Here is a 240,732-nt window from a genome sequence, read left to right as displayed (position 1 = left end):
TAAATTACAAGAATGACCCAGAGTTCATTAATCATTTTGGAATGCCTACTAGGGGCCAGGGGATACAAAGACCTGCCCTCGCCCTCAGAGCCAAAGCTTAAAAATGTTGAATAGACGGACCATACAACGCAGTCTGCCCTAGAAAGACCTGATTAATACCTACTTCCTCTAGTTTTCACTCTTTCAGTCAAAAGTGTCCCAGTTTGAACTCTAATTGTATGATCACTAATGATGATGGTAAAGTGCTGGAAATCTTACCTGTTAAGAGCAAATAATCTCAGAAATGTTTGACCTATCTTGCTCTTGCTCAGAGAAACTAAGCAGTTCTTTAATGGGAAGAAAGAATGTAAAAACAGTAACTTTTTCTTTTTCTTTTTTTTTTTTTTAGCCAAGCCTATGGCATGTGGAAGTTCCTGGGCCACAGATCAAACCTACACCACAGCAACCCAAGCCACTGCAGTGACAACTCCAGATCTTTAATCTGCTGCACCAGAGGGAACTTCCAGAAGGAAGAGTTATTATTGGGAATTGGGGATAATCAACAAAAAAGGAAATAGTTGCTCATGATGTGATGGGATAAGTAGACTGGCAAGAATGATCAGCAGTGCCTTTGTGGTACTTGGTTTCTTGGCTCTGGGGTTCTTTTATTCCTCTCTCCTTAAACTCTCACACCAAGGGACACACACTAATGGGCACATGCTAAATAGGGCCTGGTTTTCAACCTGACCCACATCTACATTACCTGAAAGGGGAGTACAAGCTCCCAAGACAAGTGGAAAGACAAATTAACAGAAAGATATCAAACCAAACAATATTTACTATCTAAGAAGAATAATTTTAACAGAAAAACTAATAATTTAAAATAAACATGCTAAGAATAAAATGATAAGGAAAGAGAGTATATAAAGCAAAACCAAAAAATCATTAAGAAAAAAAGTGTAGCAATATTAAAAGACGGAAGCAAACTTTCCTATCTTATTTTATCAGGGATAAAAACCTATTCCAATAAACTTCTCCTTACTACTTTCCCCTAGAACAAAGGAAATGGAAAGGGAAAACAGGATTGTTGTGGTTGATTTAAATCAATCATGAGACTTACATCCCAGGAATGGGCAAACTGCCACCTGAAAAAAAAAAATAGTAGTTAACTAGCAAGGAGGAAGGATGAATAACTTTTGGGTTGCAATTAAAGATGTTGGGCATTTGCTAATTTCAAAAGAAGGGAGAGAGAAAACCAGAAATTATGGAAGAACAGAAGAGTACTAAATAATCTTAGCAATTCACAGGAAATATAGAAGAACATATTAAACTACACTGTGGGATAAAATCAGCTATCAGCTTTAGGAAACTGCACAGGACAAATGACTTGTTTTCTCAACAAAACAAAAAAATCGCAGGAAAAAAAGAGGTGGAAGGGAAACACATAGATTAAAAGAGATCTAAAATGCATGTCATTCAACTGCTACATGTGGAAGTTAGTTATTTAGATCCTGATTCAAACAAAAAGACAAAACACATTTAAGACATGTCTGAGACAATTGGAAATTTGAAGATTGAGAATGTTTGATGATATTAAGAACTGTCTTGGAGTTCCTGTCGTGGCTCAGCAGTTAACAAACCCAACTAGGATCCATGAGGATGTGGATTCAATCCTTGGCATTGCTCAGTGGGTTAAGGATCCAGCATTGCCGTGAGCTGTGGTGTAGGTTGCATATTTGGCTCAGATCTCACATTGCTGAGGTGAAGGCTCAGCAGCTCCGATTAGACCCTAGCCTGGGAACCTCCATGTGCCACAAGTGCAGCCCTATAAAAGACAGAAAGACGAAAAATAAATAAAAAATAAAAAAGAACTGTCCTGTTACATGAAAACAACTTAAATGTTCATCAACAGATGACTGGATTTAGAAGATGTGGTACATATACATAATGCAGCAGTGACCAGATCCTTAATCCACTGAGCCACCAGGATACTCATTTCATTGATTTCATAACAGTGGGAGAAACCACAGCATAAAACAGAGATATTATCCTGAGAGTCAGTTTTGCATTTACTGACTTAATCAACTGAAAGTGAGAAATATCTTCATAGCCCATAGGTCTTCACTTTAATTGATCCTATTACCAACATGGCCAATGTACCTCAAAAGGAAGAAACCAGAGATATGCAAAAGGAACTGGTCCTTACAACAAAGGGTGGAGATTCAACTGATTTAAATGAAAAGAAATGCTCATATGTAGACTGAAATTACACCACTGCCTTTTCCCCATACAGTGAAATGAGAAATAAAGAAAAATATTCATAGAGATTGACACTTAGGGTCTTTCAATATAAAACTCCAAGACTCCACAATAAAGCCCACTAGTCGATAAGCAATCCAATCAATGTGAGGTGCCTCATCTTTAAATATAAACTTCAGGAAACCAAAGAATGGCAGAATTTAAGAAAAGGCTCCATAAATATAGACTACTTTTTTCAAAAAAAATTAAAAACAGAAAAAGTAACTGAAGAAAGAGAGTTGATGCAGCAAGTAGAAGAAAGCAAAACAAAACAAAAGCACTACAAAATCCCAAGATAAGATAGGTATCTGTGGAAGAAGAGCAGAATATACTATGAGAAAGGAATATCCTGAGGCCACGAAAGCACTCTTGAAAATTTAAAGTACGCTCTTAAATATTTAATAAATAGTTTTGAAGATAAAACTAAAAAAACTGTCTCCTCAAAATAGAAAAAAAAATTCAGAATTATAAAATGAAAAATATTACAAAGTTAAAATTTAACATCCAGTTAATAGGAGTTCCAAAAAATGAGAAAAGAGAAATGAGAAGAAATCACTAAGTAAAAATTATGAGAAAATATCCCAGAACTGAAGGACATGAATTTCTACATTGAAATTATTCATCAAACACCCACCAAAATGACTACACCAAGATATATCATCATAAAATTTTTTTTAAAGTCAGGATATAAAAAGCCTAAAATCGGATTCCCACTGTGGCACAATGGGATAGGCAGCATCTTGGGAGAACTGGGACGAAGGCTCCATCCCTGGCCTAAGTACAGTGGGTTAAGGATCCAGCACTGCTACAGCTGTGGCTTAGGTCACGACTGAGGCTCAGATCTGATCCCTGGCCCCGGAACTCCATATGCCACAGGGTGGCTAAAAAAAAAAAAAAAAAAAAAAAAAAAAGCCTAAAATCTTTAAAAAAGATAAAGTAGATCACATTCAAAAGATTGTAAATAAATGTTAGGTTTCTCAACAACACAAATGACATGGCTAGAAAAAACTGAATACTTCCAAATTCTAAATATCTGCCAATTTTTTTACAACATAAGATTCTACAACCAGTCAAACTTTCAATTGAACATGAGAGTAGAATCAAGACATTCTCAGAAAGGGAATTCTCCAAAATTCACATCTCTTACACTCTTTCCCCTAAAGATAATAAATACTTCACTAAACTATGGAGGTAAACCAAGAAAGAGGGAGACATGGAAACCAGAACAAAGGAGATTATGTCAGAAGAAAAAATGAGAAAACTCCAGTAACTCTAATTAAATAGTAAAAGAAAGTGCCAAAAGCAAAACAAAATCATCCACTAGCTCTATGGGTATTTATCTAGAAGTGGCCCTGGTAGATCATATGATTGTGTATATTTATTTTTAGCATATATGGTCAAATCATCTCTAAAGTGATTACACTGATTTGTATTCTCACTAGCAATATATGAAGATAGTAATGGTTCTACATGTACACAATATACTTGACACTGTGGTTAGATTTGTATTCTACTACCTAATAATGAGGTTAAGCATCTTCCTATATATGGCTAGTTGGATTCTCCTCTGTGTAGTGCCTAAGTTTCTTCCCATTTTTCTATTTAGTAAATGATGCAAGAGAACATAAGATGACAGCCACATTGTCTTTTATGACAGTGTCGGAAGTCACACTCCCTCAATTCCACAAAATCCTGTTAGTTAAAGAGGCCAACTGTATTCAGTACAGGAATGGGCTGCACAAATATGTTAACACTACACTGAGAGACTAGAATGACCGGAGGCCATCTTGGTGGTTGACTACCCCATTCTACCCTCTCTCCCTTTCATATGCAAAACACGCTCACCCTCAAAGAGTCATTCCATTACAGCATGAGTTCATTTTTTTCTTTTGTTCTACCCACTTGTGTAGAGAGTTTCTTGCCCTTTTTGGAGGTTTAAGTTCTTCTGCCAGTGTTCAGTAGATGTTCTGTTCAAATTGTTCTACATATAGATGTGTTTTTTGGATGTGTTCATGGGAGAAGCTGAGCAGGACCTCTTGTCCCTTTGCCATCTTGATCCTTTTACAAAAGCATGAGTTCAAATTTCAAAATTTTATAACCATGTCAGGGCTAGGTATCCATGAGTCTTCTTGCTCCTTGAGTATTGTTTCTCTTAATCTAAAGGCATGTGAACTAAAGAGACAAGTTATCTGCCCCTTTCACACCAAACACAGAATGGTTTGTAAAAGTACAGGGTAACTGCTATAGATGTTCTTGTTCAAAAGGGAAGAAACAGGCAAAATACATGGTTCGCAGCAATTCTGAAGCCTGACTGGACAAAGTTTAGAAGTTCCTTGATAGGAATTCATTCTTACTCTTGCACAAGAATGATTCTCCATATTTCTTGGCTCCACCATCTGGGATCTTTTCCCCTTGAGTTACTGTGAGATAATAGAAAATACATATTGGTGTCTGCTTTCAGTTTCTGGCACAGAGCTCCTGGAACTCTTGTAATTTCCTAAGTGATAAGAACACTAGGAGCATCTCTTGTTCTAATATTTGTCTTTGACCCTGTCCCTGACACAGGGCTCCTAAAGCCCTTGTGAATTCCTAAGCGATAAGAACACTAGAAACATCTTTTTCTACTGAGGTGACTGTGAGTGGGCTTCTAGATTAGGATTGGTAACCAGAAAGACCAAATTATGATTGGAAGTTTGGAGTTTTCAATCCCACCCTTCATCCTCCAGAGAGGGGGGAGGAGCTAGAAATGGGGTTAATAATTGATCAAACCTACATGAGGAATGCTCTATAAAATCCTAATACAGGGTTTGGGGAGCTCCAAGGTTGGCAAACAAATCCACACCAGTATTGTGACACTAACCCAACTCCATGGGGACAGAAGCTGCAGCATTATGGGCCTCTCTCAGACCTCACTCTATGTATCTCTTCATTTGACTGCTTATCTGTATCCCTTATCGTATCCTTTGAGAAACTGGTAAACATAAATGTTTCCCTGAGTTCTGCGAGACAACTCTAGACAATCAATTTAACACAAGGATCGGGTGACTGGAACTTCTAATCCACTGGCTGCCTAGTTCTGAAGCCAGGCCTCAAAAACCAATATTTGTTGTTTGTTGCTACATAGCAAATTACCTCAAACTTAGTGGCATAAGACAATCAACATGCATTAGCTCATACAGTTCATATGTGGGTGAGGAATCTGGAAGTGGTTAGGGTTGGTGGTTCTGACTCAGGGTCTTTCATGAGGTTGAATATACATGTCAGTCAGGAATGTAGTTATCTGAAAGTTTAACTGGGCCTAGAAGGTCTGTTTCTCAGCGAGCTTACATCTGCCAAGTTAGTGAACCTCTATTCCTTGCCAATGGATCTCTCCATAGGGCTCCTTAAATGTCCTTATGAGATGGCAGTTAGCTTCCCCGATAAAGTAATCTGAGAGAACAAGAGAGAAGGTGCAATGTCTTTTATGACATAACCTTGGAAGTTCCACAATCTCTTATTGGTTATATAGATTAGCTCTATAGAATGTGCATGGAAACTGCATTTGGGAGGAGAATACCAGGAGGTAAAAATCACTGAGGCTACTATCATGGAGGCTGGGGATCACTTTTCAGTTTGGGAAAAGTCTTAGCCGTTATCTCGCTAAACATTGGTTCTGTCCCATTCTCTCTCTTCCCTCTCTTGGTATTCCAATTACAAATATATTAGATGATACTTGACATCTTTTCACTTTATTCGCTATGTTTTTTACACTAGTCTATACATTTGCACCCTTTTGCCTCTCTGTAGCTCCTTTTTGATATTTTTTTCCGACTTACCTTACATTTACTAATTCATTTACTAATACTTTTTTTAGATGACTTATGTATTTTTACTATTTTATTTTCCCTTTATTATTTCTTGATTACACAGATTTTAGTCATTTGGTATTTGCCACAGAGATTACTTTATGCATTTTGACATCCTGGAGTCTCTGAAATTAGCATATTTCTCTCTTCACAAACTATGAAAGAACTTGACACATATAATATTATTTGCTCTCCCAATCTGTCCTATTGTTGTCATATATTTGGTTCTATGTATATATTTTATCTCCAAGGAATTAGTGTTATAAAGTCAATACTCACTTCTATATAGCCATATATTTACCCTTCCCAGCACTATTTATTCCTTTATGCATTTTTGTACTTCCATCTGGGATCATTTTTCTTCTCTCTAAACAACTCCTTTTTGTATTTCTTCTAGTGAAAGTCTACTGGAAATACATTCTCTCAGCTCTTTAATTTTTTCTTTCTGTCTGAGAATGTTCTTAGTTTGCTTTATTTTTGAAGGATATTTTTGCTGGTTATAGAATTCTAGCTTTATGAAGTTTTTTCTACAGTTTAAAGATGTTGATCTGGCTTCTGGCTTCCAAAAATTCTATTGAAAAGTCATGTGTTGGTAATATTGATACTCCTCTGAAAGCAAAATTTCATTTTTCTTAGCTTGCTTTTATGATATCTTTTAGGGTGTGTGGAGGAGGGTCTTTGGCTATGGTAATCCTAGGTATGATATTCTTTGTAATTATCCTAGTTAGGATTCTTAGAGCTTCTCAAATCTGTATTTTGATACCTTTTGTCAGTTTTGGAAAAAAAAATCTCAGCCAATATGTCCTCAAATATTGTTAGTATTCTTTCCTCTCTTCCTTTTCTGAGATTTATACATGCGTTAGAACACTTCACCATATGCTATATACATTGATATCTGTGTTACATATTTTTCATTCTTTTCTCTCTGTGCTTTAATCTTGATGCTTTCTATGCATGTTTGCTAAGTAATTTATCCTGTCTTGATTTGTTAAATCTCCTATTAAACCCACCAACTTATTCTTAACTTTAGTTATCATTTTTTTTTCAGTCCTACATCAGTGTCATCCAAGTGTCATTAAATTTCTCCATATTTTCTTCCATTTGCTTGACTATTTTAATCATTGTTATTTTTAATTCTCTGTCTGATAATGACAATATGTGAATTACCAGTAGGGGTATTTCTACCATCTGTTCTAAATCTGAATTTTGGTAATTTGGAACTTTTTATAGCATGCTTCATAATTTTTACTGGATGCCAGACATAGCGTATTAAAAATGTAAAGGTTTTGAATAATGTTATCTCTTTCCTGATCCAGTTACGTTTTCTTCTGGCAGATAAGGAGGATATAATAGATCATCTTAATCCTATCTAGACTTGGTTTAGGCTTTGTTAAAAGTGATTTACATTTTTCTCTTATTCCTAGGTTATGCTTTTCTGTGATCTCTCCTAAAAGTTCACAGAATTTACAGTTCTCTACTTTTGCAAATGTTTAGGTCTATCCTCTGTCTCCCTAGCACCCTAAAACTACTAGATTTCTGTTAAGCTCTTTAGCCTCAAATATGCTTACTTGTACCGGATTTCTTGGAATGTCATCCTGTACATATAAAGTTTTGTAATTGGCAACTATCTTGAAGGGAGATGGCCTGCAAATTTTGATTCTCTCTGCTGTGGAATTTGTCCCTCAAGTTCTAGTTGTTTGTCTCTTCAGCCTAGTGGAACTGATTCTTTCTGTTATGAAGATATTTATCTATGCTAAAAACTGACAAATTCCCTCAGGAAAAATAGCTAAGAGCTTTTCAAAACTGACCAGAGATATTTATAAAGTACCAGGTGGAATTTCCATAAAATGAAAATATATCAATTAAAAATTAAAGCTCAAGAATTGTATTAAACTATGTATTGGAAACTCATGAAGAAATGAGTGGTGAAATGGAAGATAAATCTGAAGATATTTTCTGAATGCAGCCCTGTCAGAGAGATAAGAACAATGAAACAAACCCAAGATATAAGGAAGAGAGAACTTCAGCAAAGGTCTAATCAGAGTTTCAGAAGAAAAGAATGAGAAAAAATGTAGGAAAGGCAATATCTGAAGAAATATCTACTAAAAATGTCTATAATTGATGAAAAGACACAAATCTTCAGATTCAGGAAATCCAACGAAGTAAAATAAAATTAAAAAACAGCTATACCTAGAGATAGTATGACTAAACTGAGGAATACACACACACACACACACACACACAGACACACACACACACACATACACGAAGAAGGAGCAGGAGGAGAGGAAGAAGAGGAGAGGAAGGGGAAGAGGAAGGAGAAGAGGGAGTGGAGGGGAGGAGGAGGAGGAAAAGGTGGAAGAGAAGGAGGATAAAAAAAAAACCCTTAAGTGCTGCTAGAAAAAAAGAGCAACAATTCAGCTGAAATGACAAAGTTATCTAAGTAGAAAATCCCAAATAATTGATTAAAAAAACCTAGAACTGATAAGTGATTATAGCAAGGTTTCAGGATACAACATTAATAATACAAAAGTAAATTTCTTTTTGTATTTTAACAATGAACAATTAAATTTGAAATTAAAAACAAAATACTATTTACTTTAGCACCCAAAATGAAGTACCTAGAAATATACTGAACAACACGTATATAAGATCTATATGAGGAAAACTTAAAAAACCTAATGAAATAAATATAAGATCTAAGTAAATGCAGAGATAGTCCACTTAATGGATAAGAAGATGATATTATTGAGATATTTGGTCTTCTCAGCCAAATAAATAAACATCTTCTCAACCAAACATTTCCAGCCTAATATACAGATTCAATGTAATTGAAATAAAAACCCCAGCCAGTTATTTTGAGAATATCAACAAACTCAAATTTTCCTGGAAAGTCAAAAGACCCAAAATAGTTAAAATACTGAAGAGGAAAAACAAAGCAGAAAGACTGACATGACCTGACTTCAAGACTTACTGCAAAGGTACAGTAATAAAGACAGTGTAATACTGGTTTAAAACAGACAAATGGATAAGTGTAACAGAACACAGAGCCCAGAAGTAAATACACACAGATATACTGAAGTGATTATTGATAAGAGAGCCAAGGCACTTCAACAGAGAAAGGCAGTCTTTCAACAAATGATGCTGGAATACTGGACATTCACATGGAAGGAGGGAAAGAAAGAAAAAGGAAGGAAGGAGGGAAGGAAGGAAAGAAAAGAGAGAGAAGGAAGAGAGGAAGAAAAATCTAGACTTAGATTTGCCCCTTTCATAGCTTATAACTGAAAATGGATCACAGATCTAAATGTAAAGTGCAAAACTATAATAATTACAGAAGATAACACAGGAAGAAATGTAGGTGGCATTGGGTTTAGCAATGACTTTTTAGATTCAACACCAAAGGCATGACCTATGAAAGAAAAAGATTGATAAGTTGGACTTCATTAAAGTTAAACTTTTGCTTTGTGAAATACACTGTCAAGAGAATGAAATGACAAGCCACGGTCTGGGAGAAACTTTTTGCAAAACACCTATCTGATAAAGGACTTTTACTCAAATAAAAGCACTTGGTTTATGGCCCAAGGTGACTCACTACTGTATCTTGATTCCCATTAGCAAGGAAGGGAGAAGAAGGAACTGGCACATCTTTTCCTTTTAAGAGCATGACTTGAGGTTCACATACATTTCTGCTCATGTTTCATTGGCCAGAACTAAGTCACATGACCTAATTGTTAGGAGTATGAATATTTTTGGCAGCCCTGTGCCCACTAAATTTGAGAGTCCTATTACTATAGAAGAAGGCAAGAATGGATATTTGAGAACATTAATCTTTATTTCTTATTGACTCTAAGAATATAAAAAACACACCTAATTGTGATAATGCTTTCACTTAGAATTTTTTTATGTCCTAAAATATAACTTTCTGATATACTTAAACATGAAATTTATATAACTTCTGAGCATATATAAAAAGGAATTTGTCAGCTAAATAAATCATTCAAGGTATTTTAAACTTTTCTTCACATCCAGAGTCTGTTCTCAATCACTTAAACTCAAGGCATAAACATCTGAGTTTTTCTAACCAGTGTCATCTCCTGTACCATAAAGAATGTGATGCATTTCTTTTAAAAGTGAGTCCCTATTACCTCCAGGATATTGCTACAAACAGCTGATACCCATTCTATAGGTGTTGATGCTGGCTATAACTTAAGGAAACTAGTAAATTAGTATTGAACCTGTACAGCTATGGATAGAACTAAAAATTGGGATTCTACAAATGTAGAAGGAGAAAATGGATATCAAGGGACAACTAAAAGTCTCAGCAACATGGTCATTATTTCGTCATATCTGCAAGGTAAATGAAAACCAGAGAATGAACTAATTTGACCAATGACACACAATTACTAAGTCATGGAGCCAGGATTAGTCCAGGTGGGTCCAGATTTACAAAATTACTCTAAAATATAGAATTTAAAAGGCTCTGAGGAAACTAGCATACTCATAAACAGTTCGTAGGAGTATAAATCACTACAACATTTTAGGGATGGGTAATTTAGCAGTACCTATCAAAAATTTAGATGTGCTTCCCTTTAAACCAGCAGTTCTTCAAAGAATTTAGTCTACAGAAATAGCAGCACAAATGTGCAAAGATACACATTTAGGATCTACATGAGTGATTAACTTCTACAGGTTTTAAATTAGAAATTGGTGTTGCTGGAGTTCCTGTCGTGGCTCAGTGGTTAACGAATCCGACTAGGAGCCATGAGGTTGCAGGTTCGATCCCTGGCCTTGCTCAGTGGGTTAGGGATCCGGCGTTGCCGTGAACTGTGGTGAAGGTTGCAGATGCGGCTCAGATCCCGCGTTGCTGTGGCTCTGGTGTAGGCTGGTGGCTACAGCTCCAATATGGCCCCTAGCCTGGGAACCTCCAAATGCCACGGGAATGGCCCAAGAAATGGCAAAAAAAGACCAAAAAAAAAGAAAGAAAAAAAGAAATTGGTGTTGCAAATCATGGCAGTGGGGGACGGAAATGGTGGCAGGCACATGGAAATTTCAGAATCAGTAGAAGCAGTAATGTCATTAGTGCAAGCCACTGTCTATAACCAGAGGTCACAGCAGTGACATCCCCACTAAAGCAGTTCTGCGGTGGGATTTGGGGGATTTGTCTTGGTGAGTCTATCTCCAAGATGGGTTCTCTGGTAATCCCAAAGATTCTATGAGCTGCCAAGTATTTTCCAATAGATTCCTTTTCTCCTTAAACTGTTACATTGATCTCTACTTTATTACTGAGAACATTAACTGATACACTGGCCTCATTTCTTTTCCTCTGAACTCCCAAGTTGTTACTGCCTGAGGATCTTTGCTCTTGCTGTTCCCTCTGCAGTGATCTCACAGGGCTGCTTGCTTTGTATCACTCAGGATTAAGGTCAAATGTCAACTGTGGAAAAAATGGCCCAGATCTTCAATCTCAGAAGTTCTATATTCACACTCTTCACTCTCTTTCAGATCTCCATGTTGCATTGTCTTCACCAAACTTATCACTAGGTGAAATAATTTAGCTCATATTTACCTGTTCTCTTATTTATTTATTCCCCTCCCATGAATAGAAATTCCAGAAATTACCTTATCTAGAAAAGTGCCTGGCATTCAGTACAGGCACAATAATTTTCGCTGAATTAATAAATGAATGAATTTTATATCTTTGCTTTGCAATACTATGAAATCATGAACATCCTTTGACTATCCATCAATAGGAAATTAAATAAATGGGAGGCACAACCATACAATAGAATATTACATACCTATTAAAAAGATGAAATATATGTATCTTAATGTAGAAAACAATTCCACAATAGATTGCTAAGTAAAAGAGTGAAATGTAAATATAAGCAAGTTATAAGGTGATTTGATTTCACATGTGCAATATGTCCAGAAAAAATGTGGGGAGATACTAAGCAAATACGTTAAGAGTAGTTAACTTAGTATAATGAGAATACTAAGGTGGAAAGAGAAATCCTCCACTTCTTGCATAACAGTTTTTTGGTTTGGTTTTGCAACAACTGTGTTTGCATTGAGCCTTTCTTCTAGTTTTAAACAAACAAACTAGTTTGAAAAAGATAAATTTATTTGAAAAATACTAAGGTATGATAGCCTTTGTAATGAAAGGAAGGATTATTATTAAACACACAACTATTGAAAGGACGAGAATATTACTGGGTCTTAGAAACTCCCAGAATCAGAGATATAAATATTCTCAGATCTTTTTCCACCAATCTTTTATTTTGGATTTCTCTTTGCATGTCAATTTCACTCTGTCTCACTGTGATGCTTCTGCTACTGAGTCTAGAGCTGGTGATGGTGGCTAAGCACTAGATAAAAAAAGCTGCCCCTTCAGCTTCAACCAAGACTTCACAGAACTAGCCATAAAGCCTATACACGTCTCTGCTCATCCTAGGTAGAGGAGGAATTAGAGGGGAATGGTTTGCAAAGAAGCACATATGTGGCATTCAGATTGGTGCTCTTGAGTTCTCTTGCCTCAACAGAATATGTTTGTTTGTTTGGTCACATCCACAACATGAAGAACTGAACATGCTACAGCAGTGACCCCAGCCACAGCAGTGACAATGCTGGATCTTTAACCCACTGAGCCACCAGGGAATTCCCCAGAATACATTTAGAACAATGTAAACAATGCAAGATTCCAGTGATGGACATCCACAGTGAAAACTTTCACATTGTCATCAGGGTAACTGTCTCCTAGATCATCTATGTCTCTAAGTTCATGCAGTTTCACCTTTAACATTGCTTGGGAATATATCAGTTCCCAATTTGTAGAACCCCTCTACAAATTGGGAACTGGTATGTAACTCTGAATAGGAACTGCCAACACCTATAGTACTATATTGTTTCTCATAAACCTTGGTTAAATCTTATTCACATTTATTTAGATGGTTGATATCTTTACATAATATTTTTGCCCAAATAAATCAGTTCCATCAAAACCCTTAAGGGAGTACAACCAGTATTGGAAAAACTTTAGAGGTACCTCAGAAAACTAAATATAGAACTACCATATGATCCAGCAATCCCACCCCTGGGCATGTATCTGGACAAAACTACAATTCAAAAAGATACATGCATCCTTATGTTCATTGCAGAACTATTCAAAAAAGCTAAGACATGGAAACAACCTCTATGTCCATTGACAGATGAATGGACTAAGAAGATGTGGTACATATATACAATGGAATACCGTTCAGCCATAAAAAAAGGACAAAATAGTGCCATTTGCAGCAACATGGCTGGAACTAGAGTGTCTCATACTAAGTGAAGGAAGTCAGAAAGAGAAAGACAAATACCATACAATATCACTTATATGTGGAACCTAAAATATGGCAAAAATGACCCTATCTACAAAACAGAGACAGTTCATGATCAGGGAAGCAGACTTGCAGTTTCTAGCAGGGAGGGAGTAGAACGGACAGAGAGTTTGGGGTTGGTGGATGCAAACTGGTACACTGGGAATGGATGGGCAATGGAGTCCTACTTTACAGCACAGGGAACTGTATATGACTGGGTCACTTTTCTGTACAATGGAAATTAAAGAAACATTGTAAATCAATTATACTTTAATTAAAAAACCCCAAAAGGGAGTGTTTTAAAGCTGCTGAGGTATTAGGAATTCCTGTCATGGCGCAGCAGAAACAAATCCGACTAGGAACCATGGAGTTGCTGGTTTGATTCCTGGCCTCGCTCAGAGGGTTGAGGATCAGTGGTTGGCATGAGCAGACTTGGCTTGGATCTGGCACTGCTGTGGCTCTGGCGCAGGCTGGCAGCTGTAGCTCCAACTGAACCCCTAGCCTGGGAACCTCCATATGCCACTAGTGCGGCCCAGAAAAGACAAAAAAAAAAAAAAAAAAAAAAAGCTGCTAAGGTATTAGAGTAGACTGACTGCTGGTTTGTTTGTATTATTTCAGCGCCTTAACGGAATAAAGAAGTATTGCTTTCTCATGTGCCAGTTCAATGTGGGTTAACAGACAAGGGGAGGGGTTCCATTCCAGGCAGACACCCAGGGACCCAGGTTTCTTGTATCTAGGGACTACACCTCCCCCAAGCGGCTCAGAGTCCTCCAAGTTCTCCACATCTGGACTTCAGAAAAAGACAAGTAGGAGGAAATAAAGAGGCCAACACCTACTCTTAATCATTAGAACCTAAAAATGACACACATTACTTCTTCCCACATTTAACTGGTGACTGATGACCCTATCTAGAAACAAAAGGAGTTGGGAAAAATTGGCTGCATGCTCAGGAGGAACAGGAGAAAATAGATATTGGTAGCTGCTATTTATTTCTATAACAGTTGCTATTAAACAGCTTATTGTACTTTTCAGATACTTATTTCTGAATGAAGCCATCTCTTGATAGCATGAAAAAAATACCATGACTGCACAACTGTTTTAGCAGGTTCAATTCTGTATTAATTGGAGCTCCTATAGTTGCAAATATCAGAAATCCAAAGCAAACTAGTAAATAAAAAGGATTTATTTGCTCACATCAGCAAATCTCAGATGGTAGAGGCATAGAGACAACCTTAAGGACAACTGGAATAACAATAGGGTTTTCTCCCTTTGCTGCTGATATCTGTTTTTCTTTGTTTACTGGCTTGCTTATTTAAAACTATATGTCCATGTGTTAGGAGACATTTACTCAAATCCAAACATCTCTCTAATCAGCTCTAGTTCAATAAGCCCAAGAGTCATTCCCAATATTCAGTGTGATCCTTTTAACCTTGACCTTGGGCTCTTCAGATGTTGTGCTTATGTAAGCAGAAATGATAATATGCTACTCTGATACTAATTAGTTCATTCATCTCTCTGTATAGTTATCGTGGTAAAGACAATGATTCTATCAAAACTAAAGAAGATTAAAAGTTCTGGCAGAAGACACTAGAGAAGACCTACAATCTTTGCAGTGTTTGGCATCCTTTCAACAGCTATGAAGCAAAACAGGAATTTTTATTAGAAAGTGAAAAGAGATACTTGAAACATTTAGCATATTATTTACTCTACTTGGATGCTTTAGAAAAGATTTCACACAGTTAAGATATACTCCTCACAACAGACTACTTGCAGTTCCCTCTATTTCTAGAGCAAGAGTTGGCAATTTTTTTCTAAAAGAGCCAGAGAATGAATATTTTAGGTTTGCTATATGGTCATAGGACTATATCGATCTCTCTCACAAGTACCCTCAACTCTGCTATTGTAGCACAAAAGTAGTCACAGACAATATCAAAAGCACAGGCAACAAAAGGAAAAACAGTTAAACTGATCATCATCAAAATTACAAACTTCTTTTTTTTTAAAGAGCCGCAACTGTGGCATATGAAGTTCCCTGGCTAGGGGTTGAATTGGAGCTTCAGTTGCCAGCCTACACCAAAGTCACGGCCTTGTGGGATCCAAACCATGTCTGCAACCTACACCACAGCTCACAGCAACGCCAGATCCTTAACCCACTGAGCGAGGCCAGGGGTCGAACCTGCATCCTCATGGATACTAGTTGGGCTCATTAACTCTGAGCCACAGGGAACTTTCAAGATTACAAACCTTTATGATTAAAAGGGCACCAAAAAGAAACTTTAAAAAACCCAGCAGAATGGAAGAAAATATTTGAAAATTACATTTCTGATAAGAAAATTATAATATATAAAGAATTATTAAAATTCAATTTAAAAATTACATATAACCCAATTGAAAAATGGAGAAAGGATCTGTATGGACATTTCTCCAAAGAAAATATACAAATCACCAATAAGCTCAAGAAAAGATGCTTAACATCTTTCATTGTTAGAGAAATGCAAACCAAAGCCACAATGAGATATAATTTCACAACTACTAGGACGAGTATAATAAAAAAGATAATAAACATAATGAGGCTGTGGAGAAACCAAAACTTTCATATACTGCTGATGGATGGGAATGTAAGATGGTATAGCCACTTTGGAAAATAATCCAGCTGTTCCTCAAATAAACACAGGGTTACCATACCACTCAGCAATTTCACTCTTAGATATTTACCCAAGAGAAATGAAAACATATGTCAGCACAAAAACTTATAGATGAATGTTTATAGATGGTTTATTCACAATAGCCAAAATGTGGATACAACCTAACTTTTCTCAACTGATGAATGGACAAACAATATGTAGTATATTCATACAATGGAATATTATTTGGCCGCACACAAAAAATGAAGTACTAATACATGCTACAATTGCGATGAACCTTGAAAACATTATGCTAAATGGAAGAAGCCAGTCACAAAGGACTACATATTTATGATTCCATTTATATGAAAAGTCTAGAATAGACAAATCTAAAGAGACAGAAAGTAGATGAGTTGTGGTCTAGGTCTTGGGAGAAATGGAAGATGGGAGATTTAGAGAAAATGGGTAAGGGGTGTGGAGTTTCACTTCATGGTAATGCAAATGTTATAAATTGATTGTGGTGCTAGATGCAAGATTCTGTGAATATACTAAAAGCCACTGAATTGTACACTTTAAATGAATGAACTGTCTGGTATATGAATTACATGTTAATAAAGCTCTTTAAAAACATGGCCATAGACAACAGATAAAGTGGGCAGGTCTATATTCCAATAAAATTGTATTTATAAACAACAGGTGCTGACCTGTGGGGCATAGTTTGTTGACCTCTGTTCTAGAGTAACAGAATCCCCAATTTTCTAGCTAGTCACTGGCTTACTTTTTTAAAAAAGCATTACCTTTCCCAGCCTCTCTTGCAGAAACTTGTGTACAACTTTTGGCAATTGTCCTTAAGTGGAAGAAGTGTGTTTTCTTCTAATTCCTCTGTCCCTCCTGTTCACTGGAATGGCCAGAGCTCTAGCAGGCATCTTGGACAATGAGATGACTTTGGAAAATTAAAGCCACACAATGTGGGCAACAAGAGAGCAGAAGCCTGGAATCTTCACCCCATGAATCACCATACTAATCCCAAACTGATTTCATGAAAGAAAAAAAAATGTATGTCATGTTTAAATAACTTTTATTTTAGAGCCTTCTGCTACACTGTGTTCACAGCTGAACTAGTTCCAACTACTAAAACCCTCAAGGACTTAAAAATAAAACAGCTAGGCCTCCTAGAGGGGTTCAAAATGAATGTTATGGATATCCCACATCCATCTATGGACAAAGACAGCCTTTTCTCTCTCTGGCACATCTCATATTGGACTTGATTTTAGTCAAAAGGCCAAGAAGTGACTACAGCATTTCATTCTTAATGTACTGGCCTTTGGACCTAGTGTCTTACAACTACTTCAGTTCAGATATACTCTCTGATTAACCAATCCTATGTAACTTTTTTAAAATGTCAAATTTCATAAATATAAGCAGCATGACACAGAACAGTCCTAATGTTTGCTAAATCCTTGTGTGGCCCAAGTCCTGATCATTGTACATACAGTCTCTTGTGGGTTTCTCCATGGGTGGTAGTGTTAGCATTGGTTTGTGACTTTGTCTGCTCTGCAAGACAGAAGAAAACTGTCCTCTGGGTGGGTCCAGCTTTACCTTGACAAGATTAAAATAATGTCTGAAGAGCTCTAAAAGTGTCACAAATGACCTCCAAATACAATAAAATGTTTACTTTTGTTCAGAAAAAGATAAAGACACACTAAAGCATATCTTCTCCATAAGGATGTGAGGCATAGAACAGACCTGACATTTTTATGTTCTCCACTAAAAAAAGGTATCTCTATGTTTCAAGCCATACTGCTATGAATTACATGTTTGTGTTCCCCTAAAATTTTTAGGTTGAATCTCTAACCCCCAGTATAGTTGTACCTGAAGATGAGGCCTCTCACCATGAGGAAGTCATTAAAGTAAAATAAGGTAATAAGGGTAAGGTCCTGATCCTATAGGATTAGTGTCCTTATCAGAGACATACCTCTCTTTCTACACAGACACACACACATATCAAGGAAAGCCCATGTGAGGACACAGCAGGAAGGCAACTACCTGCAAGCCAGGAAGAGAGTTCTCACCAGAAAGGGATTAGCCAGAACCTTGTTCCTGAACTTCCGGTCTCCAGAACGAGGAGAAAATTTTTTGTGGTTCAAGGCACCTGTGGTTTAAGCTAGTCTGTGGCATTTTGTTACGGAAGCCTCAGAAAACTAATACACACTCCAAAATCATAGTGTGGAGAATCTGCTTTGGTATCATTTTCCAATTGTCCTCTGATAAAATCTACTTTAACACTGACATGGTCATAAACTGGCTTCACATAGTCTGGATCTGCTTGATATTTCAGCTTGACTCTCACTCTCATGGGTGATTTTGTGGGTTCTCAGAGGCTCCCTGCTGGGGTGTCCTTGACTGCAACTCCTGTGACATGTACAACAACAAATCATCCTGAATTGCCTGGGATTGAGGGGTTCCTGGGACTCAAGATTTTGGATACTAAAGCAGAGAGAGTTCCAGACAAACCTGGACAAGCTGGTCACCCTAGACAGCTGATGCATTCTATTACCCCAGTTACTGTTCCAGTTACTTTTCCACTTACAACTCGAGATTTTCTAATAATCTAACCACACAGATTCTCTCTTTTGGAGTCCCATCTCTCTCCCAGGCAATACCCTTGGGAAAGAGTCAAAAAGGCTCCAAGCCAGCTCTCTCCTTCTCACATGTGACTCACATCTGGTGCATGAGAAACACTCAAACATCATTTGCCCCGATGGGAGTGATCCCAATACAGCAACTCTCCTTTACTCCCCTGCCAAAACTTCTCACTGACCCATTTCTCCTTCCCTTAGTATTTTCCAGATATGTATCAGACACTATTGTACTTCTCAAAACCCAGGGGACATACATCACATTCTCTAAGTAGTGCCAATGAAGCCTCACTCACCAGACTTGAAGGGGTGTGGGAAAGCAAAATAAAGGCTCTCTTCAAAACTCCTCCTCATGAACTCATCTCTTTCAAAATCTTCTTGCAAGCCTGAAACTGGTGAAAAGTTTCAGTAATTGAAAAACCAGTTCTTGGGTTCTGGTTGCCAAATACAGGGAGCAAAACTGACCAAAACCCCCAGCTTCTGCCACATTTGCACCAAGATCCAAGTTTCTCATGGGCTACTCCATGACTGAGTGTAGCACAGAGAAGAAGGCAGGCTCTTCCTAGGAGGACTGCTCTGATAGTGATTTTGGATTAAGGATTCCCAACAGCCTTGCTAAATCTTCCTTAGACTGTGTAGATGTCTAGGACACTTCCACCAACCTTCCCTCCCTCTCTCCTTCACTCAGTTTCACACTTGCACCACAGTCTGATGGCTCTCCCAGCCTCCTCTGGTTTCCTCCTCATTCTCACAAGTGTTTCCTCTAATAAAATTCTTGCACATTTAATTCCATCTTCACAGACTAATATAAAGATATTTCCTTCAAAAACATGCATCTCGTCAGCACCTCACCTTGGTGTTTGACAATTGTTGCATTGTAATGCTGCAGGCAAAACTTCTAGCTCAATATTTAGTTAGGCTATTAATCATGGGATGAATGAATGATATGGTAAGAGGAACCACCAGGAAAAACAAAGAGATTTTACTTTACATTTCTTTGTTGTTTACTGACTCCAAGTTTTCTTAAAATATATGTTTAGTTTGTGCGAGTATAAAGGTAAAGTTTGGGCCAGGGTTATTATTGTGGATACTGAGTATGTGAGAGGGGATACTGTATATGTGACTCTACCTTTAGCTGGGCAGTTGGGCTTGTGCCAGGACTTGGATGAATCGTCGCTACATGCCATCTTGGAATTCCAAAGTAACCTCAATGCCAATATCAGCATCTCCCTCTATTCCTCTATCTTTTCTTCTTCCCCTGATCCCTTCTCATTTTTCTCTTATATCTTTTCACCATATTTCTTGTTTAACCACTGCTTGAAAAGTCACTAAAAGGCAATAGTGGGAAGTGGAATATAGGGAGAGAGAGAGAATGAAATCTTTATCTTGCACAGTCTGAAAAAGATAAACTGATTAAAGTTTATCTCAAAGGAGGCAAAATAAAAATAGCTTTCTATACTCGTTCTCCAGAATTCAAATATCTCAAATGCTCCTCCCCTCTTTATTCTTTAGAAGAAAAACTTCTGATTGTAGCATATTTTTATACAAAAGTTCATGGAAAACAGGGAGTTCCCACTGTGGCTCAGCAGTAACGAACCTGACTAGAATCCATGAGGATACAGGTTCAATCCCTGGCCTCACTGAGTTAAGTATCTTGTGTTGCCCTGATTGCGGTGTAGGCCAGTAGCTGCAGCTCTAATTCAACCACTAGCCTGGGGACTTCCATATGCAGCAGATGCGTCCCTAAAAAGAAAAAAAATATGAAAAACATTAATTTTTACTCATTTGCTTCATTTTTCCTGTGAGGATTGTTGACCTAAACTGCATTTTAACAATACCCTACCAAAACCTCAATGCTCTTCCAAGTAAACAGGTTACCCCTATATGACTTGCACCAAAGACAATGACTTGTCAAAACATGACAACATATTTTAATCTTATTATAATAGGCAATTAAAAGGTTTTAACATAGTCAATTCATTTGTCTATATTAAAAAGATATTATAGCAGGTATAGAAAATAGAAGAATATGAATGAAAGGATTCAATGGCCACTCCTCAAATATTATCACTGTTAAATCTGATGTATCTGCAGTGCTTTTTCTTTTTTTTTTTTTTTTCTTTGCCTTTTTTAGGGCCACACCTGTGGCATATGGAAGTTCCCAATCTAGGGGTCTAATCAGAGCTACAGCTGCCAGCCTATTCCACAGCAAGGCCAGATCCAAGCTGCGTCTGTGACACACACCACAGCTCAAGACAATGCCAAATCCTTAACCCACTGAGCAAGACCAGGGATCAAACCTGCATCCTCATGGATACTAGTCGGATTTGTTTTTGCTGAGCCACAACGGGAACTCCTTGTAGTGCTTTTTTCTATGCATAATTTGTTTTTTACAAAAATATTTCCTTAGTGACTATTCACACTCTGTTATTTAATGTAGACATAAGATCAAAGGGTTGATTCTCAGTCATATTTTAAAGAAATGGAAACCAGAAGAAACACTGTTGATTTGGCGGGAAGTCCAAGATAACCATTGTCAGCCCTGTATTAAGGCCAGACTTTATCCGATGATGGTAACCTCCAGCTGTCCTGAATTTACAGGTGCCTGACAGGAGTCAAAATATCTCTGGAGCTGAATAGCCAGGACCAGTTTCCTCAGCTAACCTGCACTATGAGGACAGGGAGAAAGAACCCTGCAAGCTAAGGGTTAAGGGATAAGAGACCAAGAGAAATCCCAGGCCTGCAGTTTAGTTATGGTGACCAGGGCACACGTTCAGCCTTGTGTCCACGGTGAAGTGCACAATGGCTGTGACTTGGCCCCACTTCTAGGGCAACAGGATGCTTCACTGAAGGCGAACAGCCCTTGCAGAAGTGGCTTACCAGGATGACAAGCACCAGGGGTTTGAACTTTTCTAAACGGAAGCACCACGGGGGAGGTTTAAAGCACAGGTTCTGCAGCCAAACTGACAGGGTTAGAGCAGCTCCACCAAATACTAGCTCTGTGAACTTAAATCACTTGCTTTCTCCAAGCCTCTGTTTCCCCCAATATAAAGTAGAAATGATAGTATTTCTTTCTCCTGGGACTGCTGTTGAAGAAGGGATTAAGCGGTATGGCAATACTGGTGTTAAGCACAATGCCAGACACGTAAAATATACGGTAAAGAGTTGGCTGTCTCAAAGTCCCCAAGCCTTTCCCCGCCACTGGCTGCTTCCCTACCGCACCCGCTTCCGGCCGTCTCTTCACTTTAGTCCCTCCCAGCCTAACGCGATCCCTCAGCGCTTGCGCCACTTCCGGGAAAACCTGCGCGCGGCTCCTCGAAATACCCGGATGCAGTTATCATGGCTGCTATCAGTGAGCCTCCGCAGTGGAGATCGAGGCTAGAGTTGCTCAGGCAGCTCTCAGACTTTGGGGCTTCAGGGAGATCTGTCAAAAGACAAAGGATGAGAGAACTGGGCGGCAGGGTGTCCCACGTGGTTTTAGAATCTGCGCCTCCGCGATTCCTGTTAACTTGCCGCCAAGTTTTTCCAGAGGAGACGCTCCTCTTGGCAGGGTGGGGCGTCCCTTACGTGCCGGGTTTTTGTTCCGGTCACTCTGCGCTGCCCAGGAGTCCAGTGGTCAGTGCGATGGCTGGTCCGGGAAGAAAAGGTTGACCGGAGGCTAGAACCGAGAGATGCGGAGCCGCGCTGGGGACTCCGAGGCGTCCAGACTGGGGGAGCCAGACTGAATGTAGTCCCGGCTACCGCCCCCACTCAAGTCCGGTCCCTAGAGGCCGCGATGCTCTTCACCGAGGGGGCGCTCAGAGTAGGCTGTTGGCCTCTTCACTGCCGACCCAACTTCACCCCACAGTAGACTTTGATCCTTGACAAATCTAGGATATGCATATTGCAGTATGTGATTTTTTTTTTTAATCCCAAATGCAAGCAAACTAATGGTTTTAAGTTTCAGAATTAATAGGGAAAGTTCTCATGTTGAGTCGTGTGGTGGTTTTCTTTTAAGACTTAAACTTGGATAAACTGCTACAGCTTGTGAGATTTTACCAAAGCATTCTTTTAAAATAACTGATATGAGGAAATGGGCCAATATATCCAATACTCAGAAAATTGTTGAGCCTTGCTGCTGAGCAGTTGTCATGAAACACGAAAACGCCAGTTATACCTCACGATGATGTTTTAATTGTCAGAAGCTTATGAAAATACACTGATTCTAGTTACAGATATATTAATTTGAGTTAGTTCTCTTTCAGGGTGTCCTATAGGTTTTGCCATCGGGTGGAACAGAACAAATGTGAGTTTATTAACATTTCCTAGTAGTTAAAATTACTTCTTAAGTGCTTAACTGTATATATGTTGGATTAAAAAAATCTCACTTGAGTTCTCTTGTGGCACGGGGAATTGGCTAAGAATGTGGCGTTGTCACTGCAGTGGCTTGGGTCACTACTGTGGCCCCCTGGCTGAAGAACTTCCACCTGCCGCAAGCTCTGGCAAAGACAAAAGCAAGAAAACTCAGATGAAATCATTTTTATTTGACTGAAATATGTAATGATCTGATGATGTGTAATACCCATATGGAATATTACTATTTTTATAGAAACAAACATATGGAAACTAATATTTAAAGCAGGTCGATTCTACATAATGTGTTATAATTTGGATTTTCACATAAGCTCCCAAAATTGGAAGAGCTGACCTAGAAAGTCTTTAAAAAATGTAGATATTTACCCTCTTCTCAGAATATTCCAATTGTTTGAACAGAAAATAAAATGACATTAGAAAGCACCTGGGATTTGCTTTTATAATTATATGTGCAAAGCAGTAGTTGATAATGGCTGAGGAAGTGCTTTATAATGTATAAAGTAATATGTAAATCATGAACGGTTATTACTTGCACTCTTCTAGACGAATCATGTCTCCAAATGTATTAATATATACAGTTGTAATTTTAAAGAAGCCAAAAAGGAATTATATATTTATACAGTTTAAATATTTTCCCTTGTTTATGTGTTATTTGAGTTTGTGTTTATAACTGCCTTTTTACACATTGGAGTACTTAGTAATTTGATACTGATGGATAGAGGGTAGATTCTTACCTGTCATATGGTTTCTTGCAGGTAGGTCTACTGGGTTCTTGGCACAGTACCATATGGACCTGGACAAAGCATTTTTAAGGTGGAAATTTTTATTATGCTAATCATTTCAAACATTTGAGCAGTCTAGTTTTCCGGTATTTTATTCAAATAACTAAATGCAGGGTTCATATAGCGAGCAATATTTGTGGGATAATTTATGATCACTTTAAATTATTTCCTACCAAATGTAAAGTTACATCTCAAATAGTTAACTTTTTTGGAGCACTGTGTTAAGTCCTGTATGTACATTATCTCACTTAATACTTACAGTAATATCATGAATTAGGTTGCTTAAACTTGCTCTTTCACAGACGTATGAACAAGGCAAAGAGGGATTAAGATCCTTGCCCCTGGTCCCAAAATTAGAGCTGTATTCTAGAGCCTTTCCTTCCATTAACTGCAGGCTTAGGTAGAAGAATGAGAATGGACTCAGATCTGGACACAAGTCCTACCTACCCTGTTTTGTGAATTAGGGCAAGTCATTTAACCTCTCTGCATTTCATTTTCCTCTGCTGCCACAGATGAACACTTTGAACTATTACATTTTATTGAATCATGAATCGTCAAAAAATCCTTAAAAGGGCGCCTTCACCATTATCTGCCAGATTTTCTTCCATGCCCCCGACACTCATTCCATAAGTTTCGGTGCACATATGCAGGCAGCGATAATGCTACTGCCGCCTGGTCTGACCACACTGTAAGCTGTGACCAATTTGAGAGATGTCAAAATGTAAAATAATATGTGTCTTGGAATAGATGACAGGCAGTAGGTGATCTCTGAGCTACTTTTCAACAACAACCCTATGACATCTGTGACTTTATAACACTTTACTGCTAATCTATGTATTTTTAATGTAAATGATTCAAGGTAAAGCTTAAACTTCTTGATAATGGAAAAGTAATAACCATGCCTGGTTTTTTCACCTCTGAATCCCCAGTACCTTGCCTGTAGTAAATGTTCAATAAGTGTTTGCTGAATGAATTAAGCAAATCTTCACTTCATATTACAAACACAACTTTTTTAAAAATTGTATTTGACTTGAATATAACATATAATAGTATCAACAGTGCAAAAATATTTTGCTAGCATTTTTTTGAATGCATAAATGCACTGTTAAAAAACAGTGGTGATTCTTTCCAAACATCTTTCCTGCTCACTGTTGTTGATTGTCATCAAATGTGGAGTACATTTTATTCCTTGAAGAGGATGTTGAAAATTGAAATGTGGACATAGAGACTTTTTAACAAGATATCATAGAGGAATCATTTTAATAAAAGTTGGAAAATGTTATTTTGAAATCTCATTACATTTTTATGAGTGTTCTGGAGGTGATTAAGCATAGTATTTTCCAAATGTACAAGTGTGTCTGAGTTATGAATGATGAAAATAACTATAATTGCAAGATATTTTGAAACTATGCAAATGGGCAGAAAAAGTGTTTTAAGTTTTGGGGTAGGCAAGTGTAAAATAATGAAACTAAAGAAATTATCCCAACCATATTTATGGTGTGTCTTATGAGGTCTGTACTTTCAGTTAGAACCAGGAAGAGGACACAGGAATTACTATAGAGTTATAGAGACATTTCTCTGGAGGTGATCAGCTAAGTGTTATGCTGTAGCCAGAAAAGCCAACAAGATGTGAGGTATCGTGAAAGGGATGTGGGAAAATCAGCAAACAGTATCTTACCCTCAAGCAACACAATGGTCTTTCTAAACATGAGATGCAATTATTTTACACTCATGAAGGGTAGATCCAGAATGTTCAAAATCTTTTCAATTCTTAAATATGATTGTAGTTATAATTTTCCTCACAGAATTCTGGAAAGCCTATGTGCTTGTATGCCTAACTTTTATTTTATTTTATTTTTGTCTTTTTTTTTTGCTATTTCTTGGGCCGCTCCCACGGCATATGGAGGTTCCCAGGCTAGGGGTTGAATCGGAGCTGCAGCCACCGGCCTACGCCAGAGCCACAGCAACGCTGGATCCGAGCCGCGTCTGCAACCTACACCACAGCTCACAGCAACGCCGGATCGTTAACCCGCTGAGCAAGGGCAGGGACCGAACCCGCAACCTCATGGTTCCTAGTCGGATTCATTAACCACTGCGCTACGACGGGAACTCCATGTATGCCTAACTTTTAAAGACTAAATACTAGTGCTTCTAAGTAGAGGTTAAGTCATTTACTTAGCTCCCAAAATTTCTGTCACTAAAACTCTACCACATTATAGCATGTTATAACTGAATAAACGTTAACCAGTAACTCTTTGAATTTCTACCATCAGTTTGCTTTTCTCAGGACCTTTTTTTCACAGAAAGTGCAAAGTTTTTATTCCTTTATAAGTTGCTTGCCTATGTAATAATGAAGAGGGAATAGTGTTTACATCTCTTAGTACTTAATTTCTTGCACAGACTGTATCAATGTATACTTTTCCTGAATACCCAGGTCCAAAGACAAATAAGCTCAGGGGCCCACAGGAAGTTATTTTATGAGTCCAAATAAAATAATTCATTTTTTGAGGTGTTTCAAAAAACTTTATGCTTATTGATTAAAGGCTTATTCCTCTAACAGTTTGATGATTTCTCCAAGGAGGAGTGATCTTTATCATTAAATTTGGAGCAAATATGTTTTTTGACTTCACTAACTAATTTCTTAAATAACTAATGATTGCTTTGTACCCATTTCAAAAATTTTTTCTTTAAAATGTCTATTATTTCCACATCTTTTTTCTCCACCTTTCTGATTCCCTATAAGTAAATCACAGTAAGCTTCTCCCCTTACCCTGCCAACTGTGAATTTCATCTAGGCCGAAATCCTAGGAAATGTTCACTTTGTTTTGTGTGGTTTTTTTCATATGTTTAAGAATTTATAGTAAATATAGATAATTTAGAAATGTTGACATTTGGAGAGACTCTCAGTAACTCAAAATAATAAAATCAAAAAGGCATGGGACACTTGAAAGGAGGACTAGAAACAAGAATTTAAAACCCTCTCATATTATTTACCTTCAGCAATTGTGAATTAATAAGCATTGCACTTCATCTCTAGGGCAAGTAAATTCTTTAAAAGTTTTTAGAGATGGAATATTGCTAACTTAAGACATCATTGTTTTTGGTGTATTGAAGGTAAAGGATTTTACAAATTCTCTAACAACTTTATTCCTCAGATCCTACTTTTTTTCCTTTGAGATCTCAGCCATGACTTCTTTCAATATGGAGTATTCATAAATGTTATGCTACAATTTGGTGAAGAAATATTGCATTTCCTTTCTAATCTTTATTAGAAAATCTTCTTTTTTTTTTTCTTTTTATGGCTGCACCTTTGGCATATGGACGTTCCCAGGCTAGGGGTCGAATCAGAGCTGTAGCTGCAGGCCTGTGCCGCAGCCATAGCAAAGCAAAATCTGAGCTGCATCTGCAGCCTTAGCTGCAGTTGATAGCAACACCAGATCCTTAACCCATTGAGCAAGGCCAGGGAGCAAAATCACATTCTCATGGAGATTTTGTGAGGTTCTTAACCTGCTGAGCCGCAGTGGGAGTTCCTAGAAAATCATTCTTTATAGTCAATTGCTTAAATGCTTGATGCCCCATTAATTGGAAGAATATTCTTTTTATTCTCTGCCTTCTAATGTGGTGACTGTGAGAAGTCTCATGTTTAACAAATAATATTTGAAGTGCTTACACAGGGTTAAGAGATAGACATGAAAAGATGACTACACCTTGCCACAGCCCTGGCACTACCTATGTGAGAATGATGTTTAAACACATAAGGATAATCCATACTGTGATGAAAATATGCACAGGGTAGAGAGAGACACCAGTGATTCTTCCCCAAACCTGGAGAGCATATTAAAAGAGGAGAAGGGGCTTCATAGAGCTGTGATACCTTGAAGAGCAAGGCTCATTGAGGAAGGACTCTAAACAACTCGGTGGCTGTGTTTCTCGATGGGGACAGTGTTAACATAGGATAGGACAGTTCGTCACTATAATAGACGCTCCTAAGCATTGCAAGATATTGAGCAGGCTTTTATCTGTGATCTTTTCCCACCAATAGCTTCAGCTGGGGTCAGTATGTGTCATTGGCTTCCTTACTCCCCAGTTGTGATCTTTATACATGCGCATACTATGACTTTCTGACCCTTTGTGTTCATGTCATTTTCATTCATTCAGCAAAGACTTTCTTTTTGTTTTATTTTGTTTTGTTTTGTTTTTTGCTTTTTAGGGCCTCACCTGTGGTATATGGAAGTTCCCAGGCTAGGGGTCAAATCAGAACTGTAGTTGCCAGCCTACACAACTACAGCAATGCTCGATTGGAGCCATGTCTGAGACCTGCACCACAGCTCACAGGAATGCTGGATCCTTAACCCACTGAGTGAGGCCAGGGATTGAACCTGCATCCTCATGGATACTAGTTGGGTTTATTACCACTGAGCCATGATGAGAACTCCTCTAGGGCTTTTTTCTGACAATGTTTTTTGTTTCCTTGTACAAAAATCCTTTCCCATTGTCATCCTTAGGTGCATCAAAAGGCAAACTTTTATTTTCTACATATTTAAAATACTACCAATAACTTCTTACCTTCAATCTCAGATCCACCATACTTTCTGTATATAGTACTCACATCAGTGATATTTCTATAATGATTTTGAACCTGAATTTAAGTCACTCAACCTCAAGAGAGAAGGTAGCCTCTAGTGAGTTGGGATTTTTCTTAGAAACCCCTTTCTGCTTAAAAGACTTCCTAGAGAAAAATCACACATTTTAGAAAACTAGTAGCCTTACTTTTATGTTCATGACTTTGCCTGGTAATTCTTCCCTATTTCCCATTCTCCATAAGATTTCTTTTATTTTTTAATTTAATATTATTTTTTGGCTACACCTGTGACATGTGGATTGAATCCCGGGCTAGAGATTGAACCCATGCCACAGCAGCAACCCAAGCCCCTGCTGTGCCACGGGAGAACTCTCATAGGAGTTATTTTACTTCTGCTCACTTAAGATCTTCCTTCCCCCTTGTGTCTGAAAACCCTTGCACTCCATCATTCTCAATGTACTATTTTACCTCCCATTTTCTCAGAGAAGATAGAAAGCATGAGATGGACTATTTCTCAAAGTAGTGCCACCAAACCTTCAAATTTACTTCATTGATACCCATTCTTTGTTTTTCCTTTCACAATGGAAAAGATGACCCTCTTCTGGTCCATGGCTCTGGATCCCTTCCCAGTTCTGCTCCTTAGAGTCTTTGCCTCTTTGCTTATCTGTGGCTCCTTCCGTTGGCATTTAGGTAGTCTCAAGTCTCTTCTATCAGACAAAAAAATAAAAACTTCTAGAAACTCATCCTTCTCCAGTCCCTTTTCTTGCTTCCCCTTCTCAGACACGGTTCATGAAGAAGTTGCCTCTACGTGTTGTTCCTTACTTTGTACTCCTATTTATTCTTCAATTAACCACAGTATTTTACCTCAACTGAAACCACCAGTTTTAAAGGTCTCCAACCACCACTTTGTTTCTAAATCCACTGGGTACTTTTCAGACATTGTCTGACTTGACCTCTCTTTAATATACGACAGTTTAACCACTCTTCTTCCTTGGCTTCTCTGACACCACTGTTTCCTGGTATTAGATAACTTATTTATCTGGACATTCTTTCTCAGTGTCTTTCAGGGAATCTCATTCATTCATTCTCTCATTCATATATTTATTAAGCATCTATTATATGCCAGGCACTGTGTTAGACACTGGAAACTGAGAATCTGACATAACCTTTCTCCAGAAATATAAACTCATAGACATACACTCAAATTTTAGCATACATTTTCAAGGGTTTCATGTCTGCTAGTGCCTGTTTATCATTCTAGATTGAGACCTTGCCTCAGAGCCTCCAGCATACATTCGTAGGAGCTTTTACAAAAACATGTTTTTAAAAACCTTACTTAAGAAGCTTAAATACAAAAAAAAAAAAAAAAAAGCCCTGTGGAGAGTAAAAATGAAGACAGTTTTTCCCAGAAGAGAGATTTTGCCATTGTGGGAAACTTTTCCTAAGGTGACATGATTAAACCAGTTCTTCCATCCTAACCTCTGTGGACAAGCTCCTGTCTCCCTCTTCCTCAACCCCAACTCCCATATACCTTGACTGGTGTTATAAGAATGGAATTCAGAAAGAGACTTAACCCATCCTTTAAAAAGGATAAACTGAAGTAATAGAACTGGTATCACTACTTTGAGGTTAGGTTGTATAGGATTCTAGCTTTTACTAGGGTTCAGATGATGAATAAGATCTCAGCTTCAGAAAAGGGGGTCAGAGAGTAGGCTGAGTAATTCCTCACTCGATTATGTTAATTGTAGTGACAAGAGAAGGAAATGGTCCTGGTGTTGATATCTTGTGGCCACAAGTAATAGAATATATGCATTCTGGGCACTATCTCTTTATGCCATCCAGACTCTGCCACCACCCTCCAAAGTGGGTGGTGCTGAGAAGATCCAGCTCTATCTTCTCCTTACATGTTTTTAAAAAGAATCTTTTAGCCAAAGATTGCATATTGAGTTTTGTTTTGTTTTGATCGCTGAAAACAGGGGGAAATGGTAAAATTCATGTTTCTTTTGGAGCTATTGTATGAAATAAAATGTTTGCCAATTTTTTTTTTCATCCAACAAATATATATATCAAGCATCCTCTGTTGTGTTCAATGCTGGGCATATAATTAATGATGAGTAAAAATAGATGACACCGGAGTTCCCGTCGTGGCGCAGTGGTTAACGAATCCGACTAGGAACCATGAGGTTGCGGGTTCGGTCCCTGCCCTTGCTCAGTGGGCTAACGATCCGGCGTTGCCGTGAGCTGTGGTGTAGGTTGCAGATGCAGCTCGGATCCCGCGTTGCTGTGGCTCTGGCGTAGGCCGGTGGCTACAGCTCCGATTCAACCCCTGGCCTGGGAACCTCCATATGCCGCGGGAGCGGCCCAAAGAAATAGCAACAACAACAACAAAAAGACAAAAGACAAAAAAAAAAAAAAAAAAAAAAAATAGATGAAACCCCTGCTCATAAAGCTTATGGTTTAGTATAATAGATCACCAGTAACCAGACAATCACAAACATATAAAAATGCAGTTTAACAGGTACTAGGAAGAAATGTATAAGGTTCTATGAGAGTCTGTAAAAATAGAATTTGACTATGTTAGAGAACTCTTCTTAAAATGATGCTCAAGCTGAAACATGAAGAGTGACTAATGTTAACTAGGTGAGGAGGAAAGGAAAGTGTTCCCAGACAAAAGGGCTCAAATGTGTAAAGGATTTGTTATAGGAGAGAACGTGCCAAGAAGAGGTACTAGAAGAAAGATTGGGTGGCTGTAGGGAAGAGTGAGGAGGAGATAAGGCATGAGGTCAGATTTGAGTTTTGAGATCTTGGGTATGATTGAAGAAAGGAGTAGAGTGGGGCACAATGCAGACGAGAACCCCTGTCTTCCAAGCATGAAGTGATGGTAGCTCAGACCAGGCGAGTGTTGATGGAAATTTAAGAGATATTGATTGTACTTGGCAATTGGTTTTGAATGTAGATACTGAATTAGACTGGATGTAAGTTTTGCTAATAGTTTAGAAGAAACTGAATTTAGATTATTCCTTTTGGCAGTGAAATACTTACAGGTTAAAAAATATAGCACAGAGAACTCTACCCAGTGTCCTGTGATAATCTATGTAGGAAGAGAATCTGAAGGAGAATAGATGTGTATATATGTATAGCTGAATAACTTTGTTGTCACAACCTTGTAAGTCAACTATATACTTCAATAAAACTTAAAAAACCCCACATACCTACCTATCTCTGAGTTAGGGCAGTTTATCAATAAAATTTATTGATGAGAGGTCAAATATATGTACACACTTATATATGCTTTTTAAAAGTTATGGAAGACTGTGCCCTGGGACACAGGTCAGTTCCTCCTTGAAGTCTGTTAGATACATTGAACTAAAGCCTCATGTTTGAGAAAATTGAGTCTTGGATCTTTAAGAATAAGCCTCCATGGAGTTCCTGTCGTGGCTCAGTGGAAGAGAATCTGAAGGAATCCGACTAGGAACCATGAGATAGCGAGTTTGATCCCTGGCTTCGCTCAGTGGGTTAAGGATCTGGCTGTGGTGTAGGTCACAGACATGGCTCAGATCCCGAGTGGCTGTGGCTGTGGTGTGACTGGCAGCTATAGCTCTGATTCGACTCCTAGCCTGGGAACCTCCGTATGCCGCCAGCCCTAGAAAAGACAAGGAAAAAAAAAAAAAAAGGAATCATCCTCCAAATTGAAAACTATTTCTGATTTTAAGAGTAAAACTAGGAGTTCCCGTCATGGCGCAGTGGTTAACGAATCCGACTAGGAACCATGAGGTTGCGGGTTCGGTCCCTGCCCTTGCTCAGTGGGTTAACGATCCGGCGTTGCCGTGAGCTGTGGTGTCGGTTGCAGACGTGGCTCGGGTCCCGAGTTGCTGTGGTTCTGGCGTAGGCTGGCAGCTACAGCTCCAATTCGACCCCTAGCCTGGGAACCTCCATATGCTGCAGGAGCGGCCCAAGAAATAGCAAAAAGACCAAAAAAAAAAAAAAAAAAAAGAGTACAACTAATTTTTATAATCAAGCTCGAGATTATTTAGCTTGTTTAGATGGGGTAATGGAACATTCATTTATTATTATTTGTGATTCCTTTACCTCCATCCCTTCTGTAACTGTACTCATCTCTAATCCAAATGCAAATTTAGATGATTCCTAAAAGAAGATACCTATGATAAAATTGCAGGGCAAGGCTCTTTGTCTTCCTCAGCACATTTTCTGTTTGTTATGTTTGAGTGCCACCAGAAAGCTTTGAATAACAGGACATTTACTATTTTTACATCTGACTGAGTCTTTAAAAGTGTGCAATTATTTCATGTTAATTGGTTTAGGACATTCATAAATTGTAGTACCAAGTGAGTTGGTATAATTAGCTGAAATTTTGTTTTTGTTCCAAAATCCAGGCTCAAAGATAGTAAGTAATTTGTCTGAAGTTAGACATCTGATAAATAATGGAATTTGGGTTAGAACCTAAGTTTTGATTCACTTTAAAGCCTGTGCTTTTAACTGCTACAGAACTGTTTCTCCCATAATTCGTAACATTGTACAAATTTATTTGACTTCTTTCAAGTTTTGCATTTGCTCCTTTGAAGTGATCTCTGACACCACTGTTGAGGTTTCTGCTCTGACAGTGTCTGTTGCCATAACCTCTTTTGTTTATCAACTAATTCTTCATTTTTTGACTTGTTTTGAGGACTTGTCTCAGGACCTAAAACTCTCATTCAGTTGTAATCTTGGCTAAATATATTCAACCTGTAGCATTTTAAGTTCCATTCTCGTCTGCAATTGTGTGAGTCTTCTGAAAGGTCTTACATTGGGCCTCTTTCCTATCTCCCACCACAGATCACTAATCAGAGTCCCAACCTTTATCCTGGAATTGCACAATTAGCTCAAAGAACCCAGGTCAGATATGAATTTCTTTATTGTTCTCATTATCCGAAGTACCTTCTTTGAAGATGTTTTCCTTGCCTGTCTCATTGTCTTAGGACTAGAGTCATCATATTCTATTGTAATTTCTCTCAGATATTAATCTTAATTGTATTTGAAACTGTTTTTAATTTTTTTAAATTCTAACACAATTGAGAGGCAAAATAAAGTGGCCTTTCCTCTCCCTGCTCTGGAAAGGTTTGCAAATACAGATAATTTTGTTACCTAAATGCCTGCCTGGCTCCTTTGACACTGCTAATCTCTTGGGTATTGCTCCAAGCTTCCTGTTATTCTGAATGCATTGTCTGTTCCAAATCTAGCCATGCCCAGTATAGACCATTCTGATTCCATCCCCGTATAACTTTTTTTTTTGTCTTTTTGCCTTTTCTAGGGCCGCTCCCTTGGCATATGGAGGTTCCCAGGCTAGAGGTCTAATCGGAGCTTTTTTTGCTGCCGGCCTACGCCAGAACCATGGCAACGCGGGATCTGAGCCACATCTGTGACCTACACCACAGCTCACAGCAACGCCAGATCCTTAACCCACTGAGCAAGGCCAAGGATCGAACCCGCAACCTCATGGTTCCTAGTTGGATTCGTTAACCACTGCGCCACGACGGGAACTCCCATCTCTGTATAACTTTGATGGCCATCATCGTCCAAATTTTATCCATAAGGGAAATTCAGGTGCTGATTTTATTGAAATTTGTCCCTAAGTCTCAGATTGGCTAGAACGTTAGTTCCTCTTTTCCTTTTGAGCAGCTAGTGTGTTTCTTATAAGGAAGGAGGACCACTGTAATTTAGCTGAGACTAAACCAAACAATTACCAGCAACTACATCGTGAACTTCCAACTAATTATGTCCAGTTACCTTAGTGCACCAAGTTTCCCACAGAGACTTAGATCAAATGAACTGACTTCATTTTTTTTTTTTTTGTCCTTTTTTAGGGCCGCATCTGTGGCACATGGAAGTTCCCAGGCTAGGGGTTGAATCAGAGCTGCAGCTGCTGGTCTACGCCACAGCCACAGCAACACAAGATCTGAGCCGTGTCTGAGACCTACACCACAGCTCACAGCAAAGCTGGATCCTTAACCCACTGAACAATGCCAGGGATCGAACCCACATCCTCATAGGTACTAGTTGGGTTCGTTAACCACTGAGCCATGACAGGAACTCTCCAACTGACTTCATTTTTAGTGTTAGGAAATATACTTCTTTTGTGATATCTGCCATTTTATATTCAATAGAAACATTTAAAGGGAGTGTTAGTTATGCCAGATAAAGAATCCAAGCGGGCAACCTGCTGATTGGTGGTGCCTTTAGAGGAACTGAATAAGAGGGTATTAGTAATTTTTATTTAGTTTAAAGAAATCCAGAAGTTGCCCTGGTGGCTCAGTGGTAATGAACCCGACTAGTATCCATGAGGTTGCAGGTTTGATCCTTGGCCTTGCTCAGTGGGTTAGGTATCCAGTGTTGTCGTGAGCTGTGGTGTAGGTTGCAGATGTGCCTTGGATCCTGAGTTGCTGTGGCTGTGGCATAGGCCTGCAGCTGCAGCTCTAATTCAACCCAGCCTAGGGAGTTCCATGTACCACATATGTGGCCCTAAAAAAGAGAAAAAAAGAAATCCAGCGGTTCAAGTATTAAAGGCCTCACTTCTAGGAGCTATGTAACTTTTGATTTAGGACAAAATCTGGGTCTTCCCTGGTGAAATAGACAAGCCCCATGGCAAGGAGCCTATGAGGATGACTTTGTCAGAAAAGTTGTAGGCTCAGAAAAATCTCCATCCGTCAGATGACCTTTTTGTCTTTGTTCTCCCATCTTTTTTGGATGTCTTCTGGCTGCATGGATTCACAGCCATATATAGTAGTAGTGCCTCCCCATTATTGAGTTCCAAAGAAGTGGGCGCCCTTTTTAAAAAATCAGATTTATTAAAGTATAATTTACATATGATAAAATGCCCACATTCAGTAAGTTTAGATAACTATATACATGTGTGTAACCACCACCACAGTCAAGTGTAGGACATTAATTTTACCCTAAAATGTTTCGTTGTGTCCCTTCCCACTCAGTCCACTCTGCACCCAAGTACCTGCCCAGGCAACTACTGAGAGTAACACTCATGAGATGAGGCTGTCTATCAGTGTGAAATAAATTTGTCTTTCTTAGAGTTTTAAACAAACAGAATTATCAGTATGTTCTCTTTGGGGTCTGGCTTCTTTCATTCAGCATCAGATCTTTAAGATTCATCCATATTGTTTATGTATCTGTAGTTTGTTTTTATTGCTGGGTATTATTCTGTTGTATGGATACAGCACAATTTGCCTGTCTTCACCTATCGATGGACATTTGGGTTGTTTCCAGTTTTTGGTTATCCTTTGTTTGGACATATGTTTTTCATTTCTCTTGGGTAAATACCTAGGGGTGGAATGGCTGGGTCACATGGTAAATGGATGCTTGAATTTATAAGATTGTTTCCCAGAGTGGTTGTATCCTTTTACGTTTCCACCAGCAATGTCTGAGAGATCCTTTTGCTTCACATTCTCACCAGTACTTGGTCATTTTAATTATGGCCATTTTAGTGGATGTGTAGTAGCATCTCACTGTGGTTTTAATTTGCATTTCTTTGATACTGAGGATGCTGAAGGATATTCTTATGTACTTCTTGGCCATACTTACATCTTTTTTGTGAACAAATATTTGTGAGCAACTGAGACTTGCTAGGCTTGCTTGATACTTCATCTGCTAGCCCACTTGGACTTCTAGAATGGCCACCAGAATTGCACTGTCCCTTCTCAGCCACACACCCTGCTTGCACTGTACCACTTCCCTTTCTCTAGGTCAGGGATCAGTAAACTTGTTTTTGTAAAGGGCCAGATAATAGAAATTTTGTCACAACCATTCAGCTTGCTCACTGTGGAAGCAGCCATAGACAGTATGTAAATGAAGATATGTGGCTGTGTTCCAATGAAACTTTTCTTATGGGCCCTAATAGTGCCATATAATATTCTTCTTTAGATTTTCTTTTCAACCATTTAAAAAAGTAAAAACTCTTCCTAGCTTGCAGGCCTAAGCTTGCCCATCTCTGCTCTAGATGGTTCACGAGATTTTGCTATACCCTTAGGGTGCAGTGGAGTCACATAGGAATCTGAGTTCCAGCTCCACCGCTTACTGATTAGGTAGCCTTGGGCATCTCCCCCTTCTCTTTTAAAGGAGACTTTCTGGAAGTCTCAAAGAGTGCTGCCACTTATATTTAGTTGGCTGAAACTTAGTTGCTGAGCTATACCTAACTGAAATGGAGGCTAGCAAGTTAGACTAAGTGACCATTTGTGCCCAGTTGAAAATTGGGGTTTGCGGAGTTGCCCTTGTGGCTCAGCAGTAATGAACCTTACTAGTATCCATAAAGATGTGGGTTCAAGCCCTGGACTCGCTCAGTGGGTCAAGGATCCAGTGTTGCCACGAGCTGTGGTGTGGATTGAAGACACGGCTCAGATCCCACAGCTGTGGCTGTGGCTGTGGCTATGGCTATGGCCAGCAGCTGCAGCTCTGATTCTACCCCTAGCCTTGTAACTTCCATATGCCATGGGTGTAGCCCTAAAAAGAAAAAGAAAGAAAAAACTGTTGTTTTGTTGTTGAATGAGAGCATGGGTGTTGGGGTAGGTAATACATTCTGTGTAATATCCCCCCCCCTTTTTTTTTTTTTGCTTTTTAGAGCTATAGCTGCCAGCCACAGCCACAGCAATGCAGAATCTGAGACGTGGCTCATGGCAATGCTGGATCCCCTACCTGCTGGGTGAGACCAGGGATCCAACCTGCATCCTCATGGATTCTAGTCAGATTCATTTCCACTGAACCACAATGGGAACTCTCTACACTTTTTTTTTTTTTTTTTTAGGGCTGAACCTTCAACATATGGAAGTTCCCAGGCTGGGGTCAAATCGGAGCTGCAGCAGCCAGCCTATGCCACAGCAACACGGGATCCCAGCCACATCTACAACCTACTCTGCAGCTTGCAGCAACACTGGATCCTTAACCCACTGAACGAGGCCAGGGATTGAACCCTCATCTTCTTGAATAATAGTCAGGTTCTTAACCCACTGAGCCACAACAGGAACTCCGGAATATACTTTTAATCTACACCCCGTCCAGATATTCTCTGCATCCTAGAATAGGCTCCTGAATTAAACTAGGCACTGAGCTTAGTCACATCTACCTGCTTGAGAAGGTGTCTCATGGATTGTTAAGTTACAGTGAGAGAAACCAGATTTTAAATCCAAGGCATCTTCAGTACTGTCTATCAAAATTGTTAGTATTGACAAAAAGCAACATTTGAAAAATCTTTCTTTCTCTCTTTCTTTCTCTCCCTTTCTTTCTTTCTTTCTTTCTTCATTTTGGCTTTATAGGGGTACCCAAGCTAGGGGTCCAGTCGGAGCTGTGGCCGCTGGCCTACGCCAGAGCCACAGCAATGTGGGATCCAAGCCATCTGAGACCTACACCACAGCTCATGGCAACACCGGATCCTTAACCCACTGATCGAGGCCAGGGATTGAACCCGCAACCTCATGGGTACTAGTTGGATTTGTTTTCACTGCACCACAATGGGAACTCCCCCAAAATCTTTAGACTATTGCCATTTCAGACCTCTTTTGTGATGTTCTGTTTTCCTTAAGCTTCCAAAGTTCTGCATCAGATTCTGAGGTTAATTCCTTTTCTGGTGATAACAATGCTTTGGTGAATACAGTGTCAGCATAGACTTTTCCTACCCTGCTGGTGAATAAAAATTCAAAATAAATAGGTATGATTATTTTAAATACTTTGCTTTAGGTATTCCTCCCCTAAATGCTTGTCTTCACAGCACCTGAGTGTTTTTTTTTTTTTTTTTTTTTTTTTTTTTTTTTTTTAATTAACAGTGGTAACAATTTGAGTAAATGGAGCTTTGGTTACTTGTCTCCAAAGAATTTCGTGATAGGCTGAACCTTATTCAAGGTCTTTGACTTAGTGTCTGTTGTCAGGGTACTCATCCAGATACAAGGGAAACTTTTCCAAAGTCTTAGAAACATGGGTGCTCATTAGCCGTGGTTATCACCCTTCCTGGTCATGATACTAGTCCCGTAACCTAATATCTAGGAGAGGAGGTAGGTACAGGAATAATCGGCAGACGGTACAAGGACACAGCTGCAATCTGCAGAACATGCCACCTAGCCATGCCCTTCTACCCTGAGGTAGCCTTCTGTGACAAAAGATGTCACCTGCTGTCTTGGGAACCTCTAGGAAAGAAAATGGATGTACAGCAAAAGTGCCTTGTTTCTGCATTATATGAGGCATAGTTTTTCAAACTACAGTCTCAAGACTATCAACACTAAAATCCTCGACATTGTCTTTTAAAAATGTAGGTTCTTGATTCCCATTCATAACTGATAATTTTTTTTAAAGGTAAGATACACAGAAGTAAATATAACAAGAAATGTGTAGGATTTGTATGTAGAAAACTTCAAAATTGTACTGAGAACCATCAATGAAGATTTTAATACATAGGTATATCTTACTCTTGGATAGGAAGATGTGCCCCTAGCACTATAACCAAGGTTAAAAGAAAATTTTAACCAGTAAACATATTTGTGACAGGTAATATAGCTAACAAACTTATTCCTGGCTATAGGAAATGCTTTTTTAAACAAGACTACAAGCAAAGAGATACTGGCAAAGGGATCAATGGGCATTTCATCGAAGTGGCCACTAAACTTATTCAAAGATGGTCAGCTACACTCAGAACTTAAGAAATGCCAATACAGGATTTTCCTGGTGCCTAGTAGGTTAAGATCTGCCACTGTCACTGCTGTGGCTCAGGTTATTGCTGTGGTGTGGATTTGATCTTTACGGATCCAGGAATTTCCGTGTGCCACAGGTGTGGCCAAAAAGGAACTGCTAATAAAAACAAAAATGAGATATTTTCATCTGTTATATTTACAAAGATGAAAAAACTCGATAATTATAACCATTGTTGGGAATGGTAAAATATACGTTCATTAGAACATTTTTATTTTTGGCCACACCTGCGACACGTGGAAGTTCCCGGGTCAGGTATTGAACCCATGCCACAGCAGTCACCCGAGCTGCTGCAGTGACAATGCCAGACTCCTTAACCCATTGCACTACAAAGGAATTCTTAGAACATTTTTTGATTCAGAACATTGGGAAATGATTGAAATATATTGTGTTCACATCATTTAGTACCAACAATCCTCCTAAAATCTGTTTGGATATACTGTATTTTAATTTTATAAAAATCATTGCTGATATATTGTGAAATACAAAAAGTAGAATACAAAATTACATATCCATTATGCAGCCAGAATTATGTGTATACAGGAAGGATACCAAAAGGAGATTATTTTTTTGCCATTTTGCTTTTTATATTTTGCGTTCTCTAAATTTTCTATGTTAACCAATCAGAAAAAAAAATTAATAAACAGACACGTCATGTGATCTTGTAAGCATTGTAATGCTAGCATACATTATAATGGTAGCATACTCTACACTCTTTGATATATCTTAGAGATTGTCCACATCAGTTAATATAGAGAAGTACTTTATTCTTTTAAGTGCCATTGTAATAGCAAAATTGTCTTTGATGAATATTTAGGTTGTTTTAGTCTTTTGCTCTTATCGACAATAGTAAAATAAATAATTTGTGCCGAGAGCATTTCACATTTAACTACTGGTAGGATAAATTCTTAGAAGTGGAATTTTACTGGGTTAAAATATTTTTGTATTTGTAGTTTTGATACAAATTGCCAAATTGCCTTTCATGGAATTTGATTTAATCAGACACTTCTGTAAATGATATAGGATAATGCCTACCCCCCAACACTGTCATCAAATTTACAAATTAGGTTAAAACATCTTTTCTTTAGAGATATTTGTATTACTCTTTCTGGAATCTACCTATTCATATCTTTACCTCTTTGTATGTTAAGAAAATTAGCCTTTGCCTAGAGGTTAGTTGCAGATACTTAAACCCATGAGATTATTTGTCTTTCAACTTTGATTATGTTGATTTTTGCCATGCAGAAAAACATTTAAATTTATATAGTTAAAGTTCCCATTGTGGCTCAGCGGAAACGAATCTGACCCCTTGCTCAGTGGATTAAGGATCTGCCGTTGCCGCGAGCTGTGGTGTAGGTTGAAGACGTGCCTCGGATCTGTGGTTACTGTGGCTGTGGTGTAGGGCAGCAGTTGTAGCCCCGATTTGACCCTTAGCCTGGGAACCTCCATATGCCATGGGTGCAGCCCTAAAATAAATAAAATAAATTTGTATAATTAAATGTTATTGCCATGATTACTTATTTTTATTTTTGAGATGGGGATCAGTTTTTTCTTCCAGGAGACTACGCATTGATGCAACTCAGTTTATTGAATAATCCATGTTTTCCTCTACTGACTTGAGGTGCTACCTTTATCACATATTAAATTCCATATATATTTTGGCTTATTTTGAGGATTTCTATTCTGTTTCATTGAATTATCTGTCAAGTCGTCTGCCAGTATCATGGTGTTTTATTTATTGCAGTTTATTATGTATTTTAATATGTCAGAGAGCTCTTTCATTATCCTTTTTAAGAATTCTCCTGGTAATTCTTTTTTGTTTTGTCTTTTTGTCTCTTTAGGGCCATGCCTGCGGCATATGGAGGTTCCCAGGCTAGAGGTCTAATCGGAGCTACAGCTGCTGGCCTACCTCACAGGCACAGCCATGCCAGATCCAAGCTGCATCTTCAACCTACATCACAGCTCAGAACAACGCTGGATCCTTAACCCACTGATCAAGGCCAGGGATCGAACCTGGAACTTCAGGATTCCTACTCAGATTCATTTCCTCTGCGCCACGACAGGAACTTCGAAAACTATTTTAATTATGTATCCAGACTCAATTCGCTTGTTCTCTGTAATAGTTTTTCAGTTGATCATCTTGGCGTTTTTAGGTGTACAATCGTATTTGCAAATAGTGCTGATTTTACCTCCTAATTTTTAAACTCTTTCTTTTGTCTGGCTGTATTGCATGCATGTATGTTATCAGTTTCTTTTTCTTTTATAATTCATTAATTTATGCTTTTATCTTATTTCTTTCCTTCTATTTTTGTTTGGTTTACTTGTTATTTCTCATATTTTTTCAATTGGATGTTAATTTTCCTCTGTGTACTGTTTTAGCTTTTTTCTGGAGTTCCTGGTATGTATTTTCATGACAGTGATTTTCTAGATACTCTGATGCTTCGGCTTGGATTTCTTATTTAATCCAAGAATTCTTTGAGATTGTTTTGGAAGGGGTCTTATTATATATTTTTTGTGCATTGCACTTTCAAGAGAATATGTTTTCTACAATAATTCTTTTTGCAATTGATTTTCTTTGTGGATTGATAATTTCTTTGTGCAAGTTCACATTAGAGCTTAATATTATCAGTGAAAACTTAGATGTAGTTAATTATTAGTACACTATTTACTTGTGCACAAGGAAAACCCAGTAAAGGATTAATTTCATCTAGTGAAGGCAAAAATGGGAATTTTTTTTTGCACTTTGCAGACTATGGATTTTGTTTTTGGGGGGGTGAGCTGCAGATTAACTGGCACACAGCAGAGGCCAGTCAAGGTATTATGATCTTAGGCACCTAGATGAGTCAAAAAAAGAAAGCAGGAGTTCCCGTCGTGGCGCAGTGGTTAACGAATCCGACTAGGAACCATGAGGTTGCGGGTTCTGTCCCTGCCCTTGCTCAGTGGGTTAACGATCCGGCCTTGCCGTGAGCTGTGGTGTAGGTTGCAGACGCGGCTCGGATCCTGCGTTGCTGTGGCTCTGGCGTAGGCCGGTGGCTACAGCTCCGATTCGACCCCTAGCCTGGGAACCTCCATATGCCGCGGGAGCGGCCCAAGAAATAGCAACAACAACAACAAAAGACAACAACAACAAAAAAAAAAAAAAAAAAAAAAAGAAAGCAGTCTCAATTGTCTAAGGCCTCTGTGGAAGACTGTGAGATTTTGCTGTTCGTTTTTTTTTTTTTTTTTGTTTTGTTTTTTTTTTTTTTTTGTCTTTTTAGGGCCTCACCCAAAGCATGTAGAAGTTCCCAGGCTAGGGGTCCAATTGGAGCTGTAGCTGCTGGCCTATGCCACAGCAACACCGATCCAAGGCATGTCTGCGACCTACACAGCTCACAGCAATGCTGGATCCTAACCCGCTGAGCAAGGCCAGGGATCGAACCTGCATCCTCATGGATGCTAGTCAGGTTCGTTAACCACTGAGCCATGAGAGAACTCCTAAAACCTTCTCTTCTTTTGATCCTTGCTAGTGTCCTTTGTTATCCATCCATCTTAGTTATGCCAGGTCTCTACCCTTTCCCCTCTCAGTTTCTTCTTAGATGTCAATTAAATCTACTGTAATATGTTATTAAGATTTTCTGTATCTTATTTTTTAAATTACTGGTCTCTCATGGACTAAGGTGAATTAGTTTCATACTACCTGTGCTTTTATTTTTTCTTGTACATTCTGTAGTTTTTACCTAATATTGTTGCAAGGTTATTTGGTCCACAGATATTCTTTTTCTCTAGTTCATTTATTAATTTCATGTATTTGGTCTTAGTTGTGTCATATTATTTTGTCATACGTACTTATACCTTTTAAAAATATTTTACTATATAGACTGCTTGCTTTGTTTTCTGCATTTCTTTTGAAATTGGGAAGGTTCATATTTTTGTTCCCAGTTATTTACATTTGTAATGCCTTGATTGTACAGTACCCTCAATTCTCTATTAATTTAGCTAGACTTCCAATATCTGTCATTCTTGTCTCTAAGTAATGTTAGATTGATAAGCTAGACTTCATTAAAATTAAAAATTTCTGCTCTGCAAAAGACAATGTCAAGAGACTGAGAAGACAAGTCACAGACTGGGGAAAAATATTTGCAAAATACATCTAATAAAGGACTATTCATTCTCCAGAATATTCCACAACCAACCTGATTAATAAATGGCCTATAAAAGATCAGTGGTTGCCGGCAGGTAGGGGTGGGAGTGGAGAAGGATGAATAGGTAGAGCACAGAGGACTTTTAACTCTGAAAATACATAATGGATAGATGCCGTTATACATTTACAGTAGTATGCCATTACATCTTTATACATTTATAATGGTGGTAGAGAATGCACACCACCGAGAGTGAACCATATGTAGACTATGGTGACTATGTCTCAGTGTAAGTTCATCACTTGTAACAAATGTATCACTCTGGTGGGGTATGTTAATAATGGGGAAGGTTGTACATGTGTAGGGGCAGGGAGAAATCTCTGTACCTTCCTCTCAGTTTTGCTGTGAACCCAAAACTGCTCTAAAAAAAAAAAAAGCTATGAAGAATTTTAATTGGAAAAAAAAGGGGCAGTGGGGTTAGGGGTAGGGTAGCAGGTATCCTTCTCATAGGAAGTAGGAGCCTAGTCTTGATGCTTTCAACTGACTACTTGTCAATTTTTTTGTTTTAATATAAAAGATTTTCAAATGAAGGTTGAGTTCCTCTTATGGCTCAGCAGGTTAAGGATGTGGCGTTGTCACTGCTGAGGCTCAGGTCTGCTGTCACAAAGGTTTGATCTCTGGCCTGGGAACATCCACATGCCATGGCACAGGCAAAAAGAAAAAAATAAAAAAATTAGAAAATAAAATCAAAGTTGAGTGATCCCTTCATATAATTTTAAACTCAGTTCTGGAATGTAACCATTCTGTTTCAGATGTGCCAGTCCTGTCAAGCTAAATGTACGCTACTTGAGGCCAGGGAGGTAAGTCTATCACTATGTGCTTATTAAAAACGCTAGTTATTGATAAATATAAACATATCACATGGAGCTCAGAATCACCTCAATGTAAAGTTTGGAATGCCTCTTTCTTAAATTCAACCTTAAAGAATGACATATATATTAACCAATTCTCCTGAGGGCTGTTGCTAAACTCTGGCATGTGGCAATATATAAAACTAATTTAAAAATACTAATTTTAAGGGGTATTCCTAACCCTTGTATACAAACCTTTAAAATTTTTACTCTTCAAATTTTATCTGCTAAATTTTAAGTAGCAAATGATATTTATACTTAAGTGAACAGACCATTGTCACTCATTGCTGACCCTGTTCCCTCTGACACCCTTGACTATTTTGTGTCCCTACTTTTGAGATTAGACTTCACATTTTCTGCAGCTTGCATTATTGTTTAATAAATTATAAGCTGCAATTGCTAACATACTAACAATTGACTTTAAGCTCAAGAGGCCAAGAAGGCAATGTCGAATATACTTTTGTGAGCTTTGGTGCTCAGTGTGGAAGAAGTAATGAATGGACAAATGTTTCCCACCACTATGGTTATATTCTCCACCCAGATGGCTTTTACTTAGTTGGTGTAAATGATTCAAAGTCTAACTCACATGATGACATGGCTTAATGAAGCTGCAAATGTACATCAAACTTATATTTAAAACAAAACACCAATACCATTTTACTGAAAACTAGTTTTATTTTAAAATTAAGTGCATAGCACTCATCTAACTCCATTGGTGTAGACTTTAGCACCATACTCGCTATTTGCAATTAATGTCTTAACACAGATACATTTTGGTTTGCAGTCTGTACTTGAGTAGTGTTTAATGGACTTTGGTAAAGCCCGTTACACATACCATTAATTTCTTCACAGTACACATTTAATGATGGTCCGGTAATCTCAAAAAACAAAAACAAAAACCTACCTTAAAGACTAATCAATAAATTAAACAAAACAAAACCCACACAACTCCCCCCACCCTTCCCCCAAAGCTAGCAGTTGTGAGTTGTGTTTATATTGAAACCTAATGTTTTAAAAATAGTTCTGGTTCTCCAACCACCCCCATCCCATCCCACTCTGGGTATGCAGCAATAGGAACCAATTATTTATTTTATTCTACCCCCCCAAAAAAAATTAATCCAGTGTTCTTTAGCTTTTTTAAATATAAACTGGGAAAGTGTTATTATAAGCTTTTTAAAAGGCATATTCTTCTATAACAAGAATGACATTTAAACCAGTCAGTAAAAGCATTTGACAAGACATTAAATTACCATAGGCACCAGTTGTTGTTTCAAGTTGGGATCTCTATCCCAATATCTTACATTCATAGTATTATTGAGGTAGTTAAAATACTGAAAATTTGACTCCAGGTTGCTAAGTTCTGAATGTGAATGTGAAAGATATATTCTCTTTTGAACCCACTTTCCCCCAAATAATTCAAGTTCTCTTGAGGTAAGAACTACCAAAATCTAATTAGCAGCCTTCTATAGAGAAAGTGATGATACTTGCAGAAAACATTTTTCATGCTTGAAAACTACTGTGAGTGTTCTTACCTGAGTGGTTTTGCATTTTATCTACCAGGCTAATAAATCCACATCATGCCCTATGTACTCTAATTATAAAAGTAACCTTTCTTTTAAGGAAAGGAGATCCTCTAAGAATTCATGCTGGCAGAAGCCACCCACCCACATCCGTCTACTGGAGCCATCTGGATCCATCCATCACTACACTGAATCCCTTCCCTTCCTAATAAAAGCCATTGGCTTGATAACTGACACTCCTGCTGCATACCCACAACATCTTTATAAGAAGTTTGTCTTCAATGCATATTGTGGCAGTCACATACCTGCCAGGCAGTTTCCCTTCTATTCAAGTGCTATCTTTAAAAAAACACAAACAAAAAGACACACCTTACTAATTTTTTAAATCAGAAAGCTTCCCTCCACCAAAACCTCTCTTCTCCCACAGATAAGAGCACAATGTATACAGTTTCAGTTATTACAATGATTTTTTTTTGTTTTTTACTTTTTCAGTTTATTCCCTCCAAACTCTTTACCCCAAAATTGCCCTTGCTGTAACAACTTATTGCTTTTTTCACTCATTACCAGTACAGTGAAGTATCCCAGGGTAGTTCTGGGGCCAATCTAATGAAGTCACCTTTGCCTGCTTACAATGACTAGTTGGATTCAAAGGTTGCCTCTAAAACCTATCTTCCACGTAACAAAGTGCTGCTCTAGCACAACCTGAGAACTACCCTGGCCACGTTCCACTTCAAAATAAACTTACAGGACTTTATTCTAGTACTGACATTTTATGGTTATGTCTTCCCTTGAAAAAAACTTTAGAGTAATATCAAGTCTGAGTATAAGCCACTGATTGCACTGAGAAATGCAAAATCTATGTATGTATTATGAATGATAGGAACCACCACTTCATTCATTTTAGGCTACAATTATGTTCTCCTTTGAAAACACATTCTAGCAGGAGTATTTTAACCTGTTGTTAAGGTAGTTCAGACTATAACATTCCCAAAGCATGTTGCATTACAGTTGTGTTTCCAAGTAGTACAAATTCCCTGAGTTAAATGTGTTTTAATTCTAAAGATTTGAGGTTGACTGCTTAGGGAAAAAACAACAAATATTTATGACCATGATTTTAAGAGATCTACTCCACCCTTAATTTTAATACATAAATCCAGATACCTATACTAACTGTTATAGTACATTATAGAGAATATCTAAAAAAAAATTTTTTTTTAACTGCACAGACTGGTATAGCACAATTCATGACTTTAAACTTAATCAAAAATTCATTTGTAGATCAAAAATATAACTCAAAACTGCAGAATAAAAAAAGAGGATCTCTTCAAAAATTAATACTGTAACTTTCCTTCATAAAAAGACTGTTTGGCAAGTCCACAGATAAACACTAGTCTCTGACATATAAGCCAGCATTAGGCCCAGAGTCTACCACAGATCAAATCTTGAAACAGCAAATTGGAGTCTGTCCAAATTTTCTGTTGCATTGAATATTTCTGAAATATTTGGACCGTCAGTTGAGGCTTTAAAATTTGTGTCAGATAGGGATTTAACAGGATTTGACATACACACTGTTGAAGTGTTTGCAGTGTTAGCTTAGTCCTCCTAGATATTCATGGTGTGTTGGAAGGGACAGTCTTCCTGGTGCTGGTATCTGAAGAGTTCTGATGCAATTTGGATCCCTTTCCTTTTGAAGAGAAGTTTACAAAAAGTTTGCCCCGGAATTTGAAGTCACAAACAGTCTCGGTCAGGTCTTACCTTCTCATAAAATTACCTTTCAGACGAGATCAGGCGTATTCAGGGTGGTATGGCCATAGACAAAATCACCTTTCAAAGCATGGAGTAATGCAAGGGTAATGTTCATTTATCTGATAACTCCGGTTATAAGAAACATTCAGACAGGGCTTAACTTCTACTGGTATTGCCAGTGACATCCCAACACCAGTCTGCACGTGCCCAAGGCCCTGAACACTAGTTTGAAAGCCAGCAGGACATGTCTGTAGTGTGTAAGATGAGGTGTGTGTGGTAGATACAATCTGCTGACAGCTTGGTTGTTCTGATACAGGATGGCGATACTGCAGTGAGGTCTGATGAGTCTGATGGAGATACTGAGGTTGCTGAAAGTGAACTGCCCGAGAGGGCTGGGAGGCTGTCTGGAATACACTTAGTTGTGCTGGCTGAGGTCCTGCCTGTCCTCTCTGTTTGTTTGCTTCTTTCACATCATTATCATGAGCGCTACACCATGGAGAGAAAGGAAACTGTCAATAATGTTACTTGAGAAACAAGAAAGTCGTGCATCACCCCCAAATCCTTAACAGCTGATTCCTTGGATTGCCTGGGTAGCACTCACTGCAACTATAATCTCAACAACAGAAAAATCTCTCTCTTCCCCTTCTAAGAACGCCTTCCCTTGATACAAACCTTGGGAACTGACTGCTGGTGACTCTGAGGACTATTTTCAGGTTGGGAGCTATTGTTCATAATAAGCACTTAAATATGACTGTGACTTTGGTGACATCCTGGTTGGCCCCACAATTCAAAGATGGGGAAATGGGGAATGGGGCCTAGATTTGCCTGGATGATCTCAGACTTATTATAGGCCCACACAAGAACAGCTCCTTTCTTTATTATGTACCAGATTCATACTAGCAATGACAACCTCTACCTGGGTAACAGCCAAAAGGAAGTCCCCTTTCACTGAATACTGCTCATACAGGGGCCTGCTCATGGTAGCAGGAAGCTGTCAGAGCAAGTATCCTAAAAGTGCTGGGACTTGGAGAAATTGTTCCCAGGGCCCCTTATACATGAAGAATGTTAATAAGAAATTACAAACCCAAAAACAAAGTTGCTTACATCAATAGCCGTTCAATGCACTGCACTAAGAAATCCCAGGAGTAAGCAGTAAGACGATGCAGTCTTGTAGGCCATGTTGGAGAAAGACGAAGTATAATCCTTGAAGAAGCCACACAAGCTGCAGCTACTAAAGAAGGTGCATAATTTAGAAAGGCATAATCTGTGGAGACATCAAAAATGAACCTAAGCAACAGAATACATGAGTCACAAGCCTACAAGGCACTTACTGGCATCCACAACGACTCACCTTGCAAAGATACTTCCAGGAAGTAATCTGCATACTTGGCCATGTAGAGTTTAGTTTTTTCCAAGCAAATCATTGGCCAGCCATCATGGAGATCTGTTTCATGTACTGCTTCGGAGAGATAATACTCAATGAAATGGGCAGCTGTTGGAAGGCAGAGGTTCCACTGAAAGGTTTCTAGTAATAATAGTTCCATATGCAGCAAATTTTGTTTTGTTAATACTAGATTCATATTAGTCATACAGCCCAGGCTGTTGAGCTGCTCCAGCTTAGGCACACTATCTTCTTTTTCTTCAAATTTACCTTATAAGCAAAGGGGAAATAAGAGCAAGAAAGAGAAAAATGTTAAGCAGGTGATCATTATAAGTCTAGTCACTTAACTGGGATCTGTTGTTTTAATGCAAAGATTTAGACCCCAAAACATTCTTTCCTCTACTTTGGGCAGATACAATTGTACCAGAACTCTGTGGTTTTCATATTTTCATGTTTCCTTTCCCAGTGCCTCTGTTCCCCCACCCTTCACCATCCTCTAAAAAAAATGGAACATGTAAACATTTTGATCTATGTCCTATTTTGTAATGAAAATGGTCCTGTGTGCCAATGAAAACTAATTCCCTCATATTTCACCAGCTGTATCTTTTCAGGAAATTTCTTTTGGGGGGGCAAGTGCTAATTGGTAGAATAAAGTTATTTTAGAACAGAAGAAAGTTTAAAGAGTTTAATGTCAGAGTTATCTGAAATCAAAAAATAGCTAAGCTTCAAGTGTTTCAGCGTATTTTCAGCATAATCGCAATTCCAGAGAGATACAGATTAGACGAAAAAAAAAAAAGAGTGAATATCTAACATGAGCGTTCTTATTATACAAAAATCTCTATTACTCCTCTTCTAAATTCAAAGCAAAAACCCATCCAAGTCTGTTATGAAAAAAAGGGGGAGGACTCTAAAATATACCAACAACTTATACAATTCAACAGCAAAAAAGCCAACAACCCAACTGAAAAATGGGCAAAAGACTTGAATAGACATTTCTCCAAAGAAGATATACAGATGGCCAACAAGCACATGAAAAAATGCTCAACATCACTGATTATTAGAGAAATGCAAATCAAAACTATGAAGTACCACCTCACACCAGTCAGAATGGCCATCATTAATAAGTCCACAAATAACAAATGCTGGAAAGGGTGTGGAGAAAAGGGAACCCTCCTGCTCTGTTGGTGGGAGTGTAAATTGGTACAACCACTGTGGAAAACAGTATGTACCTTAGGAAACTAAATATAGAACTACCATATGATCCAGCAATCCCACTCTTGGGCATATATTTGGACAAAGCTTTCCTTGAAAAAGACACATGCACCCACATGTTCACTGCAGCACTGTTCACAATAGCCAAGACATGGAAACAACCTAAATGTCCACTGACAGATGAATGGATTAAGAAGATGTGGTATATCTACACAATGGAACACTACTAAGCCATAAAAAAGAACAAAATAATGCCATTTGCAGCAACATGGATGGAACTAGAGACTCTCATACTAAGTGAAGTCAGTCAGAAAGAGAAAAATACCATATGACATCACTTATATCTGGAATCTAAAATATGGCACAAATGAACCTTTCCACAGAAAAGAAAATCATGGACATGGAGAACAGACTTGTGGTTGCCAAGGGCGGCGGGGGGGCGGGGAGTGGGATAGACTGGGAATTTGGGGTTAACAGATGCAAACTTTTGCCTTTGGAATGGATAAGCAATGAGAGCCTGCTGTATAGTACTAGGAATTATATCTAGTCACTTAGGATGGAGAATGATAACGTGAGAACAAGGAATGTATAGTGTATGTGTGACTGGATCACCCTGCTGTATAGGAGAAAACTGACAGAACACTGTAAACCAGCTATAATGGAAAAAATAAAAATCATTAAAAAAGAAAAAAAGGGGGAGGATATTTTATAACTACTTTTATATTCCCTTAAAGCAGAACAGGAGTAAGACCTGCTGGCTCAAATTCATTGTTTGAAGGCATTAATTTCTTTTCAGGAAATACTCATCCATATGTATAGCTGAGGAATAAAATGCCCTCCCTCTCTAGCCCCCAAATGCTTTTTCTATAGAATATGTACATCTCCATATTTTAATTTCCAAGCAAGCATTTTCCTATATATAAATCATTCATTTTAGGTATTTCTAAAATTTCTGGCTGGAGAAAATTAAAAATCAAGTATCATTATGATTTTCCAAGTGTAGCAATAGAACCAGAGTTGTCTTCAAGTGTCTTTGGGTCTTTGTTCCATATTAGTCCACAGAAGAAGGAAATTGAAGCTTTCTACCTCCAAGCATTTTGTTCTACTTTATATTATGGTATAAAGTAGTCATGTTATGTTGTAATTATTGTAGATTTTATATAATAGCTTTTACATTTATACTTGTTCAAAATTACAGTTGTTAGAATATGTTATATATTACTATGTAAAAATTTGTTATGCTACTTTGATAAGATTTCCAAAGAAACTACATATATTGAAATAGTTAACACTTTATTTTATCCATTTAAAAACCTTTTTTTGTAGAAGAGCTTTAAAGACTCCTAAGTCAGAGGAAACCAAACAAGTTTCCCTGTGAAGTTTCTCTTCCAGGAGGAATGGGTTTACCCTACACACCGAAGTTACAACAACACACAGTAGTGGCCAGAATCACAGCCCAGATGTTTGGTGTATTGAAGCCAGGGAGGCTTGTTCCAATCAGCCTGCCTTAGGAGCTGGGGAAAAAGCACTGCTAACCACCCTGGTCTTTGCTTAGGGAACTAGGGAAGAAGGTTTTGTCTCCTAGGCTAAGAGACCCTAAGCTCATGACTTTAAGAAGAGCCTAGGCCCAGAGGAGTTTAGAATTTCGCTCCTGCTCCAGAAATTTGAACTTCTGTGGATTTAAACCACTCTTAACTAAATATTGTTGCATGTATGCGTCGACCCAAAAAACTCACATAATCCAGATTTGTCTAGAAGGTCCTTCCCAATTGGAATCACATAAAATGAATTTCACAAGGTTTGCAATGGTATTTATTAGCACAGCTGAAAGCATTAAAGTTGTTTTAATGAGTCATCCAGCATCACCACTTCATACAGATATAGGAGAACTCAATGTTCTCAGTATAACAAATGGAATTTTTCAGGAGAATGACCTAGGAATTGTAGTTTGGTCCCTCTGGATGACTCATTAAAGCTTTCAAAGCACTCTGCTATTTGTGTAGCAGCAGCAATACTGACAGTATACTTCAAAGGAATATTTAAAAATTAATGGGTTTATTTATATCATACTTGAGGTTCCTTTGAAGAAATTAATATACCACAATTCACTATTTAATACAAGGATCAAGAATATTTCATATTATCTCCTTGAAACTCTCAACACAGAAAACAAAATTGTATATGACTAATTTCACAGCTCAAGAAACCAAGGTAGCAAAGCGGGCCAATTCATTTAAGGTCAGTTAGGTTGAGCCAAACAAAAAGTGGAAGCCAAAAGGAAGATTTATGTTTAAATTCCCAAATGTGTGCTTCTAGACCTAAGTACTGAACCAGTTAATATGCGGTCAACAAATACCAGAATAGATAGACTTCTATATTATTAAGCATCCATGGGGTTTCTATATTTATAAAGTGCCTGGCTATTACAAGTGTGAAAGCCTTTGCATCTTGGTTTGCAAAGTTAAAAATAACCTGTATACTGCATAAATAACATAATTTGGGATTTTAATTCAGGTTTAAGTTTTTCTGAAACTTTGCATTATATATAGTGACGCAAATATTCAGACACAAGCATATTAAAGAATTCCAAAATGTGTGACAGTGTGAATGAGTACCTGCATTCATATCTAGTTTTTATTGTGTTGAATGCTATGTGCATGACTATTTTAAATCTACTTATCCGTAATACCACATACACATCACAAAGATCAGTTTCTTCAATTGAAAGGAAATACCAGAAGCCATGTGATTATATTGATAAAGGCCCCAAACAGGAAAATAAGGGCACAGGAAATCCACATCTGCTTCCCAGTAAATAAAGAATTAGGGGCGACAGAAACAAAACATCAGGTTGTCTTTCCTTTATAGGAAATACTCAGATCAGCCACAGAAACCAGCACATTTTCAAAGGCAGCAGTGAATGGTATGTGGTTGTAGGGCATGGATCAGATGTCGCTTTGAGCTCTGCCAACCCACATCCTAGTCTTTTATTACTGAATAGGAAAAAAAGTCATCCTTAATATTTACTAAGAACTCTCACAAATTTATAAGAATATCAATTTAATAGAAAAATTGGTAAGGAACCAAAAGAGAGAATTCATAGGAAAAAAAAGGTTCTAATCTCACTAAAAAAGTGAGATGTAAGTAAAACCATCTTTGAAATATAATTTTTCACCCATCAAACAGTAAAAAGCTTTGGTGAGCAAGGAGAAACAAGCACTTGTCACAGACTTTTACTATTAAAAGCCTGTTATCTCACTTTTGGCTTCATCTTGACTCAAAGGTCTTTTCTTAGGTTACACAATACCTTGAGCAAATTATCAAAAACCTCATGTTCTGTTTCTATGCTCTCTATAAATTCAATGCTGATCACAGAAGCCAAAGGAAGCCAGGATATACATGTCATAAAGTGTTGAAATTTGAGAATTTCCCAGGATAAATCAGAGTCTTTTCTGGAATGAGCAAAAACATTTAGGGCTAGGGAGCCAGACTAAAGATTACAAAACACTTATGGAGGAATTAATCATTACGATGCTAACTTTTATATTTCAATTTCACATGTGTTTTTTCGTCTTTTCAGGGCCGCACCTGAGGCATATGGAGGTTCCCAGGCTAGGGGTCTAATCAGAGCTATTTCTGCCACACGGTTAACAGTGTGTTATGCCACAGCCACAGCCACGCCAGATCTGAGCCATGGCTGCGAGCTACACCAGGCAACGCTGGATCCTTAACCCACTGAGCAAAGGAGGCCAGGGATTGAACCCGCAACCTCATGGTTCCTGGTCAGATTCGTTTCTGCTGCACCACGATGGGAACTCCCATATGTTGTTTTAAATGTTGACCCCACCTGATCAACAACAACTTTGAAAGGTGTCTTTTATTTTTACAACTTTGAAAGGTGTCTCTTATTTTATAGAAGTAATCTCAGACCGAAGAAGTGCTGAAATTCACACTGTTGAATTCATCTACATTTATATAGATTTCCTGTAATTCCCACTCTAAAACACTACATACCTCTCCCAAATTTGTAGACTTTTTCTTCCTACCTCTAACACTGTACACACTCAGGCAGCTGAATATGCATCAGTACCTGGAACTTGTAAGCTGTGCTCCATTTTTAGCCAAACTACTAACAGTCTTCCAACCTATTTAATAACTGAAATACAGCTGTCACCCAGCCCTGTCAGCTGTAAGCTGTTCTTCACTTTTATACAACAGGCTGCCTACCCTAAAGCAGGGAGCAGCTGGGAGGGGGATATCCAGAGTTCAATCATTCTGTGAGGAGAGAAGCATTATTAGAAGAAGGTTTATGATAACTAATTGGAGAGCTGACATTGGAATCCCAATGTAGGAAGATAAGAGTGTAAGAATGTAAGAAACACTACAGTGAACTCCACAAATTTAAGACAGACATTAGATACTGAAAACAGGCCACCAAACTAGGTGCCACCTAAGCCCTTCTGTTGTAGTAAAGTGAGACTGCATGGAGGAGAGACCACAGTGGACTACCCCGGGCCAACCTTTTTGATTCCTGACCCTAGTGTAGGGCTGAAAGCTTCAGCTCTTTTGACCACCGCCTAGTTGGGAGGAATGGGATGCTGGAGGATACCTATCTCACACTTTCCCACTCTCCAGTGTAATGAACAATGTATAAGCAATTCTCTCTCAGGGAAAAAGGGGTGGGATCAGTAGAACAAAGGGAGGAGGTATCTGACTCTTTCAGTAATAGGTGATAAAGCAATTCACATTTGAACTGGGCAAATACAAATCCTGAAACCTAGTTCCTAGAAAATGAGCCAAAAGTAGATTAAATCAAATAATCTTCAATAAACTGATCATGACCTTCAACTAACAGTAATAGATAATTTTAAAATAAGAACAACTGAAAACTCGATTTCAACCAACCTAAGATGGTGCACAGATAAAGTATCCTTTCTCCAAACTGTGGAAATTGCAGACACCTGACACCAGTGCATGGGTAGCCAGAGTTATGAGATTATTCAACTAGAGACCTCAGTGAACTCTGGTAGTGACATGTAGTTTATGAGTATCTAGTTTTTAAACCCCCAAGTCATCTAGTAAATTACTAGTAAGTAAATTTTAGTCAAAATGTAAGTCAGTCTATGAACTTATTATATACATCATTCATAATTTCACAGTCCACAGGCATAGACCAGGTGGGACTTGGTAAAAGGACAGTGATGGCCACATCAGGCAAAAAGTGATTTTTCATTAATGATCTCAAAATTTGTAAAATACCCTAACCTGCATGTCTGATTTCCAGTATCTCTCTACTATAGACTGAACTATAATAAACTAACATTCTATAGGAAGCCATTCTATGTGGGTTTTCACATCTGATATGTCAAGCATGGGTTTCTCCAATCCTACACAAACTATTAAACTACAAAGGGCTTCACAGCTAGTGATGAAACATATCCAGAATTGTACACATGATTGCTTATGAGGATGAAACCTTAATTAAAGGTTAAAGGTTAATTATAAATGTACTTATCCAATAGGATTAAATGAGTTGATAGTGTCTAAAGCACTTAGAACACTACCTGGGCACACTTACTGCTGTATCAGTGTTTGCCAAATCAAATAACTGTCAATTGAGAATAATTATAATACGTAACTGGCACATTCTGAAAACTTGCTACTGGAATTAAATAAAAGTAAAATGTGAATTCACTTATACTTATTTGATAGAACATTTATTACGATATTATTGTTAGTGTGTGTAAAATATAATGCTGGGCTGGCTGCAAGGATATGGAAACAGATTCTGTGCGCAGGGAGAACATCCTGTAGCAATACAGACACATAAACCTCCCCAACTGCGACAACAATGGTACTGGGCTTTAGGAATGCCACAGGGTGGTGGGGAGAGGAGCAGGTATCCGGATCTTAGAGGACAATAGATTAAAGGAGGAATATAGATATTCAGGAAAGAGAGTATTCCATAACAATTTGGCTCAAGATACATGAGGACAAAGTTGGAAGACATGACTATAAAGGTGGCTGGGTCCAGATGAAAGGTTCTAACTGTTACATTAAGGAGTTTCCACTTCAACCCACAGGCAGCGGAAAGTTGTCACTGGGTCTGTGTTTATAGTTGGTCTAGTCCAACAAAGGATTTGAAATAACTTACAAAAAAGACTTTAAAAGAGATAAAATAAGGAGTGGAGGTCATCAAATCAAAGGAAAAAGAAGGACAGGAAAGAAAATCTGGGAAGAGATTAACATCATAAATGATACCACAAAGGCCTGCATTTGGTTTTAGGTTTACTTGCAGTCAAAGCTTAAAGCTGTTTTAGAAAGAACCCTGGTGGCAGGGTAGAGGGGGAATGTTCCTTAAGCAGCAGCCACATTGAATTCCAAACTCTCAAGTGGGGGTTAGAGGTGAAGGCAGTCAATATTTCTACATGCTACTTTAAGTGGGACTTAAATTTCTATCATAATGACATGAATAATTAAAAACTACATAATGCATTCAACTTCAATACCATCTTTTCACATTACTAAAAGCAGAAAAATTTCTGTTTCAATGCCTTTACTCACCCTCTTTCTCTTTAGTCAGGGTACAAACAATGAAATGCATTATAGGAAGATGTTAAGAGAAAGAGGCACCAAAAGACCCATTATTAGATTCCACCTTACAGCTTACTATGGAGTTGTGCCTATTGCAAAACCAAACTTTTTCCCATTTGTAGCAGTTGCATGTGAACTTCAGTTCATTAAGCCAACTCATTACATAGTTAGTAGAAGGAATTCTAACAACACAAGAGTATGGCACCTTTTAGGCAGAGTTTCTCAGCCTAAACTCCACTGACAATTTGTGCTAGATAACTCTTTTTTTTTTTTTTTTGGTCCATACCCTCAGCATACTGAAGTTCCTGGGCCAGGGACTGAATCCAAGCTGCCACTGTGACTTATGCCATAGCTGCAGCAATGCTGGATCCTTAACCTGCTGCACTGGGCCAGGGAGCAAACTGGTGCCTCAGCAGCGACGTGAGCCACTGCAGAGACAACACTGGATCCTTAACTCCCTGCACCACAGCAGGAACCCCATGAGCTAGATAATTCTTTGTTGTGCAGGGCTGCCCTGTGCATTGCACTTGTTGAGTTTCCAGGTTGTGACAACAACCAAAACTGTCTCCATACATTGCCAAGTATCCCCCGTGGGGCACAACTGCTCTTGGTTGAGAACCACTGCTTTAAAGCAATGGTTCTCAATTAGAAAGGTACATTAGAATCACCTCTGGAACTTTAAAAAAGTTAAAAAATACCCAGGCCCCATGATGTGTATACTCAATCAGTAGATCTGGAGTGGTCTAGACATCTGTATCACAATCTTCAGAATATAGGGCTCAGGTATACATGTTTTTAAAAGACTCCAGAGCCACTTTTTAATGTCTGGTTAAGAATTACCATGCCAAGAAGCACTTCTTTTTTTTTGGTCTTTTTGCCTTTTCTAGGGCCGCTCCCGTGGCACATGGAGGTTCCCAGGTCAGGGGTCCAATCGGAGCTGTAGCCGCCAGACTACGCCAGAGCCACAGCAACACGGGATCTGAGCCGCGTCTGAGACCTACACCACAGCTCACGGCAACTGCAACACCAGATCCTTAACCCACTAAGCAAGGCCAGGGATCGAACCTGCAACCTCATGGTTCCTAGTCGGATTCGTTAACCACTGAGCCACGACGGGAACTCCAGAAGCACTTTCAACATAAACTTTCTGATACTAGTAAACTGGAATAAAGGGAAATTGGTTATATTTCACTGAGTCCTACATTAACTTATTTTATTATAAACAATGGAATTTTCCAGTCATGTAGATCAGATTCCTACTTACTTGCTAGAAGCAGACAGGAAAGTGCAACTAAATGCAGCTGCTGGATAGAGATGTCATACCGATCCATAAACAGGTCCAGCAAATAGACGGCAAGATGTCGGGCAGAAGGGCATAGTGTGAAACGATTGCTCACAATGGCAATCAGGTCAGCAAAATACCTTCTGAGACTTAGTTGAGGGGACTGGCCTTTGTAGGAAGGCAACTTCAGCTCCTAAATCAAGAGGAATAATATTAAGTCTAACAAAGCCTGCAGAAGAATTATCCCCACAATGCAAAGACAATGCTTTTCCCCAATGTATTAATGTTACAAGTGCCTAAGACACACTTTTTTCTAGAGTGAAATACAAAAATGAAAAAGTTAGTGGAAGGATATAATGAATGGCATTTAAAATTTAAAACTGAACTTTTTCCCTTATTTTTAACCACATCTGACAAAACCAGTTATAGGTGTTTCTTGCATTATGGAATAGATGTATTCTATTAATATTTTAAACATAAGAATCCTATTTTCCCTACTAGGTGCTTTCAGGAAAACGTTATTACCAAAATACCAACCATACCATACGTACACACGCTCTACAAGAAACTCAAAGCTTTTGATTAGAAGGTAACACATAATGGATATGCTCCTTGTATAATGTATACTGTATTATTCTTGAAGGTATATGGAAGGTAGAGACTAGTATTCATCCACTAGTATCTTCTAATCATGTTTCTTTTAGCAGTGTTATAATCTCTCCCTTTGCCGTCATCCTTTCATGTACCTAATATTTTTCCTGTCATCACTATTCAATCTCGAAATTACTGAACTCACTTTTGGGTGTTTTTTGTTTTGGTTTTGGTCTTTTTGTCTTTTTAGGGCCACACCCATGGCATATGGATGTTCCCAGGCTAGGGGCTGAATCAAAGCTGTAGCTACCAACCTACACCACAGCTTGCCACAACACCAGATCCTTAACCCACTGAGAGAGGCCAGGGATCAAACCTGAGTCCTCATGGATGCTAGTCCTCATGGTCCTCAGCTCGATAACTGCTGAGCCACAACAGGAACTCCAACTCACTTTTTTTTTTTTTTTAATTAGAAAATTTCTAGGGCATTCTTATTGTGGCTCAGCGGTAACGAAATTGGCTAGTATCTCTAAGGAGGTGAGTTTGATCCTTGGCCTCGCTCAGTGGGTTAAAGGTCCCAAATTACTGTGAGCTGTGGTATAGGCCAGCGGCCACAGCTCCGATTAAACCCCTATCCTGGGAACTTCCATATGCCACAGGTGCAGCCCTAAAAAAAAAGACACACATACGCAAAAAGAAAATTTCTATCCTATTATTTCTAGAACACAGAGAAAATAGAAGGGTTCTAAATTCGTTTTATGAGCTCAGCATAATACCACACTAAACCCAACAGGTATCACACAATGGAAGGAAGTAACAAGGATATGACCCCAAAAGCACAGGTGGGGAAAAAAAAAAAAAAAGACAGTATCAAAACGGTAAAAAGGCAACCCATAGAATGGGAGAAAATATTTGCAAATCATCTATCTGGAAAAGTATTAATTTTCAGATTATATAAATATAACTCAACAACAAAAAACAAACTAGATTAAAAAATGGGTAAAGGACTTAGATATACAAATGGCCAACAAGCACATATAAAGATGCTCAATATCACTAATCATTAGGGAAATGCAAATCAAAACCTTTATGAGATACCATTTCATACCAATTAGGACTGCTATTGCCAAAAAAAAAAAAACCTTCAAAAACAAACACCTGAAGGGAGTTCTCACTGTGGCACAGCGGAAACAAATCCAACTAGTATCCATGAGGATGCAGGTTCGATTCCTGGCCTTCTCAATGGGTGAAGGATCTGGTATCACCCTGACTTGTGGTGTAGGTCAAAGACATGGCTCAGATCCTGTGTTGCTGTGGCACAGGTCAGCAGCTGCAGCTCCAATTCGAGCCTTAGCCTGCGAACTTCCATATGCCCCAAGTGCAGCCCCAAAAAAGTAAACCAACAAACAAAACCACACACCTGAAAACAGAAACTAACAAGTGTTAACAAGGCTATAGAGAAATTGGAACCCTTATGTACTGGTAGGAATATTAAATTGTGGAGCTACTTGGAACTACAGTATTTCAATTCCCCCAAAAAATTAAGTGTAGAATTACTATATGACCTAGCAGTTCCACTTTTAGGTATATATCCAAAAGAAGTTAACACAGGTACTCAAACAGATATTTGTACACCCATGTTCACAGCAGCATTATCCACAATAAACAAAAAGTGGAAATAACCCATGTCCATTAACAAATGAATGGATAAACAAAATACAGTATATAATACAATAGAATATTATTCACCCTTAAAAACGAATGAAATTCTAATACATGCTAAAACGTGGGTGATGAAATCATCTAGAGATGACTTAAAGTATATGGGAAGACGTGTGTAGGATATATGCAAATGCTACTCCCTTTTATATAAGGGACTTGAGCATACTCAGATTTCGATATCCATAGGGATCCTGGAACAAAATTCCCCATGGATACTGAGGAATGGCTATCTAGTTTTTCACCTACCAGATTATATTTTATTAATTTTTGCTTATGCTATCAAGAGTGGATATAGGAACTCTCATATATTATTGGTCAGGGTGACAATTGATATAAACTTTTGGAGGGCAATTAGGTAATACAAATTATTGAAAATGCAGATTGCAGATACCTTTTAACCTAGCGACACTAAGCCAAGGAATTTATCTTACATATAAGGAGGTCCTTTGCAGCACAATTTGTCATAGCACAATGGTGGAACAAAAAAGCTTAATGTCAAAAATCTGAATGGGTCTCCAGAGAGTTACTTTGAGTGGATAAAGCCAATCCCAAAAGATCACATAATATATAATTGTTTATGTAACATTATTGAAGTGATAAAATTATAAAGAACAGATTAGTATTTGCCAGAGGTCAAGGAAGCATGAGGATGAGAGGAAAGGTGATGTGCCTATAAAAGGGTAACATGAGATTAATTACAAGGGTAATCCTTGTGATTAATGTACAGAAGATGTTCTACATCTTGACTGTAGCAATGTCAATACTATCCTGGTTATGATAATTGTACTATAGTTTTGCAAAATGTTACCACGGAGGGGAACTCGGTAGAGGGTATACAGGATCTCAAACTATCATTTCTTATAATTGCATGCAAACCTACCATTATCTCAAAAGGTGTAATTTACAAAAAAGAAAAAACCCCAAAAAACCTTGATGTCTATCAAGAGGAAACTGAATGATTGACTAAATTTATGAGACATCAGTTCAATGTGGATTTTAAAATAAAGGGCACTAGAACTATATGTGTTGATACGGAAAATTTTGATAAACTGAGTAAGCTTGGGGTGGGAAGAAGGTACAGAACAGTAAATATATATTGTGATCTCTTGTATCAACAAAAAAAATTATTTTGTAGATATACTTATTGGGTATCTTTTCCAGAAAAAAAAAAAAAAAACCAATAATGCTAGTAATCTTAGGGAATTGGGGAATAGTGAGGGTTGGAGAAAGGTCATTTTAAACTTGATACTATCCAGAAATTTTAAAAACCATATTATGTATCACTTAATTTAAGAAATTTATCAATTAAATACAATTTATCAATTAAAAATATATTAACATGAGTTACTTGAGAGATAGGCTAATGGGTCATTTTATGTTGTCTTTGCAATGTTTCTAATTTTTGCATAAATGAGAAAAGCATCAACAAATGTTACTGAAGAAAAAAAAAATTAGCTCTGGCTTGCCCAACTCTTTGGAAAGAAATACTGATTTCTCCAAATAAAGGGAACATGTTGATTTCTTGTGCTGCCCCTACAATTTTTCTTTTCTCCTTTACCATCTCCATGGAACTCTACAACGGTGTGAATGAGTTACCATTCCAAACTTCACCTTTCTTTGCTGTCATCGTGTGACATTTATTGAGCATCTCCCTTGTAGTAGACACTGTGCTAACTGCAGAGGTAAAAGCTGGAAAATAGTTTTAAGCCTCTCTCTAGCAGGTGAACCAAAATATAGAGCTTGTTAGAATATAATATAGTAATAGAGGGAGGGAGATCTAACCAGCTCAGGTGCTGAGATGTTGGGAAAAAAACAGTCAGGGTAGGCTTTCTGTAAGAGGCCTGAAGGAGGGCTCAAAGACTCACTGGGAAACATAGCTGGAAAACACTGATGGGCTGTATTTTTAATTATGTTAACTTTGCTAAATGAAGACAAAACAAAGGAAAGAACTCCAAGGGCCATCACTAGGAGATTTTTGTTATAACGAAGTGTCCAATACATTCTATTCATATTATTTTAAATGATAAAGCACAACGGCTTATCATATGGTTGTCAGATTTAGCTCTCTTGGTCCAGGTACTGCAGTTATACACATGAGAAAATTACCTATGTTTCTCTAAACTTATGAATTTTTTTCTAATGTCTATTCCTGATTGCCTAGAATTAACCACTCATTCCCATCTGCTTCGAGGATCCCACAGGACCAAAGCACAGAAGGACCCAAACATGCCATCTCTATTCCAGTCTCAGGTCCTTATTAGCTCATCACCCCAATGCATCTCCTTTCCAGGATGGGTTAACTGTCCAGACAGGATGGAAATAAAGACATAAAAGGAATACTCACAACTCTGTGATATATTTTCTTGAGGTTTCTCACAAAGTTAGCATTGTTCCCATCTGTCATAAAGGCTCCTGAAAATACTTCCCCAAGCATCCTAAGACACCAGTATATATAGCAAAACAATGAGAGGAAAGAGAAGAAGACACAGGGTATAAGCGGACAGCTGCTTTGTAGGGCTGAGTTTTTGTTTTGTTTTTGTTGTTTTGGTGGGGGGTGGGAGGTAACTGTATTTTACAAAAAATAGTACAGCTGGCATTTGGGGTTGAAGAGGATTTTCATTTGTTGTAATTTTTACTCTTCCCTACTAGATGCAATGCTGGTCACCAATTATTCCTTCACAAACCTTGAGTCTAAACATAGAACACTTTCCATTGTGCCCGAATGGCAACTACCCAAAATTCAGGTGCTCTGAATTATATGAGATTAGACTCCATAAAGGCAGAGATCATGTCTATCTCATTTACTGTTACCACTCTTAACACTTCACATAGCACCTTGCAAATTGTAGGCATGCAACTCTATTGGATAAATAAATAAGCATGTGACTACCCAACTAAATCACCTAATCTATAGCCTGGAATCAATATGTATTCTCAATGAGAAAAGTTTATTTTAACTTTCTGTGATTTCAGTGTACTATAAACAGTGGTCTCTCCAGTTCCACAGGTTCAAGTTTTACTGACTAACAAATCCTTTATAAAGTGTGGACATTGTGTTAAACCACACGAATGTGGCTTACACAATACTTAAAATAAAGACAACCCATGGTAGCATCCTGTATGTGATCCAAGACAACTTCCAGTTGCATTCTTTCAGACCCTGAGCTATCTCATCCTCTGACAGTTTGCATGTAACGTTAGTACAGTTTGTGTCTTATTCCTTGGACCCATTCCCAAAGTCCAATACACAAAAACATTCAACAAATCTGCTGGAAAAAAAAACCACTTCCAACCTCAACTGATACAGGTAATCAAACTGAATTAATTCAGGATGAAAACTAAACAAAATTTAAGAATCAAAAAAAGTGGAAATCACCAAGAAAAATCTTAAGTTTCATGTCATTAAAAAACATACGCATCATTAATATCAAATGTTAATTTCACCACATACCAGAGGCATAAAGAGCTGACACTTAGAATATGAGAATATTTAAAACTGAAAGACCACATCTGAAAAAAAACCCCAAAAAACAAAGAAACAAAAAACCCCACAAAAGTATTTGGACAATTTTCAAAGAGGAAAACCTCTGCAACTCTCTTCTTAACGTTCCAGAGAACCATTCAATGGTTGAGACTTTTCTGTGGTACAAACAACCTAAGAGTCTAAGGGTTGAGGTGTGTTTTGTGTGTCTAAGGGACTGAATTTCAGAATCAATTAGCAGCACTTAGAAATCTCAAGCTTTAGAAAAGGGTAACAACTGTAACAATGTAAGTCAAAATTAGGTTTTCTAATCTACTTAACCTGGTTTTTAAAAAAAGTCAAGACACAAGTTCATTATCACCCCAGGATTTCTCAACTCCAAGTAGCAGACTTTTTATTAAAGGGTCAGCTGTTTTGCTTCTTTCCCATTTTCTATATGTAATGAATGGCTCTTCTATCCATGGTGGAATTTAGTTAAGCTAGAGTTACTTTTGGATCTGGTCTTTCTTCTGGTTATCAAAGATTTAGAGCTGACACATTACACTGAGATGTGACATAGAGTAAAACTTTCTTAGGAGTAACAATAAACAGACTTTGCCTTGTGCCAGAAAACTGTATTTTCTCTCCAATATCTTTTATATACACTAGGTCTACCCTGTGACTTTGATATTAGCTGAAGGAGCAGCTAACTCCTATCTTAAGTTTTTGAACACCCCCAAATCTTGTGATTTAAGAGGCACAGAATAACAAGTTATCACTTTAAAGTGTTTACTATATGCCAAGCACTGTTTTGAGCACATGTACAGTATTACCTCATTCAGCCTCATTTAATCGTCCATAAAGCACGTTCTATTATTAATCATTTTACAGATGAGTAAACTGAAACAGAAAATTAACTTGTCCAAAGTCTCACAGCAAGTTAGTGGAAAGGCTGGGGAATTTATTTTTGTACAAATGTGACATAACAGACAGTTGCATGCAACAGCAACTACAGAATAAAGGAGGGCTGCTCTGCCCAATAAAAACACAACACACACCTCTTAAAATACAGTATCAAATCCTTGTTCCACCTGGAAACAAGACGAGCAGACTGTCCCTTCACACTTTCCCTCTTCTAACGATCACGCCCCACCCCCCCTCCTCATTTAAGTTGCAGGTTCTTCTGATACAACCGAGGGAAGAAGCCAAGAAGTTCATTAACCTTGAGTACATAAGCAAACTCGCCTTTTCTGGTCTGGAAACTAGTGGTTGCAGACCCTGACTGTGGGGCTGAGATTCATACTAACTGGCCTAAGACATCGCATGCAAAGGTCGAGGCATAGGGGTTACCTTGTACCGAAGAGCTTGATGGATATCGGCAGCCAGCTGTCCCCGCCACCACTGCCCCTCCAGCTCCATGGGACCCCGGCGGCGCCTGGCCGGACGCGGCAACTTCAGTCTGTAAGGCACACCCCAGACGCGGTCACGGCCAGCTCCCTTCTCTCGACCCTCCGCGCCCCCTCCCTGTGGGGTGTGACCTCAGGCCACCCTGGGCGCCTGTTCATCTTCACCTGACTCGTTCTGAAAGGAGCACAGATCCAAACCAATGCCCTGACGCCTCACGGAAGGCCGAGCTACCCGGTCACAGAGCTGGCTGGTTCTGAGAACTGCCGGACCGGGTGCCGGGTAAAAGCGGACCCCCTTGAGCCGGAGTTCCCAAGGCGCGGGCCCGGGCGCATGCTCGGGAAAACTGGACGGGAGGCCGGGCTTCGGGCTCCCAGCGTCCGGGGTTCGAATTCTCGGGCGGGCCCAGAGAAGTGGAGACTCGACACCAGTCACAGACCCTCCGAGGTGAAAACCTCCCGCCGAGAAGCCCGGAGACGAACGCCCGCCCGGCTCCGGGTGCCCGCTGCAGCTTCCCGCGGCCCGGCCGGGCCCAGAGCGCATCCAGGCCGCCGCCGCCGCCTCATCCGGAGCTGCGCACGGGATCGCACGGCCCCAGAAAGACGAACAAAAGGCCGGGCCGGGTGGGTCCGCTGCCCCGTCGCCAGCCCAGGTCTGCCAGTTCCCACGGCGGCCTCTCTTACCTGGAACCGCGGCCCTCACAGGCCCAGCCCCGCCGGCGTGCGGGGGACGCCGGCCCCGCTCATGCTGCGGACAGTCAGCCGCAATGCGCCGGCCTCAGCTCCGGCCTAGCGCCGGGGCGCTCGCGCCGCCCATTGTTAAAGGACCGGCAGGCGGCTCCGCGTACAAAGCCAGCTCGGGGGCACATGAGGCCCCGCCGCTGCCAATCTCGTCTCGCGATACAGCCGGGTCATCTGGAGCCGTCCAATCGGCGGCCGGGCCGGGCCCAGGTGCAGCGCCCGGCGGCGGCGTGAGGGCCCCAACCCGCCGGGGCCGCATCCCCCGCCGGCCGTGCGCCGGCCGTGCGCCGCCCGGCGCTTCGCTTTGCCTCAGAGCCCCAACACCACCTACCTTGAAGCCGACCTGAGGTGCGGGCAGAGGTCGGAAGAGAGCGCCGGAGAAATTATAATGCTGATCATCCTTCCGTTGGCCAATCTGGTCATGCCTCTCACCTGCTGAGAACCTTCGATGGCTCCCTGATGCCCAAGAAGGAAAGTTCCAATGCCTCAGTTTGGCATTTAAAATCCTTCTCAGCATGGATTGGATTGGCCTCATCTTAGCCTCATACATCCGAGGGGCTACTCTGTGAGGTTATCAGTCCCGACATAAGGGCTTTACCCGTTTCTTCCTCTCCTAAAGCACTTTCTCTGTGAAATTCTGCTAAGTTCCACCTCAAAACCTATTCCTTCTTCTAGAAACCTAAGTTCCACCTTAAACCTGTTCCTTCTTCTAGAAACCTAATTAATCTCATTTCCTTTGCTTTAAAGATTCCCAAGAGCTTCAAATGAAGGGGGTTAAGATTACCTTTAGTAACCTGTCAAATGTGTAGTAGATGTAATTAACCATCTGTGGTCTTAAATCAGGAAACAACAAACTGGAAACACTCCAACATCAATTAAGGTGGTGTAAGACCTGAAATGTGATTAACAGAAATCTAATCAATTGTATCTTAACCTGTTTAGTGGAATATCATAACAGAAGTAGATGATCATCCTGGGACAGTGATCACTTCTGAGAATGTAGATCAACCGCTTTAAATACCGAAAAATAAATCAGGGACCCCTAACCCTTTTACTTAGAATCTTTGTCCCAAAAGATGCATGATAATGATCTACTATTAAGTGATGAATGTATGTTGCATGAATCTGGGTTTTAGTTATCGCAATGACATCTTTGCATACTTGAAGAACAGCTACAAATATGTATGTGAGCTCTGTGACACAATGCTTATGCTCAGGAGAGCAGGGCTACAGGAACCAATGGCAAGACAAGGAAAACTCCGAAGCAGAAGTTGGCAGAACCCAGTCTAGCCCAGCATCATCTGGGGAGAGGCTGCCTTGTCCTATCTTAGTCCCCTAGAGAGAAGATGGCCACAACAGGCTAAATCTCCATGTCATTTATAATGTCATTTAAATAGTACCTACCTCCTCAGGTTCCAATTCATGTGCACTAAGCAACTTTATGACAATAATTTGGCTTCCCAATAAGTTACATGTCCAGGGCTTGTTTAAAGAACCTTTCACATAAATGAGTTACAGACTGTAATCATCAGTTTAATAAGTAGGCTGTCTCTCACGGTTTCTCCTTTGAAGATGTTATTCACTGGGACATACTTGTTCAGAAATCATTCTATTTTCTGGACTTGCCTCTTATGATGAAAGGGCTGGAATGTTTATTCATTTGAGTGTTTGTGTGTGTGTGTGTGTGTGTGTGTGTGTGCACGTGTGTGCATATGCATGAGAGAGAACAGATGTAAGTTCCCAATGTGTCTTAGACCATAAAGTACCTAAAATGCAAAATTCAGGTCTGTTGTATTTCTTCATCAACTTCATTAGGGTAAGCTGGACACAATTAGGTATTTTCTTAATTCCTAGATAAAGTCTGCTCTCTATGTAGAACATACAGAATTTATATTCTAATGCTGAGAGGAATACAATAAATGAACAGCAACAACAACAAAGCCACATAGTGACAAGTGCTGTGAAGAAAAATAAACAAAAAAGAATAGAAAGTGACAGTGAGTGGACACTGTTTTATGATAAGGTAGGGTATGCAAAGTCCTAAGGGAGGTTAGGAAGCCTGCAGATATCTTGAAGCTGAGTGTTCCAGGTAGAGGGAACTGTAAATGCAAAAGCCCTAAGGAGAAGCCATGTTTGGAATGAACATGGAGGACAGCATATGCCCGGAGTGAAGAGGAGATAGGAAGTCGTGAAGGCAGTGATCAGTAAAAGAATGAGAGGATAGAAGTTAAAAAGGCAGAACTTCTACATCATGAACAGAGTAAGGAAACTGTAGGGACCCCGGTGTGCCTGCAGCATAAGGCACAAGATGGGTTTGGCAACAGATGAGAGTGGGACCAGAGTCTGCAGAGTTTTTGTAACTCACTGAATTTTAGGCGGTGAAAAGCTATGATTTTAAACTGTTTAAACAATCCACTCATTATTCAAATGAATGCATGCAAAAGGTAGAATATTCAAACAGTAGAAGACTATATACGGTGACTAGCAAGTCTCCCTCCCTCCCTTGATCCCAGTTTTACCTAGAGGCAGCATTATTACTATTTGCCTTTGTACCCTTCCAGGGAAATCCAGATATTTATAAGCATTTGTAAATAATCTCCTTGCCCTACTTTGTCACAAATGGCAACACATTACACTCTTGTGTTCCTAGATTTGTCATACAATATATTCTGGTGAACATTCCATAACAGAACATCCCGAATTCCTTTCAATGGCTATATCATATTCTGCTGGATGCAAAGGACTTGAATTGAAGCCAGAAGCCCTGGGCTCTGGTTCTTGGTTCTTGATTTGTTCCTTCTTAGTGGAGTGGCCTTAGGTAGGTCACCTCTTACCTCACATACAAAGTGAACTGAATGATGACTGAGATTGCTTCTGACTGCAACATTTTAGCTTCTTTACTCTTGCTATTCACATTTTACAAAGTACTCTGTAGGGAAAGAGGCCCAACATTCCCCATAAAGCTCTGATTATTATCCAGTTGTAAAAGTTTTTAATTTAAAGCATATCAACGTGGCTCGAGATTAAGATGGTGGAGCATACCTCCCCCATGAGAACATCAAAAATACATCTACATGGGGAGCAATTCTCATTGAAAACAACTGGAGACTGGCAGACTCTTGTACAAACAAGGCTGTAAAGAAAGAGCCACAAAGAGTCAGGTAGGAAGGGAAGAGAAGTGATCAGGTCAGGATCTGAGCCCTTAGGAGGGGACACAGAAGAGGAGGGCTCAGCAATCCTCCCTGGGGAGTAAACAGTTTGAACCACATATTGAGCTCCCTAGCCTCACAGTCCCCTTAGCTGGTTTGAAAACCACTGAGATTAACACTGGTAAGAAACCTGGTGTAAGAAACCTAGATTCTGCTCCTGAAAAGTATGTACATGTTTGTTTACTCCTGCAAAACATGGAGGAAGCATATTGAAACTGCCCCATTACCACCCCATGACCACCCCAGCAGGGACCCTAGCCTGTACCAAGCACCGTTCCAGCACACCTCCACCCCCAGTGCAGCTCCCCACAAGAGTGAAGCCTGCTGTGCCAAAGAAAGTGGGCAGTTGTAGTGCACAGAGTCAGCTTGGACTCCACGCTGCATCTGAACTGGGCAAGTGTGGCCATTATTAGCTCTTGTAGAAGTGGCAGTGGGAGCTGTCTTGAGCTACAACTGGTGTGCTGGGATCACCCCAGTGCATAGCCCAGCCTGCACTGGGTACCCACTCTAGCCCTGCCCCCTTGCTCCAGTGCTCCTCTTCTTTGGAGTGAAGATGCAGTTGTTGGAATGGGGGAGAGTGCACACTTAGAGGGAACAGAACCAGCTCCAAACCAACCCTCAAGGCTTCTGTTCTAGCACCTTGGGAGCACCATTGCCCCAATAGGGCTCTGACAGCCATTGAGAATAGGTGCCCTGACTTACACCCACATGGCTCAGGCTCTATCCCCTCCATCTCCGGCTCCACCTCCCACCAAGTGATAGCTGCCAGCATACTCTGGGGAAGGACATGACCCATGCTCACTTTAGATCCAGCTCTCCCACCAAATCAACACATGCATTGACACATGTAGAGTGCAGAGGAATGCTCCCATACAGGGACAACTTTCAAACTGGAATAGGCAACTATTCCTAAATTCATCAAGACACAGAAAGCTAAGCAAAAATGAGAAGACAGAGGAATTTGTTCCAAATGAGAGAACAAGAAGAAAATCTGAGAAAACAATTAATGAAACAGAGATAAATTACTTACCAGATAAAGAGTTCAAAGCATTAGTAATAAAAATGCTAACTGAACTAGGGAAAAGAATAAAGGAACACAGAATTTTAACAAGAAACTACAAATATAAAAAGAACAAATCAGAACTGAGAAATAAAATAGCTGAAATGAAAAAACACACTAAAAGGAATTAAGAGCAGACTAGGTGATACAGAAGAAAAATAAGTAACCCTGAAGACAAGTGAAAGTAAAATCACCCAATCAGAACAGGAAAAAGAAAACAAATTTTAAAAAGATGTGAGCAGTTTAAGGGGCCTCTAAGGACAATAACAAGTGTACTAACACTTGCATTATAATAGGGCTTGCAGAAGGAGAAGGGAGAGAAAAGGGTAGAAAAATTATTTGATATAATTATGGCTGAAAAATTCCTGAACCCAAAGAGGGAAACATATATGTAGGTCCAGGAAGCACAGGGAGTCCCCACACAAGATGAACCCAGAGACTCACACAAAGACATATAATAATTAAAATGGCAAGAGTTAAAAATAAAAAAAAAATTCTAAAGGCAGAAAGAGAAAAACAAAGAGTCATATACAAGGGAATCCCCATAAGTCTATAAACTGATTTTCTGCAGAAACTCTGCAAACCAGAAGGGTGTGGCATGATATACTTAAAATACTGAAAGGAAAAAACCTACAGCTCACAATAATCTACCCAGCAAGATTATCATTCAGAATTGAAGGGGAGAGAAAGCACTTCTCAGACAACCAAAACTAAGAGTTCATCAATACTAAACCAATCCTAGAAGAAATATAAGGATCTTCTCTAAAGAAAAGAAAAAGCTACAAGAAGTTAATAGGAAAGGAAAAAAATCCCACTCGTAAAGGCAAATGTACACTAAAGGCAAATCAACCACTTAAATAAGCTAGTATAAAGATTAAAAACACAAATTGTAAAATCAGTTATAATCACAATAAATAGATAAGGGATAAATAGGAAAGTATAAAATATGACATTAAAAATACAAAATGGGGGGAGGGCAGTAAAAAAAAGTAGATCTTTATGTCTGAACTTAAATGAATATCATTTTAAAATAAGTAGATATATAGGTCAGCATATATGAACTCCATGATAACTACAAATCTAAAACCTACAACAAATCTACAAAAACTGGAGAGAAAAGAATACAAACATACCACTGGAGAAACTACACAGGAATAAACTAAAAGAAGAAGGACAGAGAAGAACTTAAAAAACCACCAGAAACCAAATCCAAGCAGCAAAATGGCAACAAGTACATATTTATAATCATTTTAAATATATATATATTCTTATTGATTTTGGTTTGCTAATATTTTGTTGAGGATTTTTGCATTTATAATCATCAGAGATATTGGCCTGTAATTTTCTTTGCTTCTGGTATCCTTGATTTTGGTATCAGGATAATGGTGGCCTCATAGAATGAATTTGGGAGTTTCCCTCTTCAATTTTTGGAATAGTTTGGGAAGGGTGTTAGTTCTTCAATGTATGTTCGGTAGAATCCTCCCTATGAAGCGATCTGGTACTGGACTTTTGTTTGCTGGAAGTTGTTTTTTGTTTTGTTTTGTCTTTTTAGGACCATATGAAGGTTCTGTGGCATATGAAGTTTCTCAGGCTAGGGGTAGAATCTGAGGTTCAGCTACTGGCCTACACCGCAGCCACAGCAACTCAGGATCTCAGCCACATCTGCGACTTAGCACCACAGCTCAGGGTAACGACGGATCCTTAACCTGCTTAACAAGGCCAGGGATCAAACCTGTGTCCTCATGGATGCTAGTCAGATTCATTTCCACTGAGACACGATGGGAACTCCTGTTTGCTGTAAGTTTTTTTTTTTTTTATTATTACTAACTTTATTTCAATAGTAGTGTTCAGATTGTCTATTTCGTCCTGATTCAGTCTTGGAAGAGTATTTCTTGAACTTTATCCATTTCTTCCAGGTTACTCCAATTTATTGGCATATAACTATTCATAGTATTCTGGTTTGATTTTTTTATCTCTGTGATACAATTTGTGATTTCTCCTCTTTCATTTTTTATTTATTTCAGTCCAATCTTTTTTTATCCTTGCTAACTGGGGCTAAAGCTGATCAATTTTATCTTTTTTTTTTAAGTTTTTGTTTTCATTAATCTTTTTTTGGTCTCTATTTTATTTATTTCCTCATTATCTTTCTTATTTCCTTCCTTCTGCTGACTTTGGCTTTGTTCGTTCTTCTTTTTCTAATCCTTTAGATGGTAGATTAGGTTGAGATTTTTCTTTTTCTTTTCTTTTTCTTTTGTTTTTTATTTTTAGGGCTGCAACTATGGCATATGGAATTCCCAGGCTAGGGAATGAATTGAAGCTGCAGCTGCTGGCTTATGCCACAGCCATAGCAACGTCAGATCCAAGCTGCATCTGTGACCTACAGCAAGGCGCACAGCAACACCGGGTACTTAACCCACTGAGCAGGACCAGGGATCAAACCCATGTCCTAAAGGATACTAGTTGGGTTCATTATCACTGCGCCACAATGGAAACTATGGTTGAGACTTTTCTTGGTTCTTGAGGTAGGCCTGTATGATCCAACAGTTCTTATCCTGGGTATATATCCAAAGAAAATGAAAACACTAATTTGAGAAGATACATGCACCTCAATGTTCATACCACCATTATTTACGACTGCCAAGATATGGAAGCAACCTAAGTGTCCATCAACAAATGAATGGATAAAGAAAATGCAATGTATCTATACAATGGAACACTACTCAACCATAAAAAAGAATGAAAACTTGTTACAACATGGGTGAACCTGGATGGTATTATGCTTTGTGAAATAAGTCAGACAGAGAAAGACAAATACTTATTACTTACACGTGGAATCTAAAAGTCAAAGCACAAAGGAATATAAGAAAACAGAAACACTCTCACAGATACAGATAAAAACTGGTTACCCATAGGGAGAGGGAAGGGGGAGGAGCAAAACAGAGGTAGAAGATTAAGAGGTACAAACTAATATACATAAAATAAATAACCTACATTGACATATTGTACAGTACAGGGAATATAGTCAATATTTCATAGTAACTTTAAATGGAGTATAACCTATAAGATATTGAATCAATATGTTTTATATTTGAAATTAATATACTGTTGTAAATCAGCTATACTTTAGTAAGAACCAATAAAGCATATCAAGGAAATTTGCATGTACCCATTAAGTAGTCAAATATTGCTAAAAAGCATATAACAAAAAACAACAGTCTCTTGGTTCCACTCCATTCCCATTTCCAAATCCCATTTCAAAGATGTGAACTTTGAGTTCCTTTTAGCTATTTCTCAGTGTCTGCTATCTTTCAAAACATGTGTATATTATGATTTTGATTTGTCATTTTAGGTAGATTTATTTATTTTCCTGGAAAATAAAGATTTAGGTGCTTTACATTACCTTTCACACACACATTTCCTCCTTCTTCCATCTCCCTAATATATAATTTTCACACATTTTGATTATATCCATTTTCAGTTGTTTTCATTCTTAGGAGTACATAAATATAGTGTGCTATAATTATTATTTTCCTTTTTATTTACCTGATTTTTTTTTTTTTTTGCTTAGCTTTCTTCAAGTCTATATCTAGGTTTCCTACATTGTTCAATAGCTCTGTAAAATGCATCCATTCAACATTCAAAAAAGTCAAGCCTCCCAGATAATTTATTCTCCTGGACTCATCTGCCCTGACCCTTCAGCTCCAGTGGTGATGGGTTCTGTCTAGAGCTGATAACTATCTGCCTATCTTGGGTTAGATCCCTTTCTAGGGTTAGGGTTAGGGTTGGGGTTAGGGTTAGGGTTAGGATTCTATGTCCTTCTTATCCTTGGACTATATACTTCTATAGCTTTCTGAGAAAGGGTGCCTGGGAGGCAAATCTTCAAGAACTTTTATATATAAAAATATCTTTTTTTTTTTTGGCTGTGCCTGCAGCTTGTGGAAGTTTCTGGGCCAGGAATCAAACACTCGCCACAGCAGCTACCCAAGTCACTGCAATGACAACACCAGATTTTTTTTTTTTTTTTTTGTCTTTTTGCTATTTCTTTGGGCCGCTCCCGCAGCATATGGAGGTTCCCAGGCTAGGGGTCGAATCGCAGCTGTAGCCACTGGCCTACGCCAGAGCCACAGCAACGCGGGATCCGAGCCGCGTCTGCAACCTACACCACAGCTCACGGCAACGCCAGATCATTAACCCACTGAGCAAGGGCAGGGACCGAACCCGCAACATCATGGTTCCTAGTCGGATTCGCTAACCACTGCGCCATGACGGGAACTCCATAACACCAGATCCTTAATCCACCCTGCCACAAGGGAACTCCCTAACTGAAAATATCTTTAATCTACTCTCGCACATGGATGTTTGGTTAAGTATGAAATTCTAACCTGGAAACCATTTCCTTTCATAATTTTTCAAGTCATGCTGCAATGTCTTCTAACTTCCAGCATTGTTATTGGGAAATCTGAAGCTGTTCTGCTTCTTGTTACGCTACATGAAACCTAAAACCTATTCTATCTGGATTCCTCTATGTCCTCAGTGCTCTGACTTTACAGTGACTTTACAGTTTACTTTGGTGTGGGTAATTTTTCATTCATTGTTCTGGACATTCAGTGGGGTGTTTTATTCTGAGACTTAGAAACTTCAATTCTGGAGATTTCCTGGAGTTTTTTAAAATAGTTTGCTCTCTTCCATTTTCTCATTTCTCACTTTCTGGAACTCAGTCAGATCTTGGCTCCCCTAAGCTGATCTAAATTTCTTATTTTTGCTTGCCTATTATCCCTTTCTTTGTCCTTTTGTTCTTTTTGAAAAGTCCCACAATTTTCAATCCAAATTCTTCTTTTGGATTTTTTTGGTTGGATTTTAAATTTTTTAACAATTTCCCAACAGCTCTTTCATGTTCTAGATTTAAAAAAAAAACAAAAACAAAAACATAGCATCCTGTTTTTGGATTGTAGATACAATATTTTCTCTTATTATTCTAAGGATGTTAATATTTTCTTTTAAATAAATTTTTCTTCTCTCTATATTCACTGTCTCTGTTTCATCATGGCTTCTTTTACTTATTTTAATCTTTGATTCACATATTAGTGAGTTTTTTCAGATATGTGGTGATCTTTGGCTGTCAGTTCAAATTTACAAGTGAAGTTTTTAAAAGGTTATTAGCATGTATGTACATGAATAGAGCTTACTGAATGGCAGGCTTACAGTAAGCATCTAGGGGTTCCCAATAGTCTGTAGATTGGGATCCCCCACCCTAAATTTTTTCTCCTGGATAGGTCATTTCCTTAAAGCAGAACCCTCTAATTTTCTGCCGAGGGCACAGGGAAGTGATATAAAACTGGCCGATAATGTTTGGAGGCTACATGGAGGAGCAGCTTAAAAGGCTGTCTTCACCATATAGTACAGCATACAGACTTTCACATAATCTCTCTGATCTCAGTGGATAACGCCCTTCTCCATAGTTAAACCTCTTTAAAAGATAAAATTCCAGTTTTGTGGTATTGGTAGGTATTGGTTGCCTGGTTACAAAGGATGAGGAAGCAGTATTATGGTTAAGCTATTCCTTTGAAAAGCTGTTAACTAATCCTATTTCCTTTTTTTTTTTTTTGAAAATTTATTTCAATTTATTTTTATTTTGTTTAGGGCCTCACCTATGGTATATGGAAGTTCCCAGGCTAGAGGTCGAATCAGAGCTGCAGCTGACAGCCTACACCACAGCCATGGCTACATGGGATCCAAGCCTCATCTGCAACCTACACCACAGCTCACGGCAATGCCGGATCCTTTACCCCACTGATCAAGGCCAGGGATCGAACCCAAATCCTCATGGATCCTAGTCAGGTTCTTAACCCCCTGAGCCATAATGGGAATTCCCCTACTCCTCCTATTTTCAACTCACATCACATTTCTACCTCTACCATCTTTGAAGTGTCCAGGTCCTGAGTCTTTCTGAGGCTCTTGTTGATTTCCAGCAGTACCAACATCCCTGAATCGGAAGGCACTTTATTTTCAGCTTTCTTTGGTCTGGTGAATTGGTTACCATGCATTTCTCTACTTTCCAGTTTCCAAGCCTTTATTTACTGCTGTGGTCCACTTGAGAGGGAGTAGGGGTACATTCTGTGTTCAGTCTTCCATATTTCACCCAATTGAAGTTAAATTAATCATTTCCAATGAAAATCTGGCATTTCTTCCTAACAAATATATGTTGGTCTACTACTGTATTATTTTCTCACAAACCGAGTGACTCAAAACAACAAAAATTTATTCTCTCGCAGTTCTGGAGGTGAGAAGTTTGAAATCCGGCACTCAGTAAGCTCCTCTGAAGAATCCTTCCTTTCCTTTCCCTGTCATCTCTTGGTGGCTCCAAGCAATCCTTGGCTTGTAGCTGCATCACTCCAACCTCTCTGCCTCCCTTCTCACATGGCCTTCCTGTCTGTCTGTGTCCTCTCCTCTTATTATAAGGACACCACTCATTGGGTTTAGGGCCTACGCTACCAGTATAACCTCATCTTAAATAACTATATCTGCAAAGACCCTGTCTCCAAATAAGATCACATTCTCAGGTTTTGTGTAGACACACATGTTGTGGGGGGCACTATTCGGCTCACTACAACTGCTATTCATGTCCATTCTCAACATCCTGGCCCAAGTCACCATTATCTATTACTTGGACTGGTACAATAATTTCTTGTTTTATTACCACCACTCCTATCCTTCTCCAAAATATTCACCACCTAGTAGTTGGAGTGGTCCTAAGAAGGTAAATCACACCTGTTATGAGCTTGATATGGAAGAATTCCTACATCACATTTCAAAACCACTTGAAAATAATGCAGGATGTTAAAGCTATTTTTTTTAAAGCCAGTATACGTAGACATTTATAATCCGTGATCTACAAGAAAGTATTCAAATTTTATAATGCTGTATAGGAGTTCCCATCATGGCTCAGTGGTTAATGAATCCGACTAGGAACCATGAGGTTGCAGCTTCGATCCCTGGCCTTGCTCAGTGGGTTAAGGATCTGGCGTTGCCATGAGCTGTTGTGTAGGATCTGGCATTGCTGTGGCTCTGGTGTAGGCCGGCAGCTACAGCTCTGATTAGACCCCTAGCCTGGGAACCTCCATGTGCTGTGGGTGAGGCTCTAGAAACGACAAAAAAAAAAAAGGACAAAATAAAATAAAATGCTGTATGATAACGTTCTACTTCTGAGTAAGATGATTGTGATGGTTAATTCTATGTGTCAGCTGACTGGTGCATCAGGTGCTTAGACATTTGGTCAAACATTATTCTGAGTGTAACTGTAAGGGTGTTTTTGGATGAGATAAACATTTGAATCTGCAGACTGATTAAAGCATATTGCTCTCTCCTACTAGAATCTGTTTTTATTTGCAACATTTCTGACACTAAATTGTGGGAGTTTTTCCTCACACTGACCAATTTACTAACTCTCTACCTACTGAGTGTCCTACAATTCAATTCAATTCTGACACAATTTACCTGCAATTAATATCAGATTCCAAAAGTTAAGGGCTCGGTCCCACAAGACTACCTGGACTTGAGACACGAATCTCCTGTACTACTTTCTGATTGACCAGCTCAAAATCAAGGTTTCCCACAACCCTCACCTCAGGTTTGATAATGTGCTCACAGAACTCAGGAAAACTCTTTACTTATCATTACTGGCTTATTATAAAGCCAGGTGGAAAAGGTGCACAGAGCAAGGTACAGGGAAGGGCATGAAGCTACCCTGCCCTCTCAGGCATGCCTTCCACGCTTTCTCACTCTTCTACATCTTGATGTGTTCACCAACCTGGAAACTCTCTGAACTTTATTGTTTGGGGGTTTTATGGCATGGCTGATTGAGTCATTGACCATGTAAGCCCCAACCTCTCCCCTCCCTGACAGAGGTCAGGGAATAGGGCTGAGAGTTTCAACCCTCTAAATACACAGTTGATTCCAGCCCCCATCCTGATGCTATCTAGGGGCCCACCAAAAGTTACTTTATTGGCATAAACTCAGGTATATGCTTGAAAGGGGCTTATGAATATCAAAAGATACTCCTCTCACTCCTATCGCTCAGGAAATTCCATGGGTTTTAGAAGCTCTTATGTCAAGAACTGGGACAAAGATCAAATATATACTTATTGTATCAGAATATCACACCTGCCTTTGTGGGTGGCCCTCATTCAATCAGGTGAAGGCTTGAATACAATAAAAAAGCTGACCCTCCTGTGAATGAGAGGAAACTTCTCCTGCCTGACTGCTTATGAGCTGGGACATAGATCTTTTTCAGCCTTCAGATTCAAACAGAAACACTGGCACTTTGTGGGTCTTGAGTCCAGTGGCTTTCAGACTGGATCTTACACCATCAGCTCTCCGGGTCTCCAGCTTCCCGACTGCAGATCTTGGGATCTCTCAGCCTTTATTATTGCACGAGATAGTTCTTTGTATTAAATATACGTATGGCATAAAGGCAGAAGGGTAAAGAAATATAAATGGTGGTAACAGTTCTACAATCACTTAAAGTGGTAAAAAATAGATTCTTTTTTTTTTTTTTTGTCTTTTGTTGTTGTTGTTATTGTTGTTGTTGTTGTTGTTGCTATTTCTTGGGCCCCTCCCTCAGCATATGGAGGTTCCCAGGCCAGGGGTTGAATCGGAGCTGTAGCCACCGGCCTACGCCAGAGCCACAGCAACGCGGGATCCGAGCCGCGTCTGCAACCTACACCACAGCTCACAGCAACGCCGGATCGTTAACCCACTGAGCAAGGGCAGGGACCGAACCCGCAACCTCACGGTTCCTAGTCGGATTTGTTAACCACTGCGCCACGACGGGAACTCCCAAAAAATAGATTCTGATTAGACTATGAAAGGTTAAGTATATATAGTATAATCCCCAAAGAAACCTTTAAAAGTACATATGAAAAATATAGTAAAAAATATGATAGATATATTAAAATGAAATACTAAGAAGTATTCATATAACCTAACAGTATAGGAAAGAGAAAACAGGGGAACAAAAACAGAGGGAACAAATGGAAGACAAATAATAAAATGGTATACCTAATTGCAAACATAAGTAATTATATTAGGTATAAATAGTATAAATATACCATTTAAAAAAGACATTGTTGGAGGGCATTAAAAAAAGAAAACATAACCCAACTGCATGCTAAGAAACTCTCTTTAAGCATCATTATATAGATACGTTAAAAATAAAAAGATGAAAATATACATTACCTGGTATATACAAATACATTATAAAATACCTGCATATATAAATATACAGGTGAACACTAATCTAAAGAAAGCTGGAGTGGCTATATAAACATCAGACAAAAATAGACTTCAGAGCAAAGGAAACTGCTAAGGATAAAGAGGAACACTGCACAATGATAAAACGGTTAATTCATTAAGAAGACCTAAGTTCTAAATCTGTGTGTATCTAACAGCAGCGTTTCAAAACACATGGAGCAAAACCTGACAGAACTAAAAGAAGAAACAGACAAACCCATAATTATAGGTGAAACTGCAATAGTCCTCTCTAAGTGATAGTATTAATCCTAGGAAAACAGCAACGGTATGAAAAACTAAACAACACTTTGACCAAGTGCATCAAAAGACACTCTCATTGGTAGGAGAATGGTTGAATAAATGGTAATAAATAATATTCAGAACTAGGGCTGTTACATACTATACAACTCCAGGGGTCCTTGCACATATATTATGAGTTGTGCGGCACCAAACTGCTTAAATGCTTGTAGTCGTCCTGCCCATGCTTTAGAATAATATGGATCCTTTAAGAATGCATTAGTTCACTTGGAGTATTTTCACAATTTTTGAAGGAGAAAAACTACATAAAGAAAAGCATAGATAATGTGGTCCCATTTTTATGAAATAAAGAGGAGCATATGCATATATGTTTATGTGAGAATGTTGGTGAGTGGAAGCATACAAGGTTGTTAAGGGGATGGATGGAGTAAACACTGTGGGTGGAGGAGCAGAGAACAGTGGGACAGGGACCCAAGCAAAAAAGGAAAAGAAAAATAAAACTTGCATTTACAAATATGATCATTTTTTATGCACAAATAATGAGTAGCACTAAAAATAATGTTAAAATATTCTCAAATATAAAAAGGAAAAATGCTACTTTTTTCAGGTACTTAAAACCTTCCAATGATTTGCTATTGTACCTTAAATAAAATATGAACTCTCTACCATGACCTATATGATCTGGTCCTGGTCTACCTCTCCAACTTTATGTGCTACTCCCCTTCCCTCCCCCGCGTAAGTCTCTTTCTGGACTAGAGGCCTTGGTAATTAGCCTCTACTGCCTGAAACTCTTTTGCCACAGGTCTTTGCATGACTGGCTCTCTCTCAGTTGTGGAAGCCACAGAGACCTCGCCAAATAGCTATCCTCCTCTACTTGCTCACCAAAAGAGCATTGATTTTATTGGGAGAGCAATACATCCACTTAAAAATACTTGACCACCACCCTCTCTTGTGGCCAGGAGTGAGGTAATTCTGGCCAACAGGATATAAGTAGAAGTTACTGGGCACAGCCTCCTGGGAAGCTTTTTAAAAGAACTAAACCAGCTGCATCTTCCACTTCTTCCTTCCCTTTCTGCATTTTCTTGCCATGAAAATGACTGAGAAGCTACAGCATCTGTGGGTCCCACATCAGCTGTCTTAGTATCACCTGGGAACTTGTTGTAACTGCAAATGATCAGGCCGCACCCCAGATCCCACTGAATCAGTAATTCTGAGGGTAGGACCTGGTAATCTGTGTTTCAACAAACTCGTCAGGTGATTCTTATGCATGCTGAAGTTTGAGAGCCACTGAGAAAGAGCACAGGAGTCTCCTTAGAGACAGTGAAGAAAATGAATGAAGACCAGTACACTTTTGACATCAGGGAGCTACTGCACCAGAGCTGGGCTGCCCTCTCTGGACTTGGCCATTATGTCATTCCTATTTGGTCATGCTACTGTGATGAGGTTTCTGTTACATGCGACTGAATGCCATTCTAATTAATAAATCATCTTTTAAATCTCAGTGCAAACATGATCTCAACAGAGAGGTCTTCGCTCGCTACTCTGCTTATATCCTCCATCCCTACTGAATTCCTTCTCCGTCATACCAACCTTTTTGTTTACTTTATAGCACTCATCACACGCTGAAATTATCTCACTCACTTACTGTTTACTTGCTTAGGAGCTGTTCCCCTTGTAAGAATGTAAACTTCACAGGGGTAGGACCTTTTTCTTTTCACCCCTGTCCTCCAGCACATACTGAAGTGTCTGGTACATAATGGATGCTCTATAATTATTTGTGGACTAATTTAAAGAATTTTAAAATGATATGTTACATTTAATATCATGTATTTTTAAAACAGTCAAATGAGGAATTCCCATTGTGGCTAGGGACCCGACACTGTCACTGTGAGGATTCAGGTTCGAGCCCTGGCCTTGCTCAGTGTGTTAAGGATCTGGCATTGCTGAGCTGAGTGTAGGCCTCAACTGCAGCTCCAATGCAACCCCTCAGCCCTGGAACTTCCATATGCCACAGGTGTGCTTATAAAACAAAATAACCCCCCCCACAAAAAAAAAACAATCAAATATGATAAAAGGGTCATTACAGACAATTACATAATTTTTAGGAAAAACTTTTAGTTGAGGAACACATCAACATAAAAAATGGATATAATATAGACTATAATACACTTGCCTATGAAGACTTTTCTCCTTACTCTTAAAGCGGCCTATCAATTCTAAAACCATAAATGGCTAACAAAATAGCTACATAAACATTCAATGTATCATAGAAATGAACTGCATGAATTCGGCATTTCTTTGCCAAACTTGTCTTTCCACGGCTACCATTTTGTGCTACCCCAATCAATGTTGGAGACTTGTTGGTAACAAAACTTCACAGAGCATTTAAACACATTCAAATAAAAGCAAAAATTCTGATCAGTTTTCTGATACATGCCAGAAGACACACATAATTAGGTTTTAACCTTTGAGCAAAACATTCTCCTTACCCACCTCCCGACTCTCGCTACTCTTCTAGTAATCTTGAGTTTGGTCCAAGACTAACATCACTGCAAATAAATGAGGTCTTCTCTGGCACCAGCTCACTCAGGTGTATTGAGGGAGGAGATGCAGATTGAGGGTTCCCTGAGGATGAATTTGGGGTCTCTGCTCTCTGCTTGCTGGGGTGACTCAAGCCCCGGAGCTCCTGCAATGAGAGCAGTGAAGCCTCTTTTTCTTACTTTTACCTCATATAAAGTGTTCTCATCAATCTTTAGACATCTGTATCTTTTGATTTAAAAAATAAGGTGTTATGTACCGTAAATAAACTGTATAAATACTTTTCTCAATGTAGCACAGAACAATCAAATACAGCAAAGTACAGGGATTCTTAGATCCCTGTCCACTCTTTCTTGAGGACCCAGATGAGTCTCCCTGGGGCCAACATTGTGAAAGAAAAGCAGCAGAAAAGCGCCAGGGGCAGAGTAGAGGGCTGCTCATTAAGAAACAAAGGAACTCTAAGATTCAATAAGACCATTTTCTCCATTTCTCACAGAACCAGGAAAGCATTTAGGTAGTGTTTCCTGTGAGTCTCTTCCAAATACTCGGAGCTGAAAGGACTTCAGATCAGTAGCATCTCAAGAGAAAACTTTTGAGCAGGCTCCAGAAGCTGACCTCAGTCCTCAGCCCAACATGACAGATTTTCCTCTTATTTCTAGCCACTGAAATAATCTTTTATTTCCTAAGAGGCAGTGACCTTAGGTTTCTATCTGAATAATTTCTGCCAGGAATTCCATCAGAACCAGCATCCAATGTACCAGTCTCATTTTGGTAAAAATGACATTATAAGGCAAGGTTTTCACTCTTAACAGGTAAAGAGAATTTCCTGGGGAGCTTGTTTAAAATAACATCAATTCTGGAGCTGCACTCTCAGAGATCCAGGTTCAGTAGGTACTGGGTGGGATGTGGGAATATGCATTTTTAAGTAAGGCTTTCCAGCTGATTTTTGATGGACGTGGTTTGAGTAACACTGGCTTTAGAGAGAGGCCAGAATTGCTTCTTTCCCAGAAGAAGACCTACATAGACAGTGACCCAAGGTGCCAGACTTCCCAAAGAGTCCTCCTTGAAGAGGTCTCCTGTGAGGAGGCCTGAGTCTTGTCCTGAAAGACTCATGGAGTGAGTCTCCATCGTATTTAACTAAGTGAACCAAAAATTGGATTCACGCTGATCTGCACTTGAGGATGAATAGAAAAATCCCAATTACCAGGGAAGTTTTGACTTCTGTTGGGGGCCATGAACAATCTTCTCCTTTTCTCTTCTTCCTTTTCACTGACGTTGAGCTAATGAAGCCAAATAGACCCACACAGACAATATGTTGTTTGGGTATGGATGAATGTACACAGCTAGAGAAAATTCTGTCTGTGGAAATTCAGAGGAATGAATTCCAGTTTGATACACAGTATCAATAACTGACTGTACATCAGTGTATGGCATCTGGATAGGAAATCCTGTGACCTGGACCAAAGACAGAATAACAAGGAAACCCATATTACAATTGTGTAGGTGATCAGGAATTACTGCATGCAAAGAGATTACAGAAGCCTCAAAGAGATAGTAGTCATAGAACAATAATAATAGTTATCATTTCAGAGTTCCTGTCGTGGCTCAGTGGTTAATGAGTATCCATGAGGACCCAAGTTCCACCCCTGTCCTCACTCAGTGGGTTGGGGACCCAGCGTTGCCATGGGCTGTCGTGTAGGTTGCAGACATGGCTCCATTCAGCATTGCTGTGGCTGTGGTATAGGCTGGCAGCTGCAGTTCCGATTCGACCCCGAGCCTGGGAACCTCCATATGCCATGGGTGCAGCCCTAAAAGATTAAAAAAAAAAAAAAGACAGTTATAATTTCATGGGTGTTTACTATGTTCTAGGTACAGCGCTAAATACTTCACAAACATATTTAATCCTCTGACAACCCTAGGAGGTAGTTTTTGTTATAATCCCCACTTTGCAGAGAGAGGAGCAAAGCCAGGTCGGTCTAATGCCAGAGTCTGGACACATTGTACTTGTACTTGCACCCTCACTGAAAAAGCAAACTGCCAACAGGGAAATTTCTTGGTCCTATAAATGAGGGTTTAAAGTGAGCGTTTTGGAAGAGTTTATTTAACATTGATTCAGTTTATATTTATTGATAACTGTATGACAGGATCAAAGGGTAAGGACCATAGTCCCATTAAAATTACCTATTTAAGAATATACAAATGACTATCATAAGCCTCTTTCAAACCTTAGACTGTTTAATTTAGGAGGCTTTTCCTGGTCTTTAAATCTGTTTTCTGTGCTCTTCACATGTGATTGCACAGTATACTGTCCTTCCTTAGCTTACTTAACAAAATGTATTGCAATTACATGTTTTCTGGTTTGTCTTTATTTTTCTTTTCTTTATTTTTACTTTATTTTATTTTTTTGTCTTTTTAGGGCCACAACACAGCATATGGAGGTTCCCAGGCTAGGGGTCGAATCAGGAGCTGTAGCCACCAGCCTAAACCACAGCCACAGCAACACTAGATCCAAGCTGCATCTGCAACCTACACCACAGCTCACAGCAACGCCAGATCCTTTAACCCACTGAGCAAGGCCAGGGATCGAATCCATATCCTCATGGATGCTAGTCAGATTCATTTCCGCTGAGCCATGCCAGGAATTCCTGGTCTGTCTTTCTAGCTAGCCAATAGTCTCTGTAAATGCTCCACTGTACCTGTCTTGTTTACTGTCATAACCCCAGTGTCTAGCACAAGCCTGCCATGTAGAATACAAACAATAATTAACATTTACTAAATACTTGTTAAGTGCTGGGTGCTATGGTATTAGCTCATTTCATCTCACCACAAGCACAAAAAACATAACTATTTTTACCAATGGGGTAGAAAGTATAGAGAAGTTAGGTAACTTGGTCAAAGTTGGTGAGTGGTTCAGCTAAGATTTGAACCCAAGCTTGCAGGATTTAGTCCAGGTTTATGAATGTATGTTATTAAACAGTAGATAATTCTACAAAGGAACGCCAAGTTTTAAACCTTGGCTTATAGTTAGCTATGCTTCGCTTATTTACCTCCTAATTCTATTTTTTTAAAAAAAGCAAAACCAAATAACTTCCTCCCTGTTCATGAATGCATAGTACCCACAGATCCTTCTTTGGCAGCCTAAGAGCCAATTCCCAACAGACTTCTTCCTTGCTTCTCTCAGAGGGTTTCCCTATGAAACTTCTACTCCTTTGGTTAGTAGAGGGAAGAGGATGGGGCTTCCAAAAACCAGTTCATAGGGAAGAGGAGGTGAGAGGATTCCCAGAACCGAGGATATAACAGGGGAAGAAAAGAAGGACTTAAACAATACCCCAAATGCCTGGCCTCCATGTTTGATTATGCCCTTGTTGAGCTTGGGATTTGGGATGCCTTTTAACCATCTAGCATGATGTCAAATGTGGTGGTGAATATATGGGAGGAGTTTAGGAGAGGAGTCCAGGCTGGATGTACACCTTTGAGAATAATCTGCATATAGAAAATAGTAAAGCTTGCCTGGAGTTCTCTTGCCCAGAACCAAGGACAGGGAATCCGTTCTGTTACTATCATCTAGAGATTATTTCTTAGTTTCTTAGTTGCAGGTGGTTTCCATTTGGGCCTCTCTTTCCAAAGTTTGTGGTTTATGCATCATAAAACATAACCACTGATTCCAAGAAAATGTCATGAAACATGGTCATGGTTCTAGCTGCTCTTTACATTAGAAATTTCTCAGTCTGTAAGTGACTGCATTTTAATACCACAGCATGTATCATGTAGAGTCAAGATAAAAGGCATTTCAGGGATATTTAAGATTACTATCATTTGTAATTAACAACATAGATAAAATGAATGTCATTGATGCCTTAAATCATATACAAACCCAATAGAATTGTAATAGTCTTTCAAATTCACTCTCTTCTTCAGACGAAACAAAGCTTCCGGAGCCAAGTTCTAGTTTAGGAAGGATTTTTCGTAAAATAAAAGTACATTGTCTATTCCAACGTGTTGGCTGTTTAGGTCGCCATTCCATTATTTTACATTTCAGAGTTCTTTCAATCCTAAAGTAAGAATGCAAAGATTATTTTGTGATAAATTACAGCTCATTTAATAAATGTGAAAAAAGTTTTGTCACTTTTACTCAAGTATGAGACTGACACTTTTTTGATTTAGGAGAAAACCAGATCTCTTTGGCTCGGGATATCTGGCATCCTTCACATTAATCAAGTTCGGAAGAAAGCAGGCTCTTGCCTGGCCTGAGAAAGCAAGGAGCTTCCCAGGGTAGCCAGAAATTACCTCTCCAAGGCACATCTGTTTTCCAATTATCTGTTTGTAGACAGCTGCCTACTGGTTGTGATTTGCCTACCATCTAATTACTGGTTTGACATTCCTATTCTCCAGGCCCTCCTATGACATAGGACACTGTGCTTCCAAGAAATGCCTTTATAAAATTTCAGACATCTGGTCTGGGATAATGTTAGCAGGAATGGGTTTATTAGATCAGTTAATTCAGCAAGCAGCATTGAGAGAATATGAGGCACTGCACTGATCAGTATGATGACCAGTTTCCTAACTAGCATGAATGCTCTGATCCACTAAGGCAGGAAGTTTTCCCTATATGCCCAAACTCTGAAACGCAGTCTGGTGAAGAACTGTTTCTGGGAGTGGAGAAAATGGAGCACAGGAGTTCCCGTCATGGCGCAGCGGTTAACGAATCCGACTAGGAACCATGAGGTTGCGGGTTCGGTCCCTGCGCTTGCTCAGTGGGTTAACAATCCGGCGTTGCCGTGAGCTGTGGTGTAGGCTGCAGACGCGGCTCGGATCCCACGTTGCTGTGGATCTGGCGTAGGCCGGTGGCTACAGCTCCGATTCAACCCCTAGCCTGGGAACCTCCATATGCCACGGGAGTGGCCCAAAGAAATAGCAAAAAGACAAAAAAAAAAAAAAAAAAAAAAAAAAAAAAAAAAAAAAAGAAAAGAAACAAGAAATTAAAAAAAAAAAAAAAATGGAGCACAGTGCAGGTTGGCTCATGGGGCCCTCCTGCGAAGCCTCTCCCCTGGGTGGAACCACTGTCTCCTGTGCCAGAGAAGAAGCTGCTGGGGGTCTCCTCATGGCTGAGTCTACAGAGAAACTAAGTAGTTTCAAGTTTGCAGGGAGTCTCTGTCCTGGCTATAACATCAGAATCACCTGTAGGACTTTGTTGTTGTTGTTGTTGCTTTTTTTTAGGGCCGCATCCGTGGCACATGGAGGTTCCCAGACTAGGGGTCAAATAGGAGCTACAACTGCCAGCCACAGCCACAGCCACAGCAACACAGGATCCAAGCTGCATCTGTGACCTACACCACAGCTCATGGCAACACCGGATCCTTAACCCACTGAGCAAGGCCAGGGATTGAACCCACAACCTCATGATTCCCAGTCAGATTTGTTTTCCCTATGCTACGATGGGAACGCCTACCTGTAGGGCTTTAATAAAGTGTTTCACTATCTTCCAGACAGTGATTCAAAAGGTCTGGTCTGGGACTCTGGCACCTGTGTTTTTAAAGAGTTCTAGAAGCAATTCTGATGAAAACCTCAAGTTGGGAACCATTTCCCTAGTGCATTCTTCCTTTTTTGTTAAGAACTGGAGAAGGAGGGGCGTAAGAGGTGGGGCTTGTGTGCTAGTGAGAGAAGGGAGTGGCGAAATGATTTTTGTCATATTCTGTTTTGACTCGGTGGTGGCTTACACGCCAGCCTGCTGTATCAGCATGAGTTCAGTGGAGGTGTATCTAGAAGTTCCTGACACATCTGGAGTAGGAGTGAGGTCTGATGCAAAGGTTGTGACCCTCTGGGCTCAACTGAACAACTCCTCAGGGCACCTGTGTGTGTGTGTGTGTGTGTGTGTGTGTGTGTGTGTGTGTGTGTGTGTTTGGGAGGCGGGTGCCTAGGAGGAACAGTACCAATGCTTCCACCACCTAGCTTGGTTGTTTTCACCACACCCCAGGGTGTGGGCCATTTACCTTCATGTCCTTTCAGGAAGTGTTAGCTACTGCATTATTATTACTATAGGCTCAACGATGTTTTCCAGAGGCAGCCTCATTAACTTGGCCTGTCTTTTCAAGCAGTGTCATGGATGGCAGAGGGGCTGATTTTTGATGCATGTACCAAGAGAGAGACAATTCAATGGAGGTGACCATTGTACTCTCCATTTCAGGCTTCTGTTGCTGAATCAAATACATATTTTGAGAGACTGGGCTAGAGGACTGAAGGGTGGCTGAATGAGAGTTTAGGGGGACATGATAACATAATAGATAAATAAAAGATCATACCTGTTCTTCAGATCTTCTACCATGCCTTTATCAGTATCAGAATAAATTATTGCTTCAGGCTGAAATACAGACAATTAAAAGTTAGAAAAGATTCTAGGGAGACTGTCTTTACATGAGTCACCCCATGGAGTGCTAATTATACTGAGAGGAACCTAAACCAGTCTCGTGTGGCAAAAACACTCAATAGCAGAGGCACAAAGACAACACAGCTCACGGTCTTTTTTTTTTTTTTTTTTTTTTTTTGTCTTTTGTCTTTATAGGGCCGCACCCATGGCATATGGAGGTTCCCAGGCTAGGGGTCCAATTGGAGCTGTTGCCACAGCCACAGCAACACCAGATCTGAGCCACATCTGCGACCTACACCACAACTCTTGGCAACGTCAGATCCTTAACCCACTGAGCGAGGCCTGGGATCAAACCCGTAACCTCATGGTTCCTAGTGGGATTTGTTTCTACTGCGCCACGACAGGAGCTCCGAGCTCACAGTCTTTCCTTTGATTTTAATACTACTTCACCAGGACATGGGAGGGGGGATGGATTTACAAGACATTCTTCATGGAGAAGACAGATCTGCTGTCCCCGTTTGTTTATTCAAACAAGCATCTGACATGCTTATTGATTCTACCAGGTAATTTTTGGGAGCTGCACTGGCTCTTCCACTTATAAACTGTGACCTTGGTGAAGTCACTTAACCTCTTTGGGTCTCAGTTACTACATCTTTAAAGGAGGGACAATAATTGTACCTACTTGCCTGGGGTCATGCGAAGATTTCAAAATAAAGTAATGCATGTAAATCCTGGAACATATTGCTCAACAAAGATCAGATATTGTTATTACTACTCTTATAACATGCTTTATTATCTTACATCTTTGATTATTTGTTTCTTTCTGCTGGCAGGAGCAAGTCCTCTGTGTTCGCATGTATGCATGTGCGCACGCACGCACGTGTTTCAATCTCCCCAGTCTCCAAGCCTTTGCGCCAGGCCCCCCAGCAACAGCAGAAAGCAACGCTCTCCCGTGTTGCCCCAGGTCTCCCCCCTCCCACAACAGGATTTTCTGGGAGAAGGAGGGGACTTGTCTAAGCCACTCCCATCCCTCCCCTCCCTGCAGCGTTCACACAGACACAAGAGTGGGTTTAGACAGTTTTTTCTTTTTTCTTTTCTTTTCTTTTTCTTTTTTTTTGTCTTTTTGCCATTTCTTGGGCCGCTCTTCGTGGCATATGGAGGTTCCCAGGGTAAGGGTCTAATCGGAGCTGTAGCCACCAGCCTACGCCAGAGCCACAGCAACTTGGGATCCGAGCCGCGTCTTCGACCTACACCACAGCTCACGGCAACGCCGGATCTTTAACACACTGAGCAAGGGCAGGGATCGAACCCGCAGCCTCATGGTTCCTAGTCGGATTCGTTAACCACTGTGCCACCACGGGAACTCCTAGACAGTTTTTTCTATGCCTATTTCTGAGCTGAGAACTAGAGGAGCTGTAAAGACAGGGAAAGATGTTTCCCCTCACAAGTGGAATGAAGGTTGTACAAAAAGGAGGAAATATCTGCCAGGCCTCTAGGTCTTAGAATATTTCAGGAGGGATGCGAGGAAGCTCCGTCTCTCAGGTGATGATATAAGCCAGTGGTTCCCAAAACGTGGTTCCCAGGCCAGCAACCTCAGATCCACCGAATCAGAAAACTCTGAGGAGAAGGCCCAACAATCGTTTTTCAACAAGCCCTCCAGAGGGTTCCGATGCCTGCCATGGTTGGAGAACCAAGAGAACAGGCTCAGGTAGAGGGACTGTCCCCACAGTAGAACATGGCAGGAGATGAGAGACACTGGAGAAAGGGAAGTATATACTGCAGCACATCCTGCAGGGGCCACCAACTAGCCAAGACACGACACATAAACTGAATTCCCCAATTGCTGCCCCTAACAGGAGTCTGCCTGCCAAAGCCCTCCCCTGCACTGCTATCTGAGCTACTCTTGTGGGCTAGCTAGGCCACCTTCAAGCCTGAAAAAGAGGCCTGGGTTATGCTGACTTGATAAATTTATGGGGTGTTAGTATATTTTTTTTCAGGCAAAAAACCCCACCTCACATCCTTTAAAACATCAAGAGGATTTCCCTGTTAATACCATTTCTGAATACCCACATTCTCATCATACACACTCAAATTTGCATTCTCAATTGTGATTAAGGAAAAAAACAGTGTTCACTATAGACAGAGGTTTATTCTGGCACATGTGAGCCAAGGCAGAAGATCAAGGGCCATTAGGCCATAGGAACAAAATCAATAGAGACACAAGTCAAATGAAACTATGGCTTTTATAATTATATATTCAACTTGGCAAAAGATTTGGTTTCCACCCTCAATCAGAGTGGTTTTTAAAAACACAATTTTGATCCTGGAAGCCCTTGCCTTGGTGATGTGGACTTCTGATTGCCTTGGGGATAAAGGCTCAATTCCTTACCAGGACCCTGTCACCCCTAAGCTCATCTCTGCTCACTCCCTGGCAGCAGCCACGCTGGCCTTTCAGCTCCTTGACTGACATCTTGCCACTGTAAGTCTTCATGCCTGCTTTTTTTTCACTCTGTCCCAACCATCTTCTTCCCTGATTTTCATCTAGACCAGCTCCTGCTCACCCTTCCTCACCCCTGGTCATCACTTTTTCCCCAGGAAGCCTCTGCAACTTCCCTCCCTCTCAGGTCTCCTGCTCTGTGCTCCCCAAAGCACATTTGTTTCTTCCATAGTGGCATTTATCACTCTGTACCGCAGGAGCTTGAGTCTGCAGCTTTGTTTTCCCATCTTCTCTCAAGAGTAGCAAAACAGGGGAGCCCCCTTGCAGTCCCTGGCTTCACAAAGGGAGACTGGCTCTGGTTCTCTGGACTTCATGAAGAATTTTCAGGTCTTGCTTGCCATCCTCTTTGGGCCCCACTCACTGTTAGTGTCTCTGTCCTCCTATTCCATGAGATAACGACCATGGTTTGGATTCCAGATAAGCCTTTTGTTTTTCAATTGTTATACTTTACCATGGCCATGGATATGGAATAGAAAGTCTAAGTCAAAGTAAGAACTTAATTCTTAATTCATCTTAACATAATTTTTATTTCACGATGAACATTTAAAAATGTTTAATTTAAAACGTAAATTCATATTTAGGATGATACCTTTTTCTCAATTCCTCTTTTCTGTAAGTAGAAGAATTAGAGTAGCCCAAACTCAGGCTGGATGGCAGAGAAAACTAGGCTTTATTAGTATTGCTAAACAATTCAATAAGCAATCATCTATGTAAACATCACAAGAGCTCTCCCAATGCCTAAGCTTAGAACCAATGGTAAGATTCACAGACATACACCTGGAAAAATATGACTCACCTGTATGCTTTGTGCTTTTGGCCCTTGGTAATTTTTTGGAAGCAGCTGTTTCCAGAAACTTTCCTTTGAATAGTCAAAATATACAGCCATTGGTGAATTATTTTGCTGAATATTAAACCAGACCTATTAAAACATTAACATAAAATTAGTAAAACTAGTATGGTTCCATGGAAGTACAAAGCCCACAGCTGGTCAAGATGGAGCAAAAGTTTACAGTCCTACTACCCAGTGAAGTGGCAGAAGCCAAGGATGGCTTGGAGGCAGGAGGTAGGAAACACTAGACTGCTCACTGGTTCTCAACCTTAGAGGCACAGCAGAATCACCTCAGGGAGATTTGGGGGTAAAGGGGTTTCCCTGGCCCCACACCCCAGGGGTTCTAACTGAACATATATATTTTCTTCAAAGTTTCCACACTATTCTGCTGTGCAGTCAGAGCAGAGGATCACTGGTTTGAGTCTTGAGGAGGTAACTCAAAATAAGACCCTTCCTTCCATATACTTACATTTTCACCATCAAACAAACAGTCTACACTTTGTAAGGGACAAAATGGGTCAAACTGCTTGTGACATTGCCCAGTTAATGGATTCCAAAGCAAATATTTATCAGTTTCTTGAGTTAATACATAAGCCACATGTCCCTGTATGAGGAAAGAGTTAAAGTCATTTTTGGTGGGTGACTGATTTAACTCATTTTTGTATGTGGAAGTAACAGTATAAATGAATGGTGGAGTTCCTGTTGTGGCTCAGTGCGTTACGAACCCAACTCGTATCCATGAGGATGAAGGTTTGATCCCTGGCCTTGCTTAGTGGGTTGAGGATCCGGCATTGCTATGAGCTGTGGTGCAGGTTGCAGACGCAGCTTGGATCCTGTGTTGCTGTAGCTGTGGTGTAGGCTGGCAGCTGTAGCTCCAATTCGACCTCTAGCCTGGGAACGTCCATACATGCCCACAGGTGTGGCCCTAAAAAGCAAAAAACAAAAAAAAAAACCCCAAAAAAACAGTATAAACACATATCTCTGAATTTTAAAGGCCTTTTTTTTTTTTTAAAAATAACCTTTACAAATTTTTTGAAAAGGAAAAAAGCCAAAGCAACCCACATCCTCAGGCCCAGGTTATCTAGCATGAGGATTCAAATGAGAGGACTTTTGAGCCAATGCTGCCATGTACAGTTCTGGAGGATACACCATTAGAGCAATAAAATATATTGTTCTAACAAATTCAGTATATTATGACAATTTCCCAATAGCTAGTACTAAAATGCTCTGACGCAGGGGCACTGTTGTGTAATTCACACAAAGGTGCTATATGGATTAGCCCTGCTTTGAGTTTGAATATACTTGGAGACCAATGGTGAGCACCATGCAGAGTTAGGGAATGGAAATTTGCCTAAGGCTCTGAAAAGCCAAGTGAAGTTGAAAAGCCATAAACCTAATTTTGAGAACAAGATCTAGAATTAGAGGCCAGAGAGAAATTATACAGGAAACCATTTGAGGAATAAAAGTAGTCATTATGTCATTATTACTTTGCTCTGCACATAACTTTTGAAGTGTAAATCTTTCTTACTTAGCAAAGAGTAAAAATTTCAGGTAATAATGACTATTTAACATTTATTGATTATTTATGTCCCCCAGGTACTGTGTTCAGCATTCACACGAATTTTCTCTTTTAATTAACTCCAAATTCTGTGAGGTAGGGATGATTATCATGTCCATCATCCACATGAAGAATAAGAGGTTAAGAACTTGTCTAGGGTAACAGTAAATGGCATTATTCCTATTTTGGGGAGAAGTTAAGTGAGGTTCAGAGAAAAAACTAGTTAGTACCGTTAGTAAATGTCACTGCTGGATTTCAAAACCCTCTTTGACCATCAAATCCATTATCTTAACACTGTGCTGTGTAGCCTGGTTTCCTTAACTCCAAAGCTCTTGCTCTTTATCACTGGGCTTATCTTTACAGTAGAAGCGTCACCTCAACCATATAGCTGAGGTGAAACTCACAGCTAAGTGCTGCCACCCAGTGTTGCCTCACAGGAATAAATGCAAACGTTTGTTGAAGGGTTGTTTACTGCCATCTAGTGGTGCTTAAAACTAGAGCTGGGGCATTTGGAGAAATCAGTCACAGGTTTTCAGCTAGAAACTTGACATAGAAATAATAAGTTCTCTGCAAAAGGAATATAGATCATGGCAAAAACCATAAAACAAGACTGGAAGTTTTGACACTTCTCAAAATATACATAGCAGAACTAGAAACAGCCCAAAAGAAGACAGCTTTCTGGAGGTTTGAATGCAGGAGCTGTGAAAATTTCCAGTAGGTAAATGTGAATTTCTGGCCCACTCTTGTACAACTAAAAGCTGAGCAGGAGTTCCCATTGTGGCTCAGTGGGTTCAGAATCCAACTAGTATCCACAAAGATGAGGGTTCCATCCCTGGTCCCACTCAGTGGGTTAAGGATCCCGCATTGTTCCTGTGTTGCTGTGGCTCTGGCGTAGGCCGGTGGCTACAGCTCCGATTCAACCCCTAGCCTGGGAACCTCCATATGCCGCGGGAGCGGCCCAAGAAATAGCAACAACAACAACAACAACAACAACAAAAAAAAAAGACAGGATCCCGCATTGCCATGAGCTGTGGTGTGGGGTGCAGAAGCAGCTTGGATCTGGTGTTGCTGTGGCTGTGGCATGGGCCAGCAGCTGTAGCTTCAATTCAACCCCTAGCCTGGGAACTTCCATATGCTGCAGGTGCAGCTCTAAAAAAATAAAATAAAATAATAACAAAAAAAAAAAACAACTAAGCAGTGGAAAATAGGGAGAAAAACTTTTTTCATTTTTTAATTACTCAATAAATGTATTACATTTATAATTGTACAATGATCATCACAGCATTTCCATCCCAAACCCCCAGTGCATCCCCCCACCCCCCAACCTGTCTCCTTTGGAAACCATAAGTTTTTCAAATTCTGTGAGTCAGTATCTGTTGTGCAAAGAAGTTCATTGTGTCCTTTTTTCAGATTCCACATGTAAGTGATAGCATTTGATGCTGGTGTCTCATTGTCTGACTGACTTCACTTAGCATGATAATTTCTAGGTCCATCCATGTTGCTAAAAATGCCATTATTTTGTTCCTTTTAATGGCTGAGTAATATTCCATTGTGTACATGAACTGTTAGAGCTCATCAATGAATTTGGCAAAGTCGCAGGATACAAAATTAATATACAGAGAAGAACTTCTTAAGGATCTTAAAAGACAGCATTAGAAACATATTAGATGATGGTGGTGATGATGGTTAACAACCACAACTACTACTGTAACTGTTAGTACATCACTGCCACCACCATTTATCAAGCCTTTCCCATAAAGGTGCTGTTCTCAGTGCCATATATTTACTATGTAACTTAGTAACTCCATGAAGTATTATTTGTACTGCTTTACACAGAAGAAAAACAAAAGGAAGTCATTCTTTACACTGCAGAAGATTGGATGAACCAACATTATCCTAAGTAAATAATTGCTTGTCCATGAAATTTCCTACTTAGCTTGTGAAAAGATGGATACTTGTCATTGAAGTCATATAACTTGCAGCAGAAAGCTAATTCGTTCTTACGCTATTTAAAAATGAAGTCCAACACTTACTTCCAACACTGAGGTTCCTAAGAGGACCAAAGCTTTCTTTCCAAAATACAGAAGGAAATTACAGAGAAGAATGGCATGCTCCTCCTTGGTTCCAATAGCCAAACTGATGCAGCGCTAAGGCAAAACAAAAGCAACAAGGACATAAAGGGGGGGTGGGGAAAGAAAGTTGAGTAATGCACGCCTCCAACAGATTTAAAGCCCTCTACTCCCCTCAGTTTCACACATACATTTTTTGCCAGGTCACTAAGATGACTGAAAAGCTGAAAGCTCTGGCACCTTTTGCCTGATAAAACACTAGGGCATTAGAAAGAGAAAACATTAACTGGGAACATATGGGTCACTTTATTATGGGACAATGAATGTGGATACTGTATAAAGGACCCAATAATTTATCATCCAAAATAGAATATTTTTTTGAGGTCCTGCTGTGGCAGAGTGGGTTAACAGTTCAACTGCTGCAGCTCCAGTCACTGTAGAGGTGCAGGTTCAATCCCTGGCCCCACAGAGTGGGTTAAAGGATCTAATGTTGCCGCAGCTGTGATGTAGGTCACAATTGTGGCTCAGATTCAATCCCTGATCTGGAAACTTCCATATGCCTCGGGTGTGGCCATGAAAAAAGGGGGGGGGGCATTTTTGTTTGGGACAAATGCCCTGGGAAAACAGGGACATAGTGGCTGGCTGTTATTGTAAGGAACCACATCTGACAGGGAATCACACCATGTTTTTGGAGGAAGGGATCCTTTGGTCAATGGAGCTACTCTCTGTCCTGTACCAAGTAAGTGCTTTCAACCCAAAGAGAGAAAGAGAACTGAGTTGGAGCCCAATCAGGAAGAGTGATTGAAACTTCTTCAAATGAAGGAGCCGAACAGCTGGGCTGGGTGTCATCAAATAGAGGATGCCTAAAAAGCAGCTGTACTGCAGCAGGAGAGAAAAAGCACAGCAGAGGTGGCAGACTGATGGTCTGTGACCTAGTTCTGGTCTATAGGTAAGTTTTGTTTGGCACCAAAATGCTTTTGAAAATTGGAAGATCTCATACAAAACTCTGGATTTCTGGCTTCTCTTGAAAAATCAAAAGCTCTAACAACATATATGGGTCCCCATGTTCATAAGGCAATAATCTGTTTTTGCTGAGTAGCCACTACACCATTTAGACAAGGACATGTGCTTTCTATTTCGTTAGTCCCAGAGAAGGGGCTGCGGTGGCCAGAGGTCTTGGGGAGGGGGTGGTGGTCAGAGATCTCAGGAGTTTCTGAAGTGACTATTTACCAGTTAGTATGGAAGCATTTCAATGTTTTAACAACTGGTGTGGCTGCATCAGCACACACTGGCTGAATGTGATGGTGAGGGATGGAGGTAAGGGAGGACGGTAACGTGCCTCTTCTGAAGGAAAAGTGTAGACGGATGAGTGAAAAGCAGAGAAGGAGGGGTCTTCAATGTTAGGCCAAGGAGGCCAACCACTGGATTTCATAAGAGGAGGGAGAATGGATGAGAGTAGGTAACTAACATACTGTATTCCAGGTGCCTATCCTTTCAAAACCCTGTATGACCCAGATGAGGAAACTAAGGTCCAAAGAAGCTAAGTAAGTCATCTTAGGTCACACAGCTATTCAGTGGTTGAAGCAAGACTTGAGCCAAGGTTTGTTTGACTCCAAGACTGCATGTTGGGTAGGAGACAATCTAATGTCACTTGTGACAATCTAATTAGTCATTCACTTATTGGCGCCCCAAGTCCAAAGAGTTCATGTCAATGGGAAGGCATTACCCAGAAGGAATCCTATGCCCGTGGTAACCTCTTAGCCATGGGTATTGCTTGCATGGGAGGGCCCTCAGGAGTTCTAGTGTTTGCCTGAATGGTTATTTTTAGCTATTTAGAAGCCATATTTCAATGTTCTGCAGGACCATAATACCCCTGAACACATTCTTATTAGTTTGAAGAGTCTCAGAAGAGTCTTGGGTTAATGAGACCTCTTTGAGTTTCATCAGATTTGAATCACTGGATCCTGAAGCAAACCACATGCCTGTGTCTCCCTTGTTCCCACTTAGTAGAAGGCAGGGCAGCTGACCTACTAAGTTAGCCCTGTGCCCCCTAAATCCATTTCAGCTCAAATCTAGCCTCTAAAACATTCTAGATAAGTGCCAGGACTAGCAGTCCAGATGGAAAGCGTCCCTCTCTTAGGTTCCCACCACACTGGTATTTTTCATTAAAAATATTTATTGAATGCTTGCTAAATTTGAAGTATGTACAAGTGATGAATACAAAAATAAATAATAAGGTCTGCCTTTTCATTCAAGGAGATTAAACCTGGGATGTATGTGTACCATGTGTGGGTGTAGGGCTAATACATAAGCGACTAAATGTAATTTAACATGAAATGGAAAAAGTACTCTGATTAAGGCTGACAGATTTAGGGGCAGAAAATAGGACACCCAATTCAATCTGAATCTCAGATAAACAAATATTTTCTTTAGTATAAATATGTCCCTACTATTGCAAAGGGCCTGCGTTTTATTTGGCAGCCAGTCTAAAGACAACTTTAATCCAAGTGCCAAAGAAGAGCACTGACTACAAGCTCTTTGTTCAGATGTGGGAAAACCGGGGAAAGCTTCTCCGAAGTGGTGGTATTTGTCCTCGACTTAAGAGTCTGACCACCTCTATAGTGAATAAGCCATATTTCTCTCTGGAGAATGTCATAATAAGGTACTCCAGGAACTTCTATTGCATCAAAGTATTCATGAGCTACTTAAAATTTTAATAAGATTCTTGGTCTTTAAGAATTATTTCAATGTTGTTACAGAGCTGAAAATGATGTATTAAATCATGAAATGCTTTCAAATTTCACAAGGCAAATTATTACAAAATTTTTTAAAGGTGCATAATATTTTTTAAATGTTTCTTAAAAAGAAAAGTAAGTAAGAAATACTATACATTTTAATTATAAAATGTAACTTGTTACCTCTGATGTCATCCATATTTCAAAATCATCATTTTCATCCAGTGTATCAGACACAATAGGAATCAAAGACACAAAGCGAGCAACGAGATCCTAAAATAATATTAACTAACATTTACTGAGGGCATACTATATACCTATTACTGAGTACAGTGCTTTACATGCATTATCATCACATTTAGTGTATCCTACAAAGTACACACTATTTGTTTTATTTTACAAAAGAAGGAATAAGCTTAGAGTGCTGAGATAACCTGCTCAGGGTCACACACTAACACAATATATGGGTCTCTGGGAATGAGCTCAAGTTAGCCTGACTCCAGAGCATGCATGTTAACCATTACATTTCATTGTAATAAATTTAAAAATTTACATATGATACATTACATGTGTACCCTAAAGTATAACTGTTCAAAGTATAACTGCTAAATATTTTTTAAATGATGTTGAATAATAGCAAAAGTTTCATTTGCTTTTAGGTTCAAAATCAGAATCATTTTTATTAATAAAGTCTAGTTATAAATCGCTGCAGCAAAGAAATGGTGATGCAGCCTACTTTTTCAAACAAAAGTTCTATTGTGAATTGTTTCCCCTATAGGGCTGGAGAGAAGGACTCAGCCTAGAGTAGAAAAGAAGAAAGGAATACAAGTAATAAACAATGAGATAACACAGAAAATTCACCAAAATCTTCAGATTTACAACAGCTATCATTCAAGCACTATATGACCTCCTTGCACTGGTCATGTTTCTTACTTCATGCAATTAATTAAACATGGTTCAAAATCCTTGATAAGCAAAGGAGCTAGGATTTATATTTTTTTTAAAAAAAGAGAAGCACTGTCTTTGACAGAAACCTGAGAACATTATTATCTCCTTGGACTTTGGGTGTCAGGAAATAGGCAAGAAGAAGCCCCCCGTAATGGAAGAGCAGGGTGTAGCAAAAGGTGACTAAATTAGCACTTTTTGTTTCAGCTTAAAGAATTCAGGTAAGAACTTCATAATGGAAAGATAATATGTTTCTGAGGAGAGCCAACTGACCCAATCATGCCTGAATAAACAAAAGGTATAAGTGATTTTTCATAGATGCCCTTTAATCAAAGTTTATTTTTTTCTCAAAGGGGAGTCTAGATTTCTGATTTCATATTTTCCTTTCTCAGTGTAGAAGGAGCTATATATACCCTCTTTTGAGTCCATAATGAATATACATAGATGTCTCTTTTGTCAGCTAGTAAATAATAGACATGCGTAAAGCCACATAGGGATGAGATGGGAAGTGTCAGACTGGCAGTTTACAGAGCAAAATATAACATAGTTTCTTCATTCCCAGGTGCAACAAGGTTAGTCCTTAGTAGGACACTAACTCTTTTTTGGGGGTTTTGTTTTGTTTTGTTTTAGGGCCACACCCTTGGCATATGGAAGTTCCTAGGCTAAGGGTCAAATTAGAGCTACAGCTGCTGGCCTATGCAACAGCCACAGCACAGAGGGATCCGAGCAGCATCTGTGACCTGCACGACAGCTCACAGCAATGCTGGATCCCAGACCCACTAAACGAGGCCGGGGATCAAACCCGCAACCTCATGGATACTAGTCAGATTCATTTCCACTGCGCCACAATGGGAACTCCAAAACACTTTTTATTTTTCCTGGAAGTCAAAGGATTTTTTTCTGTGTCATTTTTCAAAGTGTAGCTTTTTATTTTTCCTGGAAGTCAAAGGAATTTTTCTGTGTCATTTTTCAAAGTGAGAGTTGTGAAGCTGGTGTGATCAAATAAAATGCTGTGGTAGCAGTGACTCTGGCACAAGGGGAGAAGTGAAAGGGATCAGAAAGAAAGGTGTTCTTCCATCTGGCCCTCAGAAGAACACCCCCAACACAGATGACTTCTCTCTCAGGGAACTGTCTTTGAAGGCAAAGCAATTTTAATAAAAAGTTACACTCAAAGTCAATATAAAAAGGTACGCGAGTGAGTTCTTATTGTGGCTCAGCAGCACTAGTACTCATGGATACTCGACTAGTATCCATGAGGATGTGGGTTTGATCTCTGGCCTTGCTCAGTGGGTTAAGGAACCGGCATTGCAGTGAGTTGCAGTGTAGGTTGCAGACATGGCTTGGATCCCGAGTTGCTGTGCCTGACAGGGCCGATTCAACCCCTAGCCTGCAAACTTCCATATGCTGCAGGAGCAGCCCTAAAAAGCCAAAAAAAGTATACAGGTTAAAAAATATATAAATATAAATTTGGAGTGATCAAAATTTACTGTGGTGATGGTTGCACAACTCTATGTACAGACCCAAGACCACTGAATACTATACTTCAGATGGGCAAATTATATGACACGTGAATTATAATCTCAATAAAACTACTAAAATAAATATAACTTACAAGTGTTGCATTAGAATCATGAAGAAATAGATCCAGGAGTTGTTGAGGTGGATTCAATGCCTTGATATACCTTGTTACTAAGATCTGTATCCCTTCATCATTAAAAACAGTAGTTGTGATTCTTCGTTTAGGAAATAATGCCTTACAGTTTTTTTTAAAAATCTGTGCTCTCTCCAAAACATCTGTGTGATCTGAAAACTAGAATCAAGTTTAAAATGTTTCAACTTTGTACCATTTTGTTCCCACAGGAAAATATCAAGAACCAAAGTTCATTTTTGCCAGCTCTGAAATTTACACTTCTTTGATAGTATATATAAAAATAACCCAGTGTAAAACCTACCTTGTCTAGTTCTGGATTACAGATGGTATATGATATTTGAGGTTCAATGGTAGCAAAAATATTTAAGAAGGTACATTCTTTTAAATTCTGTCCATTACAATCTTCTCTAGGAGACACGTAAGTAGTCTTACTCCAAGTATACCCAAGCAAAACTGGAGGAATATTTACTTGAAATGTTCCACTAATCTGAAAGAGTATATCAATAAAACAGATTCTGCATGATGAAAATAAACATCAGTCAAATACAGTATAGCTCAACTCAGTCTTCTCCATTGCAGGAAACAGGCTTGCATGGGTTCATACTGGTCCTACTCATAGGTACCTGCACAGGGATGACAAGATTCTCTCCATGATCATGGACAACCCTGACACCCTGGGCCCCTGTCTAAAATGCAGTGAGTAGAGAGGGCAGCAGTACGAAAGGGATGGAATGAGGAAGCAAGTTATGTACCAGACTGATAAAAGTTCTTAGAAAATCTAATTTAGGCTCAAAGAAAATACTTAAAGACCATGTCACATTTTGCATTTGGTCTGGAAAGTGAATAAAAAATGTACCAGCAGGAAGGACGACCCACAGTCCATAGGAGGAGGGATCATGTGCGTGCGTGCATGCGTGTGTGTGGGGGGGGGGGGAGGAGATAATTTATTACAATAACTAATAATAATGGTAGCTAATAGTTATGGAGCACTTACTGTGTGCAAGACATTCTGCCAAGTGCTTGATATAGCTCATATTATTCAGTGAGGTAGATACTGCCCTTACCTCCATTTTATAAATAAGGAAACTGGGGCTCAGAGAATGTAAGTAATGTGTGCAAGATCACACGACAAATGAGTAGTAGAGCCGGGATTACAACCCAGGTTTGCCCACCTTTGAAGCTCACACTCTTAATCTCTCTACCCTAGAGTCTGGCCTGAGACTAAGAAATATCTGCAGGGGAGTTCCCGTCGTGGCGCAGTGGTTAACGAATCCGACTAGGAACCATGAGGTTGAGGGTTCGATCCCTGGCCATGCTCAGTGGGTTAACGATCCGGCGTTGCCGTGAGCTGTGGTGTAGGTTGCAGACGCGGGTCAGATCCTGCGTTGCTGTGGCTCTGGTGTAGGCCGGTGGCTACAGCTCCGATTGGACCCTTAGCCTGGGAACCTCCATATGCCGCGGGAGTGGCCCAAAGAAATAGCAAAAAGACAAAAAAAAAAAAAAAAAAAAAAAAAGAAATATCTGCAGGGATTACAAATGTAGGAAGCCCTATACCTCCAACAATTTACAATCTCCATTGCTCTTTTTTTTTTTCTTCCTTTTTGTTTTTTTTTAGGTCCACACCTGTGGCATATGAAGGTTCCCAGGCTAGGAGTCCAATCAGAGCTGTAGCTCCTGGCCTACACCACAGCCACAGCAATGCCAGATCCTTAACCCACGAAGCGAGGCCAGGAATTGAACCCAAGTCCTCATGGATACCAGTCGAGTTCGTTAACCACCAAGCCACGACGGGAACTCCAAAGTCTCCATTGCTCTTTATTTGCAACACTTGCATTGGCAACAAGTTCCCTCATGATATCCTGTGATTGCCTATTATGCAGATGTTTCTATTCTCCTTCATATCCATTCTCTTCTCCTTACCAACAATTTAGGTGGCAGCATGACAGCTATTTAGTGACCGAGTCGCATAAGTAAAATGCAAGAAGTCTGCTAGGTTTTCTGGCGAAGTATCTGTTTTCTTGACATAAGCACTGCCCCTTCCTGCTTCACTGCACTTCCTATCTGCAATAGGAACATGAGGCTGGAGGTGCAGATCACATAACAAGGACAGTGGAACAGAAAGACAAAAGTTGCTTGGATCCTTGATGATATTTTTGTGCAACTAAGCAACTACACTGGCATCTAGATTTCCTTTGAGGTGAGATAGATAAACAGATTGTTTACACCAGCCACTGTTAGGTTTTCTATTCATACAAGTGAATGCAGTACTAACTGATACCCACATAATTCCTTCCGAGTTAAATGACAGTGTGCTTGACAAACGCATCTTTTGGAACTTGATCCAGAAGTATCTTCTCTGTAAATATTTCCTTGTCCTTTTATTCTCCTCCTCATTCCTCTCTTACCTACCCCAAGTACTCCTTGGAACACCCTTTCACTTTCCCCTCCAAACCAGGAAGAGCAAGGCATTCCTCACTCTATGTTCTGCTAGTACCTCTCACACACCCTCTCTCTCAAAGCCCACCAGCACTACCATTTGTACTGAAATGTTTCTCTGTACAGTAAACTCATCGAGGTAAGAAATTCATTACTGGATCATTCAAATCTGTATCTCTGCAAGTAAGTAACACGGCTCCAAATGGAGTCTAGACTGGGATTTTTATATTTTGCTGGTCATGTAGGCATATTCTTGCTGAAAAACCCAACTGCAGAACCCTCTGGGGGTATCAAAGACACAGGGGCTAACCATTAGTCTCACCATTGTCAATAAACGATGTTTGAGGAGCGTCATTAATCAGAATATTTGGGAATCTGGTCCTATAAAACTATTCTAAGCAAATATGAATGTTGCTTTAAGACCTAAGGTTAGCTGTCATATTCTTCATCCATGAATGCTCTAACAATACCCAAAATAAATCTTTGGGTGTCTCTTGTTCTAAAGACAGCTAAAATCTTCAAATACTCACTATCCAGGAAACACTTAATACAGGATCATTTTGACTTAACCTATCAACCTTACCAGTAATAAAAATAATTACTGTTGTTTTGACTAACAGTAATTGTTTTTATTAGCCAGAGATAACAATTTAGAATAATTAGCAAAGGATCACTTTCTATTACCTCAGATTGTTGCAGGAGAGCAGAGAAAGGGAAGACAATGGATCCAAGCCAATTCTTTCTTATATATGAATGACCACTGCAGCTCTTGGAACAGTAATCCTATTAAAATAATTTTTCTATTACTCACTCTATATCATGAGATGAATAGTAAATAATATTACACAAACTTGTAGGTAAGGATAAAAAATTGCTTTCTTTTTAAAAATAAATCAAAGAGTAATAGAAAAGATTTTTCTCACTTTTTAACTTATTTAAAAGACAATTAAATATTTAAAGCAATAATAATGACCTGTTGTGGAGTTTACGACACGTGTAAGGAAAATTATAATAACACTAACACAAAGCATAGGAGGAGAAATGGATGTTTTGTAATATTCTGTTCTTACAGTATATGTGAAGTGGCATAATATTATATAAAGATAGCCTGTGATAAATTAAAGAATATATCATAAAACCTAGAGCTGTGATTAAGAAGTAAAAGAAGACTACCTAATTAAGCCAAGAATGGAAATAAATAGAATCAAAAAGTACTCTATTAATAAAAAAACGGGAGAAAAAAGAACAAAGAACAGATAGGATAAGCAGAAAACAAATAGAAAGATGGAACCCAATGAAGTCAATAATTAAATAAAAATGTAAGTAGCCATTCATTAAAATGTGGAGATTGTTACACTGAGTAAAAAAAATAAGACCCAACTATATGTTCTCTAAAGTAAACTCACTTTACATATAAAGACACAGGTTAAAGAAAAAAAATAAGAAAAAGATATATCACTCCCTCTCTTCTTCTATTAGATATAAACACTAATTAAAAGAAAGCTGGAATAACGGTATTTCTAACATATAAAGTAGATTAAGAACAAGAAATATAACCAGGATTAAAGAAGAATATTTCATAATGATAAAAGAATCAATTCATGAAGAAGAAATACAGTCTTAAAAGCATAAGCCCCTAATGAGCAAAAACAGAGCTGACACCAAAAGCAAGTTGATAAATTTGACTTCATCAAAGTTTAAAACTTTGCTCTTCAAAAGGCAATGTTAAAAAAATGAAGGCACGGGAGTTCCCACTGTGGCATGGCATATTAAGATGGAGCATTGTCTCTGTGGCAACACAGGTCTGATTCCCCAGCCCAGTGCAGTGGGTTAAGGATTCGGCAGGTCACAGATGTGGCTTCAATTCACCCCTGGCCTGATAACTGTCATATGTTGTGGGTGCAGTCAAAAAAAAAAAAAAGAAGAAGAAGAAGAAGAGACAAGCTATGTACTGGGAGAAAATATTTCTAAGTCATATATCTGATAAAGGATTTGTATACTGAATATATAAACTATATAAAAATGGTATAATCACTTTGGCAAAACAGTTTAGCAGTTTCTTAAATATCCACTTACCATATGATCCAGCATTTCACTTGTTTGTATTTACCCAAGAAAGATTAAACCACTGGTCTATACAAAGACTTAAACACAAATGCTAATGAATAGATTAAGAAGATGTGGTACATATACACATAGAATAGAATACTACTCAGCCATAAAAAAGAATAAAATAATGCCATTTGCAGCAACATGGATGGAACTAGAGATTCTCTTACTAAGTGAAGGAAGTCAGAAAGAGAAAGACAAATACCATATGATATCATTTATATCTGGAATCTAATACATGGCACAAATGAACCTTTCCACAGAAAAGAAAACCATGGACTTGGAGAACAGAATTGTGGTTGCCAAGGGGGAGGTGGAGGGAGTGGGTGGGACTGGGAATTTGGGGTTAATAGATGCAAACTATTGCCTTTGAAATGGGTAAGCAATGAGATCCTGCTGTATAGCACTGGGAACTATATCTGGTCACTTATGATGGAACATGATAATATGAGAAAAAAGAATGTATATATGTATGTGTGACTGGATCACCTTGCTGTACAGTAGAAAATTGACAGAACACTGTAAACAGCTATGATGGAAAAAATAAAAATCATTTTAAAAATTTAAAAAAAACCCACAAATGCTCATAGAAGCTTTATTTATAATAGCCTCCCCCAAAGAAAACCCAAATGTCCATCAACAGGTGAATATTTAAACATACAACAGAATGTATGTTTATCAGCAGAATACCACTACACAATTAAAAAGTAATGAACTATCTGATAAATATAACAACAGATGAATTTCAATAATTTTTCTGAATGAAGACAGATCAAGTGGGGAAAAGTACATACTGTATGATGCCATTTGTATAAAATTCTAGAAAATGGAAACTGTAGTGACAGCAGATCAATGGTTGCCTGAGGTGGGAGGCAAGAAGGGAAGGATGGAGGTATTCTAACAGCTTATTGTGGTTTTCCACACACCCTATCTTGCTTTCTGCAATTTTTTTTTTCTTTTTAAGGTTGCACCCGTGGCATATGGAGGTTCCCAGGTTGGCGGTCGAATCGGAGCTGGAGCTGTTGACCTACGCCTGAGCCACAGTAATGACAATCCAAGCCGGGTCTGTGACCTACAGCACAGCTCACTGCAACACCAGATCCTTAACCCACTGAGTGAGACCAGGGATTGAACCCTAAACTCATGTTTTCTAGTCAGATTCCTTTCCACTGTGCCACAACAGGAGCTCCCTCTGCTTCCCTTTTTCCCTTTCCACCCTCCACTTTTCCCTTGCTGTCATAATTATGGATCATGTAGGCTTACTGCCAGGAAACAATGGCATCTATTAGGTTGCCAACGCCCATTTCTTGACTAAGAAAATTCCTCTTATGGTTCACTTACAGATAGCACAGGTTACAAATGTAAAAACCTTGCAAAAGAAAATGCAATATATTCTGGCTCCCATTTTTATCTGATATTTCTCTTTTTTTCCCCATGGCATGCAGAGGTTCCTGAGCAACAGACTGAACCCAAGCTACAGGAGGGATAATACCAAATCCTTAACTACTAGGCCACCAGGGAACTCCCTCTCTTCTTCTAAGAAGAATAAATGCAAAGGAGTCCAGGGTCATAACAGACAATGTTGACGTTCTAATGATCATATGCAACAGTTAATAAATATCAAGAAAGCCAAGGTATTCAATTTCTAAGCACTGGAAACTGCTGTTTACCTGAATCTGGGGAAGGACCGAAGTTGAAAAAAGCTGCCCATACCCCTGATGCCTGCTTTCAGTTCATAACCACTGTCTTCGCATATCTGGAGTCCTTATAACTCTGCAAATTGAGAAATTATCCCTTCTGCTTATCAGGGAATACTTTTAAATCTGGAGGCTGACTAGCAACAGCAGAGCCAAGGTGGACTGGGTTGTTCTAATCTAAAGGGTAACAGGGGTACTTGGGTAACTTTTTTAGTAATTAAATTCTTGGACTTCTGACTGATATGATATCCACCACATTAATCTTTCCATCCCAGGTCCCAGGGATGCTTCAGGCTTCCTAGATATACCTTGTCTCGGCCTGTAGATTATATCTGAACTGGAGTTCACTCTTAATTTGGTTCCCTATGCATTCTCTCTGAGAAGCAATGAAAGAAGTTTATTTTAAGGTCACCAATATGAACTATATATGAAACAATCAATAAGGACTCTATTAATATAGGAACTATTTATAGAAAATGATAAGAACAAGACAATATTGTGTTATAATATGCAACACATTGGCCAGTCACTTGGTTGGTTAAATGGTTGAAGGTGGGTTCCTGCTGTGATTGCTTTGGCCCCTAATGATTAGGGCTTCTAAATAAACCTGAGATATTTGTTAAATGTGTTGTATCTCTAACATCCTGCAAATCAAAAGAATCCCTTCAATGCCCAAAGACAGAGCAGACTGAGAGCCCTAAGGGTTGTGCTTCCATCAATGCTGCAGTAGTGGCCACGGAGCAAAGTGGAGTCTGGGTAGGACAAAGAGGGTGGGCTTTGCTCTGAACTCACAATAAAACAGACAAACTAGTCTTATGCTTTCATTCCTTTTTTGTGTTGAAATGTATAAATACATTTCTATGTCACCCCCTTCCAAAGAGCATTTGTATACTTTTTGCTCTTCAAAGACAGAAATAACAAATATTTGAAGTACTAGAAAAAATTCCTTAATATTTGTCCTGGAATATGATTTCTTTGTGTGCAACTCAGCTTGTCCAATAGACTTCCTATCTTGTTATTGGGAATAACACCTTTGTATGTTAATTGTCAACTATTATGGTGGGACCAATGGCTTGATGAAATGAACTGTGGACTAGGGTCCAAAGATACAAAGAAATCTCAAATACGATTCTAAGGGGAGGCTGCCTTTGTAGGGAAGGGTTTCTTTTTACATAAATTAAAATGTATTCCTACATTTCAGTAAACACTGTAAAAGATCTTAATATATATACTTTTATACAGCAAAATGTATGAGTAAATATGTTCAGTAAAGCAAACTTTGAAAATGTTAAAGCTTGGTTACCAGGAAGTTCACTTAAATGCAGTGTTCAACTGCAGATTAGCCCTTCTCCTATATGTGGTTTATGATCTCTATTCATTTTTAACTGACTTTTCATATGTCTGATTTTACTTCAAGTTGCCCCATATCCTTTCAAGAAAATGTTGGAAATAGATATTGCATCTAAAAGTAAATTCACAGAAGTTCCCATCGTGGCACAGTGGAAATGAATCCAACTAGGAACCATGAGGTTGCGGGTTCAATCCCTGGCCTTGATCAGTGGGCTAAGGATCTGGTATTGCCGTGAGCTTGGTGTAGGTCACAGACGTGGCTTGGAGCCTGTGTTGCTGTAGCTGTGATGTAGGTTGGTGGCTAAAGCTCCAATTCAGGCCCTAGCCTGGGAACCTCCATATGTGTGGGTGCAGCCCTAAAAAGGAAAAAAAATATAAATAAATAAATGTTAATTTACAAATAGTTAATAGACTTCATTCAGTGTGAACTTAGAATTATTTCAATATTATTATAATTATTCTACTTTACCTCATGTTTTTCAATAATCATTTCATCGAAAATGTTGATATATATATTATCTTTTATTTTAGATAAGTTTGAGAAGTTATAATCATGTCCTGGTAAGCTGTAAATAAGAAAAACATATTTAAGTGCTCAATTGATTTTATAAGACTGTTATTCATAAAGGACTATAAATTTACCTGCGTTCTTTTCTTTTACAGAGTGTAAGCTAAGAAAAGCCATGTGCTTTCAAGACAACTGCTATCTTTCATTAAAGCCAGTATATATTTTAAATGTATCTTCTCTCTCTCTCTCAAGGTAATTTGTATGAAAAATAAAGACAGAAATGTCAAGTAGAAAGGCTTTCGCTACAGCCATCCACTGTGAACAAATTATCTGGAGTATGGTACATTATGGCTTTCCAACTGCTAGTTTCTGTTACTTCACACATAGAGTTAAACTGCTCTCATGCACTCAGCTAAAAGATATGACTGTTTTAACCATGGAGCTTATTCTCTTTCCCACATTTATTTTCACCAACCAGAAACTGGGACAGTGGAGTGTATTTAATTTTGCAAGCTGTCTGCTGATAGCTTATTTGATTGGATACATTTTTAGAGGTGGCTGAAAGCAGAGCGTAACATATGTATTCTCAGCTCCAGCTCACACATCAAATTTCAATCAAACTCAGACAAGTTGAGTAACTGGCTCAGGATAGCACTACCAGCAAATGATTAGAGTCCTAATCTGAACCCGTTTCTGACTGTCTCTAAAGGCCAGGTCCTTTTCCCTACACCAGCTGTCATTAATACTACTTGTTAAGGTTTGTTGCTTAAGGAAACATCTACTATGTCAAAGGATCTTCAACAATTTCAATAGCTTTCTGAGACGCACTAACAGTGATGACTGAAAAATTTTAGTTGAATTTGAAGAATAATTTTAAGGTGAAGATTCCTTATCTAAGTGATAAGCTAACTTCCCTACACTGCTCCCTTCAAGAATTCCCTTTCATGTTGCAAAGGCCTAAGACAGGACAGGGAGGCAATGTATACACACAATACTATGCTAGCAGGAGCACTAATGACTGTCAAACTGAAGATATTTTTGAGTGTGTCAGCTTGCTAAATCCCTTAAATCACTCAAGTCCTGCATTATCTTTCATTTTGCATTCTACTCTTAACTTTCCTCAAATTTCACCACAATTTCTTCTCCAAAGTAGAGCTCACAAGGATAGTTACTATTTACTATTTATTATTACTATCCTATTTACATATGACTTTATTCACTAAAATATTATGTGCAGAAGGGAATAGAGCTCTTGTATCTATGACACTGAAAAGTGATAGCTGGCGTTCCCATTGTAGCTCATTGGTTAGCAAACCTGACTAGTATCCACGAGGGCAGGGATTTGATCCCTGGCCTCGCTCAGTGAGTTAAGGCTCTGGTGTTGCCGTGAGCTGAGGTATAGGTCGAAGATGCGGCTCGGATCCCGAGTTGCTGTGGCTGCAGTGAAGGCTGGCAGCTACAGCTTGGATTCGACCCCTAGCCTGGGAACCTCCATATGCCATGAGTGCAGCCCTAAAAAAAAAGACAAAATTAAACAGTCAAGAAGCACATGATCTGCCGAAATTGAGGGAGCTGAACAAGCTTGGTAGGAGAAGGGGGTGAGGGCACTAGGACAAGAGAAAGACTTTGATAATGGATGTAGCTGACAGTTCCTTATATTCCTTTGACTCAAGTCAGGGCTAAAGATGTACAGGATGTGACAACTGAAAACTGCTAACTGAGTTTAGAGAACAATTTTAAGTTCTATATTTCAACTTTATCTTGATCAGTGCACTTTATTTTGAATTACAGAAACCTATTTATACAGCTTTAGCATCATATATGAATCGTGAGAAAGAACAAAGCTGGAGATCCAATTTCCTGATTTCAAAATACATATATTACAAAGTTACAGTACAAAGCAGTGTGGTATTGGCATAAAGACAGACATATAGACCAATGGTACAGAATAGAGAGCATGGCTATAAATCCCTGCACCTATACCAGGTCAACTGGTCTTTGACAAGGGTGCCAAGAGTACACAACTCGTTTGTTGAGTCCCTTTAATAAATGGTGTTGCTAAAAATATCTATGTGCAAAAGAATCAGACTGGATCTTTATTTTACACCATACACAAATTCAAAATGGATTTAAGATTTAAGCTGTAAGACTTGAACCTGTAAAGCTCCTAGAAGAGAGCATAAGGGAAAAGCTTCACGACATTGTTTGTAGCAGTAATTTCATGGATATGATACCAAAGCACAAGCAACAAAAGCAAAAATTAAAAAGCGAATCTACATCAAGCTCTAAGGCTTATGCACAGCAAAGAAAATAATTGACAGAGTACAAAGGAAACTATGGAATGGGAGAAAATATTTGCAAATCATATCTATTATAAGGGGGTCAACTGTCAAGTATATAAAGAACTCATATAACTCAATAGTACAAAAAATCTATTAATCTGATTTTAAAATGCGCTAAAATTTTAATAGACATTTTCCAGAAATGACATACAAATAGCCAACAAACACATAAGAAAATGCTAAAAACTGCTAATAAATAAAATGCTCACTAATAATTAGGGAAATGCAATCAAAACTACAGTAAGATATCACTTCACATCTGTCATGATGGCTATTATAAAATAACAAGTGTTGGTGAAGTTGTGGAAAACTGGAACCTCTGCGCACTGTTGGCGGGAATGCAAAATGGTGCAGCTGTTATGGAAAAAAGCAGGCAGGTTCCTCAAAAAATTAAAAATAGAACTATCATATAATCCACCAATCCCATTTCTAGGTATTTATCCAAAAGAACTGAATCAGAATCTCAAAGACATATTATCACTCCTATCTTTATTGCAGCACTATTCAAAACAGTCAGGTTATAGAGGCATCCTAAATGTTTGTTGACAGATGAAGGACCTGAGAAAATGGGGTACACACACAAAATGGAATACTGCTCCCCCTTAAAAAAAAGAAGGAAATTCTGTAATATGTGACAATATAGATGAACACTGAGGACATTATACTAAATGAAATAAACCAGTCACGGAAAGACTGCATGATTCCACCTATATGTGGCATCTAAAATAGTCAAGTGCATAGAATCAAAGAGCAGAATAGTGGTTGCCAGGGACTGGGGGAAGGGAGAAATGGGGAGTTACTAATCAATAGGCATAAAGTTTCAGGGAAGTAAGATGGATGAACTCTAGAGATCTGTTGTAAAACCTTCCACCTACATTCAATGATAATATGTTTCACACTTAAAAATTTGTTAACAGGGTAGATGTCATGTTAAGTGTTTTTTCCACAGTAAAAAAATCAGTAAACTTTGGGTAAGGCAAACTACCCTCTGCAATACTGGCTCACATGACTGTAGGGGAAAGAAAGTCCAAAGTCTGCAGGTAAGCTGGCAGGCTGGAAGCCCAAGGAAGAGCTGCAGTTAAGTCTGAAGAGTTTCCTCTTTCTAGGCTGGGTATGTCTTTTTTCTATTAACCCTTCAATGGATTGGATGAGGCCCACTCCTATTACAGAGGGTGAGAGAGTCAGACAGACACACACACAACCTATTGGTCCTGTTTTTCTGGAGAACCCTGACATGTAATGACACTCTGGAAAAGGTGAAACTATGATGATGGTAAAAGGATCAGTGGTTGCCTGAGGTTCCAGGGGAAGGATTAAAGGATGAATAGGTGAAGCACAGGGCATTTTAAGAGCAGTGAAGCTCTGCTTTATGATACTGGAGTGGTGGATGCATGTCATTATACATTTGTCAAAAAACTTACAGAATACAACATTACAACATAAAGAGTGAATTCTATTTAAATTGTGGACTTTGGTTGATAATGTGTCAACACTGGTCCATTGATTGTAACAAATGTACCACCTGGCACTACCACCTGGCACTGAGGGAGGCTGTGCATGTGTGTGTTGTAGGGAGGGCATATATAAGAACTCTGCAATTTCTGCTCAATTTTACTATGAACTTGAAACTACACTAAAAAATAAAGTCTATGGATTTGCTTAAAATGAAAAAAAAAAAAAAACTCAATCTCATTAGAAATCTGGGAACGTAAATTAAACTACAATGAGAATATTAATTTAGATCCATTGCATTAGAAACATTAATTTAAAAAATACAAATATTATTAAAGATGTGACACAATAGGAACTTTTATATTGCTGTTGCAAGTGTACATTGGTACAATCATTTTAGAAAAAAGTCTGGCATTAGCTAGTAAAGCTGAAGCAATTCACTTCCGTATATAGACCCTAGAGTAGAGGTTCTCAAAGGTCCCCTGACTAGCTGCATCGGTAACACCTGGAAACTTGTTAGAAATGGAAATATGGGAGTTCCTATTGTGGTGCAGCAAAAATGAATCTCACTAGCACCCATTGAGGATCCTGGCCTTGCTCAGTGGGTTATGGATCCAGAGCTGCCGTGAGCTGTGGTGTAGGTCACAGACGCAGGTCAGACCAGGCGTTGCTGTGGCTGTGGCTCCAATGTGACCCCTAGCTTGGGACCTCTCATATGCCACGGGTGCGGCCCTAAAAAGAAAAAAAAAATTAAAATTAAAAAAAAGAAATGGCATTATGTATCAGGCCCTACCCCAGAGTGACTGAATTAGAAACTACGCAGTTGGACCCAGCAATACGTTTTAAGAAGCCATATAGGTGATTCCAGAGCACAAAATAGTTTGAGAACTACTGTCTTAAAAAGAAACTCTTACATGTGTGTTCCAAATGACAAGAATGTTTAGAGCAATACTATTTGCAATAGTAAAACATTAAAATCAGGCAAATGTACATAAAAAAGATAAAGGATGAATAAATTACATCATTTTAATACAGTGGAATACTCTATAGAAGTGAGAAGGAAGGAAGGAGTTACAAGTATGAATATGGATGAATCTCTCAAATAATTAAGAGTAAAGAAGACTGTAAAAGATGATTCAATTTATACAAAGTTAAAAATATACATAAATAAAACACAGTTAAAGATAAATACCTATGATGTAGAACCATAAAGAAAGAGAGGGAATGATAAACACAAATTCATGGTTATTACCCCTCGGTGGCGGGGCAAGAAAGGGGATACAATTAGGTATTGGCACAGTGGGGCCTTCAAAGATATTGGCAATATTCTATTTTTTAAAGCTAGATGGTAGATAACACAGGTATTCATTTTAGGATCTTTTCTCAGAACTTACATTTACATATAAATTATATATATATTAATATCTATGTAAGAAATATTTCATAATTTAAAACTTAAAAATTAAGCCCATTTTCAATATTATTTTCAATAAATGGCTCAATAAAATAATTTTATTATTGCTCTGTTTTAAAAGCTGAGGAAAAGTGGACTCCAACTTACATAAAATCTACTGTAATTTCTTCATTCCAGCATGGATGAGATCCACTTGCAACACTAGTTTGGTATACGGTGTGCTGAAAGGACACTTCCACAAAAGGGCGCACAGCATCCTAAAACACATAATAGACACTGACTAGATGTTGGTAATACTGTATATAGTTGATAAAAGGTAGAAATTAGTTACTGGCTGACAACTGGATGGCTTACTTTTTCAAGTTTTCCAAAAAACCATTATTCACTCACTCATTCATTTAATAAACATTTCTTCATCCTATTCAATATCAGGCACTACTTTGCTAGGATCCAAAGATAAATGGAAATCCTTAGGATTTTTATCTTAAGTCTATCAGGGGAAAATAAACAGGTAAACAAATAAGTGTGAGAAATAAAAGAAATATACTCAAGGTGTAAGAGTTAGCCAGGAGAGGGAACAGTTAACTTTCTGAGGTGAGGACAAGGAGAAATTCACAGAAGAAACGCTGCTTGGACATGAGCTTTGAGACATTAAATCACAGTTCGTGCGGCCAATAACATGGAATGGCCACTCCAGGCAGAGGAAAGGGCGTGTATAGAGGCCTTCTAGAACAAGCAGTAGTATGCTGTGATACTGCTGTGGGTGCAGGGAAATGTGGCTGACTGACAGGTAAGAACCAGATCATTATGAACTTCTGCAGCCATTCTCAGGTGCTTGCACAACCTTATTCTATAGATCCTGAGAGCAGGGGAGCAGGGAATGAAATGTCAGAATTACATTTTATAAAGCGCAGCTTCACCGTGTTATGGAGGGTAAACTAGAAGCCCAAGAGATCAGAGATTTGAGTCCAATTAGAGGCAAGTTGCAACTCAGGGAAAACAAGATCAAAATGCACTTTATAGAAGCGGTAAATACTTATCTCATTTAAGATCTCATCTGAGGCTACTGATTTGATTGTTTCTTTATGTCTGATGCGAGGCATGGACGATACCAAGTAAGTAGGCATTTTCAAGGTTCTTCAGGAGAAACAATATAGAGAGATACAATTTAAGCAATTTTAGTATTAGTTTTGGTAGAAGTAGGTGGGTTTTTGCTTCTGCTTGTAGAGATAAGAGAGAAGATAAGATAAGAGATAAGAGTGCTCTGGATCTTCATATTACAGGTGGTTAGAGAGAAACATTTTGTAGTTGCCACTCTGAAAGGGTAGTTCCTAAATGCTGAACTGTGGATTGGAAACAGTCTACGATAAAGCGTTCACTGATCCTCAGCAAAAGGAGAATAATAAGGCAAGTCATATTTTGAGACTGTGTTCTTCTTATTTTTGGTATTACAATATTCTTTATTTTATAAGCTGACTATTATAGAAAATGGTAGTAATTTTATAATGTATTTATTTCACAAACAGCCTTGAAATATATATTTGTTTTGAAGATATCAATTCCATCATAAATTGCACTGTATAAAAGAGAGGTACCTTTAAGAGATTTTAATTATAAATTAGTAGCTAGTAAGTGAAATATGTTTTTCATATGTAGAGTACACAGGATGTGGTAAACATAAAATAAGCAAGTAGAGCACATGTGTTAAACGTAGACAGAGAGGGATACCCAATATTCCTAAGGTACCTGAGGACTATATATTCATAATATATAAATTATACAAGAGACTAAATACATGAGACATTCGATATTCAGGATACACTAAATATTCATGAGCATTTAACATCCAAGCCTTAATTTGGCCATTCTGATCCCACATATCCTCTGCCCAGAAACACAAATAAAATCCACTGCAGAAGAGATGGGTGAGATCTGATTTTTGCAGAAGTCACCTAATATGTCAAGTCCAAAACAGAGCCTCTCTCTCCAGTATTCTACTTCCAATACTGTGAGGGGACAGTGGCTGAGAACAGTGCAGATGCTAATAGTAGCTTAACAAATTTTCACAATAGGGAATTAGGACAGAAGGCATTTATTTGATATGGCACCCCAAAACACACCTGTGAAAGTCACTCTGGGCATCTTAAACTTCTGAAAACCTTTAATGCATAGCAAGAACAGTACGTTTGGCTATCCAGATGAAGATTTCAACTTTCACTGAGTATGGAGTATTAATAAAGTGCAAAGTTTTACTAGGGGGACAGTATAGAAATTTACATTTAAGACAGATCTTCTGGAGGGTTCCTGCTGTGGCTCAGCGGTAACGAAACTGACTAGAATCCATGAGGATGCAGTTTTGATCCTTGCCCTTGGTAAGTGGGTTAAGCATTTCGGTGAGCTGTGGTGTACATCACAGACACAGTTTGGATCTTGTATTGCTGGGCTGTGGTGTAGGCTGGCAGCTACAGCTCTGATGTGACCCTTAGCCTGGGAATTTCCATATGCTGTGGGTGCAGCCCTAAAAAGACCAAGAGAAAAAAAAAGATCTGCAACTCCAACAACTGACACAATTGCCTTACCTACTAACTACTGTTTTCCTTGTAGGAATATTATAAGCCCTCAGTATTCTGACAAGAATCTTAATATCTCCATCACAGATAGTCTGTGCTGCCACTTTTTTCCTTTCTTTCCTCTTAGGCTTCAACTTCCTTCGTCGTTCAAGAAGCTTACAAACTGCGTGTGTCAACTGGCTAAAGAGTAAAAAGTGATCAGTCACAAAGATACAAGATTAAGATTTGAAAGATATTGATTTTTAAATTAATTATTATAAATAAGCCATTATTCTGAACCACGTTCTCTCTGTTGTGGAGCAGAGACAGAGTTGTCTTAAACCCGAAGAAAGAATCTTTTTCTGAGCACAGAAGAGGTGATATGTTAAGAAAGAATGTGATTGCTCCATGTCCTTTGAGTACATGCCCCAAGAAGCAATAAGGGTGTGGAGAAGTAATTCCATGAAACGTCATGTTATTTCAAAGGACTGTTCGTTTTTCAGGAATCGCTCTCTTGCACAACTTTTCAATATGGTTATGAAACAGGAGTCAGTTACACGTGCTGCTAACTCTGGCAACACAAACCTATGGAATTACAGTTTTATGGTCACACCTGTTTTCCTCCAAAGACTGAAAATAAAACACAACAGATTTCAGCATCCTGAGATAATTAAAACCTTATTGTTAATACTAAGAATCTGCAAGTGGCCCCAGGGAGGTTTCCCAGAAACAGAGCATTCCTAGTTCCCGTTCCTATCTTTAAGTTTCACAGATAGGAGTGTATGAGAATTGAGTTACTTCAGCCAAAGGCTCCCCTAGCTGCTGCCTGTGGATGGCAGAACACCTTGTATAGCTGTATGGCTGAGGATTTGGTTTTGAAAGGGGAAGCTTATAGGCTTAGTTGTGTGGTGCCACCAGCAATGACTTCTCCAGTAGCAGACTCAGGACAGGAAAATTTTATGACAAAACTATGGGACAAAGGTATTTCTTTTATTTTTTTCTTGCCCTAAAAATTATCAAGAAGGAGAGGGTTAAAAACTCAAACATTATACAACTGAAAATAAATAGCATATAGATATGTACAAAATGAAATTTTAGATGACCAAATATGTCACTCGATTTCACTTTATGCTTTTTAACTGCATTTTTGATATTAACTTAATATAAAAATAGAGAACTTAGAGGACTTTGGAGGTATTAGCTTAAAGCTTTACATTTCAGGATTAAATAATAATAATTTTAGTATGTACCTTGCAGACACAATTTCTTCATAATCAGCCACAACATCTGATAAGTTAAATTTGCTAACTTTGACAATTCTTTTCACTATCAACCTTCTCATCTACAAAAAAATTTTAGAATTTAGAAAAATGCATAGTTTATATTTTAAGATTAAGTATATAAAATGCTACTGGTGTTATTATTTTTTAATTTTTGCAAGCAAGCAAGGAATAGGAAGGGGGATTAGATAAGTGAAAGTATGGTTCTGTTTGCTACCATTATCAAGATCATTCCTAATGCTCTCATTAATGCCCCCTCACCTCTTTTTCCACCTAAGTCACAGTATACACAGACAGAAACAGTCTTCACCAAAGGAGATGATTACACAGACAGAAACAGTCTTCACCAAAGGAGATGATTACAGTATGAATGTGTTTCTACAACTGCCACTTGTATGGACACAAATCTTGATACACAAACGCAAAGAAATGTGATCACATTTCTGTATTTCCTTTGAGTCCATCCTATGCTGACTTTAAGCTCTCATTCTGGCAGCTTGGTAAGATATTCAGTGCTTGAACAAAGCCATTCTCCTAAGCCCTTGCTACCTGCAGAATCCACAGACCTTGGTTCCTCGAAGGACTCTGAAATGCTTTTTAGTCTGAGGAGGTCTCTGCCTTCCTCCTCTAACTCTGCTACACAACAGGTTTAGACTTTTAGACATGAAACCAAGAAGAACGTGTCTGGAGGCAATTTTCTGCTTTCTGTCCTGCCGCAGATCATCCTGGAGATGATGCACAGTAGAGCCTAATGATCTGCTTAAATTAGATAGGAAAATGGGGTGGTAGGAGAATGGAAAAATATAGCTCCTAAGAATCGCCCTTCCAGATGGGCAACAAACTGTTTCCTTGAAGGTGAACCACACTCCTCTCCCATCTGACCCCATGACTGAGTTCGAGTGCTCTTGCTCCTTCACTCTCTCTTTTCCTCTTTCTGTCTCTCTCCCTCCTTCTCTCTCCCCATCTCTCTCTCTCTCTCCTTTGCTCCCTTGGCATTACAAAGACCGGGCTCCTTGCTGTTCTTCCCACAGGCCATGCACGTTCCTCCCTCACGGGTTTGACATGTGGTTCTATCATGTTCTTTGCCCCAAAAAAGCCATAGCTAGCTCCCTCAGCTCTTTTAGGTCTTTTGCTGAAGTGTTACCTTCTCAAGGGCTTTCCTTGATCACCTTATTTAAAATTGCACCCCACCCCCCTACACACGCATACACACACACATACTCTCTCTCACTCACTCCTGTCCTCTCTTCCTACTTTACTTTTCACAGCACATGTCACTCTCTAACATACAGTGTGTATTCATTATCTGACTTCCTCTATTAGAATGACATCTTCTAGGAGGCTGGAGATTTTAGTCTATTTTGTTTACTGCTGTAATTTCAATGTCTAGTATCATGCCTGATTCATAGCAAGTGCTCAATAAATATTTGAACCAATTAATGAAAGGGACACATGGAGGAGATGCACTGAATAATCTGCAAATATTTCAGCCAAACTTTGTCCAGCAATTCTTAAGACCGCTGGGACTTTACTGCTGCACTCCTGGCCTCAGCTACCACTGACCCCAGTGACATAGTCAAAAGGTTAATACACAAAACTCAGAGTCCCATGAGTTCCTCCCACAGCAGGATTTAAACACCTATGGCCCTATTGGGCCTCCAGTGTCAAATCAGTATTCTAGTACCTGTAATTAAAGTGATTACCCCTTGGAGTTTCGGTCGCAGTGCAGTGGAAACGAATCCAACTAGGATCCATGAGGTTGCAGGTTCGATCCCTGGCCTTGCTCAGTGGGTTAAGGATCTGGCGTTACTGTGGCTGTGGTGTAAGCCGGCCGCTGTAGCTCTGACTGGACCCCTCACCTGGGAACCTCCATATGCCGCAGGTGCAGCCCTAAAAAGACAAAAAAAAAAAAAAAGATTATCCCTTAAACTTGTACTTTTAAACTATCCTTAGACAGCAAATAAATCCTATAAGAAGCTGAAATGCAATCACCAGATTTTCTTAGGGAAAGCTCCTTCCCAGGATTCCTACATGAAGGTCAATCAAGTGTCCTCAGACCTGTGTTCTCTTACCACATTCCTGGTCCTCTGCTGCCCTCCCTTCTGGGCTTCCTTGTACACAAAAAAAGAAGAGAAGGGATGAGAAGGATATGTGTTCTCCTTTCGTGTAAGTAAGAGCACCTCCTTACTTCGTAAGCCATAAAGCTTATTATTAAATCATACATCAACTTTTTTAAAAAATATGGAGCTAGTAGTGTAGGAGGGGAAAGGGTGAGTGGGGAAAAACACTTGCCAGTCATAAAGAGGAGGTGCTCTTTCAGGCTATGATAGCTACAGAGGTCTGCATTTCTACCAACCCCTCACAGGAACAGAGTACAAACTAGCACAGCACTTGAGGTTTTATCTCATTTGCCCCTTACTTAAGAAGTAAAGCACAGCAGGTATTTTTTCCTGTCTGTTTTTGTTTGTTTTTGTTTTGGTTTGGTTTTTTATGGCCATACCTGTGGCATATAAAAGTTCCTAGGCCAGGGATTGAATCCGAGCCACAGCTGCAATCTATGCTGCAGCAACACCGGATCTTAACTCACTGTGCCATGCCAAGAATTGAACACACACTTCCGCATTTACCTGAGCCCCTGCAGCTGGATAAACCAACAGTGCTTTGGAAGGAACTCCTATTGTCTGTTCTTATAGAATAATAAAGTGGGACTCAGTGAACAGATTACTTATCCAAAGATGCACAGGGTGGTCAGAACAGTCTTCACGCACCTAACTAAGACCCTTCAGTTACACAGGTTGCTTCTCATGTGTCTCCATGAGGGATCTCTACATCTTTCCATGGCTCTCTACTTCTTTTCAAGTCACCCTAAAAGGCTGCTCTGGTACCCTATAGCGAAGGCTATAGATTCTACTCCTGTTGAAGTCTTAGAACCCTCCTCAGCCTGATGGTTTTGCCCTTACTTCATTAATTGCCCAAACATTTCTGAATGGAGGGCATTGTGCTGGCACTGTGGATCTATAGATAGGGTCCCTGCACTCCAGAAACTTGGAGTGGAGCCATGAGGGGTCAGTGGAAAGAAATCAGGAGTGAAATTCAGTGAGGGACTCCACCTCGAACCTGCCTTAGGCTTTGCTAGGGTGTTCGGTAAATATCTGACTTTGTATTGAAGCATTTGTCCTTCTCTAATATTTTCTGTCTTCTATTAGCTCCTCCATCCCTTTGCCTCCCTGAACTGCTGCGGTCTCTGGCATTATCAGTTATTAATCAAACTAGGGATTCAGACAAAATACTGGCATATTTCTCAAAGTGAACTTTTAGAGTCAAAAGGAGATGGAAAGTCTTTAATGTTCATGTTTTAAACAGAAAAACCTGATATATGCTTTAATAATGAGTTTTCTGTCAATTGAAGAAATCACTGCATCAATGTTTATCAACAATGTATATCTATAGATGGTCAGTAACTAACTCTGAAAAGAAAGTTTGAACAGAAGAGAAAAGCCCTCAGTGATCAGAAAGAGGTGATGAGTAAGCTGGTCTGTCCATCTGACTCTGGGAAGAGTACAGTGCTCTGCATCCAGCAGACTAGTTTCCACAAGAATAAGTTCAAATATATTGATAATATTATTTTGCTGTTACCTTTTTCAGAAAATTGGCAGAACTAATCCTTTGTGTGGTAATAGAATTCACATCCGACATGGATATATCCTTCTCTATTTCACTTTCAGATTCCTATAAAAACAGAGAATTAAATTAGTTTCAATTCTTGAATGTAACAGAGCTTAGATATTAACTACAAAACCTATTCTATGAATAGTTTGTATAGCACAAGGAAAGTTAGCAAAGCCCCTGGTTTCAAAAGCAGAAACTGTTCCTTTTTTAAAAAAAATGATGTTATATCCCCAATTACGCTGAGCATCGTGCTTTGCCCATAGTAGTTTATGGAACTGTAGAAGTGAATTCAATCATTAAGAGAAGTAGGGGGAAACAATAACTTTTCTGCTTTTCTACGTCAAAGCCTTCTCTCTGCAGTTTACTAACTGAAATTCCTGAAGGCTCAAAATAGATTAATCATAATTAAAATGGTGAAAAGTTCAGAATTTGTAAGCACGAGCCACCCATTCTTCTTGCTTGGTCTTGCAGTATAATCCATTTTCTGCTAATAAAAAAAAAAAAATTTGAGTAATGCTTTCCAAAGCCAAATATCAATTGGTCTATTTGTGAATATACATATTTCTACTCAAGAATTATCTGCAGATCTTTATATGACTTAGTCATATGTGCTGACTGGTAGTGCCATGACATTGTCATTAAAAGATCATTAATTTGTATTTCCTCTTTTACCTCTGGGCCACACCAAAAGAGATTCTCAGACAATCCACTTGGCTTAGGCACAAGTGTTCCCACTACTACTTGAGTTTTAAATGTAATGAGTCCTGTATAGTTTTGTTTAAGTCTTCTCTGAATTAGGGTATAAAGCTAAAGGATGGCTCAGTGCAACAAGAACAAACAACAACAAGAACAAACATACAAATTTTAAAAAATAACTTTTACTATTCTTAATATTAAGTGGCTAACTGCAATTTCCCTCAATCCAGAACAAAATGAAAACAAATATCAAAGAGTTCATTCTTTTTTTCTTATTAATCAATATTAATTCACCAGAGTTAAACCAATAAACTTATTACGGGAGTTCCTGTCGTGGCAAAGCAGAAACGAATCCGACTAGGAACCATAAGGTTGTGGGTTCAATCCCTGGCCTCGATCAGTGGGTTAAGGATCTCGTGTTGGTGTGGCTGTGGTGTAGGCTGGCAGCCATAGCTTTGAATGGACCCCTAGCCTGGGAACCTCCATATGCCATGGGTGTGGCCCTAAAAAGCAAAAATAAGTTAATTAATTAATTTAATTTAATTAAAAATAAACCTATTATAACCTATTTTAGTATAAGGCATTCACTCTTTCTGACTCATAAGATATATAAACTCTGATATCCTTCATTCAAATCTGGTATCTTTATCTAAGTTCACTGATATTGCCCTACAGTGGTAATTTTACTGCATAGGTATTTTCCTGTTTTTTGGTTTTGTTTTGTTTTGTTTTGTTTTTTCTGGGCATGGGGCTGTTCTGGCCAGGGGTGGAACCCCCACGGCAGCAGTGACAATGCCAAATCCTTAACCTCTAAGGCCACCAGGGAACTCCTACACAGGCATTTTTTTTAAAAAGAGAATATTAGTTTCTTTTTGAACCATCTCTTAGCAAGTTCAAGTGCTGGTAGGATTAGTACAATTGGTTATTTCTACAGGAATAACCTCTTATAATTCTGCTCTCTTGACTAGTGGTGTGCTGCTAATGTTTATCAGCCAACTCTGGGAGGGGTAGGGAAAGCCCCAAGTTGTAGCATTTGCTGATTTATGGTGTAAATACTCCCCCAGCAACACATTTAAAGCAATCAACATGAAATCACTGAAGGCGGCATTGGGAAGAGACCGGCACCACAGGTTTCCACCAGCTGGTGTCAGCACGTCACCACCACACAGGATAAGACTAATTTTTCCTTCTTTTCCCCCCATATTTTTTAAGTTTCTGAAATTGAGATGTGCTTTATATTCAAGAGTGAGTTTAATGTGGTAGTATTTCTCTCCTACTCCCAAAAGTTGCTTTTAAATTAGTGATGCATTTTACAATTAAAAAAACACAGTATTTACATGAATTTAGAATATACTTGAAGGATTCTGCCTGTGAGATAGATTGTCTGGGCAACAACTAAGTTGTAAAGTCAATAAGGACTTTCTGAAATTTGTAAGCTCTGTACCTTTTTAATGCCTAGAGAAAAGGGGAATATTTTTGTCTATACATTATCAGTTAAAAAAGAAAAGGAAATTGAGATAGATTTAAAGCAGTAAAACATGAAGCTTATCATAGAATAAGCTATATTCGAATAGAAACCAAGTACCTGGAAGACTAAATCTGGAATCTCTCTATCATAGAGGGGCATTGGCTGCGGAAGGAAAATATCTAGGTGACCTGCATTTCTAAGTTGCAACAGCTGGAAACGTTTACTCTTTTTCATTTCCTCTTCCGAAACAAAGTTAAATTCATCTTGCAACTGTTCAAGACGAAAATACTTCGGCATATCCTGCCCTTTGTGTTTTATGTACTGTAAAATGGAAACAGTATTGTCTTCACTTAAAATATTAATGTTTTAAAATTCAAGAATTTTCAAAACTGTAAGATGTGCGAATTGCAATATAAATAGGAAATAGAGCAACTGAACCTGTACAGAGACAGAATCTGCAAAAAAGACAGAATCCAGCTTATGTAGCTTCTCAACCTTTTCCTAGTCATGACTTAAATAGAAAATGAAAACATCTGTATTGCCCACTGGGTTAAAAGATGAGACTTTTTTGTGTCTGCTTGCCCTAAGAGTCAAGAGAGGATCAGTACTTCTTTCTTTTTTTTTTTTTTTTTTTTTTTTTTTTTTTTTTGTCTTTTTGCCATTTCTTGGGCCACTTCCATGGCATATGGAGGTTCCCAGGCGAGGGGTCCAATCGGAGCTGTAGCTGCCCGCCTACACCAGAACCACAGCAATGCAGGATCTGAGCCGCGTCTGCGACCTACACCACAGCTCACGGCAACGCCGCATCTTTAACCCACTGAGCAAGGCCAGGGATCGAACCCGCAACCTCATGGTTCCTAGTTGGATTCGTTAACCACTGCACCACGACGGGAACTCCAAGGATCAGTATTTCTATACACATGTAATCAATTCAGCAATCAGTTGGGAAGTTCTGATCTGAGGAAACTTAATTTCAGTAATCTATTTAGGCATTGCTTTATTCAATAAATGCAAATGTGAGTACATGGAATATGCAAGGAAAAGTGCTAGCTGCCATAAGAGAAATTTCCTAGCTGTAGTTCCACACACACACAAAAAGATAAAGTAAATGAATGAATAACTACAGTAAAAGGCAGAATGGTATTAGAGCCGTAACAGCTTATAAAAAGAAAAAAAGTTAACAGCAGGGTGAGGAAAGAAAAGCCCATATCTAACTGAGGTTACCAAGGAAGCATTTGCCAGACTTGCAGGGTGGGTAAGAGAGCTGCTATGGGTGCCCTTCTAAGCAGAGGGAATGACATGAAGAAAGTGTGAAGAAAGCATGTGTGGAGCACACAGAGCACTTCAGTTGGGTACAAGGAAGGGTAGGAGAAATGAAGAGATAATGGAGTCTTTGATGGAAGAAGTGTGTCTATAAATCTCCTTTATCATCCCCAGCATTTAATAATATGGCTGGTACGCAGCAGATGTACAACAGATGCCAGCCTGAAGGTTATTCTGCAGGATGTCCTGAAGGCTGCTAAACAGCAACAGAATACCAATCGTAAGGTCTAAAGTAGTAATTATTTCAGTTGCTGAATTTCTAATTGCCTTTACCATACCATAAGCTTCTTGAAAACTGTATCTGTGTTCAGATTTACCTTTAATGCCTCCTAGTGCCTAGAAAAATATACTGCAAACTGTGGAGCAATATGAGTGTAGAGCTTAAGAAACAGAATACATTTACAGTACAGATATTTGCTATCACTTACCATAATAAATTCCATTAAATCAGAATATTCTGGATTATTTGGGTCAATTCTGACTTCATTTGCCCATCTGAAAAGCTTCTGTGCATTAATAAGCCATGAAATTCCAGGAACACCTCTTGCATCTACATTCCTTAACACACTAACATAAAGAAAAATAGTTTGTGAATTTGTATATAATATGCACATTATAAATCTGTTATATGGGGTAAAATACTTTTTAAATCCAGTATTTAAGGATAAAACTTATCCATCCCTTGCATTTAAGGATAAACCAGAAGATTGAGATGTGATATCTTTCCTGGTTCTACTCACATTCTAACCTATATCATAGCATTCTAGGAAATGGCTACATTCTCCCCCCCCCCCAATTAAAAGAAAAATAAGCTTCTTAAATAAATAAATATTTATTTATAAATATTCATCTTTCCTATCTAAAATCCATACTATAAAAAGAATTTTTAGGCTATATCTTTACAGTTGAAACATCATATAGAGTATGTAATACAATTAACTGGGTAGTATGTGCCAGAAAAATATCTTTGGTTGGTTGTATGAGGCCATCTTCAGAAGTTAGAGAGCTATTAAAAGATGGCCCAGACTCATAGTACATCCTTAGTGACTTCAACTATAAGTCGAAGTGCAGAAGGAATTCAACCCAAAACAGTAAGGATTTCTTTTCAGCCATTAATTATCCAAGTTATTTAATCTCTCTCTTCAGAGATAATTTGTTTCATTATGTGGAATCAGAACAAATTGGATTAGAAGACTTCAAAGATCCTTTTCATAAAGTACCCAAGAAAACTTCTAGTCTATAAACTGGGATTCTTGAAATACAGCTCTTAGATTCAATAATGTCAGCCCAAACATGGAAACACATCTTATACCACTTTCCATCAGTATCTATTCATATTTTTATGATGAATCTTGGGAAGCTATTACTAACAAAGCCAATGCCTAGTATGACAGGATATAAGCAAAATTACAAATAGGTAAAGTCTGCGTATTCTTCTTTTCTTTAATTCCTATGTCTGCTCTCACATTTGAACTGTTTTAAAGTTTTTGTCATAAGAGATCTCTAGGTAGGTTAACACCATCATGTAACCAGTTTTCCTTCTCATGAGAAGATTCTTAGCCCAGGTCCCTTAGAGAACAAAGGCTGGGATAGGGTTTAAATGTCAATGAATAGATTAGGGAAAGAAATGTATCCCACTATAGCCTAAAAAAAAATTAGGTTGTAAAGTATATTTCAAGGTAGTCTTATTTCTGCCTCAAGGAAAGTAATAAAAGTTCAGAACATTTCCCGCCCTTGCTATGACTCCCTCAGCTGCCCCTATAGGTGTTTAGCTGTGGGCTATGGCAAAATTCCTCTGTCATCTGCACACCTTCCTTCACAACCGAATGCTAAGCAAGTAATACCATTCGGTGGCATTCAGTATACTCAGTGTTGTACAACCACCATCACTACCTATTTTCAGAATTTTTTTCACCATTCCAAAGAAAAATTCTGTGCCTGTTAAACAATACTCCCCATCTCTCCTTCCCCTTAGCCCCTGGCTTTGTTTCTATGAATTAAGCAAAAAAAAAAAAAAAAAAAAAAGAAAAGTTTTAAAGATACCAGGAAGAAAAGACACACTACCTACAAAATACCAGGATTAACAAGGATAGCAGACTTTTAAACAGCTATGATAAATCCCAGAAGAGAAAGCAATTGTAGCTTCAAAGTGCTTAGGGAAAATAAATATCAGCCTCAAATTTTATGTCAATCTAAACCATTATTCAAGAATGAGGAAAAAATAAATACATTTTTCAGATATACAAAGACTAAACTAGTTTTCTAGCCATGGAAACTAAACCATAAAACTAAATTTAGTTTCCATGATTAAACTAAAGCCATGATTTAATGATTTCGTTTCCATGAAAGCAATAAAATAAATCCAGAATGAAGGTTGTGAGAGATAAGCAATAAAATAAATCCAGCATGAAAGTTGTAAGAGATAAAAAATGAGGGCAGGAGTTCCTGTTGTGGTTCAGTAGTTTACAAACCCAACTAGTATCTGTGAGGCTGTGGCTTTGATCCCTGGCCTTGCTCAGTGGACTAAGGATCTGGTGTTGCCATGAGCTGTGGTGTAGGTCAAAGATGCTGCTTGGATCTGGCATTGCTGTGGCTGTGGCAGAGGCCAGCAGTTGCAGCTCTGATTCAACCCCTAGCCTGGGAACTTCCATGTGCTGCAGGTGCAACCCTAAAAAGCAAAAATAAAATAAAATAAAAAATTTAAACAAAATTTTAAAGAGGAAAACATAAAAGTCAATTAACCACGTCAGAAAATTTAACTAACTAGTGAGTGTAAGAAAAACTGTTTTACGTTTTTAAAATGTGTTAAATAAATCCTCTAAACAAGAATAACTGAGATTGGAGAGGTGTGCTTAATGTGGTATCAAAGCATTCTAAGATCTTCCTTTGGTTCACTGCTTTATCTTTAGCTCCATCAGCAGCTGCTGAATGAAATGAATGAGTGAATGAGTGAAACAGTGAATAAACAAATGTGTGCTTTCTGATCTCCTTTGGCTCCATGCTCTGACTCTCACGAGGCTTCTGGTGAAGGCACCCATCCCAGTTTCCTAGAACCACTGCTCCTCACCAGTCCTCGGGCTCCCACAGCTGTACAGGAGGAGAGCTTCTATAACTTCCCTCTCTGATCTCAGAGGCCCCAGCTGTAGTTTTACTTCTAGTTAACTTTAGAAAGGGAACTGAACTTTGAAAACCTCTCCTGCAATTCACCCTGTTGAAACCTGTCACCTGTCCTAATCTTGCAGGGAACTGCTTTCAAACTTTTGTAAACTTGAGTTCCCATGTAACTGGAACTGTGAAGTGCAGCATTACAGAAACCGTGGGAGAAGACACTTCAAGAAGCAGGACAAGGAGGAAAGAACATGGCCAGAGGTCCCCGGTAGCCTTCAGGAATAACTGGGTTGGGTTAGGAGGAAATGTGTGAATAAAAAGTGGAGACAATGTATGCAGACCAGCAGACCACCCATAGGAGGACTTGAGCAGAAAAAACAACCAGAGTTATTAGGGTTTAATCAAATGTTTGGATTTTTCTTTGTTTTAAAGCATAGATGGCTTCTTGGATACAAAAGACTTATAGCATAGGGAGATGAAAAGCTTGAAGAAAATATAAGAAAAGGATATAAATATGTCATCAGAATCCTAAAGGAGGCCAAGGAAAGTTCCAAATTACTTGTATAAAAGCCAGCTTTAAAGTAAGGAGAAACAACATCTGACTCCAAGATTTTACTCAAACATAGCACAATATGTAACCCAGCATTATCACTGTTTTAACAGCATTTTACTGTACTTCTAGTAACCTGGTTGTGGGTGTGGTCTAGAAATTAATCAGAATTCTTCTAGGAAGTCCTGGGATATGGATGAAATTTCTATGCCCAGCAATTTCTTCCAGCAAATTGATAGTACAAAAATGATTCTTTCATAAAACCAGAATGACTGGGAAATACAAAAGCAGTAGAAATAAAATCCTTGGGAGTCCTGGCCTTTGTCTACTATTTAAGGGCTATAGGACTGCCTCTCTCATCATCCATGTGGTTCTAATCCTAAGCATTCAAGAGAGAGATTCTCATACATATAAAGATACTTACTGCCTTAGTAGGGTGATTATAAATAAAATATATACATATTGTATATATTTAGAAATACAAATTTTAAAAAAACAACATCCAAGTAAACTAAACTGTTCCTAATGTTTTTAGAGGTTTCCCCTTTGTAGGTTTTGGATGATGCTTTGCTGAGGACTGGCATTTTTCAAGCAAAGAAGTTGATTACCTGCAGTAAGCAGATCTTAACGACTGTGACACAGGTGTCAGAGGAACACCGTTTTCATCTAAGGCCCATGATAGAGAATAGCTTAGTTTTCCTGATGTCAAAAGACAAAGTTCTTCTGTTCCATTTCCCTCAAGAAGAAAGGGCACATCTGTTTATAAAAGTTATTAAAAACATATGAATTTCTGAGCACATTAGAGTTTTTTTCCCCTGGCTTTTATTTATTTGTTTTTAATACTTAATGAATTTTATTACACTTATAGATGTACAACAATCATCACCACCAAATTTTAGAGTATGCCCATCCCAAACCCTCAGTGCATCCCCCTCCCCCAACCTGTCTCATTTGGAAACCATAAGTTTTGCAAAGTCTGTGAGGCAGTATCTGTTAAGTGTGGTTTCCCTGAAACACCAAGTTTTTGCTGACCGCAGGCTCTAATCTTACAACTCGACCCTCACCTCCCATCTAAGCTCCTTCAAGGCAGACTGCTTCAAACACACCACAAAGAGAGAGGAAAATATTCATCTGAACACAAAGAGATGAACATTTCTATTTTCCCTTTCTTTTGACTCAAAGTTTTTAAATCATTCTTTCTAGGAGTGGCTCTCAGCAAGGAAAAAACCACTGGCAGCAGAAAAAGAGATAGTTTTTGTCTCCTTTCCGACATTCTCGAGTTTTCTCCCTCTCCTCATTTTCTTTCTCAATCTCCAGAGAGCTTAATGCTGCTCCTGGAAACATCTGCCAAGTTCTCTGTGCTCCCTAAATTGTCACCCCAAGTCTTTTCTCCGGGGTCTCCACAATCCAACTTTCTGCTTCATCTGGACTCAGTCTAAGCAGACTACATTCCTCCCTCATTTTCTGTCCTTCACCAGTTCCTCTACCTACTTATTTTCTTCTCTCTCCTCTTTGTTCACTCATTCATATTTCCTTCCTTTTTCACGAGAGGGACAGAGCCATTGTAAGACCTCTAGGAAGATGAAGGAGAAGGGAGATGGAAGAGGCGGAGAATAGCAGCATCCTGTCAGACACGCTAACTTAAATTTAACTACATAAGGAGTAAAATCAATTGAAAAACACATAAGCAAAAGCATCCCTTCTTAAGTTCCCTTCATGGCTCAGTGGTTAACAAACCCGACTAGTATCCATGAAGACTCCAGATCCATCCCTGGCCTCGCTTAGTGGGTTAAGGATCCGGCGTTGCCATGAGCTGTGGTGTAGGTCGCAAACATGGCTTGGATCCTGTGTGGCTATAGCTGTGGCGTAGGTGGGCAGCTACAGCTCAGATTCAACCCCTAGCCTGGGAACCTCCATATGCTGAGGGTGCAGCCCTAAAAAGCAAAAAACAAAAACAAAAAAAAAGCATCCTTTCTTTCTTCTCTCCCTTTCTCTCTTTCTCTCTCCCTCTCTTCCTCCCTCGCCTGTTTAGTTCAAGGATGAACCAACATATCCTGGAGCATCTTTAGGCTTTACCAAAGGACAGGCAGAGGCAAAGCAGGCTACCCACCCAGGTCCAGAGCTCACATTCCAGAGAGCACAGTGCTCCTGTCTCAGGTGACCCAGGAAGAAAAAGCACAGGGGTTGACTCCAAATTCTAAATTTCCTAAAGATCTGGCTCAAGACTAAGTTTTAAGAAATTAGGTTAATGTCTAGAAGAAGAATTTAATTCATTTTTACCCTCATACTGTAAATATAGGATTTTTATTCATATAAATTGACCTAGAGTCACTTAGGATATAAAACTCATGAAGAAAATAGGAGGGAAGAAATGCTTTTAAAACACTTACTGCTTCCTACTTCTCCGTATGCAGGGATGACTAGCTCATCAGAACTAAACTCTACATATTCCAAAACAGTTTTGCTTTTCAGCTCTGTGTTGTTAGGTAAAGGTAAATATAGCTTTGCCAGTAAGCTTGTCCTTTTACTTATTTCATAAACCTAAATATAAAAGGAATGATTGATAACCCACAGAAAGTACAAAATAGGAGAAAAACTAAAATAATAAAGACCATCACTAACTTGATGCTTTTTAAAATACTAGAATGTAAAATAGGTATTGCTCATAACATTTGATCCACATGATCTTGAGAAAAATAGATAATCATTATGTGTTTAAAAGTATAATGCCTTTCACCGATTTCAAAGAAAATTAACAGAATGAAAGGATTACAAATATAATTCTGCCAATACAGTACCTGTAACACAACACCCAAATAACTTATTTTGGAGTAGCACGTTTAAGGTTCCTTATCTCATTTAAACCTGACAAAAATTATAGGAAGTAGGCTTTATTCTTTCCACTTATCCATTTATAAATGAAGAAATGGAGTCACTACATGAAACTATATTATTTTTTATTAAAAGTGATAGAAACCCAAGTTGAACCACTTAAGAAAAAGGGAGATTTGTTGGCTCATGGAATCCAAGGACTGGTTAAACAAGCTATGGGGCAGGGAGGGAGGAAAAGCCCCAGAAGAAGGAGTACAGGAGTTGTTGAGGAGAGTGCTCTAGATGTCCACTGGTACTGAACTCAGGTCTTCTGATTCTGTATGCCATGCTTTCTGCTACAAGCCCATCACTGCCATAACTACAAACCTAAGTTTTTTTCAATAGAAAAATCTTATTTTGACTTATACTGTGTTATCATTGCTTAGAGAAACAGTGCTATGTCCTCCAAGAAGAAGGAAATCAGGTTGGTAAATGCCCTTGAAAGAGAAGAAAGAATGTACCAATCAAAGGGATAGCTGATTAACCAAGAAAGCAGAAGATAAGGAAAGACAAAGTGGCAAACAGTTTTCTGCTCATCTGAAAACTGTTCCCATAAGAGTGAAAAGTCAATGCACTAGACCCACTGACAAAGGTGTCCCTAATACAGAAAGGTTTGTAGAGGCTAGCTAACGGACTTAAAGTATGTAGGTCTGAAAAAAAAAAAAATTCTGATTATAAACTGGCTACCTAAAAAGAGACAGTGAACTGATAAGCATACTCATATGTTGAACCGGCATTCTGATTTTACACATCATCCTCGGCCTCGTCAATTTGTGTAAGGTATTGTAGATGCATTCTCCCAGAATTGTCAAATCCAGTTTCTGAGACTGAGGAGCTGGAGGCTAGATCCTGGACAGAGCAAATGTAAAGGTAGAGAATCCCGCCTGGAATCTCCCAGGAAACAGACCTGTGCCCTAATGGCAGCTATCAGCACGACTGTGTGGCTGAGATGCAGTGTCAAGAATGAAAATGAAAAGAATGACATAATGCCATTTGCAGCAACATGGATGGAACTAGAGAATCTCATACTGAGTGAAATGAGCCAGAAAGACAAAGACAAATACCATACGCTATCACTTATAACTGGAATCTAATATCCGGCACAAACGAACATCTCCTCAGAAAAGAAAATCATGGACTTGGAAAATAGACTTGTGGCTGCCTGATGGGAGAGGGAGGGAGTGGGAGGGATCGGGAACTTGGGCTTATCAGACACAACTTAGAATAGATTTACAAGGAGATCCTGCTGAGTAGCTTTGAGAACTATGTCTAGATACTCAAATTGCAACAGAACAAAGGGTGGGGGGGGAATGTATACATGTAAGGATAACTTTTTTTTTTTTTTTTGTCTTTTTTTGTTGTTGTTGTTGTTGTTGTTGCTATTTCTTGGGCCGCTCCCGCGGCATATGGAGGTTCCCAGGCTAGGGGTTGAATTGGAGCTGTAGCCACCAGCCTACGCCAGAGCCACAGCAACGCGGGATCCGAGCCACGTCTGCAACCTACACCACAGCTCACGGCAACGCCGGATCGTTAACCCACTGAACAAGGGCAGGGACCGAACCTGCAACCTCATAGTTCCTAGTCGGATTGGTTAACCACTGCGCCACGACGGGAACTCCTGTAAGGATAACTTGATCCCCTTGCTGTACAGTGGGAAAAAAATAAATTAAAAAAAAAAGAATGAAAATGGGCATTGTACGTGGAGAAACGAGAATCTCAAGAACACTAAGGAGGAAACTGCAAGGACTTATGGGAAAAAACAAGCAGTTCTGTTTGGCTGAAGTGAAGAAAGAGTGAAGGGGAATGTAAAAAAAGTAAACTAGAAGTGTAGGTTAGAATCTGTTACTCTAGGGCATATAGATTTATTTATATTTGCAGCTGCTAATGGGCTGATTTACCCCTAGATAGATTCCTTTCTTCCCCTGCCTCTCAGTTTGTTAGGATCACGTACTAACTGATGGGATGATGAAGGATTCAAAATACACACTTATCCATTTGGGGAGGGGGGCAAATTTTATTTTATTTTTTTATTATAGTATGGTTGATTTACAATGTTGTGCCAATTTCTGCTGTACAGCAAAGTGACTCAGTTATACATACATATCCCAGGAGATCAGATATATAGTTCCTTGCACTATACAGTAAGACCTTGTTGTTTAGAGGGGGGCAGATTTTAAACTTTTAGTGGCTGGATTTTATATCACAAACTATTTTAGGTATAACAGTAGGAAAATACAGTCAGTATTTTTTTGAATGGGAATTTCAAAAGAGGTATATTTCAAGGTGATAGTAACTTGACAGGAAAGAGAAACGAAATGAATACAGCTTTTGATCAGGGATAGTACACTGTAGAAATAACTTTGATTTATATTTGTAATAAAAATCTTCTCCCCACACCTCAAACTTGACCTCACACTCACAAAAACAAATCTTTATTCTCTCCTGACTTTTCTTTCAGGTCTAGATGCAAGTTTAGCCATTAAGACTTCTTGTCTACATTCCTTTACCAACTCTAATTTTTCTCCATCATCCTATTTAATTCTTCCTTTGGAGCAGGATTCTTATGGTGGAGGTCTTTGGGCAGGGATCAGAGGTCTGCTGTCTGTGTGTTCTTTCATAAGATTCTTAAAGGGATCCAAAAATTTTTTAAATATGAACAAATACATCGAGAGACTGAAATCACCCATCAGGGCTGGGGCAACCTAGAGAAATCTTTCAACACTTACAATAGCTATACTACTCATAATTTTAACAATTCTCTTCTACCTCACTAATAAATGAATAATAATGCTGTACATGCAGTATTGGCACAAATTCTAGCAGGAAAGAATAGAAGTATTTAAAACAACTAGAAAGCAAATAATTTTATACTTACAGCATAAAAGATTATTGATGAATTATAAATATTTATACATATCTTTTTTTTTTGTCTTTTGTCTTTTCAGGGCCACACCCATGGCATGTGGAGGTTCCCAGTCTAGGGGTCCAATTGGAGCTGTTGCTGCCAGCCTACGCCAGAGCCACAGCAACACCAGATCCGAGCTGTGTCTGAGACCTACACCACAGCTCACAGCAATGCCAGATCCTTTAACTCACTGAGTGAGGCCAGGGATTGAACCCACAACCTCATGGTTCCTAGTCAGATTTGATTCTGCTGCACCAAGACGGGGACCCCCATATTTATAACTATCTTGTCTTTCCGTATAGATCAGTCACCTCTGAATATAAAAGAACTTATTACATTTAACAGTATTTAACAAGAAATTTAAAATTATGTATGGTATAAAATAAAGTACAAAATTAAATGACAAAGGCATACCTCCAAGCAAAGCGTTTCAGGCCAATATATTAACTGAATACTGAAAATTTGCTGAAACATGACTTTAAAATCAAACTGTAGGGGAGATACTGAAGTGCAAGAAACCTGTTTATCGTTGTATAATATTTTAATAAAATATTTAAGCTTCTGAATTTTGGCTCTCCTCTTTTGTTCATGCCTAAAATTAAACAAACCTTTAACAGACCCTTGAAAAGCAAACTAGATACAAAATATTACTCTTTTCAAAATATACCTCAACATGTTAAAATATGATCTTTTAGAGGACAAATGCTAACATTAAGCCCAATAATATTTGTCTATAAAGCTTCTCCTACTCAAATTTTTAAAAAATAGATATTTATTCAAAAATAGAAAAAGAACTAAGAGTAAGGTACTATAAATCATTCAGCCATTTATTTTACTAAATTATAACTTAAAGAGATTATGGTACTTACCCATTATAAGATGTCTTATGAGAAAACTGAGGGACTTAGGAATGGGTGTGGGGAGCTTGAATCAAGAATACAAAAGTACTGTCTAACTTTTAAAAGAAACGCACACACAGACACAGACAGTGCGTGCGTGCACATGTGTGCACACACACACACACACACACACATTTTCAATAACCTCAAGGAAGTGGCTCTAAGTCAAGGCTTGCTGTGTCCCCTTACAGGTCTCTGTGAATCTCTTTAGGCTTTAGGAAAATTGATCCATTCAATGATATGAAATTCTAAATATAATTTCATTCATCCATTCATTGGCTCACCCAACGAACATTTATTGAGTATCTTCTCAGATGAAAGACAACTGACCTAATGATGTTTAAAGATCTGATCTTGTTTTTCAGAAGGTAGAAGACTGGTTGAGAGACAAGCCCTAGGTTGAAACATAAAATGCCCTTCTGTTCTCCACCCTAATTATCCTATGGGCCTGAATCTCCTTGCTCCCAAATTTGCCCATCTTTTCTGTAACCTTTTCAAAGGATTATGGGACAAAAGATTGCTTACTCTTTCTATCTTCCTTTTGGCATTTTTTGACCTTCCTCCCAATTACCTTTAAAGAAAAGCTTAGTAAAATTTTTCCCTATATTGCCCTCTGAAAGTAGTTGAAATAATGACTTTATGAACTGATGAAGATATATGTTAATTTGGGATATTTATCTTCACAAAATCTTGCATTTTTCTTCACTTGTAAACTCTTTTTAACTTTTCTTTGATCCCTGTACTCCTTTCATCTCTATCCTTGACATCAGTATATTATTCTTTTCTAGAGAATCAATTCTTATTCAACTGGACATTTTAAATAGATAATAATAGCAATGCCACAGGATAGTAATAGCTTTGAAAAGATATAAAGCATCACATTTCCTTTTGTTTTGACCTCCACTAAGTTTTAGCCTAGACTTTCCAACACAAATATCTCCTCCTTTTCTTGCTTCTCTTTACTTCCAACTTCCATTTTATGGCTCCTATTCGCTTATCCTCATTTAGATGGTCCTTTTGCATGTGTGTCTTATACGGATAAACTATTTTGGCCCTTTTTGGAAGTAGGTGTAGAACAAATAAAACATTGCTTCACTACTGCACTTCTCTAGGCAGAAAGAAGGTAATGATTAATTTGCCTTTGAATCTGCTATTTATGCTCATTTAAAAATTTAACTATCTATTCATTCATTTAATGAACATGACTGCTTATTGGGCACCCACTGTCCCCCAACACTGTGCTCAATGATTCAAATTCACAGCACTCAAAGATGAACTGGTATGAAGTGTTCCATGGGACAGAGACGTTGAAAAGTTGTACCTAGCTCAGTGCTCAAATTGCCATATCCTCTTTAAGGCAGATGAGACACAAAGGTCTAGAGATGGGAGAAATGAGGACCGGCTTGATACCTGTTTATGCATGGATGTAGGGTGGAAATCTTTAAGCTCAAGGAAAAAGCCACAGCTGGGAAGAAAGGAAGTTTGCATTGTAAAGTAGAAAATTGCCCAGATGGCCCTTTCTATACAGAACACTTTCTATGGAAACCAGGGGGTCCTTTAACAAGCAAGGGTGACTATATAATCTTATTTGTTTTATAGTGGCTTTATATTCCACCGTCTCTACCTAAACAAAAACTACTACCCTAGCAAAACAAAAACCAATCATCAAACCAAACTGGTTTACATCATACCTCAGTCATGAATTAGACATGTGACCCCATTTATAAGATAAGGATAATACCATAGAGCTAGGGTGGCAATTAAAGGTGCAGATACATTTTTTAAACTTAGCAAAGTGCATGGCATAGGACACTCTCTCAAGAAATGTAATCTTATTAAAAACAATTAGTAGACAATACATAATGAAGAAATCATCCTTTAAAAACACTTACAGTGAACACCTAGATGAGTTTGTTATATCTGCTGTGAAAGAAAGCTGTGGCATCAAGGTAATTGGATTTATTCTTTCAGTATCTGTTTCTGCAAATTCTGAAGCTAAATATGAGAAGCTCTAGAAACAGAAAAACAAATATATAATTTATAATGTAGGTTTATTGCTTAAGACAGTTTCTTAAAATTAAAATTTTCTTATATTTGCCATTTTGTTGGGTAACTGCTAAAAATACCAAGATTTTCTATTCTACCAAACAAACATTTTAACTAATTAAAATGAGTTGAATGTTTTGTTTTGTTTCATTTTTTACTGTCTTTTGTCTTTTTAGGGCCACACCTGTGGCACATGGAGGTTCCCAGGCTAGGGGTCTAATCGGAGATGTAGCCACCGGCCTATACCACAGCCACAGCAACACCAGATCCGAGCCCCATCTTCAACCTACACCACAGCTCACGGCAACGCCGGATCCTTAACCCACTGAGCAAGGCCAGGGATCAAACATGCAACGTCATGCTTCCTAGTCGGATTTGTTTCCATTGAGCCATGATAGGAACTCCTTATTTTGCAATATAAATACCTCCTGTTTCTCTCCATTCTTAAATGCTTTTCCTTCAGTTATCTTCTCAGTCTCAGACATTTTTGACAGTTCCTCTTGTTTTTGTTCATCATATTTATTCATTTTCATCCTAATTAAAAACAAACAGAATTATTTAAAGCAGAACTAATGGAAATATTTGAGAGTTATTAGAGATCTTGCCAACACACACACATACACCACTCTCTCTCTCTCTCTCTTTCTTTTTTTTTTTTTTTTTTTGTCTTTTTAGGGCCTCACCCATGGCATATGGAGATTCCTAGGCTAGGGGTCAAATTCTAGCTGTAGCCACTGGCCTACACCACAGCCATAGCATGCCAGATCCAAGCTGTGTCTGTAACCTACACCACAGCTCACAGCAACGCCAGATCCCTAACCCACCAAGTGAGGCCGGGGATTGAACCTGCGTCCTCATGAATACTAGTCAGATTCACTTCTGCTGAACCACAATGGGAACTCCTATACCACAATCTCTTACAACAAATAATTTTACATCCTAAGGAAATTATCAATATGATAAACACATACATATGCATTTATATATTATATATATATATATAAAACTTCATAAGCATGTTGTCAGTTTTCACAAATTTCTCCCTACTCAGTGCATTTATCATTAGAGTTTTCAGCCCTTTATAAGGATATCAAGAAACCTTTTCTCTGATGAGAATAAGAAACTAAGGGGAATGGAAGATTTGAACTTAAGGATACAAACCATGCTTCCTCATTTTTCTTCCCCTCTCTCTTTTTTTTAATTTTAATTTTAATTTTTTTTGCCATTTTCTAGGGCTGCTCCTGCAGCATATGGAGGTTCCCAGGCCAGGGGTCCAACCGGTGCTGTTGCCGCCAGCTTATGCCACAGCTCACGGAAACGCCAGATCCTTAACCCACTGAGCAAGGCCAGGGATCAAACCCGCAACCTCATGGTTCCTAGTTGGATTCGTTTCCACCGCTCCACAATGGGAACTCCTTCCTCTCATTTTTTAAGCTGAGAGAACATGAGCATGTATAAGGGCAGGGTCACTACAGGGATATTAAACAGTAAATCACAGTTACACTCCTTGGGGTTTATGTATAAACAATAAATAGTTTACAACTTTACTACCACTACTAAAACTACCACAACTACCACCACCACTAACCACTACTACTGCTACTACTACTACTGCTACTGCTACCACCACCACTACTACTACCACCACAACCACCACTACTACTACCACAGCTACTACTGCTACTACTACTACCACTGCTACTACTGCTACCACCACCACCACTACTACTACTACCACTGCTACTACTGCTACCACCACCACCACTAACTACTACTACTACCACTGCTACTACTGCTACTACTACTACTATCACCACTGCTACTACCACCACCACCACCACTACTACCACTGCTACTACTGCTACTACTACTACTACCACCACCACTACTACTAATACTACCACTGCTACTACTGCTACCACCACCACCACTAACTACTACTACTACTACCACTGCTACTACTACTACTGTCACCGCTACTACTACCACCTTCACCACCACTACTACTACCACTGCTACTACTGCTACCACCACTACCACCAACTACTACTACTACCACTGCTACTACTGCTACTACTACTACTATCACCACAGCTACTACTACCACCACCACCACTAACTGCTACTACCACCACCACTGCTACTACTACTAACTAACTCTTACACTGTACTTACTAAGTACAGGCAATGTTCTAAGTATTTTACACATATTAACTCATCCAGTCCTCATGGCAATCCTATGAAGTAGTTATCATTACTATTCCTCTTCATTAATAGTCCAGAAAAACCCCAGTTATCTGGAATCCCTTCAGAAAATAATCGGTCTGGAAATGACTTTTCCTGATAGCTGGGATTTATTCTTTTCAGTACAAAGTTTAGTTTTTTATTTTTAATCTTTTAAAAAAGAGATTCTTTGATTAAATATTATATGCTCTGCAGGGAATACAAAATGGTGCAGCTGCTTTGGAAAACCATATGGCAGCTCCTCAAAATATTAAGCACTGAGTTACCATATGAGCCAGCTATTCCATTCCTAGGTACACACCCAAGAGAAATAAAAACATGTACCTGCACATGTGAGGAATAACTGTTAATAGGAAGACGGTTTCTGTTGGAGGGGTGACTAAAATGTTACAAAATGTTAACTGTGGTGATGGCTGCACAATGCTGTGAATATATTAAAAACCACTGAACTGTACGATTTAAATGGATGAACTATATGGTATGTGAACTATATCTCATTGTCATTTAAAAATGTCATATGCTTTTTGCCTTCTGAAGTAAGATATAGGGACTGTGATGTAGATATTACCTGTATGGGCTTGAGAGCAGACTACTTGTACTGAAAACCCAGACCCATTACTGGCACTATGAAATTTTGCTAAGTTACTTAGGTACTTTAGACCTTACTTTTCTCATCTGAAAATTGGGTTGTTATGAGAATTAAATGCACTAATTTATGTAAAGTTCTCAGTCCAGTGCTTGGAGCACAACATACACTCAGAAAATATTATTATTGTTTTTCTGATTCAGAGTGATCAATATGAACTTCAATTAACTTATTGTTTAGTCCATTGGCACTCAGACTTTGTCACACATTAAAACCTCCTGGGGATATTTTTAAAGCTCTCGATGCTCAGACCAAAGCTCACACCAATTAAATCATACTAGTGGGTTTTACCTCTCTCCCAGGTGATTCCAATGCACAGCATCTCAGGCAATATACAGTAGTTAGACAATATGTGTCTTAGCACCCGGAGTCCCTTTTTGAGGAGATTACTGAGACAGTGATCTTGGGTCCATAGCTTCCTCCTTTCCATTCAGTAGCTGTGGGAAATGGGATTTTCCTGCTTGTATAGCTTACACTTTGGGTATCTTTTTTTCTTTTTTGGCTGCACCAGCTTCCTGGGCCAGGGATCGAATTCGAGCTGCAGCTTCGAAATTATGGCCACAGCTGCAGCAATGCCAGGTCCTTAACCATGGCACCACAGCAGGAACTCTTTTCTTTTCTTTCTTTTTTTTTTTTTTTTAATTATTTTCCCACTGTACAGCAAGGGGGTCAGGTCATCCTTAGATGTATACATTGCAGTTACAGTTTTTTCCCCCACCCTTTCTTCTGTTGCGACATGAGGGAACTCTTTTCTGTATCTTTATTAAAGCCCCTTTGACAGTTATCTGGATCCCCTCCAGGTAAGTAGGAGCCTAACAGAGAACACAGGTGAAGAAAATACACAGGAATTTGAGTTCACTGTGCTATTTACCAGTGCTGTGGTTTGGGTTCGGTAGCCAAAATGTAACAAGGCTACTTACCCAGCCAGTTTCTCTAAGTTTAATGTAGCGTTGCTAACATTTGACAAGGAGAGTTTATTGCCTGAATGACTAGACAGGACTTTATCCTCAACTTCCTGTTATTTCATTCTCTCACGAACACGTCATAAAACCTGCTCTAGTTTCCCAATCAATAACCTCCATGTGCGGAAATCCGATGAACATTTTTAGTCCTGTACTTAACTGATACTTCAGAAGCATTAAACACTGTTAACCACTCCCTCCTATTTAAAATACTCCCCTTTCTTTGACTCTGTGGCAAAACACTCTACCTGGGGTTTCTCTGTTCCTTCTCTGGCTTCTCCTCCTCTGCCAAGGCATCCGAAACAGTTCTTCTACACAGCTCTCAGCCCTCTTCTCATCTCATCCTTTGTCCTCTAAGCAATTCTATTCACACTCCCAGCTTCAATTACTATTACTCTGCTAGAGAATCCACGTTTTTCTTTCTAGCACAAACCATACATCCAGCTGCCCATTCAATTGCTTTATTTAGGGATATCTCAAAAGTTTATCAAATGCAGTATGCCCAAAGTCAAATATATGAAGAAAAGATCACCTCGGCTCAGTGTTTAGGTCCCAGATCTTCTTGTCATAAGTACTGACTTCCCCATAGGCCTGGATACAAGCTTATTCAGTTAGGTTCACAAGGTGAAGGCTTGTGATGAGATCGCTGATGATAAAGTTGGCCAGGAAACAGAGTTCCCAGAAGTGCCTTCAATCAGCTTTTCTAATTGATCAGAATGATACTTGGCTCAAGCCAAATGCCCCATTTTAGGGTAGCTGGGGCTGGCTAGTCTGACTGGGGCCAACTTCATCACTGACATTGTGGGGTTTAGGTTCAGAAGTCCACAAAGCAATCTGGAGAGCCAAGGCCAAGCCAAAGTCCCCTGGGAAAGGTGAATTCATTAAATGAGGAAGAACACAGGCAAAGGGCCTCAGGTGGGACTGGAGTTTCTTAGAATAAGAGTAGGTGGTGAGCAGGTATGTTGGTCCAAGGCTACTGTTCTAAATAAGCTTATGGCATCTGTGGCTCTCCTTTTCTGAAGAGGGGTTCCTAATGCATGGGTGTATTAGACTGGTTTAAACGATGAGAGGCAGGTCAGCAAGTGTATGTGAATTTGGGAGTCTAAGATAAAGGTCCATGCTGGGTTAGGTTTAGAAACTCTCAGAAGCACTTTTGTTAAAAACTATTAAAGCCGGGAAAAAGTCAACAAAGTTAAATATCTTTAATTGCCTGAAATTACAATAATGATTTACAGTTTTGAAAAACAAAAGACCCAGGAAAAAGGATTTAGGAGCAAACTGTTGGTTCACAAACAGCTTAAGTGATTAACAAGAAAGGTTTTTAATTTGTAACTATCTCTTCAACTACATATGTTTCTAGGATCTCTATGTTCCACCTGGGAGTAGGATTGCTAAATCTATGTTTATAAGAAACTGCCAACCTGTTTCCAAAGTGGTTGTACCATTCTGCATTTCCACCAGAGTTCCTGTTGCTTTGCCAACATTTGTTCCTGTCTTTTTTCTTCCCTTTCTCTCCCCTCCCCTCCCCCTCCCTTTCTTCCCTTCTTTTTTTTTTTTTGATTTTAGCCATTCTAATAGGTGTACAGTATATCCCACTGTAGTTTTAAATTACATTTCTCTATTGACATGACATAATGTTGAGCATCATTTCATATATTCATTTGCAATCCACATGCCTTCTTTAGTGAAGTATCTGTTCAAATCTTTTGTTCATTTTTAAATTAAGCTCTTATTAAGTCATAAATATTATTCATATATTCAAGATACAAGTCCTTTCTTACTACATCAAGTAGTTGACTAGTTTCTGGATTTGCTCCCAGTACTATGAATTCCCAGTTATTCGTGGGTTGTTCCAAGGGACACCTATAAGGATAAGGCAGCTACTCACCTTTGAAACTGTAACTTGATCGGGGTGCTTGTAAACCCTTGCCGTTGTCGAAGGGATTTTATCTGTTTCCAAGTCCGTAATATGCTGTGTAGTAGGGAGAAGTCCCTTTCCTTTTCTAAGTCATAGAGCTGTTTTGTATTACTATGATAATAATATTAGATTAAAAATATGTTAGCAGACTAGAACCAGAAGCCATTAAATATAGCCTAGAAGAAAGGATTCTGGACCTTTCACTAAATCTTCTGGACCCCTCACCTTTTTTTTTTTTTTTTTTGACACTTTATCCACATCTCGATATAGAGAATGAAATTCCACTTAGAGGTTCATACCTCTATTACTTACAGATTTTTTACCATTCAAAGTGCCCTGCTAATATTCATGTATTTCCAGATTTTCTGGACATTCTTTAGTGTATTCATTACACTTTTTCATATTAACAATTAAAAGCATTGCTTCAAATTTAGGTATACTTTGCCTGATAGGGTACTGAGCAGATTATTTGGATACTGAAGTAATGTATTATCTAAAGATGCTTATTCTGGTTTCTTGACTTTGCATACACACTACAGTATGGCAAATTACCCTGACTGCTTTTCTTTTTTCTTTTTTTCTTTTTCAGACTGCACCTTTGGCATATGGAAGTTCCCAGGCTAGGGGTCGAATCAGAGCTGCAGCTGCCAGCCTATACCACAGCCACAGCAACACAGGATCTGAGCTGTGTCTGCGACTCATACCACAGCGTATGGCAATGCTGGATCCTTTAACCCACTGAGGGAAGCCAGGAATTGAACCCACATCCTCATGGCTACTAGTCAGGCTCCTTACTGCTGAGCCATAATGGGAACTTCCTGATTGATATTCTAACGTCAAATCATCCTTGCATTTCTGGAATGACCTCGACTTAGCTATATTATTTGATAAAATTCTATTTAGCATATTTATATCCATGTTCATGAATGAAATAGGGTTGCAATATTTTTTGCATTACTAGGCTTCAATTTCAAGGATAAGACAGTTTCATAAACTGAGTTGAGAATGGGATCCCTTTTTTTACTTTTTGGAAGAGTTTATGAAAAATAGAAGTTATCTTTAAACTAAAGGTTCTCAAACTTTATTGTGCTTTAGAATCACATGAAGGGTTTGTCAAACACAGATCTGCAGGCCTTAACACCAGAGTTCCTGATTTAGTAGGTCTGTAGGTAGACATGATAATTTGCATTTCTAACAGGTTTCCAGGTAAATTGAAGCTATCAGTATGGGGACCACACTTTGAGACTCACTGCTTTAAATGTTCTACAGTATTCTAGTTTAGTCCTCTGAGCCTGGAGTTTTCTTTGTAGAAAGGTTTCAAGTTACTGGTTTGATTTCTTTAACAATTACTGAACTACTTAAGTATTTTTCCCCTTCTTTTACCATTTCTTGTATATATTCTGGAGTTGTATTTTTATAGATATTTGTCCTTTCCATGTAAATGTTCACATTCTTTCGCATTAAGTCATTTAAACTATACAGTATCTGCAGTAATGTCCCCTTTCTTGATATTAAATAATGTACATTTGTGCTGTTTCTTTTTCTCTTGATCAGCTGTTAGAATTTATCAATTTTTATCAGACATCTGGATTTGTTGACTCTTATCCTACCTTTCTTACTAATTTCTGTTCTCTTTCTTTCTTTCTGTCCTTTTTCCTAACTTGCTGAGAAAGATACTTAGCTCATTCATTTTCAAACTTTCTTTTTCTCTAACATATGTGTTAAAATAAACAAATTTTCCTCTGAGAACTATTTTAGCTGTATCTCACAAATTTTGATATGTAGTTTCAGTAAATTAAAAAAAATCTTCCAATTATCATTATGACATCTTCTCTGACAAATAAATTATCTAGATATGTACTTCTTAATTTCCAAACATATAGCGATTTCCCAGCAATATTTTGGTATTTCTGTATTGGACTTCGGCATTGAATGATTTAAATGCTTTGAATATATTGAGACTCCGAGATTTATTGAAATAATATAGGATCAACTTTTATAAATGTTCTTCCATGTGTTCTGGAAGAGTGGTATTTTGCAGTTGTTGGCTGCAAAATTTTATATATGTGTCAGTTAAGTCAGAGAAAGATAACATATATGTGGAATCTAATAAAAATGATACAAAAGAACTTATTTATAAAACAGAAACACACTCACAAATTTCAAAGCAAATCTTATGGTTTCATTTGTGAAACCATCGGGGGAAGGGGAGAATTGGGAGGGTGGGAATAACACATACACACGACTGTACAGAATGATGATTAACAAGAACCTACTGTATAGCACAACAAAATCTACTCAATAGTTTGTAATAACCTATATGGGGAAAAATAATAGATACATTTATATTCAAGACTAATTCACTTTGAGGTATATCTGAAACTAATAACAACATTGTAAGTCAACTATACTCCAATAAAATTTAATAAAAACTATAAAACAATTAAGTCAAGTTTATTAATCATGTTGTTCAAATCTTCTGTCCTCAGATCTTTTGGCTTCCTTGTTCCATCAGTTACTGAGAAGAGTATGTTAAAATTGCCCAATATGTTTGTGAATTTTCTATTTCTCTTTGCATTTCTGTCAAATTTTGCTTTCTATATTTTGAAGCCATATTATTATATGCATATACATATATAATATGCATATACATACATACATGTGAATTAAACCATGTATTTTGATGTGGCCTTTTAGCTTTAGTCAAGCTTCATGCCTTAAAGATCTATTTTACCTTATATTAACATAGCTTTGCCAGCTTTTTTTGTTAGTATTATGTGGCATATTTTTTTTCATTATTTTGTTCTCTAACTTTCTGTATCCTTATGGTCTAGATAAGTCTCTTAGCAAATAACATATGATGGATTAATTCAATTATTCTAATCTAGTCTAGATAAAAATGGATCACTTATTTAACTCCACCATTTTCTTTTATGCTTTTCCCTTGTCTCATCTGTTTCTATATTACTTTTTCTCTATTTTTTTTTACCTTATTTTAGATTGGTTGAATATTTTTTATTATCCCATTTTCCTCTTCAGTTGATTTAGAAGCTAGATTTTTTATTCTCTTCCTTTAGAGGTTATAAGCTAAAATTTTTAAGTCCTTGATTTATCAACATCTAATATTAAGCTTTACCTTCACTCTCCTCCTGGTCAATGGAAGTATCTTTAGTTATATTTACCCTTTTCCATCCTTTACTCCATTCTAGGAGTTTTTAATATTTTTTTTTTCTATTAGGAGGACCTTCATTATAGGAAAATTTTTACTTTAAAACATTAGAACAGCTCATTTGAACATCATCCTCAATGTCTTACTGATCTTTGTATTCTTAGCTTTGCCCTAGCATATAAGAATTGATCAATAAAGATTTTTAGAATTAATGGATAAATGATTATTATTATTATATATGAGCACAAACTTTTCTGCTATAATCTTTTTATTTTATTTTTTATATATATAATGATTTGTATTTTTTTCCATTACAGCTGGTTTACAGTGTTCTGTCAATTTTCTACTGTATAGCATGGTGACCCAGTTACACATACATACATACGTTCTTTTTTCTCACATTATCATTCTCCATTATAAGTGACTAGACATAGTTCCCAGTGCTACACAGCAAAGGCAATAGTCTTCATCTATTAACCCCAAGCTCCCAATCCATCTCACTCCCTCCTCCTCCCCCTTGGCAACCACAAGTCTATTCTCCAAGTCCATGATGGCACAAATGAACCTTTCCACAGAAAAGAGTTCCTAATATTTTTAACTCTTTCTGTATTTTTATACCCTATAGACAGCATTCCATCATTACATGATCGTTTCAGAGACTTACCCACATATTTACCACTCTCTCTGCTCCTCAATTCTTCCTTACTTGCTCTGTGTTCCTTATGTAAATGACTGTTCTTTGCCTTAAATTTTAGTTAGTCTTATAATACTAGTTTATTGTTTTATAAATAGTGATGGCTTCTATTCATTTGTTTATTCATTCATCCAACTGAGTGCTCACTGTGTGCCAGTACTTGTAAAAGGCATATGTCAACTTCCTCTAGTAGTACTGTTTGCATTTAACTAGGGTATTCTAGGAAACCAATTATTTAAAACAACTTTCCTCTAGTGATTAAGAGTTTGTAGAAAGTTTCAGGTAATGGGCAGGGAGTCAGAAAAATTCTTTAACTATCAAATCACTTTCATGGTTATCATATCTTTGTGCATAGCTTAACTTTCTACCCAATAAGTACCTCCCAGAGAGCTTTCCTGTTTTTGGAGATTCCTTGAGACATAATCATGTGTTGTCTTGACATTATTTTTCCCATTATTTTATGCCTTCCTAACTTCTCTTCCGAATTACTCTGTTAGCCAATGGTTCCCAATTTTTAGGCCATGTTTTATTTTTATAGGGGTCCTTAACTCTATATGCTCTTTGAGTACTGTCCTTAGATTTAATTAAAAATATATCTTGCACATATGTATATGTGGGCCAATTCTCAAACATACCAAATACTTGAGATAAATATAATCCAAGTGAACTGAAAGGTATTAGTAAACTCAGTAGTTTTTAATCAACATGGTTTTTTTTAAATAAATGAATAGTAAAACTACAATTACTTTCACGTGGCCCTTTTGTGAAATATTTTTACACAAAAATGTATCTTTACAAAAGGTTGGAACCATTTCCATAATTGCTTAAAGAGTAAGGATCTTCAGCAATTCCACTCCTAGTATACACTTGGAAAAAATGAAAAATCTAATTCAGAAAGATACATGCACCCTAATGTTCAGAGCAGCACTATTTACAATAGCCAAGACATGGAAACATGATCAGCTTAAGAAGTATAGTGCTGCTATAGTGGAATATTACTCGGCCATAAAAAAGAATGGAACATTGCCATTTGTGGAAACTTTTGGACCTAGAGAATATTTTGCTTACTGAAGTCAGATAAAGAAAGACAAATACCATAAGACCTTACTTACATGTAGAACTAAAAAATAATATAAATGAATCTATACACAAAACAGAAACATACAGACATAGAAAAGAAACTTAGAACATACATGTATACATGTCATTTTCTTATTTTACATCTTCCATAGCATTGTACAATAGTTTATCTAAAGAAGTTACTTAATAAATGCTTGATGAATACATGAATGGCCTAAAACTTACCTTATCTGCCAATAATAATCCTGTAAAGATTTTCTGGTCAGCTGACTTATTTTCAAATTTTCATTTGCTAATTTGGTAGCATCTGTCAGTGCTTTAAGCTACAACAAATAAAAGAGCTTTTTTGGTACATTTTATCCACTTGTTACTATCCTATTTACCCGTCAGTCTAGGTATGTGCAGCAGAAGTACAAGTATATAACTTTTGGGGTATTACTATCTTGTCTTCCAAAATATATTTCATAAAAGCGCCCTGGAGCAGAACTGAGAAGAACCTCAATATTTGTCTAAGAAATAAATGTTATGCCTTGAAATTTCTAGGTAATCAGTTTATCAATTAATATGAAAAAATGGCAATCAATCGAGATGGCATATTGAGCACAGGTTACAGGAAATCCCATGGTTATAGAAAAGATATCTATCTTTATCCATATCCACTGCCATCATCACAACCATATCTACATACGTATTTATGATTATATCTCCATCTATATATCTCTATAAAAGAATAAATGCATAAGATAGGAAAACAAGTAAAATCAACAAAATATACTGAGCAAAGCACAAAACGAGATAACTATCCACAGAAAAATAAAACCAGAAGAAATTATGCCCTAAAATGTGCAGAAGTCTGTCAGTGAGGGACAGTTTGTTGGAACTCCAAGACTAGAGTCAAATGATATAAACTTTTACTTGAAAACATAAGAGAAGACCTCAACAAACATGAAGACATACTACATTCCTGGATGAGGAAATATAATTTTTAATAAATATAAAATGTCTTTCAAAATTCATATAATAATATAATGCAATTACAATAAAAATGGTAATAGGATTTTTAAATAGAAGTTAACAAGCTAATTCTAAGGTTCATCTGGAATATCAAATCTATAAGAATATGCAAAAGTATCCTAGGGAAAAAAAACAATAAAAAGGCACTTGTTTTTGTATATCATAATTTAATAATTAAATATAGTCATTAAAACAGGGTAGGACTAGACAATATGTCAGTGGAATACAGTTTCCTTAAGCAAACCTATGTAAATATGTGAATCCAGCTTAGTAAAGACAGGATTTTAAATCAGTCAGAAAATTATGATGTTTAGATATCAGGCTAATCTTTGGGGAAAAAGAAATAGAGTTGGAGCCCAACCTCACAAGACACAAGACAAACTGCAAACAGAATTAAAAGCTATAATTAGACACACACACACACACACACACACACAAACACACACACACACTATATTATTAGAAGAATATATAGAAAGACATCTTTATAATTTTGGTCTTCCAGACACTATTGATTGCCCTTGAATGCTCACTTCTCTTGGTTGGCAGAACTCCAATTTTGTTCAATTGCCCAATCTCCATTTATTTCAGAGGTAAACCCTTATTAGTCTAGCCATCTGTAGCAACTTTATTCTTCTCACTAGTGACTGGTCTAGGCATAATCATGTTATATAATTCTAGCCAATGAGACATGAGGGGCAATCTTTTGAGGTGTGGGGGAAGGTTGGTGAAGGCTTTAAGTGAGACTCTAGGCTGCATATTCTGTGTCTGGTCAGCATGCCTTCAACTGGAGTAGCCACTCTGTTCTTTCCCATAAGAGAAGCCAACCAAGTCAATTTGCTGAAGATAAAGATTAGAAAGAGAGAAAAGGAGTTCCCGTCGTGGCGCAGTGGTTAACGAATCCGACTAGGAACCATGAGGTTGCGGGTTCGGTCCCTGCCCTTGCTCAGTGGGTTAACGATCTGGCGTTGCCGTGAGCTGTGGTGTAGGTTGCAGACGCAGCTCGGATCCTGCGTTGCTGTGGCTCTGGCGTAGGCTGGTGGCTACAGCTCCAATTCAACCCCTAGCCTGGGAACCTCCATATGCCGCGGGAACGGCCCAAGAAATAGCAACAACAACAACAACAAAAAGACAAAAGACAAAAAAAAAAAAAAAAAAAAAAAAGAAAGAAAGACAGAAAAAAGCTAGGGTTGTTGATGATATTGTTGAGCCACCAAATTAACCAACTCTATAGCTGCCCTAACTTGGGACTTTTGATACAGTTTGAGAAAGAGTTTTCTGTGAATTGTAACCAAAGGTATACTGATTGATAGAAATCTAGGAAGACTTTCTAAGTGAACAACAAAGCCTAAAATCCCCAAGGCAAAAAAACTGACAAGATTTGACATCATAAAATTTTAAATACTGGAGTTACAGTCATGGTTCAGCTGAAACGAATATGACTAGTATCCATGAGGACGCAGGTTCAATCCCTGGCCTCACTCAGTGGGTAAGGATCCAGCACTGCCATGAGCAATGGTGTAGGTCATAGATGCGGCTCAGATCCGGCATTGCTGTGGCTGTGGCAAAGACCAGCAGCTACAGTTCCAATTAGACCCCTAGCCTGGGAACCTCCATATGCCGTGGGTGCACCCCCCCACCAAAAAAGACCAAAAAATTTTTAAATATTTCCAAGAGATAAAAAAATAAAGTTAAAAAGAAAGTAACAGGATAGGGTTAATATATATATATATATTTTTTAATTCAAAAGACACATATCATTGTATGGACTTATATCTTCTGTGTGTGTGTGTGTGTGTGTGTGTGTGTGTGTGTGTGTGTATGAAAACTCTTGTAATTAGTTAAAGATAAATAAAGCTACAGAAAAATGGGCAAATAATATCAACTTTTGGTAAGGCTCTGGGAAGTGTGCTCTCTCCTGTACTGTCAGTGGAAATTCAAACTGAAAAAACTTTTTGCAAAGGCAATTCATCACTCTTTAATAAAATTTAAACTTCATGCACCTTTACCTTTGACCAAGAAATTTCACTTTTTTTTTTTTTTTGTCTTTTTGTCTTTTGTTGTTGTTGTTGTTGTTGCTATTTCTTGGGCCGCTCCCGCGGCATATGGAGGTTCCCAGGCTAGGGGTTGAATTGGAGCTGTAGCCACCAGCCTACGCCAGAGCCACAGCAACGCGGGATCCGAGCCGCGTCTGCAACCTACACCACAGCTCACGGCAATGCCGGATCCTTAACCCACTGAGCGAGGCTAGGGATCAAACCCGCAACCTCATGGTTCCTAGTCGGATTCGTTAACCACTGCGCCACGACGGGAACTCCAGAAATTTCACTTCTGACTCTACCCTACAGAAGTTTTCAAATGTGTGTTCAAATATACATGTACAAGGATTAATTACATGTACATTGTTTAATTATTTATAATCATAAAAGATGGAAATGACCTAAATGTTATGAATGGGAAGTGATTAAGCATATTAATATACAGGTATATATGGGTCCATGTACAGTGATATGAGAAAGCTTCAAGATGCAGAATTAATTTTTAAAAACCAAGTTACCAAATAATATATATGGAAGATCCAATTTATGTTAAAAACCATCACGGCTTATGTATATACAGAGATACATGGAAAAAAGAACTTTCAGGCTGTAGTTCAAACTATAAGGTTGTAGCTGAGGTGAAGATTAAGTAGGGCTTTCATATGTTAAGACTTCTATACTTAAATCTTTTCCAATACAAATGTAAATCTTCAAATCTTAAATGTAAACTTCAAATCTTAAATCTTTTCCAATACAAATGTATTCCTGTATTGTCTATGTAAAAAAAAAAAAAAAAAAAAAAAAAGAGGGAAAAATAGCAGAATTGAAGAAAAGTAAAAATCACTAAGAAATTACTTTTGTCTCCCAAGAATTAACAAAATAGGGGAGTTCCCGTCGTGGCGCAGTGGTTAACGAATCCGACTAGGAACCATGAGGTTGCGGGTTCGATCCCTGCCCTTGCTCAGTGGGTTAACGATCCGGCGTTGCCGTGAGCTGTGGTGTAGGTTGCAGACGTGGCTCGGATCCCGCGTTGCTGTGGCTCTGGCGTAGGCCGGTGGCTACAGCTCCGATTCAACCCCTGGCCTGGGAACCTCCATATGCCGCGGGAGCGGCCCAAGAAATAGCAACAACAACAAAAAAAGACAAAAGACAAAAGACAAAAAAAAAAATAATAATAATAATATTTTAAAATGTTACAAATGATCCCCAAATGTTGTTTTATACAGAGAGCCATGCTACATGAAAAATGAATGTAGAGGTTTTTTTAATGTACAGTAATAGATAGTACTCTAGTGAAATAAAATTGATATTGCTAGGTCAGACTTCAAAGATTATACATTACTGTTGGAAAATTGTCTATTAAGTAGAAATCTATAAATCAAATCACTTTTCAATCACCTAGATCTTAATTTCAAAGTTGGTTCCTTCATTCGCAAAAGTAAACTAAAAGTTAGAATACTCAATATTTGCCTTAGGAAATATTCTGACATTATTAATGCATGTTCTTCATCCATTAAGTTCTCTCACACAATTGCTACATGAAAATTCAATCAAATGATTTAAGTCCTGTGGGTTCAGCACTTGTATTCTTAAAAAGAGATATATTAAGGTACAATTCATTTCTAGCTTATTGGAATGTCTTGGTAAATCTGTCAGGCCTGAATACTTAACTAAATACCTCGCTAAATATTTATTCTTAAAATGTATTCATTAGTTGAATAAGACCTATCAAAATATCGTTTTAGAGAGAATACTAGTTAACAAAACGCTCATATAGGATTTTCTGTTGTGGCTCAGTGGAAACGAATCCTACTGGGATCCATGAAGATGCGAGTTTTGAGTCCTGGCCTCACTCAGTTGGGTTAAGCCTCTGTAAGCTATGGTGTCGGTCACAGATGTGGCTCGGATCCCTGTGGCGTAGGCTGGCAGCTGCAGCTCTAATTCAACCCCTGGCCTGGGAACTTCCATATGCCACTGGAGCTAAAAAGCAAAACAAAACACAACAAAACACAAAAACTCATATATCAGAAACAGCTACAGAGTTTAAATGAGAGATACAAATTCATAAAAACAATCAGTGGATACTCTGATTTCTCTTCAGACTTCATGTCCCCTTCATGATGCCATTAGATAACTTTGTATTCATCATTCTCAGACTAAGAGTAAATGCCGTGGGAAAATACTTTAGGATAGCCTGCTCTGTACTAGGAAGTCTGTTTCCTCCCTCAACATTAACGTTTCAGCTCTGTAAATATAGTGAAAGTCATTCTCACCTTCTCATACAGCAGCTGAGTTAAATTCTGTTGCTGCCTGTCTTGAAAACACTCATAAAGTTGGAGCAGCCTGGCACATAATACTTGTTCTTGATTGAAGAGAGGGTGATGACTGAATTGCAAACCCACAATGTTGAGATCTAAATGATACATTTCCCCTTGACCTTCCATTTTGTTCCTAACAGAGATTTCTAGGTCAGATTTCACTGCCTTTTAAAGAAAAATATTTACGCAATGTTAATTTGATTTATTTCTTTTGAAATTAGAAGGAACTGCTTATAAAAATAACATGTTAACTGTAATAAAATTAAGAGATACAGAAAAAGCAAAGAACAACTGTTTGCTCCTTCTTCCTTGAAATTGATTATAGCCCTTTATTTCATAAAATGTATTCATATTGCAGTGTTTCAATTATCTTGCCATAAATTACTGTCATCTTACCTTACTGTTGTGTAGAGGTTGAACTTTCAAGTTATAAGCCCCAAAATAATTTCCCATAGGAAAGCTATGACAAATGGTGTTTGGAACCGGTGGGACAATAGTTCACTATGTGATGATCTAATAGTCATCTGTGGCCAGAGGTAAGTGGCAAATCCTCATAAAAACATTGTTCCTAAGTGATCACATTGGTAATCCCCAGGAAAGTTCCCTGGAGGTGACTGGACTCTTTAAGCAAATCCTACCTTATAAGGAGATCATCTTTCTTTATACATGAGACTGCCTCCGTTTATATACCAGATTGCCCCTAAATCAGTTGAAGTTTGTAGGCCTTAGATTATATTCAAATCAATTTAACCATGTTGTAGTACCCTACTTTTAATTTAAGCATATATGTTTGAATATGGATGCAGATGGTTTTTAGTGATGTAATTTGAGAAGGCTAGTGGGTTACTTAGCACATACAGCCTAATTCATGAATGCCTCGCCATGATAGGAGTCATGACAGCATCTACCTATAAAAAAAAAAAAGAGCATAAGCCCTTTCCCTAGATCAGTCTGCAGCAGCAGAGCATACTTTCCAGTCTGTGCCATTTGCTGCCTCCGGCAGCTATTACGCCTGCTGTTACACTGAAAAAAACTGCTGTTGCACCCTTGACCTGGTGTGGCATATCCAGTACTTCTCAAGGACTGTAGGTCACCAGTATGATGCTTACATTTCTCCCTCCCTCCTCTCTCCTGAGTCAGGAATCCTCTCCTCTTTCCTCATTGGGTTGAGAAGAAACAAGAGATTAGTCATAAAGCTTGTTTCTATTTTATCCTTCTCCTATAAGTGTCTATTTTCAGTGTAAAGACCAACTCAGAGGGGGAAACCCACACTTAATTCCACATATAAAATTTAGTAATCAGTAGTAATTGGTCATGAACCAGGTAAAACTACAAAGGAAATAAACAGTTTCAGTTTTAAACAACCAAATGACAAATGAATAATTTTGGAAATTAAAGTGGTTAAGTTAGAGATGCCTGTTTTGTTAAGCAGATTTAGCACAGGATAAACAACTGCGTAACTTGCTTTGAGTTTCTATTGGAATAACACAAGCCTCTGCCCTTGGTCTTGCCCTACTCAGCACTACTGACTGCAGTGCACAGAAACTAGAGGAAGATAGCTGAGATCATGGAAAAACCTAACAATGGTCAAAGGAAGTAAGTTTAGACTGGACAGCAAAAGCTAAAGGTAAAAGTAAACTTCAACTATTTGAAGAGCTGTCACATAAGTGAAGTAGTTCATGAGTTCCTTATGGCCCACGTCAAAAGAGCAGTAGTGATCCAGGAGGGAGATTTTAATTCAACACAGAAAACAAACAATTCAAATGGGATAATACTGAAGTTCTCTTGGGAGATAGTAAGCTCTATGATACTGGTTAAAAGCAGAAGTTGACTGAGGGGATTAAGTGACCTTCTAGAACTAAGTAATTGTGTTAGACCATAAACCAAAGATCTAGGTAACAGTGAATCAGGAACCAGATGAAAGCACAAAAACATCCAAGCTGACGACACATTTAAGGTCTAGGTAAATATATAAGAGGAGTGCTGGAAGAGGGAGTAAAGGGCATAGCCAAATGCGTAGGCAAAACCAGTCAATGAAAAACAAGCAAATAAGACCTGAGGTATGACAGGGCATTAAAGCTGGCAGAGGCAACGGCAAAGAGAAGACTTTGATACTCAGACAGCTATTATCTCTGCTTCAGTTGCCTTTGCATTTCTTTTATTCAGGTGAGAAATCCCAAACATACCTTGCCTCCATGGCTGGCTGAGCAGAGTAAAAAATATGGTGAAGATAGAAGGAAAAGGCAGGCACAAGCATTTGTCTGACACAAATTCCAAAACGTTGCCTGTTAAGGATGCAGCTACAGAATGAATTTTAATACTCAGTTTACATCCTTGGTGAAGTGACATTTACATTTATTCCCAACTCTAATAAGAATCCATAAAGTAGTGAAATTAGCTTGGATGAAGCTAGAACGCACTGGAGGAAAAGTTACTTGATCAGCCCAGTGGTTTCCCACTTGAGATTCTAGATGGTTACAAATGTTAATCTGAATAGTGTTTGATGTTTCTCTAAAAATTATATTTCTGCATTTACTTATCATCTCTTTGTTCATTCATTCCTTCAGACACTCATGCATTCATTCATTCAACAAACTGCCATTGTTTCAAGGACCTCTTTCCCCAAGAACACTGGTCTCAGATAATTATGTTAAAATATCTGTGCTATATATCTTGAGCAAAATTTAAATAAAACACACTGTTACCATCATAAAGTACAAAAGTTATGCCAGGTCATATATCCGGACAAAGCTCTACTTAAAAGAGACACATGCACCCGCATGTTCACTGCAGCACTATTCACAATAGCCAGGACATGGAAACAATCCAAATGTCCATCGACAGAGGATTGGATTTGGAAGATGTGGTATATATACACAATGGAATACTACTCAGCCATAAAAAAGAATGACATAATGCCATTTGCAGCAACATGGATGGAACTAGAGAATCTCATACTGAGTGAAATGAGCCAGAAAGACAAAGACAAATACCATATGATATCACTTATAACTGGAATCTAATATCCAGCACAAATGAACATCTCCTCAGAAAAGAAAATCATGGACTTGGAGAAGAGACTTGTGGCTGCCTGATGGGAGGGGGAGGGAGTGGAAGGGATCGGGAGCTTGGGCTTATCAGACACAACTTAGAATAGATTTACAAGGAGATCCTGCTGAATAGCTTTGAGAACTTTGTCTAGATACTCATGTTGCAACAGAACAAAGGGTGGGGGAAAAAATGTAATTGTAATGTATACATGTAAGGATAACCTGACCCCCTTGCTGTACAGTGGGAATATAAAATTTATTTAAAAAAAAAAGTTATGCCAGGTAACAGCAATGAACAAGATAAACTAAATAACAGAGATTTCCCTTCTTTCCTCTTTTATTCTGTTATTTTTAAATTTTTTAATGGAGATGGATTTTTATAGTAACCAAACTGGGGACAAACAGAAACATATTGCACTGTTGGGCTGGGGGGGCATTTATAAAATCCTGGTAAATGTGTTATATCATGAATTAGGATGGGGTAGAGACATTGCCAGTCTCTCACAGTGTGATAGGCACCATGCAGAAAATAGGATTTCCTAAGATTATGCCAGTCAACCAGTGTCTTCCCTTCTAAATTATACTTGGACCCTAAAAGCGTACATCTACTGAAGTGATAAGTACCATTACAAATAATATAAGCACCCACTGAGTGTCTGCTATATGCTAGGTATTTGGATATGTGTTAGTGATTTAAAAAGAAAAGAAAAGAAAAGAAAACCCTACCCTAGTTACAGTTAAACCAGGGAGAGATTAAGTAAACAGAAGATAGAGATATAGACTGAGCCTTAACAAAACTGCAGCCCAGTCTGAAATCAGTTGTCTCCAACAGGATTAAGATGATCACCCCCACTCAATATGCCTAAAAAACAAAGGACAGAACTTTTCTGGAAGAAGATAGGATCTAGAGTTTCTATAACTTTTAGTATATAATATATGGAATACAATAAAAATACCAACCATAAGAAAAGACAGGACTAAATGTGCAAAATAAAGAAAAAAACAAATAATAAAAACAGACTTGCAGGACCCAGATATTGGACTTAGCAAACATGAACTTTAAAGTAGCTATTACTAACATATTTTAAAAAAATAGAGTAAAAAAAAAAACACATGAAAAGATGAAAACATGGAGCATTCCAAAAGAAAACTGGGGTATATACAGAAGAATCAAATATCAAATGAGTACTTTTTTTTTTTTTTTTTTTGGATGTGCCCACAGCATGCAGAAGTTCCTAGATCAGTGATCAAACCCATGTCACAGCAGTAACCAGAGCCACAGCAGTGACAATGCCAAATCTTTAACCTGCTGAGCAACCAAGGAACTCCCCACATAAATATTTTAAACCTAAAAATATACTGAAAATATCAGAAACTAAGAATTCATTAGATGGATGATTCTGGAAATATGGTGGCAGTACAGTTTTAGATACAGGCATACCTTATTTTATTGCACTTCGCTTTACTATACTTCCCAGATACTGTGTTTTTAACAAAGTGAAGGTTCATGGCAACTCTGTGCTGAGCAGGTCTGTCAGCACCACTTTTCCAACTGTATTTGCTCAATTTCTGCCTTGGTATCACATTTTGGTTATACTTGCAATATTTCAAACTTTCTCATTATTATTATGCACCTGCAGCATATGGAAGTTCCTGGGCCAAAGGTGGAATCAGAGACAACACCAGATCTGAGCTGCATGTGCAACCTATGCCACAGCTTTCGGCAACACCAGATCCCTAATCCACTGAGTGAGGCCAGGGATTAAACCCACATCCTCACAGAAACAATGTTGGGTCCTTACCCTGCTGGGCCACAATAGGAACTCCTCTCATTATTATTTTATTTGTAATGGTGATTTGTGGTCAGTGATCTTTGATGTTACTATTCCAAAAAGATTATGACTACCAGAATGCTTGGATAACGGTTAGCATTGTTTAGCAATAAAGTATTTTTTAATTCAGGTATATACATTTTATTTAGACATAATGCTATTGCATACTTAATATACTACATTGTTGTATAAACATAACTTCTGCATGCACTTTTGGAATTTCTGGAGATCAAAAAAATCATTTGACTTGCTTTATTGGGATATGTGCTTCACTGCAGTGGTCTGGAGCTGAATCCACAATATCTTGTTGTGCCTGTATTCCCAAATCTCTACATAAAACAGGCAGAGCAACTACACAGCAAAGCCAAAAATCCATGGATAAGATTTAAAACGAAACTATATCACAGAGAGTTCCCTGGTGGCTAAGCAGTTAAGGATTTGGTTACGTCACTGCTGTGGCTCAGGTTCGAGTTCATGAGAACTTCTGTGTGCTGCCATGAAACCCAAAATGCAAATAGACGAAGATAAACCACTAACAATAAGATCTGCATAGCACTGGGACTGTGTAGGACAGAGCAGAAAGAAGCAATGGAACATAAGATGGTCCTAACAACAAGAGAACTGGAAAGAGCCAACAGATATTCACCAGAAGTACAACAGGTCAATTTTAAAAACAGCAAAATAGACAAAACCTGGAAAGGGTTTTGTCTATTCTAACTGTGGGTGAGAGCAAGGAATTTTGCTAAGAACAGGTGCAGCTAGGGGAGCCTACTCCTTAGGAAGTTTTAGGACAAGGCTTCACACTAAAAGAGAAACTACTGGAGGTGAAATAAAACTTGAGAAGGTCAGGGACCACAGAGACTACAAGAAGGTACAGAAAAAAAATCTGGGTAGGGGAATACAGCCACTATATATTTTTTAACACTACACACACAAAAAAAACAGAACTCCGTAACATCATAAAAGTTATCTGAACCAAGCCTTTTCCCTAAAATGTCAGGAAAACTAATTTAACATAAAGTGAACAGTCGAAAAGGCTCAGGATTAAATCTAGAGAAAGTTTCCTAATAAAAACGAATAAACAGTAACATAATGTCCCCACAATCAAAGCATGCCAGAAAGACACTAAAAAACATAAAATAGAAACATAGTTTTCAACACAAGCCAAAAGACATAAGGAAAATTTTGTGACATTAAAGAATACACAACAGAATTTGGAAAATTCAGAAGACGACAGAAATAATTTAAAATTTAAAAAATTTAGAAATTAAGCCTAAACTAGAAGGAATACAAACAAACAAACAAACAAACAAAGACCACATAAATACCTTTTTCTTAAGGTTAAAAAGGAGAAATCTTCTTAAATAAGAAATGAAGACAAGGAAATAATTTATCAGATAGATTTAATAGAGAAAATTGCACACAGCAGAAAATTAGCTGAGTGAACTAGAAGACAGGCAATAGAAAATATTCAGACTAAAGCTCAAAGAGGAAAAGGGGTAAAAAACAATGAAAAGCAGAAGACACAAGGAACATGCGTACTTGAAGTTCCAGAACACAGAGGGAAAGAGATTAGGGCAGAAGCAGTATTTGCTAAGATAATGACTAAGAATTTTCCAAAACCAATAGATCACATGGAGTCATACCTTCCGGAAGTCCTAATAGCCCAAAGCAGAATATTTATAAAGGAAAATCATGCCTTAACATGTTACACTGGAAATAACACCCTAACATATTATAGCAGAAAATCAAAGACAAAGAAAAACTGAAAATCAGGATAAGACTTTAAACAGCCTTTTCAATAGAAATAAGGAGATTCAGAAATACATGAAAAGCTATCTTTAAAGTGCTAAAAGCAAAATAACAGCCTAGTTTGGTCTAGAATTCTAGACCTAGCAAAAAATATGCAGGTTTTTTTTTTTTTTTTTTCACTTCAATGGTGTGATGGAACCTCTCCACTGGACTCCTAGACTCCTATAATGGCACTCTTATCTATGGGTGATTGTCAAAATCACTGCTCTTTGGAGAGAAAAACAGTAGAAAATTCTTATTCTGCCATGATAATGATGCCACCCTTCCAGTTTTGCTCTTCTCTATCCAGATTGGTTGTGGAGTTTTTTTGTTTTATTTCGTTTTTGTTGTTGGTGTTTTGGCTATTCAGGACCCTTAGTCGTTCTATATGAATTTGAGGACTGTTTTTCCGTTGCTGTGAAAAGTACCATTAGGATTTTGGTGGGGATTGCACTGAATGTGTAGACTGATTGGTGTAGTATGGACATTTTAACAGTATTAAGTCTTCCAACCCACATACATGGGATATCTTTCAACTGGGCAGTCTTTTATCTTTGAAGAAATATGTCTATAATAAAAACATTCCCACAAATAAATTTCCATGCCAAGATGGATTCATCAGTGAGACCTTCCAAAACACTTTAAGAAGAAGTAATACCAATATTATACAATCCTTCTGGAGAAAAGAAAAAGAGGGAACACTCCCCAAATTTTGTTTAATCCAGTGTAACCTTGAAAATCTGACAAGAACATTACAAGGAAGAAAATTTAAAGACAAATTTACTTCAGGAACATATAGGGCAAAAATCCTAACCAAAATATTAGCAAATTGAATCCAGTAATGTATAAAAAGAAAATGCATCACAAATGGGATTTGTTTCAGAAATAGTTGAAAACCAGTGTAATTCACCACATTAAAAGTAAAGAAGAATGTACCATTACAACATTTAATAGGCTTAGAAAAAGTATTTGATAAATATCGACACTCATTCATGACAAAAAAAAAAAAATCTTTGTACATGTCCTTAATTTTACAAGTAGGATAGTCAATTAAAGCTTAAATGCATTTCATATGGTAAAATGGTAAAAGGAGATTCTTAGCAAAAGGTTTTGGTATGTTTTTAGAAGATCCTGAAAGAAATTTATAAGTGGTATGAAGTATAAAAAATATATTACAACATAAAGAAGATTTTTAAAATTTTTCTAGATTCTATAGGAAAGAAATAGAAACTGTGGAGAAAAAAGACAGCATATATCGTAGAGAAAGAAGATCCTCCTCACATGCTACAGAAAGGTAAGGAGACCTCTAAAAGTATAAATCTTTTCACCTTAGGGAAAAACCTCATTTCTTCTGTAGGCTGAGAAGTATCAGTTTTATAAGGAACTAAGTGTCCTCGCTGTTAAAATGTTGCAGCTACTGGAATATGCAAGAAATACTGAAAGGCAATTGTAAAGAAAAAGTATTATAGAAGGTGTGTTATTACTAGAAGAATGGAAGTAATTCACAGGTTTAAAGAAACAGGGAATAAAGAACAAAGTCCTATAAGTACAGTTGACCCTTGAACAACATGCGTTTGAACTGAGCTTGTCCATTTATACACAAATTTATTCAATAAATATAGCATCTGTATTTTCATTTTACAGATCTTTAAATTAATTAAGTGTGGGAGGGAAAGTTTGTGTTCAACTAGAGATCACAGTGTATGGAATATAAGATTTGAACACTGATTCCATCCAAATTGTCTCAGCTTCCTGCCCTTGGGTGAGTCATTTTGTCAATTTCTTTATTTTGGAGACAGGGAGAGCAGTATGCAATTTTTTTTAAGTTTTATTGAGTTATAGTTGATTTACAATGTTGCGATAATTTCTGCTGTACAACAAAGTGATTCAGGTATAACATACACATATCCTTTTTTTTCAGATTCTTTTCACATATAGTTATCACAGAATATTGGGCAGAATACCCTGTGCTATACAGCAGGTCCCCATTGACCATCCACTCCATATATAGTAGCAGTTTTTAGCTGCACAGAGGTTGGTGCCCTCACTGCCATATTGTTCAAGGGTCAACTGTATTTTTAGGAAATACTATTTCCACTTTGTATCTACCTACAGCCATATTTTCTATATATGGAATGATTAAAGCAAGTGAACAATTAAATATCTGTATATAATTCTTATTTAAATTTTTTTCAAGCCAAATTTTTAATATAACTGTTTCTCTCTAGATATTTATTTTCATCAGGTTAATGGACTTCTAATTTTCATAGTATCTTTTTGAATACATATAAAATTTCTTTCTTTGATTATAAGTATAATATATATTCACTTTTGAAATTTAGAAAATAGAGTATAAAAAAGAAAATAAAAGTGGAGTTCCCGTCATGGCTCAGTGGTTAATGAACCCAACTAGTATCCATGAGGATGCGGGTTTGATCCCTGGCCTCGCTCAGTGAGTTAAGGAACTGGCATTGCTGTGAGCTGTGCTGTAGGCTGCAGATGCAGTTCGGATCTGGCATTGCTGTGGCTGTGGTGTAGGCCAGCAGCTACCGCTCCATTTCGACCCTTAGCCTGGGAACCTCCAAATGCCACGGGTGAGGCCCTAAAAAGACCACAGAGACAAAAAAAGGTAATCCTAAGTCCTACTATCTAGAGATAATTATTAACTATGATATATTTTCCAATCCTTTTATCTATCTATATATAGAGATATGTACTTCTTCATTCATTACCTATTTTTATAAAATTAGAATCATATGAAATTTTGCATTATGTTTTCAGCTGGCATTTTATTTTGAGCATTTCCCCATATCATTAAATTTTCCTTGAAGACATAATTTTAATGGTTACTTAATATTTCATCATAGTTTTGCCTTTACTAGGCTTACTTGTATCTTCAAAGGGTAAATTAACACCACAGAAAATAAGTATAAAGTTATAATTGATATTACGAGAACTCTAACCATAATCACAAATAAACTATTGTTGGTTACCTTCTTGTACATGGTCTTCAATGCTGGATTTAAAGCTTCCTTGTTTATGTTTAGTCTGAAATTCCATGACTGTCTAATAGGTGAAGGTAATGACATTATTTCTCCACTTTCTTCAAACCAACACTTTCCCTATCAAAAATATTTAATAACACAGTAATTAAATATTTCACTGAAAACAAATGCCACACACTATCAGTGAGTGGTTTAGCTTGTTAGCTAGTGGACTTGCCTCTTCTAGTTTAAGCAGGCGATTTTCCATTTTGTTGCAGGTCTTTTTATATATTCTTGGCTTTTTCTGCACATAGATTCCTTCTTCTTCTAAAATGCGTGGCATCACATCTTTTGGCAGTTTAAGCTGGGTGTTCACTTAATAACAAAACCTAGATATTACTTTAAAGTCCAAAGTATTAAACTGGTATTGACCGAACAAGAAGCAAAAGGCAAAGAACTGTCATACAGGCTACCACTAAAGTCTAGCAGAAAGTCTAAACACACACACACACACACACACACACACACACACACACACACACACACACAGAGAGAGAGTAAATGAGCTTCTTTAAACAATTCCCCTAAACTCAGAGAAAGCATGGAAAACAAACACAGAAAACTTTCTATAATTTTAGATGAATACTTTTTAAAAATCTACCCAGCATACAGAGAAACTGCTATCTTATAATATGATTAATTAATGATGATTTTTTTTTTTTTGTAAAATAACTTTACCTGGAGAACTACTTGGAACAAAAATATTTGCCTGTTGTCTTTTAATTTGTTCCTGATCATCTTCATAATCAGCAGCCTTTATTTCAACTAAATCTGGGAAAATGACTTCCTTCATAAAATCTTCATCTTGGCCCTCAACAAAGTTTTGTAAATTATCATCAAGTGAAGAATGTTTGTGGTAACTACCATTTACTGATGTCTGCGGAATACCAAAAAGAAAAATAAGTATATATCCTTGTCCCCAATGATTAATATGCAGATAAATGAAATGTACTGGAACTTAGCTGTGAAGTCTTTCTGATCTATGCCACAAGTTCAGGTTAGAACTGCGTTACAATGAACATTCACTGAACATAAAGGAACTCACTTAAGGCTTAATATTATAAAATATAAATTTTCTGTAGCCCTTCATTGCAAGTCTTGATGAAAGACTACTGAAAAAGAACTACAGTTCAAGTCCTTCCTCTCACACACAAAATTTCCTGAGATACTGGACTATGATGCTAAGAATTCATAGTGTGGGGCAAAGTCTAGAGACATTAAGCCATGTGGTTGTCAGCCCCATTTTTTTCACCATTTAAAAAGCTAGACTACCTAAGAGGACGTGGAGCAGTCATGTTGTCTTCTGGATTATATTTAAGAAACAAAGAAAGAAAAGTAAAGATACAACATGAAAATCTATGGCAGGGTGATTGATTATAGTAAATTTATGAAATATGATATATAAAAGTTACAATCTGAATACAGGCATTGAAACAGATACATTACTAAAAATAAAATGCATACTTTTATGTCATATCAGAAATTTTATTTATTTATTTTTGTCATTTTTAGGGCCGCACCCATGGCACATGGAGGTTCCTGGCTCGGGGTCTAATTGGAGCTGTAGCCACTAGCCTACACCACAGCCACAACAACGCCAGATCCAAGCCGTGTCTGCAACCTACACCACAGCTCACGGCAATGCCAGATCCTCAATCCACTGAACGAGGCCAGGGATTGAACCCGCAACCTCATGGTTCCCAGTCAGATTCGTTTCTGCTTCACCAAGATGGACACTCCCTCAGAAGTTTTATATGAGTCTCTTCACGAAAAAAAAAAAAAAAAATCACCAATTTATTTTGGATGACTTTAGTTGTCTGGCTTAAAAATCTACACACATTGAAAGAAGACAGAGTATGTGAGTCATGCAAATCTTTAACTTTCAAAAACATACATTTAGGGGTAAATAATTAAATAAAAAGAATTAATCATAGGATTCCTTTGAATAGATAACCTTACGTAGCCTTGATCACCTCTGACAAAATTGAGTAACACGGTTAAACATCACCTAGGTTCGCATCAAATCATCATATCATACCGTCCCTATATCCCTGCTGTAAAATCATTTTATATTCAGAAATCTTTGTGGTATCTTTTCCAGAAGTTAAACAAGGTATGACACTGACACTTAGGAGCAAGACTTGGGGGCTCTTCACATAGGAGATCTCTTTGACGATTCCATTCACGAATGAGATACATTATATCCTCACGACTTATTTTGTAACTGGAAGTTTGTGCCTTTTGACCCCTTCACCCATTTTGTCCACTGCCCCCCACACCCTATCTTGCCTCTGGACCTATGAACTTGATTTTTTGTTTCACTTTTTAAAAATTTCACATATAAGTGAGATTATATGGTATTTGTCTTTCTCTGTCTCTGTCTTTCACTTAACATAATGCCCTTAAGGGCCATCTGTGTTGTCACACACGGCAAGATTTTATTCCTTGTTTTGGCTGGGCCTACCACATGCAGAAGTTCCTAGACCAGGGATCGAACCCCTGCCACAGCTGTGACCCAAGCCATAGCAGTGACAATGTTGGTTACTTAACCTGCAGAGCCACCAGGAACTCTGGATCCCAGCCTTTTATTTATGATCATGAAGGTGTCCTTTATGAACCCTACCCTACCAAATCTGCCTATGTTTAGCCTTAGACAAGCTATTACCTCAACCAATATAATCACCTTTCTGGTCTTCACTGTGCAGCTCACAGCAGAGCAGTGTCTGTGCTGTTAGCCGCTGCGTAACAGGGAGCATGAGGTCAGAAGGCATTCATCTAATTTTCCATGTGGGTCTAGATGAATATGAGTATGATGTGGTTAAGAGAGAGAGAGGGAGATCCTCCCCTTTCTCCCAGCAGGAGGAAGCCACAGTCAAACTCAGCTTCCCACAAAACAGTAGCCTTCTCTGTTTTCCTCCCTGTGATGATGAAGTTTCCCATGGGCCCCAAAGTCACCAGGTATAGGGCAGATGGTTTCTCATAACAACTCCTCTAAACAACCCACATCCAAATCTGGACTTCCTCATGTCCAAACAGCCTCCTTACCCCACTGATCTAATTCCTCTCCTGTCTTCCCTAGGAGAAGAAAAAGCAGCCACAATCACCCTGGTGCACTCTACTGGGTGGACCTCTTCTTGTTTTCCCAGAAAAGTCCATTCCTCGACCAACATCATGGGATTCTGGGATATCAGGTGACTTGGTAGAGCAAGTGCATGTTTGATACTCATTTACTCAATATTCACTCAAATATAGAGTGTCAAACACATTCAAGGAAGAAAATAAAGAGAAATACATGAGAGGCAGTGATTTTGAGCATCATAAAAAAAATGATGCAAGACAAGCAGCTGAGAATACTGGGATTGAAGGTGGGGGATGTACTCTTTTAGATAGGGTTGTCAGGCACAGTATTTTTAATTATGTGTCATTTGAACAGAGATCCAGTTTGTGGCAAACTGGGAGGGAGAGAGCATAAGGATAAGAGCAGAGCTTTCTAGACAGTTAAAAGGCACAAAGCCCCTGAGGCAGGAACAGGAAAGAAGCCAGTGTCACTGGAGTTGGGTGGGAGAAGGGAAAAGTAGTGATAAAGGAAGTCATAGAGGTTCCAAGGGGACCAGGTCATGTCGGCCTTGGAAGCCCCTATAAGGACTTTGGCTTTTATTCTGAGTAAGATGGGAAACCATCAGAAGGTGTTAAGAGAAGGGTCTGTCTTAGATTCTAACACCATCACTCTGACCACTGCATGGCACAGCAAAGAGACGGTTGGGATAACAGTAAAACTAGAGGGAGACTACGGTGATGATTCGGATGAAAGGTTACAGTGGCTTAGACTAGGATTGTGTCAGAGGAGGTGGTGAAAAATGGGTCGGATTCTGGAATACTTTGAAGGTAGAACCAACAGGATTTGTGGCAAACTGGATACGAGGCATGTGAGTAAAAGAGGATCCAAGGAAGACACCAAGGTTTGGCTGAGCAATTGGAACAATGGAATTGCTATACTATATAAAAGCCTGTGTGTGCTTATATGGGTAAACGCATGGAGAAAGGTAAGAAAAAGGATAATGGTGGTTCATCTCAGAGCAGTGGCATTTCACATGATTTTTATTTTCTTCCTCATGCTTTGTGCATTAAGTTTTTATAATGTATATATTTTGTTCGCTTTTTAAAAGATAAGGCTCTTTTCTGTGGAACAATAATAGCAAAAAAAAAAAAAAAAAAAAGAATGAAAAAACTGAAGCAGGATACAAAGCAAGGGGAATGGGAGAACTGAGAAGCAAGTAGGAAGGCAAATGGGGATCCAAGAGGGACTCAGGGGGCCCTGAAGGATCTGGAAATGACTGAGAGGTGTCAGAAGTATTAGGTAGCGCACTGGGAACAGGAAGGGGGCTCAAGGAAACTGTGGATATATTTGAAGGCAGAGAGCAATTGGAGAAAGGTCAGAGGAACAGGAGGAGAGGGAAGACCAATGAGACTGACAAGTCAGGAGATGGGGAGAGACAGAGATTGTTACTGGAGGAAAGGGCAGCAGAGAATTACAAGGGTAAGGAGTTTGAGAGGAACTAGGAAGAAATGACAGAAATTAGAAGGGTCTGGGATTGGACTAGGAGGGATGAAGAATGGAGACTCAATGAAGAGTAAGAGAGATTATGGAAAACAATGCGGGACATGTGGAGAGAAGAACGGGAAGAACAAAAGAAAACACAGGCTTTGGAGCCAACAGCCCATACTTCTCAGCTCTATCAATTCTTACCCTGTGTGCTCGTTTCCTCACCTATGAAAGACAGGTGATAATAAAGCCTGTCTCACAGGTTATTATGAGGACTGAATGATGCAATCCATGTTAAACATTCAGTATAGCACTGGGCATCCACTAAGCACTCAGTAAATGTTAGGAATCATTAATTTACGAACAGCATCTCAATTCAGAGAGAAGGCAGCTCAATAATAAAAATTTCATCTCCCATCAAATATTTTTATTCTATGCCTATTTTTCCTGAGAATTTGGATGAGGGAGGAAGGGGAACAAATCCAACCTGCTCTGCAGACTGGTCTAAAGCTGAGTCTTCTTCATCACTCTGAATGAAAAATGAAAGACCTTTATCCAGTGAGACTTCAGTCTGTGGATTAAACAGTGGTAAACTGTAGTCAGTGTTGGAATGAACACTTTCTGCTTTTAAGGGAAAGAAATACTTTTCTATAATATGGTAATAGTAACTGTTATCTTATTTAAGAACAAAGACCAGTAGGAGAGACTATTTATATTTAACTTTGAATCTGATTCATAAATTATTTTCATATTTTGTTTTGTTTTTAAGGTTCTGGTGACTGCAATTAAAAACCAATAAATTGAAAAGACAAAAAAAAAAAAAAATCGGGAGTTCCCGTCGTGGAGCAGTGGTTAACCAATCCGACTAGGAACCATGAGGTTGGGGGTTTGATCCCTGGCCTTGTTCAGTGGGTTAAGGATAGGCATTGCCATGAGCTGTGGTGTAGGTCACAGATGCGGCTCAGATCCAGCGTTGCTGTGGCTGTAGCAGCTACAGCTCTGATTAAACCCCTAGCCTGGGAACCTCCATATGCTGCAGTATGGTCCTAAAAAGACAAACAAAAACAAAAACAAAACAATAAATTACTTCAAACTATATCCAATAGCCAAGATATGGAAACAACCTAAGTGCCCATCAGTAGGTGAATGGACAGAGCAGATTTATACATACACACACAAAAAACACAATGGAGTACTATTTGCCCACAAAAAGAATGAAATTTTGTTGCAGAAATAATGTGTTCTACTGCAGGTCTTGTCCTGTAAGAGACCAATCTGCAATGCTATATTCTTCCCTCCTCTTCCCTCTGGCCAGCAAATGAAGACACTGGAGCTTTGCCACTGCACTCAGAGATGGAAACCAAGTGCTGAAGATGGCAGAGCTCTCCTGGCAACCTGGACGATTTGTCTATTACACCAGAGAGAAATAAAATTTCTAGCTTAGGACATTTTACTTTGAATCTTTTTGTTAAAGCTGCTTAGCCTTTACCCTAAATAATACAATTCCTCCCAAATATGAGTTGTCATTTCAAGTTTCAAGTATGTGTTTACACATTCCATTTTAGAACAAAATCTGTAAGCTGGGGATCACCTATAATATTTTTATAATTTTTTAGGATAAAAATGTCAAGTAGAGATAGGGAGTGACTGAAACTGGTGTGAAAGATCTTTTTGGAGTGACAAAAATGGTCTAAAATTGTATTATCGTGTTGATTGCATAATTCTGTAAGTTTACTAAAATGCATTGAAACATACGCTTAAAACGGGTGAATTTTTGCTATGAAAAGTACTCCTCGATAAAGCTGTTTTAAAAAGTTTTTTAAGAAGCTATTCACCTGAGACCACTGATATATCTTGTCATCAATGAGCAGCCGAGTTGAAGATTTTTCACCTTGATTGACCTGAAACACAATGTAAATAAACAGAATGGAAAATTTAATCTTCAGAGATAGAGATATAATCACACTCATAAGCCTTTTGCCCAAAATGGATAAAAACAAAGACTCTTTAATGTTTTCTTTTAAAAAGTATATACATGTTTTCTCCTGAGATTTGAAATATAAAGTGACCATAACCAAATTACTTAACTTTTCTTGGCTTTAGGTTCGAAACAAAAAGCATGGAAAAGAACTTGAAACTTTTTGGATTTAAGGAGCTATATTAAAATTGAATTGTGGCTCTTTTGACAAAGAAAAGTTTATCATGACACTTTGGATAAACAGTAACTTTGAAAATAGGCAAGAAAAACTAAGCATTACCTTGGCACTTTTTAGCTTTTCTCTTACTTTGCCTCTCAGAGTTTCTATTATGTTTTGATTTTCTTCTATATTTGAATCTATCAAGAAGTCAACATAATACAAAGATTATGACACTTTCTTACAATATAATTAAACAGCAATAGCATTAAAAGTTCTTATTAAATAGCTAAACAGCATGCATTTCTTTGGATCACTATGGACAATTATGAAGACTTGAGTCATCATTGTCCCATGAGCGCCTAGAATGTAGAAAACAGAGCTTAGAACTTCCCCCTTTTCCATCTGGGATAAATGCTCAAGCGTAATAAGGGCTGAATTTTGTAGTCAGGCCAAAAAAAAAAAAAAAAAAAAAAGGCTTTTGAGTTCCCCTCATGGCTCAGTGGTAAGGAATCCAACTAGTATCCATGGGCACATGTGTTCGATCCCCAGCCTTGCTCAGTGGGTTAAGGATCCATCACTGCCATGAGTTACGATGATGTAACTCAGATGCTGGGGTGCAGTGGCTGTGGCAAGGCCGGCAGCTACAGCTCCGATTAGACCGCTAGCCTGGGAACACCCATGTCGTGGGTGTGCCCCTTAAAAAAAAAAAAAAAAAGGCTTAAATAAGCAAACCTTCACCTTTTTCCTTTTAGGGAAAAAAATCCATGAGAACAGTAATATTCTATGTAAACTGCTCTACAGTCTACAAAATATACAACTATCAAAGCCAGGTTACTTCAACTTGATTAAACTGAGGAGGAAGGAATCTGAAAAAAAGGAGAAATAAGTCTCCAAGCACCATTTTAACTACTTAAGTCAGTTTTGTAAAGTCAGTATAATAGTTCCAATCCCCATCTCTGCTAGATCTTAGAGGAAATGAAATAGCCTTGCTGGGCATAAAGAAGGCTCCAGCTGTTGAAGGCACTCCAAGTCCATGTTATTTTCTGCTCATCTACCAGATGATCTACCACATAGGCTGAGAAAGTCAGGGGTTATATAGTCCTAGGTAGAGTAGACAGTGGGGGCCCTAGGGGTCATTTTGCCTTGCATTTTTCTTCTCCCTGCCCTTGAGTAGTTAAAGGTTAAATACAAAATGGCAGAAATAAAGGGTAAACATACAGCTAAATCAGTACAGGTCATGAGAATCTTCATTCTTAGCTACAGTATTCCATGGTATAAAAATTATTAGCTGGTTTGTTTATACTTGATTCCCAGAATTTAAAATGACAGACAGCACAGAGTAGGTGTTTAATAAATACTTGCTGGATGCAAATGAACATCTCCTCAGAAAAGAAAATCATGGACTTGGAGAAGAGACTTGTGGTTGCCTGATGGGAGGGGGAGGGAGTGGGAGGGATCGGGAGCTTGGGCTTATCAGACACAACCTAGAATAGATTTACAAGGAGATCCTGCTGAATAGCATTGAGAACTATGTCTAGATACTCATGTTGCAACAGAACAAAGGGTGGGGGAAAAACTGTAATTGCAATGTATACATCTAAGGATAACCTGACCCCCTTGCTGTACAGTGGGAAAATAAAAAAATAAAAAAATAAATAAATAAATACTTGCTGGATGAATGAAACATGGGTCAACCATTATTTACATATTTTTCTCCCTGAGATCTGGAGCTTTCTGTAGCAGGTTCTGTATCTATGTATTGTTATGGCCTAACACAGTCTCAAGAACTAGTGAATTCGCCACGTTTGCAGAGAGAGAGAGAAAACAAAACTTAGTTTTATTACTTGCATTGACTTTAGCATGTATTTCCTTATGCCCACTTGTAATACGTAGGAAGGTTAGTTTCTGTTTGAATTCATCCCATTAAGAAATTTCCCAAATGAAACCCTGGGATAGGATTAATCATTTATATCTTTGGAAAATAAGGTACAACAGTTATCAGAATTGTGGTATACTTATTGCAAACCTTTTTGAAGATGCTTGTCTATATTTTCTTCTACAGCAATGTTATCTGCATCTTTCGAAATCTGCAAAAAAAAAAAAAGTGGGGGAAGGGTTACCTTGCTCTTTTTGTTTTGGCATTTCATATGTTCATCAGCCCTTCGAAAGTCACCTCATTTTTGGAGTTCCTGTTGTGGCACAGCAGAAACAAATCCAACTAGTTAGTATCCAAGAGGATGCAGGTTTAATCTCTGCCCTCACTCAGTGGGTTAAGGATCCGGTGTTGCGATGAGCTGCACTGAGTGTAGGTCACAGATGAGACTTGGATCTGGTGTTGCTGTGGCTGTGGCATAAGCCAGCAGCTGTAGCTCTGATTCCACCCCTATGCTGGGAATCTCCATATGCCACAGGTGCAGTCCTAAAAAGACAAAAAAATAAAAAATAAAGTAAAATAAAATAAAATGCCAATTCATATCCTTTGCCCGTTTTCTTAAATTTCATCCTTTTATCAAATGGGTATTAGCTCTTTATACATGGCAGACTTTTTTTTTTTTTTTTTTTTCATCGCATATCCAAGCCGCGTCTGCGACCTATACCACAGCTCACGACAACGCCGGATCCTCAACCCACTGAGCAAGGCCAGGGATCTAACCTGCATCCTCATCAATACTAGTCAGATTCTTTTCCCCTGAGCCTTGATGGGAACTCCTATGGCAGACTTCTAAATTAGGAAATTGCTCTCTGTAATATCAAAAAGAAACTTTTAATGATAAAATTCAGTCATTAGTTCTTAGTGTTCATATAGTGCCTTCATATACCTTTTAGAAGGGTCAAATGAGATCAAGCATATGAAAATACTTTGAAAGTCAACACTACATCAAGGTTAGCTATTGCTCAAGTACTCTGTAGCATCTGATAACTTTCTAAAAACTTTCAAAGTCCTTGTTCTTTATCCTTCTGCCTCTCTGGCCACTTGGTCCCTGTATCCCTCATTGGTCACACTTCTCATAGCTTAAATGTGGGCACATTCCAAGGCTTTGGAGAGTGCATAGATGCCCATGGCTTCCCAAATCTTTCTCCAACCTTGACTGCGCTCCTGAATCCCATATTTCTAGTTGTCGACTGGTATTTCTAATTGAATGTCCTACCATTATCAAAAACTCAGTATCGTAATGTGAGAAAAAAGAATGTATACATGTAAGTGTAACTGGGTCACCATGCTGTACATTAGAAAAAAATATATATATAAGTAAATGATAAAAAACTCAATATCTTTTACCACTTTTTATTTTTTTATTTTTTATTTTTTTTGTCTTTTTGCCATTTCTTGGGCCACTCCCGCGGCATATGGAGGTTCCCAGGCTAGGGGTCTAATCAGAGCTGTAGCCGCCAGCCTACGCCAGAGCCACAACAATGCAGGATCCATGCCGCATCTGCAACCTACATCACAGCTCACGGCAACGCCGGATCCTTAACCCACTGAGCGAGGCCAGGGATCAAACCCGCAACCTCATGGTTCCTAGTCGGATTCGTTAACCACTGAGCCATGACAGGAACTCCTCTTTTACCACTTTTTAACCTCAATATTCTAAAATTCAACCATACTAGTTATGTTAAACTCTTTTTTAGACAATATGGATAAGTTTTTTTTCACTTAAGTTTAAAAGAACACAAAAGATGCCTCAAATAACAACTATACATGCTAAACCAAACTAATGTGCAGTTGCAGTGGGAAGGGCAAGCAGACACACATCAGATTTCCAACCACACTAAAAACACATAGATTCATGTCAAAAGCAAAAGCAGGGCATTGACATGATCACAATGACAGCCTAGTCTAGAGAGTTTCTGAAAATTCCCAAATCCACCAGTGGTCTCTTGTACCACACTTAAGAACTACTGAATAAGGTCAATGTGAACTAAAATGTTCTGTTCTTTTTTTTATTATCTTAATGAAATATAGCTTATTTATAATGTGTTATTTTCTGCTGTACAGCAAAGTGATTCATTCATATATATATATTAATAAGTATATATAAGCATATATGATATATATAATTTTTCATATTCTTTTCCATTATGGTTTATCATGGGATACTGCATATAGTTCCTGTGCTATACTATATAAACAACGAGGTGCTATAATAGGACCTCGTTGTTTATTCATCCTATATATAATAGTTTGCATCTGCGAGTCCCAAATTCCCAGATGTTCTGTTCTTACTAAACCTTCAGTATCTGCCTCGACAAAATTAAAAATACCGAATTTTACTCTTGACCAAGGGGACAGCAACCCTTGAAGGTGTGATGGAACATCAACTCCAGTAAGTGATTGATAGAAGTCTCCTTTGGTTCACAATAATTTCATTCAGCATCCTGGATACACTTTTCATAGCTTCCCATTTCTGTGTAGAAGGCAGCAATAAAATACGAATCTTTTTTTTTTTTTTTTTTTTTTTTTTTTGTCTTTTTGCTATTTCTTGGGCTGCTCCCGCGGCATGGGGAGGTTCCCAGGCTAGGGGTCCAATCGGAGCTGTAGCCACCGGCCTACGCCAGAGTCACAGCAACACGGGATCCGAGCCGCGTCTGCAACCTACACCACAGCTCACGGCAAGACCGGATTCGTTAACCACTGTGCCATGACAGGAACTCCTAAAATACGAATCTTAATTGGAGTTACTCTAGGCAACATATAGATAATCAGTCCTAAAAATGTTTCACTTATTGACTTAAAATAAAAGAAAAAGTTTGGGGTTTTTTTTTTGGTTTTTTTTGTTTGTTTGTTTTTACCAAGCAGATAATGGAATGCTGGCTGGCTGAGAGAACAGATAAAAAATTAATGTTTAAATAAGGGAATAAATAAGTAAATATAAAAATGTCTCACCTCTAACACTCTTTATTACATAATTGACAGACCAGGGTATAACTCATCCCTAAATTTTCATTATTTTTAAACATATGAACTGTATGACTTGTATATAGAACCAAAGATACCACATTTTTTTCAAGATTATCCTACATTTATAATTGAACTATTTAGTATAATCAAAATCCATATAATCTCAATAATTCCTTACTTTTCTAAAAATATCTTCTTTTCTCTTTGAAATCTTTTTCATGATGCCTCTTTCATTTCCACTTTCTAAATAAATAAGAAACATTCTTAAGAATGACATACTACTGAAAGAAAACAACTATTTTGATACTTGAAAGTATGCTATTCAAATTTTTTAATTTAACCAAAAACTAAACAAAGAAACATGCTATTGCCTTTAGTATTTAGTAGTTGATCATCTTATTAATAAATAGAAATTCTAGTTAGTGCATAAGATATGTAAAAGAGTAAGAGGTAACACTACTGGCAGGGAGAAAACAAAATTATCATTGTTTGTAGAGGGTAGGTTTTATACACAGAAACTCCAAACACTCAATCAGAAAACTTTAGATTTAATGAGAAAGTTGGTAAGTCACAGAATACCGGAGAATATCTGACAAAGTTAATAGCTTTCCTAATGCTAATAGAAAAAATCATTTTCATAACAGCAATACAAAATTTTTTCAAAATACCTAGGAATAACTTCGGTGAAAATATGTGGCAACCCTTCATAAAAACTATAAAACTTCACAGCAAGAAAAAAATCTGATTAAACATAGAGCTATTCTGTAGAGGCAGGAAGACTGGCTAAGAGGCCATTATAATGGTTCTCATGAGAGATGCTGGAAATCTGAATCCAAAAATGGAAGTAGGAATGTAAGGTGGGGAAAGATTCACTTAAAAGGCAGAATTCACAGGATTTGGTGAGCAATTAGATATGCAGGACAAAGTGAAGGAGGAATCAAAGACCCTCAGGTTTTTGGCTTGAGTAACCGAGAGGTAGTATCATTTTGAATACTGTCAAAATAGGAAGATAGTTGGGAAAGGGATTAATGAGTTCAGTTTTCAGAGGCTGCTTATAGATCTCTACAGGGCATCAGGGTGAGAGGTCCAAAAGATGATTAAAAATACTAAACTGTGGGAGTTCCTATGGTGGCTTAGCGGTAATGAACCCAACTTTTACCCATGAGATCGCAGGTTCAATCCCTGGCCTCGCTCAGTGGGTTAAGGATCCAGCATTGCTGTGAGCTGTGGTGCAGGTGGCAGACACGATTTGGTTCCTGAGTTGCTGTGGCTGTGGCATAGGCCAGCACTGAATTCAGTACAAAATCCAGTTTGAAACATAGTATCTTACAGTTAACTATGATTTTATTTTCTAAAATGAAAAACGAGGAACTGATGGCCTGACAAAAAAGGACTTTCTAATCTGTGACTGTATACATGTCTTTGAAAGATATCAAAACTAAATCATCCATTGTTCTCAGTACTAAGTCTGAAATCATCACACTCACTTCCAGAGGTCAAGATATATTGAGTCCATTTCCCTTGAGACTTCTGATATATAAAAACTAAATAAGTGACAAAACAAATTATAGAAACTGTAGTTTGTTTTGAAAGATTATACCTAACACACAATGCAATGTAATTTTGCTACCCACAAGTTCATCACAGGATTAATAAAAATGTATTCATTCATAGAGTAACAAGGGCCATGAGGTCCAGAAACTGGACACAATTAAGTCCTGTGATGTTATCTTTTATTTAAACCTGAAGATGTACCTCAGTGCCCATATTTAGTCTCTGCTGAAGAGAAACTCAAAACAGAAGCACCTTCTGTGAGGCCAAAAGATCCTTGTGCCTACTTCCCCACCTAAGCCCTACTTGCCACTCTCCAAAATAAACCTTCAACTATACCAGATCAAATTTTTCTTTATATTCTCTGCCACTTCCATCCTTTGATTTTTGCAATTTTCCCCTAATCTAGAGCATTCCACGTTTCAAAGCCTGATTCAAAACCCTCATCTTCCTGGAAGTTTTTTTCTGACTCTGGTCCTTTGCTACTCTCCACTAGCACTAATAACATGTAATTTCTGTTCATTATATTCTACCTTGCAGGCTCACTTTCTGCTTACCGTAAAGTGAGGGCGAGGGCTGGGGCATGATTTCATCTACCATCCGCCAATCCTAGCACAGTGTTAACACACGGTAGTAACTCAGGAAATAATTTGGACCTGGATTCGAAGCAAATCAAGCACTGCCCCCAAATGCTGTGCAATGGCGTGGTCCTCATAAACTCCCAAAGGGGATGGCTTATGGGTGGCCAGGTTCTAGGAACTACAAGTCCCAGGGGCCCCTGCGAGCCTGGCCCTGGTTGCGGGGCACCCAGCTGGCTTCCTTCACAAAGTAAGGCTCCAACCAGACAAAATAGTGGAGATCCTGACAGGCAAGGGTCGAGAGGTTTTAAGGGGCCGTAAGACATTCACCTGGATGGACACTGCACTTTTGCTCTGGGCAACGAACGCACGACGTACGTTCCGCCGCGGACTCTGAGAGGTCACCAACCGCCCGCACCGCTCCTGACCTGCGCCCTCACGCCTGCCGTCCGCCTCGCGCTCGCTCCTTGGAGCTTCAAGTCAAGGTGGTCCAGGAGCATGCGCTGTGCGGGCTCTCAGTCAGCCCTGGTCGCGAGGGAGGGTGGAGCGTGCCTTCGCGAATCTTCTGAGCGCTGTGACTGCGCTATGACTCCGGAGGGCCTGCGCGTGTGGCTCGAATTGAGGCTTCGGAGTCGTGTCACTCTTGCTCTGGTCCCCTCTTAGTGCGCCTCGCGGGAGCCACGGGCTTTGATCACTGACTGTGTGTGTGCCCCACTAGCCGCCCCTTCCCCGGAGGCCGTTCTGTAAAAGACCTGAGAGCAGTATGGCCAGGGGTCGTAAGGGCCCCTCTCCTCTCCCATCATGGTGAAGAACACTATCCCCAACAGGTGGGTATCAGACCATCATGAATTTTTGCAACTTTCCCCATATGTGGAGCATTCCACGGGGCTCTTCTAGTTTAGAAATTTAGGAACAAGTGATAGTGGAGAAAGATAAAAGCCTAGAAATACTTCCCTTAAATAGCAGCGTTATAGAGTGCGCATGTGCAAATAATCAGTAGTCTTTGGTGTTAAGTTCACTTAGCATCTGGAGTTATTATTATGCATTGGTCCGTGTTTATAAAAATACATATACATATTTAATAAGATGTAACTATACCAGAGTGCGGAGAGACCCAAAGAATGCACAGGCTCAGGAGAAGCAGTGTAGGATTTGAGCTTTAATAGTAGACAGTTTTTAGTTTACAGGGGTAATCAACCCTAAATATATTTAAGTTTAAAGAGAAATTTATGTGTTTAAGGGAGAAGAGCAACATAGATATCCAGCAGATGTTTCAGACTAGTGGGTCAAATCTCACCTGCCAAAGTGTTTTGATTCAGTTCTGTTTTTAAGTTGCTGTTATTTAAAGGCCAGGAGACTTCACATAAAAATCTGTAGTCAGTAGTGATTTGCAGCTGTCTTTGCTATGAAGAGAAAGCCTCTCCAGTTGTCCAGTGCTCCAGTTTATCACTACCCGACCCCACCTCTCCTAAGTGTCAGGTGTCTTTTCATTTTATCATTTCCTCTCCTTTACAGCCAGACTTACAGAAAATGTAAGCTTTCCCCATCCTCAGCAACCTATTTAACTCCTCCACCTATAATATTCTGGCTTCTATCGCCTATTATGCCACCAGAGACTGGCTAATTGCTAAGGCTGGTCTTAGACCTCTTAAGTGCACTTTGCTCTGTAGACCACTTTGCTGTCTTGAACTTGCCTTCCTAAGGTTTGCTAACATAAGTTTCTACTCTTCTTCTCCCATCTCTTACACTACTTAAAATTTTCTGTACCAATTCTCCCGGGGGCTTCCTCTAATAGCTTTTTCTGGAATTTTATAGCTCTTTGGCATATAAACATGATCAAGTTAATCTAAACAAAGCAAAGAACAAAACACAAACCAAAACTCTTCCTCTTCTGCCCTAATTGTTGCTCTCTTGAGTTTTCTCCGTGATCCTTTTCTCTTTTCATTTCATATTGTTCTCTTGGGCAGTATCATAGCTTCAACCACCATCTGTAGGATAATTGTTCCCAAATCTATCCTTAGCCCAGATGCTTTAGCTATGGTCCAGATTGTCTATGGCCTCTTTAACCTAGTGTCCAAAACACGCAGAATGTGTGGAATTCAAAACCAACTTTGCCTTACAAAACTTATTCTCTCTGTATTTCCTATTTTCTAATGAAGCTAGTATCTGTGCAGTCATCCAAGTTGAAACTGTTAAGAACAACTCTAAAATTACATTTTTAAAAACATTCCACACACAGTGATTATTTAATTCTGAATCACAAACAGCTGTTTTTAAATTTTTTTATAGGTGATTTACAGTGAGCTGTACAGCAAAGTTATTCTATATGTGTGTGTGTGTGTGTATATATTATATACACACACACACATTCTTTTTCGATATATTATTTTCCATCATGGTCTATCCTGGGAGATTGGATATAGTTCCCTGTGCTATAGTGAAATAGAGTTTTAACTAAAGAACAACCCCCCTTGGCTAAGAAGGCAGCTGCAAGCCTTTCCAGCTATGCTTATCACTATACCACCCTTCTTGTAATAACGTAACAACTGTGTGCCCTATGTCCAAGCCAGCAGCCCTGCTAATCAGGTACCCAACATTGCTTATCAGTTCCGCTTCTGTAACCTTGCTTGCTCGGTTTCTTAGGGAGGAACACTGTCTGCTCGGGGATGAGGGGAGGTCCGGGATGCTTACATGGGAGAATCAAGACCTTGTAGTGTATAAAAGTTACTGAGAACAAAGACCTGGTGCTCAGACTCTGGAGGTGACTCCTCTGAGCCCGCACTGGTGCTGAATAAACCTTGCTTTTCCATATCTCCGAGTGCTGTTTGTCTCCTTCCATTGCCACAGTTTTTGTGGTTTCCGCAACATTTTTGGTGCGTTGGCTGGGAAGCCGACAACCGAGCTGGCCTCTTGTGCAACCGTTGTCAGGGAACCGGGGGAGGCCACGGTTGCCGGCCCCGTGACAGGTGGATAGCATGCAGCGGCCATTTTTCCGGATCCAGACCCTCACTCGGACCGTGCTGGCCTTGGCCCACACCGCTTCCCGAACGGACTCAGAAGGAGAGTGGAAACAGGTTCCTGGACAGGACTCGGACTGGTGAGTCCCCGGGGACATCTACCCAAGTCAGGACCCGCCATACGGTGGAAGGAGAGACTGATCACCTCTCAGTGACCAAAGGGTCACTCAGGTCAGGGTTTGGTCCCTTGGGATCGGGAGGTTTGTCAGTTCTGGGGTGTGTGTGTGTGTGTGTGTGTGTGTGTGTGAGAGAGAGAGAGAGAGAGAGAGAGAGAGAGAGAGAGAGAGAGAGAGAGAGAGAGAGAGAGAGAGACTGGAGAGAATGAGAGCCCGTGCTCCACCGTCTTTGGACTACGGAGCCAGAGTGAGTCCTAACCTGCAGTTCCGTGGCGACCCTCATATGGCTTATGGTGGCCCTCTTCGGGGGGATCCTGACATTGGGGTTTATACAGTCCCACCTATGCTAAGAGGCGCCTGAAATATCTCCTCCGGGGGAGCGGTCAGACAGACGAAGCGATTGTTACCTGAGGCCTTGTCCTCAGTGTTTGTCTTGCGTCACCGGCACAGGGTGGGACTTCACACAATTCGGCTTCCAAGCCCACTGTCTTAGAGTATATGGTTAAGAATTTTAAGAAAGGATTTTCTAGAGATTATGGTGTTAAACTGAGTCTTGGAAAACTGTGTACCCTCTGTACCCTAGAGTGGCCCTCCTTTGGTGTTGGCTGGCCTCCGGAAGGGACCTTAGATGTGTTCACAGTTACAGCAGTATATAATGTTATAACAGGAGACCCTGGACATCCAGACCAATTTCTGTATATTGATCAATGGTTGGAAATTGCCTATTTGAGGCCCCCATGGGTTCAGTTCTGCACCACAGACCAGGGACAGTGTAGGGTGCTAGAAGCCCAGTCCAAGAAGAAAACCTTGTCTCAAAAAAAAGGTGCCACCTATTTATCAAGGGGAACCTGAGGACTCGCCCCCTATGCCACCACCTTATGTGCTGCCGGCCCCACCTCCAGGAGCCGAAGGTCCCCAGGTGCAAGATAGCCCACCGCCTTCTGTTTCTCCTCCTCCTTCTGCTTCTGAAGTTCCCGAGGCGATATCACCCCCGCAGCCAGATTCTCCAGAACCTATGAGCAGGTGTCTCCAGTCAGCTCAGGGAGCAGCCACTCCAGCATTGCAAATGCCCTTACGGGAGACACGGGGACCACAGCAAGTCGCCCCCGAAGGGACCATACAAGAGGGGGGACGTTTTTATTATTACCAGCCCTTTTCCACTGCTGATCTCCTCAACTGGAAACACCATACTCCCTCATATTCTGAAAAGCCTCAGGCGCTGATTGATATCTTAGAATTCATTTTCCAGAAACACTGTCCCACCTGGATAGACTGCTGGCAACTCCTTTTTACTCTGACACTAAAGAGCGCTGGCAAATTGTAACAGAAGCCCAAAAATGGCTTCAGGCCAATGCAGGGAGTCGAGCAGACTTGGCAAACTGGGTGAGGGAAGTCTTCCCAGAAGAAAACCCCCACTGGGACTATGACACTGAAGAAGGGGAACGTAACCCAGAGAGGTACCGACAGGCCTTCCTACAGGGGGCAAAAACTGGGGCTAAAAGGCCCACTAATATAGCTAAGATCAGTGAGATACTACAAGAGCCAAATGAAAGCCCAGCCAAATTCTATGAGAGACTATGTGAGGCTTTCCGAACCTACACCCCTTTTGATCCCGAGTCCCCTGAGAACCAACGGATGATAAATGCTGCCTTTGTGGGACAAGCCCAATCAGATATCCGTAAAAAGCTACAGAAATTAGAAGGATTTGCAGGAGAGAATGCCACTAAACTATTGGAAGTAGCCAACAAGGTTTTTATTAACTGAGACCAGGTGGCCCGCCATGATGCAGAAAAGAGAATGAAACAAAAAGTGACTCTTATGGCAGCTGCCCTGTCAAAACCGGTGCCCCCAGTGGGACCTTCCCATAGGGGACAAGGCACAAGGCCAGGGAAAAGGAGTCCCCTGGAACATGACCAATGCGCTTACTGCAAAGAAAAGGGACATTGGAAAAATGAATGCCCCAACCGTCCTGAGAAAAAGACCAAGGCCTCACCTAGCCAGTACTGATCTGAGCCATTCAGCACCAACCTGATCCGCCTAGCTGAGTCTGATTAGTGGGGACCAAGCTCTCTCCAACTGGGCCCCCAAGAGCCTATGGTCAGAATTCAAGTAGGGGGCCACCCCATAGACTTTATGGTTGACACAGGTGCCGAACTTTCTGTGGTTACACAACCTGTGGCTCCCCTCTCGGGGAAAGAAACCACCATTGTTGGGGCCACAGGTAACCAAACCCACAGACCCTTCTGCGGTCCTCGACGATGTCGGTTAGGAGGCCATGAAATAATACATGAATTTCTTTACCTGCCTGACTGCCCAGTTCCCCTGATGGGAAGAGACCTGCTGGCTAAAATGGGGGCACAAATTTCCTTTTCTACTGACAGATCAGCCCAAATTAAATTGACAGAACCCCCCCCCCTCCTTTAATCATGGCTCTTGCTGTTAAAAGGGAAGAGGAATGGCGCTTGTACTCTTCCCCTTCAGAAATGGGGACCATTCCCCCAGAACTAGAGACTAAATACCCATTGGTTTGGGCTGAAGGAAACCCACCAGGACTGGCAAAATGCCACGCTCCTGTCTTGGTTGATCTAAAACCCAGAGCTCAACCGGTAAAGCTACGGCAATACTCGATTCCCAGAGAAGCTCGACTGGGAATCCAGGTTCACCTGGATAGGCTGCTTCAGCATGGACTGTTAATAAAATGTCAGTCCCCTTGGAACACCCCTTTACTGCCCGTGAAAAAAATGGGAACACGGGACTACCGCCCAGTACAGGACTTGAGAGCCATAAATGAAGCAACAGTCACATAACACCCATCCATCCCTAACCCGTATACCCTGCTAGGGCTGATCCCCTCCACTGCTGAGTGGTTTACTTGCCTGGACTTAAAAGATGCCTTTTTCTGCCTCTGCGTGGCACCTGCCAGTCAGCCCTTGTTTGCTTTTGAATGGGAAAATCCACATACAGGGACAAAGGAACAGCTCACCTGGACTAGACTCCCACAAGGATTCAAAAACTCTCCTACTCTTTTTAGCGGCACCCTAGCCGCTGACCTGGCTGAATTTCCTGGACAAAAACTGGGCTGTGTTTTGCTACAGTATGTTGACGACCTCTTACTGGCTGGCACCACGGAGGCTCAGTGCCTAGAAGGAACAAGAGCTCTCCTTTCCCTACTGATGGAGGCAGGGTATCAGGTATCAAAGAAAAAGGCACAAATCTGCAAAAAACAAGTCAAGTATCTGGGCTTCAACATCATGCAGGGCCGACGAATGCTGGGGACTGAAAGAAAGCAGGCAGTTTGTGCCATTCCTGTCCCTACCACCTGCCAGAAGGTTCGTGAGTTCCTAGGGGCAGCAGGATTCTGCCGGATATGGATCCCCGGGTTTTCAGACTTGGCCAGGCCTCAGTATGAGGCTCTAAAAGGAGAATAAAAAAGGCTCCCCTTGAATGGGGACCAAGCCAGGAGGCAGCATTTCAGACAATCAAAACCAAACTCACTGAGGCTCCAGCCTTGGGACTTCCTGATGTAACCAGAGAATGTAACCTTTTTGTTCATGAGAAAAATGGGATGGCTATGGGAGTCTTAACTCAAAAATTTGGGCCTTGGCAGAGGCCAGTGGCATATCTGTCTAAACAAATTGACTCAGTTGCAGCCGGATGGCTTCCCTGCCTCCTAGCACTGGCAGCTACCACCTTGTTGGTGAGAGAGGCTGACAAGTTGACCCTGGGACAAAACCTCAATGTTAAAGTCCCGCACTCAGTTGTAACCCTAATGGATACAAGGGGCCACCATTGGCTCACACATGCACGAATGACTCAATATCAAGGGTTACTATGTGAAAGTCCACGGGTAAAACTGGAGGTTGTATGAACCCAGCCACTTTTCTGCCAGATGGAGTGGGGCCCCCAGACCATTACTGCCTGGAGGTACTAGATGAGGTGTTTTCCCGCAGGCCTGACTTGACTGATAAACCACTCCAAAATCCTGACCTGGTTTTATATACTGATGGCTGCAGCTTTTTGGAGGATGGAAAAAGGATGATAGGATATGCTGTGGTATCTGACTTAAAAGTGATAGAAGCAGAGGTGCTTCCTCAAGGCTGGTCAGCACCGAGAGCAGAATTATAGGCCCTAATCAGAGCACTGGAACTCAGTTGAGACCAGCGAGTTAATATCTATACCGACTCACAATATGCCTTTGCAACTTTACATGTCCATGGAGCCTTATATAAAGAAAGAGGGCTCCTCACTGCTGAAGGAAAAGGAATTAAAAACCAGGCTGAAATCTTAAAGCTCCTAGAGGCAGTATGGGAACCTAAAGAAGTTGCAGTTATCCACTGTAAAGGCCACCAAAAGGGAGATGACCCAGTGACAAAAGGAAACCGTAGTGCTGATGCAGCTGCCAGACAGGCAGCCCAGGGACATCAGCCAGACAAACCTAAGGTCTTGCTGGCCCCAGAAGTGCCAGCTATCCCCAGATGTTCTCCAGAGGAAGAAAAATGGATAAGGGAGGAAGCAGGAACTAAACTAAAATGGGATGGTGGGTCACACGGGACCACCGAGTTTACGTTCCAGAACAGCTGGCCTACAGACTAGTCCACCACCAACATGAGCTAACCCACATGGGCAAAACTGCCTTAGAGACCCTACTGGGCTGGTACTATCTCATTGCTCATCTTCCTGCACTCTGCTCCTCTGTCTCCCAAAGATGCATAACCTGTTTACAGAATAATGCCCGCGAGGGGCCCCACAGACCAGCTGGGGCACAACACTGTGGATTGCCCCCATTTTAGGATATAAAAGTGGACTTCACTGAGGTCACCCCTAGTGAGGGGTACAAATATTTACTAGTTTTTATCTGTACTTTTTCAGGATGGGCAAAAGCCTTCCCTACCCAAACTGAAAAGGCAAGGGAAGTAACCAAGGCACTCCTGAGAGACATTATTCCCAGATATGGGATGCCTCTGACCATTGGGTCAAATAACGGACTGGCGTTTGTGGCTGAAACAGTACAACAGGTGGCAAAAGCTTTACAGATCCAATGGAAACTACATTCTGCTTATTGCCCTCAAAGTTCAGGGAAAGTAGAATGCATGAACCGAACCCTTAAACAGACACTGGCAAAGTTATGTCAGGAAACTGGCTTGCCCTGGATAGACATGTTGCCGGTGGCCCTCCTAAAAGTGAGATGCTCACCCTGAGCAGGAATAGGATTCTTGCCATTTGAAATCTGATATGAGAGGCCACCTCCACGAATCAGTTTAAAAGGAAACACCAAAGAGTTGGGAGACTTGGAATTACATAAACAATTACAAGGACTGGGGCTCACTATTTCTCAGATACATAAATGGGTCACAGACAGAATACCTGTGTCCTTAGGTATAACAGTACACCCCCACAAGCCGGGGGACCAGGTGTGGAAAAAGGACTGGAAAAAGGAGCCTTTGAGGCCGGTATGGAAGGGCCCCTATACTGTAATTCTAACCACGCCCACTGCTCTTAAAGTAACAGGAATAGATGCTTGAATCCATCATTCTAGAGTTAAACTGTCTGGCCCAGCTGACGACCGTGGAGAGTGGGAGACTGCCCTCGATCCGGAGAGACCTCTTTGCCTGACAATACAGAGAAGGAGATGACGATCTCAAAGCCCTGCTCTGACCACACTGGAAGCTGGTCAGTCAACGCACGGCTGAAGCTTGAGGAATCGGCTGCCTGGTAAAATAAACTGCCTTACCTCCCTTCCACAAGAGACTTTCTTACTGTTATAAACTGTTGTCTTATGACCAACATGAATGTTTGCTGCCTGTTGCTGTTAATCTGGTCCCCTTTGGTTCTGCCAGGATCCGTTTCCTCATGTGACCCATGCATTTGAGTGACCCGATCAGATCAAGGGGTTACATGGACTTTGCTTTACTCCACTCATTTCTCCTGTTGTGGAGAAATTCATGGAAGTTGTACTCACAACAGGACCACTTATTCTGTCAACAGGGGGACCAATATACTTGCTTTGATCCACGATACTCACCAACTGAGGAATGGTTAGAAGTCCAGCGCTCTCATAAATCAGGGCAGCTAATTAATCGGACCCAAATTACCAACACCAATTTGCCAGTATCAATATTTTTTGATGCCTGTGAAGCTATGAATGGGTCATGGACTTCTACTAGACCATGTGGAAGCCCATCATGGGAAAGAAAATATAGGCTCCAGCATAAATATATGTGCTGGGGGACCACCTGGAGCGGTTGCCAGAAATGCACTTACTGGAGCTGCGTGGCCTGGGCAACCTAAAATAAAGGAGACAAAACAGCTCTCCTTCAAAAAGGTACAGCCCCTCCAGACTGTCAGACTAAAGCTTGTAACCCAGTTAATTTCACTATTTTCAATTCCAGTGAGCCCAAATGGAAGGAGGGTTTCAAAATAAGCATTCGCATTGATGGAAGAGGCCTTGACCCTGGAGCTGTGCTACATTTCCAGAGAATCACGTTTGCGCTCCAAGCTGCCTCTCACAGCATCTTTCATTCCTTTTATGAAGAGATAAGAAACACCCCACCTCCCATTCTGGCCACAACTAAGAACTTGTTCTTAGCCCTGGCAGAAACTATTGCACAAACTCTCAAGGTCTCCACTTGTTATGTATGCGGGGGAACGAACACAGGAGACCACTGGCCTTGGCAAGCCAGAGAACTGAACCCATTAGAGCCTCATAATGAGACTGCATACCCCCAGCTCACCAATGGGGTATGGCTCCTCAGAACTGCTATTATAGGGAGAAATTGTCTGGTGAGGCGGGGAGGATGGTTTAATGTTTCAGTTGGAAGCCTAACATGTTTAAGGCCTAAGGTATTATAATCTGACTGCCCAAAGGACTCAATGGTGGCCATCCTCCAATCTCTCAGAGCCCAAGCCTAATCCCCTGTCTAACTTTTCCCACCTCTGACGAGCATGGGAAGATATCAGTGCTAATATCCAGTAGCAGGCACCAAAGGGGTTATATTGGATTTGTGGGAAAATGGCCTATTCCATACTCCCCCCGAATTGGGCTGGGGCATGTGTACTGAGAACAATCAGACCTTCCTTCTTCCTGCTCCCGCTGTCACTAGGGGAGCAACCGGGAGTTCCTATATATAGGGCACAGGGTGCCCAGAGAAACTGGAGGGCTCTCCAAATTGGAGACTGGAAAGATGATGAATGGCCCCCAGAACAGATAATTCAATATTATGGGCCTTCCACCTGGGCAGAGGATGGCTCTTGGGGATATCGCACCCCTATCTATATGCTGAACCATATCATCAGACTACAGGCAGTTTTGGAACTTATAACAAATGACACTGCAAGGGCCTTGACTATATTGGCCCAACAACAAACTAAAATGCACAGTGCATTCTACCAAAATCGCTTGGCCTTGGATTATTTACTTGCTTCTGAAGGAGGGGGTTTGTGGAAAATTTAACTTAAGTAATTGCTGTCTACAAATAGATGACACCGAAAAGGTGGTAAAGGAAATTGCTGACCGCATGACTAAACTTGCCCATGTACCTGTACAAACTTGGAAAGGATGGGATGCAGACAGTCTCTTTGGTAAATGGTTCTCTTGGTTGGGAGAAAGTAAGACAATGGTCGGAATAACCATGGTTATACTCACAGGTTGCCTACTTATTCCCTGCCTTGTACCTCTCCTGATAAATATTATAAAAGGTTTTATAAAAACCATGGTTGAAAAAAAAACGGCCTCCCACCTGCTACTTATCAGAGGCTACCAAAGGATTATGACTGATGATGATTTCTAAAGGGTGCAGATGCACCCTGAACACCAAGAGGGGGGAATGAAATAGAGTTTTAACTAAAGAACAACCCCCCTTGGCTAAGAAGGCAGCTGCAAGCCTTTCCAGCTATGCTTATCACTATACCACCCTTCTTGTAATAACGTAACAACTGTGTGCCCTATGTCCAAGCCAGCAGCCCTGCTAATCAGGTACCCAACATTGCTTATCAGTTCCGCTTCTGTAACCTTGCTTGCTCGGTTTCTTAGGGAGGAACACTGTCTGCTCGGGGATGGGGGGAGGTCCGGGATGCTTACATGGGAGAATCAAGACCTTGTAGTGTATAAAAGTTACTGAGAACAAAGACCTGGTGCTCAGACTCTGGAGGTGACTCCTCTGAGCCCGCACTGGTGCTGAATAAACCTTGCTTTTCCATATCTCCGAGTGCTGTTTGTCTCCTTCCATTGCCACAGTTTTTGCAGTTTCTGCAACAATAGTAGGACCTTATTGTCTATCCATTCTAAACGTAATAGTTTGCATCTGTTAACCCCTAACTCTCAGTCCATCCCATTTCTTCCCTCTCCCCCTTGGCAATTGCAAGTCTGTTCTCCATGTCTGTGAGTCATAAACAGCTGTTTTTTGAAGCCTGTTTTGGTCCTCATTGCTGTGCTTTAGCAGTTGTCATCTCTTGACAAATGATATAAAACACCAGCGTATCAGATTCTTGTGAGAGAATAGGATTCAGAATTGCCTTTTTTTTTTTTGTCTTTTTTGCTACTTCTTGGGCCGCTCCCATGGCACGTGGAGGTTCCCAGGCTAGGGGTCGAATCTGAGCTGCAGCCACAGGCCTGCGCCAGAGCCACAGCAACGCTGGATCTGAGCCGAGTCTGCAACCTACACCACAGCTCAACAGCAATGCTGGATCGTCAACCCACTGAGCAAGGGCAGGAACCAAACCTGCAACCTCATGGTTTCTAGTCGGATTTGTTAACCACTGCGCCATGACGGGAACTCCAAGAATTGTCTTTTTTTTTTTAAACTTTTTCTCAAAAGCTTGACCAAAAGAAGCATTATTACAGAAGATCATTTCAGGGCTTGCAGTCCATCCATTCCTCCCAATGGATCAAGCTAAACCACTTGAGACTTAATGTATTTGGATTATATTACCTACTACTTGAAGAATTACTCACTGAGTCATCATGCCCAATCATGTTAAATGTCATGACCAGTCATATGACTGATTTCTTTTAGAATTCAGTAATAGAATGTTTTCTTTTTTATATTCCCTGATTCTTTTTGATATTTTATAATATATAATATATAAATTGTTTATCTTTTTTTAACTTTTGTTTCTTAGAAGCTGAAAGGTTAATGTGAAATTCAGTCAGCCTTTATAGTCTGTATTTTTTAGTGTTTACATGTTCTTGATTTTCTGTCATAAGTGGCTTAAAATTCTTTGTGAAGTAAGTAAAATGTATCTGTAATCACATTAAATGTCTGACATTTCACATCAAGTAAAATCATAAGTTATTGCAGCACTAGCCAAAATGTTTGAAAGCTGGATTGTAGCATGGGATGGGAAGTAGAATGAAGTCCTATGGTTGAAGTGGCTTGAATAAATTTGTTTTGTTTTATTTATTTATTTGTTATAATTGTAGTTGTTTATTTTCATTGCAGGTGGAGGACTGTGTTGCCAACTGAATATCCTCTACTTGGACCCTAATTTATATCTTTTAAAGATCCTTTAAAGGAAGTATGCATATTATTTTCTTATCTATCTTATAAGGAGAATTGGGACTAATGTGATCCATACTTAGTGTTGTACTTTTCTCTGTAGAAATATGTGAATGTAAGTTTCAAGCAAATGTTTGACATTTTTTAATGTGGCTATTGGAAAATTTTAAGTTGCCCATGTGACTTATATTTCTATTGGGCAGCTCTGATCTAAGAGTTACAAGCTATTTTATCAGAATACAGTACACGTTTTATATACCTGTGGAGATCTAATGCAGAGCCTGAAGGGTCAGGCTTCCATGCAGGTTCTTCATCCCTCAGTTAAAGGACCCAAAAGCCCTTAGGTATCTTGGGAAGTTGAGCATTCTCCAAGAAAATAACCAGGAATTTAGTTTCTTTGAATTCTTCTAAGGAGAGAGGATGGTAGATTATTTTTTCTAAAGCTCCAAAACTTCATAAATTTCACTGTTTACATGTAATCCTTTGTTTTGGTACCTTTGTACAAAGCGTCTTTAGTATTCTAAATAATGGTACAGTGAGTGTTCTTATACCCAGTCCCTGCCTCCCCCCCCCCATATCTGAAAACTGTCTTACAATAATTTGCTAGATGTAAAATCACTGAATCAAAGGATGTAAAAATGTTTAGGCTCTTCTCACAGTTCCTGTTAGCTAAAAGCTTTGTCATTGTTCTTAAAGCTATGAAAGTTTTCACCAATTCTTTTTGCCTTATTTTTTTTCTTTTATGTTAAGTATTTACGTTTTATCTGTATTTTGTATTCTTATTGCTCATTTTTTATTAAAGGCAGTTAATCAGAGACTTACTCCAAACCATAAGTTTATACCGAAAGACTTGATTAGTGCAATAAAAGCACTCAATGTGGAACTTGGCTTAATTTTGATTTAACATACACTACAAGATATTATGAAGTTAAGGTAAATTTACAAATGTATTATCATGGATGAGTCTTGAAATATAACAGATTTTTTAAAATATTTAATGTGAAAAGTGAGTTGAGATATTCTCTTGGATATTTTAACATAAGTTTCAGAATCTCTTATGGACAGTATCTGAAAAATCTTCTTAATCCTTCCCTTTGTCATATAGTTATCTTTTTCCTAAAATCATGGATTGTGCAGAGAGAGAAAAACAATTTTATTCTTTTAAGAGAACAAAATAATTTGAAAAAAGGAAATGTTGAGTAGAAAGGAAAGCAAAAATGGATCAAGAAAACAAAAGAGGGAAAGAGCACTAAGATGGAAAAGAAAGCAAGAGAAAAAAGGTTAAAAAATAAAAATGTGATATGGGTATTGCTCTACAATAGTGTTTTTTTAACTTTTTTTTATCAGCAAAATTCTTTCAATTAAGTTTCAGTCCGAAGCCCATTGTATAAGACAAATAGGAAGTCGTGTTTGTTGAGGCAAAAGATTAAGGATCCACGAGACCTCATCATTCTCCAGTCCTCCCCTCCCCATCCTCAATCTTAGAGACAGTAGGACTTTGGAGAGCAAGAGTTTTAAAACCTTGTTCTAGCGAAAAATAACTTTTGAGCCTTGCTGTTACATTGGATTGGTGCCATTAAAGATGTCATCTGTCATTTCTGCCCTGATTGACATTGTGTCTTAAATACATTACTGTCATGTCATATTCCAACATACATGAAACTAAATTACATCATTTCTTTACTTCCACACCACTCCCTCCCCAAAATATGAATTAGCAATCTCTCCACCTTCTCTGTTTCTTCTGAAAGCACCACTATTCAGCCTGTTAGGTTCAAATCCCTTGAGTCCTGTCTTCCTAGTACCCTACATCAGATCAAGGACTAAAGCCTATAGAATTTTTTCTTCTGAAATATGCCTCATATTCTCCAGGTCTTCTACCTGATTATGGAACAGCTAGTCTTTTTCATTCTTCTCTGAATTAGTTGTCCTTAGGCACAATTTTCGTGCTAATCCAGTTCCTTCCTTAAAAAGTCTCTTCAGCTCTCTCTGCCTTCCCCCCTGGTATTCATGTATAACATCTAAATGTCTCTTCCTGTCTTTCAAGGGCCCCTTCTCATCTTGCTATTCTCAGTCCCTTGAAATATACCATTGCCTCTAGTGAGGTATATCTCTCCACTACCTTACGAACATTCAATGCTTATTCCTGATTTATGCCTCAAATTGTTCCATAAACTTGGAATTTTTTTCTATCTCTGTTCCAAAATCTATCTACATTTCAAGGCCATTTACAGCCATTACTGAACTGTTGCACAAATATCCATTTGTTTTATTCCACATATAACTGTTCAAGTGTTGTTATCATTATTTTTTCAAATATAACTGTCATCAGTGCTCACCTCATGGTGACTTTCCGAACCAGTTACCTGTTCAAGGTTTTCTTTCTTTCTTATTATTATTATAGTTGATTTATAGTGTTCTGTCAATTTCTGCTATGTCCAAGGTTTTCATTACTTCAGTAAAGGTGATTTTCAAAGGCAAAAACTTTTCCACCAGCACTATTCTCATGATGAAAGGCATTTGGAAGATTTAGATTATACTGATGAAGTATTAGAACACACACTAGTGCCTTCCTGTGACCATTCCAACTGATTTCTCAGAGAAAATGCCATTGGAAAAAAATGTGTTAATACCAATCAGAGACAAAGACCACCACCCTTTCAAAAGTTTCAAAAACAAAGGCAGCGAAGGAATTCTGATTTAGCAATGGAACTGGACCAAAGCGAATATCTTACTATGACCATCCAACTAGTGATCACGATCACGGAACGGATGCTATTGCAAGACTTAGACTTTGAACAGGACTAAGACTAAGATCTTTTCAGGACCACCCACATCCAGGTAACACAAATCCTGATTTTGTTTTCTACAGTAAGCAACAGTACTTGATTCCAACAAAACATTCAAACTTCTTTCAAATTAGAATATTTCTATAAACATTCAAAATTATAAACTATCGCACAAAACTAAGATTCAGATTCATTCTTGTATAGATTCAGTAATAATCAAGATTTATTTCTCTTTGCTATGAATTAAAAGTTTACCTTTATTTCTCAAGATTAAAGGAACAAATTAGAGTCAAGTGGTTTAATTCTTGGAGATAAGCTGGAAGTAAAAAATATTAGAAACATTAGGATAAATTAGGAGGTTGGGATGTTTAACATATACACATTATACTATATATAAAATAGATAACCAAGAAGGAGCTACTGTATAGCACAGGGAATGCATTCAATATTTTGTGATAACTTATAAAGGAAAAGAATCTGAAAAAATAGATATATATGTATGTATGATTGAATTGCTTTGCTATATACCTGAAACTAACACAACATTGTAAATCAACTATACATCAATAAAAAGAAAAAGATAAAAATCAGAAACAGATTTTTCATAGAAATACCACAATTTTTAGGTAAGAATTTAAAAAAATACTCCTTTGAGATGTTCTAATGAAATATTTAACATACCCAACTGAGTAGTCCTTTTTTCTATCATTCAGTAATTTTCATTTGTGCCATTAGATGGGAGCACTGGGAGAACACCGACCCCAGTGAAATTTATGTGCAAGACAAGAAGGGAAAAGGTGAAGCCTGACATCTTAAAGGGAAAGAACGAGATAAGGAAAAAAGGATATACAAAGGGATAGAAATAGAGACAAGCCAGAAAAAGAGCAGTGTGCTGAAACAGAAAATAAGGCCACAGAGGAAAGAGGTTTGGGAAGGGAGATGAAGAGATATTTAGAAAGGTAAATGTGCCTTTCCAGTTTAGAATGTTTTCTCTAGTTATATAACATTATTCTACACACACCTAGGTAGATTTGAACTCTTACTCAAATCTAGTATTAGTTATCTGGTTCTCTTTAGAAAGTGTCCTTTTTTCTCTCATAACTTTTCTACCAACAGTTCATTTATCATCCTCACTATCTTCACAGGAACTTTGGCACTGATAACTGCAGAGGCCGAGGTAAGAGGTAAATACTGATTTAGCTATGAAACCATCTTTTTCAAGTTAGTCCTTAATTGCAACCACTGACATGTAAACATGTTAGAAAAATGTTTCGTGAATTCACATGTATTTAGGGTTTATAAACAGCCTCTGCAGGTGCTGGCCACAACCTTGTGAAATGCCCATCACTTCTCCTTTGTGGTTTGGGGTTGCAAAACCAATTAATCAGTTCATCTGAACGTGGGTTTCCAATGGCTAGCAGCAGGTACCAGTTAAGACAGAAATTGAAATGTCATTTCCTTTAAGATAACTTAGCTTTATTCCATGATTATAAGTTTATATGCTAACAGTTTTCCACTAGACAAAATAAAAGACAGAGTTGGTAAATAAAAATCTCTCACTTCCATTTCTCTTGTGGTGTAGTGGGTTAAGGATTAGGCATTGTCACTGCAGTGGCTGGGGTCACTGCTGTGGCACGGGTTTAGCCCTTGGCCCAGGAACTTCTATATGCCACAGGCACAGCCAAAAAAGAAAAATGAAAAAATCTCTCTCTTCACTTCTGTTAGGACAACCTATTATTAATGATGGTCTGGGTTCAGAGGATTATATTAAACAGAGAGCACTGAAAATAAAAGGTCTTTTTTTGGCTTGCTTTTTCTCCTGTCTTGTGAATACCAAATGTGGGGTCCAGGTTACAAGGATCTTATGTAAAAAAGTGTAGGTTTCCATAGAAAAGGATATCCCATACTGATATAAGACTACTCAGAAGAAATCACATTGGAGTTTTTGTTTCAAATTATGTACTTCTTCTTACTTTTTTCTTTTTCTTTTTTTCTTTTTTGATCTTTTTGCCTTTTCTAGGGCTGTTCCCACGGCACATGGAGTTTCCCAGGCTAGGGGTCTAATCGGAGCTGTAGACGCCAGCCTACACCACAGGCACAGCACAGCAACACGGGATCCGAGCCACGACTGTGACCTACACCACAGCTCATAGCAACGCTGGATCCTTAACCCACTGAGCAAGGCCAGGGATCAAACCCTCAACCTCATTGTTCCTAGTTGGATTCGTTAACCACTGTGCCACGACGGGAACTCCCTTCTTACTTTTCTAAGTTCTTCGAATATTGGAGACGGGATTAAAATGGCTCAAAGATATTCTACTTAGGTGGAAAAAGCCTAAAGGAAAATCTTAGACCAAAAGAGACCATGTTTTTTTTTTGGAGGGGGGGAACCAGATGACAGCCAGGACAGGATTCTTCCTTCCCTCTTTCAACTTACCCAGTATTGGCAGCCCTAACTAGCACTCCACATTAGCAATTTGGATAAGAAAGGACTGTAGCAGAAAAAAAAAAAAAAGACAATTCTTTATAGACACTATTGAATGTTTACATAAAAAAGTTGCTAAAATTTTCCCACAAATGTAAATTTCAGTAGAGGCTTATCAAAAGAGAGGTTTTAGGTTTAAATGTACACAAAAAGCAAAAATTACAATTCAAAATAGGTGCGTCACTAGCCTTCTTCAGCTTCTGTCAAAGAAATATTTTAGAGATTGTCTGTAAACAATGCACTGATTTGCTGCTATACCAAAATGATTCTGCTACACCTTTAACTTCATGATCTAAAGAGAAATAGGCAAATATAGCTGCTGTGGTCCTGATTCTTCCTGTAGCATGAAGAGGGGCCTAAAGAATATGACATACCTCCTCTTATGCAAGATGCATCCTTCTATTAAGGACGTTAACCTTCAATTTACTTTTACCATGTTACACCATGCAATGATTCTGCCCACCTTCACCATTTGACTGCTGGTAAAAGAAAGTATATTTTAGTCTTTTCTATGAAGTTCGATCCTGTTTTATCTCTGATTATAATTAATATTTGTTTCTGCAAGATTGGCAAAATGTTAACAATCGATGAGGTTCTGTGATGGGCACATGGATGTGTATTGTATTATCCTAGTTAATGTTCGAAAATACTAATACTAAAAAGTTAAAATAACTTGTTTCTATAGACCTCTCTGTCCAGAGGGTAACTGAAGCATACATCCTTTAGATGGATTTAACTGCAGGAGACAGAGAAGATTCACACCATCTTCTTCATGGGGACTTCCATCTTCATGTGTATTCCTCGAAGATGGCTCAAGGAATGACTAAGGTAGAGCTAGAAATCCAAGAGATATGGAACAGCACAAAAGGTTATATTTTTAAGCTACTGGATTATAATTATGGTATGCCTGTCGATTGAAGAGCTGAAGAGAAAGAGAAAATTTTGATTTACCACCCAGGAAAAAAAATTGGTATTGAATAGTTCACTTTACAGTCTACAATTTAATCTATATAGAGTGCCTCTTCTTCATTGTAACTGCACCAAAAATCATTTCATAACAAAAAAATTAAGTTCTATGTCAAAAGGCAACCTGTATGATGACAAAATTAGCCATCTACATTAAACAAATGTAAGAGCATTTGTAAATGTAATGAAACTAACAATATGGAGTATATAACTGTTGCTTTTTCTTTCTTTTTTTTTTTGTCTTTTTGCCATTTCTAGGGCCGCTCCCGTGGCATATGGAGGTTCCCAGGCTAGGGGTCGAATTGAAGCTGTAGCCGCTGGCCTACACCACAGCTACAGCAATGCAGGATCCGAGCCATGTCTGCAACCTACACCACAGCTCATGGCAACGCCAGATCCCTAACCCACTGAGCAAGGCCAGGGATCGAACCCGAAACCTCATGGTTCCTAGTCGGATTTGTTAACCACTGAGCCATGACAGGAACACCAACTGTTGCTTTTTAAATACTGGAAATCTGTTTGATCTGTTGAGGCTCTACTTCTAGTTACATATGCTAATGAATTGCATTTCTTCTTACAAACTTTGTAAAAAATAATTTCCTTACGATTCATTTTTTCACTTTACAAATAATTATTGTGTGCATATAGCAAGAGACTGTAACTTCTACTAAGCTGGTTAAAGTACAAAATCACAGTGGAGGTTTCCAGGTTAGGGGTCGAATCTGAACTGAAGCTGCCAGCCTACACCACAGCCACAGCAATGCAGAATCCGAGCTAGGTCTGCGACACAGGTCACGGCAACACCAGATCCCCAGCCCACAGAGCAAGGCAAGGGATTGAACCTGCATCCTCATGGATGCTAGTCAGGTTCGCTAACCACTGAACCACAACGGAAACTCCCAAAATCATATTTTAAAGCCCATCAAAACTCTTTCATCCTCGGTAGATTGAAAGGAAAGGAAAAGCTGTCATAGAAATGAGAAACCGGTTGAACTCTTAAAAGAATTTTTAAAAGTTGCATGTAGGCTTGCACTGTGGATCACCTACCAGCTGTTTCCAAGGGGTTCTACCAAGAGCACAGGGGGAATGCACTGAAGGCAGGGCCAGGGTCTGAGAGCTGGGGGAAATCCCTCTGAGGCATACCAGTTCTTTATCGAGTTTCAGGATGTCTAGGAACCAAACTTCGAGTATCAAAGATCTAGACTACCTTACCATTCCACAGCGTTCTTTCCACTGGCTTTCAGAAGTTGCAATTGATGATGTCTTGGAAGAAATGACACTTTTCAAAAAGAATATTCTGGCAGTTCCGGTCGCAGCTCAGCAGTAACAATCCCAACTAGGATCCATGACTTTTCTGTGTTAGAATTGGTCATTCATCTCCTTTGTCATGTGACTCTGCCATTCCTCCCAGCGTTTCTCTGACTTGCTAATGATGGGCTTGGTCACATGACTTATTCTGGTCAGTAGAATGTGGATGGAAATGTCAGGGGGCACATGCTGGCTAAGGCCCAAAGAGATGTCCTCTATTTTCTCTCCCTCTCTTAGGCCCTGCCACTCATCATGGGAACATGGCTCAGGAAGCCACTAGACAGGGAGCGTGGGAGATATGTGGAGCAGGCCGAACCAGACCTGCTGCCTGCAGAAGACATACTAGCTGACCTACAACCCATGAACATGAAAATCAATGTTTATTGTGGTAAGGCACCAAAACTTGGAGGTTGTTACAAGAAATTAAAACAAAACAAAACAAGAAAACTAGCACTAACTGAAAGAAATACCAAACCGAAAGAAATACCCGGCTAGTGAGCACAGCTAACTATGAGCAACTGTCATGTTCTAGTAACATAGCAACTATTAGAATCTAAATCAGAGAGGGATGAGACCAGTTTGGGTGAAATTCATCTCATCTTTCAAACTGACAGTAAATGAGAATATATTTTAATAGTAACTTTACTACTATATGGTAAATTTTGCTCTGTGAGCTATTAGGAGACATTTATTTTAGTGTTCAAATTTACATTTTGACTACAGAATATAAGCATCCAGATTATCTTGTATTATCTTTGAATCCAGATTAAATTTCCCAGCGGTCTTTTATCAGGCATGTTGGCCTGAATAACAGGCATCTCTGTCTTCCAAAAAAAGGCAACAAAACCAGGAATAAAGTGAAATTCTGAGCTGAGATCTTACAAGCTTATTCAGAATAATGTTAAATTTCATATTACAGTAGATAATGTTATAGCATCTATAGCTGTTGTAAAAAAAATCCTCCCTCAAAAGAAAAAGTATTTTTGCCTGTGTCTTTTTAGCTCTGAATGTCCTTTTAGACATTTGCTATTCAATATGGTAGTCACTGGTCACAGGTGGCTCTCAAGCACTTGAAATGTAGTCTTTATTGAGATGTGTTGTAAGTGTAATATGCACAACAGATTTCAAAAACTTAATATGAAAAACAAATTATCTCATTGATAACATATCTTAATTACATTTTGAAATGGGTTCTAGATACCTTCACCATAAGCATCTTTGCCATAGACATCTTTGCCACAAGCATTTTTGCTGCAAACATTTTCATCGAATAACTAATCAGCTGTAAGGCATATTCCCATGAAAGATAAAATAATTGAGGGACAGTTTTTGGTTTGACAACTTGGTTTCAACTGGCTGAAATGCATTAGCATTTTTCCAGTTGGTAACATTATTAATGGCTGTATCAAGCTGTCAGATGACAACGATTTGCCCCAAGAGTTGTTTTCTTATTTTGAAACACACTACATTGGAGAAGAAAGAGGCCAAGATCCTGGAAAGTACAGAATTGAACCACATTTCCCACAGAACTTTGGAATGTCTATCAATGGACATATGACAATATGCCAACAACAAACAACAAGTGTGTAGAAGTTTTCAAAACATAGCACAAAGCTCAGTTACAGAGATGCTTCCAAGTATTTAGAAATGATAGTCACCTTAATGAAGGAAGAAATTTTAGTGAAAAAGAAAAAGTACAATGCCAAACAAGGGGAGAAATTGATGAGCAAAAAACAAAGCAAATGAAAAGACTGGACTTCTCTGGTGGCCTAGTGGTTAAAGGATCTGGTGTCGTCGCTGCTATGGCTCAAGTTCTATCTCTGGCCTGGGAACTTCTTTATACCACAGGCAGGGCCAAAAGAGGTGGGGTGGGGTGGTATAAAATGCCATGAATGAAAGACTTGGAAGACAAGTGCTTGGGTATAACCCACAAAATAAAAATTATTTGCAGTATTGCCAGGAATCCACACACATTTTAAATGTACTCAAATATTTTATATTTCACAATAAAATCAAATTGTTATTCATTTCATTATGCCCTTCTGATTGTCCCTCTTTTATTTTTCATTATTTTATCTTTTATGGAAAATTTTCTTTACAGCCAATTGGTTATGAAGCGAAAATGTTTATAGGCAAAAGTGCTTGTGGCAAAGATGTTTATGGCAAAGATGCTTAAAGCAAAAATACCTAGAACTGGCAACAACATTTGCAGATGTGACTCTCTCACTAAATTAAGCCCTGGGACAGTAAGCTATGGCATGGTTTTAAAACTCAGTGAGCATCTTTGTGGTGCAACTGGTTAGCGTGTTTGGCTAAATGGATGGTTCAAGCCTACCCCAGGATGATGGTTCAAGCCTACCCCAGGATGGTCTTGTCTCCAGCCAGTTTCTTGGTGATGAAAACATTATGGAATTAGATAAAAACATTGTGGAATTAGATAGTGGTGACAGTTGTACAACATTGTGAGTGTACTAAATGCCACTAAATTGTACATGTTATAATGGCAAATTTTATGTTATATGCATTTTGCCACAATAAAAACAAAATCCCAATAGATGTATTGGGGGATGCATTTTCCCGACCTTGTGCTGTAACTGTATTTTTCTTCCTGACACGTGTACCTCTGTATGTACACAGATAATATGCCCTGATATCTGAATGCCTATCTGTATGTACAGCAGCTTTTAAAATAATCTCTGGTCTGAGTATTCCACTTTGCAGCATTTTGACATTACCCAGGAATATGTGATTCATCCACATTCTTCTTTTGGCTTGGATTAACTACAGTATTAACTGCCTAAGCACATAAGTTCCTTCACAAGCCTCTTTTGCCTTAGCACATATTTGCCTAGTCTAGAAAATTCTCCTAGTCTAGAAAATTCTCCCATGCAAAGGGCAGGCTGGGAATGGGATGCGTGTCTGTCTTCTCCAAAGGCATTCTATGGCTTTCTTTTTTTTTTTTTTTTTTTTTTTTTGGTCTTTTTTTTTTTTTTTGCTATTTCTTTGGGCCGCTCCCGCGGCATATGGAGGTTCCCAGGCTAGGGGTCCAATCGGAGCTGTGGCTGCCAGCCTACACCAGAGCCACAGCAACGCAGGATCCGAGCCGCGTCTGCAACCTACACCACAGCTCACGGCAACGCCAGATCATTAACCCACTGAGCAAGGGCAGGGACCGAACCCGCAACCCCATGGTTCCTAGTCGGATTCGTTAACCACTGCGCCACGACGGGAACTCCTCTATGGCTTTCTTAAAAAAATGGGAAACGGGAGAGGGAGAGAGAGAGAGCGGGTCTGTAAGACCACAACTTAATCAGTTCCCAAGACTCTTCTTTTAGTGAGTGCAACTTCCCAGCACAGGACTCAGGATTCTCAGTTCTTCTGGACCAGGTCAATATTGCTCTTTATAAAGCAAAGATCATGAAAGGAGGCAGGTCTTTAAGACCTACCCAGCACAGAGTACAAAAGAAAAAGGGGGTGTTTGGAAAGACTCACAAGAGAGATAATGTCTGCCAGGAAGTCTTTGAGGCAGAGGGTGGTGAATACCTCCCACAGAAAAGCTTCAGCAGAAGCCAAGGAAACTTCATGCTGGTCAAGACTGGCCTTGGTGAGCAAGGAACGATGACCTTGTACACCACTGCGGAGGAAAGTGCTCCCTGAGCGAGTTTTCTTCTCACTCCAGCCAGCAGATTTCAGTTGCTCCTGCTATACCATATCTTTCCAGAAATATGAAGGCCTGTGGCAGACAAATAGGCCTATGATGACCACTATGACCAGGATTAGGGAGAAAAGGACCATGAGGAAGACATAGGTGGAGTGGGAGAGACGTGTGGATGATGGCTCTTCAGATGGGATCATGTTGGTCAGGTTCAGCATGTAGCCCAAAGTCCACCCGACACTGGTGCTCTGGACCTGCAAACAGTAGGCAAAGTCTGTTGTTTCTGGTCTGAAGATTAAACGAGCTTTCATGCAACCCCATCCAGGACACAGAGCGACCAGGAAGTGAGCACCATGTTCAGTTCTCTAAATGGATTACTTTTATATTCTGAATTGGGATATGGCTGTGAGGAAAATGGAGCAGAAGCAATTGGTTACAAAGAAGAGTGTGGGGCCTCACTACTATATCCCTAAAATTCAGAGAGGAATATGGTGAATGACCACCCAGTGTTCCTGCCACAAAAGCTTCATTCAAATAGGCCTTGGTGGAGATTTGCATTCTTCTTTTGCTGTTTATGTGAATGTGGGGTGGAGAAGGGGGCGGAGGGGTGACAGGAAGCACCAAAGGATGAGAGAACAATGATTGTCCCTGACCTTTTACATCTATGTGAGGCCCGGGAATCTCACCCATACAAAACCAGGACTTCCTTTATGATTAGGCTAGGGAAAATTGGGGAATAATGGCAACAAGTCAATCTTACTTTATGAAAGTTGAAAGACCGCATAAGCACAGGAAAGGATTCTTCTTAAATGAAAAAACATTCTCCAACCCTACCATCTTCTTACGAGTATTTTCAAGCCATCTCAGAATGTACTGAAATATAGGTAGTCTATGAATAATAGATAATTTGGGAAATGTTTCTTCCTTTTTCTTTTCTTTTCTTTTTTTTTTTTCCTTTTTTTTCCTTTTTAGGGCCGGACCCTCGGCGTATGAAGGTTCCCAGGCTAGGGGTTGAATCAGAGCTGTAGCCACCAGCCTACGCCGCAGCTGCAGTAAAGCAGGATCCAAGCCATGTCTGCAATCTACACCACAGTTCATGGCAACACTGGATCCTTAACCCACTGAGTGAGGCCAAGGATTGAACCCGCATCCTCATGGTTACTAGTCAGATTTGTTTCTGCTTCGCCACAAGTGTAACTCTCGGGAATGTTTCTATTACACGAGTTGTGTGTGTCATGGCAGAAAATTCACAAAGTATAGATAATCCTTAAAAAGAAAATAATAAGTTGCTGTTATTATTACTTTGTGACATATCCTACCAGTCCTCTGTGCATGCTTTTCCTCACCAAAACAATGGAGTTAAATTGTATGTAGAATTACTTAACAATTCCTTGAAACATCATGCCATGTCTCTTAAGGGACACTTCTGCAAATCATCACTGGCGTGAACTGCCTTAGGTGTTCGTTTTTACTCACTTTATTCAATTATTTATAAATCCTAGAAATGGAGTAATTGGGTAAAATGATGTACATATTTTAAGGCTCCTAGCATAGATTGCCTAAACAGTCTTCCCAAAGGTTATGCCAATTTGTATTCCAAACAATATCGTGTGGAATGCTCCTCTCCCCTAAACTTTTACCAGTACTGGGAATTAATAATTTGTAAAAGGCCCACTTCCCTTTCTGGGGAACGGGAGTCTTATCTGACTGCATGTGTCAAGGAAGGCTCCAGAATTGGAGAAGATATCACCTAGAGTTTAGAAATAATGGATCATTGATTAGAGCTCAAAAAATACAAATTGCTAGTAAATCTGACATAGACATATTCCTCAAACAGACAAAATAAACTTGATGGAATGGAAGAAAGACTAGGATGTTAAAATAAGGAAAAGATTTAAATTAGCAAGGTCAATATTGATAAGAGTGTAATGAAACTAGGATCTTCAAGGCTACTACAGCTTTCTGCCTCTGCCTCAAAGTTTCTTTCACTTGAAGTCACCATATTTAATAAAGAGGTAAATTTCTTTTGCCTCCTTATTAAAGAGGTTATGGGTTTAAAAGGTAGAGAAACACTGTTCTTTATATTTTTCAATGAGCTCAAGTGTGCCCAAGAGTCTCACTGCCAATGCAGATGTTAGTCTATGCCTGGATACCTGCAGGTGAGGCAGAGATAATACACAGCTGTGAGGCTGCTTTATTAAGGCTCAGCTAAGCCTGGCTCCTAAGCAAGCACCCCCATTCACAGTCACTTATCTGATTATTCACAGTGAGCTTTCAGACAGGTCAGTCTTAAAGCTACAACCAACAAGGCCTTTACCCCTTATGAGAAACCATGATCACCCTTTCTGGATTTGTGGAAGGAGCCTTTGGGATGGATGTTGAAGCCAGCATGTAGAATTACTGTGGCTATTGAAATACTGTTATGTTACTTTAGTATCTCATTTTTTGTTTTATAAGGGATTGGTCACTGTTGTGTGAGCAGAAAGGTGAGGCTGAGGATGCAGATAGCTCTTCTTAGATAGGATACCCATAACTTGCTGGTCAATATACCAGAAGGGCTTAAAACAAATGCTAGCTTGGGTTAGTGGTAAAGTGGTAGATCAGGACATAAGGCCAAAACTTAAATCAGGTTGACGCCTACCTCTTTCAAGCCCAAAGCTGCTTCAGTCACTACCACCCAACCTCCCCCTCAACCCAACAAACCTTGCCCATGAAATGAATATTCTTCCAGGTCTCAGCTGTAAAATGATAGCCACTCAGAAGAAGTGTGAGGATGTAGGTGCCAGAAAAGCAGTATTCACTCAGGTACTTCTCCTTCACGTCACCAAAATACATCTGCAGCTGGAAGTGAGGTGAAAAAAACGTCATACTTGTACAACAACAAGCACTTCTCCAAAGACCTCGTTTTCACCATTAGAGCTGATCAAGACAGAAGAACGGCCCAGCTCACATGGGCCTGAGAGTTGGCCCCAGTGCAGGGCTTTGGGAGTGGTGCTACAATCCTTCAATGAACGTAAGGGCTCATAGTTTAGGGTCTGTTAAGGAATCTTTTCCTCCATGGGTTCTGTGACATATTAATAAGTGCTCCCAGAAAGAAGTAGTTTCTGTAGTCTAATAGGTTCAGAAACACTGAATTTTACAAGTTTCCCATCCCTTGTGAAATTTGAGCTTCACAATCACATTAGCTAAAAGATGTGAAAAATCTTGCATGAAAGCTATTAATCTTTGTTTAATTAGAGTTCTCTATATGCTCTCGACCAAAGTCTTTTGTTTGGAGCCTCTCAGCATCTCAGGGAAAGAGTGTCATCAAAAGCCTTGCCACTCAGTTTAGTCTCTGGACTAGCAGCATCAGTATCCCCTGAGAGCTTGTTAGTCTTCATCCCCATCTGCCAGTGCAGATGTGCTTTTTAATATGATCTCCACATGATCACATATACAGTAATGTTTAATAAAAGCTTCTCTGGAACCCAGTTGAGGAAGCATTTTGCTCAAGACTCCAAGATGCTCATCTTTCTCCACAGATCATCACGAGGTGCAAAAAGCCTCCCTTAAGCGTTTTGTAAAATGATGAGGCATATTTGAGTGGCTCTATCTGAATGCCATGAATGCCCATTTTTCATATTCTAACTTAGACAAAATACTAGATTAAATTCCAAATGTCCAGGCTCTTTTTCAAGAAAAAATTATTAGAGTATAGTTGACATATAATGCTGTACTAGTTTCAGGTGTACAGCAAAGTGAATTAGTTATACACACATCCATTCTTTTCTCCCATATAGGCTATTACAGAATATTGAGATTTCCCTGTGCTTTACAGTAGGTCCTTGTTAAGTATATATTTTATATATAATAGTAGTATGTATATGTTAATCCCAATCTCCTAATTTACCCCTCCACCCTCCTCCCAATTTCCTCTTTGGTAACCATAAATTTGATTTTGAAATTTGTGAGTTTGTTTCTGTTTTAGAAATAAGTTCTTTTGTATCATTTTTTTTTAGATTCCACATATAAGTAAGACCATATGATATTTGCCTTTCTCTGTGACTTGCTTCACTTAGTATGATAATTTCTAGGTCCATCCATGTTGCTGCAAATGGCATTATTTTATTCGTTTTTATGGCTGAGTAATACTCCATTGTATATATGCACCACATCTTCTTTATCCATTCATGTGTGGATTGAAATTTCAGTTGCTTCCATGTCTTGGCTAATTTAAATACTGCTGCAATGAATGTTGGGTTGCACATATCTTTTCGAATTATGGTTTTCTCCAGATATATGCCCAGGAGCAGGATTGCTGGATCATATGGTAGTTCTATATTTACCTTTTTTTTTTTTTGCCATTTCTTGGGCCACTCCTGCAGCATGTGGAGGTTCCCAGGCTAGGGGTCTAATCGGAGCTGTAGCCACCGGCCTATGCCAGAGCCACTGCAACATGGGATCCGAGTGGAGTCTGCAACCTACACCACAGCTCACGGCAACGCTGGATTCTTAACCCACTGAGCAAGGCCAGGGACCGAACCGGCAACCTCATGGTTCCTAGTCGGATTCGTTAACCACTGAGCACGACAGGAACTCCAATATGTTTACATTTTTTTTAAGGAAATTTATTTTTATTTCTTTGTATTTTTATTTATTATTATTATTATTATTATTGTCTTTTTGTCTTTTTAGGGCCGCATCCGCAGCATATGGCGATTACCAGGCTAAGGGTCCAATTGGAGCTTAGCCACAGCCACAGCCACAGCCACAGCCACAGCCACAGCCACACAGGATCCAAGTCGCGTCTGCGAACTACAACACAGCTCAAGGCAACTACAGATCCTTAACCCACTGAGCCTGGCAAGGGATTGAACCCGCAACCTCATGGTTCCGAGTCGGATTCGTTTACCACTGAGCCATGACTGGAACACCTATATTTAGTTTTTTAAGGACCTTCCATACTGTCCTCTGTACTGGCTGCACCAATTTATATTCCTACCAACAGTGTAGGAAGGTTCCCTTTTCTCCACACCCTCTCCAGCATTTATTGTTTTAGGCTTTTTTGTTTTTGGAGGGTTTTTTTGTTTGTTTTTTTGATGATGGCCATTCTGACCAGTGTGAGGTCATTCCTCATTATAGTTTTGATTTGCATTTCTCTAATAATTAGTGATGTTGAGCATCTTTCCATGTGCCTTTTGGCCATCTGTCTGTCTTCTTTGGAGAAATGTCTATTTAGGTTTTCTGCCCAGTTTTTTATTGTGATTTGGTGTTTTGATATAAAGCTGCATGAGACATTTGTATATTTTGGAGATCAATCCTTTTATGGTCACCTGTTTGCAAAGACTTTCTCCCATTCTGTGGATTGTCTTTTCAGTTTTTTTTATATGGTTTCCTTGGTTGTGCAAAAGCTTTTAAGTTTAATTAGGTCTTACTTGTTTATTTTTGTTTTTATTTTCGTTACTCTAAGAGGTGGATCTAAAAAGATATTACTGTGATTTATGTCAAAGACTGTTCTGCCTATGTTTTCCTCTAGGAGTTTTATATTATCTGGCCTTATGTTTAGATCTTTAATCCATTTTGAGTTTATATTTGTGTGTGGTGTTAGAAATTGTTCTAATTTCATTCTTTTACATATAGCTGTCCAGGTTTCCCAGAACTACTTATTGAAGAGACTGTAATTTCTCCATTATATATTCTTGCCTCCTTTGTCATAGATTAGTTGACCATAGGTGTGTAGGTTTATCTCTGGGCTTTCTATCTTGTTCCATTGATCTATATTTCTGTTTTTATGTCAATATCACACTGTTTTGATGACTGTAGCTTTGTAGTATAGTCTAAAGGAGCCTGATTCCTCTAGTTCCATTTTTCTTTTTCAAGATTGCTTTGGTTATTCAGGATTTTTTGTGTTTCCATACAAATTAAAAATTTTTTTCTGTTCTAGTCCTGTGAAAAATGCTATTAGTAATTTGATAGGTATTATTCTGAATCTATCTTAGTCATTTTAACAATATTGATTCTTCCAATTCAAGAGCAAAGTATATCTTTCTATCTGTTTGTGTCATCTTTAATTTCTTTCATCAGCATCTTACAGTTTTCAGAGTATAGGTCTTTTGCCTTTTTAGTTAGATTTATTCCTAGGTATTTTATTATTTTTGATGTGATGGCAAATGGGATCATTTCCTTAATTTCTTTCTGATCTTTCATTGTTAGTGTATAGGAAAGCAAAAGATTTCTGTGTATTAATTTCATATCCTGCAGCTTTACCAAATTTATTGATGAGCTCTAAGAGTTTTCTGATAGCATCTTTAGGATTTTCTATGTATAGTATTATGTCATCTGCAAACAGCAACAGTTTTACTTCTTCTTTTCCAATTTGGATTCCTTTTATTTATTTTTCTTCTCTGATTGGCATGGCTAGGATTTCCAAAACTATGCTGAGTAAAAATGGCAAGAGTGGACATCCTTGTCTTGTTGTTGATCTTAGGGGAAATGCTTTCAGCTTTTCACTGCTGAGAGTAATGTTAGCTGTGGGTTTGTCATATATGGCCTTTATTATGTTGAGGTAGGTTCCCTCTGTGCCTCCTCCTAAGGGAGGAGGGTGGAGTGGCATCCGGGTTTATGAGCCAGCCCAGATGTGAGTGTGGGAGGTGGGAGGTGAGTGTGGCAACCAGGTGTGCAGGCTGGGAGGTGAATGTGGCACCTGGGAGGTGAGTATGGCAACCAGGTATGCAGGCTCACTCCAGCAGAAGGATGCAGGACAGTGGTCAGGGCAAGTGGGCCAGCCCAGGCAGGAGCCTTTCTCAGGGCCCGCAGAGGCAGGGGCGTGTGAGGGGAGAGGTGGCAATGGTGGCCTTGCCCCTCACATACCACTTAACAATGATACTTAGCCTTCCTCCCTGAATATTCCCAACTGTAGTACTCTGCCCCCGCAGCCCCTCCACACAGCCAACAGAAGTCCTCTCCCCAAGTCTGTTCCCTAAACCCCTGTTCCAGCACCCAGCCCCTGCCCCTATCAGCAGACATGCATCTCAGGCTAGGGCACACAGGGCAGTGGCATGGACCATCTGTGAGGTCTCAATCTGTCCCACCTGCCACAGAGCAGTTGTTCTGTTCTCCAAGCCTTCCAAGCTCCTTTCTAGTCTCAGCTTATCTCCTTGCTGGTGAGGGGCTCCCCCTAGTATAGGAATCTCTCCTCCCCTTCAGCTCCCTCCCAGGGGCACCTGCTTCTGTTTCTCCCTTTTTTTCTTTTTTCCCTTCATCCTAGCCAGTTACGTGAAGATCCCTCCTGTCCTTTCAAGTGTTTCAGTTCTTCTGCCAGTGTTCAGCAGGTGTCCTGTGAGGACTGTTCCACTTGTAGATATATTCCTGAGATATTTGTGGGAAGTGGGGAGCTCCACATCTTCCTACTCGGCCATCTTGGTTGCTCTGTGAAATGTTCAGGCTCTTGCACAATCTTCCTCCCTCCTGTTAGTGCCCACGAGAACAGCATTCATTTTTAATTAACTGCATATCTTCAGAATGAAAGCACCATTTACCATTCCAAGTGTCAACTAAAAAGAGCTGCTGTTTTGAGCCACTCCTAGATGATCTGTTTTCTTTTTTTCTTTTAGTTTTTGTTTTTGGCTACATCTGCGGCATGTGGAAGCTCCTGGGCCAGGGATCAAATGTGCACCACAGCAGCAACCTGAGCCACTGCAGTGACGACACCAGATCCTTAACCTGCTTTGCCACAAGGAAACTCTGATGATCTGTTTTTCTTAATCAGAGTAGACTCCATATCTTTCTCTCTCATCCCTACAAACTTCTGTCAGGTGGAGCTGGATCTTGAATGACTCAGTCCCTCAGGCAAGAAAAAAGTTGTACTTCAAATTTATGAGTAAGTAGGGGATATCTTGGACCTGCCTGATGGAAAAGGGTCTTAACCATGATGGTGTCTGTGGCAGATTCTATGAATTGTCTGTCTTCCTTCGGGGAAGGCAACAATGTTTTCAGCACCAGGAAGTAGCTCTGATAGATCTAAGGCTCTAAACCAGTCATAAAATCCTGCACCCTAACTTCCCAGCCAGTCCTGGCCAATGAGACATAAAAAAAAAAGACTGTTAAGGAGCTTCTGGGATAACTTTTGCTTTCCTGTAAAAAGGAACAGATGTGTCTGGTGCTACCCTTCTTCTGTCCTTGAACGTGGCTGTGATCCCCGAATCCACACCTTACGTCCATGAGAAAACAGAAAATTGGTTGAGATAGTCAAGCTGCTAACCCCATGCCAGCAGCTGCCTACTGCTGCATTTCCAATTGAGTGAGAACAATAAGACCTGTTTTGTTTAAGCCATTGTATGCCAAGTTATCAAAGACTGTCAGTGAACATATTTCTAACTGGGTGTACCATCTGGGCTTCTCTAACATGTGTGCTGAATCTTGGTCACATTAGCACAGACTTGAAGAGCAGACTAGCATCCTCATGCTGTCAAGGGCACAGGGCATTGGTAACAGCTGCCGTTTCTAGTCACTTACCTCTGCCCAAGGCCGAGAGCAGAACGCTTCCAATGTGCTAGTCACCTTTGACTGAGATGAGCCTTCCTCTGATGTAAGGTTTAAAAACCCCATCACATAGTAAAAAGCTGAAAATGCCTGCAAGAGAAAAATGCCGAGTTTTGTGCGGTGTCCAGAACAAAAGGACATTGATTCACTGTCCCGAAGGCTGAACCCCTAGTGCAAGTGCCCAGAAATCACTATGAAATAAATTCCTGGACCAGGTGATATTCCAGACCCAAGAGCTGTTTCCTTCCTGGAAGAGGGGTCACTTTGCTGCTGACATGCATTTCTGAGCCACCTGGTAGGTAATTTTCTCTATAATTTTAATAGGAGAATCAGGGAGAATGAAAGATGGGGAAAAGAGAAGATAAGACAGAAGAAGAGCTTACAAAAATCCTATCTTTAAAAAACTATGTATTATGTATAAAGTTTTTAAAAACAAAAGCTGGGAAATTCTTTACAAAGGTAATACGAGTGGTCTATAGCAAAATTATAAGATTTTTTTCCTTTTTATTTATGCCCCCTTTTGCCCATTTTTATAACATACATGTATTGTTTTCCTTAACTAGCCAATCTTTATTTAACAAATATTTATTGCAGGTCTATCATGAGCTGAGCACAACTCAAAAGTTTTTAAAAATCATCATCATACATGAGAATTATATAAAAAGTTAAAAGTATGAATGAGTGAAAAAAAACATTCTAGAGTAATGGAAATAAAAAAAAATAAACAAATGGGACCTAATTAAACTTAAAATCTTTTACACAGCAAAGGAAACCATAAGCAAAACATAAACACAACCTATGGACTAGGAGAAAATATTTGTAAATGATGAAACCAACAAGGTATTAATTTCCAAAATATACAAACAGCTCGTACAGCTTAATCTCAAGAAAACAAACAACCCAATTTAAAAAATGGACAGAAGACTTAGACATTTCTCCAAAGAAGACAGACAGATGGCCTAAAAGCACATGAAAAGATGCTCAATATCACTAATTATTACAGAAGTGCACATCAAAACTACAATGAGGTATCACCTCACACCAGTCAGAATATCCATCAGGGAAAAGTCTACAAATAATAAAGGCTGGAGAGGGTACAGCAAAAAGGGAGCCCTTCTATACTGTTGGTGGGAATGTAAATTAGAGCAGCCACTATAGAGAAGAGTATAAAGGTTCCTTAAAAAAGAAAGTTCCTTTGTGATCCAGCAGTCCTATTCCTGGGCATATATCTGGAGAAAACTCTAATTCAAAAAGAAACATACAATGCATCTATTTGACAGGCGTGGAGCAATTACTGTCTGCCACTCAGGTTTCCACTATAGATGCAAGAAGAAAGCATCCTTGCACGTTCTGTCTATCTGATTGTGGCAGCCCAGATTGAATGAGGGAATACAGGGGGAAATATTTTGCAACTCACAAATAACCTTGTGAACATAAAAGCCTGCTTTACTCCAAAGGGAAAAAAAAAATTAACAAAACAATACATACAGCTTAACATTCATGGCAGCACCATTTACCATAGCTTAATAAGACATGGAAGCCAAGACATGGAAGCAATCTAAGTGTCCACCAACAGGTATATGGAAAGCTATGGTGTGTGTGTGTGTGTGTGTGTGTGTGTGTGTGTGTGTGTGTGAGAGAGAGAGAGAGAGAGAGAGAGAGAGAGAGAGAGAGAGAGAGAGAGAGAGAGAGATGGAATACTACTCAGCCATAAAAAAAGAATGAAATAATGCCATTTACAGCAACATGGATAGACCTAGAGATTATCATGCTAAGTGAAGAAAGTCAGACAAAAACAAATATCATATGATACCACTTACATCTTTTAAAATGATATAAAAATGAATCTATTTATAAAATAGAAATAGACTCATAGACATAGAGAACAAACTTATGGTTACCAAGGGGAAAAGTGGGGGGAGGAGAGGAGGGAGAAATTAGGAGTTTGGAATTAACATATACACACAATTATGTATAAAAATAGATAAACAGTAAGGACCACTTAAAGAGAACTGCAATTAACTATGACATATAGGCTTCTAAACTGTTTTCTTCCACTCTTATACATATAATTTTTATTATACTTTATACCACACTATAGCTGCTTTTTTGACCCTCTTAATATAGTATGGATTTAAAGAGGAAAAAATAATTGAGCATCATTTGCTAGATAAGGCAAGTCAAACCCCAGCTCTAGTACTTTTTCTTTCTTACCTGCCCTAAAAATGTGCCAGTTTTTAGACAGAATCGTTTTGGAGGCCATAGGAGCACATCACTTATTTATTCAACGAACACTGCTCTGTGTGCTAGGCACTCGGCTGAGTCAGTTTACTACTGTGATTATTAAAGAGGGAAAAAAAGCATTTGCTATACTAGAATTGGTTTTGATTAGGGATTATATTTTGCCTCCTGTAAAATTACTAAATCAAAAATGAGTGTAGAAAGGAAATGTGATTCTCAAAACAAGCCAAGCAACGTTCATACGTAATTCTCATCAGCACAAAGATCCAGGAGGGCAAAGAAACAAGCTTTTGGTGGCAAAAAAACAGGTTAGAGGGGATCCCAATGAGGGCTCAATTCTGAGAACAGGACTCAGAGAACAGGAAAAGTGTTCTCTACCAAGCAACATTCCTGCTGGAATAGGCCTTATGCTTCATTCCAGCCAAAATAAGCCCAACGCCAGCTTCTTTAAAACTGCACTATTGGGTCAACAATGAGATCCTGCTGTATAGCACTGGGAACTATATCTAGTCACTTATGATGGAGCATGATAGAGGATAATGTGAGAAAAAGAATGTACATATGTATGTTTGACTGGGTCACTTTGCTGTATGGTGGAGAATTGACAGAACACTGTAAACCATCTATAATGGAAAAAATAAAAATCGTTTTAAAAAGGCAACAGCATAAAAATCTAAAAAACCTGCTGCGTTACTTAAAAAATATTTTAAAATATTTTATACATATATAACATATCTGATTTAACAAAAATGACTAAATTTGAGTACATTTGTCCTTTTTTTTTTTTTTTTTTTTTTTTTTTGTCTTTTTGCTATTTCTTGGGCTGCTCCCATGGCATATGGAGGTTCCCAGGCTAGGGGTCTAATCGGAGCTGTAGTCACCAGCCTACGCCAGAGCCACAGCAACGCGGGATCCGAGCCGCATCTGCAACCTACAGCACAGCTCACAGCAACACCGGATAGTTAACCGAACCCGAACCCGCAACCTCAACAACAATGGTTCCTAGTCGGATTCGTTAACCACTGCGCCACGATGGGAACTCCACATTTGTCCTTTTTAATAAGTTTTCTTTCATTTATTTTTTGGCTTGATTTTCTCCTCCACTTCTAGTTCCAACAGAAACACCCATTAACAACTTAATATGATCTTCCATTTTCCCCCCATTGCTCATATAATCATATACAACACACATATATGAAAAGTGCTTTTTACATGAAATTTTAAACACATTCTGCATCTTGTTTTTCTTTTCTCTTTTTCTTTCTTTCTTCTTTTTTTTTTTTCTTTTTAGGGCCACACCCATGGCATATGGAGGTTCCCAGGCTAGGGATCAAATCAGAGCTGCAACCGCCAGCCTATGCCACGGCCACAGCAACATGGGATCCAAGCCGCATCTGCGACTTACACCACAGTTTATCGAAATGCCAGATCCCCAACCCACAGAGTGAGGACAGGGATTGAACCTGCGTCCTCATGGATACTAGCTGGATTTGTTTCTGCTGCACCACAATGGGAATTCCTGCATCTTGTTTTTCTTACTCAGCAATACTTTGTGAAAATCCCTCCAATTAAGCTGGGGACACTCTAATGGCTACACGAGAGTCCACACTGTTAATGTACACAATTGATTCAATAACTTCCTACTGGTGAGTATTCCCTTGATTCCAGTATTTTTGCCTATAGGCAATATTGCTATAAATACCTCTCAACATTTAGCTTCTGAACTGGCATGCTTATTCCTCTGGGGAAGCTGAGCTCCCTAGGAGCTCTGAAAGGCAGCCTCCACATCCCTTGAACTCAGGAATTCCAACGCTTTAAATATTATATCCCAGTTGCAGAACAAGATCATGGTATGGCCCTCTTTCTGCCGCTTTAACCCAAGTCACCATCATCTCTTGTGTGGACACTGCAGTGACCTCTTAGTTGGTCTCCACAGTACCTTTCTGGTCCTATTCCAATCCACCCTGAATATGGCAGTCATAGGAATCTTTTAAAAACAAATTAAGGAGTTCCCATTACGGCCCACTGGGTTAAGAAACTAAAATCCATGAGGATTTGGCTTCGATCCCTGGCCTCACTCAGTGGGCTAAAGATCCAGCCTTGCCGCAAGCTGTGGCATAGACAGCGGATGTGGCTCAGACCCTGCCTTGCTGTGGCTGTGGTGTAGGCCAGCAGCTGCAGCTCTGATTTGACCCCTAGCCTGGGAACTTCCATATGCTGCAGGTGTGGCCCTAAATAAGAAAAAACAAAAACAAAACAAATTTAATCATATCACTCCTCTGCTTAAAGCTTTCAGAGACTCCTAATTATGCCTTGATTAAGTCCAAATTCTACCAGATGTCTCAAGACCAGGCATGTTCTAACCCTTCCCATCAGGCTAATACCACCTCATACCACTTCCCACCTTGCCCACCACATCCCAGCCACCCTGGCCTTCATCATGCCAAGCTTTTCTTCTTGTTGTACATATGCTGTCACCTCTGCTGGAGTTCTATTGACTTCCAGGTCACCTCCTCAGAGAGATCTAATCACCTACTTGGACTGGGACACTCTGTTAATCCCTTTCACAGTACTGCTTCTTTCTTCCCAGCAGTTGCCACAGTTTGATTTGCTTTTGTCTATTTGCTTTTCCAGTCTCTCATCTGCCTGCCTTCTAGAATACTAGCTACATGATGTCAGGGACCATATCTGCCATGTTCTCAGCTGAATCTCCAGTATTAATATGCCATGTGGCACATGGAAGAGCTCTATAAATGTGTAAGTATCAGAAAACTGCTCTCTAGTTCCTAGAGCACTGGCTAGAATGTAAGAGACACTTGGTGAATCTTTGTTGATTGAGAGACTGGATAAATCCAGAGACTGGAGAGCTATGATATGTATAGCTAATGCCTGAAAAAGATTCTCCCCTTTTAATTAAAACTATTAAGAGTGTTTTTCTCATGGGAGTTCCCGTGTGGCCAAATGGTTAAGGATCTAACATTGTCATTGCTGTGGCTCATGTCACTCACTCCTGTGGTGTGGGTTTGATCCCTGGCTTTACAATGCAGTACTGTTAACCATAAGGACAATGTTACACAGTAGATTTCTAGAACTTATCTGGAATAACTGAAACTTTATGCCCATTGATTAGCAACTCCCCATTTCTCCCCTCCCTCCAACCCCTAGCAACCACCATTCTACTGTCTGACTGATTCTATAAGTTTGATTATTTTAGATACCTCATATAAGTGGAATCATGCAGTATTTTTCCTTTTGTGACTGCTTATTTTACCTAGCATAATATATCAAGTTTCATTTTTGTCTCATATCAAAAGATTTCCTTCTTTTTAAGGCTAAATAATATTCTACATTTAAACAAATCCAATCATCTGTCAACATCCGTCAATAGACCTTTAGGTTGTTTCCACATCTTGGCTATTAGGAATAGTGCTATAAGGGACATTAGTGTGCTAATATTGCTTCCAGATCCTGACTTTAATTCTTTTGTAAAAACACTTCTGGCATAATTGCTCTGGATAGGACTTCTGGTAATATATTGAATTTAAGTGGTAAGAGAGGACATCCTTTTCTTGTTCCTGATCTTAAAAGGAAATCTTTCAGTTTTCAACATTGAATATGATGTTAGTTGTGCGTTTTTCACATACAGCTTTTACTGTGATGAGGTAATCTCCTTCTCTTCCTAGTTTATGGAGAGTTTTTATCATAAGAGTGTTAAATTTAGATAATCATATGGTTTTTATCCTTTATTATTTTAAATAATTTTTTGTGCATCTAAGATAATCATGTGGTTTTTATCTTTTATTATTTTAATATGTGTATCATATTAATTGATTTTTGTATGTTGAACCATCATTGCATCCCAGGGATAAATCCCACTTAGTCATTGTATATGACCCTTTTAATATACTGTTAGGTTCAGCTTGCTAGCATTTTGTTGAGGATTTTAGCTGTGTTGTTTAATTTCCACATGTTTTTTAATTTTCTAGTTTCCTTTTGCTATTGATTTCTAGTTTCATTCTATTGTGATTAGAAAAAAAGAACTGGTCTGGTTTCAGTTTTCTTCAATTTTTTTGAGACTTGTATTGTGTCCTAACACATGATCTATCTTAGAGAATGTTCCATGTGCACTTGGGGAAGGTGTATATTCTGCTGCTGTTGGGTGGAATGTCCTATATTTGTCTATTAAGTCCATTTGATCAAGTTTGCTGTTTCTCTGGTAAATTTCTGATTGTCTTATCTATATTGAAAGTGAGGTATTAAAGCCTCTTATTATTATTTACTGCTATCTAATTCTCCCATCAGTTCTATCTAAACCAACAGCCATTTTTTAAATTTACTTCTTTCTTGACTTTTGGCTGTATATCATTCATCAACAAATATTTATGAATACCAACTATGTTCCAAGCAGTGATCAAAAGAGATGAAAAGCCCTGCACTCAAGTGGAAGGCAACAGAACTCAAACAAATAAACAACAGGAAGATGGATGGTAATGAGTGCCATAAAGATAAAGCCTTTTGTTATATATTCTGCATATATATATAACCCTTTATCAGATTATAGAGAAGTTTGCAAAGTAGGCATAATTCATTTACAATTTCTTCCAGTCCAGATGCAATTTTTTTCAGGGGCATTTTTATTATAACTGTTGCTTGTAATGTAACTAACATCCCACCTTTATGAGGTTTCCAAGAAACCAAATCCAGAAAGTTAACCAAAAGCCAAATTTGTCTATAGAGAAAGAAAAAAAGGTTTGCTAAATCATTTCCAAAGATTTGTAAACATATTGAGAATACTTTGGGGGAAAAAAGATTAAATGAAGCATTTGTAGTCACAGAAGGAACACGTATTATAGTCTAACCTCAAGATCCTGCCCCAAACTGACCACCTTATTCCCCTACCCCTCATTCTAACTTGGGTACTAGTTCTATCTCTCCCCTATTCTAACTTGATTATTCATTCTAACTTTCTTCCTTCTCTAACATGATATATGTTTGTATTAATAGATATTAGGTTGGCTCTATCCTAGAAGGAAGCATTTTAGAGACAGGAGCAGCATCAATTTCAGAGTTATCTGTCTCTGGCTTATGTGTCTGTATTTGCTCTCCATACTTCTAAACAGACTTGACCTCTGACACTTGTATGGCACTCAACCCTAGCTACTGCATTGCTTGGGCTCATGATTCCATTTTAATCTACTGCATTTGTTCTAGATTAAGGGCTCTGAATTTGGGGCTCATGGGTCCACCTCAAGGGAACATGAGGTCTTTTAAATTGTATGCAAAAATTCTAGTATACCTTTATACGTCCATTTTTCTGCTTGGGAGACCTTAGCTTTCATCACATTCTCCAGAGTCTTGTGATCCTCTGAAGAGTTAATGACTGCTCTCTTGAAGACATTATGCTAAGTGAAATAAGTCAGTCACAAAAGGACAAATATTATATGATTCTACTTATATGTGGTACCTGGAATAGTCAAATTAATAGCAACAGAAGGCAGAATGGTGGCTGCAAGGGGCTGAGGGGAAAGAGAAATGGGGAGTTTGTGTTTTGCTTAATGGGTAGAGTTTCTGTTTGGGAAGATGAAAAAGCTCTAGAGATGGTAGAATGATTTATCTAGATAGCCTCAATATTTCTTTGATTATGCAGGTTATAATTTAGAATTTTCAAAACAATCAAATAAACAATATGGAATAAGCAATAATATTGTCATATATGGAATAGAAAGTAAATTAAGTATGGCTTAATGACTATTACAAACACTTGAACCAAGTTTGAAGTAATGTTTTAAATTCCTTCTCCTGGAGTTCCCGTCGTGGCGCAGTGGTTAACGAATCCGACTAGGAACCATGAGGTTGCGGGTTCGGTTCCTGCCCTTTCTCAGTGGGTTAACGATCCGGCGTTGCCGTGAGCTGTGGTGTAGGTTGCAGACGCAGCTCAGATCCCACGTTGCTGTGGCTCTGGTGTAGGCCGGTGGCTACAGCTCCGATTCAACCCCTGACCTGGGAACCTCCATATGCCGCGGGAGCAGCCCAAGAAATAGCAACAACAACAAAAGACAAAAAAATAAATAAATAAATAAATTCCTTCTCCTTTTTGTATTATTAAAAATTTCTAAGATAGTTATGTTACTTTATACATATACATATACATGGAAACAGACTATCTGTAGCCGCTGTAGAGCTCAAGTCTTAGAATTAGAATCAAGTGTAAATCCTGCTGTCTGAGAGGTGGCAATGTGTCTATTAACCTTTCTTTTCTTCTTAGATAGCTGTGTTCCAATAAGGTTATCTATTTCTCTTCCCCACTCCAGGACTAGTCCGTTCATATTCATATTCATTTATTTTTTTCATTCCATCTACTTGTCAATCTTTTTAAAAATTAAAAAAAATTTTTAATGTGGTCAAAGACATTGTCTAATAAAATATCCTTAGGATTTAATTTTGGAACAGCTCTGCTTTGTCCTAGGACTGGTATGATAGGTATAATGAAAATTATGTATCTGATTACATTTTATTTTTCCCCTTAGCTACTCACCTAGTAAAGCTAAGTACACACACACATACATACACAGTATACATATATAAACAATTTTTTATTTTTAATGTTCTTTCATCCCAATTCTATTGAATTTATTTATACCATTTATTATTTATACACATGACAAAATGTGATCTTTAAAAAAAAAATCCCTGAAGTACCTCATAAGTAATTCCCCAAAGATGTTCGTTCCTCTTTCTTTTTGGTGTTTCTAATCTGTCTACAAATTGGATTCTGTCTAGCAACCAAGGTCACGGTGTAGTCAAGCTGACATGGGTATTGACCATTTTTAATACTCTATTTACAAACTAAGAATTAGATCATCAGTACTGGATGCAATTGTGGTAAATTCTCTCCCTGCAAATACTCTGTGGCTTGAGAATAACCAGGCTAACTGGTTCTGGAAACAATGGGAATGCAACTGGATTTGGGGGCTTCAGGTAGCTATACTTCAAGATGCTAGACCTGGCAATGGGAACTTACTGCAAGAGTGACAGCCTAGAATGAAGACTATTTGTTAGGAGAAAGAACTAACCTTTTTTAAGTGCTCATCTGTGGTAGAGTAGTATGTTAGCTTTTTGCTATCTGCAGTGATATGCTGTAGCTGGCACTTACCCACTCACAAGACCTAATTGTTAAACTTCAGGAGTTCTGTGAGCCAGCTGATGTCATGCTGGCAGCCTAAAACAGGCCTTAGGGGAGTACTCATATCATGCAAATTGGCAAAAGTCACAAATCAGCCCCTCCATTCCCAGAGAGCTGGTTGTTAGACATTTACCAGTTCACCACTGCTTGTCTAGTTTATCACTCACAACTAGCAGTGAGATAGGTATTTCGTTCTCACTTCATAAATGAGAAAATGGATTCCCCCCCCCCCCAAAAAAAACCCCGCAATCTTTAGGCTTTAGGGAGAAATTACAGAAGGGACTTTAAAAAATCTGAAACAGAAAGAAAATGCCAAAATAGGAATAGGTACAGGTGCAGTGCTGACCCTAAGGCCAATATTCAGAGAAGAAAGATCCTGTTAGGAGGAAGGCAATGAGCTAATTTAAGGAGACCGCCAAACTAAAGTTCAGAAGGCTGTGAGAAAGATTTCACTGAGGGACTAAGGGACCAAACAGAAAAGCCACCAGGAGAAGCTCAAGGCACCCCCACACCTTTCCAACTCTATGTCTCCCTGTCCTGATTGGGGGAATCACATTCAAAGGCAAGAAATTCCACCCCTGCCCCCACCCCTCCAGCCTTAAACCTGCCAAATTGGAAGGGTTTGTCAAGCTTGAAGGCAAGAATCGGGCCATGTTTTCCAAGAAGCAAAGGTTTCCAAAAAGTTTGAAAGTCAACACAAAATAATATACTCCTTTTTCTTCAGATGTACTTCCTAGCAATAACTGGAATAGAAAAGGCCCTTGGCTGTTCCCAGCATCCCTGGCCATCCTTTCCCTTTTGTGGCACCTCCCTTCTCTTCCAGCAGATAGATCCAAGGCAAGGGACTTGGCCCAAAAAAAGCCCAAGATGGGCAGCCAGTGCCAGTTCAGCGTTAAGAGTCTAGTTTGTTCTGAATTTGGGTTTGGAGCCAATGAATGACCAATTATTACTTTGCCGGTCACTGTGTAGTCATGTATTTCCCTCAGGAAACTGGAAGGGAAGGAAAACTGTGGTCTGGGTCATAGTTAAGGTATGCCAGGATTCCTGATTCTACCCATTGTTTCCCAGAAACCAAGGGAATGAAGAGCTCCATACAGTTCACAAGTGGCAAATCCAGAATTTAAGCCAGGTATGATGATTACAGGGCCTGTGCTCTCTCAAGAAGTTCTTTCTGTGACACTGGGCTGGGCCAGAAGACCTTGGGAGAAACCCTTCTGCTGGGGTCTAAAGGGAGAGTTGAACCTCCTTCCCCACATGCTGATCTATTTTCTGAAAAAGGGAGAAAGTGTAAAGGCAAGACAAAAGCTCATTGTTTCTTTGAATAATATCTTAAGTGATTATGTATTAGTCCATAACTGGAACTCAATTAATGATAGCTAGTTTAGCAATATACTAATAAACTATGACTGTAGTAATTCTTGGTCTCTAGGACTGAAATATGAATTTGAATAATGAGTAGAACAAGGAGCATCTCTTCTACCTCTGCTCAAATATTTTATCTTCTTCTGGAATAATCAAGAGGGAATTTGGAGTTGGGGTTCAAATAGTCCTCAAACTCTTCAAGGTGTAATGAAAATGGTGCTATCTTCTTGTATCCTTGGGATTTCCTGAGTTTCTACTTCCTAAGTGTTTTTATAGAGGAAAACCCTTACCTAAAACATCTAACTGCTACTTTTCCTTCTTCTGACATCTGAGAAGCTACTTGTGGCAGATCCTAATGGATGCCTACCCAACAGCCAGTCCCACCTCCTGGCTTACAGATTCCTGATTTTACCCAGTGGAGGAAACCAATTTGTTCAGGAAGACTCCCCATTTCCACGGGATAAACAATGATTAGTCTATACCAACCATGGTAACCCATTCTCCTTTATCACAGATTGATTTAGAAGTGTGCATTTTAGCAAATTCTCACCAATGGCATCAGAAAAGATGGTTGTTGGTACTTCTACAAAGCTGGAGAAAGATGCATGCAAGATAAACTTCCTTCTTTCCTATGATGGCTTTGCATGTGAAGACACAATGCTTAGGGCAGTAGCTACCATCTTAGCACCGCAATAAGGTCATGAAAATAATTGAAAAGCTGATCCCAAGCCCTGATATTGTCAAGCTAATGAACTAATCCTGAATTATCTTTCTCAAGGCTTACTACCAGGTAGGGTTCCCTGGTGGCCTAATGGTTAAGGACTTGGTATTATCAGTGCTATGGCTTGAGTTATTGCTGTGGCTTGGTTTTAATCCCTAGCCCAGGAACTTCTGTCATGGGTATAGCCAAGAAAGAAAAAAAGATAAAAGAAAAAAGAAAAGGCTTACTATCATGTGAGGGAAAAATAAGTTATATTATTTGAACCCCTTGAAGGTACATATTTGGTAGTTTGCAACCAAAATAATTTCAACTAAAACATCATCATTTCACAAACTTACCGCAAAATCCCCTTGAGGTAATGGTAAGAAAACCCCATCAAAGGAACAACGAGAGTAAGGGCAGTAACTGGTGTTGAAGAGTGGACGGATGCTTTGCTGGCATTTCTGAAAGTCTCCAGTGCCTTGGATTTCAAGTTCAGGAAATGGAAGAGACGTCAAAAATCTCCTGGTGCAGGGAGCCTCATAAAGGTGACTCACATTCATTCTCCTCTGGTATCCAGAGTGAAAGCATGGTTCATGGATGGTTCCATTTGTATTCTAAATGGAAAAATCACTTGAAGACATCATGTGCAAATGCCTTGGGTGCAAAAGCACCAGTCAGACTTCATTAATGTGTTGCAATTGAACAACATCCAAGTACTCAGTACTGGCAGTAGTTTGTCCCTGTGATGCCTTTTTTACCCTTGGGAATAGTCATATTTGTAAAATAGGCACCAGAAGTGGTATCGGATATAAATGAAATTTCACTACTCCTAGAAAGCTAATATAGTTGAAACTAGACCCAGAAACTCCATTCATTTTATATGTCCCCTAGTGCCTAGTAATAGTTGCATAGGTCAGAAGCAGATTCACTAGGAAAACTCCCAAGGCTCTTAAAATTCTGAGTTTTAGTAGTAATTTGCTGGGAGTTTGCCTATCTATATCCCTGCTCCAACCTCCAAGCAAAAAAGCAAAAGCTTGGAGTTCCTGTTGTGGCTCAGCAGTTAACGAACCCGACTAGCATCATGAGGATGCATGTTTGATACAAGGCCTCACTCAGTGGGTTAAGGATCCAGCGTTGCTGTGAGCTGTGGTGTAGGTCACAGACGCAGCTCAGATCCTGCATTGCTGTGGCTATGGCATAGGCCAGCAGCTACAGCTCTGATTGGACCCCTAACCTGGGAACCTCCATATGCCATGGTTGCGGCCCTAAAAAGACAAAAAGGCAAAAAAAAAAAAAGCAAAATCTCCAAGAGTTGGAAGCACTTTAGATCATTTAAGGCAGGAGTATCAAGATGATTTCTAACCTACAACTTGCTATGTTCAAGAGAAGAAAGGGGACTGCTGTGGATAAGAGGCTTAGTGAAGCCTTAGGGCTCACTAGGTATCTCTCAGCAGTCCCTCCTCCCATGGCAGTCATCTTATTGATCTAGCTTCTGAGAACCAGAGAGAGTGCTTTGGAGGAAAGCAGATAACTGGTTGTCCCTTCAGTAGACTGGGAACAGCTGGGTTTGACATCCTTGCTCTGTGTCTGAGTGTGTTGGGTGGGTACATGATTTTGACTATGTTTAATTTTTCTTGCCTTCAAAAGGCAAAAAGTGTCTGGGGACAAGATTTGAAGTGTTGATCAATAAACTTTGTGTTTTCCCTGCAGTTTTTTTCTCTTTCCATGTTTTTTCTAACCCTGTTTTCTGAAGTTCATAGGAAACAGAGATGGAAAAGTGAGAAAGAGCTTAAAGTTGTCTGCATAAGCGTGCACGTGCGCACACACCCACACACACATCAGTACTCTAGCCTGTACTTCTCATATTCAACCCCACAGGGTGAGAAACTATTTTGCAAGAAAGGATCTGACTCGTGTCCTTGGAGATAATGCAGTAAACAAACATAGGAGATAAGAGTCTGGATGGGACAATTCACAGGGGTTGACCTGACGTAGTGAGATATCCTGCCTGAAAAGATTTGGAAAGTCCAGTAGCCAACTTCAGACCAATTACTGAAGTAGAAAGGGAAAACAACAGGATGTGGGGGCTTGTGGCCCAGTTGTGGGGAGCATAGTCTGGATTCATTATACTTGCCTTAAGGTCCTTGGTCAGTTTCTGCAAGAGTGCTTGATCCTTCCCATAGCATAAGAAACTGTGTGTGTATACACTGTAGTTCTTGCCATAGAGGCGGAAGTGCAGCGTGTTTTCTGGAGACTCGAGCACTTGGTTTTGGGGCACAAAAGTGATTTGTGTAGAGGCTCCTCCAAGGTCTAAAGCTCCATAGGTTTCCTGAGTATCACCTTTCCTTGGCTTCAGGTTAAACCAACCTGATTTCTGAAAGAAAGTACAGTCACCAGTGGTAGAAGTCTCTGGACACCCCCCTTTTCATACTATTTCTTAGACTTAAGGACTTCCTAAGGCAAAGGAGCAGGAGCACCAGAGGTTCCTGAGTCTGCATCAGATCAACAGCAAGAAAACAGGGGCTCAAAGACACAGCTCAGACTGCAGCAACAAAGAATCACTTTACAAACATGAGGTCTGGGGTCAGAAAGACTCAAGTTCAAATCCCCACTCATTTGCTCATTAGCCATGTGATCTTGGGCAGAACAATCACATTCTCTAAGCCTCAATTTGAGGTTCTAAAATGAGAGAACACCTCATATGGCTATTCTGAAGATTAAATCAAACAATACATGAAAAGTGTTTTGCTCAGCACAAGACACACAGCACTAGACGAATACTAGCTATCCTTATTTTAATGATAGTTTTTAATTTTTCTATAGTTCCATAAAGTAAAGATATGGATTCCTTATTCTCCAATGGTAAGAGTTTTTGTAAGAGAATTATACCTCTGCTACCCTTTCAAATGTGAGGGTAAATTAATTTGTTCATTTATCCATCATTCTTTCTGCTTAGTGATCCTTAGATAGCAATGGTATTGGCCCCCAGGGCGTCACCTCCTTGGGTGATGTTGGATAATCACCTGAATAAATTTGTCCAGCAGATAGTTGATAGTAATCCAGCCATAGGCACCTTCCTCTTGGCCAGTGATGATCCTGGCACCCTGGAAGTCAAAGGGGTATCTCGTGATGCTCTCTGCCACTGTAGACAGGATTTTGCTTGCCAAATTTTCATTTTTCATCCTGCACAAAGAGCTGAGGTTACTGATTTTGTTTGAATAACTACAAGTACCCAATGCAGCCAGAGCTTCCATCCAGTTCTCCTAGGAAATGAATTATTAAATTCTTCGGAAGGATGAAGGATGGTGATCCCCACACATGCTGTATGAGAAGCCCTGCTTTGGGGTGAGGCAGAACTACTCTTTTGGCCCCTTCTCTCCAAATCCAAATCCTTCCAATGCCTGCACAGGTTGGTCTTCTTAAAATAATATTTTCATTGTTCCCTGGCTCCAAGAAATTATCAGAGTAATTTTGATTACTGTGGTGGCGGTAGTTGAATATTGTTTGAATATTATTTGATCACTAAACCTAGAGCAAATATATGCTACATTAGCCACTGCTCATGGCCTCAGGCTGCTTACATAAAAACTTCTGCTTGAACGTTTTTTTGTTTTTTTGTTTTCTGTTTTGTTTTTTAGGGCTGTACCTGTGGCACATGGAGGTTCCCAGGCTAGGGGTCGAATCAGAGCTATAGGTGCTGGCCCACACCACAGCCACAGCAATGCATGATCCTAGCTTTGTCTGCCTACACCACAGCTCACAGCAATGTCGGATCCCTAACCCACTGAGCAAAGCCAAGGATCGAACCTGTATCCTTGTGGATACTAGTCAGATTTGTTTCCACTGTGCCACAACAGGAACTCCTGCTTGAAATTTTTATTTAGGGTTCTAGTAGACACCAGGTGGCAAATGTCCTGATATCCAACCTCAGTTGGTACCAGACCAGGAAAAAAAGTCTTTCTCATATTGCACCCTGGTTTTTAGGTCTGAGACTTTGAGATCTAAAGAAGAAATCTTCCAGGGTTGTCATAAGGAAGATGGAATACAATTGCTTCCAAGATCCAGGCAATACAATACTAAGAATCTCTGGGTCAGAAAATGCTGCCTTCCAACTGGCATTAGACCCCTATAATCTCTCATTTGAATGGCTTCCATACCCTACCAACTGGGTGCCTTATCTCCAGTTTTCCTTCCCTCCAATCCACCTCTCTACCAGTGTCACCAGTTGTGTAACATCCTTTAATAGCTTCCTATTATCTCCCAGATAAACTCCAACCTCCCTAGCATAGTCCACAAGGCACTCTGTGGTCTGAACCTTGCCTTCTCCAAATCCTGGCTCTATCACTTACCAGGACTGTGACCTGTGGTGAGCTATCTAACATTTGTACTTCCTTAATTTGGTTATTAACAGTTACAATACCTCTTACTTTGTAGAGTTATGGGGATTAAAGCACAGTGCTAAGGAGTTCCCGCTGTGGCTCAGTGGTAACAAACCCAACTAGTATCCATGAGGATGCAGGTTGAATCCCTGGCCCCGCTTAGTGGGTTAAGGATCCGGCGTCGCCATGAGCTGTGGTGTAGGTCGCAGACATGGCTCGGATCTGGTATTGCTGTGGCTGTGGCATAGGCCAGCGGCTGTAGCTCTGATCCAAGCCCTAGCCTGGGAATTTCCATATTCCGCAGGAACAGCCTAAAAAAAAGAAAAGAAGATAGGGAGTTCCCGTCATGGCGCAGTGGTTAACGAATCCGACTAGGAACCATGAAGTTTCGGGTTCGGTCCCTGGCCTTGCTCAGTGGGTTAACGATCCGGCGTTGCCGTGAGCTGTGGTGTAGGTTGCAGACGCGGCTCGGATCCTGCGTTGCTGTGGCTCTGGCGTAGGCTGGCAGCTACAGCTCCGATTCAACCCCTAGCCTGGGAACCTCCATATGCCGCAGGAGCGGCCCAAAGAAATAACAAAAAAAAAAGCACAGTGCTAAGACCATAGTAAGGGCTCCACAGATACAAGCTGCTATCATTATTACTGTCATTATTGATATTTACTATATGCACCCTATATTCTTTGAACATGCTCTGGTCTCTTACATATCCCTCCTTTGCACATCTACTAGAACACAAGATCCAGGGCAGCAGAGACTTGTGCCTGACACATAATAGGCGCCAAATAAACACAGTTTATAGAATGCATGATGTCTGTTCTACTTGTAATGCACTCCACCCCCCATCCTCCAACAAGTTCTTCATGATTTGGCTCCTATATCCTCCAACTCTGCTAAGTCTTCTAAACCTCCTCCCATTCTTGGCAAGGCCAGTGTGCTCCCACAGCAGCTCTTAGCACTCTTCTATCATAGAACTGATCATCCTGTATTAGCAATCTGATCTTAGGAGATGAGTTACTTACTTCCATGTCCTAGGACAGAGCAGGTAGTCAATACACACAGAATAAGTGACCGAACAGACAAATGAACAAACAATGCCCCCAGGTTCTAAGTGATGATCAGTAAAGATGCACTAGCTGTGATGATTTGTGTCTTGGGACATCTGCGAGGCTCCTCTGGCTTTCTTCCTCCCAGATATGGAATGGCTAAATACATAGCCTCAAACCCCAGGGTATGTAAACTCTTTTTGCCTTTTTTGTTGTTGTTGTTGTTGTTGTTGTTGTTGTTGTTGTTGTTGTTGTTGCTATTTCTTGGGCCGCTCCCGCGGCATATGGAGGTTCCCAGGCTAGGGGTTGAATCGGAGCTGTAGCCACCGGCCTACGCCAGAGGCACAGCAGCGCAGGATCCGAGCCGCGTCTGCAACCTACACCACAGCTTACGGCAACGCCGGATCGTTAACCCACTGAGCAAGGGCAGGGCCCTTAGCAACCTCATGGTTCCTAGTCGGATTCGTTAACCACTGCGCCACGACGGGAACTCCCAAGGGTATGTAAACTCAATCTTTCTCTCTTTGTACCATTATCCCCTCAAATTCCCTGTGGGGAGATGAGCAAGAGGGTTTTTTTTTTTTTTTAACACACTTAGACTCCCACCATTATACACACTTAAGAGTTTGGGTATTTTACCCATTTATTGAGATTTTCTTCCTTAGATGTGGACATATAGCATGCTTAGAATTGGGGTGTTAGAGACATGTGGCATTTGCCCATAAGGCAGAAGCTCTAGCACTGCTAAACCTAATCTCCAGCTGCTCTTGGCCCCCACAGGCCACCACGATACCTGAGTAACCGCATGCCTGCTGTGGCTCCCAAGTAAACTGGTGTCTCTGCATGCTGGGACTTTGGAACCACCGTCCTGGCTCTTTCCATGCATGCCTCCAGATAAATGTCTATTTCTCCTAGTTTTTTAGCAAATTCTGAGATTCCAGGACCTAGGGGAAAAAGCAGAAGCAGATGAAAATCTTTTTCTAAAGTATAGGACATATCTTTACTTATTAGAGCAAAATATTGCTGTTTCGAGGGAAAACACAAAGAGACAATTTCTTTTTGTGCTATCTATTAGGTTTTTGTACTCAGAGGGTAATTCATTGAATTTAGCCTTGGTAGGTTTTACTTTCAGACCTTGGACTGGGTCTGTCCCTTGTTCAATAATTTTGCCACTGGATGGCGCAATTGTTACATTCAATTGCATAACTTTCCCAGCAGGGTTTCCCAGATTTGAATGGGAGTCTTAACAGACAACTACTCTATATAGCTGCTTTATGACATTTCTTCCACAAAGTCATAGTTAACAACATTAATTCCTAGAAGACTTGAAAGGTGGAAGATAACTTTCAGAACAAAAGTTAAAACATGCACCAGGCACATGGGCTTTTACTGAAGGAAAAAAAAAAAAAAGGAACTAACAAGCTATGTAATCATGGCTAGTCCCCTAAAATTTCTGAAGCTAAGTTTCTTCCTCTATTAAAAGAAACAGGAATGAAAATACATGTATCCCCAGCAATTTTTCCCCTCTGGTACCCTGTCTCTGGAGTAAAACTGTCTGTCCAGTTTCAGAGCAGTTTTAACTTGCTATGGAGAGGATTAGAGCCAAGATTCCTTTAGCTTTTTGAAGTGAACACTTAAAAATTTGGGCTCACTTTAAAATAAACATCTAGACTCTCAGTGCTTTATAGCAAGGATTTACTTTAACAATAAAAATCCTGAGGAGTTCCTGTCGTGGCTCAGCAGAAACATACCTGACTAGTATCATGAGGACGCAAGTTCGATCCCTGGTCTCGCTCAGTGGGTTAAGGATCCTGCATTGCTGTGAGCTGCAGTGTAGGTTATAGAGACAAGGCTCAGATCCTGCACTGCTGTGGCTGTGGCACAGGCTAGCAGCTGCAGCTCCGATTCAACCCCTAGCCTGGGAACCTCCATATGCCGTGGGTACAACCCTAAAAAAAGTAAAATAAAATAAATAAATAAAGATCCAGACATCTCATCTATATCATTTACCAGATTTTAAACAGCCTCTTTACTTAACTGTAATAAGAAAATCAGCTCTAAGTTATCAGGTTACTGTTTTGGTTCAAAAGTCTGGCCTTCAATAACTAATTGCTTTCAATTCACCTTTTTATTTAAATATTGAATTAGAGAACTCTCTTTTTTGAGAGGGGAAAATTACTATATTTATTAGGCCAAACACACATGGGATGAGTCTCCAAAGATATTGCTATGCCATCACAACAACATTTTAGGAAATGAAAGGCAGTGAATTAAAGAGAAGTCAATAAAATGAGGGATTTTGGAGCTCCTGCTGTGGCACAATGGCTTAAGGATCCGGCATTGCTGCAGCTGTGGTATAGGTTGCAGCTGCAGCTGGGATTCAGTTCCTGGCACAGGAATTTATACATGCCATGGTTGCAGCAAAAAAATAAAGGATTTGGATTTTTAAAAATTTTGGAGGATTATCTCTGAATTGATGGGGACAAAGGCTGAGGACATCAGGCTACTGGGTAGAATGACTTTCTCTCTCAGAAACATCTATCTACTACTTTCTTGACAAACTAGGAAAATCAGAGGACCCTACAGGACACTAAACTAAAAGTCAGTTATCTTCTGGGGCCTAGTTTACTTGTCCAATTAGAAATAAACAGTGGGCCCCTGGTTCTAAAGACCAGGAGAGGTAAAGGTCAGAAAGATGACAGTGTGGTACGGTGACATTTAGTGTATGCGGGAGTGTTAGATCAGAGGGAGTAGGAAGAGTAACAACTCTAAACTTGTGACCTTAAAAGAAAACTAGGAAAAAAGCTCAACATGCAATTCAGTGACTCAGAGTAGCAGGAAGCCTGGAGTGCGATTAGGAAGCCTAGATTCTGGTCCTGGTTCTGTTCCTACTTGCAAGGGACTAGCCTTTCAGGCTTTTGCTTCCTTTTCAGGAAAACAAGATTTCAGTGATCCATGAGGTCCTTTTTCCAGCCCTGAGCCTATAATTTGCCTGCCTATACAGAAGTGAAAGGCTTTTGAAAATTTCTTCCAAGCCATAGATTGGAGGGCAAAGATTAAGAGCAGAAATTCTCTGGACCGGCCGCACCAATATCACCTGGGAACATGTCAGAAATACAAATTCTTAGACCACATCCCAGACCTATGGAATCAGAAACTTTGGGGTGGGACCTAGCATCTATGCTTTAACAAACGCCCCAGGTGGTTCTGAAGCAGGTTCATCTTTGACAACCTAAACACATGGATTTAAAAGTGGACAGATCTTTGCACAGTAAAGGAAACTAGCAATAGAATGAAAAAATAACCTACTGAGAGAAAATATTTGCTAATGCTATAACCAATGGTTAAACTTGGGCAAATCTCAGTTTGAACCCCAGTTCTATCACTTACTAGTTCAAGTAACTTCTCTCAAACTCAGTGCCCTCATTTTTTAAAAAATGGGAATAATAATACATTCCTCAAAGGGAGATTGTGAGGATAAAATAATGAATTTTCTGTACTTGGCACATGGCACATAGAAGTGTCCTGTTGGTGGGAGCTACTATGACTCAATTATTTTAAAGTTTGTTTATTTTTTGAGGGCTTGATCATTACTGATTTCAATGCTATTTTTATAATAATAATAATAAGATAACAACAATAGCAGCACCACTATGTTCTCATTGGCCTCCCTTTTTCTCATGTGTTTCACTTGCCACATGCCTCTTAGGCTCTCCCCTCCCTTTTTCTTCATCTTACCTTTTAGCTTGCACTCTTCTACCTGACTCACCACACCTGTGTCATTCTCCTTTTCTGCTGGCCATTTATAGATGTACAAACTCGTGTGAGAAGAGCCTGCATCCAACACAATCCCAAACTGAAGGCAAAACAAAGCAAGAACTTATCAGCATTACATCATTATTCTCCATATTCTGCTTGCAACAAAGGAGACAAAGATAGTGGTTTTCAAAAACACGAGAAGAAAGTATTTTAATTCACAGTGGGGTTGGCTTAGGGTGGAGTGAGTGCCTGGAGTTGTGCTGATCACAAGATCCACTAGGACACCAACCCCTCTAGAACAGTGGCTCTCAATGTTGGCTGCACATTAAAAATAGTCAGGTAAGGAGTTCCCATCGTGGCTCAGTGGAAAATAACGAATCCGACTAGGAACCATGAGGTTGAAGGTTCGATCCCTGGCCTTGCTCAGTGGGTTAAGGATCCAGTGTTGCCAAGAGCTGTGGTGTAGGTCGCAGACACGGCTCGGATCCCGAGTTGCTGTGGCTCTGGCGTAGGCCGGTGGCTTACAGCTCCGATTCAACCTCTAGCCTGGAAACTTCCATATGCCGTGGGAGCAGCCCTAGAAAAGATAAAAAAAAAAAAAAAAAAAAAGACAAAAATAGCCAGGTAAGGTAGGGCCTGAGCATCCATTGTATTAGAAGCTTCTCAGGTGATTCTAAATTGTAGCCAAGATTCAGAACCATATACTGAAGTAGCTGAGACAAAATGGAAGGAATAGAAACCATTAATCTGGCAGTTCCCAACTCTGTATGCATGTCCAGTCAGGTTCATTGACCACTGAGTCACAGCAGGAACTCCAGAATCATGTGAAAATTTTCAAAGGCTACTGATGCTGGTGTCTTACTCCCAGACACGTGATTTAATTGGTCTGGTATATGGCCTGAGCTCTAGAAGAAAGACATAGAATATACTAATTACAAATGTAACTATAAATTGTACTTTAACTTCATGCTTTTGGCTCTTAGGTATAGAAGGCAATGAAAGGATGAATAAAGTAAGAAAGAAGGGGAAAGTTCCTGTCGTGGCTCAGCAGAAATGAATCTGACTAGCATCTATGAGGATGCAGGTTTGATCCCTGGCCTTGCTCAATGGGTTAAGGATCCGGCATTGCCGTGAGCTGTGGTGTAGGTCACAGACTCGGCTCGGATCTAGCATTGCTGCGGCTGTGGCATAGGCTAGCAGCTACAGCTCTGATTCCACCCCTAGCCCGGGAATCTCCATATGCTGTAGGTGTGGCCCTAAAAAGACAAAGAAAGAAAGAAAGAGAGAGAGAGAGGGAGGAAGGAAGGAAGGAGGGGTAAGAGGAAAGGTAAAGGGACAATATGAGAAAGAACCAGGTAGTCAGAAGAAAAGGGAAGAACAAAGTCACCACATCACATTTCATGAGGGAGTTAAATGCACCAGGCAAGTGTTGTGTGGGAGTATTTTATAATAATTATCTGACTTAACCTCTAGATCAGTGCTGTAAAGTACATACTGTTTTCATCCCCCGCTATACAGATGAGAAACTAAAGTACAAAAAGGTTAAGCAGTATTTACTCAAGATACAAAATGAATAAGTGACAGAGCCTGGATTTAGATCAGAGTCAGACCTAAGACCTCGTGCTCCTTATAAAGAAGAATAGAGGAGCAAGGGCTGGATAATAGTTTTCAAATAGGTCCCCCCTTTAAAGGACTTTTAATGACGGATAACTATAAGTGTGCAAATTTTAGGTGTGCAACCTGATGCATTTTTGCACACGTGCATATCCACATAAACCACCATCAAAATCAAGATATGTAACATTTTCTAATCCTCAGGAGGTTTCCTAGTGCCCCTCTCAGCCAGTTTCCCTCACAGATAGCCAGTCTTGATTTCTCATCACTGGATGAGTTCTGCCTGTTTTTGAACTGCAATAAATGAGCTCACGCAGTATACCCCCTCGATGTCTTACTTCCTTCACTCTCCAGTATGTCTCCAAGTTTCTAAGATGCATTCAAGCTGTGTGTTATCAGTAGTTTGTCCCTTGTCGTTGCTGTAGAGTGTTTCCTTATATGCATGCACTCTATTTTTATTTTTTTATTTTTATCTTTATTTAAAATTTTTATTTTTATTGGAGTATGGTTGATTCAGTGTTGTGTCAATTTCTACTGTATAGCATAGTGACCCAGTCATACGTATATGGACATTTTTTTTCTCATACTATCTTCCATCATGTTCTACCCCAAGAGACTGGATATAGTTCCCTATGCTGCTTATGGAATCTAAAATATGGCACAAATGGTCTTATCTATAGAATAGAAACAGACTCACGAACATGGAGAACAGACTTGTGGTTGCCAAGGGGGAATGGGGAGGAAATGGGATGGATGGGGAGTTTGGGGTTGGTAGATGCAAACTATTACATTTAGAATGGGTAAGTATGTACTATATTTTTATCCATTCTACTGTTGATGGACATTTGGGTTTTTTCCAATTTGGGATGACTGGGAATATAGTTGCAGGAACATTCATGGGATCATTTTGTGGGCTTACGTTCCCCTTTCTTTTGGATATTTACCCAGGAGTAGACTGCTGAATGCCCACTTTGATCAATTAATATTCATCTTTGGTGACATCCCTCGGTTTAATCAGAAAAAAAAAGTCATGACTGAATAACAGTATCTGCCTTATGAGGCTTATGAGGAGGGTATCACGGCTCGGGCACTTATCTGTCATCCCTATACTACATGCAGAGAAATGTGGAGGAAAGTAAATGAAGTAGCAAAAGGAAGAAAAACCATGGAGATACTTCTCAAGTGTGAGGCAACTACTATAGTCACACTTTGCTGCTCATATGAGCTGTGGCTCCCACAGTGTGGTCTGTCGCTTGATAATGCTTAATGCAGTATTTGTTCTACATAGATGCCCTCATCTTGTCTTATCACCTGGGAAGGACCTAAGAACCTCCAGGAAGAAAAAATGACAAGAATTAGAATTCAGCTGACCTCCTTGGACCACTAGGGATGGCTAAACATACAGCTGATTGAGGTGTTAAGCTTTCTTTCATTTCACCACCAGGGAGTATTACTGTGCTGATGCATGAGAATCCTTGACCTTCCATAACCTCCACAGTATTCTCTGACTCCTTCCGCACAGTGGGGCTTCCCTGTGGTAATCAGTGTTATGCCCTTATAAAGAAAAAGGCCTATGCTTGCTTTGGGCATGGCAAAGAAGGAAGCAGCACAGACTCCTCTGAAACCAGGCTTGCAGTGAGATCAAACCAATAACTGGCTTAGGTGGTGACCGTTGTGGGCAGAGGGGAGTCTAACTGAGGTCTGGGGCCTTTGAACCCATGGGAAACCTCCCGGGGTAGAGAAAGAGCCTCAGGGATTACACAGCAGAAAATCCTGCTGTTCCATAGCAGGGCCCCTGAATTCTTCCTGCCAGAAAATGTTTCAACCACAGAGGCATTATGATAAAAGCTAGCTAGAGGCAGCAGCCGCAAGCAGCCTTTATCTGGAATCAGGATGTTTTATTCTGCCTACTAGATACTCTTCCAGTAGAGCAAAGGAACCAGCCTTGCTCCTATCAGCCTGTTCCTCTTAGTCCTTACACAGTGAAGTGGCCAAACAATGAAAACTTTTACAACGTTTCATTTGGCAAGTGCTTGAGAAGGGTGGGTGTGCTCTAGCACACTTTAAGACAGGAATTGAAGGCATTTCACCTTTTGTATACAGCAGCCTGGAAGGCTAACCTGTTCAATTGTACCAAATGGTTTTTGTCTTCCAAAATGGATTCCAGAATAAAAAACTGGCATTGCTTGCTGCTTTAGGGATGGATAAAGCTTGACTGTCTGAAAATTCTCAGTTTGAACATTTGGAAAATTTGCCTTTCATTGTTACAAAACTATATGCATATCTACTTGTTTTTTTTTATAGCTGGCCCATTTTTGAGCTAGAAGTTCATTTCCTCTAATCCTCTTATTTTATAGGAAAAACTGAGTCCAGACTGGTAGGACTTGCTGAATGGGTACTGAAGAGAGCTATGCCTCCCCCAATCTACCTGGAGCTCTGGGAGCCACCAGCTTTTGCTCTTTCCCCACACCACATTCTCCAAAGGATGTTCCAGAGAACACCATGCCTGCAAAGACCTGGGTGAAGTAATCTTCAGAAGTTTGGGGGATGATGCATGCTCTCTCCTCATCCTGGGTGCCCAAACCCACTGGGAAGGGACTGCTTCGGGCAAGTGTAACAGTGAGGAAACCTGCTTAACTTCCTGTGAGCCAGCATTCCCGTCTCAGTGACAACAGAATTCTGTTTATAATAAAATCTCTACTCTACAGAAATGCTTTGTGAAATGCAGTGCCCTGCCATGCTATTACATGGACCCAGTGTTTGTCTGTGCTCATATTTAAAATATTTCTAAAAGCCCTATAAGTATGTCCTTCACATCAAAGAAAAATCAAAGATTTGAGTAGTGAGGAGGAGATCTGACACTCCCTTGATATTATTATTATTATTATTATTATTATTATTATTTTGTCTTTTGTCCTTTTAGGGCCAAACTTGCAACACATGGAGGTTCCCTGGCTAGCGGTCGAATTGGAGCTACACCTGCCAGCCTACGCCAGAGCCATGGCAACATGGGATCTGAGCCGCGTCTGCAACCTATGCCACAGCTCATTGCAATGCTGGATCCTTAACCCACTGAGCAAGACCAGGGGTCGAACTTGCAACCTCTTGGTTCCTAGTCGGACTTATTTCCACTGTGCCACGACGGGAACTCCAATATCACTATTTCAATATTACTTTCTCTTGTAAGAGTACTAAAAGTTTATTAAATAACATCTAGAAAATGAAGGGAAGGAGTTCCTGCTGTGGTTCAGGGGGTAGAGCATCTGACTGCAGTGGCTTGGGTTGCTGCAGAGGTGCAGATTCGATCCCCAGCCTGGCACAGTGGGTTGAAGGATCCAGAATTGTCAAAGCTGTGGTGTAGGTTGCAGCTGCGGCTAGGATTCAGTCTCTGGCCTGGGAACTTCCATATGCTGTGGGTGTGGCCCTTAACACAAAAATGAAGGGGAAAGGAAAAAAGGATATTTAAGATTTCACCAACTAGATATTACCATTATTTTCATTTCCTTCTGGTCTTTTTTAATGCATAGTAATTTTATATAGTTGTACTCATACTGTGTATGCAACTTTATCTTAAGATAATTTTTAGGGAGTTCCCTCTGTGGCTCAGCAGTTAACAAACCTGACCAGGATCCATGAGGATTCAGGTTTGATCCCTGGCCTAGTTCAATGGGTTAAGGATCCAGGCATTGCTGTGAGCTGTGTAGGCTGCAGACTCGGCTCGGATCCTTAATTGCTGTGGCTGTGGTGTAGGCTGATAGCTGTAGCTCCAATTCGACCCCTAGCCTGGGAACCTCCATATGCCACAGGTGCAACCCTAAAAAGCAAAAAAAAAAAAAAAAAAAAAAAATAGTCTTTAATCATTCACGTGATTTTATCAACCATAACTGATCTTCATGAGCTATGCTGAGTGAACAGAAGCAATAGTCTAGAAAGAGGGACAGCAGAAGTGATCTTACTTGGTTCATGAGACACCAGTGTAGGGTCCTTGGTGAAGACCTAGAAACGTGGCAGCAACAGAGCCTGATCTCAGGGAGACTGGAAGCCATGTGGATGTGGGACAGACCCTGTCTTTGGATGGAAATAATTCTACCTGTGCAAATATCATATATCCAGGCTTCTGAGTAAGTCTCCCTCAATGGAAAAAGAAAGAGAAAACTGGAATGTCACATGACATACTTCTATTCCTGGCTCTGCAGAGGTGGGATGTTCAACCTTCTCCTCACTCAGAAAACACCCGCCCACACACTAGCCTGCTCTCAGTTCCCCATTGGCCATAGGCTTCTGTTCCAGAACCTTTGCCCAGAAAGCCCTTCGCCCACAATCCCAGTCTTCCCTGACCTTCTCAGATTCAAGTCTACCTTCCTAATGCATGTCTCAGAGGGCCTGTATTTTTCCTCTAAAGATAAAATTTACCATGATGTGTAATTAAATGCCTACATGGCTATCTTCAGGACTGGAGGGCTGACCTGAACTTGGGCTAGTGGAGGGAAAGTCAGATGAGAAGAGGACAGGGAAAGATAAGTGGCGATTTGTCACCAGGCAGACAAGTTGCAAAGATGATTAAGTATTATCATTATCACCTCATAACAAGCTATCAACCACTGAGTATTTGCAGTGAGTCAGCATCCTGTCCCACCCTTCACACTGCATGTACTTTATCCCACCTAATTCTTATAGTAATTTATGAGCTATCAATGATCAGTTGTGTCTTAGAAATGGAGAAACTGAGGTTCAGAGACGTTATACCTTGTGACTCTAAGAGCAGATCTGAGGTTTAAACCCAGGCAGTATGGATCTATGACCCATGTTATGTCACATTCTGAGCAGGCAGAATAATTATCCCTGCAATAAGACAGGGATGAATAATCAGAGGAAGTGGTAGACAGCTCAAAATCTTCCCACGTATGAGGCTGAACCAAGAGAGGCTTATGGCCACCACCCTCTTTGAACAGAAGCACACAGAGGTTGTTTTTTTTCTTAACGTCACTGTCCCAAGGTGTTCCTCTTTATCAGAAAAGGCCCTCTAAGGAATCTGATCACTAAGATCTGGTCAGTCTAACTGTCTCTCACATTATCTCCTTAATGCCTTGATGCAAGGCGCTGCCCTCACTACCTCCCTTACCATCTTTAACCAACACATGGCCACTCTCCCTCTCCGTCCAATTTCCAGAAGGTATCCAACGACTTTCTGCTGTGAGAGTCCTGTGCTTGCTTTCCTTTTGTCTGAAATATTCTTTACTCATCTAGTCCCCAGCTGACTTCTAATCATCCTTCAGATATTATTGTTAATGTCATTTTTTTCAGAAAACACTTTCTTGGCCCCCAAAACCTTTACTTGCTGACACTCTTTACAGCTGTAATTAATAATTTATGTCTCTATTAAATGTCTTTCCCCAGACAGTAAGTTCAATTACATCTATATTGGCTTCCCAATTGTATAGCCTAGTACCTGATACAGATACTTGATAAATAACTATTGATACATAAACTTATGAACAAATGAATAAAGAGATGCTGAATAAGATATAGTAACAAAGAGATGGTGTTATATTTTGTTTTGGGGGGAGGGTTTTGCTTTTTTTTTAGGGCCACACCTGTGGCATTTGGAGGTTCCCATGCTAGGGGTCCAATCAGAGCTGCAGCTGCTGGACTACACCACAGCCACAGCAATGCAGGATCTGAGCCGCATCTGTGACCTACACCACAGCTCACGGCAACGCTGGGTCCTTAACCCACTGAGCAAGGCCAGGGATCGAACCTGTGGTTCTCATGGCTGCTAGTCAGATTCGTTAACCAGTGAGCCACAATGGGAACTCCTGGTGTTATGTGTTTTTAAAACAAATGCACCAAGTACAAAAATCTCAATAAGTGTTATCTTTTAAATTATCATACTTGGAAGGAAATAATACATTAAACAAACTAACTCAAAACAATTTAGTAGCTCATGAAGTTCCTGTTGTGGCTCAGTGGTTAACGAATCCAACTGGGAACCATGAGGTTGTGGGTTCAATCCCTGGTCTTGCTCAGTGGGTTAACCATCTGGTGTTGCCATGAGCTGTGGTGTAGGTCACAGACACAGCTCAGATCTGGCTCTGGCGTAGGCTGGTGGCTACAGCTCCGATTAGACCCCTAGCCTGGGACCCTCCATATGCCGTGGGAGCAGTCCTAGAAAAGGCAAAAAGACAAAAAAAAAAAAAAAAATTTAATACCTCATGATATTTGGGGTGATCCTGGTAGTAGACTTCATAAGCTACACAAGAAAGTCTTATTGTTCCTCATTATAGATTTTATAAAATGTTTTATCATACACTTTATTATGTTAGTTTTGGATAATTTCAGAGATATTATATTACTCTAAAGCAGTAACGTCCAATAGAACTTCCTGAAGCAATAGAAATGTTCTATGTCCATATTGTCCAATTTAGTGGTCCATCAGCCGCAGGAAGCTATTCGATTTTAATTAAGTTGAAAGAGCTGCATTTAGCTAATAACTTTCAACTTGGACAGCATACCCAGCTTAAAGCCATCACCAGAGACAAGCACCTAAAATATTTTGCCCTCAATATATGCCAGGAATCCTATTAAAATTAGTGTATAACCTCAACAAATGGCTAACTGGCATGTATAAAATGATCTTTGTTTAAAATAAACCAGTAACATTGCTATAAAGATTCACTTCAGATGCCAAAGACCTTGTTCAATTTTCCAGCCCAGCACAGCATCACAGAATCACAATTCTTGAAGACAACCATCATGAATGACAGAAGGTCATCCATGACCACAAGTATTCACTGGGAACACAGAGCCCAAGTCTGTCGTGGATTTTGCCTCCTAGGCAGTCTTCCTCTCCAATGATGCAATAATAAACATGTAAAAAAGGTCAAATCAAGAAGGGGATCATGTACTTTTGAAGCTGATAAACAAATAGCAAAACCAAGATGTCATGAGCCTTCAACTGTGAGTGAAGTTTTGCCAAGAAAGCCAACTTCACTCAATATTAAAAGGCAAAAGACCATTAACAATGAGATAGTATCAGCCATCTGTACTGACAAAGGGTCTGCTGTGCACAGCCCCACTGGGATGAATGTGTGTGGCAAACAGATGCCAGTGTAATATCCAGACCTCTTCTATATAGCAAATGATTTGGGTGGGTAGCAATAGTTTCAGAGGGCTGGCATTTGCATCCATCTTTCCAGGATCACAATTTAGTATAAACTGCAAGAAAATATACTTCTGCATATGTATTCCAGGGACTCTGTAGCCAACTTCTAGATATGTCACCACCCATGTGTATGTATGCTTTCGTTAGCATACTGGTATCTGGGCCCCTGTAGATTTATTTACTATAATTCAAATGAAAGTTTAAGATGGTGTATTCACAATATAAATTTAAACTTACCACATGCTTTTAAATTAATGGATTAAATAAAATAATGGCCATATTATAAGATACTTGTGAGATATTCATGTCTTTGAAATTTTACTTTGATGAATTTGAAAGGAAGCAGAAATAAATCACAGTAAATGACCTTAACTGTCTTTAATGATATTAACTTAGCTCTTCAAATGTGTCCATTTCATAAGAAATTTGTCCATCCATGAATTCACTGCAACTTACTATAGTTGATACATAAATATGTTCTATGGGGGCTTTTTTAAAAGTGATTTTTAAAAATTGATCCCTTGAATATTTTGGAGATGGGGATCTCTGACTTCCACAATGTATATGGAGCTAGCTATCTAATAAATTTTATTATTTTGGTGACAGTGATAACAATGGAGTAAGAAGAACAAAGAGTGCAGTGTCCAATAAACAAAGACGTCATTGTTTCCACAATGAAACAATGAGAGTAAGAAGCAGAGATACTACTAGATTGTAGAGTATCAGCACTGGCTATCAGAGGTCTGCGTGTGATGGATAAAGCATTTGTCTCTGTTGGAATACTGATTTAATTAATTTGCTGACAATTATCTTCCCATCACTAACTGATTCAAGTCATTCCTTTTTCCAAAATGTACATTCGCTGCCACTTTACTCTCTTAGTCCAAAGGAGACTGACTTGTTCCTGGGCTTCTGAAAAGTCCCTCCTGGATGCTCTAGTTTACCATAACCTCCCTTTCCTCCCAGGTCCCACTCAGGGCCCCTCAAACACACGTGTTCACACACACACACAAACACACACTACACACATGGGTTTGAGTTACCTTAACATTTTCTGGCAATGGTTTGTTCTGGGTCAGCCCCAGAGCAAGCAATGCTATCACAGCAATGATGGAGGAGAAGCCAAGGATGACCAGTATGTTTTTGGAGCAAAATGTCTTCAGTTCAGACTCTAAAACCAAAAGAAGAGAAAATATCAATAAGAAATCAACACACATTTATTTTTCTTCCCCTTCTGTATGGTCTTATGCTGACTTTCTGGAGACAGCAAAGATAGAGAAGTCTGGTCCATGATGCACTTGCAAAATAAGTAGGAAATAAGAATAAAAGGATGTCTCTGTGCTGTGTTGAGGGCCAGAATGACTCAGTGGCTGTGGTAAGAAGAAGGGGCAGAATGAGATCAGTGATCGGACATGGGATGAGGAGGGGGAAAAAAAATCCCAAACTGGCAGTTTAATAGGTCACATAAGTTTATCAAAGCTCAAGTAACAAAGAAAACAAGGATACCATTTGCATTTTTAAAATCTACCAAGAGTAATTACTATGTTAAAAAGCATTCAGAAGATATCATCAAACATCAAAACCCTTCTGTTTCGTGGCCTTTCTTGGCTTGACACAACCCCTGCACTTCAACCACACTTATATGTGAAGTAATTGGTAACAGCATAACAGCACAGGGGCTGTGGAGTTTTGAACATTTCACCATTCACATCATCTTGACTATCGCGTTTATACTCTCACCATCATGGGACATTAAAAAGCTCCAGAAGGAGAATTCTATAAAAGGTAAATTTACTTTGATCAGAGGTGAAAAAGAGATGGAGTGGTTACCCCATTCCCTCCATTCTCATTCTTCCCCTCTCAGCTTCCCAAATTA

General features: G+C 39.3%; 3 protein-coding genes, 4 long non-coding RNA genes and 1 other non-coding gene across 20 annotated transcripts; 4 read left to right on the top strand and 4 right to left on the bottom strand.

Moving 5' to 3' along the window:
• Positions 1 to 16,230: 16,230 nt before the first annotated feature.
• On the bottom strand, positions 16,231 to 21,993 carry LOC146397008 (uncharacterized). The gene is made up of 4 exons (XR_014826714.1): positions 21,621 to 21,993; positions 19,870 to 20,068; positions 19,037 to 19,132; positions 16,231 to 18,513 (listed from the first exon to the last, which is right to left on the bottom strand). It is a non-coding gene; the product is annotated as an uncharacterized LOC146397008 (long non-coding RNA).
• A 79-nt stretch (positions 21,994 to 22,072) lies between these two features.
• On the top strand, positions 22,073 to 44,209 carry LOC110256636 (uncharacterized). 2 transcript variants are annotated; one of them, XR_014826713.1, is made up of 5 exons: positions 22,330 to 22,628; positions 22,985 to 23,025; positions 23,849 to 23,906; positions 41,036 to 42,056; positions 42,354 to 44,063. It is a non-coding gene; the product is annotated as an uncharacterized LOC110256636 (long non-coding RNA). The 2 variants fall into 2 exon arrangements; XR_002338419.2 differs by lacking the exons at positions 41,036 to 42,056; positions 42,354 to 44,063 and adding an exon at positions 44,125 to 44,209 and having other exon boundaries at positions 22,073 to 22,628.
• A 669-nt stretch (positions 44,210 to 44,878) lies between these two features.
• On the bottom strand, positions 44,879 to 65,988 carry CCNJ (cyclin J). Of its 5 annotated transcripts, none has more exons than XM_001928033.6 (6): positions 65,819 to 65,988; positions 65,082 to 65,190; positions 57,941 to 58,151; positions 48,841 to 49,140; positions 48,594 to 48,753; positions 44,879 to 47,975 (listed from the first exon to the last, which is right to left on the bottom strand). In XM_001928033.6, exons 2-6 carry the CDS (start codon positions 65,148 to 65,150, stop codon positions 47,564 to 47,566), a joined length of 1,152 nt encoding a protein of 383 aa, XP_001928068.2. In that variant the 5' UTR covers positions 65,151 to 65,190; positions 65,819 to 65,988; the 3' UTR covers positions 44,879 to 47,563. The 5 variants fall into 5 exon arrangements, with proteins under 5 accessions (XP_001928068.2, XP_020928309.1, XP_084851126.1 ...); XM_021072650.2 differs by having other exon boundaries at positions 48,594 to 48,720; XM_084995000.1 differs by lacking the exon at positions 57,941 to 58,151.
• Positions 65,989 to 81,785: 15,797 nt separating this feature from the next.
• Positions 81,786 to 177,551, bottom strand: CC2D2B (coiled-coil and C2 domain containing 2B). 6 transcript variants are annotated; one of them, XR_014826660.1, is made up of 36 exons: positions 177,039 to 177,551; positions 175,109 to 175,173; positions 172,057 to 172,117; positions 170,151 to 170,227; positions 169,728 to 169,793; positions 168,380 to 168,463; positions 164,028 to 164,226; positions 163,528 to 163,664; positions 163,299 to 163,427; positions 153,588 to 153,797; positions 148,487 to 148,584; positions 143,289 to 143,429; positions 137,974 to 138,082; positions 137,395 to 137,513; positions 135,018 to 135,195; positions 131,218 to 131,368; positions 129,436 to 129,583; positions 125,598 to 125,736; positions 123,964 to 124,167; positions 121,650 to 121,742; positions 117,984 to 118,075; positions 116,764 to 116,934; positions 115,221 to 115,321; positions 114,332 to 114,441; positions 108,938 to 109,034; positions 103,997 to 104,095; positions 101,178 to 101,363; positions 100,838 to 101,035; positions 98,464 to 98,553; positions 95,510 to 95,623; positions 92,388 to 92,522; positions 91,886 to 92,008; positions 88,528 to 88,586; positions 86,103 to 86,280; positions 83,433 to 83,683; positions 81,786 to 82,376 (listed from the first exon to the last, which is right to left on the bottom strand). XR_014826660.1 is itself a non-coding variant. In XM_084994975.1 (35 exons), the coding sequence occupies exons 1-35, from the start codon at positions 177,079 to 177,081 to the stop codon at positions 83,495 to 83,497; spliced, it is 4,413 nt and encodes a 1,470-aa protein (XP_084851101.1). In that variant the 5' UTR covers positions 177,082 to 177,428; the 3' UTR covers positions 81,786 to 83,494. The 6 variants fall into 6 exon arrangements, 1 of the variants encoding a protein (XP_084851101.1); XR_014826661.1 differs by having other exon boundaries at positions 81,786 to 83,683; positions 177,390 to 177,551; XM_084994975.1 differs by having other exon boundaries at positions 81,786 to 83,683; positions 115,201 to 115,321; positions 177,039 to 177,428.
• A 2,254-nt stretch (positions 177,552 to 179,805) lies between these two features.
• On the top strand, positions 179,806 to 190,569 carry LOC146397007 (uncharacterized). 3 transcript variants are annotated; one of them, XR_014826710.1, is made up of 3 exons: positions 179,806 to 180,156; positions 185,695 to 185,904; positions 189,630 to 190,569. It is a non-coding gene; the product is annotated as an uncharacterized LOC146397007 (long non-coding RNA). The 3 variants fall into 3 exon arrangements; XR_014826711.1 differs by lacking the exon at positions 189,630 to 190,569 and having other exon boundaries at positions 185,729 to 188,389; XR_014826709.1 differs by lacking the exon at positions 189,630 to 190,569 and having other exon boundaries at positions 185,695 to 188,389.
• Positions 190,570 to 192,398: 1,829 nt separating this feature from the next.
• Positions 192,399 to 195,778, top strand: LOC146397006 (uncharacterized). Its single transcript, XR_014826715.1, has 3 exons — positions 192,399 to 192,527; positions 193,621 to 193,652; positions 195,646 to 195,778. It is a non-coding gene; the product is annotated as an uncharacterized LOC146397006 (long non-coding RNA).
• Positions 195,779 to 200,891: 5,113 nt separating this feature from the next.
• On the bottom strand, positions 200,892 to 240,027 carry ENTPD1 (ectonucleoside triphosphate diphosphohydrolase 1; the record flags this gene model as incomplete). Its single annotated transcript, NM_214153.1, is given in 9 exon segments — positions 200,892 to 201,143; positions 203,593 to 203,730; positions 209,383 to 209,499; positions 221,255 to 221,512; positions 223,033 to 223,272; positions 223,922 to 224,081; positions 227,115 to 227,265; positions 230,060 to 230,177; positions 239,900 to 240,027. Coding segments are annotated over 9 exon segments (1,517 nt in total), but the record flags the coding sequence as incomplete, so codon positions are not given.
• LOC146397005 (small nucleolar RNA SNORA31) lies at positions 210,673 to 210,806 on the top strand. The gene has a single exon (XR_014828606.1). It is a non-coding gene; the product is annotated as a small nucleolar RNA SNORA31 (small nucleolar RNA).
• Positions 240,028 to 240,732: the final 705 nt, after the last annotated feature.

Source organism: Sus scrofa, chromosome 14, assembly GCF_054392235.1.
Source record: "Sus scrofa isolate SSC_HxYL_T2T_F1_AM1 chromosome 14, Sscrofa_HxYL_maternal_Yorkshire_Landrace_v2.0, whole genome shotgun sequence".
In the NCBI taxonomy this organism is placed as follows: Eukaryota; Metazoa; Chordata; class Mammalia; order Artiodactyla; family Suidae; genus Sus; species Sus scrofa.
This window is presented reverse-complemented; position numbering and strand designations above follow the sequence as displayed.

Excerpts from the sequence above, each read along its gene's own strand:
- CC2D2B (XM_084994975.1), bottom strand. The coding sequence starts at position 177,081 with ATGGTAGATGAAATCATGCCCCAGCCCTCGCCCTCACTTTACG. Across the intron at positions 109,035-114,331 it reads GAAATTACAGTAGATTTTAT|CTTACCAGGACATGATTATA; the intron begins GTAAGTTGGAGT and ends TCTTATTTACAG. Across the intron at positions 92,523-95,509 it reads TAGGAACCTCAGTGTTGGAA|GGACATGTGGCTTATGTATT; the intron begins GTAAGTGTTGGA and ends TTCCTCATACAG.
- CCNJ (XM_001928033.6), bottom strand. The coding sequence starts at position 65,150 with ATGGAGCTGGAGGGGCAGTGGTGGCGGGGACAGCTGGCTGCCGATATC. Across the intron at positions 48,754-48,840 it reads CCTGGAAGTATCTTTGCAAG|ATTATGCCTTTCTAAATTAT; the intron begins GTGAGTCGTTGT and ends ATGTCTCCACAG. Across the intron at positions 47,976-48,593 it reads TGCATTGAACGGCTATTGAT|CGCTCATGATAATGATGTGA; the intron begins GTAAGCAACTTT and ends TCCATGGTGTAG.